At 47.5% G+C, this 283,396-nt stretch overlaps 8 protein-coding genes across 21 annotated transcripts in view; 5 read left to right on the forward strand and 3 right to left on the reverse strand.

The window, feature by feature from the left end:
• The window catches only part of LOC309793681 (small ribosomal subunit protein eS27-like), a 349-nt gene extending 297 nt beyond the window's left edge, over nt 1-52 (forward strand). The window contains exon 1 of the mRNA XM_082604370.1: nt 1-52. This exon is cut by the window's left edge and continues 297 nt beyond it. Coding sequence (XP_082460496.1) covers nt 1-34 — 34 coding nt within the window. The 3' untranslated portion in view covers nt 35-52.
• Nucleotides 53-17,198: 17,146 nt separating this feature from the next.
• TAC4 (tachykinin precursor 4) lies at nt 17,199-22,212 on the forward strand (the record flags this gene model as incomplete). Its single annotated transcript, XM_082604371.1, has 4 exons — nt 17,199-17,315; nt 18,864-18,957; nt 21,241-21,270; nt 22,145-22,212. The coding sequence occupies 4 exons, from the start codon at nt 17,199-17,201 to the stop codon at nt 22,210-22,212; spliced, it is 309 nt and encodes a 102-aa protein (XP_082460497.1).
• A 5,798-nt stretch (nt 22,213-28,010) lies between these two features.
• On the reverse strand, nt 28,011-58,869 carry KAT7 (lysine acetyltransferase 7). Of its 2 annotated transcripts, XM_082602664.1 has the most exons (15): nt 58,708-58,869; nt 56,095-56,242; nt 53,673-53,849; nt 52,215-52,454; nt 47,454-47,536; nt 44,407-44,496; nt 42,887-42,985; nt 40,130-40,240; nt 38,321-38,512; nt 35,784-35,873; nt 35,348-35,488; nt 34,156-34,249; nt 31,511-31,657; nt 30,336-30,442; nt 28,011-29,701 (listed from the first exon to the last, which is right to left on the reverse strand). In XM_082602664.1, exons 1-15 carry the CDS (start codon nt 58,720-58,722, stop codon nt 29,600-29,602), a joined length of 1,836 nt encoding a protein of 611 aa, XP_082458790.1. In that variant the 5' UTR covers nt 58,723-58,869; the 3' UTR covers nt 28,011-29,599. The 2 variants fall into 2 exon arrangements, with proteins under 2 accessions (XP_082458790.1, XP_082458791.1); XM_082602665.1 differs by lacking the exon at nt 44,407-44,496.
• Nucleotides 58,870-80,425: 21,556 nt separating this feature from the next.
• On the forward strand, nt 80,426-123,314 carry FAM117A (family with sequence similarity 117 member A). 3 transcript variants are annotated; one of them, XM_082602666.1, is made up of 8 exons: nt 80,426-80,660; nt 105,741-105,910; nt 114,305-114,400; nt 115,674-115,784; nt 116,206-116,337; nt 117,523-117,724; nt 119,092-119,242; nt 122,060-123,314. In XM_082602666.1, the coding sequence occupies exons 1-8, from the start codon at nt 80,465-80,467 to the stop codon at nt 122,358-122,360; spliced, it is 1,359 nt and encodes a 452-aa protein (XP_082458792.1). In that variant the 5' UTR covers nt 80,426-80,464; the 3' UTR covers nt 122,361-123,314. The 3 variants fall into 3 exon arrangements, with proteins under 3 accessions (XP_082458792.1, XP_082458793.1, XP_082458794.1); XM_082602667.1 differs by having other exon boundaries at nt 119,104-119,242; XM_082602668.1 differs by lacking the exon at nt 114,305-114,400.
• Nucleotides 123,315-125,449: 2,135 nt separating this feature from the next.
• Nucleotides 125,450-132,199, forward strand: SLC35B1 (solute carrier family 35 member B1). 5 transcript variants are annotated; one of them, XM_082602674.1, is made up of 10 exons: nt 125,849-125,929; nt 126,372-126,513; nt 126,613-126,716; nt 127,326-127,431; nt 127,725-127,755; nt 128,349-128,506; nt 130,066-130,192; nt 130,936-131,042; nt 131,210-131,363; nt 132,034-132,199. In XM_082602674.1, exons 3-10 carry the CDS (start codon nt 126,685-126,687, stop codon nt 132,084-132,086), a joined length of 768 nt encoding a protein of 255 aa, XP_082458800.1. In that variant the 5' UTR covers nt 125,849-125,929; nt 126,372-126,513; nt 126,613-126,684; the 3' UTR covers nt 132,087-132,199. The 5 variants fall into 5 exon arrangements, with proteins under 5 accessions (XP_082458798.1, XP_082458799.1, XP_082458796.1 ...); XM_082602672.1 differs by lacking the exons at nt 125,849-125,929; nt 126,372-126,513 and adding an exon at nt 125,450-125,539; XM_082602673.1 differs by lacking the exons at nt 125,849-125,929; nt 126,372-126,513 and adding an exon at nt 125,503-125,603.
• A 16,447-nt stretch (nt 132,200-148,646) lies between these two features.
• Nucleotides 148,647-213,999, forward strand: SPOP (speckle type BTB/POZ protein). 4 transcript variants are annotated; one of them, XM_082604939.1, is made up of 12 exons: nt 148,647-148,811; nt 167,297-167,437; nt 169,395-169,504; nt 193,672-193,814; nt 194,442-194,563; nt 196,696-196,847; nt 196,970-197,097; nt 203,622-203,799; nt 206,650-206,705; nt 207,201-207,323; nt 211,335-211,477; nt 212,746-213,999. In XM_082604939.1, the coding sequence occupies exons 4-12, from the start codon at nt 193,737-193,739 to the stop codon at nt 212,888-212,890; spliced, it is 1,125 nt and encodes a 374-aa protein (XP_082461065.1). In that variant the 5' UTR covers nt 148,647-148,811; nt 167,297-167,437; nt 169,395-169,504; nt 193,672-193,736; the 3' UTR covers nt 212,891-213,999. The 4 variants fall into 4 exon arrangements, with proteins under 4 accessions (XP_082461065.1, XP_082461066.1, XP_082461067.1 ...); XM_082604940.1 differs by lacking the exon at nt 167,297-167,437; XM_082604941.1 differs by lacking the exons at nt 167,297-167,437; nt 169,395-169,504 and adding an exon at nt 183,409-183,457.
• A 16,680-nt stretch (nt 214,000-230,679) lies between these two features.
• On the reverse strand, nt 230,680-235,025 carry NXPH3 (neurexophilin 3). Of its 4 annotated transcripts, none has more exons than XM_082602858.1 (3): nt 234,809-235,025; nt 233,637-233,810; nt 230,680-232,433 (listed from the first exon to the last, which is right to left on the reverse strand). In XM_082602858.1, the coding sequence occupies exons 1-3, from the start codon at nt 234,860-234,862 to the stop codon at nt 231,729-231,731; spliced, it is 933 nt and encodes a 310-aa protein (XP_082458984.1). In that variant the 5' UTR covers nt 234,863-235,025; the 3' UTR covers nt 230,680-231,728. The 4 variants fall into 4 exon arrangements, with proteins under 4 accessions (XP_082458984.1, XP_082458986.1, XP_082458985.1 ...); XM_082602860.1 differs by having other exon boundaries at nt 233,637-233,785; nt 234,809-235,024; XM_082602859.1 differs by having other exon boundaries at nt 233,637-233,922; nt 234,809-235,024.
• Nucleotides 235,026-279,810: 44,785 nt separating this feature from the next.
• Nucleotides 279,811-283,396, reverse strand: part of NGFR (nerve growth factor receptor) — a 19,045-nt gene continuing 15,459 nt past the window's right edge. The window contains exons 5-6 of the mRNA XM_082604405.1: nt 282,439-282,599; nt 279,811-281,743 (exon numbers count right to left, since the gene is read on the reverse strand). Of these exons, the coding sequence (XP_082460531.1) occupies nt 281,442-281,743; nt 282,439-282,599 (463 nt within the window). The 3' untranslated portion in view covers nt 279,811-281,441. The remainder of the gene's footprint in view (nt 281,744-282,438; nt 282,600-283,396) is intronic.

Below are 283,396 nucleotides of genomic sequence, written 5' to 3' on the forward strand. Positions count from 1 at the left end.
GGAAGGGTGCTCCTCCAGACGGAAGCAGCACTAAAAGCCCCCAGAGTCAAGATGAATGCGAAACCATCCCAATGAACACATTTTGGATTAAAAAAAAGAAAGAAAGAAAGAAGGGAGAAAGGAAAGGAGGGAGATGGGGAAGAGCTTGGTAGAGATGGAGGAGGTTTCGGCAATAAAGACGGAGAAGTCAAGTCTCCAGTCACAGTGAGAGCGCACAGGAGGAGGGGAGGCTGCGGGGGAGAGAGCGTGCGTCCGTGGGAACTGCAGCCTGGCGCCCAGCCTAGAGCTGGTCCCGGATCTAGACAGAGGATCAGAGACACAGAGAGCCAGAGAACCAGGAAGAGAGGGAAAGAGAGAGATGGAGCAAGAGAGAGACAGTCGAGAGATAGAGGCAAGACAGAGAGCCCGAGCCAGATCAACAGCAGGGAAGGGAGTGAGGGTGAGAGGCAGCCCGAGTCAGGCTCTAATTATGGGCGGGCGGGCGGGCGGGCAGAAGCAGAGGGCAGCCTGTTTGAAGTCTGTGGTGAGAAGCATCAAAGGGAGAAGGGGGAGGCCAGCAGGCGAGGGGAGACACAGGAGGGGCCGCCCTCTGCCACGGCCCACCTGGACCTCCCAGCCTCCACCCTTCCCTGCCCCAGCCGCCAGCTCCCCTCCACCCAGCTGCTCGGGACTGGCCAGAGGTCTGGCCACCTGGTCACCAGCCTGGAGCTCAGGCTGCCACGAATCCCTGCTGCCTTCTCAGCATCCCCAGGGGCAGGGCAGGCTTCTGGCCTCAGGGACTGCCTGGCTTGGGGAGGGGCAGGCTTCCCTTCCGGTTCCTGCAGCTACCCGCTTCCTGTCGCCCCAGAAATATGTCCTGGCCTCTCCCAGCCCCCACTTTTGGGATCCTGAGGTGGGCTCCGAACTGCTCCAGCTTCAGCATCCCAGCACCAGCCCCCATGATTGGTCTTTCCTTGGATCCGGAAAGTTCCAGCTCTCAAGACTCCCAACTCCCACCCAGGCCATTTTGGCCTCTTATGGCTGCAAGAGGATGTCCCAAGATGACTTCTGGCCACCCTTGTCTCAGGTCAGCAAATCAGCTGCGCTGGAGCCACCGTAGGTCACCTTCTCCAAAGAGTGTATTTTTCTGCGCTTCCTCTTCTGCCCTTTTCAGAGTTCTACAGCCCTCCAGGCCAGAAAGTCCTGCTGGTAGTCTCACCCAAATCCTTCATGCTGCCTCTTATTTCAAATAGAGGCCAGCAGGTCTCTGTACAAGAGCCCTAGAAACACTTAAAGGTCCTTGGCTATAGCCCGTCTCCTTGGTCTCGAGCCTTCTCATTCTCTGGGGGCCTCACCTACATCCCTCAGGTGTGTCCTTCCAACGGCTGCTCCTGGAACCCGTTCTAACCAGCTGGACCAGACTGCAGGGAGGGGGTGGTGGGCTCAGACATGAGAGATGGCATGTGGCAGAGAAGTCAGGTCGACTTGAATAGGAATCCTGATTTTATGACCTCCTTGATGGGTAATACCAGGCACATTCTTTAATCATTCTGGGCCTCAGTTTCCTCATCTGTAAAATGGGCGAAATACTCCCTCCCTTGAAAGGATACTGTGAGAATTAAACATGATGATGTATGTAAAGTGCCTGGCATCCAGCGGGTTCTCAATGCGTGAGGCTCCTATAATTGTCATGGAAGCCAGGCCATCCAGAGTCCCCAAGGGAAGATTTTCCCCAAGAGAAGGGCAAAAGAGAATCCTCTTGAAGCCAAGAATAGGCCTGATACCTGGGAAGGGAGAGAGAAATGATTCCACAGCCCCCCCCAATCCCCCCGCCAAGCACACCCCCTCCTGGCATTTAACCTCCATGTGTCTTTTTTTTTTTTTTTTTTTTTTTTTTGTGGTACACGGGCCTCTCACTGTTGTGGCCTCTCCCGTTGCGGAGCACAGGCTCCGGACGCGCAGGCTCAGTGGCCATGGCTCACGGGCCCAGCCGCTCCGCGGCATGTGGGATCTTCCCGGACCGGGGCACGAACCCATGTCCCCTGCATCGGCAGGTGGACTCTCAACCACTGCGCCACCAGGGAAGCCCCCTCCATGTGTCTTGTTACAGCTTCCGTTTGCCTCCTCTCATTCGGGAAAGCAGGTCAGTGTCCACCTTCTGTTGTCAGGGCAGCAGTGCCGCTATCAAGTTCACGTCAGCATCCCACCACCTGGCAGATGCCAGGCTAATCTCTGTGGTCCTGGGCTCCTCCAGTGCTGACTAAGCATCAGAGAAACCTGAAGGAACAGCCTTAGACCCTCAGGAAGTCCAGCCACTGTCCCTGACCCTAGAGAAGGAGTGAGCCCACCACAGAGCTACAGGAGAATCACAGCACACTGACTGCACTCTGTAACTGTCTGAGAGGAGATGCCGTTCTGCCCAGGACGGGAGGGAGAAAGATGATGGCGGGCTGAGAGGAAAGCAGGAGCTGGACTCCCAAGATGAGCCGTACCGATGCGTATGACTGACACGTTATAGGCAATGCTCAGACCCTCAGACTTCATAGGGGAGAGCCAAAATCCACCCCAGAGTGTGATAGAAATCAGGTTGCAACCAACCAGCATCTTCTAGATTTTTCCATAACATGGTTTCTCTCCATCAGTTCAGATGAATTGAAGGCTGACCAAAACCAAGATACTTGTGAAAAATTCATTCCCTGTGTATAGCCTGTCTTTCAAAGTCTCCTCCAGGCTCCCAAATCTCTACCACAAATCCACTCACACACCTATCTACCCACTTTCCCATCTCTACCCTTCCATACATCCATCTATCCATCTGTCCATCCATCCATTCACTCTTCCATCCGTTTATCCATCCTTCCATGCATCCATCCATTCACCTACTCTTCCAACCATCTATCCGTCCAACATCCTCCACACACCTAATAATCCGTCCGTTCAACCATTCACTCATACATCCATTGATCTAAATACCCACCCACCCATCCATCCTAACACCACCCACTCACGCATCCACACATTCCACCTGCTCACGTATCCGTCCATCCATTCACCCGCCAGCTGACACATGCATCCCCCACCCAACCCACCTGTGCATTCACCCTCTTCTATATATTCATCCACCCACTCACCACTGCATGTCCATCCTCATGTATTAATCATCTCTTATACCAAAGGCACGGAGCCAGATCCCTAACCTCCAGGCCCTTTCCCAGTCGTTGGGAAAGCCCAGCTTCCTTCTTGGCACGCTTGGCAGCTTCCCTTCAATGGAAGGAATGGGGTTGGTGCCTCACTGCCTCCACTGAAGACCAAATAAAAGGAGACAGGAGGGGACTACACCTCAGAATAATATGTTGATAGAGCATCCATAAATACCTGCAAAAGCACAGGATGGATGCAAGGACTGGCCATGCCATGGGGCCCTGATTGCTTCAGGATGGGGTGTGACTCAAGGCGGGGCCAGGTCATCTCACCCAGCTCCCACTGGCCTATCTCCATTCCATAGTTTCCTGAAACAGCAGACTCTTCGAGGGCGGCAGGGACAGGGCACTGAGGAGGCAGAAGCCCAGCCATGGGGATCAGGAGGGGCCCAAAGGGTCTCCCTTGACACGTACAGAGCAAGACCCTGGGCTCCGTCCTGGCTCTGTGGCTCACCAGTTGTGTGATTTCGAGTAAATCCTTTAACTTCTCAGAGCCTTGATCTAAACACCTCTGAAAGAGGAATCATCGTAACACCTGCCCCACCTGTTGAGGAAATCCACGGGAGTGACCGTGAGAGGACTCTGAAAATCACTTCTGGTTTTGCACAATACAAAGAAAAGGCTAGACTTAAAGCCCCAACACCAGGACTTAAAGCCCCAACACCGTCAGGAGGCACGACTAACAGAGTAGCCACTCTCCCGACGGAGAAGCCACAGAAACACGAGACCCAATGTCATTCCCAAGTCTCCTGCATCGAGCTCCTTTGACCCCACACCGAAACAGACAGCTTCGCCTTGCTAGGGTGGGCCGAGCCCTCACCAGAGGGGCGGCCACTGCCTTCCCACTCCTGCTCTCAGCGCTCACTGGCCGGATCACGCCTTCCCCCAGGAATGCAAGGGGAAGGAATGGGAGGTCGGAGCAGCAGTCAACTGTGGGGGAGGGGTGCAAGGGCCAGGAATGAGAGGTTCAAAGACAGAGGGGTGCCGACACACATGTAAGCCTGCCCAGCACGTGCTGAGTGACAGAGAAGTAGAAACCCAGGGGAGACATGGCCCCGCGAGCAGTGTGTGTACCTCAGGACCCACTTCTCATGGGGGCACCAAGGTGTGGGGGCAGGGGACACACACACACACACACACACACACACACACACACCCTCCGGGGCTGGAGAGGCTGCGGTGAGGGCACCGCCCCTGGGCTCAGAGGTGTCGGTGCCAGCCGGGTGGGCTGGCATGAGGTGGGGAGAGGGCGGCGCGGGCAGCTAATCCCCCCAGCGTCTCCCAGACGCCCACAGAGACCAGGGTGAGCTCTTTGTCTGAATGCAGAGACGACAGAGGGGCGGCGGGCAGGCGGGCAGGCTCCTCTCTCTCTCCTGCCTCACGCCCGGGGGCAGGTAGGAGCCTGCCGTCTGTGGGGATGGTCGGAGGGAGTGGGGGTGAGAGGATTAGGGGAGAGACAGGCGCTTACGACTTGCAGGGTTCCCTCCCTCAGGCCCAGAGGGCCTGTGGCTTTGGGGTAGGGGTCCCCAGAAGGGCAGTGGGGCATGACCCTCAGTGGGAGCAGGACTCATCTGCAGTGGGAAGCTGGTGGGTGACTGACTGGTGGCCCCGCTGCACATTCACATACCCAGTCACACCCAGAATAACAATACACACACACACACACACACACACACACACACACACACAGAGAGCCTGAGTCCTAAACTCTGCATCCACACATGCGTTTACTCCCAGGCTCACACACGGAGACCAGCATCCAGGGGGATAAGTACACAGCCCCACAGGGTCAGAGCTGGACAGTTTAAAACAGCCCCGGTCCCTCATCTACCACCATGCTCCAGGCTGCCGCACAGAAACACCACGATGGGGTCACATGCTGTCCTAGCCACCTAACACTGGAGCAATGCCATAGCCACCGGTGGGCCATCTCACACCCGTGTGCCACCAGAGCCCAGCCATGCAGTCACCCACACCACACGGGTCCCAGCCCACCGGCCCCAGCACACAGTGAGTGCCCACCAGCCCGAAACCCGCGGCAATGAGGCAAACGCCTGTGTGCTTCCGCACCCCCAGCACCCAGCACCACTCGGCACCAGGACGCTGCCTCTCTGTGCGCCTCTCCTTCCCTCTTGCACGGTATCCCTGCCGCCCCCCCACCTTCTCCAAACACTGACGCCCAAACATGTCAGTCTCCTTAGAGAGGATGGAAAGGCCACCGCCTTCCTGTCCCTGGAACTCTGCCCCCTGCCCACCTCCCTCATTAAGAACAAGCCCCCAGACTCCCAGGCCCAGCTAAGCCCCGTGCCACAGACACGCTAGGCCTCGGCTGGGCCTGGGCTCACCGGGGCAGGCAGCAGGTCTTCCCCCAGGCCTGCCCTCCAATGCCTGCAGGAGCCTTCAAACCTACAGACACATCCTGAGCGTGGCATTCAGAACTGAGTGGTCCTGACTGGCGTTGACACTCCCCCGACCCCAGCCCCAAAGATGGGCATGGCCACATTTGCCCCTTCTCCCCCCTGACCCCACTCCCTGCCCGAAGCCTGTCTGCCCTGCAGCTCAGGAGCCCAGCGTTGGCAAGCTGAGTCCGGCTGTGGCCAGTGCCTCCAACGATGAAAGACCTCTGGCTCCTCCAGAAACCAGGGCTAAATATACCCCTCGCCAGCTTTCTTGTGCCTAACTGGAACCAGCTGGGCAAGACCCACCCTTCCGCCTGCAGGACAGGCCATGGGCCATCAGACCAGGGACAGGCAGATCGACAGGCTGCTGCCCGGAGCCGCGCTGGATAGTGTTGGGATCCAAGGAGTGGAGCCTGGAAGTAGATGAAGAAGAAAGTCCTGTTTCTCAGCATCCCGCCCCCAAACCACCATCCAAAAAGATCAGGATGCTCCCTGAGCCTGGCACACGAAAAATGGGCTCCTTCCAAGCCTCAGCTTTTCTATTTGTCAAATGGGGATAAAATACCACGGACCTCGTAGTGTCGTTGTACACAGTAAAGGAATTAATACAGGTAAGGTGCTGGGTCGGTACCTGGCACAGTAAGCACTTAATAAATGGTTATAAACACTCTGGGCACCCCTCTGGGACGACACCGTCCTGAAGGTGCTCTGGCCGCACCTTCTTGGACACACACGGTTGCAGGCCCAGGGTTAACTGCCTGAAATCAGCAGCGCTACAGGGAGGGGTCAGATGAGCCAAGGACACGCCCCCACCGGGCCCTGCCCCAGGCCTGGCCACGTCCCGTTCCCCTCCCCCTGCCAGGACTCCGCCCCAGGCTGTGGTCTGTGCTGTGGCTGCAGCTCCCACGCTGAGGCCCAGTTTAGCGGCTCCAGCCCTCGGCCCCAGGACAGCCCACTCTCCGGCCCCGTCCAGAGGCCTGAAATAGGAAGGAAGAGGGGGCTAAAAATAGCCCTAATTACAGAGGGGCCCAAGGGGGTGGGGGGCGGCGGCTCCTCTCTGGCTCCTGGGCACTGCCACAGCCGGCCCAGGATCCTGCTCCGGCCCTGGGGAAGGGACCCCACCCTGGGCCTCCTGTCCCAGCCCACAGCAGGCCTCCCAGTGGGACAGGGGGTGAGGGGTGGGGCGGGGGGATGGGCCAGTCGGGGAGTTGAGCCCAAGTTAGGGCCAGCGTGGGCCCGTCCCCTGACTCCAGGGCTGTGACAGACCACCCCCCTGCTCCCCATACATGAGGATCACTCAGCAGCTGCCATGGAGGGCATTGCCCTCACTCAGCCTACCTTTCCCTAGTCCTGACCCCTGCCTCTTCCAGGAAGCCTCCCTTGAATACCTTCACGTGGCTCTGGCTCTATACCAGTAGGGGCTCCCAGAAAGCTACACCTCTGTGTCCCCCTTTCAATAGGCTTCTGGGGCAGGGTTGCGTTTCCCACTATCCTGGGGGCTCCCCAGAAGGCAGAGAGGGGCTGCCTCTTCTACATTTCAGCCTTATTAGAAAAGACAGAGCATGAATATACATAGAGAGACCAAAAGGAAAAGGAGAACCTGGTTAGTGTAAAGATGCCTCAATTCTGAGAAGACCCAGAGGCTAAGATAATAGCAGGCACTTCCCTGGGTAAGGATCATTCTGTGTCAGGTTTGAAAGAAACAAACCAAGAGACACCAAAGGGACAGTCGCGGGCCTTAGCATGGGAGAAAGTGCTCAAGGGCCTCACCTGCTCTGGGGACCCTCGCACCATCCATTTCCACCCACTCCTGCCAGCCCAAGAGCCCCAAGTTTTGGGAACCTGCAAAGCTGGGGTTCAAGTTCCCTCCCACTACACATTTGATGTCCCACCCTGGGCGACTGACTTCATTCCTTTGGGTTTCACTCTCTTCATGTGCCCAGTGCACACTACCCAGGACCTCACGGGTTTGAGGTAGAAATGCTGTGATGTATGCGAACACCCTTTGTGAGGTAGGTGTTACCCTGAGGGGCATTAGAGCCTCTCCAGCTCCGGGCCCCCACCCTGGCCCTGCCCATATTTTGTTGCATCTGTTTTCCTCCACGTTTAAAGTCCCAGGAAGGCGTTGGGCAGGGTGTGGATGTTGTGAAGGGTTAAGGGTGGCTAATCACCCTGGGCTGGGGGGAGGGGGGAGCGGTACTCTCATCTAGGATGGGACACATGGTGCACTGGTGCCATCTGGTGGCTACAAATAGCAATGCTAGTTACTGGGTTGAGAGAAGAGAGGGAGGAGGGATGGGAGGGCAGAAAAGTGGGTGTAAAAGGAAAGCGGGGAGACAGAGACAGGCATCAGGGAGACAGAGGGCAGGAGGGACTGAGATGGAAGGAGGGAAGATGCGGCCAGGGGCCCACAGCAAGAGGGGGGATGCCAAGGACTGTGCCTCTCGATTGTTGCCGCGGGCTCCGGCAGCCCAGAACAGCAGCCCAAGAAGATCTGCAGTCTCTCAGAGGCTCCCAGGGGCCATAGGGCCGCAGCTCCACCCCCAGCACCTGAGTCTGATCCATGAGACCTGAAAGTCAGGAGGCTGAGAACCAGCAGGTCAAACGAGGTGTTACTCCACAGGGACCCCCAGTTCTAAGGCCCAGCCACATGAGCCTTCAGCTGTTGGCCCCAGACACCAGGGATGGGGTGAAAGGTCCCTTGCTCCGTGGCCAACTTGGTCCCTGGAAAAGGTTGGCCACACCTCCCCCAAGGACGCATGTGAAAGCAAACACGCTTCTGTACATGTCGCCCACATGCAAGAGCCCAGCACACATCCTACAGGCCCCGTGGACACCCGCGACACGCACCTGTGTTATGCAGATGGCTTGGGCCTGGGGGAGTGCTTGTGGGCCCCCACCTCACCCTCTTCCTTGCTTCCTCTCAGGGGTGGGAGGCAGAGGGCAAACTTGTTTACCACTTCTGCTCCGGGCAGTGGTGATGAGCTCAGACTGGCCCATTGCCCTCCAAGCGCAGGGCCAGGCCTGAGTCATGGGGGCCAGATGACTGCGGAGGCTAAACGGGTCCGATCCTGCAGCCCCCAGGAGCTGCTGGAAGCCCCACCCTACCCCCGGCGGTGGGCTGTCCTTCCAAAGCAATCAGGCACTCCCAGGCAAACAGGATCGGGGGGTGTGGTGGATCCTGAGGTTCAGGCCCCAACCGGCCCCTCCCCTGACCAGAGGACAACAGGGCAGATGGCCCTCTCCATCTCTGCCCAGCCAGGCCCAGTCCTCTGAGCACCCATCCAGGAGCAGTGCCTGCCCTCTGGGGCATCCTGGTTCAGGCCAACTCCCTCCCAGAAGGCCAAGCGCTCCCAAACACATCTCAGAAATAAATGGAATGTTGCAAAATGGTGGCGCTGGAGGATATGGTACTTCGTTTCGTCCTGGACCTCAGTCTGCTCCACTGTGGAAGGAGAGGGGGGGATCAGTGTCGCCCAGGGGCGCTTCCCAACGGACCTCAGCCTTGGCCTGCAGTACGTGTTCCTGGGCCTCCAGCTAATGACAGAACCCTCAGCTCTGTCCCCCAACAGACCTGCAGGCCTTGGGATTATCTGCCAATAGGAGGGACCCACAGCCTGACCCCCCTGGACAGCAGAGTAACCAAGGTCAGCTCCAGGTACTTAGCACTCACCTTCATGATGTATTTTTGTCTTGTAAAATCCTTTCTAGTACTGTGGGATATTTGAGTTCCATTGAAAATAAAGTCCTAATGGTTTTAAATACCTCCCTATTTTTTGGAGTTCCACCAAAACTACAATTTCCATGGAATTCCTCCCAAAGGCCCCAGCTCAAAGGAGGTGCGCTCCACTATTGACCCATAACATTTCCCCAGGGGCGCACATGGCCTTCCTCTGCTGCCTGGGTTTGGATGTGTTTGGCCTCATCTCCCCAAGGACCACCGGTCTCCTTGGTCAAGACTGGAGCCCTTCACTCTCGGCACCCCTCACCTTCCAGCTCCCCACCCTACACCACACAGGTGTGGCACAGACTTGGACACGCAGGCAGGTTCCGTCCAGTTCATGTCTCTCGACTCACTGGGTAGTCCTAGAAAGGCCAGTGCCCCACTGTGGGCATCGCTGTCCCCATCTGTACAAAGAACGAATTGGAAAAGATGACCCCAGAGGCCCCTCTGAACCCTGAACTCTAGGGTTTATAACTCACCAGTAAAGGCCTCTGTTTTTATTGCAAGGTGAATGAGACCTGGGGAAAGAATAAGTTTGAGGGCTCCCTCCCCCTGCCCCCCAGCCCCAAGTTGGCACTGACTCTTTCCCATTGCTCCTTTGGCACTGCCCACTTCCTCCCAGTGACCCTCTGTCTTCACTGATCTCCACACTCCACCCACCACCACCCTGCCCCTGGCGGCCTCCTGCTTCAAGCCCTGACAGTGCCCCGGCCCTCCCCCATCCGCTCCTCTGATCTCCAACCCTGGCAGCCCCCTAGCCCCAGCTTGGCATGGCATCTTTCAGCCTGCTGTCTGCCAAGCCTGGGCATCGCCCGCTCTCCATGCCTGGGCACCAGGGTTTGGCTTTTGCCGCCCCACACCTTCAGGCCTCAACACTATCCTCGCCCCCCCACCCCCTGGGCACCAGAGACTTGCTGACTCCTGCCAAAGTCAGCATGGTCATCCCCCTGCCTCGGGGCCAACCTACACCCGCAGCAGCACTGCCTGGCCTGGCCACTGTCACCCCTTTGGGTCCTCGGACAAACCTCTCCCAGAGTGATGACGCCATCTACTCTTGGGTAAGAGACGAGGACAGCCTCACTGTACCGTCAGCAGCAACATCAAAGGCTCCTCGCGTGTCCCAGTGGCGGCAGGGCTGAGACCACAGTGGGAAGGTCCCCAGGTGGGCCACCGGCTGATGATGGGCTTCAGGGCCCTCTTGTCAGGACTCTTGGCAGGAAAACCGAAAGCAGACCCTGAGCCTATGGGCCCAGAACGCTGGTGGGAGCTCGCCTACCTCAGGCCAGTCCAGGCTCTGCCCCCAACCCTTTCACTGCAGGACTTGCTCTGCATTTCATACTGTTGACCCTTCCCTCTTTCTTATAACCCCTCTCCCCATATTTTTATATTTCTCTTCTAATCTTCCTTTTTCAAAATGTGTTAATTATATCAGGAACATAAAAACGTATACATAATACTACAGCAAACCTGCGCTCATTACCTAGTTTTTCTGTTTGTTTGGCCGCGTGGCTTGTGGGATCTTAGTTCCCCGACCAGGGATTAAACCCGGCCCTCGGCAGTGAGAGCGCACAGTCCTAGCCACTGGACTACCAGGGAATTCCCTCACTACCTAGTTTAAGAGAGGAATCATTCCCGAGAAAACTGAAGCCACCTGTGTTCTCTCCCCAACCTCCTCCCCATGTATATTTTCACTACCTGTGTATATATCCATTTATAATATGGATTTTTCATGTTTTTCATGTTTTCTACATAGATGGACTCATACTCTAGGAATCCTGCTGCAACTTGCTTTTATGAGCTCAACATTCTATGAGTTTTATCCACGTTGACAGACACACTCTAATTCATTCGTTTTCACTGCTGTGTAGTATTCCACAGCCACAATGGGCTTACCCATGTTCCTGTTAACGGACATTTATATTACTTCTCATCTTGTTTTTGATTGTAAAGGTGTATTCTTATTGTAAAATATTCAAATCCTACAGGGTACTGAGTAGATGATGGACACCTCCCTTTACTTACTTGTCCATCTCAAAAGTTAGCACCACAACCACCTATGTGTATTCTGCCCTTTTTCTAGGTGTTAACATACACATGTTTGAGGGGAGGAGGATTTGGGAACCCTTGAAGGGAAGAAAACAGAATCCCACGTAACATCTTTGTTCTAAAACCTTCAGTGACTCGCCAGTGTCTGCCAGATAAAAGCCACACTCCCTAGCCTGGCATTCAAGGCCTCATCTCTTTGTTCTCCAGTCCCCAGCCAGCCGGTACAGAGTCTCACTGAACTCAGCAATCCTCTGAGAGCCCAGGTGTTCCAGACCACGGTCAGGGACAGCAGGACAGGAGTCAAAGCTGAGTCTCGTGCCCCGCCCCCACCAGCCAAGTTACCCCACCCATGGGTACCATCTCCATCTCTGAGTGGCCGGCTCTGGCGTCCTCCCTGACTTGAGAAACAAACTATGCTTCAGACAGTGGGGTCTGGAGGCACCATTTGGTAGACAAAGGACAGTGCATTATAACTATATTTTCAATTAGTCGTTCACTTTTCTGCCACACTCGCTAACCAAGATCCAGGAAGAAAAGGCTGATTGGAATCATGAGCTTCACCTCTCCCACTAATGGGGTCAGTCTCTGGCGGCCTTTATTGCACAGAGGCTCTGGGAGACACAGGCGCACAGGCGAGACTTCACCGCCACGCGAGGCAAGGGCCGGGCAGAACCCACATCCCCTTAACAAGGGGGGCTCCACAGGCCTCCCTCAGCACCCAGGCCTGAAGCTTATGAACCCTAACTTTAAGCATGGGCTCACTGAACCTTGTCTGAGAGACCTGGCTGCAGGGAGCTCCTAGTCTGATGGGAGAGACCCAGTTCCTGTCCTTAGGAAACTCCACCTGATAACAAAATATCAGGGAACGCCAAAAATGGTTTTTCTTAATCTGGCTTTCCTATAAAATAGGGATGAGTGTTATTGTTTAATTATATTATTAATAGCAATAATAATTGCTACCATTTACTAAGACCTACAATGTGCCTGATGCCGCATGAAGTTCTTTTATGCATTATCTCATTTAAACGTCTCAACAACCTTTTTAAGAAAGTATATTATTGGGGCTTCCCTGGTGGCGCAGTGGTTGAGAGTCCGCCTGCAGATGCAGGGGACACGGGTTCGTGCCCCGGTCTGGGAAGATCCCACATGCCGCGGAGCGGCTGGGCCCGTGAGCCATGGCCACTGAGCCTGCGTGTCCGGCCTGTGCTCCGCAACGGGAGAGGCCACAACAGTGAGAGGCCCGCGTACCGGAAAAAAAAAAAAAAAAAAGAAAGTATATTATTATCCCTATCTTACGGTGAAAATCAGAAAGGTTAGGTGCCTGAGGTCACACACTAGTAAGTGGTGGGGTCAGAATTCAAACCCAGAGTCTTATCCTTAGACACTACACTTTGCTTCTACTCTTGACTTAAATCCTTCCTATGGACAAACAACCCCCCACCATGCACGTTTGTCTTTCCTTATAGAATCTAACTGCAAAAAGGAGGTAGGTAGGTGGGGGCCAGGGCCCTGGGAAAAAAGGTGATGGAGAAGGAAGGGAGATGGCGTGAGAACCTCCTAGGGCCATAGGCCTGGGCCAAGATGCACCTTTGGTGGGGGGAGAGGGGCCTGATGAAAAGGGCAAGGACAGGGACTGTTTGGAATCATCCTCAGGACTCTGAGAATTTCTGAAACTGGGCTACCTATATCTTCAGGCCCTCCCAGAGATACCTGGGATATTATTAAGAGGCTAGAAATGCTGAAAGCAAGGCAGCCTTGAGCCAAGTTGTCTGCCGTACCTACACAACCTGTGGGCACAGAGGAGTATGGCTCCATTTGCTCCATCTGCAATCTGTGTGTAGAGACCCACCTTTCCAACCCAAAGTCTTCTGTCTGGGACAAGTGTCTGAAGTGTACCCACACTGTAAATGTGGGTAAAGGGGGTCCAGGATTCTTCTTCTCTCCCCAGATACCCCCGCCATGGCACTTTCCACACTGTTAAAAGTGTTATAATGCTTGTCTGTTTCTTTCACCTGTGTTCTGGGGCAACTGCCATGTTGTAAGGTCTCAGCCAATCCAGAGTCAATGAATGAATGCATGAATGTAACCTCAAAGATTCGCAGTAGAATTAAGCCATTGCCACCGAAAGGGTCCTAGCACAGGGTGTAAAGACTATTGCCCCAGTTACACACTGCGGGCTACTTTTACCCACCACCCTGCCCCCTCCGTTGGAAGCACCGCGCTGCCCACCCGAAGGAGACTCACCTCCTCTGGGGGCCCAGCCTCCCCTTTACCTCCCGTCCTCTATCCAAGGGGCAGCCCGTGAGACCGGACCCAGCTCTTCCCCTCCCGGGTCAGCCAACTCCGAGTTCTAGGAAGGGGCGCGCAGAGGAGGGGAGGGCGGGGTAGATCGGGCTTCAGAAGGAGCCTCCACACGGGGGCGCTGGAGGGGCGCGGGGAAGACGGACGCAGGGTCCCTGCGGCGTCACCTGGGGCGGGGAAACCCAGAAGGCCAGCGCCCCCGGCTCCCCTTCCCGCTCCGGCCCGCCCCGCCCTTCCCCCGCTCGCGTTTGCGTTCTCAGTCGTGGGGAAAGAGGCTGATCAGGCTCCCGACTCTGCTACTTCACAGCTGGACGCCTCGTCCGAGGCACCCAGCCTCCCCGAGCGGGCCGGTAAAGTGGGGCCAGTCATCCCACCTCCTTCGGACGCAGTCGGCGCTCAGGAAACGTCAGCTTCCCGCCCTCATCCCTCCCTCGGCTTGTGTTTCCCTCTTCCCCGCTCTCCTCCCTCCTGCGCCCTTTCTCCTCTCGGCTCCGCAATCTTAGCCAAACCGCAGCCTTTAGCAATCGTGCGCGCCCACCCGGCGCCCGGGCAGCCTCGCCGCGGCCGCGACTCACCCTGCGGCCTGCCCGCCGCCCGCGCCCCAGCCCCGCGCGCCGTCCGCTCCCGCGGCCTTGTCACCGCTCGGCTGCGGTGTCCCGACCCCACGCCGGGCCTCGAGGACAGGGCGAGGCCGGGTGGCCGAGGGCACAGGGCGGGGCGGCGGGCTCGGCAGCCGGGCCCGCGAGCGCCGGCCCGACCTCAGCCCAAGGGCAAAGCTGCAAATAGCCGCGGTTTCCAGCCCGTGCCCGGCCTCCCTCCCGGCCTTCCGGGCCTTGGGGATTTTCTCTCCCTTCTTCCCGCCGCCCTCTCCTCTGCCCCGTGGCCCTGCCCCCTCCCCGCTGTGCACCCCCAACACCTTGTCCCGCGCAGCTGGGGCCAGGAGACCAGCGCTGAGGTCCAGGGTTCCAGAGGTCGAATAATCACAAAACTTAAGTTCGGATTAATTGAGCACATACTATGTGCCAGGCACTCTGCTGAGCTCTTTAAGGGTGGGCATTTATGAAACCTTTACCACCACCAGATAAGGGGTGGCTCCAACTTCCAGATGGAGAAACTGAGGCTCAGAGAGGGTCCTTGGCTCCTAAGGTCGCCTGGTTTGGATCTGCAGAATGGGAAGGCATCACCCCTATCCAGAGGGCCACGCTGGTACTCTGCCTCCACCCATGTGCTGCTTGCCCTTGTGGGAAGCAGCTGACTGGGGACCCGGGAGGCTAGTCCGCCACAAATTCTCAGTGTAACCTAGAGCAAGCCCAACCTGCTGGCTTGTGAAACCCAGTGCCAGTTTCCACATCTGTAAAGTGAAGGGGCCGTTCATCCCTGTAAGGAAGAACTTGTTAACAACAGTGGAAAAACAAAGTGGATTGTGAGCTATTAAGTGCCCTGCCCTTGGGAAAGTTCAGCCAGGGGCTGTGTAGATTCAGACCCACAGACTAGAGTTGGCTGTGTCAAAAAGGGCTGAGCTGGGGAACCTGCATGTTAGCAAATGCAGGGATTCTGAAACCATCAGTTCGGGATTCACCAAGAGATTCCTGGAAGCGGGTGGACGTGGTGTGTATGAAGCTGTCCTCCCCCAAACCTCCACACTTGTCCTTATTCATCTCTGCCTTCACTGGCCTGGACTCAAGAGTAATTGCACGTTTCTTAAGGACGCACTGTGTGCTAAGCACACATATATCACAGCCCCGCTCTCAGAGCATTCGTGACATAATACGGCAGCCTAGCAGGGCTGTCCTCAGCCCAGCTGGCCCCTCTGGGAGAAATGGAGCCAGGCACCTTCTTGCAGGGGGTGAAGCCTCTCGCCAGGCTGTGTTGCGCAATGAGCAGAGCGAGGGCAGGTTTCCACCTTCACTCCCCCATCAGCAGCTTCCTCTGTGCAGGACACAACCTGAACAGCCTCTGACCACAGCCTGTGCAGAGCTGCAAGAGATATGAGTAGGAGATATTGGGAAAGCCTAGGAAAGGAGCCAACTAATTCTTGCTGGAGTCCGAAAAGAGACAGAGAAACTCTCCTGGGGGTGATCATTAAGCAGACCTTTAAGGATGAGTGGGAGTTCACCAGGTAGAAAAGGAAGCCTAGGCAGAGGCAACAGCTGAGGACAAAGCATAGAAGCAGGGAAAGTTGTCCTGTCTGGGAGCAGGTGGTGAAGCTGTTTGGGGGCAGGAAATGGGCAGACTAGGAAGGGGGGTGGGGGCGCAGCCTTCTCCTGCCCCCACCTCTGTGCCAGCACAGAGCAAACTGAACATAGATTATCTGCCAACCAGAGGTGTCCTTTCCTAGAGACTGTAAGATGCTGTAGGACAGGGACAGGGACAGTGTCTTATTCATCTTCTGTGGCCCAGTGCCAATAATAGTAACAGGAATGACAGTCACCGGGTATTAAATATTTACCATCGTGTAGTGTGCTAAGTGTTCCACATGCATTATCCCATTTCATCCTCAACTTTGGAAATAAGTGCTATTGATGATCTCATTTTACTGATGAGGATTCCAAGGTTTAGAAAGGTTAAGTAACATGCCCAAGGTCACAGAGCTATTCAGTGGGGGAGCTAGGAATGGAATTCAGGGCTCTCTGACCACAGGACACTTGTTCTACACTAACAGATGGACAGATGGATGGATGGGAGACAGGGAGGAACTAAGTGGAGAAGCACCCTGAATGCCATGCCAGGGAGCTTGAACTTTACGCCACAGACAGTGGGGAGACACTGGAAGGTTGTAAGCAGGGACAGATAGGTCAGGTGAGGGCTTTGAAAAGATCCCAGCAGTGGGAAGATATTTTAGAGCTGATGACCCTTGAGCAGGAGGCCATTTTTCTGGCAAATCCCAATTCCTGCCTGAGAGGAGCCTTATTTCTTTACGTATTGCCTTACCTCTTAGGGCAAGACGTGTGCTACCGTGTTCACATGAGGACTGCTGATGGCGGGGAACGCCGAGGAAGGGGTGCAGTGACCGGAAGGGGAGACTAGTGGTGGAGTACTGAGTTCTGGGGAGAGGCCTCTCTTACAGGGTGTGGGAGAAGCCAGGCAGTTCCCCCTTCCCATTTCCAAGATGACGCTGCCCGCTCAGGGCTTCCAGTCAGGAAGCCGGAAGCACCAGGCCCCACACACTGCTCCATTGTGCACCTGCCTGCCAAGGGGAATGCAGCCAACGGTGAGGCGGTGTTGCAACAGAGATCAACTGCTGGGGGGTGGCAGTGGAGGAGACCTGGTCCCTTCTCTGGGCAGCTCGTGGTATCATTGGCTTTTCCAGCTGTGGGGGGCATGGGGCAGTCACAGGAAATGGCTCTGGGGGTCAGATAAGCTGAAAGAAGAAGCCGAGTAGGAGTTTCCCCCACCTGCCGAGAGGAGCGAGAGAGAGAGAGAGAGAGAGAGAGAGAGAGAGAGAGAGAGAGAGAGAGAGAGAGAGAGAGGACCGAGCCTGCTAGTGGCAGTCTGTGGACTCAGCGGGGCTCCCCGAGGGTCCCAGGAGCACACAGAGCGGCGCTCACCATGCTGCTCTGCCGCACCCTGCTTCTCCCGATGGGGCTGTCTGCTTGCACTGTGGCAGGTGACAAGGAACTGGCACTTGATGCTGAAGCTGGGTCCTGGATGACCGTGACCCTGGAGGTGGTACCTTTGGGGAGAAGCAGGGGATGATACATGGTGGAGGAGGCAGAAGATGCCCTTTATGGCTGCCAGGAGAGCAGGTTGTACACTGCAAGGCAGGGTGTCTGCCTCCCCTCTCTGGGCAGGTTCAAGGTCATGGCCCCTGGCCTGGCAGACCTCCAAAGAGGCGCATGCATATGGAAGCAACTGTGTGTGTGTGTGTGTGCGCGCGTGTGTGCATGTGCGCATGCACACACGCTTCATTTAACAAACACTTATTTAACATATAGTATGTTCCTGGCACTGTCCTAAATGCTTCATAAATATTAACCCATGTAATCCTCATATCAGCCGGTGGGGAAGGTACCATTACTATCCCCATTTCACAGATAAGGAAATTGAGGTACGGAAAGGTCAAGCAGTTTGTCCAAGGCTGTGCAGCTTCAAAAGCACAACTGTACAGGGACTTCCCTGGTGGCGCAGTGGTTAAGAATCTGCCTGCCAATGCAGGGGACACGGGTTCGAGCCCTGGTCCGGGAAGATCCCACATGCCGCGGAGCCACTAAGCCCATGTGCCGCAACATGCTGGGGATACAGAGATGTGAAGACGGTCTAATGAACGTCACCCACTGTCATTCTCTCCACTAGTGAGCATCTCTCCCTCTCAGCAGAGCTAAGCAGGGCCTTCATCAGAGGCTGCAGTTAAGGCCAGAGAAGGAGAGGACTTCGGCCAAGGTCACAAAGGTTAACGGAGGAATGAGAACCTAAATCTATAGTCCTTGGTCCAGAACTTTCACCCCATCAGCTCAAGGATGAAAATGTCTTTGCCCAGGGGAGTGGCCTCCACCCCAGGCCACATGCCATTATCCTCACGGGAGGCCCAGGTTCTAGGGCAGGATAAATCCAGGACAATGGTGGTAGTGCCGGGGGAAGAGAGGAAAACAGGAGTCAGAGAGGGGGTTGGAGGGGAAGCAGTCTCACCTCGCCAACTGGGTGCCCACCCCAAGTTCATCAGCTGCCCCCTCCTTGTCTATATTGGAGACATTTCCCAAGATGGAGCAGAACCTGTGCTCTGGAGTCAGACTTCCTGAGTGGCTCTACTGGCTCGACCACCTCCTGTGTGACCTTGAACAAGTCACTTAACCTCCACACGTCTCAGTTTCCCTACCTGTAAAACAGGGATAAATCAGTCCCTACTTCATATGGTTTTGTGAAGAGTAAATGAGATTGTGACCGAGTGTTTGAGCTTTAAGCCAGATGACGTGGGTTTGCATCCTGGCTTCATCTCACATCCTTGCTGGGAATTGCTCTGTGATTCAGTGTTTCCATCCGTAAAATGGTGACAGTAATAGTACTTCATGTGGTTTTGGTGAGGATCAAGTGAATTAATATATGCAAGTGCTTAGGAACAGGGTAAAATGTTAGCTATTAATTATTATTATTATTATTTACAGTATTGTGTAAAATGTGCCAAAGAGCTCAGTGCCAGCACAGAGCTCGTGTTATTGAGATTGTTATTGCTCAGGCTGTCTCCTTGCCCCAACTCTAAGGAACTCTCTGCTTCTTCAGGAAGATGTTGTGCCCAGCATTCAGCTCCAGCTCTGGGAAGTGAAGAGGGGCAAAGCGAGCCAGTTCTTTGGACTGATGGGGAAGCAGGTGGGAGGTGAGTGACAGAAGTGGGCGGGTGCCCAGCGAGGAGGGCTTCTGGGTGGGTTCTGTTACACCAAGCAGAGACCCTAGCTTACAGCAGCTCTTACTCCAGTCCAGTAGGGGTCACTCATGTGATGGGATGGGATAGAGTGTCCATGTCAATTATCACCCAAACCAGGATACTTCAGAGAGTGGTAATTATGCCAGGCAACAGGTGCAAACCAGGGCTGTCTCCAGCATCCGGGGAGTGCAGTCACCCCAAGGGTGGGGACAAATGCATTGCATCCTGCTGGTGACCTTCCTTCAATACAATGGATGACTGTGGAGAGAGGTGGTGGTTCTCAAGAGCCTCTAGATGTGAGGAAAGGCATGGGCTAAGCTTTCTAGTTGATTCTGTTTGGCTCAAATAGAATTATTAAAATGAACCTATGTTCCCTGAGGGCACGCTTGACACGTGATTCACGTCCTGGGGGGACAAGGAGAAAACAGTCCGAACAGAGAGCCGTTTCCTTTTTCTTATTGCCAATATTGTATTTTTTTTTTTTTTTCCAGTACACGGGCCTCTCACTGTTGTGGCCTCTCCCGTTGCGGAGCACAGGCTCCGGACGCGCAGGCTCAGCGGCCATGGCTCACGGGCCCAGCCGCTCCGCGGCATGTGGGATCTTCCCGGACCGGGGCACGAACCTGTGTCCGCTGCATCGGCAGGCAGACTCTCAACCACTGCGCCACCAGGGAAGCCCTGTATATTTTTTAAAGTAGTGCTGGTGAGGATATGAAAGAACTGCCACTTTGGGCTCCCTTGGTGGCACAGTGGTTAAGAATCCACCTGCCAATATAGGGTACATGGGTTCGAGCCCTGGCCCGGGAAGATCCCACATGCCACGGAGCAGCTAAGTCCGTGTGCCACAACTACTGAGCCTGTGCTCTAGAGCCCGTGTGCCACAACTACTGAAGCCCGCGCACCTAGAGCCCATGCTCCTCAACAAGAGAAGCCACCGCAATGAGAAGCCCGCACACTGCAACGAAGAGTAGCCCCCACTCACCATAAGTACAGAAAGCCTGCGCACAGCAACAAAGACCCAACGCAGCCAAAAATAAATAAATAAATTTATATTTAAATATATATATATATATATATATATATTGGGCACATCCATACCCTTTATGGCCATTAAAATGGATGAGGCAGATCTGTGGAAAGATAGAGAAAGATCTCCAAGATACTGGTCAAGTGGAAAAAGCAAGTTATATAACAATATGTAAGATAGGAGTTTACCTGTTTAAAAGAAACCCTACATACTTACACAGATATTTATATGAAAACATAGGGAGAGTTCCAGAAGGATGAATATCAAACTGTCTACAGTGTTTACGCCTAGGATAGGAAGTGGAGGTGAGGGAGAGAGTTAGGAAGGACTTTTCCTACACTATCCTCTACGTTACCATTTTATAGTGGGCATTTATTCAGAGACTGCTTTTTTATTCTTTTTTTGTGGGGGGGGCATGCTGCATGGCATGGGATCGACCAGGGATCGAACCCGTGCCCACTGCAGTGGAAGCACAAGAGTCTTAACTACTGGACCACCAGGGAAGTCCCCAGAGACTGCTTTTGCAATTTAAAAAATATGTATAAAAATAGAGAAAACCTTTCCAGTACCTCCACAAAAAAAAAAAAAAAAAAATAGAGGAAATCAACTTGTGAGCAAATACTTTTGGCCTCAGTTTCCTCCTCTACAAAATGAGTTTTGGACTGGGCCATTTCAGAGCTCTCTACCAAATCCAGCAACCCATGAGGAAGCAGGGGAAGGGATTATAAGAGAAATATTTACTGAGGAATTCCCTGGAAGTCCAGTAGTTAGGACCCCATGCTTCCACTGCGGGGGGCAAAGATTTGATCCCTGGTCAGGGAACTAAGATCCCGCGTGCTGCGTGGCACAGCCAAAAAAAAAAAAAAAATTTATTGAACACTGTGCTCACATGTGATTAAATCTCACAATATCCCCTTTACCACCAGCAGGGAAACTAAAGCTCAGATAGGCTAAATACTTTCCCAAGGATGCCCAGCTGGTGCCAGGCGCAATGACTCCAAAGTATGCGCACTTCCTACTACCCCACACTGCCTCCTACCCAGAGTGTACCTTGTGCGGCCCAGCCACACCAGGACAACAGGGAGCGACTGGAGTTCCATTGAAGACCCACCAACGGTGCGGGATCGCAAAGAGCCATGAGCCCTTTCACCTCACTGGGCCCCCAGGGAAGCGGTGCAGCCCTCATTCCTTCTCTCTCTTTCCCCCAGGAATACCTCCCATCCATCCAGAGAGAAGAGGTAAGTGTTGTCCAGACCTTCCCCCAGCATGCTCCCTGGGGAGAACCGAGCTGTCCAGGGAGGCGGGAGAGGTGCTCTGGCCAGGGCGCACCAGACTGGCCTTGTGGAGGACCGGGGCGGCATGGTTTGGCCGCATGCTAGGCTCCCTGGTTGTTTCCTTAGAGAGGCGGTCTGTGCATACCTGGGGAGTAGCTGCGGGGATATGGAAAAGGCGGGATGAATCTAGTTCTGCCAAAGGTCCAAAATTACCTTGGGTCTAAAGCCTGGAGTTGGAGAAGCTAATCAATCCAGAAGGACCTTAAAAGTGAAAAGCTGTCCTTTCGGTGAAAAGGGAAAAACAATATCAAAAGAAAACCAACCAACCTTTACCCACCACCCTTCAGTGCTCTCAGGAGCAAACCTAACGCCCTAAGACTCACCACATCCTCCCAGGCACCCTCACTGACAGGACTCCTAGCTCCTCTCTTTCCCTGCCTGCCTGCCTGCCTTACCCAGAGCTTGTCTCCATAGCGTGGGCATGGTGCCCTCCTTGGCACACTGCCTTGTACTGTTCTGCTGGGTCACATGGCTGGTGTCCCCAGAGCAGGAACTACCCCACAGGCAGGTAGAGGTCTGCCATCTCCTCTGTCCCCACAGTTTCTATTAGAGGTGCCCACGAGGTGTTAGTGGAAGGGGAGAAGGGAGGGAGAATGGAGGAGAAAGAGGAAGGAATCAGTGAATGCATCAGTGAATGAATGAACCTCAGCTCCTAGGTTGATTGAGAGATGACTCCATTCATGAGGCCCCAGCTCTGGCCCTGTCTTTCTTGGTTCCCAAGACAGCCTTCCTCTACTGCACTCTCTTTTTCTTCTCTATCTCCTCTCTTCACCACCAGGGTATCAGCGAGGACCAGTAGTCCAGGGCCACCTGGGCAGGGGAGGACCATCTACAGAAGGTAGATGAGAGCTTCTACTGGATTGCAAGGGCATAATGAGAAAGCAACCAGACACTTTGCTGCCAGTCTCCACGGTGGGGGCCAGGCAGCTGGCCAGACAGAACAGGCTCCCCACAAGCTATTAGGCAGAGGCCCCATGGAAGAGAGCAATTGAGGTGCAGGGAGATCATGATCCCTTTGATGATCCAGGCCTGTAACAGCCGTAGCCCTGAAGCTGCACCCTCTCCACCCCCAACACACCCAGGCACACCCTGCTCCCCCCTCTCAGGACCAGCTGAAGCTACAGAGTAGTGTGTGGTTTTTCAGACCCTGGAACATCCCCCTTATTCCCTTACTAATCGTTGTTAGAAAGTCTTAAGGTATTTTCTATCCTCAACAATTATAAATAAGGGCAAATGGCCCTGGGAGGGGTAACACCCTAAGTAGTTATCAGCTAACGCCTTCTGGCAGGGGCCACAACCCCAAAGGGGTTCAAGGGGACGCTCAATAAATGAACAGGCATGAAAGTAGATAAGTGAATCGAGCTGGGGAAGGATCCATAGCTCAAGCCAGTCAGCTCAAGAGGAAGGGCAGGGGGTGTCGCAGCTGATCAAAGACGCCAAGCTCAAGCCTGCTTTCCTAATCCTGACCTCTCCCCCCAGAGCCACAGACCTGTGGACCCCTCTCTAGCTTCCCTGATACCTGCTCCTTCCAACATAGGCTCTTGCGAATAAAGATGGGAAAGTCCTCTATATTCCCCCCAAGAGTTTCTCCTAAGTGTCTGAGCCATTCCACTTGAAGGGCCATGGAAGTCAACCCAATGCCAATGTGGAAATGAATGTCCCTCCATGCAGACTGTCGGCAGGAGCCTTAGAAATCATTTTCAGGGATGGAAACAATTTGCCCAAAGTCACACACTGAACTGATAACAGAGCCAGGACTAAACACTGTGTGTCCTGCTCCCTAGGCCAGGGCACTTCCCGTGGCCCCAGGAGGGCCTTTGGAATTTTGAGTGGTGGATTACCACTCCCTTTCTTTAGAGAGGATTAGTGAGGGTTGGCTCGTCCATTCTCTGGAGGTGTTTATGGTTGAAAAACGGGAAGCTGTGCCAGATGAACCTGTAATTTGCCTTAGATATCTGCAGCCAGAGAAACTCGAGTTAGGGACGCGGAGGGCCTTGGGTGGATGACTATGGAAGGGCTCCGAGGGTGGAGGAGGCAGACTAGTCTCCCCTAACCGCCGGCCACGTGCAGCACTCTTGCCAGGCGAGAGGATGAGGACCACTGGTCAGAGTGAGAGCCCCCGCCACGTGCTTCCCAGAGGACGAAACCTCTTTCTCCCTACCTGGACGTGACAGCCAACCAGCCAGCCTCCGTGTCTCCTGTGCTCATCGCCGGCTTGTCCCCACCACCAGGCCCTCACTGAACTCACTGGGGCTCCTCCCAGGACTCTCGGTCTCAAGCAGCAGTTGTGCAAAAGTGCATTGTTGTCACCACTGTGAGCTAGTGACCCTGCCCGCACCCCCCCACACTTGGACCTCACTGCACAGCACGATGAGTCTCCCCCGCTCCTCTAATCTCCTGTGCCCAGAACACAGCAGGGGCTCAATAAGCCAATGAACAGTGGATGGTTTCTTCTCCGGTGCAGGGCAGAGGCCCAGGGATGGCCTGGCATGTCAGCAGTTGGGAGACTTTGCAGAGTTGTAAAGGGAAATACTAAACAGTCGTGCTCCCCACCCGAGGTGGGAAAACAGGCTTGGGACACAGGTAAAGGTGACACACCCTCCCTACCCACCATCATAACCTCAAGGAGCAGAAGTGAGTCCCAGGTCCTTCATCAATTCTTGTGTATGAGGCGGCCCATCAACTGACTGCTTTGCTTTGGGGACACAGGCAGCTAGTCATGCTCCCAGCACTGGGAAGAGCTCTAGAGGAAAGAAACAGGTCCCACTTCAGGGAGCCGCCAACGCCCCCCCCCCCACCCCCCCACCCCCCCGCCTTCTGACGGGGAGACCATTGTCCTGCCCCAGTGGCTCATAGGCAGGCGGGACACAAAGGACCCCAGGATGCTTAGAAAGAGCTAGAATGAAATCCTAGGGGCCAAACCTAGGTAATAAGCATAAAGGTGAACAAAGGACTGAGCTGGGAGTTGTGTGGGTTCGGCAGTAAAGGGAGATTAATTCTCTGGGCTGCGTAACATTCAGCTTCTCTGTGTCCCTCTTTCCAAAAAGAAAATGGGTTAGGGGCTTGGCGGGGGGGCGCCTGATTCTTTGGGGGTGGGGTCGTTAGGCTGTTTAAAAGGTGGTAGAGAGGCCAGGCCCTTCATCTGGGTGCCAGGGAAGGTTTTAGTGACACAGCAGAGGCCCTGAGAGGCCAGACGTGTCTGCACAACCAGTTAAGATTCTTCTGTTTGACCTGTAGTGAAAGTCTCCATCTCAAGACTGACTGTTCATCATCATTCTTCCTCATTCTCACACCTTACCCGTGTCCAGGGAGAAATATGCGAGTAGGGGGCAGTGCCAGCCTTCTCCTGACTGCAGGCCCCCCGGGGTCCAGCACGCCCTCCAAAAAAGTCCAGCTCACACTCCAAAGGAAAATTAGCTCTTACTGGAAGGACTGGCACACACATGCAGAGATGGGAGAAGTTGTTGGTGGCCATCTCTGGAGGTGATCTACCGCACCTCTTTTGTGAGATAAGGGTATAGGTTCCTAAAAACTTTGGAACTGACTAGACATAAGGTGAGTGGTTTCCAGAAACAAATACCCAGTTGAGAAAGACTGAATGGACATGACTTATCAAGGATAAGGGTGTTTCCATCTCACATAGAACGTCTGGGAGGAGCAATGGAGCCAAAGTTGTGCAACAGCACAGGTTATTTTCTCCACTCTGGGGCACAAATAAACAAACTCCCAAACCCCATCTACACGTATTGCACAAGACAGAAGGGACAAACTGATATTGCAGCAAGGGGCATTTGTCACCACTGGGCAGCTTTTTTTTTCTCCTTAGTGACATTCATTGGCATTTTGTTGAAGATACCACAAAGGAAGTGGGCAATTACACTGCCCCCGTCGGCAGGAGACCGTCTGGAAGAGACAAGTCATGCAAGTTTACAGCAGAAAGCGCTGGAGCCAACCCAGAGGAGGTCCACTTCTACAATTCCATATCAACGAATAGCAAAAAGTAGCTTCTAGAATTCCTAGCATACATCATATATATTTAGCAGAAGAGTTTTCACCTTATTCTCTGAACACGCAAAACCCTGTAGAGCGCCGTGTATATGTGCGCACCTGTGAGGATCCTAACGTCGAGCCGGTGAGCCAGGCCTTCTCCCTGTCATCACTGTACCTCACTTAGCGGGACCTGTCATCTCTTACACAAAGAACTAGTCGTGGGCTGTGAGTGAAGGCAGGTGGGTGGGGTTCCTGCCTTTCCACTGGAGCTTTCTCAAACCAGGGTTTCTTATTTATTAACCCCAGTTCAGAAATGGACTTCAAAGGCTCAATTTCCTAAACTGTAGACAAATGTGTGCATATTTGCATTTATGTACATTTTTAAAAAAAGACCTGATGCTTTGATTAGATTCTCAAAAGGTCAGAAGGAAAGTAAAAAGGGGAAGGACCACTGAGAGCTACACCGCTTGATTCCAGCACCTTTCATACAAACCACACTTCTTCAATGTTTGGCATATCAATTGCTCTTCAAAGGAGGAAAAGGCAGCCATGTTTATGACTACAGTTACTAATATACATTCAAAAAGCTGCTTTTCATTGGTTTCATATTCCAGAAGGAATGTGTGCTGTAAGCAAGCTGTGGTATTTTTCTATACTGGCTTCACATGAACTCCTTTAGAGGCCATTCCTAACCCCAGCGAGGCAACCTGCCCAGAACTACAGGGACAAACCAAAGCTGAGGACGTGTCAAAAGCATCATCTTCCCTATGAAGGGCACACCATAGTCTTAAAAGTTACTTAATATGACTCACTGTTAACCCTGTGAGAAATGGGAAAGCAGGCACAGAGGCATCAGATGACTCACAATAGCGTTGTCAGAAGCATGGGATTTGGAATCAGAGGAGCAAGGCTCTCATTCTGTTTCTATAACCCAGCAGCAAGACCTCTGAGCCTCAAATTTTCTCATGTGGAAAAGGGCTTACAATACTCACCTTACGGTGGTGGCGTTGTAAGGACTGAAGGAAACCATGTAAGTAAAGGGACAGACAGTGCTTGCGAAACAGTTTATTCCTAAGTCGGAAGCAGAGCCAGAATGAAGCACATCTTTGTTTCCTGGTTTAGGTCTCTGGCCTCCAAATGCTGCCTATAGGAGCAACTAAAATCAATTCTTTCATCTTAAAGTTTTCACCAGTGTTGTCATCTTTGTGGCAGTGGAAGCCACTAGAAGCATGGGAGTCTACAGTTGAAGCAAGGAAATCTAACTAGAAGGGAGATGATAATTCATTAAGGAATCAAAAAAGCCAAGAAAGCAAATGATATAGGTTCTCAAGCTGGACAGACCAAAATATGTGTCTTTGACGCTTCCTGCGTCACCCTGTGATCTAGGTTTCCTTCTGCAAAACCGGTGTGAATTTCCACTGCACTGAGCTAACGTGAGGGTCAAACAAGGCAGTGTGAAGGTACCCAGCACAGTGCTGAGCAGATAGGAAGCAACCAGCTCGTGCTAGGGCTCTCTCCCTCCCTCCAGAAATAGAGTAGGTGCTTCCACTTAGAGAGTTTCAGGAGCTAGATCCAGGAATGACTCCAGACTTTTGCTCTTCTAATGAAGGAGCCTAAGCAGCTGAGCTTCTTTTGTGTAGGTAAAAAGGAGTCAGAGGGGACAGGCTGACTCAAAGTAGCCAAGGAAGTGAACAGTCTCTTCCCATACCTGTAAGGATTTAAACCAGAGAAATCTTCCTTCGATTTCTAGGTGAGGAAAAGGGGGTGCAATCAGTGGAGGCTTGGGATCCGTCCGCACTGTGCACAAAACTTCAAGTGCCTTGACCTCTCAGCATCCATTCTCATGGTCCACATTAACTACCTAAATTTTTTCAAAATGTGAGAGAGAGCAGAATTTCCCTTTGATGCAAATACCTAGAACAGGGAGATGTGGGCACACATCTTTCTAAGATGTGTAAGAAGGGTCTTTTTATAAGCTTGAGCTTCTCTCCATCCCATCTCCCACCCCCAGTCAAGTGACACACTGGACTCTAAGCTTACCAAGGAGGACCCTCAGTTTGTCTGCCAGGAGAAGCTCTCACCATGCTGGCTGCAGTGGGCAAAACCACCCTCCTCCTCTCCACCATATAGCGAAGTGCCCGGCCAACCTTTTCCTGCTCTAGGTAAATGCTACAGGAAAATGCAGCTACTTTCAGAAATCATCTCAACCCGAGAGAGACAACGATTAGAGGTGGCACTGCTCACTACTGGCAAATAAGCCTGGAGACAAGAAGGGACCCACCTTTTCCCACTTCCCACAGCTACCGACCGTACCCCATGTATCCTAACTTCCTGCTGGGTTTTCTGTCCTTGAACTTAATGAACTTAATGAAAGAATGGATCATACAGACTACTTATTGCTATGCATACCTATTATCTGGAACCAGAGTGTGGCAGGGAGAGTTTATCCCATCAAGTAAACAAGCTCAGAGTAAGCACTGCCTCCACAGATACCCTGCATCACAGAGGAAGAAACAACCTTCCCCAGCCACAAACCACATCCCTCAACAGTCAGTTTACTGCTAGGAAAATAAATCCCAAGTGCATTACCTATTAGCAGCAGGTCAGGGGCACCATTTTGTACTCAAAATGAGAGCTCCTAGGTGGAACAAGACTTGAGCAGAGAACATGCTTTATTGAGGAGCAGATATAGAACAGCACATTCTACCACATGTGGGGAAGGATTAGCTTCTGTAAAAGGCCTTTACCCCTTAAGAAAACCCCCAGTGAAGTTGCTTTTGGATAAATTTTAACAGTGACACTGAAACTGGCAGGGAGCTGCCACTGAACATGCTTAAAATTAGCTCCCCCCAACCCACAGTGAATATAAGTAGTGTACAAAGATGACAAGAGAAAGGCACAAATGACCAGAGTTGGGATTGTGGTGAGGGTTCCACATGAAGACAGCAGTGTTGTAGAGACCAAGTTGGAAAGGGTGACATGTCATACATCAAAAGCTGCCCCAAGATAGCAGGTTATAATGGGCTAGAGAGAAATTAGAGGGAGCATCTCTTCCTTCACTTAAACAACACCAAAAATAGGAGACCAGAGAATGGGGGGATGGTGGTAAATCCCAAAAAGGAAATGGAGGAGGAGTTCTTGGAAGGGCATAAGCACTTCAGTCTTCGAGGGAGGGGGAGGCACTGTTGAAGAGGGAAGCGAACCTTGGCAGGGGCGGCCGTTCTGCCTCGCTGGGTCATGGGCTGAGACACGGAAGTCATTTTCAATCACTTCTCCAAGGATGTTCAGACAAAAGCAGTGTAACTTCAGTGTAACTTATGTGGAAGCACAGGGATGCTATATCAGACTGGTACTGGTGAAAAGGTTTCTGCAGTATAATTAACCAGTTAACATGCAGCATGAGAGAGAGAACTGGAAATTACTTTGGCACCTGCAAACGTAAAGACGGGCAGGGAGTGAAGAGAAGAAAGCATTTACTACTGGGCACTTTCTGGTGAGGCAAATAGTAGTATTCCATTCCCTTCCACCAAGACGTTGCCCACTGCCCACAGGTGAACTCAAATCCAAATACAGAATCACCACTTCTCAATTCTTTTCTCCATCTCATTCAGATAATGTGCTGTAACCAAGACTAATCCCTGCGAGGCTTCAAAAGTATTTGGCTCTGGTCAGCCTGATACTGATCAAAAACAGGTCTTTCAGGGAAAATGGAGGAAAAAACTTAAAGTGAGATGAAATCCAAAGGGAAGGGACCCCTCCCAGCACACACACACACTCAGAAGCGTTACCTCTTCCCTGCCCCTCCAAGAACACAGGTAAGGAGTAACTGGGAATGTCCTGGTGGCAGTAACCGTGGTTGGTGGTCTGGTGACTGGGCGGCAAGAAGAAGCACTATTACAAAGTTTAGAGACACGACACAACCTCATGGGGCCAGAGGAGAGAACCAGTGACTGGACAGGTACAGTACCAAAACAGAACACCTTGGGTCAGTGCTACGAGGGACCCGCACTCGAGTCTAGTGCAGGATCCCATCCGGGCAACCTCACTGAGGCCGAGCATCAGTTCCTCAGAACCAGCGTCTGCAGTGTGCACGGAGGGCGGAGCCAGGACAGCCCTGAGGGGGGCGGGCCCTCCCCAGAGGATACTGCACTTGCCAATCACCAGAGCAACAGAAATGACAGACAGATCCCTAGGGTACGGATTCCTACTGCTGGGGTTCGCTGGCTCGGAGTAACCGGGCACTTTAAGTGCCCTTGGGAGGGGTCCATTTTAAACAGCTTGGATCCATGGTTTTATTGGAGTTGGATCTTTTGGCCTCTTTGGCTATCCACTCATCAATCAGGTCCTGAGGGAGAACAATGGGAAAAAGTATTATATACATTCAACTAAAACATGTTTATAAGTGGATTTCAAAAGGATTATCAGCAAAGAAGAAATGGCCCTTACATATTTAATACTATACTAAGGTGTGAGGCAGGTATATATAAAAAAATTCTCTTTTGATTTACCCAGTGCTCTCCTACCTAATCCATTTCTTCCTGCTATGCCTTCAGTAAGACCTGAAAATCATTATTCATCTTCCATCATTGAACGTTGTAAGTCAATTTAAAAAAATTTTAAATTGGCATGAGTTGAGATGGCATTTGTTAAAGGAAGTTAACACCACTTCCACAGGCCCTGGAGTTTATGAAGATTCTCCTCCACAGATGGGCACTCTTCATCCGATCTAAGAAAATCATCAAAGGATAGAAGCACGATTGTGCAACATAAAGCTGCTTAACTGGAGCTGCTTACACGTCTGTCATTCAAATCTGAGACAGGAGCTTAAGATAAGCCTAACAATGAGACCAAGTAAAGGATGCGTAGAGTCAGACTCCTTTAAGAAGGGAAGGTTACCTATAAGGTGTGAAGGCCCCACTTTGCTCTGCTAGGTCTCAAGGGACATTAAGCAATGAGCAAGAGGCTGATAGTAACTTTACCTGTCTCTTCAAAACTAGGTGTTTTCCTTTCCAATATTTGAGCATCTGAAGGGCTTGCAGGGTGCTGACAATGTCCACAGGATTCACAGCTGTCTCCTGGCTAATTTCTGAAACAGAAGAGATACTGAGAACTTGGCCAAAATGCAGACACCACCCCCGCCCCGCGCCACCAAGGCCCCCTTTCCCTTGGCGGAAATCTAGACGCAGACTCCAAATGTTTGGAATCTTCACTACTTGACCCAAGCTGTTCAGAAGAAATTTACAAAGCATTCATTTGACCAGTTAAAATAACTACAGAAGAGGGATATTACAGCAGGAAACCATTTGGCCCCTATAAAAATCAAGGTCAAAGACAGACCAAACTAAATTCTTCCATCCTCACATAAATATTCAGGGATGTTAGAATTTCCTGTGCGTGCCAAAAGACTTGAAGTTTTTCTTCTTTCTTGACTTTTGTTTAGAATTAAAGTGTCAGCAACCTGAGATTTGAGACGCAATAACGAATGTCTGAATAAAACCTATCTATAAAACACATTTTCAGACTTCCCTGGTGGCGCAGTGGTTAGGAATCAGCCTGCCAAGGCAGGGGACACGGGTTCGAGCCCTGGTCCGGGAAGATCCCACATGCCGCGGAGCAACTAAGCCCGTGCGCCACAACTACTGAGCCTGCACTCTGGGGCCCGCGAGCCACAACTACTGAAGCCTGCGCTGTGCTCCGCAACGGGAGAAGCCACTGCAATTAGAGGCCGCGCACCACAACGAAGAGTAGCCCCCGCTCACCTCAACTAGAGGGAACCTGCGTGCAGCAACGAAGACCCAACGCAGCCAAAAATAAGTAAATAAATAAAGTTCAAAACTCAAAAAAAAAAAAAAAAAATTTAAAAAACAAAAAAAAACCCACCACATTTTCTCTGTAAGAAACCAAATCATATAACCAGTCCCAAGAAACCAAATCGTATGACTAGTCCCAAGGGCCAAACACTCTGGAATCCTTAGGCACCTTTAGTGAGTGGTCCACGTTAGTGGGCCTTCTGCTCTCATATTCAGATGAAACACAGAATGGGGCATTTTCTTTGCAGGTTACAAAGCATGAACAGGGCCAAAAAGAAAAGTCAGAATATTCAGTGGAACTAACATCTTGAGTAACAACCATTTTCTAAGAGTCAAAAACCAACCTTTGATAGAAATCTCTTTGCCTTGGAAATTATGCAGGTAACGAAGAAGCACTTCTTTCCAGTAACTGCGGTAGCTTATGAGCCCCAGATCTGAGAGTGGACGCTCTGGGGAGCCAACTTTTTCTTCCACTTTGGAAAGCAAATAACCTGCCAGGGAACAATACAGACACTGTGTCTCACCCTAGTAAGAACAATGTACCAACATGGAAAAAGATTGAAAGAGCAGAGTCTGCTTTGCAATATCAATTAGGGTTCAGTCATTTAATGCAATACTATGTTGGCTGCCTTTGTACAAACAAAAGGGGACGAATGTGTATTTACATTTACTTATAATAGACATTAAAAAAACTCTGAAAGGCTTCACTAGAAACTTATCAATGGTTATCTGTACGTATGTGTTAAGAACAGAGTAGATGAGGAATTCCCTGGCAGCCCAGTGGTTAGGACTCAGCATTTTCACTGCCTGGGGCCTGGGTTCGATCCCTGGTCGGGGACTAAGATCCCACAAGCCAAGTGGTGCAGCCAAAAAAAAAAAAAAAAAAAAAGCCGAAAAACAAAAACAAAGAACAGGGTAGATGGGAACAGAGATTGGGAAGTCATTTCACTATATAGCTATTAATCTTTTTCAAATTTTTGAACTTTAAGAATGGGTTATCTCAGTACTGCCTATGAAATACTAGTGGGGGGCGGGGATGGATACTATCTGAATTTCACTAAGTCACTAGTTTTAACATCTAAATGTCTAACTTTCAACACCATGGGGATGTAGTCAGCAAGATTCATACCCCAGCAAACTACCGGATAATTAACCTGCTTTCTTCAACAAATAAATAGCAAAGAAAAAAAAGAGATGGAGTGGGAACTTTCATACTAAAAGTGATTTATAAGCTACATCTATCAATCCCAATATCAGTTCTATCTGGATTTGAGTAAAAATAAATTTTTTTTAAAAGAATAAAATCACAAAATAAGGAAAATTTGAATAGTATAATTTATGACATTAAGGAATTTTTTGGTTTTTTGGTATTTTTTAAGTATAACAGACCTTATTCTTTTAGAGACACCAAAATAGTTGAGGGTGGGACTATAGGTAAAACAAGATTGGCCATAAAATGGTAATCATTACAGGGGAGTTTATTATACTGTTATGCTACTTTTGTATATGTTTGAAAATTTCCATAAAGTTTATAAAATAGGTGTTACCTATTCAAAGATATACAATCCCCTCACACCCTTAGTGGATTGTGCCATTTCCTGATTCATCTCTTACCAGATGGCTTAAAAAAAAAAGGATCACAAAACTGTTTCTAAGAATTCTAATTTGACTAAAATATGTCATGTTACAGTGAATATCAAATAAAACACGGTTGAATCTCATTATTCACAGTAGTTATATTCTACAAAGTCACAGTGAACACTGAATTAGCGAATATTGAACCACTGCTCTTAGGGGAGATACAGGGTTAGGTTCCTGTGGGCTGCTGGTCATATTTTTGTCAACCAATCAATACATAGCCTCGTTTTATGTGCTTCTGTTTAAAAACACCTATTTAATACATATTGATGATTCATTAACAGTAAACTAACAGCCAACAGCACAATAATGCATGCCTGAATAAAACCTATCTATAAAACACACTTTCTCTGTAAGGCACATCACAGCCTTCCGAGACAGTACTTCAGCACTACGCTTAGGGACCATTTAAAATCAGCAACAGTGAATTCCCTGGCGGTCCAGTAGTTGGGACTCCACGCTTTCACTGCCAAGGGCCCAGGTTCAATCCCTTGTTGGGGAACTAACATCCCACAAGCTGTGCGGCACGGCCAAAAAAAAAAAAAAAAGAAAAGAAAATCAATAATAAAAAGCACAAAAATACGGGGATTTCCCTGGTGGTCCAGTGGTTAAGACTCCGCACTCCCAATGCAGGGGGCCCAGGTTTGATTCCTGGTTAGGGAACTAGATCCCGCATGCATGCTGCAACTAAAGGTCCCGCACACCACAACGAAGATCCCAGACAACTAAGACCTGGCGCAGCCACATAAATAAAGATTTTAAAAAAAGGCACAACAATATGAATGACATGGCACTAATAGACCGTGAAAAGGACACTGGCTTAAACACAGAGAGCTGAAACGAGGCACCTTGTTTAACCTCATCTGGGAATGCATGGTGACTTTTTTTTTTTTTTTGCTGCCATGGGCATGTTGATTGATTTTGGGCTTATGAATAAAATTTTCATGAGTAGGCAAATTCCCCAATACAGAATCCATGATTAATAAGACTGCCTCTAGACAAGAGCTCACAAAACTAGAATTCTTAACACCCAAGAACAAATTTGAAGTCTTATGCATGTATGTGCTCTTGGTAAGTCTCAAACTGGGGTAATCCTAAAGAGCTTACTTTACCATCCTCTGTATCTCCCACCGTTAGGTACCAACTCAGGGTCCTGTATTCATTTGAGTGTTCAATGTGTATCAGGCCAACTGACAATGTTCAGATTTCTTCCACTTACTCATTCACTTAATACCAGTGTAATTCCACTACGTGCCAGGAACTGTATAGATAGATCACAGGACAAAAAGACAAACAACAATATTCACATGGTCCCTGCTTGTGGAACTTATGACTTTCCTGTTTCACTTACTGAAATCAATGAGCATCTTGCCATAGCCCTGTCTCATGTACTGAGGCATGGTAAGGATACAGGATACATTGTAGTTGAGGAATGAATTCTTTTCCTAAAATCAAGAGCAAACAGATGAGCGGGTCATGAGAATTTGGAACCAAAGGTGTCAGCAGTCCCACAGATACAAAACAAGGTTGCTTGCAAAATATATGCTAACTAGTCCTGAGGAGTGGCTGTCAGGCTCATAGCTGGTACATCCACACCCTTTATGATGATCCCAGGGTTTCCCTAGCTCTAAGATTTCCGGTCTCATCTTAAGGGGGCTGACTCTGGGTTCCTTACAGGCACAGAGCAGGGCAAGAAGGTTTAGAACGTGAGTCAGTCTAGAGCAGCCCTCTTTAAGAGCAGTATTTCAAAAGAGTGTTGCCTACTGGAGAAGGGAGGGAATCCAAACAGTAAGTCCCCATTCTGGAAGGGGGTCAAAACACAATTAAATCACATACTGCATGATTCCATTTATGTGAAATGTGCAGAACAGGCAAACTTACAGACACAGTCGGGCTGGGAGGGAATGAGTGGAAATGAGGAGTGACTACTTATGGGTACAGGGTTTCTTACTGGGGTAACAAAAACTGATTGTGGTGACTGCCAGGTGGTGGCACAACTCTGTGAATATGCTAAAAACCACTACACCATACACTTTAAATGAGTGAATTGTATGGTAGGGGAATTATATTTCAATAAAGTTGTTATATTAAAAAGTCATAAGCAAAATCTGGCCTTGAGTCTTTAAAGGCACAGTGGCGTTATCAACTGAAGGAGCCCAGCTAGAAAACCAGGCAAAAGGAACATATTCCTGGTTTTAAGCTAATAACACAGAGGAGAGCAAAGCCAGGAGAGTTGGTTGGCTTGACTACAAGATGTGGGCTTGTGGGTTAGTAGGCAGGGCCCTGGCCAGTAATTAATGGGCAGCTTCAATCCACAAGTCCAGAAATGAATAAATCAGAAGCTTTTAATAAAGAATTGCACATTTTCATTAGATAACCTTTGATCCGTGGATTTCCACCCCACCCCTTGCCAGCCTTTAAGGGAAGGGCTGTCCTCGCTGCCCAGGGAACTGCCCCTTTCCATCAGTGATCTGAGCCACCATATGCCAACATCAATCACCCTGCTCTGGTCATCAGCTTCTTAATCTCCAGATCCTGCTGACCTTGGAAAAATATCCAATCAGGTGACAACCAGTGTTGTCTGCTTCTGTCATAACATAGAACAGGAAGGGTTCCACATCATAATATAATGTCTTGTGGTCCAGAAAAAGCTTGGCCAACAGGCACAGGTTTTGGCAGTAGATCTGGAAGTAGAGAAACAACGTTTATGTGTGGGCCAGTGATTCTTATACTTATCAGATAAAGGCCTAAAATTTAAAGGTCATACCATTATTGTTAATGAAGCAGAAATTGTGTATTTTGGCCAATAGAAGAGTTCTATCTTCTTTACAAGGTGAGATGGAGATAAAACAAATTTCTGAAACCTGTGAATGTACAACACTTTCACCCCCTTTTCTGATGTCAGCACATAAAACAAATTTCTGAAACCTGTGAACGTACAATACTTTCACCCCCTTTTCTGATGTCAGCACTTTTTACCTTGTTTTTCTTGCCATCCACTTCAAACACAGAGATTGAACCTTTGCGATATATCTCATCTCCGGGTGGGTGTTTCCACACACACTTAGCCTGCAAGAGAATGGAATTCACATCAGAGAAACAAACCTTCCCAGTAAGACTGCTGCCCAAAAAGGAAAAGGAATCACAGGTCAAATTTGTTAGCTGAGATGGACAGCTGGACAAACCTGAGAACATACAGCAAAACAGATTTTCTTTTTAGTGAAACAAATAAAGGCTTCTCAAGTCACTGCAATATATTTGTGGTATTTTTATAGCAGTTTGGAACAGGTTTTCTGGATTATATTCTGGCACTGTTCCAACCCAGGAGATTAAAATCATCTAACCACGTAAAAGCAAGATAAATTAAAAAAAAAAATACCCCTAGCTTATTATAAAATGCCTTGTGCCAACAGGAAATTCTTAAGCAGCTTATTTCCAGCAGCTGAGAGTTGCTAAGTAAAGGTACTCTCACCTTTACCAGAAACTTCTCATTACCACCTAAACCATTATGGTCTTTTTTTCAGATTAGAAAACAGACCCAGTGATAAAAACCATGCCCCCCTCTCCAAGTGTTCCGTTTGTTATACTATAATGAAATAGGAGCATGTCCTTCTGTGGCTTTTAAAAAAAAAAAAAAAAAAAAAAAAGGCAAGGAAGCCTGGTTGAGCAGCAGGAAGCAGGGGGAGCGGAGGAGGGAGGAAGACAGGACAACGGACGCTGACTTGGCCACAAGGGGGCACAAGGTTCTCCTTTCCTCACCCTCAATTGCTAATAGATTTAATGCAGCCGGGAAGCCACTGCTGTAAATGGGTGAATTTTTTAAAGGTTTTATGTAAAAATACTTTTAAAAATATCATTTAAAAGGCATATGTATATGGAATATTTTTTATTAAATTTTATTGTGACTCTTTTGGTCAACTCAAGAATCATGCCTCGATTTGTCACATGTAAGGCCACATACGCAGTAACTGGTCTTGTTTCAAGAAAGCTCCACCTGTAGTTTGTTCCTATCTCCACCCCTTTACTCATGCTGGCTTTTCCCAACAATAAGCAAACGAACAACAATTATCTGTTCAGAAACAGAAGCCAAACTGTTGGCCAAATGGCCAAAGAAAGCCCATTTCTGTGATTATGCCTAAAGCAATAGGAATCTTCAGAGGTGTGAATTAAAATAGGTTTTTATTTCATGAAATTCAGTTTTTGTAACTCATATAATACAGTAGAGAACCTCAAATATTCAGAATGTTTACCTGATCCTCAGATTTATCTAGTCCCTTTGTTTCCTCCCCCTACTACTATTTCTTGCCTTTTTGCTACTTCATTGGTTAGTGCCACTAAATAAACAGAAACAAAAAGAAAAAGGGCATAAATAGTAAGCAGTTCATATCAATAAAAATACCAGTCTTTCACATAGCAAACCCTAAATTAGGTTATCTCCATGGACTTCAACCATGGAGTCCAGTCCTCACTCACTCACCCACCTGCCCTCCCTCCCCCTCCCCCCTCCCCCCTCCCCACATCCTTCCCCACCCAGTCTAGTGGGAGCCTAGTGGGCTGGAGTCTAGAGGGCTTAATTAGCAGTGGCAGTTCTGGGCCACTATGTACTCTAGAGTTGGGAACACAAAAAAGCAGTTATCACCAAACTGGGGAGAAGAGTGTTATGACAGAAATCATAGGAAGTCTGGGTTATAGATTCTCAGCATGTGGAAATCCTGGGAAATAAAGACAGAAGGGGAAGGGAAAAGAGACACCCTAAAAGGCCTTAGAGCCACAATTACGTTGTGACTATGGAAATAAGAAAAAAGATAGGTTTCCCCGCCTGACAGACTAATCTCCACCCCCGACCCTTCCCCATCCCTGCTCCATGGCAGAAATTCCCTTTAAGACAAAACTTTTCATTCCATACCTAGGGAAAGAAAAATGGCTTAAAACGGCAGAATACCTAGTGAGCACATCTGTCAACAATAAAATCAGATTCAAGTGTTTATTCCTATTTTCACAGGAATAAGCCCGTTCAGAAACCAGAAGACACTAAGCAACTCAAGGGAGACGCTGACCTAAGGACCCATTCTGTTAATTTCGTAATTTGTCTTTCTTAAGCAAGTGTTCATTTAACACACATTTATGGGGCATTAACTGCCCATGCTAGCTGCTAGGGACACAAAAGGTGAGTCACGTCCCATCTCTGTCTAATGAAGGTCTATCTAATGAAGTCCATTTATTTTCATCTAGTTGAGACACAGAAAAACTGTGGGCAGAGGTAATTCACATCCCAAGGGAGAAACAGACAAGAGCAGGCAGCAAGAAAAAAGACAGGGAGATGAGTATGACAGGATGTGGTTAAGGGCCACCCAGGCTTGCCACAGGCTGTATATCCCGACTCTGAAATGTGGCTTTCAATTTCCTGTGCCTTCCTCCCGTTTCTGTGGACCACTTAGAGGTGCTTAGATAGATGTCTAAATCTAGAGATCCCATAGCTTATCACCACCACGGTCATGGACCCCCAAACAACGTACCATGTGTCGGCGGAGTATTGTTTGGCTCTTCATGTATTTTAAACAGAATTCACACATGTAAAGACGTCCCAGTCGTGCATATTCCTCAGGATAGGGAGAATGGTACCACGTATCAAGCTCATAGCGACCAAAAGCAATTGTTTTAATCATGTTGCTCCCCTCTGTGATTTGGCCTTGCAGCCTTAACTTCTCCTATTGTCGACAAGAGATTAAGTCAAAGGAGGATTAGAATTGATCATTTCTGTTGTTGTTAAGCTGTGTGCACGCCACCATGCTAGGCTATGAGAAAAAAAAAAAATCAGATTTGGCTTCTATCTCAAGAGAAACTTGCAGTGAAGAGAACTACAGGAGCATAGATAACCAGAGCCAGGAAGCTTACAGAAAATGTACTTACTATCTGCACTGCCCAGAGCACAGATCTCAATAGTGGCTTTTCTCTGCTCCCTACCACACTTTGGGCCTCATCTCCTGAACATCAGAACAAGTCCTTGGTAAAATTTTATTTTTACCAGCCAGAACCAAACTGAATTATAAAAGGCAATCTATCACAAATACTCCCTACACCTTTACGAAACATTCTAAAACTGAACAAAAGATTCTTTAGAATGTGCTTTACATATCTGCAGCTTTTATAAAGCTGCGAGGATCTGCATGACATACACCCATGGCAGCCATCCTCTCAACTGAGGTCCTTTAAAAAATATTTTTGAAAGAGGGATGATGCTTTAATTCTGGAATCTAAAGCTAGAAAGTAGAAGGTATTTTTGGATGGCTGTCCCCACTCAGCGGCTATGAGTTGGCTACAGAAATAATTTTGAATAACCAGGTAAAGAGTTGTGAAAAGCTGGCCTAGGAAATCCTCTGTTCCAGGGTAGGATAGAGAAAACCAGCAGCAGCAACCCAGCCTAGCCAAGGGCAGCTATCAAACCCTGCCTCCCACAAAACTTTCAACAAGTCTATTCGAGAATTTTTAAATAAAGTATTCAATATAATTTTTTTAAAGAGGAAGATGAAATTCACTTTACAAGCTAAATTTCCTTGAAGACATTCAATTCATTAAATCCGCGGTAAACTCAATCACAATTCTTTTTTTTGGCCGCACCGTGCATCATGCAGGATCTTAGTTCCCAGACCAGGGATCAAACCCATGCCCCCTGCAGTGGAAGCACAGAGTCTTAACCACTGGACCACCAGGGAAGACCCCTCAATCACAATCTTCTTAAAGCGAAATTGTTGAAAATTCTGCCTAGGGATTCAAAACTAAATGGTAACTATAAATAAAAATCAGAAGAGGAAACCATCTTGATACATGAAACTAGGCTGTGTCAAAGAACAATTCTAAAATATCTGACAACTGTATCCATTATTCCTCTTCACCGTTCTTTTTATTCTTTTATAGCTGTAATGAAGGGCTGAGGCAACCCTGCAAAGGGGAGTTCCTGTTTTGGTTAAGAGGACAACAGAGAGGGGTTATCTCCCAGTCTAGAGGTTCTCGGAATTGCAAATGACCCACCTGGCACAAAGGGATACCTGTTGTTTTACCCAGCTAACCACCTCCACAAAACAGGTCCTTCCAGGAGTTGAGGTGGGGAGGAAAAACTTTAAGGGACAAGGGAAGGGAGGAGGGGTATTTAATTTTAAATATGAATGGGAAGGAAGAAAGTCTCAAATTAGGATGGCTGGGGGAAGGGGAAAGAGTCAACCAGCAAGGTATATCTAATCCCCATCAAACTGACTGCTAATCATTTTTCTTGGCAGTTCCAAGTGCCCCTCACAAGTGGTCCTCAGCTTGGAGGTTTTACTACTCACCAGATCCTCTGAAGCCCGGGCTTGTGCTCTTCGGAAAAGATCCAAGTCATACTCGCTAGTCAGGTTTTCCAAAAGAGGTTCCCGAGTGTTCCCATAGGTCTGCCTGTGTTCCTAGGAAAATAACCAGAGCATGATACTCTCTGCTTCTAAGAACTTAATCTATTGCATTTCAATGGATGCCAACCAGAGGGCCAAGAACAACCATAAGCTATTTATTTAGTGCCTACTATTTGCTAGGCATTATACTAGGCACTAGGGATTGAGTACAAAATAAACTATTTATCAGACAGGTTAATTCCAGAAGACACCCACTACCCACCCTAGTGAACCTGGAAAGGGAATGCTCTTATAATCCTCCAAAAGCGAGTTTCATTCTTTGGAACTCTATGCTTCCATTCCTTTCTCTGAAAATGTGCGTGACAATACAAAGAAACAAAATATAACAAACTCAAAGGCACTGCCAATTCCTAGAATCCTGAGATCTGGAAGGAACCTTGGTGGATACTCCCCATTTAAAAACAAAACCAAATAAAAACTAGAATCTCTAAGCCTTCGAGTCTAAGCTTTTAGACTGAATAAAATCTGCAGGTAGGAAGGGGCAGTTGGACTGAGCAGTCTTCTGTAAACTCTTTCACTTGAACTGCTGCAGCGCCCACCACTACACGATCCACCGAAGGTACCGTCATGTTCCGACTTTAGAACTCCAGCCCAAGTGCGCTGGAAAAAAGGCTGGCCTCTGAGAAATGTTTTCCTCAATATTAAGCAAGAACAAGGGACACAACAGACATAGAAAGTTAGAATCACAGAAATAATCCAGTTTTAAATAAGTAACGAATCTTACCATGGCAGTCACTACACAAGTATCCTTTCACAAGAAAGAAATTCCACAGGGGAAACTTCGCTTTTAACCCTTGATTCTAGCCCATCCCACTCCGTCCTAGACTCCACCTCCTACCCAGAGAACAGAAGATAATGGTTGTTGAGACGAGCAGATGGCTCATCCCAGGAAGCACTCAGCAGACTTGGCTCATATATTATCATATGAAGAAACCACTCACCAGCATCTTCACCCCTATTAAAATTTCTTCTGCTTAATCGGGGCCCATCTGATGGGTATCTTTTTAAAATTGGGCTGTTATCTAATACTTGGGTTTTAAGTATAAGTTATTTCTTCTAGTTTCATAAAGTTTTTTAAAAAGCTTTAAAAAATCCTACCCAGCATTTTTACCAGGAAGGTTCAGTCCAAATAACCTAGCCCAAACTAGTGGAAAGCAAATGTAAGGTAAATTTCGGGAGCTTTTACTTCAGACACTCTCTCTACCTGTATGATTCTGGGAAAATTACCTCTCTAAATCTCAGTTTCCCATCTATAAAACAGGTGAAATACCATCCATCTTTGTAACAAAGATTATGGGAGCAACATAACCACAGTGCCTACCTAGCACATAAGCACTCAATAAATGGTATTATCGTATTATTACACCTCTACCCAACTTGTAGATAAAAACACTGAACAAGACAGAGGGGAAGCATACAACTTCCCCCCCCACAGCCCATTTCTAGAGCCTTCCCTCTCTACAAACCCAGCACAGTCTGGAGCAGGTGTTTAGCTACAAACTCACCCCACAGCCTCCACACATCTCAAACTGGACCATCTCCATTTACTCGTAAGGGTATCATTTTTAAAGACAGTGATGACTACCACACTGTCTTAAAAATGATACCCTTACGAGTAAATGGAGATGGTAGGAAATGGTAGTAAATTTGCTACCACAAAAGCAAATACATAGTTGGGCATATTTCCGTCTTAATGAAGCCATGCTAAGTATTCACAAACCATACTTTTAATAATCTATTCTAATGACTAAATAAACAAAGAGTCCAACTCCATGAAAAAATAAAAATACACATCAGAAGAAGATGCCAAAACGTTAACAGTGGTTTATAGCTGGGAGGGTGATTTTTTTTTTTAATTTTTCTTTTCTATAGTTGGTATTTTCAAAGTAAACGCTATGAAGAGATTTATAATAAATCTTTACTTAAAAATTAATATTTTGTGCAAAAAATTTTTGGAAGAATTTTTAATAAAATGGGGAAATCAGCTTAAGATAGGTAAATGAAAACACAGAATTAAAAGCTGTACTTATAGTAATATCCAAACTATGTAAATAAGGCATTGTAAAAAGCTAGAAAGTTTTATCCCAAAATGCTAGCTGTGGTTATTTTTAGGTAGTAGGATTAGTGTTTATTTCGAAATACTTGCCTTAATTGTTCTATATGTTTTATTACAAACGTGCACTACTTTTAAAACTAGAAAAATAAATTAAAATACTACAAAAAGACCTATTATACAATGTATCACCCAATTAATACCTTTTATCATGTAGGTATTTTATTCTTCCATTAAAGGAAATGCACTACTGTTTAGCTTGAATACTCTTCCTTACACAGACATCTCCAACATCATGATATTTGTTCGAGCGGGTAAATTTAACCCTTTAAGCCTAAAGTGAGGTTTACAAACTAAAGGATTCAATTTTTTTTCATCTAAATTCTAACAGTATTTTGTTTTTCGAGGACTCCCAGTTCCACTCTTATTGGGGAATTATATATGGTGAACTCTAACTGCCAGAGAAGAGTCCTGTTACTTACAGAGCATACCAAATGGCAAATGTGAAAAGCAGAATCTTAGTAACCAAAAGGAATCAAATGTTATAGCAAGAGTTCATGGTAATTAAATATTTAACTTTTTCTCACCATATATTTCTCTTTCTGTTCTTTGCTCAGCCCAGAATTTCTTTTCTTCCTGAGTTCAGCAACCTTTTCCTTATATCGCAACTGCCTCTCTGTTGGTGCCTAAAAAAAAGGAGAAAGTTGAGAAGTTAGCTAGAAAACTCATTATGTAATTAAGTTTCTAAATGAAAGTAACATACACCAAAGAAGGGGGCGGGGGCGGGGGTGGGACGCCAGATGCATTACGGGCACCCTGTGGATACTGCGGTAATTTTAAAACTCCAAACGGGGTTCCCTCATCACCTAGAACACTACCCTGTCAGTTAATACGAGCTCAGGAAATGTATAATACTTTAAAATTAATCCAAACAGAATATCAACTAAGGATGGAAGCAACGGGAATAAAAGATTATTTCAATTCAATAGGCATTTACTGAATGCTTACAGTTTTCCCAGTACTGATACGAAAATGAATAAAAACTTAAAAACTGATTTAGAACCCAAGATAGACAATGAAGACAAGTGTAGAGTGCTTTTACCTGCCAAGCACTGGGAACAGGTACTTTACATGCATAATTTAGCTGACTACACTGCCAGGTAGGTATTATTCAAGGAAATAAAGTTTAGGGAGGTTAGCTGACCTGCCCAAGACCACACAGCTAAAGTAACAGAATCGCCGTATTCAAATCCAGATCTGTCTGTCTCCAAAGTCAAACTTCTCCCTCATCACCGTGCCTCCTCTGCTATCCACTTATAATCTAACCACAGAAACAGACATCCATATGATGAGCTATGTGTATATAATATGTGCCAAAGGCTAAACTAACAATCTGAGAACACTGCAAATAGGAATACATGAGGAAGAAATTCATTAATGGTAGAAGATTTGGGAAGAATTCCTACAACAGCTAAGAGTTGCACAAGGCCTTGAAGGAGAAACACAATCTCTTCTTGGTATAAGTATAGAGTTCTAGAGAGAAAAATAGCAAGAGAAAGACCAAAGGCATTCATGGGGGAACAAGGAATTAAATGTAATCAGTGGGCATGAATGTTCAGAGAGGCAGAAAGATTAGAGCGAAGCACCATCTTGGAATCCAACAGAAAAGAGAAGTAGAAGAAAAGTGACATAAACAACAAGCGTCAAATGCTAAGGAAGTTACTGGTGACATTGGAAACATACCACCAGAGCAGAGGGGCCTGAAAGTAAATTATAATGGGTTAGAAAGTGGATGCAAATAAGGAAATAGAGCAGCAAGTATAATCTTTCAAATAATCAAGATTACCTATTAATACTAATATTATTATTACCATTATTATTATTATTCTAGGTAGCACGATTCCTTCTTTTATGAGGTAGAAGTTTTTTTTCTTGAGAATTCACTATTTGGAAAAAGTACGATTCTAAATTTATGACCGAAGACCGGTTATCCAGACACAGCATAGAAAACGAGGCATGGATATACCTAAAGACCATTACAGGGCAGAGGAGATCCAAGACTTGGCTCTCAAACTGTAAATGGCCAGAGCTTTAACAAGGCCCGTACCTGGTGCCTGGTTGCATGCCTGTTGTTGTCATCTTGCCTGTGGGACAGCATCCTTTCTTCTATCTGCTTATCCCGGCTCTGTGCTCTCACCTGCAACCATCAACAACGTCAATCAATCCACCTGCCTCTAAGACTATGTTTACTTAAAGTGCAAGAATACAATAGTAATCCCTTGAATTTACACTGTACTTTTACTTTCAAAGGGTCTTCACATTTAGTATCACAATCTCTATAAGAAACAGATAAGGCAAGCTTCACATTCTGTTTTCTCAGCCATTATCCGAGAATCAGAGAAGTGAAATAATTAGAGCTAGGTGGTGGTAAAGCTAAGATTTTAAGTAAGTCTGATGACTCTGAGCCTCTGTACTCTCTCCATTGTGCAACAGTATGTGTGAGGAAGTGCAAGAACAGAGTAAAGAAGTACAAAGAAAAGGTTAGGCACTTGGGTTCAAGTCTATAGAGAAACTTAACTCTGTAGTTATGACCTTAGACAAATCACATTAGCTCTCCAAGTCTCAAATTCATCTTCTGGGCAGTGAGGACTCATATCCAACTCCCTATTCTGCATCAACACTAAAACTCAGCATGGTCAAAACAGAGGGACTGACACTCTCCCACAGATCTGCTCCACCCCAAATCTTCCCTGTAGCAATAAATAGCAACACTTTCTAAAGAACCGATCAGGTCAAAAACTTGAACGTCATGCTTGATTGTTCTCTGTCTCTCCCACCTCACAATGAATTCATCAGCAACTCTATCAGGCTGCCCCCCTCCAGAACATATCCTGAGTCCAACCAATTCTGACCATCTCCACTGACAATGACACTAGACCAGGCCACCATCTACTGCCTAAGCCGCAGACACAGCCTATCTACCCTGTGTCAACTCCTGCCCCCTCCAGTCCACTCTCCACATACCAGCAAGCTGTGATTTTTAAACAGTGTTTATGGTATTACACCCCGCCTCTGTTAAAGCCCCCCGAACACCTCCCACGGCCGTCAGAACAAAAGCATACTCCTTTTGCCAAGGCCTACAGGTCCTTCATGATATGGATCCTGCTTCTTCACTTCCCATCACGTTCCAGCCACACTGGCCGACTTTCCACCCTTCAAATGCAACCGTTTATCCCTGTCTCATGGCCTTTGTGTTTGCCCATCCTTCTACTCAGGACCTAGACACAACTAACTGCCTCTTTGCCGTCACCCATGACTCAGATAAAATGTCCTTCTCCACAGCCCAAGCAAAAGCAGTGCCATACCCCGCCACCCCCAGAACGGTCACTCTCTGTTTAACCTTTCCACCTCTCACAACATTACCACTACACGAAATTCTTAATTGCTTACTGTAAGTTTAGATGTTGATTTTGCCTTCCCCTGTGAAAATGTAAACTCACTGAATTCAGTCTTTTGACTGAATAAAAATGGTAATATCACTGATTGCAATCATTTACTGGAAAACTCAGAGTAATTCTGCACATGCAAGCACTTTAGAAACTCTGGGGTTTTTAGTAAATGTGAGGAATTAGCCCAATCTTTCCATTTGGGATTCTAAATGTAATAAAAATATGTATCTTTCAGAAATTCTCCTGATCCTCACAAGCACATGGTCCAGTAGTAAAGATGGATTATGCTGAGCCTGATTCCCCTTGTGAAAAAGAGCACAGAAGAGGAAAGTTCAGGAAATGCGTTCCTTTTTTCAGAATTTTCTTCCCCACGCTGAAAATTTTCTTTTTTTGTAAAAAATAAATTGCTTAAGGCAACATGTTCATACTGCTATTAGCCAACAATTTAAAAAGTTATACCTTAAGAAGACTTTTATGTAAAACCATCCATAGTATCAGATCGTTATATTTAAAGACAAGTGGTAACGGACAACTCTCAAAAACCAGAGATCACAGTTATTTTCAGAGAAAGAAGCACCTAATGCCTTGTCAGCTTCTGATGCAGATGTTGGAAGAGCTGTTCCTGTTTTCATCTGGTCTCACACTAATGGGAAGATAATGGGAAGACCTACCACTTCTACAGAGAGCAGAAGAAACTGCCTTGCTTATATTAGAGATCTGGGATGAAGGAAGATAAGAGTAAGTATCCACAGCCTCAAAATCTATGTAAGCATTGAAAGTATACTACTTTGCTGAAAGACTAAACACCACACAGAATGAAACTTTCCCTCCTGTGTTCTACTTGTAAATAAGAGAACACATTCCTGAATCAGGGAGAATTAATGTTAGCTGGGGAATCTCAGGAGGAAACTGGCCCAAACAGGAATAAACCTGTTATCCTGGCCTTCATAGCAAAATAACAACCACAAAAACGACAATTAATACTTTGGTCTAACCAAATTGGGTAACCTGTCCAAGTACTACCTGAGCAATGCATTTAATGAGTAACATTTTCAACTCCTGCTTGCCCATAGTTAGTTTCTTGGTTCCTCCTTGGTAGCAACAACCCAAACAGAAACATACAAAATAGGATCTGAGGCTTTACTCCTAAATCCATTATTCCAAATCCCAAAGGTTATTTAGAACTATATTTTTCAAGAATGTAAGACAAGAATTAGCCAAGAGTACGTGTGATTGAGAGTAACAAAAAGAAAAGTATTTCACAGAAACAGACAAAGAAAGAGGAAAAGAATTTTGAAAAACTTTTAAAAAGCAAAATGTCCTCATAGATTTATGAGAAGAGAAACTAATGCATAAATATTGAGATCACATATTTATGCAAATTATTCCTTAGTGGAAAAGGTCCCTAGCAATCTTTGAAGATAATTTTCAACAGAAAATATCAAAGCACTTAGAGGATGATGTTCCAAATATTCCATAGATAATCTCATTGTTAATTTCTCTCAAAACACTCATTATGTAGAATAATTCATCTGTCTGTTTTTTTTTTTAAACACAGTTGTTTTTTATAATGTTTCCTCCACTAGAATGTAAGAACATGGACCTTGCCCATTTTGTTCACACTGTATCCCCATTGTTTAGCAAAGTGCCTGGCAAATGGTAAGCGCTCAATAAGTATATGTTGAATAAGTGACAATATAGTTACCTTGCATTCATCAGCTGAGAGGTTATGATAGAGAGGGCATCCTGATATAGAGAAATGTCTCTCGTGTTTTCCTGTAAGGTGTCCTGTTAAAGGAGGAAAAAACTTAATCTCAAGATGAAAGATTTAAGCTTGTAAAGTCGTATTTTTCTCTACCTTCCTCTACCTTTTTTTTTACAGTATCACTTTATCACATACTTGTCTGATTACAGATTAAATCCATCAAAGGTAAGTGCTGTCAGGGTCATAACTTGCACCCACAATAAATTCTTTTCTTCCACAGGTTGGATCTAGCAGTCTTTGAACACACTTGCATATATTCAGTATAAATTATAGTTCCTTCTTTTCTGATAATTATTTCTCAAATTCCAGAATGTCACTAAGCCCATAAACTTATTTAAAAGGCATAAAGTTGGGCTTCTCTGGTGGCGCAGTGGTTAAGAATCTGCCTGCCAATGCAGAGGACGCGGGTTCGAGCCCTGGTCCGGGAAGATCCCACATGCCGCAGAGCAACTGAGCCCATGTGCCACAACTGAGCCTGCGCTCTAGAGCCCGTGAGCCACAACTACTGAAGCCCGCATGCCTAGAGCCCGTGCTCCACAACAAGAGAAGCCACTGCAATGAGAAGTTCGCATACCACAACGAAGAGTAGCCCCTGCTCACTGCAACTAGAGAAAGCCCGCGTGCAGCAACGAAGACCCAATGCAGCCAAAAATAAATAAATAATCAAATTTAAATAAATAAATAAAAATAAAAGGCACAAAGTTACAAGCAAGAATATTTTCTTTTGGTGGAATTTAACTTTCCTATGCTAAATTGATCAAGTCATATGTATAGTAAGTACTTTCCTTTCTGTTATGCAATGTATCCAATCTGAATTGAACTTTTTTTTTTTTGGCTGTGTTGGGTCTTCGTTGCTGTGCGTGGGCTTTCTCTACTTGTGGTGAGCAGGAGCTACTCTTCATTGCGGTGCACGGGCTTCTCATTGTGGTGGCTTCTCTTGCTGTGGAAAATGGGCTCTAGGCACGCAGGCTTCAGTAGTTGTGGCATGTGGGCTCAGTAGCTGTGGCTCTCAGGCTCCAGAGCGCAGGCTCAGTAGTTGTGGCACACGGGCTTAGATGCTCCGCGGCATGTGGGATACTCCTGGACCAGGGCTCGAACCTGTGTCCCCTGCATTGGCAGGTGGATTCTTAACCACTGTGCCATCAGGGAAGTCCTTTTCTTAAAAATAAATTTATTTATTTATTTATTTTTGGCTGCGTTGGGTCTTCATTGCTGCGCACGGGCTTTCTATAGTTGTGGCAAGCGGGGGCTACTCTACGTTGCGGTGCATGGGCTTCTCATCGCGGGTGGCTTCTCTTGTTGCGGAGCACAGGCTCTAGGTGCGCGGGCTTCAACAGTAGTGGCACACAGGCTCAGTAGTTGTGACTCGCGGGCTCTAGAGCGCAGGCTCAGTAGATGTGGCGCACGGGCTTAGTTGCTCCGTGGCATGTGGGATCTTCCTGGACCAGGGCTCGAACCTGTGTCCCCTGCATTGGTAGGCGGATTCTTAACCGCTGCGCCACCAGGAAAGCCCCTGAACTTCTTTCAAGAATCAAAAGAAACTTAAGAAAAATGGAGAAGGAAGTGGCCTTTTCTATCATATAAGGAAACATACCTTGATAATTTTGGACCAGATTAAATATATTCATTCTTTTGGAGGGGTGGCTGGTTTTGTTTAAAGATTTAGCCTTCTTCTATAATCAAACTTTTATATTATTCATTCATTCATTTATTTATAAAATACATAATCAAACGTTTAAACAGGCAGTTTGCACAAGGCCCTCTTAAGAAGGGAAGATGAAGATATCAGGAAAAACAATACAGAAAGCTCATTTTATCTAAAGGGTTATCTCTTCATTTTTCTATTTCTCATGTGGTTTGTGAAAATACACAGAGAATTGATTATTTCATTTTCATATGTCCCTTCAATCAAAAGGTTTATCAAACACCTAGGATTGAGAGGGATGGTGAGCCAAGGCTAACGAGATAAAAAGATGAATTAGCTAAATTGTAAATCTAAAGAAAACTTCATCTTTCTTGGGGTAAAGGAGACATTTAAAAGGGACTTGAAAATTATACAAGATTTACAGAGTAAGCTTTAAAGGGTGGCCCAGTGGTCAGAGGTCCGTGCTCTCACTGCCAAGGGCCTGGGTTTGATCCCTGGTCGGGGAACTAAGATCCCACAAGCCTTGCAGTGCAGCCAAAAATAAATAAATAAAGGGTAAAAACAGTCCAAGTACTGGGGGAGAGGGGAGTTAATATATGACATGCAGGCTGCCACTTCTCCAAGACCACATTATTTACAACGTAACCTTAGAGACCCACGCATTTATCGTAGACACAGAAAACTACCCCCACTCATCAAACACTGTGTACAAGATGTACAGTATCACTGCTCTAGCAAGCTGTTTAGATACTATGCATCTGCAACTTCTGAACAAATTATTCAAGTTCGTTTTAGTTTATAATATATTAACTACAACCAGTATGTCTATATTGAAAGTTTAAAAATGATAGCTGTTCTATGGACCTAGCAATTCCACTGCTATGAATTTATCCAACAGATTTTCTAGAAAGACACCAAAATACATACATACGAGGCTATCAAGTACAGTACTGTTCAAAACGGCTTTAAGAAAAAAATAGTTAAAAAATGAGAAACAATATAAATGTCAATCAATACAGGGTAATTTAAATAATTTCTGAACTTGCAATATAATGGAATTCTCTATATGCTTTAAACAGATGGACCTCTGAGTGCCAGTAAATATCTAAGATGTCAAACCATTGTATATTTTCCTTTTTCTAAATAACAAAAAAAGAAATACATGTACATATACACGTGTGCTATATATGTATTAGAAACTTATCAGCATTCATAAAAAACTACCAATAGTAGTTTTATATCTAGGGCATGGTTCTGGGGATATGAGTGAAGGAGAACTTTTACTTAGCACTCAATACCTCCCGTAGGGTTTTAACTTTTCAAAAGCACATCCTACTTTTATACCAAAATTACCAAAAAAAAAAAAAAAATTAACGACATTGTTTTGCCTAAGATGAAGAGTGGAACAGGATCCAGAATAATTTTGGAAGCTCCGGTTCATACTTTTCAAACTTCGCCAATACATTAAAACCAAAAGTCAAGTAAACTTTCCTGTGATGCAACAGATTTGTATTTACCCTCTGGTCTACCACATTAAGGGTGCTGAGTCCAGGACATAAATAACACAGAATCAGTCCCCCACTCTAACCTCATTCTGGAGACCGTCTCCTCCTCCCCATTCTGTTCTATCTGCTCCAAGCATATTGGCCCCTAAAGTATTCCTCAAAGGGACTTCCTTGGAGGTCCAGTGGTTAAGACTCCGTGCTCCCAGTGCAGAGGGCACGGGTTGATCCCTGGTCAGGGAACTAAGACCCTGCATGCCGCATGGCGCAGCACCCCCCACCCTCCCAGAAAAATACTCCTCAAAGTGGTTAAGCATTCTCCTGCCCCAGACCCTGTGCACTTGCTGTTCCCTCTACCCATAATGCTTATCCCCCAGATACTCAAATGGTTCACTCTCACTTATCTCAGGTTTCTGCTCAAATATCAGCATATCAGAGTGGCTTTCCCAACTCACACGTGCTTGTGTGTATGTGCGGTATCCTACCCTTCACAGCATACATCTCCAGTTGATGTATATTACACATCTGTTTTGCCTTCCCCAGTTAGACTATAAGCTACATGAAGGTAGGGAATTTGACATGTTCACAACTCCACCCCCAGAATTTAAAACAGTCAATAAGTATTGAATGACTGATTACACATAGTACATAAAATAAAAGTAACAATCTAAGGATGCATGGATAGCAGCGAGCAGAGCTGAGGAAAATTCCTTCTCCTGCTGTGTGGCAACGAGATCCTCTTACCGTCTGAAAGCACATTAGCTATCTCTTGTACTAGTGTTTATATACTGTCTATTCTTAGCTTTTCATTATTTATCTCAAGGAAATTGATTTAGGCCTGAAACAACTACCTTGAGTAACAACTGGTATAGTGCTCAGGGGAACTTTTGCTTTACTTATGCACTTGGATGGCTTGAAATTACCTAAGAAACTGCTGCTAAGACCAGGAAAGGATCCAAATAAATAAAATACTAGGGAAAATGTACTGGTGGTCTGGCAAGCAGCAACCTACTCTGTTCTACTTTTTTTCTGAACCTGGTGGCCACATTCAAAGGCTAAATTTTTTTTTTTAATTTATTTATTTTGGGCTGTGATGGGTCTTCATTGCTTCACGCAGGCTTTCTCTAGATGCAGGGAGCGGGGGCTACTCTTCCTTGTGGTGTGCGGGCTTCTCATTGCGATGGCTTCTCTTGCTGCGGAGCACGGGCTCTATGCATGCAGGCTTCGGCAGCTGCAGCTCGCGGGCTCTAGAGCGCAGGCTCAGTGGCCATGGCTCACGGGCCCAGCCGCTCCGCGGCACGTGGGATCTTCCCAGACCAGGGCTGCAACCCATGTCCCCTGCAATGGCGGGCGGATTCTTAACCACTGCGCCACTAGGGAGTCCCAGAGATGCTTTTATTCAAGCAGGCAATTCAGAGTCATTCTGAGGAGTGATCACTGAAGAGCCTAAGAAGCTAAGTCGCAATGGAACACTAAACATTTCTGGGTGATCCTAATTCCAGAGGGAGAGAGAACCACATATCACAGGGTGTCATGAGGCTTGGGCACACTTACCTAGGGAGTTACAGCCTGGTGTAGGACACTTCATATTGAAATTGTAGCTTTCATGGAAGCGGCGGCGCTTGGGGCGATGAGAGAGATCACTGCCTGAGTCCTTCAAGGACATGTCCTTGGCAATGCTCTCATCGTGAGAAACGTTGGGGCTGGAGATGTCTATATCAGACTCAGAAGAAGGGGCATTTCCAGTTGGCGTTCGAGGTGGAGACTCATCGTGATCAGCTGTATTCTTAGTTTCTAAAGTAAAAGCAATTGGTAGAGCTCATGAATGGGGTTTATTTTATTTAGAGGGTTATTATATTCAGAAGAGCTTATGGGCTTTCCCAGACCCTCTTTCTACGATTTAACCAGTAACTTTTAGCCACTTATCTGCCATAAAACTAAATAGAAAATGAAGAGAAACTAATAACATCATTCCTCCTTTGCAACTTTAAATCCTGACTAAAATTCCATTTGGAGTTTACCTAATGCATTTTACTTATCTGTGTTTCTCCCAAGCCCCAAATCATGGGTAATCAAAACTGGATGGGAATAAATCTTGAAGAAACATTACCACCCCACTCTCCTTCCAGGAGATATACAGGATGGAAGATAAATGAAAATGATTCTTTCTGGATGACACTGAACAGACTTGGTGTGAGACTGTGAATGGACCTGACTAACTCTAAATCAGGGGTTGCAAACCAAATGCCTACCAGGCTGAGCAAGGCCAAATCAAGAGCTGATGGTCCCTCTCAAGGGACAACTTCTACTCAGCTCCAGCCAATTATTACTGTGGTGAATGGCCACCTAATGTTCCCAGAGCTTTCCATTTTTTAAAAGAAACTAGTAACTCAGGTTTTTACATGAAATCTTTGTTTTTTCAAATACTGGCAACAAAACTTTTTTTGAAAAGTAAATACAGTTCCATCAAACCAGCTGACCAGACTTCCCTGGTGGTCTAGTGGTTAAGACTCTGCGCTTCCACTGCAGGGGCCGCCAGTTCCATCCCTGGTTGGGGAAGTTACACATGCCGTGGGGTGTTGGCAGGCTAAAAGCCTAAAGCCTTTCATCTAAGGCCTCTGATTTGGGCTGCTGAATCACAACCTCGATACCTTACCATTGCCCGTTACTGATGGGTCACTCCTCTTCAGAAATTCAGAGATAAATGGACTGACAAGCATGGCTGTAAGAAAATGTGCTTTAAGCCTTCTTCATCTGTGGGTAAGAGGTACCCAGTCCCTTCTGCCTACTGCAGGTCCAATCAAATATAGTCCAGCTACTCTGGACCTCAAGAGTACTAGAGTACCAAACTTGACCTCAGCAAGACACAAAAAAGGAATCAGACACACAGCATTCACCTAGCTGAATTTTGTATTGGGCATCTATCTATCTGCAGTGGCTCCAAGCCTCCCTTCAGAGGAAACTGACTAGAACCTCTCTGTAATGGGTCCAAATCATACCATACTCACTCACCTCTATCTGAAAAGTCAACCACTTGCTCAGTTTCTGAGCCAGATGAACGAGTCTGCCGAAGAGGGTATTTTTTCGGAGTCACTGGGGTAGGCTGCTGCTGACTACGGGTCACTCTCCTGGTAGAATAAGCAGGCTCCTCAGTGCCAAAAGACTGCAAATTTCGAACAGGACTGGAATCTGGTCCCGATTTTTAAAAACAATAAAACAATTAAAGAAAACAGAAGGAAATCTGTTTTATTTCCCAGCGGTATAACTTATTAGCACGTAGGCCCTCCTCTTCATATTTCAGAAACTCCAACAAATCCTCCAAATATCCGTTTTATCGAACTAAGTATAAGCAAAATAGATCAGGTAGAGAGATGCAATACAGCAAGGAATTCATAGTTTAGGTTCTGGAATCAAGACTGAACCTGATTCAATTCCACTTCATCATACTAACTAGCTGTGGCATCTTGGGCAAGTTAATCTCTCCAAGCCTGATCTATAAAAAATGGGGAAAAACTAGTAGCATATTCCTCATACATTTTGTGTGAGAATAAGTGGCATAATTCATGTAAGGCACCTAACATGATCCCTAGGTAGCTACATCGAGTGCTTTATAAATATTAGCTACGTCCTCTCTTTCTTCCCTTACTCTAACCCACCAGAAAACAGATGCTCTACTACTAAAGGTATATCAATATACGAATATCTCCTTTCCTTAAGGATCTCTTTTTTTTTCTTCCCGATTACCCTATCTGATACCCTAAAGCAAAATAATATTAGATTCGTAAAGGGCAAGGCAAGACTACAACTTTTAAAATTCTTTTGGATAGAGGAATCTATTCTGAAGCACCCAGTAGCCTTTTCTCATCTCTGCTCTGATGACACTCAAAAAAGGAATAAAAGAAATTCAGAGCTAAAATTAAAGCATATTTTAATCAACAAAAAATCCTAACATGTATATCTTACAGATTCTTCAAAGAAGAAAACTGAAATTCTCCAGCTCTTGTGTAAAAGTTAGCACACAGCTAGGTTTTCAGTTTGCATACCTCCAGGGGGCTCCATTCACAATGTATTGATAGTCTACATTTTGCTTTAGAGAGGGTCATCTTACATGGACCACACTGTGAACGGTGCCCCATGGAGTTGTGCGACTCAGTGGTTATAAAGTATAACTAGAAAGAGACCCAGAGCTCATATAATTCCTAGCTATTTTGAATATTTACAACTTTCAGGTGTCCAGGGCATGACCAATTACACTTTCTAAGAAGACTTATGCCCATTCCTTTTCATATACTGTACTCTCTGCCTGTAATAACACTTTCCCATCTTTCAACTTGTAAATTCCTACTAGATCCCGTAAGATTTCCATATCTGGGCTTCCACGGTACTCTATGCAAACCTCTCTCAGAGCCCGTTCCACAATGCATTACCATACCAGTTTACATCCCGAACTAAACTGTGAGCTCCTTGAGGGCAGGAAGTATGATTTTTCGATCATGGTATTCCAGTACATAGCATAGTACCTGAATTATAGTAGCCATTTATCAATATTCCCATTATGGCAAAAGATAAAAACTTAAAAGTTGAGAAATCAAGAGACAACATCTATACTTCAGCTCAAACATTAGATTCAAAAATAAAGTAAGGAACAGTTGCTGAGAATGTTCCCACTTTCTTGCTAGAAAAAAGAGACGTTTTTCTCTCATTTTGCAACATGCTTATACAAAGCACTAACCAAATCAACACTGTTTAAGCACTCTAAGTATATTATATTTTCCCTCTTAATTTATTATCGCCTGTTGATCATCAGCTTTCTGTATTCATTACAACTTTCTTTCTTACCCAGGGAATCCCAGAGCAGAGCCAGGAGGGTTTAGGGGTACCCTCCAAATCTAAGCCCAGATAGCTAACTGCACTAGAGAACCTTCCGACAACCAAGATTCTCTGTTCTTTACTACCAAAGCAAAATTCTGGGTATTTACAATTGATAGTTAGGTCAACTATTTATATTTATTACCTGTACCTGACTATATTACAGAACTAAACGTGGTTTTAAAAGTATTGGGCCTCCTATAATAACAAGTTCAAGAGACTATTTTAAGCCCCTAGGCCTAAACCATTCTAACGAAGGTGAAAAGATAGCATTCTCATTTTACTGATAGGGAAACTGTAATGTATAAAAAATTAAATGACTCAGGACATACATGTGTCACACACCTATTAAACCAGACATAGTTCCTTTGGGTCTACAAATTGGACAGTACCCCCAACAGAACCATTTTTAAAAACCTGATACTTTGCGTTCATTTGCTCTGCATTTTACCAGATTCTGTCATCAACATCAAGACATGGGACCAGTTTCCACAGTAACGAGCACCATAATGTGATGTCCCGTCAGCTGTGAGGTGTGGTCAGGAAGAAGGAAGCCGCCCGTTACCTTGGGAACTCTGGCTCAGTCGGGCTGAGGAGCGGGTGACGCGGGCAGATGGCCGGGACGTGCCGTCACTCTCTGAACTGTCTGTGTGCTCGAGATCTGTAGAAAAATCGGAATCTTCGGTTCCATCTGAACTACTGCCTGCATTCCTCTGTAACACCACAGATCCAAACATTAGCACAGAAACATTGACTCTGTGGGTTTGACTTAACACTGGAAAAACAATGAACTGTGATCCTGAAAACACCAAGTTCAAACCTAAGAAAGGATTCCACAGCCAACCTTCCTTTATGTAGAGCATTTAAGTGAAACAACCTACAAATAATGCACCCTTATTAAATAAACACAGAAAGAGAATTCTTACTGTATTGTCGTTAATTCTGAAACAAGTCCATCTGGAGGTCAGTACCACAAACTGGAAAGTATTCTACTCAGAACAGCCTGGTTGACATAACCATGTACTTACAGAAAGTCCAGGGTAATGAGAAAAATGTTAGTACTGGACCCCACTGAAATTCAGAGTAGCTTTTGTACAAAGTCTCCATGAATAGCTATTACATTTTTAAAAACTACACACTAATTCAAAATGTCATGGTCCACAACTCTGATCCCAAAAGAACTTCAGGAGACAAAGAGTAACATTCTTCTTTCTTATCTACTTTTGAAGTTTCTCCACATGAATGGCAAAAGTGCTTTAAGAAAGGGGGGGAGGGAGTGGCTTGCACCTGAAGACTCATAGGTATGCAAAAACAAAAGGTTTTTAAAAATCATCTTTTAAATTAGTAATTATTTGTCAATTGTTAGCCTCCTGAGGCATGATTAACCATAAAGAGAACTTTTATCAACTGAGCATTAACACTAGACCTTTTACTAAACCAGAAAGAGAAATGTATTTGCTAAAAAAATAAAAAACAAAAAAACACCAAAGTTTCAAATTACAAGTCCCCAATTCTTTATTCAAAACCCTTAGGAGCAGCTGTGTTTAGAATTCATAACTTTTTAGATTTTTGGAAAGGGAATAATTTGCGTATATGCTGCAAATAACACCCTTTCTGCAGCAAAATATGTAAACAATCACACTAAATGAGACACACGAAAACTCAGGACAGTTTAGGACAGGTTTTGTCACCAAATAAGTTACTAAAAAATTTACATTTTCAAGAGCTCTTTGTATTTGGGAATTGAAGAAAGGGGACTGTGGGCCTATTCCAAGGCACCAGTACTATTCCTGCATTTGGTAAGCCTTAACATAAATACTACCTATCAATCAATGTACGTCATTTTAGGAGACATTAAAAAGTGTAAATATTTGAAAGCCTCTGTGAAGAGAAACATTTCTGCAGAAGTGAACAATACCACCCAACTTTCCAAATATTTCGAGTCTAATCTGCCCAGATAATGAGTGGAGTCCCCAGAGAGGGTCACAGAAAATTGATAGGATAAAAGGGGAATCTTAAAGGTCATCTAGTCCAATTACCCAGATATTTGAATCCCTGATCATCTCTGACCATCCCTTCCTGGCTTGACCGTAGAACTCAGTTCTTCTCTCTGGCTTTCACCAATCTACTTCCCATCTTATTCCAGAACAGACTTAATTGCTCTCCCACTTCCCTGACATTAAGCTTTGTATATTACTGCCAAGTAGAGAATTTACTAGATCCTTCTACAGTTATTTATATGTCTGTTTTCCCCATCAGACTCTGATTTCCTTAAGCCAGGGATCACGTCTAATTAATTTCTGAATCCCCAGCAACCAGCACGTAGCAAGTAGTCAATAAACATTTGTTGAACTGAATCGGATTTGTTCTGTAGTCCTGGCTCTGCCATTGCCTAATTGAGTAGCTTGGGGCACTCCAATAAGCCTCTGTTTAGCTGAGAAAAGAAGGGATGGGAGTGTCCTTAGGTGATCTCATAAGTCCCATCTAATTCTACAAAGTTTCTGATTTTACGAACTGCATTTTCTAGGCGCTGTCCAACTAAGGAAACAGTAATAATTACAGCTTAGGAGCAACAGGCCAGAGTGAGATCCCTTGGGAGTGGGCGCTGGTTGTCCACCACCCAGTCCTCTGCTTTGTTGTGTCCCCCGCGGGGAAAGGAAGGATGCTCCAAAACCCCGCCTCTCCTCCTATGAGCATCTCCAGACGGAAGGGAGGGGGATTCGTGCCACCCAATCGCGGCCCCGCTAAACCGCGCCCCCATAGGACAGATTGCCAAGCCCAGCCAATCAAGAGAAAAGGGATCGTCCTCTACCGCCAGTCGGAGAGCGGTGGGGCCGGGCCCAGACACCGCCCCCACACGCGGGGAGGTGACCGTTGAGCCCAAATGGGCGGTGTCACCAGCCAATCAATATGCTTCTAGACGTTTCAGCGACCAATTAACGAGAAGAACGCCTCCGAGCCAGGCAAGCAGAGGGCGGGAATAGTTGCAAGCATAGGCCGAGGCCAGGGTCGGGCCCACATTTTTCTGTTGGGTATGGACAGAGGAGAGGGTTGCTGAGCTAGGTTCGGGGGAGCGGGAAGTTGGAACCCAACCACTGTGAGGCGTGGCCAACTGCGTCACGTTGCTCAAAAGACTGTCCTTAGAAACCCGCCATCCCTCCTGTCCCGTTCCTCTCACCTTCCTTCGCGGCATTGCCGGCGGCTGCGGCCCGACGGTTCCGATTCGGGCAGCGGCGGCAGCAGCAGTAGGAACGGTGGCTCCGGCGGGCTCCGTGGCGGCCTCGGTAGCAGTCCCAATCCTGCGTACGATCCCAAGTGCCTCCTGCTTCACAGCGTCTACAGCCTTGTGCGCAGGCGCCGCGGGCTGAGGCGCTTTTTCCTCTACTTCCGGCTGGGGTTCGCGTCACGTGACGTTATGGGTCAGAGAGGATGCTGGGAGGTTCGTTCCTCCGCTGAGGCTACTGAGCGCCATTTTGGACTTGGTCAGGAAGTGACACCGATGGTGGAAACCGGGGTGAGCCGTGTTTAGTTAGGGGAATGGCACCCTTTGTAGGCGTGGGTAGCCATTCCTGTTTGGGGCAGAAGCCTGACAGTTGAAGTTAACGGTTCTCATCTTTACCTTGGGCAACATTTCCCTTCCCGGTCGTTTTAATTTCCGAAGTCGGGGAAGGAAAGCCCCAGAATCCATCAGGTTGCTGAGGTTTAACCCCTTCGTCGCCGAATTGGCTAAAGGACGTTTCCGTTTATGACATAAACTCAAAGTTGGGAAGGGATATTTTGCAGAAGAAACTATTTTTTAACAGCCATCCTGTGTGTCAAAGTGGTGAGAATGGGGGCTTGTGAAAGGAACGAAAGGGTAGCGTCTATTATCGGGAAGTTTCTTGTCTGGTAGAGGAGACATTGTCCTTGCCCTTAGCGAACAGCAAGTAAGTTAATCCGTTCACTCGCGAAAGGAGACAGAACCATTCTCCAGAAGCTGTAGCTCCAAAGAATTACCAATTTAGTTCTGTGGTGAGCACATTCTGTATGGGTTTGAGAGCCTTGGGTGGCCCGCAGGGTGAGAGAGAGAGAGAGAGAGAGAGAGAGAGAGAGAGAGAGAGAGAGGAGTTGGGGGAAGAGGAAGGAATATTTTTGGTAAAGCTGGAGCTCAGAAAGGCGTTGATTTTTAAATAATAGTGAGATTGCCTTGAAAGGAGAAGTTGTGGAAGATGTAAGGCTGGGAGAGTCATAAGAAAAGGCTGGGAAGTGGACAGCAGGCATTGAGGATTTAGCCTCGCTGGAGGAAAAGCCTTGAGAAGACCAAGGCTTGGCCCAGAGCGCATGGGTGGAATCCAGCCCAGCTCAGTCATTTAGTTAGGATCCTGGACCCCAGTTTCACCTGAGGCTAGCTAAGATGGAGATTTCCCCCTGGAGCTGAGCTAAAGAACAAAGCAGCAGAAGGTAAACATCTGATTAATGTGCTGAACAGAGGACTCTGAAGAATTGAAGTTCCAGACCCTTGGTTAGTACTCTCCTTGGAGATATCCTGGGCTGGTGTTAACACAGGCAGCTTTTAGTATTTAGTGTTTAGCTTTTAGTGTTTACTATAAATACCTCTGAATAATTTACTTAGGTTGAATTGCACATAAGAGCTTATTTGGAAAGGACTCCTGTTTGTTCTTCTTTTGTACCCCCTCAGGACTTAAGCATTTAATTTCACACTATTACTGTTATTTTGCACTTACTGGAATGTTCCTGAGGTTACTCTTGGATGTTGTGGCTCCCCGACTGTTGGTAAGGAACTCTAATGTTAAGAGCAGATATCATTTCTTTTATACCATCCTTAGTATTACCCAGAGCTGGGCTTCCCTGGTGGCACAGTGGTTAAGAATCCACCTGCCAATGCAGGGGACACAGGTTCGAGCCCTGTTCCAGGAAGATCCCACATGCCGCGGAGCAACTAAGCCTGTGCGCCACAACTACTGAGCCTGTGCTCTAGAGCCCGCAAGCCACAAGTACTGAGCCCACGCGCCATAACTACTGAAACCCGTGTGCCTAGAGCCTGTGCTCCACAACAAGGGAAGACACGGCAATGAGAAGCCTGTGCACCGCAGCGAAGAGTAGCCGCAGCTTCCTGCAACTAGAGAAAAGCCCACACGCAGCAAGGAAGACCCAACGCATCCAAAAATAATAAATAAATAAGTAGTACCCAGACCATGCTCTACATACAGTAAATTCTTGCTAGTCAATCAGAATATGTTTACTGTTTCACAGTCTGAATGTATAGCACTCAAAGATGGTGAAGTATCCCTCCCTAGAAATTAGTGTTTTAGAATAAAATCCTGACTTAGCCATTCAAAATACAAACACCAGCATTACAGGTGTTCAACATTAGTTAATCCCTTACACCAAATTTTCAAACACTGCAGGTAGCATTAAAAGAGTTTACAGTTTCCTTTAGACATGGTTCTTGTCCTGGGAAGGTGTACCCTCTGGCAGAAAGATGAAAAAACTAACACCAAGAAGGTAGAAATGTGATCGTAAGAAAGGTGTGTACTAAAGATGAAAGTCAAACAGTTAGGTGTGTGTATATATATATATATATATATATATATATATTGGCTGCATTGGGTCTTCGTTGCCGTGCGTGGGCTTCTCATTGTGGTGGCTTCTCTTGTTGCAGAGCACAGCCTCTAGGTGCATGGGCTTCAGTAGTTGCAGCACGTGGGCTCAGTAGTCCAGTAGTTGTGGCGCATGGGCTCAGTTGCTCCTTGGCATGTGGGATCTTCCTGGACCAGGGATCGAACCTGTGTCCCCTGCATTGGCAGGCGGATTCTTAACCACTGCGCCACCAGGGAAGTCCCTTTTTTTTTTAGCTAGGTATATTTAGAATGGGGAAGGGGAAATCCTGAAAGCTTTTTGCTCTCTTCCTTTCTTTTTTTGAACCAAACATAATCTTTACTTTGAGTTTTATTTTCGTCATGATACAGTTATTGCTCAAAGCAGGAACTGATGTTCGTTTCAAAGCCTTTTACCAGTTGCCCCCTGCCCATACTCGTACGCCAGACTTCACATGGGAAGCTCCAGTGCTTGCTCTTCCTGCTTTTATGCTTTCACACGGGCTTTTCTTCCTGCCTTGATGCATCTCGCAACCTTCTTTAATATTTACTTTCTTCAGAAGGTCTTTCCTGATTTATTCTTCCTAAGGTATTAGGGCATAATGATTTATGTTATTTTGCACTTACTGCTTTATGTGTACTTTTCCTTATACAGTTTGGTAGATGTTCTGTTTCCCTCTCTCCTTCCCTAAAAAGTAAGAGGAACATAACTCCTATTTGTTTTACTCATCAGCTCTTCTAGCGTCCAGTACAGGGTTTGATGTCAGATCTGGATTTGAATTTTAGCTCTGTCGCTTTCTGTCTGCATTGCTCTTGGACAAGTTATAAAATTTACCCGTGCCTGAGTTTTCTCATCTGTGAAGTGGAGATGCAAATAGCCACTTCACAGGGTTGTTATCAGGATTAAAGGAAATGATTGCTATAGAGAGCTTAGCACAGTTCCTGACAGAGTAAGTGCTCTTACTCTGGCAATAAATGGCTGTTGTTACTGATATTTATTATTCCAGTTACCCTAGTTATGGCAGTAACATCTTAATGTTTGTGAATATAGCTTTATATGGTCTCGATGTTTGTTTGCTTTTGTCTATTGAGCAAGATGATTACCCAGGCATTATATGTCAGGCATTGAGTCAAAGCAAGATGGATAAAACATCGTGTTTCCCCAGGCCAGTAAGCTTGTTGTTCCAAAACACTATAAGAGTATTAATGGAAAAATAGAAAGATGAGCAAGGTTCCGAAGTGCTACAGAGGAGGAAGTGGATGGTTTTATCAGGAGGGTTTAGGAAAGGATGCATAGAGGAGGTGAAACGACTAGAACTTCATAGGACGAATAAGTTTGCCAGCGGACAAGGAGAGTAAGGGCTTTCTATGCAGAGGGAACAGCATGTGCAGAAGCACAGAGGTGTGGAGCAGTACGGTGTGTGGATGACCAAGGGCATGACTGGATTTGGAGTGGTTGACATAAGAAGAGGCATGAATGGTTTGGGGAACCAGCTTATGCAGAGCCTTGAACGCCCTGCTGAGGAGCCTGGGCTGGAGGTGAGGGGGAATCTCTGAAGGACTTTAATCAGAAGAGTCCCACGATTAGACTTGAACTTTAGAGATCTCTTTCTGAAAGCTGTGAGGGGGACTGATCAGAGTGGCAGGGAGACCAGTCAGAACGCTTCCATAATAATACCCTTACCCAGAGCTGAGGAGGAACCAAACAAGGCAGTGGTAGCAGGGGTAATCTTTTGTGTATGTTCTTGTGACGTTTCTTTCTCATGACTGTATCTTGTCTCCTCAGTTACATTTGAAGCTCCCTAAAAGATCCCTCAATTTCCTTTCAAATGCTCCCCTTGCCAGTAAATGGTGGGTACCATATTTCAAATACAAAGTGTAGTTGTCCATTGTTTGCTTCAAAGGCCTGGGAGTTCCTGGAGGTTGGGAGCCTTGCCTGGCTGGCCACATCGTCTCCAGCTTCTCCCTTGCTGGCATCTAAAAGGGCTCAGTAAATGGGGTGGCCACTGCCAGGTGTTGGCTCAGTTAGGAAAGACTTGCACAGAACCAGCCACCCTCTCACCCCTAAGCCTCTTTTTGACCAGGAGGGGTTAGGGATAGCAGTTTCCTCTGTGTGCAGACAACTGTCCTGTAAGGTGGGGAAGCGTGCCTTGACCTTTCAAAGACAATGCTAGCGTAGCCAGGCCAATCTCGCAACTTCTGAGTAAAAGTATTGGCTTAGTCTCTGTCCCTCTGCAAGCATCTCAGAATTTGCTGATGTGACCATAATTCATATTAAAATCTTTTCACTCACAGCTGCCTTAAAAATAGTCAGCAGAAATAAATAAATAAATAAACAAACAAATAAGTAATTTTTTTTAATTGAAAAAAAATAGAGTCCGTGAGGTCATTAGTGGTCCCTCTTTCTTACTCTTGCTGGAGATGGCCTGGAACTTCTCTTACCTTCTTGGTCACTTGTTAATTTGGTCCTTGGATCACCTTATCCACCAGCCACCCCAGCCCCGCCCTGGGGGAAGGTATTGGACAGATCCCAGCAGGCTCAGGCACTGTTGCCCACCTCTGTAGCTGGGGTTGTAAATAACGACCAAAACTAAACAGTCAAATAGCTGCATTTTGAAAATTGCTAAAAGTAAAAAAAAAGTCACTCTGATCCTGATTCAGTAGCAGTTCTTCTCCCACTCCTGCCCTTCATCTCCCCCTTTCTTCCACTTATCTACCTCCCTTTCCCCATCCAGGCTCCCTAGGGAAGCCAATCTGAGCGCAAAGCCCTCATACAACGAAGACATCCTTTTCCTTAGTTGACAGGGCCAAAGCCTCCAGGGCTGTAGTTATAGTTACGCAAGCAATGTTGTTATGGCAGCAGAGGCCTCAGGGCAACATGTGTTCCTGGGTGGTAATTGGGTTTGCTTTAACAGACTGTCTCTCCCTGGGTTCTCCATGCCCAAATTCACTTATCAAGAAAACCAGGGAATTGCTGTTATGGATGGGCCTTCTTTTTTTATTTTTAATTCTAGCAAAACCAGATTCTTTATTCCCCAGGATGGAATGTGCTCAGTGATCATGGGTTGAGACGTTTTAGACTGCAGGCATTTTCATTTATTCATTCAACTTATGTTTATTGAGCATCTGATAAGTGCTAGGCATTGGGTAGGAGCTGAGTGCACGCTGTGAATAAACACACATGGTCTTTTCCTCCTCCAGCTGATGATTTAGGACAAGTGTGTATAGGAGGGGGCTGGGGGAGTATGATGTTCACCGGCACCAACCCCCTCCACCTTTTCAAAAGTTACTAACGCAGTATAATAACACTAAATAAGTGTCTGAAAAAATAGAAGACATCCTTAATCTCACTGGTGCCATAGAGCTATTTTTATTTTTTGCATATTGCCTTCCAATTTTTCTCCACATGTGTACCTTTTATTACATGTACACGTTTTTTTGTATAAAAGCACTCATTGTTTACATGAAATTTCATAGTTTTTACACATTCTCAATATTTCCCATGTTTCTCTGTAGTCCTCATAATTGTAATTGCCGTGTGACATTGCAATGTGGCCGTGCGACGCTGCAATGTGGCTCTGTGACAGTGTGCTCTCACTCCCCTATTTGGGATTATTGAGCGTCTTTTAAGTCAAATAATGCTGCAGTGAGAGTCTGCATGCATCTGTAGCTCTCCTGTTTTTATTTCTGCCTCTTATACGTTGCTTTATTTCTTTCCCCAAAGACTTGCCCAAATTTAAAGTGTCACCATCATTGTGGGAGGATACTAATTTTAAGATGTTCCCAGAACTGAGTGTTACCACTTAATAAAATCTTGCAAGTTCAGTAAAAAAATGAAAACTGCACCTCGAATGTGCTTTTCATTTTATTTCTAGTTAGGATAGACTTCAGTCTTGCATGTGTTTCTTTACTAGTCCTGTTTCCTCGTCCATGAAATCCTATGTATTACTCATTTCTCTACTGAGGTCTTGATGATTTTCTTTTAAGTTTGTATGAAGGAGCTTTGTCTGAGCCACATTCAGCTATGGAATCAGTGTTACTAAGAAAGCAGAAGATTTGCTTCATAATGATTTCTCTAGTAGTTTCTCCTCACTTTCTCTCTGGCTTCCCTGTTACCTCTAGTGGTAAACTCTTTGTCAAGTATGCATGCTATTAAGAAGGAGAATGATATTATGAACAGAATGTGTAGGTGACATGGATGAGAGCAGTGGGCAGGCAGGTTATGTCTTTCCTCAGCAAGAATCGAGGGGCCGCTTTAAAAGCTGCAGTCACTCTTGCCCACTATAGAAATTTTGAAGATGGTCGTGTTGACACTATTTTCCTGATGACCTAGGAGAAACTGAGTACTAGGAAAAAAATTCGCAAACCAGTCAACTTCAGGAGGATGAAAAATGACCCTGCCTTCTGCCGTTTGTAAACTGAGGGTCATTTCATTTGTTGGGAGATGCTTTCCCAGGAACTGGGGCCAGGAATGGTTCTCTCTGAGTCACTTACACATGCTCAATCTCCCTTGTGACTAACTGTACCCAAATGTGAATCAACTGCCAGGGTGAGGGATGCGAGCTACAGCTAGGAAAATAATTTCTCTATTTAAGGTAAATCAGCACATAACATGGTCCAAACTCACAACCCTGCTCTTCTTAGTCTTTCTGTAACCAACTGAGGTTACTGACCCAACCCAATCTCAGGGGTTAAGGATGATTTTCTGACTAGTCTGGAAATTACTTGAGGATGAGTGGGCATCTGGTCCTTTTTTTTACCTGCCTAGCCTTGCCAGTAGATGTCACTACACCAGACCACATTCTCCAAAGATAGGCCTGGAAGGAAAGAGAGGGCTTCAGAAAGGCCAAGTCCAGCCATCATGACCCTATTCTCCCATGGCTTCCATTAATAACTCCAAACTATCAGGGATATGTGTATACATGGTTCCAGACAGTACTAAGGCCTGAACTCAGAAGGCCAAGACCTCAGGTTCTGGGCAGAGTCAGAGTTCTTATCCAGAGGCCTTCCCCAGATTGGGTGGGGCACACAGCTGCTGTAGGAAGGGTGGCAGGGTGAGAAGACCATTTAAACGGGGGGGGGGGGGACACATGATAGACTTATCAAGGAACAAGAGCCATAGGCTTGGGGCTGTTCCAAATGTCACTGTGGGGCTGATACCTCAGGCAAAGCACTCCACCCACCCTCCACCCCTGCCCCTCTGTCCATACTGACGGTGTCCATCCCTTGCCTGAGGGCTGCCAAGCTGGGGCCGGTTCATCAGCTTTGGGCCTCCCCAGGGCCATCCAGACATAGCCACACCATGCCAGGAAACTTGGAAAGTTCCTAATAGTTCAGACTATCATTACTGTTCCCCTTCAAGACAAGTATAAGCAGCATTAATAATCTGGCACAAAAAGCTCTTCTGTAAAGACTTTGGTTCCATGATCTTCTGTAGGATAAAGATTGAAATTCTTACCTGGCCTGCAGTGACCTGCATGCTCTGCCCTTTGGTTAATTCTCCAGCCCATCCCACACAACCTCATTCTCTGTGCTTTAACCTCATTGACCTTCCTGCAATTCTCAGGCGTCCCCTGGTTCCTTCCACCTCAGGATCTTTGCACATACTCTTTACTCTGTCTGGAATGTTCTTTCCTCATTCTCTTCTTCACCTCTTTCCACTAATCCTTCAGATCTAAGGTCAAATGTCATTTCCTCAGGAAACTATTTCCCAAAGCTTCCAGACTAGACCAAAGCCCTTATTTCTATACTGTTATAGCACCCGGCGTTTTTCTTCATGACATTTGTCTCAGTTTATAATTATACATCTATTTGTGAGACTGTTTGGATTCTTTGCTTCTGTCCTCCCAACACATACCCAGACTAGGTGTCATGAGAGCAGTGTCCATTTTACCATTGCATTCTCAGCACCCAGCACAGTACATAGTGCTTAATAGGTGCTCAGTAACTATTGGATGTATGAAAGAATGGCAATAATGATAAATGAACGAAGTTAGACGACATAGCATTACTCTTGTACACACATTCATATAGCATTTGTATATGAAATATGGTGTCTAATTCTGGTCACTCAACGCCTAAGAAGACATATCAGAGTCCAAAGAAATTTATCTAAATTGGTCAAGGGGAAAATGGAGGTTACCATATGAGGCAAAATTTTAAAGATTGTGGCCTGGGACTGAGATCCATGCATATGAAAATATAAAGGGCTGGGCTTCCCTGGTGGCACAGTGGTTGAGAGTCCGCCTGCCGATGCAGGGGACACGGGTTCGTGCCCCGGTCCGGGAGGATCCCACATGCTGCGGAGCGGCTGGGCCTGTGAGCCATGGTCGCTGAGCCTGTGTGTCCGGAGCCTGTGCTCCACCACGGGAGAGGCCACAACAGTGAGAGGCCCGTGTACCGCAAAAAATAAAAATAAAAAAATAAAGGGGATAGATGCAGATTTATTTACCAAATCCGAAAAGTCAGTGCGAAGGAAAATCTTTCAAAAACTAGACTGTGGACTCCCCAGAGAAGAGACTGTGTGTTATTTATCTCTATATTCCCAGCACCTAGCACGATGCCTGGCACATAGTAGGAGCTCAAGAAATGTACGTTGAACTATTTTGTTGTTGAAGCTTAAAAGAGGTAGACTTGGGTCTGGGGATAAAGTAGAATATGATTTTCACTTGGGAAATCCCAGAGGCAGAAGAGTATGAATAGGGTCAAGAAGGGTTCCTTTACATGTATGGACAATAGCTATACAATAGACTATTTCAGGGACATTAGGGCTATTCAAGGCCCATCCCTTGACCTTTTGAGATCATCCTTATGGAGGGCAATTACCATATACTCTCACAAAATGCATCTTCTCTCCACCAGCAGGGACCAAACTCTAAACTATAAAAAGCATTGATCTCACCCTGCCTCACATTGTTATCTCCAGTGCCCTCCAGACTCTTGGGCACATGCCCCATTGGTTCACTGGGCATATTCTACTCAGGTTTTCACCAAAGAATGGAAAATCCCAGAAGGTGGTGCCCTTCAATCAGAAGTAAAAATGGCTGCATCTCTCAGGGCAACCAGAGCCTGGAGCTGGTATTCCTGAGCCCACAGCAGGGAGGCCAATAGCCCTGGTTCCAAGAATCCCTGCAACCAGCCTCCCTGGCATTTAGCCTTCAATCCCTGGCACTTACCCGCCCCGCCCCCCACCCCCGGCCCCTTAAGCAGGGACATTTCAAATAGTTTTTCTTAGAGCCATGGAGGATTCATTAAAAAAATAAATCCTCCAAAAGCAACTATTGAGCTGCTCATCCTCACTTATTTCTTCCCTCTCCCAGCAGTGTGTGGCTTAAAGGTTGAGGATTTGGTTGTGTGTTCATTTCCCAGCCAGCTCTGCTGGTCTCATCCTACCTGGTACCAGAGGGGTAAGGGCTGTATCTTCTCTCAAAGATGGGCCTGAAGGCACAGGCATCAGGAAAATACTTAGACTCTTGTCAATGGTGTGCTGATGCATCATGGAAACTAGTCCCAGGGGCTTCCCCTGTCTGACATCACCCCCCCCTCCCCTTCCAGCAGCCTATAAATCACTAAGGATTAAATACTGTCTGGAGGACCCTTCTCTCCCACCCCTATTCTGGGGCTCCCTGCCAGGCAGAAGGCTGCAAACTAAGCAGGGAGAAAAAAAAGAGAATGGGCAGCAGGCAGGGGTGCCCATCATTTATCAACCAAATGCAGCGGTCAGTGGCTCTTTCCAGCAGCTCTCTGGCAGGCTAGGCAGGCAGTGCAGCCAGTGTTTTGTGTCAAAATGGAGAGCACAGTCCGGCAAGAGTTCCCCTTATTTGGCTGTCCCACCCCGGACGTGGGGAGTCAAGGGGTGAGCCCCTTTCTTTTTTTTTGGTTTTGGTGGGTTCAGAATTAAACCACACTTTTGGTCCTGGATAGAGTCTGACTTCCTTCCCACCCTTTTCTGCCAAGTCTTCCCTAGGGCCTCCTCTTGTAGCTCCTCTTTTGACCCCAAGAAGAGCTTTCTCACTTTACTTGGCACCTTACAGAAGTTTCTTGAGAGTCCAAGTTCCAGAGCTCTGGCAGCCTTTCTTAAAGGGCAGCACCACCGTCCTACCTCCTTTGATCGTCTCTGGTTTCTCCTAAATGGAAATCTCCCAGCTTCCCCATCTCTCTCCTTCCCCAAGGTAGGAAGCTTGGAGAAAAGAAGTGCATTTAGTCCATGCTTTTTTCAAGGAGGAGTTCCAAAAACTGTTCAACTCCCTCACCAAGAACAGCTGGAACCTGCCAGACTAACCTCCATAATTTCTGAGCACTGCTTCTCTGCACTATAAACAAAATCAGAGTTCTAGAGAGTTTAGGGCCAGGGGAGGTGACGGGGAGGCAGGGAAGTGGGTTATAGGGTCTGGTCTGTATTCCTAACTCTGACCTTCAACTTCTGGGTAAGGGTGGACCTCTAGGTCTGCATCCCTCTGACCTAGTCCACTGAACCCCCCAGTAGTGGTTATACACAGTCTTTGAAAGCAGATGAACCTGTCTTCTCTAGCTAGATAATCTCCAATACATTTCCTAACCTTTCTGAGCCTCAGTTTTCTCACCTGTGAATTGGGGATAGTTACACCAACTGGATAGGATATAATAACTAAGACTGAGGGTTAAATAATATTATGTGTGCAAATTACTTAGCCTATAGGAAGCTCCCAGTAAGCAGAAGTATTCTTCTATGCCGTGTCGTTGGGGCACATGGTCTATAGCATCCTAACTATATTACCTTCTTTCCGAGGCCCTGATGTTAGTGTCTCCACAGGTGGCACAAGCTTCTTGGGCATTCTGAGGAATGCAGACCCACCACAGATTCAGAGATCCCAGGAAGAATTTTGGGGGAAGAATTCAAAATTGTGTGTATATGGCCAAAAAATTAACAGGGTTGAGATCTAGACCCTGACTTGACGTTCTGGGTAAACACCCAGTAGGTCAGAGAATTGGATGGAGCTTCTGGGTGGGACTTCCAATGAAGGTGCCAACTTGTATGATACTATCAGAGTGGCATGGAAGAAGTAAGACCAAGCTGCTTCCTACCCCAGCAGAATACACGCTACTTTGTAGATTACCAGGCCTTTGCCCAAGTTGAATAGAAGCAGGGGTCACAGAGGCCACTGGTGGAATGTACTGGAACATTCCAGGCCCTTCTGCTGCATAACAACACAACTCCTCGAGGCTTTGAGCCATCAGGGTCTTCCAGGAAGAATTGGATACAAGGTCCTCACCCTCCACCATGCATAGCAAGAAATCACCTGCTCTGAAAGGAGCATTATTCTAAGTGCCCCAAGTTACTAAGTGGGAGGAGTGTTAATCCAGCCCTTTGGGACTTTTTCACTAAATAGAGAGACTTGGCTGCCAAGGCCATTTTGTTGAGCCAGAATCTTCTTGTGGAATAGATGTGCTGGGTACAGGGTATCCACAGGAAAAGCCAGGAATAGGCTCCTGATCATTCAGGGCTGAAGAGTTGGATGGGATGTAACCAGGCTTCATGTTTTTTCAGTCAGAAACAGATTTACAATGAAGCTAATGAAACGTAAGAGTCAGAGCCCCTCACTTGCACAGAACCCTTCCAAGTCTTTCTCCCTAATTCTATAATTATTTTACTATTTAAGTTAAAGAGGAACCCCCAAATTATATAAGTATTAGACCTCACAGAACCTGGAGCCTTCCCTACTTTTAGTCTGCAGGGCTTTTATTTATTTTTTTTTTATAGTGTTGCTTTATTTATTATTTATTTATGTATTTGGCTGCGCTGGGTCTTAGTTGTGGCACGTGGGATCTTTTAGTTGTGGCATGCGGGATCTAGTTCCCTGACCAGGGATCAAACCCGGGCCCTGTGCATTGGGAGCGTGGAGTCTTAACCACTGGACCACCAGGGAAGTTCCTGCAGGGCTTTTAGCCTCAGCATTCAGGAGTGATCAGAAACATTAGTTGGAAAAACAACCAACATTGCCTCAACATCGCCGGACGCAGTGGCTTGCACTAGTAGCTGGCAAGAAATAACAGAGCAAATGGGTCCCTTTGCTCAGAATTGGGGAGAAAGGACAGACATATATAAAATGACTGAAGAGGAATTATGAAGCTACCCATAAGGTAGCACAAAATAATGGGCTAAAAACCAAACACTTAAGTCCTGGGGGCATCATTAGTGCCTCACAGGGTCAGTTGAGGAATGCTAGAAGGACCTGAGGTCTGATTGGAAGTTGAAGCTGGTGATGAAGATGGTGGAATTGCAGGGAGGGAGGGGGAATATCACATCCAAGTTTCAGAAGATAAAACTGAGGATGCATCTGTGGTGATATTTTGCAGTTGTCTCTTACAAAAGCCCTTTAGATAATATTCTTGGCTCTGAAAACAAGTTCTGAACCTATGCCCTAGGACTGAAGGAAATTAAACTACAGACCAACTTTCATATCACTTGTCCCTTCTGTTATAATATATTTGAACTGGATTTCATGGTACTTGATTCCTGATTTGGCGCATGGTGTGAGGGGAAGGGAAAAGGATTAGGTGTGGAATTAGATGAAGAATGTTTAGGGTATTGTAGCTTATTTGCTCCAGGGGTCATTGTATTTTTTTTTTTTTTTTTTTTTGCGGTACGAGGGCCTCTCACTGTTGTGGCCTCTCCCGTTGTGGAGCACAGTCTCCGGACGCGCAGGCTCAGCGGCCATGGCTCACGGGCCCAGCCGCTCCGCGGCATGTGGGATCTTCCCGGACCGGGGCACGAACCCATGTCCCCTGCCCCAACCACTGCGCCACCAGGGAAGCCCAATCCTTTTTTTTTTTTTTTTTAACAGATTGATTGAGGCATAAATTATATACCATAAAATTCACTTATTATACATGTATAATTCTATGATTTTTATTAAGTTTATAGAGTTGTGCAACCATCACCACATTCCAGTTTTAGATCATTTCCATAACCCCAAAAAGTTCCATTGTGCCTGTTTGCAGGTCATCCCTGCTTCTACTCCTAGCCCTAGGCAACCACTGATCTGCTTTCTGTCTCTATAAATTTGCCTTTTCCGGATAGTTCATATAAATGGAATCATAAATATGTAGTCTTTTGCATCTGGCTTCTTTTACTTAGCATAATGTTTTTTAAGGTCCATCCACATTGTAGCATATATCAGTAGTTTATTCCTTTTTATTGCTGAATAGTATGCCATATAAATTCTTTTGGAAGTTATTTATTTATGTTTTGAGGCAACACTGACCAGGATTCAGGAGCCCTGGTCTCCTGTCCTGCCTCTGATTTGCCAAGTGGCCTCTGGCAATTCATTCCCTTGTCTCGGCGCCCACTTCTCCATTTGTAAAATGAAGGGACTGGATCATATACAGTCTCTAATGTCTCCTCCAGTTCTTCCAAAAAGATCTACTTTGTATTTTTCATGGAGCGCCACTAGGTCCTGTATTCCAAAATTTTGATGTCTCTGATCCCACATTTACCCTTTACCTATTTTAAAACATCCAACAAATCCTTTATTGTTCAACACGAGGAAGTTTCAGTTTTAAAAGGCTGCAGTTTACGGGAAAATTTGATTCCCACCGAGAGGAAAAGAAGAGTTAAGGAGTGAACATCACCCAGTCTGAAAGAAGGAGAATGAACAAGTGAGATAACTAAGCAGAGGATAGAAAGTGGTGGGCCGCAGCAAGGGACAAAGTGTGTCAGGGTACTGAAGGTCAAAATCCAGGTCACGGTTACCTTGGGCGTAAGGGGGCAGGGATGTAGGGAGAGGGAGGCCACCGGAGTGGGAGAGGGGTTGAGGGCTGGGCCCCCCTCCCCACTCTGTTCCCATAACCTCGTTCGCTCCCTCAACACTCCTTCCCGATCCCTCTCAGGCTGCTCCGCTCCTTCAGCTCTGACCCCATTTCCTCAGGATCTCGTTCCCTGAGGGGCTGGGCCTGACATTTCAGACAGAGGCTGAGGGAAGGAGGTAGGTCAGAAAGAGACACTGTGGGTCTGTGTCATTTTATGTTTCATTTTTATCATTTTGGAACCCAGGGGCCAAAGACGTAAGTACTTAGACATTTACCAGGAAGTTCAGAGATAGTCCCCCAGGTCCCAAGGAATGTCAAGACTTCTCTAGTCCCTGCTGAACAAGTGCTACTGAGTATCAGATTCTGAAGGGTAAAAATGGTGATTTAGAATCTCCATTCTTGTTGGTTATTATAGAATAAATGCACAGGGTGAGGGTCAAGGTGCCGTGGAAGTAGGGCCGGACGGCGCCTTCGGAACTGGAAAGCTTCTCTTGGCTGTGACAACCCCAGCCTTCTCTTAATTCAGTAGCCAGCAGGATAAGGCCTCCCTGTGGATCCTCTGATCCTCCAGAATTCTCCACAGCCTTTCATCCTTGGTAGTCCCTCAGACTTCTGCAGCTTTGAAGGACCCCAGGCCTTATAGGGACTGTTTGGGGAGGGGCTGTATCTCTGACTCACACTTGTAGGAAAAATAACTCCAATTCCTTGAGTCCTCATTTATTTGTGACAGCTATGGGCATCCCAAGATCAGTCTGGGATCAAGGGACTAAGCATTTGCTGTTGGAACCCTCTAAGGCAAGTAATTCTCCCATAGATGAAAAACAATTTATTGATATACTTGGTGTAGGTAATCCTCCACTTCTGATGTTTTTGAGTGCCTGCCTCTGACCTCCCTGAAAGCAGGACCCAGCTCATGTCTCAATCAGAACAGCATCTAGACCACTTCTGCTTACAGGCTTCAAGACCTGCTGGGCTGTGAACTCCAGAATAGGAAGTATGTCTCCGAACATTATTGTCATTCCTTAGTGCCTAGCTCTATGTCTGGCACATTGTGGTCATTTCAATAAATTTGTGACAAGTGAATTAATTAGTGACAATTATGTTGATAAAGATGATAGGGGGACAGTGACAAAGGTTTTCTTGCAAGCTAGAAGATGCTTTGTAAGGCAAGACATCTCCCCTTAGCAGCATGCAGCTTCCTCAAAGCCATGGCTTTTTTAATTGGAGGAAACAGACAGGGGTTTATCTTCAGATGAGGACTTTATCCTCCCATCATGTCCATGCCAGGAGAAGCTATCAGTGATAGAGAAGGGAATAAGAGACAGCTGGTTGGGCATGATACCTGGGTAAGGAGAAGACAGGGATCTTCTCTACATGCCTGCCTTTGCATTCCTCCAGCTAGGTCAATTTAGTGTCTTTTGCCAGCTTATCAAGAAGGACCACGACTCTCTGGATTCAGAAGATCCAATTCTTCAGCTGTTCCACCTCCACCAACTCTTCTTCCACTGTCCAGGCTCTCTACTCCTGGTACTTCTGCTTTAGAATAAAATTTAAACTCCATATCCTTGAGACTACCCACATTACCCTTCTCTCCAAGGGAAGAATGCCTCTGTCCAATAATATGCCATTTTATCTTTTTTTTTTTTTAATTATTTATTTATTTATATTTGGCTGCATTGGGTCTTCGTTGCTGCGTGCTGGCTTTTTCTATTTGCGGAGAGCAGGGGCTACTCTTCACTGCAGTGTGTGGGCTTTTCATTGCGGTGGCTTCTCTTGTGGAGCATGGGTTCTAGGCGCGTGGGCTTCAATAGTTGTGGCACTCAGGCTCAGTAGTTGTGGCTCGTGGGCTCTAGAGCACAGGCTCAGTAGTTGTGGTGCACGGGCTTAGTTGCTCCATGGCATGTGGGATCTTCCTGGACCGGGGCTCGAACCCATGTCCCCTGCGTTGGCAGGTGGACTCTTTTTTTAAAAAACTTATTTATTTATTTATTTATTTATTTATTTTTGGCTGAGTTGGGTCTTTGTTGCTGCGCGTGGGCTTTATCTAGTTGCGGTGAGCGGGGGTTACTCTTCGTTGCAGTGCATGGGCTTCTCATTGCAGTGGCTTCTCTTGTTGCGGAGCACGGGCTCTAGGCGTGCAGGCTTCAGTAGTTGTGGCTCAGGGGCTCAGTAGTTGTGGCTCGCAGGCTCTAGAGCGCAGGCTCAGTAGTCGTGGCACACAGGCTTAGTTGCTCTGCGGCATGTGGGATCTTCCTGGACCAGGGCTCGAACCCGTGTCCCCTGCATTGGCAGGCGGATTCTTAACCACTGTGCCACCAGGGAAGTCCCACCGTTTAATCTTTAGAACAGCTCTGTGAGGTTGATGAAGCACAGTTGATTCTGGCATAGAGAAAGGAAGCCATTTGTCCAAAGTATTTCAAGATTCCTCACCCCAGGGCTTTTACCTCTAACACACACTGTATGGCCCAACCAATAAAAATCACACATCATCTTCTAAGACTGCCTGAGAATTTACATGTTGGGTCCTAAAATGCACAAAGTTGTCAGGTAAGAACAAATTTCAAGAGACTAGCTGGCTCACACTTTGGCTCTCAGGCAGGTTAGTGGTCTAGAAGTTGAGTGTTTGTTGGGAAAAACTTGAATCTGAAGTCAAAAGACCTAGGATGTTAGTCCTGGGTCTGCCATTTACTAAGTGGAAAATCTTGGGCAAGTCATCTAGCCTCTGTGACTTAGCCTTCTGTAAAATAAGGACAATAATATCTGCATTTTCTACCTATTGTACATGTAATATTCTACCTATTTTTTGAATTTTATTTATTTTTTTATACAGCAGGTTCTTATTAGTCATCAATTTAATACACATCAGTGTATACATGTCAATCCCAATTGCCCAATTCATCACAGCACCACCCCCACACCCCCGCAGCTTTTCCCCCTTGGTGTCCATACATTTGTTCTCTACATCTGTGTCTCAGTTTCTGCCCTGCAAACCGGTTCATCTGTACCATTTTTCTAGGTTCCACATATATGCGTCAATATATGATATTTGTTTTTCTCTTTCTGACTTACTTCACTCTGTATGACAGTCTCTAGATCCATCCATGTCTCAACAAATGACCCAGTTTCGTTCCTTTTTATGGCTGAGTAATATTCCATTGTATATATGTACCACATCTTCTTTATCCATTCATCTGTCGATGGGCATTTAGGTTGCTTCCATGACCTGGCTATTGTAAATAGTGCTGCAGTGAACATTGGGGTGCATGTGTCTTTTTGAATTGTGGTTTTCTCTGGGTATATGCCCAGTAGTAGGATTGCTGGGTCATATGGTAATTCTAGTTTTAGTTTTTTAAGGAACCTCCATACTGTTCTCCACAGTGGCTGTATCAATTTATATTCCCACCAACAGTGCAAGAGGGTTCCCTTTCTCCACACCCTCTCCAGCATTTGTTGTTTGTAGATTTTCTGATGAAGCCCATTCTAACTGGTGTGAGGTGATACCTCATTGTAGTTTTGATTTGCATTTCTCTAATAATTAGTGATGTTGAGCAGCTTTTCATGTGCTTCTTGGCCATCTGTATTCTTCTCTGGAGAAATGTCTATTTAGGTCTTCTGCCCATTTTTGATTGGATTGTTTATTTCTTTAATATTGAGCTGCATGAGCTGTTTATATATTTTGGAGATTAATCCTGTGTCCATTGATTCATTTGCAAATATTTTCTCCCATTCTGAGGGTTGTCTTTTCATCTTGTTTATGGTTTCCTTTGCTGTGCAAAAGCTTTTGTTTCATTAGGTCCCATTTGTTTATTTTTGTTTTTATATCCATTACTCTAGGAGGTGGATCAAAAATGATCTTGCTGTGATTTCTGTCATAGAGTGTTCTTCCTATGTTTTCCTCTAAGAGTTTGATAGTGTCTGGTCTTACATTTAGGTCTCTAATACATTTTGAGTTTATTTTTGTGTATGGTGTTAGGGAGTGTTCTAATTTCATTCTTTTACATGTAGCTGCCCAGTTTTCCCAGCACCACTTATTGAAGAGACTGTCTTTTCTCCATTGTATATGCTTGCCTCCTTTGTCATAGATTAGTTGAGCATAGGTGCGTGGGTTTACCTCTGGGCTTTCTATCCTGTTCCATTGATCTATGTTTCTGTTTTTGTGCCAGTACCATATTGTCTGGATTACTGTAGCTTTGTAGTATAGTCTGAAGTCAGGGAGTCTGATTCCTCCAACTCCGTTTTTTTCCCTCAAGACTGCTTTGGCTATTCAGGGTCTTTTATGTCTCCATACAAATTTTAAGATTTTTTGTTCTAGTTCCATAAAAAATGCCATTGTTAATTTGATAGGGATTGAATTGAATCTGTAGATTGCTTTGGGTAGTATAGTCATTTTCACAATATTGATTCTTCCAATCCAAGAACATGGTATATCCCTCCATCTATTGGTATCATCTTTAATTTCTTTCATCAGTGTCTTATAGTTTTCTGCATACAGGTCTTTTGTCTCCCTAGGTAGGTTTATTCCTAGATATTTTATTCTTTTTGTTGCAGTGGTAAATGGGAGTGTTTCCTTAATTTCTCTTTCAGATTTTTCATCATTAGTGTATAGGAATGCAAGAGATTTCTGTGCATTAATTTTGTATCCTGCTACTTTACCAAATTCATTGATTAGCTCTAGTAGTTTTCTGGTGGCATCTTTAGGATTCTCTATGTATAGTATCATGTCATCTGCAAACAGTGACAGTTTTACTTCTTTTCCAATTTGTATTCCTTTTATTTCTTTTTCTTCTCTGATTGACGTGGCTAGGACTTCCAAAACTATGTTGAATAATAGCGGTTAGAATGGACATCCTTGTCTTGTTCCTGATCTTAGAGGAAATGCTTTCAGTTTTTCACCATTGAGAATGATGTTTTCTGTGGGTTTGTCATATATGGCCTTTATGATGTTGAGGTAGTTTCCCTCTATGCCCACTTTCTGGAGAGTTTTTATCATAAATGGGTGTTGAATTTTGTCAGAACCTTTTTCTGCATCTGTTGAGACGATCATATGGTTTTTCTTCTTCAATTTGTTAATATGGTGTATCACATTGATTGATTTGCTTATATTTAAGAATCCTTGCATCCCTGGGATAAATCCCACTTGGTCATGGTGTATGATCCTTTTAATGTGTTGTTGGATTCTGTTTGCTAGTATTTTGTTGAGGATTTTTGCATCTATATTCATCAGTAATATTGGTCTGTAATTTTCTTTTTTTGTAGTATCTTTGTCTGGTAATATTCTACCTATTACATGCCTATTGTGAAAATTAAATGACATGATGTACATGAAAGCTGTGAAGAGTTAATTTTAACATCTCAGCCAAATTGCATCTTTGGAGACTCTTTATGTAAAATATACATAGTAATCCTTCTATGTTCATAAGAAAGTTTTAAAGGAATAGAGATTAGGATTTCAGCTCTGGAGTCAGGCTGCCTGAATAACCTGGGGCAGTAAGTAATCTTGCTTCAGTCTGAAGCCTCAATGAAGAGGAGATAATACCCATCTCATAGGTATCATGATGAGAATCAAATGAGATAATGTATGCACGATGCTTAATATATACCTGGCATGGAGAAAAGAACCCACTGAATGTTATCAGCTACTATTACTGATTTTATTAATGAAGATGTGAGGCAGGGTGGTGCAATAAGATCCGATAGAGATCTGAGCTAGGAATCAAAAAGATTCACCTTTTGGGGCCTCAGTTTCTCTACTTGCACCATAATAAGAATCCATGGTTTTCTTTTTCCAGATTGTCATGGGGATTTAAAAAAAAAAGTATATGAAGACTTTGAACTAATTGGAATTGAGGAATGTTATAAATTGCAAGATTTTTTTAAAAAACTGAGTTAAGTTTATAAAGACTGAATTTTTATCAGTTCATCAATTTTTGTTCATTCCTATCTGCCTTTGGTAAAGTTGTCATCTTCATGGAAAAGGAGTACAGCATCTCCCTGTCACTAAAAAAGATTTCAAATGTCAGACCTCGAAGTAAATTTTTCAAATCTGCAAGGATATACTCTTTGCAAAGAAAACCTTTCTTTAGGACGTTCCATTGCCTCAATTTGTTCTCTGTACATAGGCTGATTTTAATATTCATCCAGTTCATGAATTTCCACTTTGGGTATTTTCTGCTTTCAATATTTAATCCCAAGAATGACCTCTCCTTGCCTTGCAGCACGCTCCCAGATTACCTCCTTTTCTCTGATTAGTTAGTATGGCTTCAGGGAATACCTTCATTTTAACGTTAAGCCGGGCAAAAACAGAAATAGAAAGATAAATTTGTAGCAAGATCAAAAATAGATATCATGGCTAAATATAAACCTGGAGGGAATTATCTAATTATTTGGATGGTCCCTTATCACAGACAATCCAGGGTTGATTGCCTTTCACTTTTTCCATATAAGAGAACAAAATGGTTAATGAATACCACGAGTAACAATTTTTTCTTTTGAAGAGTAATAATTTTAAATAGTAACTTAAACCCTCTTTTCCTCCCCAAATCTCGTCATGTATATTATAATATATGATTTTCACAACTGCGTGCATTCTTTTTGGGGACCGTCCAGTCTCATTTTGACTTGTAGGTCAGAGAGCATTGAACTGGGAAGACCAGGATTTGCTTATGGAGTCACTGTGCAAATTTGGACAACTTTCTCAGTCACTTTGTTCCTTCCACTGTGCTGAGCTAGAGTTAGAATGGGCGACTCTGCGCCTTTTCAGTCTCAATTTAATTTACGGGCTAGCAGCTGCTTTTTTTTAGGTTGGACCAACACCAAGTAAGGACTTGGAAATGCGAAGAAAGACAAATGTGGTGTCACGTGAGGCACAGTAGCCATTAAGTTCACGGATATAATGCAAATCGCATGCAAATGTTATGAAAACTTTGCATTAGTTTGTAGAAACTTACTTTGGAGCTTGCAAGCAGCGTTGAGATCCTATGAGGATTCAAAACTAATGTTTTTAGGTTAAACCAAAAGTAAGGCTTTTTGAAGTTATTAGTTTCTCCATACTTGCCGGGACTCAACTGCTGAAAGTTTGACACTCCTCCCTGCCCCCCATAATGATTTCACTACTGCTTGATTCCATTTTACACCCGGTCCCGCCCCCGCTTAGCCTGACGTCACGTGATATCGTATTTGCATACTACCTGGGACTGGGTGTGACGCTCCCCTTTTCTGCATCTTCTCATTGGCGGCGCCGGAAAACCAGCCCTCTTCCGGACGGACCAATCAGCGGACCCTCGGACGTGGGACAGCAGGCAGGGGTGGGGTGGAGGTGGGGTCTTGGGTTGGATCGCTAAGGGTATCGACCAATCATCCTCTGGTATGGGAAGATCAAGCCGAGGATTGGTTGGGAGGAGGGGTCTGGGGATCCGTAGGCCAATGAGGGCTCTGGGCTGAGGGGGGCCGGTCTCCACCTCCTAGGGCAGATAAGCAGCAGCAGCGGGGGTTGGGGGGCTGTGTGGGGCTCGCTGTGGGGCCGAGGCAGGCCGGCAGTCAGGCGGGCGGGCGATGGCGGGGGCCGCAGTGGGCGGCAGAGGCGGAGGTGCCTGGGGGCCGGGGCGCGGAGGGGCAGGGGGGCTCCGGCGGGGCTGCTCTCCCCCAGCCCCCGCCGGCTCCCCCCGGGCTGGGCTGCAGCCGCTCAGGGCCACCGTCCCCTTCCAGCTGCAGCAGCCTCACCAGCGCCGGGACGGGGGTGGCCGCGCAGGTGAGTCGGGCCTGGAGTGGGTGCGGGGTGGCGAGGGGAGCCGTTGGGGGAGGGGGGGCGCGTGACTGGGGGGAGGGGTATGGGGAGAAGTGTGAGGGGAAAGTGGTTGGGGCGAAGGAAGAGCAAGGGGGTCGCGCAAAGTCTGCGAGGACGGAAGGAGCAAGAGCGAGGAGCCGTGAACGCGGAGTGCACCGCCGGGACAGAGTGTGCAAGGAGTCGGGGCCGAGAGGTGAGGGAAGGAACCTGGCAGATGGAGGCTGGCTTTGGGGGCGTAACCGAAAAGTGGGCAGAGGTGTCGTGTGGGGGTGAGTGGAAGATGCAGGGGTGGCAGCGAGGTGTGAGGAAGGAGTGAGTGGCGCGTGATGGGGGCGCCCTATGCAGGGTTTGAGCTGGAGCGAGGAGCCGGTGGGCGCTGGATGTCTGCACGGGAAGGGGGAGGGGCATGGAGGAGAGCCCCGTGGAGCTGTGTGTTAGTTCTCCAACTTGAGTTTGGCACCAGCATCCCGTTCTGCAGCTCTAGAGTTCCTTTTCCCACCACTTCACGTGGGCTTCCCTTTCTGCCACCTCCTGGAGCTGATTTCTTCTGAGCCGTTGGAATAAGTTAGTTTAACGGCTTTTACTACCGTACAAACGCTCCGCTCCTATTCCCTACATTCCTCTTGGTTGGCCCAGAAGTTGTATGTTCCCAGATCACTGACCTGCTTAATTTGGCTTGCAACCATTGTGGGGGGGGGGGTGTAGAATCTGAGTAGTTTGCCCCCTGCCTTTCCCTCCTCCCCCCATCAAGGCTGTTTTGTCCTGGGCATGTCAGTCAACGTGGCAGTGGGGTGAGGGCTACATTCAAGTACATTGTGGCAAATACCCCCACGTTCTGAACAGCACCAAAAAGATGTCTTAATAGCAGCTTAATAATGTGGTGGATATGGGGAAACTAGGGAAGAGCAAGCTTAATCTTGCTTTCACACTCAAAGTTGTAATGGATCCCCTGCAAATGCAGGCAGTTAGGAATGGGAAAAGGAACCTAATTGCATGAGGAGGTTGGCAAGAAGTTGAAAGTGAGACTTGCATTTGATTCACACCAAATGTGAAAAGATCACTGCACACTTCCAAAGCCTCAGGGTCTACCAAAGGTACAAAAGTCATGGTCCCTGCCATCTGATGGTTAATGACATTCTCTAAACCAGAGTTTCTTGAGCTTTTTGTGATGACTAAACTTAGTTTCAGCACACCCTCTCCTGAAAGTATAGCTGCTACAGTGCCTTCCTAGGTAGGAATGGGATTAAGAGGGTCTCTGAAGTAGAAGATCCAAGTCTGTCTGGACTTCATTGTAAATGTTAGCATTGCATCTTGGAACGCAGAAACTTGGTCAAATCTGGTAGCAAGATGGTAACCAACTAGTAAAAGTATGCCTAGAATCTGTAGAGCAGGGCAATGCCCAGATAAACTCATGCCTCTCATGAACTGCTGTAAAGCAAACCAGAAGACTACAAACCTATTGGTTTTGTTTGTGCTTCCTTGGAGTCCAGGGAAGTTAGTAGAACAGCAAGCACCTGAAGCTTAGTTGCTTTTAGTAGAAATCAACAGAAAGCCTGCCTGTGTATTAGTTGGAAATCTATTAGCAGTCATATTTTAAGAGCAGTTATTTTGTGTCTACTATAGAACTAATATTTAAAGGACAAACACTGGTGGACGCTGTGGAAAGAAGAGTGTAGCTTTGGATGACTGGGTTCTTCACATGGCCTGTTCCTTTTTTAGGGCCAGGGACCCTAAGATACTGGTAAAAACATAGGAAGCTAGAGCTCTGCACAATTTGTTGGGTGATTTAAGGCAGATTGGGTGAACTCTTGCTTATGGATTGGGCTGATGGATTGTTTCTCCACCTATTAGTATCCCAGAGGCACTAATAAGGCACTTACCTGGTCTGTAGTGGGATTATCTATAGTTTTCAGTGAGGCAGGAGAGAGGAAAGACAGGAGGAGGGAAGAGTGGCCTGAGCCTGTGGAGTTCTTTGTGGCCAGACATTAAGGAAATGTTCCTGGCCTTTGGTTTGGGAGCACATCAGGTCTTCTGAATGTTAACTTTTACCTTTATGTGTGTTCAGATTGTTTCCATTCCTCGGCCTTGAGAAGTGGCAGAAGTGGTTTCCTCTGGGCCCGTAGGATATACGTGATAGAAGTAAAAGCCTTGCAGTCATAAACCCTTAAGAGAATGGCTTTGCGTGCCAGAGTTACCTGGGTGTCGAATCCAGGTTCTACCTTTTACTAGCTGTGTGGCTTAGAGGAAGTTAAGTAACTTCTGTGCCTCAATATCCTCATCTGTAAAGTGTGAATAATAATATCTACATCATAAGAATCAAATGAGTCAGTAGCTATAAAGTGCTTAGAACAGTGCCTGGCAAGTAGAAGGTACCCTGAAGTGTTTGCTGCTGCTTATATTGCTGTTATTCTCTCCACCCAGCCAAGGTGAGAGCACTGTTGGCCAGAGCCCATTGCCTTTTCAGGCTTCAAAGAGCAAACCCATATTGGTCTGAAACCAGTACTGCAGGTTTCAGAATTTCACTTGCACTTTTATTCGCTCATCTTTTAAAATGAGCTTTCTAAACAGGGCTCTGAAACCCAACTGTTTAAAAAAGCATGTGAGCTGAGACAGGAGTTTTAGGAACAATTAAGTGTCGTCACTGTTTCTGTTTCCCATCTCAAAGTGACGTAGTGCTCAGGGCTGTGCAGTTCTCTCTCCACCACACACCCTGTTGTGTTCTTGACTAGGTATATTAGATGTTGTTTAAAAAAAAAGGGGGGTTATGGTGTAAAGAGCAGGATTTACCTTCTGTGGCCATTCACCTGTAAGGGATGTCTTCATAAAGTGAGGAATGGCTTCATTTTTACAAGCCTGGGCGAGGGGTGTGGAAGGTAGAAGAGAGTGGAGAGAAAAATGAAGGTCAACGCTAAGAAGCTAAGAGCTACTCGTGGGTAGCAGAAACCCAGGATGAACTTCTTACTGCAGTTTCCCCTTTAATTAAATTCTCGTTTATGTCTTTAGTCACTTGGAGGCTGCTGACTTTTATATTCTTCCAGGACCACTGATGATGGACAAAACGGGGCTAGGAGGTGAACTGTTCTGGGTTCCAGTCTTACCTATTCTGTTTAGTGTCTCCATATCCATGTCCAGAAGCTAATGTTCAATACAGCTTTGCAAATTCTTCTCTAGTGGACCAGCCCCACTGGCCAGCTGGGTGCTGGGGGAGTCCAGTGCTGCCTCTGAACCTCCTCTGCCCACCGGACTCTTCTTAAACGGGGTTTGGCATTATGGCCTGCAGACCAGATCCAAGCCTCTGCCTGTTTTCGTAAATAAAGGTTTATTGGAACACGTGGAGCCCTGCTCCTTCATTTAGGTACTGACTGTGGCTGCTTTTGCACACTGACAGAATTTGAGTAGTTGTGCACAATGACAGAGCTGAGTAGTTGTGATAGAGACGGAATAGCCCACAAAACCTAAAATGTTTACTACATGACACTTTTCAGAAAAAAATTGGCCTACTCCTTGTCTTCAGCAATGTTCCTGACCAATATTCCTATTAAAAGATGAGTTTCAAATGTGTGTAGTATACACTTCTGCAGAAAATCCTAAGGGGGTAAAGAACACTAAGAAGCCTGTATCCCCACTCATATTTCAGGGAAAAAGAAAGGAGGATCATCAGCTTCCAGTCAGTTCTCAATCTTTATAGAAGATCAGCACATGTGAATCCATGCTGCCCACCCCCATCTTTGTCAGGTGACATGTGTTCGGTAGCTATAAACTAGTTTGGATTTACATAAAAGCTTAACTGTTAGGCAAATTTGCATCTCCTCCCCTCTTACCCTCCTTCCAAATCTAACAACCCACAACTGCAGTGAACATATTTCAAAATCAGATGGAAATTACTTTAGGCTTATCTCCTGTTTTGGATTTTTCTCCTTTTTATTTTTATGAACAGATCATTGAGAGCTGGTGGTAGTCGTGGCTGCCCTCAAATACTGACTTCCTCACAGGGACATAGGAAGGGTTTATTTCAAATGTCCGTTAGGTTCTCCAGGATGGTTGTCTCAATGAATGTAAGGCAGCATTGTTATTAAGTGCTCTTGGTAATTATTAAACTCCTTTTCTTGCAGTGCTCTTGTGAACTTAGTCCTTAGGGGGTGGGTGTTTAGAGAGGTATGGAACCACATAAAGGAGGTTGCTTATTAGAAGCTCTGAGACGAAGCCCTCATCAAACCATGGTCCTTGGTTTGCAACAGCCTGGAGATTAGAATAGAGTGTAACTTTTCTATGCCACGGAGCCATCTTGCTATAATGAAGCTTGGGACTGCAGTTAAAATCCTTTAAGAGCTACAATTGTGCTTTGAAAACCTGTGATTGAGGCAGCTTCTGTTTGGGAGGCATTAAACACCAGGCACTTCCCAGCCTGACACTGCTAGCTTGCTTTTGACAGCTTTGCTAGCACTAGGCACATGGTCAGCAAAATGCACTGCTGAAATATCTGACTCTTAAATGTTATCACCAATGATGGCATCTTGAAACTGGGGGCTAAGGTGCCTAACTACTTTATCTTTTTGGTACCCAAAGGAGAGTGCGTCCACGTGTTCTTCAGTATTTTGGACAGTGAAGGATCATACATATGGAAGCTCTCCACTTAGGTCACATAGAGCGAGGATTTTTTAAACCATTTGAGGTCAGTGGAGAAGGGCTGAGAACAACAGTGTGGGGTGGCGGTAAGAGGGCCTCGTTGTCTCTGGTTCCAGATATAGATTGTCCTCTAGAAAATTTGAGGCAGGACTGCAAAATTGTCATAGTTGTGGTGGCAATATGAGCGTTGCCAAAGTGGTTGGTGGGCTTTAATAGCCAGAGAACACTTCGCCTGCGTTTTCTGCTAGTTTATAATGAATGATGTAATGGGCACCAAGGCCACACTATTCCCTGGCTCTTTTTTTAATTTATTTATTTTTATTTTATTTATTTTATTTTTGGCTGTGTTGGGTCTTCGTTGCTGCGCGCAGGCTTTTCTGTAGTTGTGGCGAGCTACTCTTCATTGCAGTGTGCGGGCTTTTCATTGCGGTGGCTTCTCGTTACGGAGCATGGGCTCTAAGCATGCGGGCTTCAGTGGTTGTGGCACACGGGCTCAGTAGTTGTGGCACACGGACTTAGTTGCTCCGTGGCATGTGGATCTTCCCGGACCAGGGCTCGAACCCACGTCCCCTGCATTGGCAGGTGGATTCTTAACCACTGCGCCACCAGGGAATCCCTATTCCTTGGATCCTAATGGAGCATCATCCTCTGGATTCTTACAGCTCTCACATAGAGCCTTGGTGCCAAAGGATTCAGACTTTAGGGTGTGACATATTCTGGGGGCAGGTCTGGTTTTTGAGTTCTTATTGACACTATCATATATATCAAATGCTATATGACACTAGCTCAAATGCTTTACTAGACTTACCTGGGCTTACTCTTATTCCACAGGCAGCTTGGAGCCCTTTGAAAGGGCTGGAAGGGAAAACCTTGTGTTTGCTTCCCATTTCAGAGTGAAGGTGGGTGACCACCAGCAAGTTAGTTTAGTGAGACTGGACTGTCTCTTCGTGAGTCAGTAAGTTTTATCCCTCTCTGAGATGGATAGAAGAGGGAGCAGGGAAGAGTGGAAGCAAAGCAAAGTTGGGTGGGGAATCTGGTCAACTTTCCACCTCTGCCTGAGTTGAGTCTTCACAGAGGCCTCCATTATTTGATTTGCTGGTTTATGAATTAACCAAACATTAGCCAAATCTAGTCACATTGTTGGGTCCAAAACAAATCCTGATCTCAGAGAGAAAAGAGTTTTGGATTATATTTGAAGCCGTAAATTATCTGTTTTCCAGTTCCTCTCCAGTTGTGTGGAGCTTGTGAAGGGGCTCTTGTTCTTGGGAACAGCTGTCTGGTGGGAAGCTCTGCACAGCTGGCTGCTCTCACCCAGGCTTCAGGCTCATGGTCCTCAGTGAAGCTCCTGGTTTTGAAAACTCTTCCTGGCACTTTGTTTTCTCCTCCACACTTTTCCTCAGGGTCACTACAAAGCTGAATGCCCAGCTTGGAGTCATTTAAATGTTTATTCTTAGGCCCTGAGTATGCCTCAATCGACTTTTACTGTGTGGGAGCACCACAGCCAATCAAGGGTGGCTTCAACGAACCTAAAAGAATGCTATCAAAGTATTTCATAATAGAAAAACTTACCACTCCAGCCCCTGGGGAACCTGGAACTGAAGTCTGGACTGTGTGCAGACACTTAACCTGCCCTGCTCTTGAGCCCCAGACAGCTGACACCAGGGGTGGCGAGTGCCTTGGGCTCAGCTCTGCCTGCACATTCTAAAAGGGGGGAGGTTGGGGGAGGCCTGGGAAGACTCCTCCTGGGGCTTTGGTCGATCTGAAGCGGCAGGCTTCAGGGGTGGGGGAGTTTTCTCTCAGAGCCTGCCTGAATGTGGCTTCTTAGAGTTGGGCAGTATTTGGCAGGCAGGGTGGTAAGTTTGGGGTGCCTCTTCTCCGGCCCTGTACTCTCTATCTTGCAAATGGTGGGTGGCTTTTCCGGGGGGAGCTTTGTTAATGAGCGTAGGTCTAGATTACCACCTGCTCTGCCGCTTGCGTCCCTCATCATCTGATCCTAAATGAAAACATGCCGGAGAGCGTGGAGGTCTAACCTCCTCAAGAGGCAAAGGTAGGATTAAACATACAACTCTAAACGCAAATTACTAACATGTGCACCAGCAAATAAAAGATAAATTCAAGCTGGAGGAGGTATAGAATGAAGGAATATTCAGTGTTAGGGTTAATGAGAGATGTCTCTAGCAGGCTTTTGTTTTAATTGGCCAGGACATTACCCCCTACCATTAAAGTAAATTTTTACTCTCCCCCTTCCCTGTTGAAAGTGGTACTGGTGTGTCCTTGTCTGGTCAGCTGTGTTCTTTAACTTTCTCAAGTCTCTTCAGTCCTTTCTGCCCCATGCTGGAAATTGTGTGCCTGCCTTTTTAAAAGGTAGGCACCTCATGTTTCAAGTTCAAGTGCAATGGAGCTCACCCTGCAGCTTGAACAGATTTGAGTGTTTTTGCAGAGGGAGGGCCAGGGCAGATGGGGATTGTTGTGCTCAATAAATGCTTGTTGGATGGAGTTGCTGGAAAGGCAGCAAGGGTGGGGAGAGTGAACCACACTTCCCCGGGCTCATTTGAAATGGTTTTTTCCACTTCTGGCCCCCACACTCTGTGCCCCCTTTATAATACCTCTCTTTAGCTACTTACAAGGCCCCCCCCCACCCTGCCCGAAGTGTTAGTGTTCTCTCTTCAAGTCACTGGTCTCCCATTCATCCTGGTCATTGGGCTCGAAGCCCAGCTGGTGGCGAAGACGTGGCATTTCCATGGATGTCTTCGCTAGGCCTGTAGGTTCTGTTCCCCACACACTTAAAGCCAGAGGGTAAGCTTGGGCCGTTAGTTACCAGGTTGATCCATGGAAACAGCCAATGTTGAGGAGTTTGTTGTGATTTTGTAAAAGAGCCAGAAGACCTGGCTTTAGGCTTCTATGTGGATATGGGTGAGAGGCCACGGAGACAGATGAAAGCAGGATGTTCTCTCACTCCAGGTAGATTTGCACCAAATTCCTAGTACTGCTATAACGCATAGCCAAGGAAAGCAGGAAAACAGAATCTGAATTAGCAGCTTTTCTAGGCTAGGGAGCGGAATTGCCTATTGGCTTTAGGGTGGTTTTAGAGGTATGATCAGGCAGGAAGCCCCCCTTCCCAAGCCAGGCACCATCCTTTATATGAAGCACTGCTGATTCTCCTTCTCTTTTCCCCACCAAATGGGGGAAATGCCGGAAAGAGATGCTCACTGTCATTCCCCAAGCCCTGATACCTACAATGTCATCCATGGAGCCTGTGTTCCCCTGCCAACCACGGGCCTGGTGGCTTAGTCAAAATGGTTTTATAAACCTGCTCAGCTGTGGGTAACTTTGAACAGAATGAAAATGTGATTGCAAGGAAGGAAAGGAAGCTTCTCTTCCCTCCTCCCCTCTTCTCTCCCCAACCTGCCACACTGCCTTCCCTTTAAGAGTTTTCTGTGCTCTATGTATGTTTGATCACCCACACGGCTTTGAGAGAACCGCGGCTGATAACACATGCGCTCCCTGCCCTACACCTGCAAGCTGGCTGAGAACCTGACGCCCAGCCCCTATTTGGGGATTGTCTTTGTAACCCATGCCCATCAGATATGACACACAAATTGGAGTTGAGGGTGGAGTGGATAGCATTTGGCATGACAGAGGGGATGCAACCAGAGAGCTTTCACAATATCATGTCGTCTGGATTTCGAAGTTGGGGAGAGGAGGCCCATGTGAGGCCATCCATGTGGTATGTGCACATCTTAATGCTGAAGGCAGCACCTGGACTCTTTCTCATTAGAACCGTAATCCTGGGGAGTTTTGTGTTCACAGGAGAAGGCTACAGCTGCTGCTTCTGTGGAAAGAAAGAGTCTGTGGATCCCAACCCTGGAACGCCCCAAAATTCATCTGCATTTTTCAGGGAAGCTGAGACTATGGATAGTGTTAGTTTTGACAACGCGTTCTGCATGTTTAGCTCTTTGTGGCTCGCAGTCGGTACCCTCGAACGTTTCTCATTCAACCTTGCCACAGTCCTGCAGGTGCAGGTGGCATTTGCTTGTTTTTGCAGATAAGGAAACTGAGGCCCCGAGAGGAAGTGACTTGCCCAAGACCATGTGACTAATAAAGCCCTTTTGCTCCTGATCCAGGGCTCTTCCCACATATGTGTGGAGAGTCAGTGGGGAATTTCCCCTCAGGCTGGCATCCTCTGCTGCCTGCCCAGCACACACCCGACCTATTTCCCTTCTGCTTATATATACCTGTATTCCAGGAGCAAAACTTCGTTTGTTTAACTGACCAGAAGAGAATTGGAGAGGAAAATGGGCTGCAGAGAAGTCTGTTTGTTCCTTCAGCACCCCATAAGTAACTATCCACTTGGTGCAGCTGACTGGAGGGTGATGGTTATTACATTATGTGTGTGACGTGGTGGCAGCTTTTGAGTGTTTCCAACTGTTTGTAGATACGCAGTTTCCACGTGGAATGAGAAGCTAACCAGGGACAGCTAGGGCCCAGGAGGCAGGGTTTTCCTGCCTCGGTGGGGTCATGGTCATGGTTACTGAGCTTGGGGCCATGTCAGGGAGATACTCTTAAGATGGAGCTTACAGGAAAGGGTGTTTTTCTTCTGTGTGACTATGTGGAACCCCCCGAAAGCAGTCAGAAGTAAATGTGGGTGGTGCATTTCTGTGGTGGGGGGGCTAGGTGCAGGTGGCATTGTGTCATAGGTGACACTTCAGTCCTCCATGTAGGGGACGGCTGGTCCAGACCTCCCCCACCCCTGCCATACTCTGCCTGGGCGTGTCTCCCTCTCCTAGCTTTAGGTTAACTGGGAGTGGAGTCGTTGTGATACGTGATAGTGCCTTTATGAGACAAGTGTGTGCCCACTAAGGGGACCAGAAGGGACTTGAACTCAGGAGAAAGCTCCAACTAGGGATGTGGTGTCATGGAGAACTGCCTGACCTGCTTCATAGAGAAGGTTATGGGCCGCTTTTACCTCCTTATTTCTCTTACAAAACCAGATTTTGTATAGAGTTCTTGTATGTTCTAATAACCATATGCTTATGTGGAACCTTCCTTTCCCAGTTATTTCCCAACTGCATAAGGTAAAGCCCCATTATAACAAATATTATAAAAATTATTCTACATAATAAAGCTATTTCCATGCTTCATATAAATGCTTTTGTTGTTGGTTTTTCTCGTTCAGAGGAAAAAAGTGACCAACTACCTTATGTAACAAGTACTTTTCCTGGTCCCTGTCCGTGTACTCGTTCATCTCTAAACCAGAACACTCGAGGGCTTGCTGTCTGCATCGGAGGCAGGGAGCGGGGAGCAGGGCAGTGGACCCATCACCGAGTAGCACGGCCCCCTTGCTTGCTTTCTTTCTTTTTTTTTTTTTTTTGCCGTACGCGGGCCTCTCACTGCTGTGGTCTCTCCCGTTGCGGAGCACAGGCTCCAGACGCGTAGGCTCAGCGGCCATGGCTCACGGGCCCAGCCGCTCCGCGGCACGTGGGATCTTCCCGGACCGGGGCACGAACCCGTGTCCCCTGCATCGGCAGGTGGACTCTCAACCACCGCGCCACCAGGGAAGCCCCCCCCTTGCTTTCTTTTCGCCTCGAACCTCCCACCCTCCTGTCCCTCCTGGTTGTTTACAGACAGACCACCACACAAAACCCAACAAAGGACAGTATGTGTGTGTATCTGGATGTGAGCATCTGTGTGTGTGTCTTGAGTGTGAATGTGTGGGTGCTGGGTGTGAATGTAGGGGAGAGCATGTGTATGAGTGTGTATGTGAGGAAAAGTGCATGTGAAAGAAAGCAAATGATAAAGCAAACGGGGCAAATGTTTAACAATAGGCAAATCTGGGTAGAGGGCATATGGATGTTCTGGGTACTGGTCTTATTCTTACACCTATATGTTTGAAATTATTTCCAAATAAAAAGTTTTTAAAAATGAATGTATGCTAGACTAATTTGACTGTACCAGGAGCTCTTTAAAGTCTTCTTCTCTCATCCTTATAACATCTCTTATTCTCCCCATTTAACAGAAAGAACAACCGAAGCCCAGAGAAGTTAAGTGACTCGTCTTGAGTTCACGTAGCACACTGAGGCGGAGGCAGGATTTGGGCCCAGGTATTGACTGGTATGGTAGGAGACTGCAGCTTGTCCCTGCTGCTCGAGCTGGACAAGTTTGGCATCAGATTCTGAGAACCATTGGGCACCTGCGGCCGTGTGTCTGAGCCCAGTCCGTGCCCCACACTGACCCGGCAGTGGGGTCAGCAGGGTTGCAGCAGGCTGCTGATCCACACTGAGCATATTCAGGATGTCCAGGTACCTTCTAGGGAAAACTGCTTCCTCATTCTGAGAAAAACTCTCACTCTGCTCTTCACTCAACTCTCTTCATTTTCTTAAAATACGTGAAATCGGAAGGCTCTCATGTGCCAGAGCCATAGAGTAATACTACTTCGCATTTTTATGGTAGAGATCCAAGGGGAAAAGGAGTTGAGTTTTGTCTAGAAAGCAGTGTCAGGTTATGGGCCAGGCCAGACAGCTTTTTTGGCTGTGTACCAGTCGGTCTGTTGTGCCCACCGCCTTGTTAATGTACAGGAGTTTGTGGCCTAGTGAGGCATGTCTTACCAAGTGGACAGGAGTTACAACTTCATACACAAAGGGAGGGCTTCACTCTTTGTCAGTGAAAACTTTCCACTAACCACAGGGCCCCAGAAGGGGTGGATCTGGTCATCACCGCTAAGCAGAGTTAGGGGTTCAGACACTACTGTTTGTTCCCAGCCCCTATTCTCTCCCTCCAAACCGCATGCTCTGCATCTGTCTGTGCTCCTTGAAGGCACTTGAATTATTCCTGACATTTTTGCTTACTGACATTTCCCGCCAGCTTCCAGAATTGGGGTAAGTGAATGAGTCTGACTCTACTTCTTAACATAGAAAAAACAGTTTTTGGAGAATCTTTACTACGTGTCCTTTATCTAAAATGCCTCCCTGCAGCCGCCCTAGAGTGTGAGACTGTGGTTAAGTTATCATCAAAGGATTTTTTCATGGATTCCAGCCAGTTCTGTGAAATAGACCCCTGAGCATTTACTGTATTGTTACACCAGTTTCTACAGTTAGATTGTTTGTCCTGAGGCAGTTACCAAGCCGTATAGGCTGTGTCTCCAGTATTCTCTTGGCTCCGTCCTACCCCAAAATCAGCGCCCAGTGGATGGCCTCCGGAATCCGGACAAGTTGCAGGAGGGTGAGAGAAGGCTGCCCCCAAGTCTTACTGGGTTGTCTGCAGTGTAGAGGTCTGTGTTAGAGCTGCCGTGCAAATGGCCAGAACTGTCTGTTTGGAGGGGACTGGGACCACTGCGCTTTCCCTTCCAGTTCTTAGAGGCATGGATGGGGTCTTGGTAATTAACACCCCAGACTGTTTCCCTGGATCATATTCTCCTCTTGCTTCAGGAGGATAAGCCTTTTCTTTACCTGACTTATAAAAGAAGGTGTCATTACTGTTAAGCAGCTTTTGATGTAAGAGCAGATACGAAGCCCGTTGTATGTGGGGGAGATGGTGTGACTCACCATCCAGGGGTACTGTTGCCATGTCCTCCTTTGTGCCCGGAAGCACATGTGGAGAGGTGACCTGACAAGCATCCTTCTGCTGTGAAGTTATCATTGGTCTCAGGCAGACAGTGAGGGTAGGAAAAATCTTCCCAAGGTCACACCTTTCAAGGCTCTTTCTAGAGGGACCATCTAATTTGTGTTTCAGACAAGGTTTACCCTGGAGGCACTATATAACCTTTGAGCCTCCCTTAGGAGATCTGAGCAACCAGCAAGACCAGGACTTTAAAGCAGGGGCTGCCCTGGAATGTTGCCCAGCACACACTGGGGTTTTTCCACCAGGCCCAGGCTGGGAATTTGCCTGGGATTTGGGGTCAGGGTGGATCAGTTCCAGAATGCCAGAGGCCAGGTAGGGAATCACTAGGTGGGATGTAGTGGTCTCTCAGGTATTTCCTTTGGGGACGCAGTAGAACTTAAGTAAAGAGATGGACATAGAGAAGATTTTGCAAGTGGGACAAAATGATCCACGCAGGTTTTCAAAGCTTTGAAGGTTGTGCAGAGTTAACCCTAATAAGATTTTAGACCCTGAAGGCGAGGCACGTTCTGTGACTGTACCTTCATGGCCCTGAGGGACATAACTGTGTAACTGCTCCTTTAAGCCCCCCTCCCCGCCCCCCAGCCCAGAGCAAAATGAGCCAGAGCAGAGGTCCTGACAGACCTACTGAGGTGTAGCAAGTGAGCAAACCTGCCCTCTGAGCTCTGATGTCTACTTGGCAGTTACCACGTGACCAGCCCTTCTGCCTGTGGCGAGCCACAGGTAAATTGAGTGCTATTTATACTCTCCTGCTTGGGGGAGGAAGTGGGAGAGGTGGTCTGGGAGCCCACGACACAGCTGTCTGATCAGCCTAGGAAAGGCATATCTCCTTTTGACTTTGTGCCTTTCTTTCCCCCTTAACTAATTTTGCCCCGGATAACAGCATGGGCTCTGGGGCTTTCAATTTAGCTGAATCGGTCAGTAGCCATCTCTTATTTACCCTTTAATAGTTGGAGAATTCTAGAACTAGAGGAGGCTCAGACTCTCTAGGTACAACCTCCTGCCTTCTGAGGGGTGAATATTGAGACCTCTGGGGGCATGTAATGCTCTCTCCCTGGAGCTGTTCAGGGGCAGACTCTACAATCTCCCTCGTTCATTCTGGTGAGCAGGAAGTTCTTCCTTTTATCTAGCTGGAATCTCTCCTATTCTGACTAAAGTCTCTTCTGCCCTTCCTCTTTACACTCATGCAGAAGAAGACATAAATTCTAATTCACTTCGTCTTCCTCTTGGGATCTAGCTACCTTCACTTTAGCTATTTTTACCCATCTTCCCTGGGATCTCACTGGTTTCTACGCTCCTGTAATGAATGAGCGAATGGATGTCCAGGGTAACTTGGTGGGGCATATCTGAGGTTATTTCCAACTCCAACTGTGTTTCTGGATCATAGGAACTCTTTAATTCTGCGCACAATCTGGGTCTTTCTCCTGGGATGACATACCTCTTCTTTTTTTTTTAAAATACTTTTGGCTGCATTGGGTCTTAGTTGCCGCGCGCATCCTTTCTCTAGTTGTGCCGAGTGGGGGCTACTCTTCGTTGCAGTGCGCGGGCATCTCATTGCAGTGACTTCTGTTGCTGCAGAGCACAGGCTCTAGGCATGCAGGCTTCAGTAGTTGTGGCACACGGGCTCAGTAGTTGTGGCTCACGGGCTCTAGAGCACAGGCTCAGTAGTTGTGGTGCACGGGCTTGGTTGCTCCGCGGCTTGTGGGATCTTCCTGGACCAAGACTCAAACCTGTGTCCCCTGCATTGGCAGGCAGATTCTTAACCACTGTGCCACCACGGAAGCCCGACATGCCACTTCTTTTTTTTTTTTTTTTTTGCCACTTCTTAATTTAAAGTCTCCTTCCCTTAGTATCTTTATTCTACCTTGTACTGATTTACATCCTTCAATTCCTTGCCTCCTAGTAAGCCTCATTGACTGTTTCATTTCTTCTTGCCCACCTTCTCTTTCCCCAAATTAGAAGACCAGAACAGTGAACCAATTGAATTTGACTACAACCTGCCAAGATTGAGCTGCTAAACAGTTTAGATCCTTGCTAAGGAGTGAAGTTAATTCTGTCTTCCCAAATTCCAAATTAAGCCAGTTCTTTTTTTTTTTTTTTTTCCCTCACAGCTTTATCTTGGAAAATTTTAAACCTGCAGAAAAGTTGTAAGCCCAGTACACATCCATTTATCTTTCACTTTAGACTCACTGATAACTTTTGGCCACAATTGTCTAATTTCTCTTCCCTCCTTGTGTGTATTATGTATATGTGTGTCTAGACATACACATATGTGCATCCATAGGCACTTTTTCTGGTGAACTGTTTGAACACAAGGTGTGAATATCTTGACACTTCGCCTGTTACTTCAAGGGCATCTCCTGAGAATAAGACCATTCTTCTACATAATGATAATATCATTATTACACATAAGGAAACTATAATTCCATATTATCTAATATCCAGTTCATTTTCAGATTTCCTCTTTGTGGCCCTTTTGTTCTTATTTTTGATCCAGGGTCCAGTCAAGGTTCTCGTTTGGTTATGTCTTTAAAAAAAATCTGTTTAAAATTCCCCTCCCATCCCTGTCTTTTTGTTTTTAGGTTTTTTGATTACTGACTTACTGGAAGTGTGGACAGCCTTCTAGCTGTCCCACATTCTGGAGTTTTCTGACTGATTCCTTTCAATGGCACTTGACTTGTTCCTCCATCTCCTGTATTTCCTGCAAGTGGGAAGTTAGGTCTGGGGCCCAGTTGGATTCAGGTGACACATCTTGGGCATGAACATTTCGTGGGTGAAGCTGGGTACTTCATAATACACCGCTTCAGGAGGTACAGAGTGTCAGAATGTCCGTCACTAGTAATGCTGAGTTGGGTCACTTGAGGTGGTGACAACCAGATTTCCCTTTGCAAAAGTACATTATTCTCTTATGCGTGGTACATTACGTAAGTGTTCTGTTCTCCACAGTGTTTCTCCCAGTTGTTTTGGCATCCATTGCTGACTCTTCCTGACTGAGCTGTTACTTTGGGAGCTGCATAAAACCAGTTCTAAACTAACACTGAAGGACATGAGTATTGATGTGAGTTGTTCTAAAGAGGAGTACAGAAATTTTCTTTGGGCTTTCAGAATCATTGGCGGGAAGGCAACAAAATGAGGCCATCAAATTCTGTCAAACTCTAGGTATTTTGTGTGACTTGGGCTGATAGTAAATTGAGTATCAGCTGTTCACACGTATGTTGCTGTCTGGCAGTTTGCGTGAGGTCAGGGAGAAGGCAGGCTGGATGAAGCTAAAAATAAGTCATGGTTTGTTCACAAAGCAGAAATTATTTTGACTATTTGAACATTATCTATAATTCTATTCTTATTTCCTTTTTTTTCTTTCACTCGATTTCCACTGTCCTCACTAGAAAAGGGACCCCTCCTTTTTAATTGTCTTCCTCCATTTGCCCTACATGCCCACTGGGTAAAACAGTGTCCCCGAGACCCAAGTCTGATTGTGCTGGTTCCTAGTAGGGAAAATAATAGAACTCTTCCAGTCCATGGGGAAGTTCCTGAACCAAGGCAGCCAGACAGTCATGACAGTTGAGTCTGACAATGAAACACAAGGGGGGAAATGCACTTTGAAAGTCTTCTGTGGGGGAAGAAAGGCCTGTGTCTCAAGTTGCTCTGTGGTGTTGGAGAAATCAGTTCACCTGTCTCCACGAGGGTGTTCCTGGGGCCCCACCCAGAGAATCCCTGAGAGTGTGTGGGGCACACACATTCAGAACAAAAATCAGAGTAGGGTTCCAATCACAGTTGTCCTCTCACAGGATTTACTGTAGATGAACCTCCCCAATCTCTGGTTCTTCCTTCGCCTCTTTTATCTTTAAAGAGCTGGAGTGGACATCATGATTTCTCCTCTACTTGATAAGAATCAGATTGTCGTCTGAAGTGAAGATACCGAAGGGTTTATGCCTGTCCTCTGAGTTTATAGCCACCCAGAAATTCATCACTCCCAAATAGCCAGGCGGTGAGGATTGCTTTTAGGGGGAGAAGGCTAGGCTATGGCTACTTATGCTGTTCTTTAACAAAAGCCAAATAGATCCCAGAGGAAAGCATGCTCCAATCAGTAACTGCTAGTATTTTGTCCTGTTTTAAGAATGTTGAAATCCTTCAGAACTCCTCTTCATAGAATTCAGATAAAAGGTGAAAAGTTCACACCACTTCCTTTTTTTCTAACTGCAGCTTCTTGAGAATTGAACAAATGTCTAAGTAACTGCTGTCTACTCTTCATACGCGCGCGTATGCGCGCACACGCACACACACACACACATGCACACTTTGGGATCACCCTTTCCCTCCTTGCTGATAAGAAGAGTTAGGGTATTCCTTATTTTTTCCCCATAGTGACACTTCCAAATGGGTTTCTCCTGACCCTTCTCTCCAGCTGCCCATGGATGTGGTCTGCATCCTGGGGAGTCAGACACACAGCAAGAAAAGGTTTCACCTGAGCTACACACTTAAATATGGAGACAGTATTAAATACAGAGTTAATATTAAATATGGAGTTAGTATTGAGGTCCTGGCTGAGAAGTTTTTCATGTGTATACAGATATCACTCTTTCTTTTTTTCTCTTTAGGTAAGCCTTCTTGGTAAGGGAAATGTGCTGTTACTCTTTTTTTCTTCCTTCTTTTTAATCTCACTTCTTTAGTTTCTTCTCCCTGTTATGATTGAAATGAGCTATTGCTTGGGTTTGAAAGAAGTGTTTAAAGCCCCAGGTTTAATTTTCCCAGCTGGGATGGATGGGGTCTCCTTGGGCTTTCCAAGGAGGGCTTCTAACTCTTGTACAGTCATATTGAGGATTTCGGTTTGACCACAGCTTCCCTCCAAAACCCACATGTCCCTGAGTTAAGCAGTTAAGCGGCGCAGGACCGCAAGCAGCTCAGAAGACTGCTTGCACTGTTTAATCCCAACACACATACTGAAGTGGAAAAGTAATCCCTGTGAAGCTGTGAGGAGGACCTTCCCCTACTTACTGCAAATCTGGTATTGGGGAATATTTAGAAATTCTGCATCCCTGTTTTACTTTGCTCCCCTCCGGGTTATCATTCCCCCCGCCTCCCCCACCCCCAACAAAAGTTCTGCATCACAGCTAGGAGACGGGACAGGGCCGGGCCTGCTCCCTCCAACCGTCTGCACTGCCTCAGCCTCCTGGGCGGCCCTTTCCCCGACTGCTTCTCCTGAAGTGAAGATCAGGGGCTGAGAAAAGCATATTGTTAGAAAAACGTGTAATAAGACCTCATTTTATTAAAAATACACATGCACACAGAGGTGCGCAGGGAGAGATCAGGAAGGATGTGCAGGTGGTGATCTCTGAGAGGCGGCAAGCATCGTTTTTATTTTTCAGTTTTTGCTAATCTGCATTTTTAAAATTTCCTCTAATTTCCTCCTGTATATGTACAGCTTCTGTTATAATGAGAGCTATTTTAAAGAGGGAAGGCAAGAAGTTTAGTGCTAATAATGGCTCAAACCCCAGTGACATGAGGAAGTGACTGATAACTTGTTTGTTGAACCTGCCAGTTGCTGAGTTTTTGCCACCTGTGAAATCTCATTGGCTGTCTCTCTTCTTCCTTCTGTCGTCCTTCTTGGGTATTTTGGGGTCACTCAGCCTCAAGCTAATGGAGGATGGGTGGAGAGTAGCCTTGTCTTGTTTCCCAGACTTCTCTCTCCTGCATTGCCCCAAAGATAGTAAAATAAGTGAAGTAGCCCCCCTAGATTCCCAGCCAGGGCCCTCTGGTCAGGGGCTGGTCTCTCCTTGTGAGCTGCTAAGCCTCTGCCCCACAGCCTGTCTCCGGCCAGGTTGGGACGGGCAGCCCCAGATGCCTCACTTCCTGCGTCCTCTGCCGCCTTCCTCCTTTCCCTGCCGCCTCCGTCTAAGAGCCGTCGCCCTCCTCCTTCGGGTTCCCGCAGTGGGGGTTTGCTGGTGTGGTCAGGCCTGAGCTGGTTTCCAGCCAGGAATATGAGGGAACAGCAGAGACCAAATGGTGGTCCTTCTGAAGGGTCAGTGGCTGGAGGAGCCCCCAGAGGTTGAGCTGGCAGCCTGGCCCTTAGGTATCGCATCGGCCTACCCCCCTTCAGCTTGGTCAGCAGCTTCTTGTCCTGCTCCTCCCGTGTCACCAGTGCCTATCTCAGGGCTGGTTTGTGGTGGGCACCCGGAATCTGCTACTGAAGGAATCAGTCAGTCTACTGTGGTGTGCCAGGCCCCTCGTCAGCTGTTTGTGTGTTTCTGCCCTATTCACTGTCCCCCAAGGCACAGCAGACACTTGACCGCTGGTCCTCTCCACTCAGAGCCTGCTCTCCCCAAAGCCAATACAAATGTAGCAGTTGGGGGACAGGGCCAAGTGGCTCCGGAAGATAGCACCTAAGGCTTCTTATCTCTGGTGTGTGCTGTTTTGTTTTGTTGTTTCCATTTGCCGTTGCCCAAGAACCAAAGCATCCGCCACTGCTCAGCTGCATGGTGAAATGGCCTGGCCCTGTGCCAGGGAGCTCCGCCAGGTGGTTGGGCTGTGGAGCCTGCTGCATGCGATGGGCCGATAATACCCCACAGCGCTGTAAACAGGACACCCCACCCTCCCGCAGCCACCCAGCCAGGGCCCCGCAACTTGCTGCTTTGTCTTGGCCTGTCATGATAGGGGCGTCTCTTCTCAGACAGGGCAGCCCATTGTCCTGTTTCCCAAATCTGAGAGGGGTACTTTCCAGAAATGAAACCAGTTCATCTTCCGACCACAGGCAACCGTTGTGACTTCTCATCGCTTCTCCTTTAAGCATAATCACACAACTGCAGGGCAGAGCCCCATCCCCACATCTTTCCAGTGGGAGCACCCGTAAGGGGGGGATAAGCCCAGGAGCCCCTATTTCAGCTGCACTCACTTGTGAGATTTCTTAGAGGATGTTCCCGACTGAGGGAGGTGCTCGGCGCTGACAGCGGCTCTCTTTCGCCTGCGTCATTCGCTCCGGGTGCTGTCCTGGCTGGGTTAGACCACCACTAGGAAAGGAAAGGGCTCTGACACTGAAGCTGTGGGCCTTCCCAGGGGACAGTGGTGGCTGGACCTCACCCTGCATGTCGCCTCTTCCTTCCCCACCCACACCTTCAGTCCTAAAAGATTGTGCTGTGGGGAGGGGCTGACTGACAGTAATTGGTTTGACGTGATCTATCTAATGAAGACTTTAAAGCCTTTTTGCATCTCATCTTCTGTTCTTTACAGCGTCCCTGAGAGGCAACTGAGGCTGGGACTGTGCTCCTGCCTGCGGGATGGGAGAGCAGGCCCGGTGAGGGGGGAGGGCATGAGGTGTGGGCCGCGGTCACGCCACAGCGAGGGCAGAGCTGCAGTCAGAGCCAGACCCCTCACACCTGAGCCCCTCCCAGGTCTTCAGGGGCCACACCGCTCCAGCCTGTGGCCCCTTCGAGGATGGCACAGAGCATGTCAGTGTCTGGCTTTGGCTTCGGTTTGTGTTGCGTCTGGGGGGAACCTGACACCTTGGTTTCACCCTTAATCAGTTCTGGTGCCCAAATTAGCAGGTCATCACCAAACCATTTAGGGTGGAGTTTTTAAAATAAGTGGTAGATTTGTTTTCCTGTCAAAATCTCATCTTTTTAAAGTGCCCCCCTCCCTTATTTTCTGGGCGTGAAGGAAACATGGCACTTTTGTCACCTGAAAGGGTCTAAGAACGTGGGGGTTTGGGAGGGGAGCTGCGGCTTTGCTGAGCGCTTTGAGACAGAAGGGAATTCCGTCACCTTGCGGCTGGTCAGGAGCTGGGCCGGCACCCTGTGCTAGGATGTGGTCATTGTAGAAATAAGTCTGAGGCCCAGCGGTCTCATTTAAGGAAAAGAAACTGAGGCGAGTCCTCCAGTTAGTCTTAGATGCAGTGACATCCTTGCAGGCCTAGCAGAGAGGAGGGGGCTGGGTCAGAGGCAGCCGGCTCTGGATTGGGGTACTTGGTTTCTCCCCATCCACCCTTCCTTCCCCCCCCCTTTTTTTTTTTTTTTGTATTCGTGTTTTTGTTTTGTTTTGTTTTTGTATACGGAGGAGCAAGTCAGAACCGATGAAGCACTCAGAGTCTTTATGAATAACTTTGGTCAGAATTGGATGTAGAGTTGATCAAAATGGGTGGTTGGATTCTTATACCAAATTCCAGGATCCTGGGTCCCCCCCAACCCTGGGGGTGCTGGGGAATAAAATGTCACCTCTGATTACTGCCCTTGAAATTGGACTCCTCCTGTAACTCGCGAATGAGGTGGGCTGTGAAGGGTATCAATGGGAAGATGTAACATGGGCATGGTTCACTAGAATCCTTCCCACTAGGTTTCAAAGGCTTCTCCAAAACACCAACCAACCAACACCCCAAACAAAACATTGCTATGTGGTCTCCTTCCTTACTCCCCTCCCTGAAGGAGCTGCCAGGCATTTCTTCCTTCAGGTATGTAGGCAGGTGTCCTGCACCCTTGGAGGTGTTCCTGATGCAAAAGGGCCAAGAGCCCTGTGGACTGATGCAGGAAGAAGGAGGCTTGGATTTGGATGTAGGACTGCTCCTGACTTTCTGGGCGACCAAGTCCAATCTGAGACTGGACTTCTCTGTGCCTTGGTCTCCTTATCAGTCTTTCTGGAGCCCCTTTAGGAGAACAAAAGACTGTACACACACAGGTACTTTGTGAGGAGGGGGCAAAACTTGAAAGTATTATACAAACTTGAAAGTATTATACATACTTAGGGTACAAGGCACTCAAACTTAGAAGAGCACACTTAGGGTCTCAGGATGGAAAAAATTCTAAAGGAGGTTTTTGCAGCAATTTCTTCTGAGGGGCTGGGAGAGGTGGCCCCAAGAAATCTTTCTCCCCAGTGCTTTTTCCTCAGCCCTGGAGTCCCAGACCTCTTCCTTCCGACAACGGTGAAGGAGCTGTTAAAATCACGGTGTTCTGGCCTCTCTGCCAGTCCCTGGCTCACCTGCTTCCCACCTGCCTCATTGCTTCTCTGTCATGTAACCTTGTAAACTTGCCTTCAAGGAAGGGCCCCCGCCTCATCAGTGGGCTCTTAGAGACAGTTTGGAAGAACCACAGGACAGCATTTTGGTGTCTGGCCAGGCTGCAGGCATGGGTCAGGATCTCCCAGAAGTATCCAGATTGCCACCTTTTGATCTTAAGCCCAGGATAGAAAAATGAGTGGTTGAAATGCCAGTGTAGGGGATGCAGTTGGGGCTTGATCCCAGCGTGCCTGTCACTAACTTTCTGGGTGACAGGTGCAGGGAGGGGAAGAAAGAGGTTGGGCCTCCCTGAGCCTCAGACAGGAAAGGGGACAAGCAGCTCAAGGGGATTCACTCACAGGGAGCAGGGTGAGCATGGATGTGCAAGGCACACAAACTTAGAATCCAGGTGTAATTAGGGCAGGCTCTCCCTTATAGTAACAGGTTTTTGATTTTATACAAATACTTAGGCGTCTGCCGATCTCCAACCCTATGCTTTAGATGCTGTGTGGGGTTCAAAGATAAATTAGACAGCCCTTGGCCACAGGTTGTTTATTAGCTGGGAGTTACAAATACTTGTAATCCAATAGAGGCTGGGAAGTACTAGAAGAGTACAAAGTGCTGGGAAAAATCAGAAAATCCTGAGACATTCCTTCCAGGGGACTCAGGAAGCTCCGTGGAGGTGGAGATGTTTAGGCTGGCCCTGATGGATGGATCACATTTCAGCCCTGAGCACATGTGCAAAACCTCAGAGGAGGGCAGGCCCAAGACATGGGTGAGAAATGGTGCATAGTGTAGTTTGTCCAGGACATAAGAGATCTTGAAGAGGAGTGACGTGTAAAGGAAAGGTAAGTGGGACCAGAGCATGAGGCCTATGAGTACTGTCTTTGAAAGAAAGCCTTTGAAGAGTTTAAAGAGTGTTAAGGTCATTTAAAAGGGTGTGTTGTAGGTCAGTATATATTGATTTGGAAAGGTGTTTATGATATAAGGTGAAAACTCATTGCAAAATAATATGTACGGTATAATCCCGTTTTTCATTTTAAAGCATACACACACACGCACACACATAGAAGGCAGGGCCCCCAAGGATATATATCTCATAGTATTATCCGTGATTATCTCTGGGTATGGAGATTTGCAGTTTTTTCTGTTTGTTTGCGTATTTCTTGAATTTTCCACAATTCACACTCCTTTTTTTTTTTTTTGGCCGCAACACATGGCTTGCAGGATCTTAGTTCCCTGACCAGGGATCAAAACTGGGCCCACGATAGTGAAAGCGTGGAGTCCTAACCACTGGACTGCCAGGGAATCACCCACACTACTTTTTTTGTTTGTTTGTTTTGCGGTATGCGGGCCTCTCACTGCTGTGGCCTCTCCCGTTGCGGAGCACAGGCTCCGGACGCGCAGGCTCAGCGGCCATGGCTCACGGGCCCAGCCGCTCTCCGGCATGTGGGATCCTCCCGGACCGGGGTATGAACCCGTGTCCCCTGCATCGGCAGGCAGACTCTCAACCACTGCGCCACCAGGGAAGCCCCCCCCCAACACTACTTTTATAAGTCATTTTTAATTTGTTTTTTAAAATTTATTTATTTTTAAAAATAAATTTATTTATTTATTTATTGGCTGTGTTGGTTCTTCGTTGTTGTGCGTGGGCTTTGTTGCGGCGAGCAGGGGCCACTCTTCGTTGCAGGGCACAGGCTTCTCATTGCCGTGGCTTCTCGTTGCAGAGCACGGGCTCTAGGTGCGTGGGCTTCAGTAGTTGTGGTGCGCGGGCTTAGTTGCTCTGCGGCATGTGGGATCTTCCCGGACCAGGGACCGAAGCCGTGTCCCCTGCGTTGGCAGGAGGATTCTTAACCACTGCACCACCAGGGAAGTCCCTTTAGTTTGTTTTAAAGGAGCACATACTATATGATGGCTGAGGAAAATGACCTAGAAATATGTAAGGAATTAGATAAAACCTGAGACTAAAAGTTATCCATGCAATAACATTTATGATATCCAAATTGGGGTGGGAGGAACCTCTGAAACGTCCAATAATATGGGAGTGGCTAAGCAAACTACTGTATATCAACCTGGTGGAATATTATGTAGTCTTTAAAAATGACAGATATGTAGATTGTTGATACTTGGAAATGGGTATATGAAATGGGTAGAACAAAGCAGAATATCATGTAATACATTTCGTATTGATTATACTATGTCAAAATGTGTGTAAATATTTAAATGGATTTGGAGAATGTAGATAGTATTATTAGTGTTTCTCTCCTTTTTTTTATTGTGGTAAAACACACATAACATAAAATTTACCATTTAACCATTATAAGTTTATGATTCTGTGACATTAAGTACACTTACAATGTTGTGTAACCATCACCACTGTCCATTTCCAGAATATTTTCATCACCCCAAGCAGAAACTCTGTGCCCATTAAATGATAATGCCCCATTCCCTTCTCCCCCTGAGCCCCTGGTAACCTCTGTTCTACTTTCTGTCCCTATGAATTTGCCTATTCTAGGTACCTCATATAAGTGGAATCATACAATACTTGTCCTTTTGTGTCGGTTTTATTTCATGTAGCATAATGTTTTGAAGTTTCATCCATGGTACGACACGTATCAGAACTTCATCCCTCTTTGAGACTCCGTTGTATGTATAGAAGACATTTTGTTGATCCGTTTGTCTGTCAGTGAACACTTGGGTTGTTTCTACCCCTTGGCTATTGTGAGTACTGCTGCTATGAACATGGGTGTACAAATATCTCTTTGAGACCCTCCTTTCATTCCTTCTGTATATATACCTAGAAGCTGAATTGCTGGATGGTATGGTAATTCTATATTTAAGTTTTTGAGGAACCTGCCAACCTGTTAGTGTCTTTTTATATAAAGCTCTTCAAGTTTATTTATATCTACAGTCCCCAGTTCTTTTGCTGTGCTTAATGCACACATGAATTATCAAGAGATGAGTACAGATGTGAAAGCATTTTGCTCTGCTGAAAGGAAAGAGCCTTACAGACCTTAAGATAGCAGTGTGTTTTGAATGTGGCTGCGGAAAACACGGTCAACCCAGGTGACTGAGACTTACAGGTGATTCCAGAATGCTTAGATTTTAGCAAAAGTTTCAACTTTTACCTTCCCCCAGAAAGCTTTTATCAAGGTAAAAATAAAATAAGTGGATTTGTAACTGCTTTATTTTTGTTCCATTTAGCCAGAAGTCAGAGACAGAGGAGAGAACCAAAAGATTTGGATATTCTCCTGGATCCTGGATAGTTGAAAGTAGTTATGTCATTCTCTTTGTCTCAGTCACCTAGGTTCCCTGGAGCTAATGGTCTTGAAGGAAGTAGGAGGAGTCCTTCAGTTAACTGGGTTGAATTTGTACATAGGAGCCTTGCAATCAGTGCTGGATGAAGGCAGGAGATAAAAGGAAATAAAAGGCAGGATAAAAGATGGAGGACAACTTGGTTTTTGTCCACTTCCAGTTTCTTCTTTAATGATGGGAAACAGTCCTGCTCTCAGGAAACTCAGTGCGGAGACCTGGGAGTTCACAGTCTGTAGTCCATTAGGAACAGGGGAAAGAAGACGTGTGTAAAGTAACCCCTCGTCCAGCGTGAAATGGTGTAAATTGTTTCCAGTGACAAAGACCAGCTGGATAAGTCAGGAGAGCTTTCATCATGCTGTATGCGCTTTTATGGGCTGCTTCCAATTCTGTCGGAGGGAGGTAACTCCAAGTGAAGATGCAGCAGTCCGCTGAGGCCTCCTAGAAGAGGGAAGGTTGGTTACTGTGCTGCCTCCATGCTGACGTCCAGGTGTGCGGGCTGTGCTCTCTTCCAGCCAGCGTCCCGTGTTCCGTGGCCCCAGAAAAACCAGTGTGTAGGCCTCAGCCACCCCAGGTCCGGCGTACATTCTCCCTGGACACCATCCTCAGCTCCTACCTTTTGGGCCAGTGGCCACGAGATGCTGATGGGGCCTTCACCTGCTGTACCAATGACAAGGCCACCCAGGTAATGAAGCTCTCTGCTAATGGGATAAGGGATAAAGGTGGGGCGGTGGGCTGGCCGAGGAGGCCTTGGGTCGACTTACCAATACTCAGTCATTGATGTGACTTGTCCTGGGTTTTGGCTGTACATATGCACCATGTAGCTTTTCATCATCTCATGTTAACCAACTTGGTTCTCTTCGTAAATTTACCTGAAAATGAGTTTGCATTCCACCTGACTGGTGGGAGAGAGAAGGCAATCTGGGTTTATCAGTTTGGCTTTGAGTATTCACGTGTGGGTATACCAGAGTTGATTTTGGAATTTATCCTAGGTTTTAATAAATGAGATCTACGTTGCTAAAACAGACCAACATTCAACTGAGTATGCATTCCCCAGACACCTGGAAGAGGTGGCCCGAGAGTGTGTTGGGCCAGGATAGATCCCACTAGAGCAACAGGAGCGGAAAGTTCTCAGATAATGGCGAGTTGATCCCTGATCAGCAGCCCTGCTGGGATCTCGGGGGACCCATTTGAGTCCGACGGAGCCCAGGTCCCCTCTTCATTAAGGATCCTAAACTTAGAAGGGATCTCCGTAATCATCCAGTCCATTGGTCAGTTTTTGAGTAAGGTAGTGTTAGCCTGAGCAAGAAGTCATCTCATATGTGAAACTTTACAAAGATATCTCTTCATCTGACTCAGGACTTCAACATTTTCAGCAGTTAAGTTTTTAAGAGTCAGATCTTCTCCCTTTTGATGCAGTTTAAGCCCATTCCTGTTCAACTTCAGAACAAATGAGTTGTTCTCAGGGAAGAGGAAACAGGGTGGGGAGAACACAGGCCCAGAGGAGAGGCAGCCCATGTCCTGGGGGATGCTGGGCCAGCCACTCTTCCTTTGCACGTCGCTGGAGTGTGCCCGCCCCACCTGACTGGAGGTGGGGTGCCGGCCAAATGGGAAAGGGTTCTGTGCGCTCGCTTCCCCTGTCCTCCTCTGCGGAGCACATCTCCCAGTCCCTTTTATTTATTTTTAAAATGAGATCCATTTTCAAATGTTATTAGTGAATGTTTGAATGCCCAGTACTGTTCTTGGCATGTCAGAGTGGAGAACAAGGAAATGAGAACAAGATTTGACCTTGGTGCATCTGGATGTCGGTTCCATGAAGGCCAGTGAACAGGGAGCCAAAGGATGAGATGGGGCCACATGTCTGGCACAGTTTACAGCAGGGGAATTCTCATAGGAATATGCCACCTTGGACCAACAGGAGTTGCTGCAGTTAAAACTGATGGCACTCTTTTTTTTTAAAAAAAAATTAATTAATTAATTTGTTTTGGGCTGCGTTGGGTCTTCTTTGCTCCGTGTGTGCTCTCTCTAGTTGCGGCGAGCGGGGGCTACTCTTCATTGCAGTGCGTGGGCTTCTCATTGCGGTGGCTTCTCTTGTTGTGGAGCACAGGCTGTAGGTGTGCGGTTTCAGTAGTTGTGGCATGTGGGCTCAGTAGTTGTGGCTCACAGGCTCTAGAGCGCAGGCTCAGTAGTTGTGGTGCACGGGTTTAGCTGCTCCGCGGCATGTGGGATCTTCCCTGACCAGGGCTCGAACCCGTGTCCCCTGCGTTGGCAGGTGGATTCTTAACCACTGCGCCACCAGGGAAGTCCAATGGCATTCTTTAGATCTAGGAACAGACTGTGAAGGGAGAGCACGCTCCAGGTAGCACGCCGACTTCCCGGAAGCCCCAGGCACTGTTGTTCCCTGTGTCCCCTGAAAAGGGCAAGTAGGATAGGTTATACTTCCCCTTCACGTGCCTGGAGCACACACCCCTTTCTCTGTTGAGAGAGTGTTTAGTCCAAATAATGCGTCTAGTCACGGAGGGCTTCCTGGAGGAGCAGGACTTGAGGTTGCTTTGGTCGTGTAAGCTCACGATTACATCTCCCTTCGTCAGATGGCAGGCTTCCATGCAGCCCACCTGCCTATCCCCGTATCCCCGTCACTGTCATTTCCTGCCACCAGCCTTCTAGGAAGCCTCCATCCCACTCCTCAGATGGCGTTCTCTTTGTCAGCTCCAGGCAGGGTTGGCCTCAGATGTTCCCTGGCCGGGTTTAGAGGCATGGGCTCTAGGCTGTGTGTTTTGCTCAGGCTCCAGCTGCAGGCCAGATCTTTTATATAACAAGTCCGGGCTTCTTGCCACAGCAAGACAGAGGCCAGCGATGCGCCTCCGCGGGTCTGGCAAGGCCGAGCTGTGCAGCTTTCCTCTTTCCCTGGGCTGGGCTCCAGCCCTCGAGGAACCCTTAGCAACCTGTCAATATTGTGGCTGCAGTCAGGAGGTGGGAGAATTCTGATCAACGTGGGCATCCGAACCCCAGTATGTGCTCTGCCCATCTTTCATTCCTGGCCTTCTGGGAATTTTCTGCTGCTAGGTTTTGGGCTCCATTCAAATTCTTGCTTGAGCACCCTGGTCTGGCACAAGCTGCCTCCTTCAACATCTCCCAAAGAAATTGGTGCTCCTTCCCTACTGAGCATGGCTGCATCACCCAGAAGGGACTGGAGATGAGGGAGAGGTTTTATGGGGGAGACACAAGGGGGTGCAGAGAAGCGTGGAGGGAAGGTAGGGAGGCAGGATCTACCAAAGTCCTTGAAAGCTTTTAAGTCACTAAAAATAGACGATGCCAGCACATTTCCTTAATTCCTTTGAGCTCGAGGGGGGCTGTTCCCACCCCTACCCCCACCTTCTGCGCTTTCTCTTCTAGCCACACCAGTGAAGTACCTCCACCGCACCTGGCAGGCCCTCACTTCTGCTCTCTTATCTGTGCCCCTGACCCAGCCCCACACACACCCCAGCCAACCGCCAGAGTGTGTGTTTGGAGACCTCATCAGCCTGGCACTCCCAGGGTCAGGACTTGCAGTAAGGACAGCAGCCATAGTCATGGTGTAGGCCGAGCAGCTCGGCGCCCCGCTCTGAACCCCCTAGAGCAGGCAAGAGCCCTGCAAGTTTCATATCAGAACACCTGACATTTAGATAGCCCAGCACACTGCGTCCTCAAGGCTTCTCCCAAGGCAGAAGATGGGTTAAAAGCTCTCGGTTCTCGAATTGCAGCAGGTTGCCAACAGTCCCAGTATTCCCTCCCTGGACTTAGCTGTGTTTTAAGCCCTTAGGCAGGCGCAAAGGATAGCACGGGTGGTTCCCAAGCAACTTGCAGTCTGACATGGAGAGCGGGCTCACCCAAATATTTGGGGCGAGTGAGGAAGAGAGGTGGATGGATCTTATTCGGGAAATTGGTTCTCCTAAGGAGGTGTGAATGTGGTCATCGGGGAAGGAGGGCTTTGGAGCTGCTACATGTTCTGAGCCAGGATGGGTGATGGGAGCGGGATGACCAGGTCTCCCAGAGGTCAGCTTGGTGGATGTAAGGAACAGCTTGGGTGCAGTGGGTGCTGGGTGCAGAGGGGCCAGTCAGCGAGGACTAGGAAGGCTCTTGTGTGGTGTCACCGTCATCTGGAGGTTTCTTTGTGTCTCGGAGGACTTTGTCAGGATTGTCCAGGTAAATCTGAATCTGTTTTCCCCTCTCCTGACTGCCCTCCCCCAGGTCAGCTGGTCACTCAGAGCTGGCCATCAAGTGCTGTGGGCCGGCCGCTCCTGGCACTGGGCCCGGGGCCGGGCCGGGAGATGGCAGCACATGCTGGGGGTTGCAGTTACCCCCTCCCTTCTTGCTGGGAGTCTTCTCGCGCTCTTCTGGAGGGAGGAAGTGGTCTTACCACAGCTGGAATGACTGTTGGAGCCAAGTTCCCCCGCTGGTGTTCTCATCCTGGAGACAGACGGGACCCTGGGTGCCTGCTCTGCCTGGCCCCCCGTTCTGCTCATCCCCAGCCCCATTTCCTCTGCAGGCTCCAGGTGAGGTAGGGATGCCCTTATGAGAGACTTATTTTCTTTAGGCCTGAGTTACGCTTTGGGAAGAAAAATTAGCTTAAGTCCTTGACAACCTTCGTGGAGTGTCCGGAAGGGCAGAGGCGGAGGTGGCTTCGTTTGGGAAGACTCTTCCCTGTCTGTGACTTTCCCTACCTGTGTGCTCTCCTCCTCTTTTTCCCAGTCCAGTGCCTCACATTTGGTGATGACACACGATTCAGTCTGCTTATGATGGGCCTTTCTTTGCGGGTGTGAGGGCCTGGGCACAGTGCCTATTTCCCAAACCGGTGAGCAGGACCAGTTGTTCAGTATATGGTTTGACATCAGCATAGAATATTTGAAAATGGGTCCACGATGGAAAATCTGAGGGTTGCACAGTCACCGTAGGGCCACAGATGGTGGCCTTGGCCACCTGCTGCTAGAGTTCTCGGCGCTGGCCGGCAGACCACCCTCAGAGCCTTTCCTGCCTCCTTTTCTGGCCAGAGTCCCAAGAGGCTGATTCCCTGCTGAATTTCAGTTCAGCAAGTAGTTACTGAGCATATATGCTAGGCCAGGCACCACGCTGCTCTACACATCCGCATAGGTACACTGGGTTATGTTCCCAGGGCCCAGCCAAGGTCACTGGAGACAGCAAGGACCAGGACTCTTCCTGTCTCAGAATCTGGGTAGAGGCTTAGTTGAGTGGGGGGCAGAGAAAGAGGTTCCAGTTTGGAGGGTTTGGGCTGCATCTCACCCCTGCCTTCTTGTTATAAAGCTGTCCTAGCCCTCACCCAGTTATCCCACATGTTGCTCTGGGACTTCAGAATCCCAGGCAAAGCTTCCATGCTCTAACCCACATCCAGTTTTGCATAATCTGAGCATCGTCTGCATAGCTGGCTGACGCCACTCATGGCCAGTAAGCAGCCCTGCTTCTCCCTTAGCTGCTCCTCCTGGGCCAGGGTGTTAAAGTAAATCTGTTCCAGTGTGTGAGTCCCTTTGACAAACATGACTGGCCTGCTGAGCTCCAGCTTTGTCCTGCTTCCAGAGGACTGCCTGGAACAACCACTTACAGTGCTGTCATACAGCCCGGCTTGACCCCCATTGTGCCATGAAGGGTCACTCCTTGAAGGGTAACCTTCCTTAGCTGTGACTCTTCTCTGCTCCAAGGAGACCTTGGCCCAGACGTCTGTGGTGAGACCCAGGAGGGAAGGGCCTGTCCACCCAGGGGCACTGGAAGTAAGGGGCGGGCATGGTCCCTTTCTTGATGCTCCTAGGTCACCTTGGAGGGGCCAAAGCCCACACCTGTGCATGTGCCTGCCTGAAAAATACTCAAGGCCAGCATGTAAACAGCTTCAAACACAGGATAACCTGCTGTATTAGGTTCCTGAGGCTGATGTAACAAATTACCTCAAACTTAGTGGCTTAAAACAATGGAAAGTTATTCTCTCATAATTCTGGAGGCCAGAAGTCTGAATTCATTCCGCTAGGCCAAGATCAAGGTGTTGGCAGGGCTATACTCTCTCTGGAGGCTCTCTGAGAGACCCATTCCTTGCATCTTCCAGCTTCTGGTGGTTGCCAGCATTCCTTGGCTTGTGGCCACGTCACTTCAGTCTCTGCCTCCATGGTCACATTGCCTTACCTTCTTCTGTGAGTGTCTAATCTCCCTCTGTCTCTCTCTCATAAGGACACTTTTAATGGCATTAGGGCCCACCAGGATAATCTTTGCATCTCAAGATCCTTAGCTTCATCACATCTGCAAAAACTTTACCATGTCAGGTAACATTTACAGGTTCCAGGGACTAGGACCTGATTTCTCTGGGGGCCGTTTTCAACCTGTCACACCTGCAGACCGCGTCTCCTACTACTCCGCCCCAGCCACACTGGCCTCCTTGTCATTCTCAAACCCACCAGACTGGCTCCTGCTTGGGGGCCTTGGCCCTTGCTGTCTCCTCTATCTGGGTCACTCTCACCTCTGATATCCACATGTCTCACTCCTCATCTCCTTCCTGTTTTCAGCAGATGTTCCCTTTTCACTGAGGACTTCCCTGACATTTAAAATCATGTTCCCCAACCCAGCATTCCTATTCCCTTTCTTTACTATATTTCTCTCTTAGTACTTATCACTGTTTAAACTGTGCCTCCAGCTAGAACGTAAACTCAAAGGGGATGAGGATTTTTGTCCTTTGGTGCCTTGTTATGCCCCCGGCACCTGAAACAGCGCCTGACACACAGTTTGCATTCAGTAACTCTTTGCTGAGTCCATGAGTGATGTGTACCCTGAACCCATCTGATGAGAGAAGCTGCAGAGTGCGGCACCAGGCCGCAGGAGGTGGACAGCGGGGAAGGGCTCCCTGATGGGGACGCTGGGAAGGGCTGGTACGGTGGGCCGTCTGAGGCGGGGAGACCCGGCTTAGAGGTCAAGGGCTAAGGAGAGAAAAAGGAGATGGAGCTACCTTTGCCTGCGGGACAGAGAGCCCACGGATGGAGGGTAAGAGGGTGCTGTCTATGGCCAGGGGTGGGTGCGGAGGCAAAGCGATAGCCTTACAGAGGCCACAGTTGACAGAGTAGGCAATAGTTGCTGGGAGATGCTGCCGAGCAGACTGAGGTGAGATGGACTGAGAGAGGAGATGGTCCCGGCTGCCATGCGTTTTCACATGCATCCCAGCCTCCAGCGCTAGCCTACACTTCTCCTTCCAGCCCCTCACGTATCTCAGAAGAAAGAGGCAGCCGAAGAGTTTGCAAGAGACGTTAGTAGAACCGGTGGCAACCTGAATGTGGCTGCTTTTACCTCCTTCTCACCACCCACCTGTGAGTGCAGCATCTTCCCGGAGGAAGAGAAACAGGCATCAACACCTTAGCCTTTGTCACCCTTCCTCTGTAGTCTCTGCCACCTTTCCAGGGACAACAAGCTTGTGTGGAACTCAGCTTTGATGAGCAGACCTAGTTATCTGTAGGTTTGGCTTGGAGCCCTGGGAGGGGAGGAGTGTTCGTGCATCTGCTCTGCTCAGGGGGCTGTGGGCTTCTCTCTTTTCTGTATCTGCAGCAGCCTTTTCTGAGGCTCTGTCTGCCAACACCCTGATAGGCATTTGGAAGTAGACCAGCTGCTTGGTTTCTACTGTCAGAGCCAGCTCCACCTCGAGGCTTTGGGGTATAGGCCTGAGGATATGCTCTCTGCCCTTTTGCTAAAGAAGGAATAGTGGGGCCGCATCTCTGGAGGGTCTCCCTTGCGGTGCTGGCCTCAGGGAAGGGAGTCCAGCAGTTGTCTCACCCTGGCTGTGTCGCACGGCCGGGTAAAGGCCCTGATTGGTGGGCAGCTGGGAGAAGGAAGAGGCAGGAAGGCTCGGCACCCCCGTGGACCCTCTCCTCTGCAGCTGTTGTGCAGGGCAGCCTACTCCCACAGCCCCGCTCAGACTGCCATCACCGAGCTCTTCTTAACAGCTGTTGGGTGGTGAGTTGTTGGGCTTTTTCCCTCTTATCCTCCCCCTTTTCTGTTTGTAACAACCTCTCGGGGGAGGTCAGCGGATCTGTTGGAGGAGACAGTTCCCAGGCCCTCATGGTTTTGGCAGCTTGTGCAAAGAAGTTAGAGAGGAACTGGTTCCACCAGAGCCTTCCCCCTTGGGCCCCTCCCTTGGAATGGAAGTAGGGATGCTGGTGGGGGGGGGGAGGGACTGTGTCCTCCTCTGCCTCGTGCTTAGAGCCAACCGCTTCCTCCCTCTGGTAGGGGCTCAGGAAGTGGGTCTACAACTCCCCCTGCCTCCATCCTGGGTCCTCTGTCTTCTGTGCAGTGGGGGAGGGAGGATGGGGGACTGAGAGTCAAGTTCTCACACGGGCAGAGCAGGGCCCAGGAGAAGGAGCTGTGATAAAGCCAAGAGGGGTCAGGAGTCGGGGCTGAGTTCAGAATTCTGGCTGCCTCCTTTGCGGAAATCTCCCCTCCCTATGTATTCAGGAGGGCTTTGGGGACCCTAACCCTCTGTGGACCGGGAAGAATCACGGAACAAGCTTGAGGTACTGCACTGCACAGACGTCTTCTGCTTCGGTTCAGGATGGAGCATGGGGCACCTCTGTTGAGCTTTTTCCTGTCTTACCAATTAATGATTCCTCAATGGAGTCCCGTCTGGTCACTTGTTTTCATTAGGCTCCCAGGAACCTGGGCCCGTGCTGGGCACATAGATGGGGAGGGAATCAAGGATGCCAGTGTTTCCCGAGCCTCCAGAAAGTGCTCTTTGGGACCTGGTTGGGATAGGGAGGGACAATTCTGGTCCTCAGTGCTGGGGAGAAGCACTTGGAACAGTTGGGGCTATAATCCATGTGTAAAAGTTATGAGAGAGTAAAGAGCAGGTTGGCCTTATTGGCTCATCAGGGAAGGCTTCCTGGAGGATGTGGACTGGGAAAGAGGCAGTGCAGGTGGAGAAGCCTGAAAGAGTAAAAGGGGCTGGCGGTGTCCAGGAGGTTGATGTGCGGAGGAGAGAAGACTCCAGGGAGCCAGCACCTCTGTCTGGGAAACGGTGTGCCTGCGAGGCTGCTCTTGTCTCACTGGGTTGCTCTCCCTGCAGACCCCCCTGTCCTGGCAAGAGCTTGAAGGTGAGCGGGCCAGCTCGAGTACACACAAGCGCTCAGCGTCCTGGGGCAGCACAGACCACCGAAAAGAGGTAACTGCCCCCTTTGACTCCCTGGCCCGGGAAGCTGCCTCTCGTCTACCCCCAGCACCATGGACACATCCGCTCCAAAGTGGACCCACATTTCCAGTCTCACCTGCCTCGACCTAGCCTTTTCCTATTGAGATGGCGCCTTCATAGCTGCCTCCCAGCCTCCTGGTGGCCTGGCTTCATGAGCCCAGACCCTCCTGCAGGCAGGGGCTTGGCCTCCAGCGGCCTAGCTGGGGGTGCGGGGGCGGGTGACCATTGTTCTCACTTCACTTTGAGGGTGGATCCAGATAAGCGTTTCAGAGACTGGAGAAAGAGAGCGAGTTTCTGCGAGTTGGAAGCCCCCAACCTCATTGACTACTTAACTACTCATCCAGCCTTATTTTTAAAAGAAGAGATAAATAATGATGTGTCCTCAAACACTTCTTCCTGGCCCTCCCTCCCTCTCATGAGGGCCACAGGGGTTGAGGGTGAGAAGAGAAAGCCATAGACTGGATTCCAGGGCTCCCAACCCAGCTCCGCCTGGCATGCTGTGGGGAGCCCCCAGGAGGGCCAACTCACCAGGGGTCACCCTTTACAGGGCGGTAGCTTCTGCCCTCTTGGTTGTAAGGACAGAGAGAGAATATGAAGTACGTAAGGCTAGCGGGAAATACAAAGTATTTACAATTTGTAATTATCAGAGTATTTACACTAAGGACCAGTAGGTCCAGAATTACAAATGCGACTGGAACAATGTTTAAAATTGTTGATGATACTCCATAATTGTTACAGGATGTGAAGTTGGGACAGAAGCTGATATTCCTTCTGGAGAGGCTGCTCCTTGCTCAGCGCAGTCTGCTTTGAAATGGGGGGAAATCCTTCCATCCGTCTTGGTCCCAGGGCCTTTGAGATAGCTGTGAATGTATTTTGAGGAGTGAATTCAAAAACATCATTTTCCATTTCTATTAATAGAGTAGTATTCCATGCCTTTGGAATCTGTGAAAGACAAAAATGGTTTCAGTGTTGTATATTTTTAATTTTTCGGAACGTGAGCCATCTGTGGAATACATGGTAATTCAAAAAATCCAATAATCTGGTTACTGTGGTGTCCAGCTTGCCCGATGCGCCTGGCATCACAGTTTTGAACACCACTGAGGTGTTTTGAGATGGAAGATTAGCTTCCATCTTCCTTTTACGTATTTTCCTGGGCTCCTGGCAAGAGCCACGCCTGGGAGGCAGGACCCAGCGCGCTCTTGCTTTGCGTCACCTGCCTGTCGTCTCCCCCTCTCCCTGCCGCCAGATCACCAAGTTGAAGCAACAGCTGCAGAGGACAAAGCTTAGCCGCAGCGGGAAAGAGAAGGAGCGGGGCTCCCCGCTCCAGGGGGACCATGCTGTGCGGGGAGCACTGAGGGTACGTCTCCTCCCCAGCCCTCAGCCCTCTGTCACCCTCTGGGGCGGGCCCCGTGGGGTGGGCGGGTCCTCTGAGCCCTCCTGCGCTGCAGGGCCTGTGGCCACGTGGGTGCCGGGTGAAGTTTTGGTGCAACTTTGGAAAAGGGTTTCTTGCTGTGCTGCATGTGTCTGTCCTCCATCCCCACCCCCTGCACAACTGAGGCCATGATGCAGACTCTAAAAGCACACTCTGGACCCCTCAAAGCTCTGCCTTCTGGAGAAAACCCCACTGAATGGACCTATCGCAGTTGGTAACTGTCCCCGGATTCTCCTCTCCTCACTTGGTTCTGCTGTGTAGACGTGACTGTCACCCCCTGGTCGGAGCTGGTAACCGCACGGGGCTTGGTGGGGTTCAGTGATGGCCTCATTGACCTCCTCCTCAGGCCCCGCCCAGCTTCCCCTCGGGGTCCCCTGTCCTGCGCCTGAGCCCCTGCCTGCACCGGAGCCTGGAAGGGCTCAACCAAGAGCTGGAGGAGGTGTTTGTGAAAGAGCAGGGTGAGGAGGAGCTGCTGCGGGTGAGTGGGGGCCGCACCGGGATGCACGGATAGGCAGCGTCTTGCTGAGTCTGGACACAGGGAGGTGGGACTCGTGCTGTCTGGGGGCTCACAGTCTGTGCACATGTCAACAGGGAAACATGCCCCAACCACCCCATGGGAGGAACACAAATTGAGTTTATTAGACTCAGATGGACTTGACCACAGGAACAGCAGAGCTGGGTGGGTGAAGCGGGGGAAGACATTGGGGCGTTGAGTGGAAAGAGAAGGAGCCGGGGGTCGGCAGGGAGGCAGGCACCTACCTGGCTGGGAGGAAGGTACCTGGCTGAGAGGAAGGCACCTGGCTGGGAGGAAGGGACTAGGCATCCCTTCAGCAAAGCAGCAGCTCAGTGTTCCTGGCATGCTCATCACTGTCACTGTCAGCGTCACCCAGCTGTGCCTCAGTCCAAGTGGCCCCAGTACTAGTTATGCGTCCCTTCCCTCCGTCTCCACCTGGTGACATGCCCAGTTGCCTTTATGCAGCCTTCTCCCCCGCTCCACTCCCAGGCAGAATTATTTGCTCCCTTTTCTGCAGTCTCAGGCACATTGTTATACTGACACAGGACAATTGGGGAATGCCAGTTAGACAATATTAATATAATTCTAATGGGCACACTCCTCAGTTTATGATTTACTTGCTGGTTGATTTTTAATGTGCGTATATGTAGGATTTTACACGTGCACACAGACTGGTGAGCTGTGGACACAAGTACCATTGAATGTTAAAAAAAAATGAGGGGGGGGGTGTCTTTAATACATGGTAACAATCTGCACATTTGTCCTGCAACGACCTGTGGCTGTTACAGTGTCCTGGTGGTTTGCCCCCTCTTGTGCCCCCATGTGTTATTCACCTTTGTGTTCCCAGAGCCTGACACACAGGAGGCCCCTGCCCTCGTGAGGCTTACAGCCTTGTGGGGGCAACACCCTGATGAAACCATAAAATAAGTATGTAGTCATAAAGTTCTATCTATATGGGGAAGAGTGAAGCACTCTGGGAAAAGCAGGAGGCGGGGTCTCTTGATGGGGGTTGGTGGGGAAGTCAGTGACGTGAGGAGATGCTGTCCTGCTGTTACCGTGTGTTGTGAGTAGAGGACAAGGACAGTGGCAAGGGGGTGACCCCGAGGTCACCGCAGCCCTGCCAGCCTGACCCCCACTCTTCCTCGGCAGATCCTTGAAATCCCTGACGGGCACCGTGCCCCAGCTCCCCCCCAGAGCGGCAGCTGTGATCATCCCCTCCTCCTCCTGGAGCCTGGAAACCTTGCCAGCTCTCCCTCCATGACCCTGGCATCCCCCCAGCCTTCTGGCCAGACTAGCCGTGAGGAGCACCAGGGTGCAGCCGAGGAGCCGACGTCCATCCCCAGCGACAAAGGTGAGCTGGGGAGGCCCAGGCTGCGGGGCCCACATGGGGTATGGGGTCGTCTCCATGCCCTTTTCCAACTCTCATCAATTTCTGGCCAGGCACCTTTTACTTACTAACCAACTAGAATATCTTTGGGAGTCATCTATATTCCATCCGTTATAGTGGTCCTTGATATAGATTCTAACTTATAATGTATATGAAGTTTCTGCACTTACAATTTTATTTAATCCTCACTGTAATCCAAAGAAGCAATCCCTCCCACCCCCATTTTTTGGCTGAGGCTCAGCATGACGTCGTGGAGAGCCCACGAGCCCGTTCAGGTGTCCACCGGACCCATTACCAGCAATACATCTCAAGGCGGGTGTGAACACTGTAAATAAAAGAATGTGGTCTTTTGCCCAGGGTCACACAGTTTGACCCAAATCGAAACCCAAGCTTTCTGACTCCAAATCTCCACTTTCTGTTCTGCCGTGGCTGCGTCACTGAGAGGACAAGATAAGAGTCATAATGATCCTGACATTCTAAAGCACTGTTGCCTGCATCACCTAACTTGATCCTCACAGCAACCCCATGAGGTGGGCTGGTCAAAGGCATGATCTAACAATACCGAGGTAAACAGAGCATAGAAAATAAAGAATAAATGTGAGATAGATACAGATAAAGTCAATATTTGCAACCTAGGCAAAGTACATTTGCTGTGTGGAAAGTGAGAGGAATCTTATCCCACAAGTTGGGTTGAGTAAAGATTGCTTGTCTGAGTCAGTACAAGAGGTCTTCCTGGAAGAAGGGATAGATATTCAAGACCATGGAAAGGAAGAAGCTGTGGTATGTTGGCAGGCAGGGCGGTGCAGTCTTGGAAGAAGGCAGAGATAGGGATGTTTCAAGTCTGAGACTTGGAGTTCCAGTCGCAGTCTACCTCCGGGGAATATGGAATTGGTATTAGACCCAACTTTTCCATCAGTTCAACTGTAATTTTTTATCCTGTATAACAAATTCCGTATTTTCTTGCCCTTACAATTCTGGTTTTATTTTCTCTCTTTTTTTTAAATTTTATTTTATTTATCATCATTATTTTATTGGGCCTCTTTTTATGGTATTTAATTTTTTTTTATTGGAGTATAATTGCTTTACAATGGTGTGTTAGTTTCTGCTGTACAGCAAAGTGAATCAGCCACACATATACAAGGTTTGTATTCTTGTAAGGCTGCCTCAAAGATGTTTTAAGGTAGAGTGTAGACAAACAACCTGGATTAACATAACCACTGCCGCCCACCGTACCGTATCTCCCAGTCCTGCCCCTTTACACCAAGGCCTGAGTCCGGGAAAGCGGAGCCCTTCCTTGAGCACCGTGGGGCTCAGCCTAACTCTGTCTGCAGCTTCCCCTCCAGGCCGCCCAGCCTTCCTGGAAGAGGGCAGCCCGTCTCCAGTGCTTGCCTTTGCCGCCTCCCCTCGGCCCAATCACAGCTACGTCTTCAAACGGGAACCCCCGGAAGGCTGTGAGAGAGTGCGGGTGTTTGAAGAGGCCACGTGAGTACCTCAGCCGGTCGGTGGGGGTCAGGATGTGCGAGGGAGGGACAGGCATGCGGGCTGAGCCCTGTGGCATCCCACCTGATAGGCCTCTCTTTAGTCTGACTGCCTCTTGTCCTGGAGACATTGTCAGCTGTAGATGACCAGTATTGCAGTCTTTCCATGACCAAACCTGTTGACATTACCTCCTCTGAGCACCTAAGTCTTTGCTTATCATGATCTCCATAGAAACCTGCCCTCTGCCCACATGCCAGCCACAAGCGCAGCAGGAGCTGGAAAGGAAAGAGGTCTGAAACCTAAATCCTTTGTTTCTTCTGTTTTTTTCCATCCCCGGGGAAGGTGTGAGAATTTGCTAGACCACAATCAGAGAGAGAACATACTAGTAATTCTCTTCAGGCGGAGCTTAGAAGCGCCGCATGCCCACCGGTGTGGCAGGGGGAGCCTAAAACGCTTTCTGCTTGCTTCTGAGTCAAATCTTCACCCTGCAGCTGCAGTGGTTCAAGTGTCATGAACTCCCAGGCAGAAATCTCCAGTCCTCGCAAGTAAGGGCTATGGGACATTCCCAAACCAGACTGGACAGTTCAGAGGTCATTCTTAAGTAGGTTTCTCTAGTACAGCTCCCTCCCATTAGCAGCGAGAATCAAGAGCCAAAACTTTCCAAATGCCCCGCAGTCCCCTTAGCAGGAGCTAAGGGGAGGGTTCATCATATTCCCGCTGCCACTGGAACGTTCATCGGGGCCGATTCACGTTGGAAGCTGTGGATTCAGCGGCAGTGAGGAAGTTTAGTTATGGTGTGTGAGTGGAGATTTAGCTAGGACAGGGTGTGGGGGCTTGATGGCTCCATCTGTACCTCAGATAAGGGAGAGGACAACCCATGGTACTAGCAGGAGGTACATATATATATAACCCGGAGTGGGAATTATGGAGAAAACCAGGGGCACTGAGGGTTTGCTCCCATCATCACTGTTGCCTGGCATCTCTCCAAGAACCCTCGATCCTCTGGGGTCGTGTGGGGGGAAGAGGCCAGATCTCGTAGCTTAAGCAGACTCTGGGCTCTTGTACCCTTCCCTGGTCCACAGTATAGTTGAGTAATTACCACCTGGAATTGCTTGTGGCAGTTAGGCTGTTGCTTGTCTTTACTCTTTTGTAGGCTCGTAAGGCTCGTAAGGCCAGAAGAGGTTTAAAGTCATCTCATCCAGCTTCCTGCCCCTATGTTAACCCTTTGAGAGAGGTGGTGATCCATCAGTTACTTTCTTAGATATCCTGGGATAGAAATTCTCAGCTCATTGGTGTCTCTTCATTGTATGAACTTTCCTACTGGGAAGTTCTTGTGTTTAGTGGTTCCTCTGCCACATTTTCCTCTTCCTGGCTGCCCATCGTGTGAGATTCCCAGGGAGGGAATCAAGCCGTTCAGGGTCACGCTGGTTGCCCTCACGTCCTTCGAGTGTTACTTGGTCTCCCCTGGGTCACCCTCCTCGTGCATGCATGCGCACACTGAGAGCATTCCCTCTCCTGCCCATCCGTCACCTCTTCCTAAAGTGGGATTCTTTTAAGCCCTGCTCAGTCAGGGGGCACCTTGCCGCTGCGGAGTCCTCTGGGACCCCAGGCTTCCAAACACACCCTGCACACGGGCCTTCGCTTCCCTCTACCTCTCCTCCCGTCTCTCACGCTGGGCCGACATCTGCCCTCCTCTGCGTGCCTCACTCTTCTTCCTGGGTTTGCAATGATTAGAATTCTACAGTTAAAATAGTAATCGATTTGTCACGCTGTACACTAAGTGCGTTCTTCTGTATGTGTACATTACACTTCAAGAAAAAGTTAGGCGATGGGAAGCATTGGTGCAGAGCTGGACTATCTTCCCACACTTCTGTCTTCTCGCCCGGAATCCTCATAACCAGCAGCTTCTCAGGGCTCCTCACCCGTGAAGCATGGCCAGACGTTCTTCTTCCTTTTTCATCGTAAGGATTCCTTTTACTCTAGAACTCTCTGACCCGACCTCTTCTAATCCGTTCATTTCCCCGACATGATCAGAAAAGGGTAGGGATTCTTTCCACGTTAGAGGTGAGGCAGGTTAGGCCAAGAGCACCTGGTGGATTAGAACCTAGATCTCCTGATAAGGTCTAGCTGCTGTCCTTTCCTCCCAGCAAGGGTTTTGAAAATCACACCTTTCAAATCTGCTCAAGAATTAGATTCTTGAGGTCAGTAGATTTCAATGGGGGATACTTTTCCCCCCAGGGGACATCTGGCAATGGTTGTCACAATTTGGGGTGGGGTGCTACTGGCGTATGGTGGGTAGGGCCCAGGGATGCTTTTAAATATCCTATGATGCACACGATAGCCCCCACAACCAAGCATTATCCAGCCCCAAATGCCAATAGTGCTGAGGATGAGAAACCCTGCTTTAGGCTATAAAAAGTCTAAGTCACTCTGCTTGGATCTCTGCTTTCAGGCAAGTGTCTGCCGCTAAAACACTGTTCAGTGATGAAACCTCTCAAATTAAAAGATCTCTCGGTCTCCTCTTCTAGAATCACACTGTCAGGAAGTTCTCCTTCCCGTCTAGCTTTAATCCCTCCTGTTTTTAGCTAAAGTAGATTTCCTGTTGTTTAGCCATATTTCTAAACCACGGAGAGCTGAGGGGCCTACTGAGCACTGGTTGTTGCTCAGCAGCCTGTCGTTTTTTTGGTCAAGTTACCAACATGTTGGAACAGAGACCTGGCTCCCTTGCTCCCCCGGCACTGTGACACCTCTCGCCCCTTCTCACTGGCTGTTTGTGTGCACGCACACACGGATGTCTGTGTCTCTCTCTCCGTCCTCCAGGTCCCCAGGTCCCGACCTGGCCTTCCTGACTTCCTGTCCTGACAAGAACAAAGTCCACTTCAACCCGACCGGCTCGGCCTTCTGCCCGGTCAGCTTGATGAAGCCCCTCTTCCCCGGAATGGGCTTCATCTTCCGTACCTGCCCCTCAAGCCCGGGATCCCCCCTTCCTCCGGCCAGCCCCAGGCCACCGCCTCGGAAGGATCCAGAGGCCCCCAAGGCCTCCTCGCTGCCATTTGAGCCTTGGCAGCGCCCCCCACCGTCAGAAGAGCCCGTGCTTTTCCAGAGCTCCCTGGTGGTCTGAGGGCCCCACCCCCACTTCACCATGGAGACCAGTGCCTTGGTGGCAGGCCCCTCCCGAGCTCCCCCGAGATGGGGGATGAAGGAGCCCTTCCCTCCTGGCCTTTGAGCACTTTCATTTATTGTGTCAAAGCCCTGGGTCCTCTTTCCGATGGACCCCTGCCCCTTCGAATGTGAGGGGACCTGCCTTCTCCACTAGCAGCTGGGCAGCTCACAAGTCACACCCGTGTTCTTGTCACCTCTCTCACTTGGTGGAAAACTCACCCAGAAGGTCTTGGGTCCCCCACCCCTGGGTGTGAGTCCGAAGGACTGTGTATGGGGGGGGGGCCCTTGTCTTTATCATGGAGCAAGCTGGCCATGATTAAAGGAGAGGGGACACCACAGATTTCCTTACCTCTCCTCCCCAGACACAGATGAGGAGACCCGAATAGATTCCCCCATCCTCTCAGTCCCATCCCCCTACCTCCCTCTCATTGGAGGAGCTGACCAAAGCAGCCCGAAAGGGCCATAACACTTGACCAATCCAGCTGCTGGCAGAGGGGGAACCAAGCGTTTTCCTAAGTGGCATTTTCATCTCGCTTTCACTCTTAAGATTGTCTTAAGCAGCAGCCCAGCCTGCCCAGCCCCAGGTGGGCAGTAGGGGAGAGGGAGAGCTGGCATTCCTCCGGGTGGCAAGTGGTGACTCTCCACCCTCCACCTGCCCCAGGACTGGGTTGGATTAGAAAAATGCCTATTTTTCTTGTATCGATGTAGAAACTCTATTTTCTCCCAAAGACACTATTTTTGCAGCTGTTTGAAGTTTGTATATTTTCCATACTGCAGAGCTTACACAAAATTGAAGAAGAATGTTAATGTTCAAGTTTTATTATCCTGTGTTTAGAAGTTGTGTTTTTTTGTTTGTTTTTTGTTTTTTGCAGATCTTGGTGTTAATAGACCAAATAAATAAGTATTCCCAGCAGCTTGAGGTTCTGTTAAATATTTTTTGGGGGAGGGAGCGGGATGGAGATGGAGGGTATCATATTAATCACTTCATCCTTGTCTTTAAGAGGAGCCTTTACTTAACACATAATGTTGGGTGGATGGATCCAGAGTCTGTGTCCTCAGGACAGCAGGCTTGCATTCTCTACTTGGACATAGAAACAGTGGGGCCAGGGAGGGTCTGTCTAGAATGAAGAGTGTGGTGGAGGTGGGGTGAAGGAGTCAGTGGGGAAGTCATCCTTTCTTGGGTGAGTCTGGAAAAACACCCTAAGGGAGAGTGGATTTTAGCAGGGACATAAGGGTGACCAAGGGGAGACAGTTTGACATTGTGGGTGCTCCTTGCACCAGCAAGGAAAACAAGATGAGGGAATGGCATTCAGATCGAATCTCTGGGCACAGTTTTAGGGAAGCTTTAGCTCCTTGTGAGTATTCTTTTCACATCAGTGAGTACCCACAACACAGAGGGTAGAAGAAACTGTTGCTCAGCTTTATAGTGCCCCCCCTCCTGTAAGAGCTCTTAGGCTTTTGGGGAAAAGGAGAATAACCATCCGAACATTCTGATAGTGCTTTGCAATTTACAAAGCATTTTCACAAAAGACACATTATCCCCACTGTATGGGTAAAAAGTTCACTACCCCAAGGGCAGTCATAATAACTACAATTATATCTATCTATCTCATAAAACCTCAAAACAAACTCTTAAGCCAGGCTATCCCAACTACCATGTATTGGCTAGGTAAGCATCAGATATACTGTAAAACGCTTTACATAAATTGTCATTGAAATATCACAAACCATCTGATGTGATAAATCCCACCTTACTAATGAGGGAAGGACAAAAAAAAATTGATAAACTTTGCCCCCAAAACACAGGTACAAAGCGGGGAAGCCAGGACTGGGAACCAGATCTTTTGAATCCAATGCCTGTGCTTCTAACCACAGTACTCTACCGCTTGTTATTCTATTTCCATTAATTTCTGATGAGGAAACTTGACTCAGAGGTCAAGTGAATTGTTTGAAGTCCCAGCTGGTCAAGACGCAGAGCTGGGACTGGAACCCCAGCTCCGTGCCCTGGAATCGTCGGCTAATACAGTAAAGTAAGCCACTGGGCAAGAGAGCAAATGTGGGGGGGTCCCCCTCCCCAACTTACATAAAGGACACAGGGGGTTGCGGACAGACCCTGTCCTCTACTTCTTACCCCTCCCCTGAAGGATGTTTGGCCTACCCCCAAAGTCTTAGTGAGTCAGGCCCGGAGGGATGGGTGTGGTGCTGCCCCGAGTTTCCTTCCTTTGCGTCAGGCTGTGCCAAAGGAGCAGGCTGCTAGAAGGGGAGAAGGGGCCTCGACCCAGAGAGCAACCCGGAGTCCCGCGATCACCGTGGGGCTTGAGGCCGGTAGTGGCAAGCCTTGGGGTCAGTCCGGCCCTAAGCTCTTGGTGTCAGCAGGTGGAGGTCCAACACTGGGATGAGGGAGGGGCTCCAACAAGGAGCTCGTCAGTGCAGGAGGGTTTGCTCCCTTGTTGGTGAGTTGTAAGACCCCGAAAAAACCCACTTCGGCAAGCTGCCATTTCCACCTTGAGGATGTGAGGAAATAAGATTAGAGTTGAGAAAGAGTAATGACTAATAAATACCTTAAACTTGCACAGAACACTTTACAGTGTATAAAACCGTTTCACCAACCTCAGCTCATTTGATCCTCCGAACAGTCAAGAGGCGACAAGGTGGCTGTTATTAGTAATGATATAGACTAGGAAAACTGTAGCGCGGGATTTAGGTGGCATGCGTAGGTTACCCTGCCTTTAAGTGACAGAGCTGGAACAAAAGCTCTGCCGCCCTTGGGAGCCCAGTGATGGGCCCTAGGAGGAGGACGGCTCCCCAAAAAGCCAGGCCTTGAGCAGCGCTCTTCTTGTAGAGGGCTTAGAGGCGGGGACGCTGGGCAGCAGCTAGGGGGCGCTAAGGCTGCATTGCGATTTCCGGGCGTCAGGACCCAGCAGAAGCCTGACAGCCGACCGGGAAGGAGACTCTCGGATTTGCCGGGCCGGCGCACTCCTCCTTCCCGCCCACCTGTCTGCCTTTGCACAGCGCAGCCAATTGGTCGCCTCCACATCCTTATACGTCATCATTCCACGTCCACCTACCTCCTAGGCCATCCCGTCGAGCTCCGGGTCTCAGTTGTCCTCGGAGCTGCCTGGTCGGAAAGTCTCGAGGGTAAGGCGCTACCCTCGGGACAGCGGGCTCCTCTGGCCACCAGGGACGAGGTCAAGGCCCCAGGGTGGGTGTCCTTTCCTTGGAAGCGGGTTCAGGGTTCTGAAGAGTTTCCCCTTGGCGGTCCTGAGCTGGCAGTTCTGGCGGTGGCTGCAGAGGCCCTGCTTAGCGGCGGTCGCATGCAGCTCCTATGAGGCCCCTGTCGCCGGTCGGCGATGTCCGGGTGGACTTGTCGCCGCCGCCGCTGCCGGCTGTGAGCGGGTCTCCGGTCGGGTCGTCCGGGCGTCTCATGGCCGCTAGCAGCTCCCTGGTGCCCGACCGGCTGCGCCTGCCGCTCTGCTTCCTCGGCGTCTTTGTCTGCTATTTCTACTATGGGATCCTGCAGGAAAAGATGTGAGCGGATCCCCGGGGTCGGAACGCAGACCTCCGCCCCCCTGCCCAGTCCGCCTTGTCTCCCCAGCCTGTGGTCAGGTTCGCGGTCCTCCCGCCCCTGGCCCCAGTGTTCCCTTTTGCACCCCCGCGCCGCCCCGCCCTCCCGGCGTCCTGACCGCCTTTGCCGCTGAACCTCCCTAGGTTTCCAAAACGCGAAAGTTGGTCTCTGGATTCTCGGGAGCTGGTTATTTTTCTTCCCTTGGTTGCTGTTTTTTCCTGTTGGTTCTAAGGAGCTAGGTTGTACAGGCTTAGGTTTCCATGACCTGTGCCGGCCCCTTTTGGGAACTTCCAGAGGCTTGCAGGTAGCGGATTCCTTTGCCCTCGGCCCTGCTGCTATAGCCCAAATCCCTTCTTCTGCCCGGGATACCTCGTTTCACCAACTAATTTTTCACGTTTCCTCTAGCTCCATCCTGTACGGATTTTTTTTTTCCCCTTCGGCTACGGGATCAGCAGCCTGGAATGTCTAGTTTTTAGATCCAATAAAATCAGCTCCTGATGTCAATGAGCCCGGTGATCCTTACCAAACTTTCCCTACGTCTAGAGAGGCAAGAAAATTTCAAAGCGTTCAGTGGCTCTGGATTAGTAGATGGCACTGAGGGAAGTATACTAATTCCTCCCCTCTTTCTCATGCATTTCATTCTTAGAACAAGAGGAAAGTATGGGGAGGGAGCCAAGCAGGAGACGTTCACTTTTGCCTTAACTTTGGTCTTCATCCAATGCGTGATCAATGCTGTGTTTGCCAAGATCTGTGAGTACTTAGATAGTAATCTGTTGTGTGTCCCCTCCCCTTTGCATCCTAGGCATTAGGTCTAACTCTCAGCACCCTCAGCCCCTTTAGTGCTTGCAACAGCCTCTCTGTTCGACTGAGGAAACTAGTGGCTTTGGAAAAGGGTGAAACTCCATTTCCTTAGATTAAATCAACTTCTCAGTCAGAAATGTGCAGGGAATGGGTCTTCTGTGTTCCAGATCCCCATGAGAATACGTAAAGCTTTTTCCTTTGTCCTTTTGATTTTCCTTTATGTGTCAGCTTCAAGCATGTTTTGAGCATTCTCTCTTTGTTCCCTGGGGGCTAGCAGCAGGGCTAACTAGTCCCTTGAACTGAATGGACACCCCACCCCCACCCCTGCCCTCCATGAGGTCTTGTGTTAGGGTTAGGCGGGATTGGAGAGTTGGAGAATCTTCAGAGATTTCCCAGTCTAAGAGGACAGAAAGAGTTTGTGCTTCTCATCTTATTTGACAGGCACATTCCTTTCACGTGGCTTCGACTTTTGCTCAGTGGTCCATCCTAGGCCCACCAGCGTTCTCTTGTATGTTTCTTTTGTCTTCTCCCAGTGATCCAGTTTTTTGACACTGCCAGGGTGGATCGTACTCGGAGCTGGCTCTATGCTGCCTGTTCTGTCTCCTATCTGGGTGCCATGGTCTCCAGCAACTCAGCACTACAGTTTGTCAACTACCCAACTCAGGTGAAACCTTAGGGTGGAATGAGGGTTGGCTCAGAAGTTGCTTGAAAAGGATGAAGGATTCTTCCCTCTGGCCTGTGACTTAAATAAAAAGAAGAGTGTGTTTGGGAAGTTAAGAGTGTGAAGAACCATAGATCTGAGGTTGAGTGGTGGTGGGCTGGCCGTGGTCGGGCCGCTTTCTGAGGCTGCCATCTCTGGTGCAGGCCCCACCCTTACCTCATCTTATCGAGGCACCTAGTACAGTACCTGGCGCATCAAAGACGCTCAGACATTGTTTTTGCTGAATTTAATTTCAGGTCCTCGGTAAATCGTGCAAGCCCATCCCAGGTAAGCAGAAGAAGGTGGTCGCCATCTTCCTTCCTCACTCCTCCTGCAGTGAGCTTGATCCTCCCCTGCTAGAGCTCTGTTCCTCTGGGCTTTGTCGTCTCACCATAGCCGTCTCTCGGGTTCCCTCCATCCCTTCCCCCTGCCCATCCTTTATCACTTCCTGTGGTGTTGGGCCTTCATCAGCTGGTAATCCTCACTGTGAGCCAGAGGCTGACCCAACCTGCCTCACATAGTCAATCATTTTGGTGTCCCCTGTGTTTGCGTTGTCATTAGACACCCTAAACCCCATGTGACCATCAGCTCCCTTTTCCTCAGCCTCTGTCACTCTTCCCTCCGGCCCCTCCCCTGCCCTCTTCCTTCCTGGAACTTTCACCTTTGTTCTCTACCTCTCCCCTTCCTTATACTCTTTGCTCAACCTTGTTGCTCAGTCGTCTCTGTCTAGATGCCAGCGTTGCACCCTCCTTTTGTCCTCTGTCGGCTTTCCTTCTCAGACATTCTTTTTTTCCCGTGAGTCTTTGGCTCCTAGGAGGAGAGTGTTGGGCTCATCAATGCCTATGGGTGCCTGAATTTTCCACTCTGTTTCTTCCCTGTAGTCATGCTCCTTGGAGTGACCCTTTTGAAGAAGAAGTATCCAATGGCCAAGTACCTGTGTGTGTTGCTAATTGTGGCTGGAGTGGCCCTTTTCATGTACAAACCCAAGAAAGTAGTCGGGATAGAAGAACACACGGTTGGCTATGGAGAGCTGCTCCTGGTATGCAATCCTGTTGGGAAAGGAAGCCTTTTCCAGTAATCTTAACAAAGGAGTATCCCCACCTATGCAGGCAGAAGGCCAGTTATATGTTTTGAGGGAGGTTGTGATGTTTCTTGCCCCACATTTCTGGTCTTTGTCTCTGGCTGCAAAGCCCTTGGCTCTGCTAAGGCCATAGTGGGGAGCCTAAAATATTTCACTATGGGTCAGCTCTCCTTCTGGGGAACGATGACTCTGAGGCCTGTGTCTAAATGCTGGTGTGAGGTTCCAGAGACCTGAGAGCAAAGAGGAAAGGAGTAGTGTGTCTCTCACTGTGGCTTTTTCCAAGGAACGTGGAAGCCAGGGTTAAAAATAATACTGTAGGGCTTCCCTGGTGGCGCAGTGGTTAAGAATCCGCCTGCCAATGCAGGGGACACGGGTTCGAGCCCTGGTCTGGGAAGATCCCACATACTGCGGAGCAACTAAGCCCATGCACCACAACTACTGAGGCTGCGCTCTAGAGCCCACGAGCCACAACTACTGAAGCCCGCATGCCTAGAGCCCGTGCTCCGCAGCACGAGAAGCCACTGCAGTGAGAAGCCCACGCACTGCAACGAAGAGTAGCCCCCGCTCACCGCAACTAGGGAAAGCCCGTGCACAGCAACGAAGACCCAATGCAGCCATAAATAAATAAATAAATAAATTTAAAAAAATACTGTAGGGCCTCCCTGGTGGCGCAGTGGTTGAGAGTCCGCCTGCCGATGCAGGGGACACGGGTTCGTGCCCTGGTCTGGGAAGATCCCACATGCCGCGGAGCTGCTGGGCCCGTGAGCCATGGCCGCTGAGCCTGCGCGTCCGGAGCCTGCGCTCCGCAACGGGAGAGGCCACAGCAGTGAGAGGCCTGTGTACCGCAAAAAGAAAAAAAAAAAATTACTATAGTAGCTATTACTTACTAGGTGTTAGGCACTGTTCCAAGTGTTCTACGTGTAAACTAGTTAATTTTTACAACAATAACCTCATAACTTAGATAGCGTTATCTCCATTTTACAGGTGAAGAAACTGAGGCAAAGAAAAGTTAAATCACTTGCCCATGGTCACATGGCTGTTAATTGGAAGAGTTGGTGGCTTACATTGCCCCGGATTCTAACCCAGGCAGTGTGACCACAGAATCCAGTCTCTGGAGCACTATACTCCAAGCCAGGAGGCTAACGTGCTGGGACTAGATTTCCTCTCTCCAGCTTTAGTGGAAGAATGAGTGTGGCTCACCACGAGCCGTTCTAGGCCCCTGCACGCCAGACTTCGTGGCATCGTGTTGGGAAGCGGTAGGCTTCCTGCCCTGCGCTGATCACCTTACATCTCTGTGGCTCAGATCGCCTGTCGTTCTGAGTGCCTGAGGGGAGGAGGGAGCTCAGGTGGTCTCTCCCATCCTCCGCCTGTGGACAGATGGCAGCATTTTGTTCTGAGGACTCTGTCTGAAGGCGGCGGCTTTTCTGAGGGGTCTCAGAAGGGTGAGAGTTCTGTGTCCTGCGTTAGGGAGGGTCCCGGTGGCCTTCTCACTGCAGGCTGTACTCTTTCTTTCCCAGCTCTTGTCTCTCACCCTGGATGGACTGACCGGCGTTTCCCAGGACCACATGCGGGCTCACTACCAAACAGGCTCCAACCACATGATGCTGAACATCAACCTCTGGTCGACACTGCTGCTGGGAGCTGGTAAGGAGCAGTTCTGCTGTTCTTCCTACGTATCAGCAGAGGGCAGAGTGCCCTCATCCACATAGTCTCTAGCTCTGGTGCCAGTTGCTAACTTTGCCTATCGCTTCTCAGATGCCTTTATGTCCAAGCCCCTGAGAAGCCTTCTTGGAGAAACCTTCACCCGTTGGCTCCGCTTGCTACTTGTTACTGGCACAGTCAGGGGTAGACCTGTGCCTGGGACCATGGGAGGGCACACAGTAGTAAAGTGCTGGGGCGCCCTGGGAGCTCGCCCCCTCTTCTGAGGGAGATGAGACATTGGTATGTGGTGAATACTGAACATTGTTCAAACACGGATGTATTTGCTTTTAAATCAGTGCTTCCTAACTTTTTTCACATCTGGGCGCACACGGAGTATTTTTCATACAACACACTAGGGTTAGCAGAGGAGGCTGCTGAGGGCTGGAATCGACCTGTGCTTGGGGCTGCCTTGAGCCAGGGGTGTGCGGATCAGTATCTGCACAGCATCTGAGGTTTGCTGCTTTCTATCACTTCGGCAGAAGTAACTCATTAACTTCCAAGTATTTCCCAGAAGAGTCTTTAGTTAGTTTCTCTTATCAGAAAAATAGGAGATGCCTGATGGGGCAATACAAGCTCACTCCATACGTTTTTCCATGCCCTCCTTCAGAGTGCTTTAGCAGGCCTCTGCAGGTGTGTGAATGTGGGCACACAAGGTGCACCGTTCATCTTTTGACGTTTCTTCCTAGGAATCCTGTTCACTGGGGAGCTCTGGGAGTTCTTGAGCTTTGCCGAAAGATACCCTACCATCATCTATAACATCCTGCTCTTTGGCCTGACTAGTGCCCTGGGCCAGGTGAGTGCCTTGATGGAGGATGGCTTGGCTTCCCCAAAAGAGACTGGCCTGGCTGCGAGAAGAGGGGTGGCAAGATTAGCCATGATGTCCTGTTACAGACTTTAGACCTCTTGGCAGATAGATAGCCAAGAACCAGCCTGACCTGATCTTTCCCTGTCTTTCTCTAGAGCTTCATCTTCATGACAGTGGTGTATTTTGGTCCCCTGACCTGCTCCATCATCACCACAACTCGAAAGTTCTTCACCATTTTGGCCTCTGTGATCCTCTTTGCCAACCCCATCAGCCCCATGCAGTGGGTGGGCACTGTGCTTGTGTTCTTGGGTAAGTTCCATCCAGAGCGGGCAGCCCTGGACCACACAAAGGGACAGTGACAGAGCTTTATTCTTTTTCCTTAATATTTACTTGTATACTTGTGAAATTTATTAGGTTATTTTAGAGAAAATTTTTTAAAAGAGAAAAGGAAGCATTACCTCTACTCTAGCTTTCCTAAGGAACATTTCATTTGAGTGATTTCTTTCCAGTGATTCTGCTTTCCCCAGATACTGAGCAGGGTAAAATTATTATACTTATTCCCTACTCATTTATGCTGCTGTGGGTAAGCTGAGAGACCTAGCTTAGAAGTTTGATTCTTAAATTTCTTTCAGTCTTGCTGTATTTTTTTTTGGCCGTACCACACGCAGCATGCGAGATCTTAGTTCCCCGAGCAGGGATCAGACCTGCGCCCCCTGCAGTGGAAGCGCAGAGTCGTAACCTCTGGACCACCAGGGAAGTCCCTGCTGTATTTCACATATACATGTAATTACCAGTATCTTGGTGGTTTTTTTTTTCATTTGATACCAATCTCTTTTCTCTGAGGAGCTTTTATAAAACCAGTGTTTGAAAACTAGTTTTATTTAAAGCTCCAATTTTGGAGAACCAAGGCTCACCCCCAAATCATTTGTAGGCTTCATTTCTCCCCATAAAGTTAAGCCCGTGTTCTCTCTCTCTCTAGGTCTTGGTCTCGATGCCAAGTTTGGGAAAGGAGCCAAGAAGACATCGCACTAGGAAGAGAGAGACTACCTCCACTCCAAGAATATTTTAAGTTATTTTCTCGAACAGTGACATCTTTTGGGAAAATGGACACAATAGAGATAAAGGACTAGGTTTCAGTCTGGCTATTTTTTGTTGCTGTTGTTTTCTTTTTTTAAGGAAGCAAAATCACATACTCTAAAAAAAGCATTTGGATTTTAACAAGACAGAGTGGCTGTTTCTGTTTTTGACGGCCAGGAGCACAGCCTCGCACAAGGAAAGAAAGAAAGAGAGAGGGAAGAGGCAGAGGTTGGTGCTCGTGGCCCAGGCTGCTCCCTCGTGGGTGTGGTTAGCCTGGCTGGGTGGCCAGTTCCCCCAAGAGCTGTTGTGCTTGTGGCTTCTGTTCCCACAGGCCAAGGTCTAAATATGCCAGGACAGGTAACTGTCCGTCAGAGCTAGAGAATGTAAAAATCACTTTCTCTCTTAAAGCTCTGGTGGGCAAATATTTCTTAAAAAACTACAGATGTATTCTCTCCTTGAGAAGCTTCTCTCAAGGTTGAGATGAAATGAGCCCAGAGCCTCAAAGCCTGCTGCGCGTTCACGTTTCCCCAGTGCCTCCCCTTCAGCCAAAGCTCAGCCAAGTCCAGAGCGGAGAGCCAGTGTGTATGTCGTGAACAGCTTTGGAAGGTCTGATTCCCTTTCTCCACCTCCGCGTCTGTTCTCGGTCCTCTCGGTCCCCTCCTGGGAAAGCTGGATTAATCCTTCCTATTCCCCTGCCCCCTTCAGCTGCTAAAACATTGCAGTCCTCTGCCATCCTGGGTGTCCCCATGCCAGCTCCTGCCTGTTGAAAGGGATGCTGGTGGAAGGCACGGTGGCTGAGTCCTGGCATAGAGCCGCCGTTGTCGAATTTTCTGTGTGGCAGTGGGAGGGGAAGGCGGAGCGTGCAGCAGAGCCACCTGCCCAGCGCTGCCTCAGGGTTGGAAGCCGAAATCCTCCGTGGACCAAACTTTACACATGAAAGTGCATTTCCACCAGCTGCAACCTTCACTCCATCTGTTCAGCAGCCCCAGCCCCTTGGCTCTCCAGATGGGAGCCCAGCCTCCTTCCTGCGCGGCTGCCTTCCCACCCCCCGCCCAGCCTTTCAAGACCTGCCTCGCTTGCACTCGTCTCACTCTCCAGGGGCCCGAGGGTCACTGCAGCTCTGCCCCGAAAGGCCCCCTCTCATCTTGAACTCCTCCTTGAGAGAAGAGGTTGTCAATACAACCGGCTGAACTTCCTTCTTTTCTCCACCCCTTTGTTTTCTCTGTTTCTCATCCTGAAAGTTGCATCAATTAGCTCCTTCCCTACTGGACTGATAGTTCTTCCAAACTGTCTTCTGTGGATTGGTTAGGTGGTGAGACCACGTTACCAGGGCCAGGGGCCTATAAGCAGTCCTCACCTGGGCCTGTTGTGTTAACCAGAGACATTTTCCCAGCTATCAGGCCAGTCCCCTCCACCCCCACCCCCTGCCATCCCCAACCAGGGGTCTCAGGCGTGCCTCATACCAGTCACCAAGAGCAAGAAGGCTTTCCAACAGCTCAGCATGGCCCTCACCTGATACTAGAGCAATCCTGTCCTAGGTGAGCCAGGAGCCCAGGTCTGGTATCTTCATTCAGTCCTGTGTCTATTCATCTAACCCTTCCTTCAGTGTGACATGTCCTGCGAACATGCTGTGAGTTCAGAGTTGAGCAGGACCAGTACTTACCCTCCAGGGTGTTCACAGTCTAATAGGGAGACGGGCAGATAAATCACTGCATCTCAGAAATGCAGAGCTAACAACGAAGGAAGGCGTCTGGGCAAGGTGAGCCTTGAGCTGGAGAGAGCACGTAAAGATGAAAGGAAGTGGCAAGGCAGCTTTGGCTCTACCGCCAAGTGGGAAATGGGGTTTTAAACCGCCTGGCTTCTCCCTGGGCTCCTGCTTCAACCCAGTTCAAGTGAGAGCCCAGGAGCAGGTGAGTGGCTCTACAGGGAGGCGTCATTTCAGCTCAACTGCGAGATATTTTAAACTGTTGTGTGAGCTGCCAGCCCGTTCGGGGTGGCGTACTCACCTACAGGATCACAGGAACTGAGGGTGCCAAGTCAGGCTCGGCGCTGGTAACACTCTGCTAGGTTATAACGGTACCGCTAAACGTGAAATACCAGGCAAGTTCAAACAGAAGTACTGTTGATCACTAACCCTGGGCAGCCTGATGTCTCAGGTTTCTAAGCATCAAAGGACTTTCATCTGCAGTTAATTCTCAGCTGTGTGTATAAGGGAGGGCACCAGGACACACATTTCCCCAAGCACTGTGTTTTGCTTTTGGGGTGTACTGTACTTAATGTCTATTTCAGTCAAACGATCTGGCTTCCTTAGGTGTTTGTGCTCAGGTTCGTGGTAGAGTGGTTTTTCCATTTCCTGTACACCTCTTAGCCTAGGGCAAGGGGAGTGAGGCACAAATGTGATCTGGGGTAAAACCATAGGAAGGCTATTCTGCAATTAATCATTATAAGGACGAAAAATTATATGTTGTTGTTCAAAGGACTTAAAGGGGCAGGAATTAAACATTCGCTGTGTGTAATCTCTAAAGTGAGTTCTTTAGGATTGGGTGATGTATCTTCTCACAGCCCTGTAACACCCCTGTGAAGAGGACTGAGCAGGCATCTGCACCTTTTATAAGTGGAAAAACAAGTTAGGGAAGGGGGCAACTTGCAGTAGGTCCCTGGCTATGTCCCAGAGATTAACTAGAACTCAAGGTTCCCCGAGTTCTAGTTGCATCTTGGACCTATGCCCTTGGAGGGGGAGAAGCCAACCTCCTCAGGAGGCCCATTGCCTCTGCCGTCTGGTCCCACTTGTCGGTGGAACAGTTTGCACACTTTCTGAGTGGTGCCGGTCACTCTCCCCAGATGTCCTGGCAGAGAAATCGTCCTGGGTCTCTGCGGGATCATTCAGCCCTTCCCACTGAAAACACACCAGCTGTCTTTAGGAACAGCAATCTCATATTTATTGAGCTCCTTCTTTCCCAAAGCTCTTTTAGTTCATGGCATTTTATCCTTACAACACTCCTGGGGAGAGCTTAGGCCAAAAACAAGTCTCTCCATATTTGGAATAGGGAACCCAAAGTCCACCAAAGTGCATTGGCTGAAGGTCACAGGACTCCGTGGCAGGGCAGGGCCCAGAGTGAGCCTCCGCTTAGCACGTGTCAGAGGTCAGCAAGCTAAGCCTAAGGCACTGGTTTCCAGCTGTTTGGATTTCCTGATCCAGTAGAATTTTCAAATAATTTGGGGGGCTGATACAAGTATGCTGGCTTTTTATATTTTCAAGTAAAGACTTAAAAAAAAATCTAATATCATTATGGCTTACAAAAGGACGCTTTAAGTCCAAAAATTTTAGGAAAGGCTATCCACCTCAGAATAAAGAATCCTTCTTCCAAAGAAATGATAGCTGGAAATCATACCACTATATAGGTAATAAGAAAAATTGATTAACTGCAGAAAATGTTCAACACAAAATGTCATCCTGTGGTAATACATTGTAGGCATATCACTATGATTGCTGGCTCAAACACCTTGGTCAATTTGGGGCTTGTATCCCATGACTGAGTCTACTGAAGCTGAATGTCGCATAAGCATGCTGACAAAGATGGAAGCAACACGCAGTGAGGTTTTACATCATTTAGGACATTCTGAGAGAGTCTGAAACAACATCTGCCTGACCTGCCTTCCCTCTGCAGGGTCAAGAGGAGAGCAGGCTGTGGGGCCAGAAGGCTTTCCTGTAAGGGCTGCGGGAGGGAGACAGACTCGGCACCGCTGCTCCAAGGTCTGCTCCCAGGATGTTCAGGCCGAGGCTTTCCTCACCCAGCTCGGAGCATCCAGAATTTATCCTGGAAGAACCTCCCCCTCCTGGTGACGGTCCTCAGCCTGGGAACCAGGCGCTCTGCCTGCCGTGGCAGGAAGGCTGCGAAGGAGAGCAACGAGGGTCTTGGAACGCGGAGTGGCTTCACCCCGCGCCTTCCACTCGGCTGAGGCGCAGGTCCACAAGGGCTGGTGGGGTTTCTGTCCAAATATGCCCGACTCCTTGTTATTTCTGGGAGAGGTGGAAGGGGGAAGAGGTCCAAGGCGTTCTCCAAGGGTGGGGGGGACACAATATTTCTTCCTGCCCACTTCTGTGTTTTGTCATGGCGTGTGCGTGGCCAGAGCTAGCAGAAGCATCACGTTTTAGCTTAGGGGCTGACTAGACACCATTTCCTCCTACTCAGGACCCTGGAACTGCCACGTTCAGACCATAGCCCTAGAGGGAACGTCACTCTTACACGAAGGCTGAGAACTCCCTGAAATTTTAATGTACAAATGTGTGTGTAAGACAGGTGCTTACACATATGTCAAGCCAGGAGTTGGGTTTTGCTGTAAAAGGGGTCCACAGCTCTCTTTAGATTCTCTTAGGGGTCCACTGTAATCACGGGCTCATTGAATGAAAACTGATTTCCCAAACAGAGTTATTGTATAACTGGGCAACACTATAAAATATGAGAAAGTATCATCTCCAGCTCTGTTTAGATGGAGGGGTGAGATTGAGTTTGCCGAGAAACCCAAGGAGGGTAATGCATCCAATCTCATTTCTAGTTTTCTCCTGGCCCCTCCAACACATTTTATCTAAGGTTGTCAGGTTTAGCAAATAAAAATACAAGATGCCCAGCTAAATTTGAGTTTCAGATAAATAGCACATACTTGTTGAGTATAAGTATGTCCCATGCAATATTTGAGAGATATTTATACCAAACAATTGTGTCTTGTTTATCTGAAATTCAGATTTAGCTGGTGTTCTGTATTTATCTGGCAACAGTTTGTGGCATTAGTCATTGTCACCCGTTCTCATGGGCCCCTCTTTTTCTAGGAAAGGAAGGCACTCTCAGATGCATTACCACTTGCAATTCTGTGCCCAGGGCTTCCAGGTACTTTTGTTCAGGGCCAAACATTTTGTAATTTCCCTCTTGGCCAGGGGGAGATGCAAGCCCAGACCTAGTCAGCAGGGGGCACCATTTTCTTGAAATAGATCCCCAGTGGCATTTCAAGGGCCTCAGAAAGGGGAATATTGAGTTGAAGTTTCTGTTTGCTGCTTCCGTCTTCCTTCTGTAGCTTCCCATTTCTCCCCACCCCACCACCCTGCCAGAGTCATCTGTGTGAAACAAGGCTCTGATCCTGTCACTTCACTCCTTAAATCACTTCCAAGATTCCGTGGTTACCTTCCTAATACACTCTGAAAAGCCCTTCAGGGTCCCATGGGAGTCTTCTCCCGGCTTCAACTCCTGCTGTTTCCACCCTACCTCATCCCACCCTCCTCACACTTCCGGCACCCCACCCCCACCCCCATTCACCACCAACTATTTGCAGCTTCCCACTATACTATTCACTGTCACGCCTTTGCACCCACAGTTCCCTCTGCTTGGAATTCCCTTTTCCACCTGATGCTTCTAGCAGCTCCATTCATTCAACACATTTCACAAGTGTGCTTTGAGATCGGCCCTGTACCAGGCACTCTGCTGTGGGCTGGAGATACTTGGAGGAGGGAACCGACTGGAGCCTTTCCCTTATGCATCTGACGATGGGGGCAGGGGAGAAACAGTGTACAAGTCATCAAATCAGCAAAGTACTTGGACTTAGTTCAAGGGGTAACTGATCTGACTCCCTTGAGCAGAGCTGATGGTTCCCTCCTTTGGGTCTTCTGATGGCTTTTCATTCTAAGGGTCCCAAATTCTAACACGTGCTCGATGGTGGTAGCGAACGTGGATGAACGAAAAGAACCAGTTTACAGGGAAGCGGGTGAGGTGGGGGGTGGGTATGTGGCCTATGACACGGAGAGCACATCCCAGCTAAAGGGGACAGGGGTGTTTTACCTCCTCCGGATTATTGCCAGATCTGTTATTTCAAAAACAGATGGAAATATTGATTTTTATGTGAACTCTGACAATTTTTTAAATTCCTTGCCAGCTAAACTAAACGTGTCTACAAGTCAGATTTGGCCTATGGCCACCGGTTTGCCACCTCTCATATTGCAACACTGTATCACTGTCTTGTGTCTGATTAGTATTTACATATATTTTCTCCCCCAAGACTGTGTCCGTGTGTCTTTAGCCCCTAACAGTGACTGGCACAGGGTAGGTGCCAGTCAGACGTCAATAAATGTTTGTGGAAGGGTGGAAAGAGAGAGGGAGAAGGAGGCGAACTGGGAACAACCGTTTGTTGCTGGAAGTTCTTATTCCCACTGCTTTGGGCATGGGACGGATGGAGCAAGAAAGCCTGCAACAATTTATTGCTGAGTGTGCACGTGTTCATGAGTGTGAGTCCCCACGTTAGCAGGTGTGACAGCTGGAAAATGTGTCTAAGAACCATCGGCTCCTTTCTCAGCGAGCTCCCAAGCCATCCCACCTCATTCTCGGCGGATGAGGGGGAGGAGAAGAAGGCAGGGCTCAGGGTAGACTCCTGGCTTCCTTCCAGGACCCGTAGTCGCTGGCACAGAGATCAGAAAGAGCTTATAGAGGCTTTTGGCACCAACGGATACATCCTCAGGGGAAGGTGTCTGGCAGCTGCCGCCACCCACTCACTGCCTACCCGCTAGAGTGCCCGCTGCAGAGCAAGCAGGTGTGGGGGTCAAAGTAAAATGCTCTCTCTTCTCACTTGTCCAAAGTGAGACCATCAAAATGACCCTTCACCCTGCATTGGGGGGATCAAAACTCCCAAGTTGAAGAGGAGGGTGAGGATGGCTTAGACGCCCCATCGCAGCCCCCAGAGACAGAGAGGGGGCTTGACCCCTGGAGCAGTCTGCTGGTTCTGCTAATGGTATGCTGTCCTTTTTACCAAGAGAGGCTTCTGCCTTGTGCCCACACAAGGGAGCATTCTTGCTGCCCCAATGAATAAGGACCTATCTTCAGAAAATAGATATCTGAGGCTCAGAACATATATTTTGTCTGATTTACAGGAGAAGTAACCAGATCAATCAGGAATCAGAATTTCCATCTTGGCCCTGAAATCTCTTGTGAGACCTGAAAAATGTGATTTTCCAAAGTGGGGAGGGTGGAGGGGCCGCCTGAAGTACATTGGAGTCACTCTTTCAGCGGGATTATGGAAATGTCTGTCCCGTGATTCTCTCTCTGGTGAGAGGTATCTTGAAAGCCAAAGATGCGTCCTCCAGCCTCCAGTGTGCCTCTTGCTCGCTACCAGCTCTTGGCCAGCCAGAAGCTTTGAAGCAAGACTTTCCAGGAAGCAATCTCTCCCACAGGCAGTGCTGACTCAGCCCAGACTCCAAGCTCTCAGGCTGGTCCCTGGCCCAGAGTGGCCAGCAGGGGCAGAGACGCACAGGGGGCTGTGATCTTGGGCTGTGTGGGTGCTGCTGGGAAGGGGAGATCGGGGTGCAAGGCAGTGGGGCATGGACCCTGAACTGTTTAGGCCTTTGCTAAGGGAAAGGGGAGGAGGCTCAAATAGCGGCTCGAGTCCTCCGAGGTCCAGCATCCTTTGTCAAAAACTATCTTTCCTAAATTTCCAGAGGCAGGGATCGTGGCCAATTTAGTACCTTGAATCTGGGAGTGAGAACATTTCTTGTCTCATTTCTAATCTGCCGTGGGGGGTGTGACTGACCATCTCTCTGGGGCCTCCACCTGACTCTCCAACATTCCCTTTCCCCAAAGGACCCCACTTGGATGAAAGGGAGCTGTGTGCCCCCTCCCTCCTCTTCACTTTACAAATTACCTGTGGTTCCTCCCATCTCTGCTGCTCCCTGTTTCCCTCCTGCTGCCTTCCTCCTTCAGTCCTTCGTGTCATTTTCCTCTCTCCATACTCCTCCCTTCTCTCTCTCTCTCTCAGTCTCCCCCAGTTCTGACAGCAAATCCTTTCCCTGGCACAGGCCCTCGACTTGCTTGCCAGCTCTGCTGGGTTACTCTTCTCATTTCTGTAGCTTCTGTCCAATTCGCTCTCTGGCCAAGCTCCTCGGGAGCCCTCTCCTCTGGCCACGCGCCTCCTTCCTTCCTTCTGCTATAGCAATGCTATCACCCACGACTCACTCCCATTTGGGAGTGGGGGTAGAAAGCTGGTTTGAATAAACTGGGAGGTGTCTGGCAATCTATTCTGTGTTCTTCTCTGAAGGCCCCAGCAGAGTTAAGCAAACCTTAAGGAAGAGGACAGCATTTCCTAGGCCATTAAGGGCTGCAGGACCTAGTTCTAACAAATGGGGGATCAACAGCTTTTTAGGGTCAGCCAGTCCTGAAAAACAAGGGCCCAGTGACCGGGAGGACTGGAAGTCTTGCCACGGAAAACAAAGCTGTGACTCAGAGACATCATGTAGATGCTTTCTTGCTCATCCATGTTCCTGAGTTTCATGTCGTTGGCTTGGGAATTAACTTTGAGACTTTTCCAACACAGATAAAAATAGAGCTCATAAATGCCATCACTGGCACTTTCCGATAAGGTGGCCTTTTAAGGGAAGACTGGGCTCCCAGTGGCTGCAGTGAGTCAAGGAGCCTCTCAAGCAGATGTTCAGGGTTCTCACAGGCTGCCGACCAGCCTGTGGCCAAACAGAGGATGCAGGAAGAGGAAGCTCCTGAAGCCTTCTGTGCCTGAAACAACAGGATCCAAGTTCCTGAAAGGAATGTTTCTTTCACTAGTTAATTCATTTATTCATCACACAAGCATTTATCTGAATACCTATTACATGCTAGGAATGCTTCCCTGTGCTGAAAACATAACAGAGAGAGAGAAAAAAAAAGGGGGAAAATCCCTACCCCCGAAGAGCTTACCATCTACTGAGGGACAGAGAGGGAATCAGGCAACCACGATACAGGGGTTGCAGTGAGAGGAGAAATATGGGAAGACCTAGCTCAGGGCTAGAGGACATGCACAGCTTCCTGGAGGAACAGATGGATGAATTGAAGCTGGAGAATCAGCAGAGAATTAACCAGGGGAAGGTGAGGGTAGGGGCAGGGAAAGCTGCGGAGAAGACTGTTCTGGGAACAGATAACAGTATGTGCAAAAAGAGAGAACTTGGTTTACTCAGGGAATTGAAAGTAGTTCTTTGTGTGACAGGAAACCTTACTGCTAGGTGCGGTGGGAAGCATAAGAGACCACCCGGAGACTACGGTATAGGTCACTGGTAAAGAGTCTTTCACCTCTATTAAGGAGTATGATTTTTATATTGAGGGCAGTGAAGGGTGGAATGCAAAGAAGTGACTCGATCAGATTGACTTTTTAGAAATCTCACTCGGGCTGCAGAGCAGTCATGAACTGGAAGGGTGAAGACCAGAGGTTGGGAGCCCAGGGAGGAGGCTGCTGCAATCCCAGAAAGGACTGGGGAGGTGTCAGTGAAGACAGAAGGAAGTAGGCAGAACTGGGAGATAACTAAAGCATGGAATTGTCAGAACTTGGTGTTGAACTAGAAGTGGGATTGAGGAGTCAAGGACACTTTCCTGTTCCCAGGCTTGAGCTACTTGGTGAGGCAAGAGAGCACCGGAGGAGAATCAGGTTTTACATCTGCTGAATATTAAGTGCCTATGGTACATCCAACTGAAGATATCAGGTTGATAGTTGAATATGTAAGTGGAGCTCAAGAGAAAGACCTGGCTCAAGATCGATTTGGAATATTCTTCAGCAGATGGATGGCAGTGGAGCGGTGAGAATAAAGGATCCATCTCAAGGCAAGAGAGGACAGTGTGAAGAGGAGAGGAACTGAACACAATCCAAGGAAAGCTGATATTCAAAGGATGGCCGAAGGAAGAGCCTGTAAAGGAGACTGAGAAGGAGTAGCCAGAGAGGTAGAAGGAACAACCAGGAGTGATGGTCGTCTGCTGTTGGCCCCCAGCATTCATTTCCTCCTCCTGCCAAGAGGGCCCTGAATTTCCTTTGGGGAATTCACTTCTCCCCTCTTCTCAGTCCTGTGGTTTGGTTCATAGGGGAGACATGCTGGCTGGCTATTCCTAACCCTCCCTGACCCACTCCCCACAGCCCTCCCACTTACTCTGTGTACTCCAGCCACACTAATTTTCCTTGAGTTTCTTAAAAACTCCATGTTCTCTCTGGCCTTAGGGTCTTTATCTGCCTGGCCTGCTTTCCTCCCTCATTCCCTTTCTCCACGCTCTTTGTCTACTAACCTTCCTTTCATGCTTCCAACCTTCTTTGACATTCCAGACAAGTCTAGGGTTTTCTGTGGTACATTCATTCATTCAGTATGTACTGAGCACCTTCTGTCCATGTGTCAGCACCGTGTTGAATGCTGGGACATTATGGAGAGCAAAAGAAACAAACAGGCCGGAGCCAACAATTGATTAGGAGAGATTGATAAGAAACAAGTAAATACACAAGACAATGACAAATTTTTGTTAGTGTTGTAAAGGAAGTAAACAGAGTACCAAGATACCAAGAAGGTCCTTATTTTAGTTAAGGCAAGTGGTCAGAGAAGGTTCTCTGAGGCTGTGAAAATTAAACTGAGACCTGAAATAAGAGGCAGAACTAGCCAATGTGAAGAGTTTAGGGGAAAATTGTTCAAGGGAGGGGGAATAGTAACCGCAAATGCTCATGGAGGGAACGAGCTTGATGGGCTCTAGGAATTGATAGATGGCCAGAAGACGATGAAATGACGATGGGGAAGAAAAGAGCAACGGGGGACATAGTTGAATATGAGACTCTTAAAAGCAGTGGTACAAAGTTTGGGTTTTATTCTTGGTACAATGGGAAGCTATTCAAAGTTTTTAAGCAAGGGTGCAGCATGATCTGACCAGTTTTAATTAGATTGCCCTGGTTGCTGAGTGAAGAATAGATTGAGAAAAGAATTAGGAAGACCAGTTAGGACCCTCTCGCTGTGGTTCAGGCAAAGGAGGATGTTGGCTAGAACTTGAATGGGACTGGGAAGATGGAGAGAAGTGGATGGATTCAAGGGATACTTTGAAACTAGAACCTATGGGACTTCCTGATAGATTAGAGGTAAGGTATTAGGGGAGAAGAGGTCTCAAGGATGGTGCCCAATTTCTGGCCTGAACGAGTGGATAGAGAACCCGACTGACTTGGCTTGGACTGCCCCAGCCCCCTTTGCTGCTCCCCCGCTTCCTTGGAACCCCTGAGGCAAATCTTCAGAAGCCCAGAGCTTGAGAGGCAAACATTGTTCAAAAACCACTGGGCTGGAGAATCAGTATGATCCCTTCCGGTTTTGAAATTTTAAAATTCTACGCCTGCCGATGCAGGGGACATGGGTTCGTGCCCCGGTCCGGGAAGATCCCACATGCCACAGAGCGGCTGAGCCCGTGAGCCATGGCCACTGAGCCTGCGTGTCCCGAGCCTGTGCTCCGCAACGGGAGAGGCCACGACAGTGAGAGGCCCGCGTACCAAAAAAAAAAAAAAAAAAAAAGTGACAACATAAAATTCTAAACTGAAAACTCTTTGTGAATAGGGACACTATTTCTATTTCTTTTGATTTCTCCTGTAGTTACCTCCGTATAGCTCTGTACCTGGGGAGCATTCGGCAAGTGCTACCTGACTGTCCATTTGGGCACAGACCTTCCATAATTGAATTTTAGATTAAATTCCCTTTTAAAAATAGGATTCTAATGCAGAATAAACTTTCAGTTGAAATCAATTCGCCTTGATAAAGTAGAGCCACGGCAAGGATAATCTAAAATTGCAAAATCCGAAGTAATTTCTATTTGAGTGGGGGCAGAGAAAAAAAGGTTTTTCCTAAACAACTTGTCTACATTTAGGTAAATGTTATTTTAGGGCAAATACCAACAGGTAGTGGATCAAGCCCATTCAGAATAGGGCCAAGAAACCACTGAAAATAATTCATAGCAGTGAATATAATCCATTTTTTGGTAGTATATTCTCTCCTGAAAGCAAATATTGACCCTCTAAAACTTATTTTGAAACAACGACTTTAGGTAATTCTTAGAACCATTTTAAAGATCAACAAGATGGAGATGGAGCTGTGTGGCCAAGTCCAGGACAAAAATAAAAGACAAGGTGGGGGCTTCCCTGGTGGCACAGTGGTTGAGAATCCGCCTGCCAATGCAGGGGACACGGGTTTGAACCCTGGGCCAGGAAGACCCCACATGCCTTGGAGCAACTAAGCCTGTGCGCCACAACTACTGAGCCTGCAGTCTAGAGCCCGTGTGCCACAACTACTGAGCCTGTGTGACGCAACTACTGAAGCCCACGCACCTAGAGCCTTTGCTCCGTAACAAGAGAAGCCACCGCAATGAGAAGCCCATGCACTGCAATGAAGAGTAGCCCCCGCTCGCCGCAACTAAAGAAAGCCTGAATGCAGCAACGAAGACCCAAAGCAGACATAAATAAATAAAAAATAAAAAATAAAAAAGACAAGGTGGACTCAAACCTACCATCCCCTCTCTTCTCTTTCCCGCTGCTTCTCCTCTGCCTGATACTCCACTCTTCAGACATGATCTTTCCCAGCCATTTCTCCAGGTGAAAAACTCAGAACTTCAATATCTATAAGCACATTGATCAAATCCTCAGATAAGCACACCATTCCAAGCCTTTTATAAAAGAGGGAAGTAAAGTAGCAGAATGTCTTTTATATGCCAAGCACTTTTGAACAAACGTGTCATTTGATGCTGCTTATTACCCTATGATGAATGCCCTGTTTCAAGGATGAGGTGGGAGGGTTGGTGGTCCAGCATCTCACCCCCTTCCTGTTTGGGATGAGTACCCTGCTGCGGACAGCGTCAGTGAGAAGGAGGGCTGAACGTTACACCGTGGACACTGTGGCAGCAAGACCTTTCTTCGTTTCCCTCCTCACCGCCCCTCCCCCCTCCCCCATGGTGGTCAGGGCCCAGGATGTGGTCTAGGATTAGTCAACAGGGTGCTGCTGCCTGGGCTTTGGGTTTGCAGCCTGAGGCACACAGACGGAAGGAAGGTTAAACGTCCCTTTGCAATGGCAGCAGCAGGAGCCATGTGTCTGGTGGTGGTACTTTGTGGCAGTGCCCAGCGGTTGGACCTCCTGGCCAGAGGGTCTTACTAAAGAAGGTTGTTGTTCTTCCTCCACTAGCCCTTGGTTTCTGCCGAATTTCCAAGACTGATTCTTCAGCTCCTGACAATTCTGGGAGCCAGAGATATTTCTTCAGTAAATTCCAGTTGGGGCTGATACAGCCAGCGTTGGGGCAGTTCTTGCAACCAGAAACCTGACTGATCTGTGAGGAAACAGACCCTGAGGTCAAGGAGCTTGTTCAGGGACCCTGGCTAGCAAGTGTCAGTGTTCTGGCCGAGAAACCCGTGCTGCTTTCTTTGATTCCATGCTTCCTGAAGAATTCTAAAGAAGGGCATAAAGGAAAGGAGCAAGGATGGCACACGGATTAGAGTGAGGCTTGAAGACCAGCAGGCATGTGAACACTTACCCCCAAATCCACATTCAGTAACACATTGTAAATAAGTGGGGTCTATTCTATTCTGTGTAGAGGGACTGTGCTATGTTCATATATTATTTCAGTTAATCCTCACAACATTATGATATGGTGAACATTATTTTCTCCATTGTTCATATGGAAAGACAGGCTCAACGAGGTTCGTCCAAGTTTATCTATAGAAAGCGATAGTGCTGGGTTTGAACTTGAGTCTCCGAGGCGGCTGGAGCTCATTCATTAAGCCACAGCTGCTTCACTATGAAATTTAATCAATCAATAAATGTTTCATCGCTGCCAATTTTCTACTAACCCCATCACAGCCCTAGCACAGCCTCATCAGTGTGTTCTTGTTGGTACGCTTCCTTGAGTGTGGTCTTACATCTGTATCCCAGGGGGTGTCATCTGTCACCTTAGACAGGACCATGCCCCTACTAAGGATCTTCCTTCCTGAATTTCCACCTCCTATCCAGGCACTCATCTTCTATTCATTCCTGCCTGCCTCTACCTCCCCTACTCCTTCAAGGGAAACCATGCCTTTGCTTACTGGACTGTAGAATGGAGCTGAAGATCCTCATTGGCAGAATAAATACCAGATGTCTAGGGGTCTTTGGGACAGATTCCTTGCCCAGACCTGGCTCATGTTTTGGATTAAGAAAACAAGTTCTGTATGTTTCCTACCATCACAAAGAGCAGTGAATTGAATTGGTGCCATTGTAAGCTTGATTGTTGTTGCACAGATAAAAGCCTCATTAAGTCCCTCGCGAGGGGAGAGAAGAGGGGGTTTCTTGCTTGTTGTGGTTACAACAACGAAACAGTAAATGGAGGAAATAATTAAATAAGTGCACTTTCCCCCCGAACCTCATCAAGAGGTTGGGTGAGTTTTTAATTAGTGCTGCGTTTTCAATAAATCCGTATCTGTACGTGGTACTGATTCTTTCCTGGATAAGGAAAGATAATAATGAGAATCCTATTTTTCAGCCTCACACTAAAGGGATGCCTAGTGTATTTAATCATGCTGTAGAAATCCTGGCAGCTTTCTCTGAGCCCAGCCTCTGCTCTAATTACATTTCTAGATTTTAGTAAATTGAAAGGGAAAATGTAGGAACAAAATAATTAAAACTGAAGAGGAAGTGCATATTAAAAAGGAGAAGCTGTTTAAAATTCTTCCACACAGTGCTTCCAAGGACATCTACAGTCGTTTAATCAGATCCACACCAAATCAAAGTCCTTTGTACAGAGGCTGGTGGGATCACATCTCAGGTGGGCGGTATGGTCCCCACGGTAGAATGGGAGCCTCATCACACCACGCTACAGATGGAGATAGGACTCTTATGTCCTTCTAGCTCTCTGGAGATTCAGGGCCAGCCTGGACAAGCTGCTGGTGCAGACTCACCAGCTCCGAGGAGTCACCTCCCAGGTCCCAGGCAGAGTCTGACTAAACTGTAATGATTAGCCCCAATTGTAAGGTAGCTAAAGTATGTTGTCCGTGCCTCCAGTTTCCTCCTTCTGTACCCCTTCCCACCTCCATGCTCCTCCCTCCAAGCAGTACCCCTTTTCTTTCTTCCCTGCCATCCTGTGAAATCTGAAGTCAAAAGAACAGGAACTGAACAGTTTCAGTGACACTAGGAATCAGTTACTTGTAACTGGTTACTGGGTTGCCTGTGGGGCACTCTGATTCTTCCCAAGGACCAAAAACCTCGCTGGCTTCAGCTAACAGAATGAAATGTTTGTGGTGATGATGAGTGAAATCTAATTGGAAAGTTTCAGGCACCAGCCTAATAGGTGACGAAAGTGCTTCTTGTTTTAAGTGGGGCAGGCACAGTAACCACATAACTGTTGAATTTAGGATCTCCATTTCTTGATCATTTTGGCTGAAATATGGGTTGAGCAAGCTTAAGGAGTTTAGAGTGTTTTGTCTGTCATTCCTAGGACATTTTAAGCTGTGGGATTGTAGGGTGTGCTTGCGTATTTGAAAGTGGAAGGCAGCCTGGCACTCTCACAGCCTCCCCTGTGGCTTTGCTCATGGGCTCCCAGCTTTCCCTGCTGAACAGACACACCAGCTACCCGGAGCCAGGATGCATGTGGCAGGAGACAGTCCCACAGAAGCAGAGCTTCCGGTAGCTACCCCCAAGGCAGGGCCCACACTTTGTCACCCCACGACCCATAGATTCATCTGGTTGCTCTTGGATACAATGCCTTCTCGTGCATTTGTGTGCGTGTCTACGTAATGATAAAATCTCAGTATGGAAAAGAGACAACGCCTGTTCCAGATTATTTGGCTTGATTCAGTAAGAATAATATTTTAAAGTTGAAGCTAAAGGAAAGAATTGTAACAATAACAAATATCCCATCACTGACATTATTACTCTAACGTAATAACGTGGAGATGACTTTTTTCTCCCAGGGCCAAGATGCTCTGAGACTTTCTTTTTTTTTGGCCGTGCTGCACAGCATGCAGGATCTTAGTTCCCCGACCAGGGATTGAACCCATGCCCCTTGCAGTGGAAACGTGGAGTGTTAACCACTGGACCACCAGGGAAATCCCTGAGACTTTTTTCTTTTACTCAACTCAGGAATCAACGATAGCCCTTGGGGAGCTAGGATGTGAGACCAGCTGGGGACCCAGGTGTCCAAGACAATAAATTGTCACTGAATCAGCTTCCTTTCAGTTAAGCCACCTATATGCCTGCCTTCCCTCAAAAGAACGGTCCTTCTCCTTTCTGTTTCCAAATGCTCAGTTTTATGTTACTTAAAAGAGTCTCTAACATCATCATAAAGTCTAAAAAATATAATACTGACGGTTAGAAAAAAATGAGGTAAAGTCGTTAGTAATCCACACCCTGCTTGCAAGTATAAGTTGCTGTTGTTAAATGCCTTTATTGTTACGGCCACCCCACTCCCACTCTTGGTGTGCCTCTATTTAGTCCTCGCACCTCCGCGAAGCCTGCCGCGCCCTGCACGCGACCCCCTCCGAGTTCCCGCCTCTTTCTTCTCAGGCCCCTCCTTCCCCTCAAATCCTCGGGCACCGGTGAGAACCAGGACGCATGCGCACTAGGGAAGGTAGGCGGAGTCTTGAAGCAGAAGGAGGAGGGGCATGAGAACCCAGAGAGGGGAGGGGAGGGGAGTAGAGGGGGCGGAGGCCGCGCGGGGTGGGGCTCGGCGGGTACGCGCTCGCTGCGTCGACGTGCTGACGTCATGACGCCCCGGCTGGTGTGTTTCGGTGTGTGTGTATGTGTGTGAGTGTGCGCGCTCCGAGTGTGTATTTGTGTATCGGCGGTTCCGCAGGTCCCGGATGTTGCGGACAGTATGAGGCGAGTGCAGGGGGACGGGGACCAGCAGCTGTCGCCGCCGCTCTCAGGTGAGTGGGGGGAGGAGAGTCGAGGAAGAGGGTTGTCCTGTCGGAGTGGGGGGGGCCGTCTCCCTTAAGGGGTGACTGACCCCCCCACTCCCGCCCCCCGCCGCCGTACTAACTCTTCTCTGCCCCATTTCCCACATGCCGGGTTACGTGGCCCGCGAATGCCAGAGACTAATCAACCGTAAACGCGCCCCCGCCTTCGGCCCCCCCATAATTTTCCCAGCCCCATCCCCCTTGCCAAATAGTGAGCTGTCGCCTGCGGCGAGATGGGTGACTGCGCATGCGCGAGTGTGAACGAGCCGGGGGTGCTTGTTCCCTGCCCTCGGGGCGCATGCGCATCGCTGTGTTGCAGGGACCTGCGGGATAAAGAGACCGTTGACCACGCGCCTGCCTTCTTCCCGGGCAGTGGGCTAGACTTGGTGCCAGGTAGTGAGCCTGTTGCTTTTATCCAAAAGGGAGAATTTAAATTATTTAAGGGAGTTTATGACAAAGCACCGTTCGCATCTTGTGTTGTCCTAGAGACTCCCAGGCTACAAACGCCTCCCAGAGCCAACATGCCCCATGCCGACCCTTCTTTTGAAACTGTCACTGCAACTTCTAGTTCTAGCATTATTTTTCTTTCCTCGGATACTCCCATCGTCATGTTGTATCTTTAATGCAAACTTCCCCTAAATTTAGGAGTAGGTGCCCCAACCCATTCAATTACTCTGGCAGGGGATTTTGGTAGCCTTTCTAAGGAGGACTAGGGTCATAAAAAAGAAAGTAAGGGGAGTTTTCGTTTAGTAAAATTATTTATTATTCTCACAGAACTAGATAAAGAGCGAAGGGTATAGGGCTTAGAGTAGTAATTGTAAATCAAGACGTCAGGGTTCTCTCATCTCCAGCCCTCCTACTTTGTGTGACCTATTTGCCTCTTTTTTGGTAAAAGATCTTCCTTAGCGCTTTCGTTTTAGCTGTACATTATTGATGCTCTGAACAGCACATGAAAACAAAAGCAATCTGAAGCTACTGGTGGACAATAAATTACCCAGTGGACGTTTTAATTTTAAGTAACAAGAGTGGTGTTTCTTTCACATTCGCAAATAACAAAGAGTACTTTTTAAAAATTAACTTTAAGGTACAATAATATTTCAGTGATCTAGAACCAGGGTTTTCAGTTCGCAGATTACACGTGGTCCCTTAATTTGCTCCTTCCTGTGTTGCCACTGCTTTGGGTACTTGCTGCTTCCCTCTGCCATCAGAACAGAGTGAGGAGTTAATAAACTGTTACAAGCAAAAGGTTTGCTGAATAGCATTGAAATGAATAACTAAATTGTTGGGGGGGGGGTGTGCACACTTTCTGTGTTTTTCAGTTGTCTTTGCCAACCTTGTCTCCTATCTGGATAACTTAGGAATGGGACATATTATTAGTGAGCCTTATTTTCTCTTCTCTTTCCTTTGTGTTCTTTCTTTGGTATTTGCCTCTCAAGGCTTTTTTTTTTTGCTGCCACTCTTAACTCTAGGACCTTATGTTCTTGGGCCTTAAAGTATATATATATATATATATTTTTTTTTTCACTTCCCCACTTAACTCTGGCCTTCTCATGGTTCAGCTGTCTTTTGTGCTGTTTTCTGTTGCCATGGTTACAGCTGCTGTTTTCTGTTGCCATGGTTACAGCTGGAGCCAAGAGAGGACACAGGAAGCATAGGAATTTGGGGGGCATATATCTTCTTGTGTCCTGTGAAAGAGCTGGAGACTCATCTTTTTTTTCCTTGTGTGAAGACTGAGGAGTGTAAGTTATTGTGACAGCTTCACACTTAGGCTGGGGGTGGCTGGTGTCCATTTGGTACTTTGGGACTTCTCCTTTTAGAGCTCTTCATAGTGGTTAGTTTGGTGCTTGGAGATGTTTAGTGTTGCCTATGTCCAGACTTCCATCAGGTAGTCTGGTAAAATCTTGAAGTAAAGCTATGGAGGTAATAAATGTCCATTTCTCTTCTCAGTAGGCTTCTGTCCTGTAGGATGCTTTGTTTTTATCTGGTTGAATTTACTAAAGTCTCATGTAAACTTTTCATGGTATGAAGACATGAAATGCTTTTAGGTTAAGATAAGTATTAATTAAATAATTCGAACTGGTGCAGAGCCCTGTTTAAAAAATCACTCTTTAAAGTGGGTAACACATGTACATACATATGAAATAAAACTCAGACGCTACACAGAGAGGGAAGAATCTTTCTTCTGTCCTCCTTTCATCGTTCTAGTTACCTCCCTCAAAGGAAACTGTTGTTACCTGTATTTTGTTTACCTTTCGAGAGATAATGCTTTGATAAGCATATACAACTATGTATTCGTTAGTATTTTGTTTTTATTCGTTGTTTATACAAATGATAAGATACTATACCCACTATTCTGCACTTTGCTTTTTTTACTTAGTATATCTTGGCTGTCATTTCATATAGTACGTAGAGTACCTCTCCCTTTTTGAAAGATGGCAGATACTCCACTGTATAGATGTACCGTCATCCAGCCAGCTCTTATTGGGTACTTAGGTTGTTTTCAGTGCTACAATTAACTCGTTTTATGTACTTTTTATGTACATGGGTGTCTGTTGGATAAATTCCTAGTGGAAGGATATATGCATTTTTAATGTTGTTAGATATCACTAAATTGCTTTCCATGGAGGTTGTATTTATATTCCTGCCAGCAGTGTATGAGTCTGCCTCTTTTCTCACCAACACTGTATTATCAAATTTTAAAAATCTTTGTGCAGGGGACTTCGCTGGTGGCCCAGTGGTTGAGAATCCACGCTTCCACTGCAGGGGGTATGGGTTTGACCCCTGGTCAGGGAACTAAGATCCTGCATGCCGCGAGGCACTGCCAAAAAAAGAAAAAAAAAAGTCTGTGCATTCTTTTGTCTCAGTTTTTAAAGTTCATTATGTAGCTTGTTAAGATTCATTACACCCAGGAGTTGTGGATAAATACTGTCACTGTTTTGCAGATGGGGGTGGTGGTGATAGACATTTTTGGACTGCAGAGTAATGTCATGAGAATAAAGTTGTATGCCTGGATAACACGGGAAATCCATTAACAATGCTAGGAAGACACGTAGAACCTATATTCTAATTTCTCCCTTTACCTCTTGCTGCTAGTTTCTCTATGTGAAATTCTGTAAGCCCATAAGTGATGTTTGATGATCTCTCTTTGATAGCAGTGACTCAAAATTGTTTATACGAGTGAACTGCCATTCTGTTGAGGAGTTGAAAAGCTAACCCAGTTAGTTAAGGTGCTCTTCTGAGTGCCTGCACAGGATACTGCCACTGGTACTTTTATTTTTTTTAATTTTTATTTTATTTACTTTTTTTCTTTTAATGGGGTATGGCTGTTTTACAATGTTGTGTTAGTTTCTACTGTACAGCGAAGTGGAGTTCCCTGTGCTATACAGCAGGTTCTCATTAGTCATCTATTTCATACATATTAGCGTATATATGTCAACCCCGATCTCCCAGTTCATCCCACCACCCCCCCCACTTGGTGTCCAGACGTTTATTCTCTATATCTGTGTCTCTGTTTCTGCCTTGAAAACCGGTTCGCTACTGGTACTTTTAAAAAGTCTGCTAGGGGCTTCCCTGGTGGCGCAGTGATTGAGAGTCCGCTTGCCGATGCGGGGGACGTGGGTTCGTGCCCCGGTCCGGGAGGATCCCGCGTGCCTCGGAGCGGCTGGGCCCGTGAGCCATGGCCGCTGAGCCTGCGCGTCCGGAGCCTGTGCTCCGCAACGGGAGAGGCCACAGCAGTGAGAGGCCCGTGTACCGCAAAAAAAAATAAAGAGTCTGCTAATTGCAGAATTTGTGCTTCGCTATGAGCTGTGAGAAAATAGAAAAGAATTAAAAGATGTCTGTGCTGGAAGGAGCTTACAGTTTTATTGGAAAACCAAATCTGAATATATCAAATTATAAGAGAACAATTAGAAAACAGAACAGGAACAGAAATATACTGTGTTACATGCTGAGACGACTTTGTAAAGAAGCGATTAAGATTTAGAGGCGAGGTCATTTGGAAGGCCTTCCGGGAGGAAGTACATTTTGAGCCCCCCCCCCCCTTAACAACTGCTTAGGTGAAAAATTTTAAACATACAGAAAAATTGAAAGAACAGTACCGTTATCACCTTTATATCAATTATCCCCTAGATTCAACAATTTTTCATGTTTTCTGTATTTGCTTTATCTATGTATGTGCATGTGTCTTTACATATATAAATCTTTATCTTGTAGATATCATGACACCTTAATACTTTAATGCTTTACTTTAGATGCATCTTTTTAAAATAAAGACATTGTTTTAGTTAATTGTTCTTACATTGTCACAGCTGAGGCAATTAACAATACTTTCCTAATACTATCTAATATCCAGTTCATGTTCAGATTTTCCCAATTGTCTCCAATACAATACTTGTTAGCTATTGGTTTTTTTTTCTCCAAACATCTCTTTAGTCTCTTTTTTTTAAGTCTTTATTGAATTTGTCACAATATTGCTTCTGTTTTTTTATTTTTTTTTTTTTTGCGGTACGCGGGCCTCTCACTGTTGTGGCCTCCCCCGTTGCAGAGCACAGGCTCCGGACGCGCAGGCCCAGCGGCCATGGCTCACGGGCCCAGCCGCTCCGCGGCATATGGGATCCTCCCAGACCGGGGCACGAACCCGTATCCCCTGCATCGGCAGGCGGACTCTCAACCACTGCGCCACCAGGGAGGCCCGCTTCTGTTTTTTTATATAAATTTATTTATTAATTTGTTTTGATTTTTGGCTGTGTTGGGTCTTTGTTGCTGCTCGTGGGCTTTCTCTAGTTGAGACAAGCTGGGGGCACTCTTTGTTGTGGTGTGCGGGCTTCTCACTGTTGTGGCTTCCCTTGTTGCAGAGCACGGGCTCTAGAGTGCAGGCTCAGTAGTTGTGGCGCATGGGCTTAGTTGCTCCACAGCATGTGGGATCTTCCTGGACCAGGGCTCGAACCTGTGTCCCCTGCATTGGCAGGCAGATTCTTAACCACTGCGCCACCAGGGAAGCCCCCTTCTGTTTTTTTTTATGTTTTGGTTTTTTGGTCACGAGACATGTGGGATCTTAGCTCCCCGACCAGGGATCGAACCTGCACCCCCTGCATTGTAAGGTGAAGTCTTAACCACTGGACCGCCCGGGAAGTCCCCTCTTTAGACTCTTTCTCAATCTAGAACCCTATATTTAGGAGCCATGCAGTATTGCCTTTTCGAAGAGACCAGGCCATCTGTCTTGTATAACATATCACTTCTGGAATTTTCTGAGTGTTTCCTCACAGTTTCATTTAATTTGTTCCTTTATCTCTGTATTTCCTACAAACTGGCAGTGAAGTCTTAGTTAGATTCAGGTTAAACATTTTTGGTAATAATACTTCATAGGTGATGCTATGTACCTCGTATCACATCACAGTAAGAGAAACATCGTGTCCTAATGTCTGACTGTTAATGGTGATGAATTTGTTTGTTCAAGACCATAAATACCAGCTCTCTCCACTGTAAAGACTTTTTTCCCCTTTGTAATTAGCAAGTAATCTGTAGAGTGGTGACACTTTGGCATGATACTATTTTACTTCTCCAGCAACCTTTCACCTGATGATGATGATCCTTGCCTGAATCAGTTATTTCTTTGGTTATTACAAAATGGTAATTTTCTAATTCTGCCATTCCTTTGCCTTCCATCTTCTGTAAAGAATTCCCTCATTGGTTAGGAATAAATTATAATTTCTTCCCAGAAGTTCAGGTAAATTATTAATTTTCCCTTTAGCAATTTTCTGAGTAAGGAGTTGGTATACCTTTAATGATAGCAAATGAATTGTTTCTTTTTCTTGCTCTCTTGGTTTTAGTATCATTATAAACTCGTGGATTTTAATTTAGTCTCTGTTTTACCAATAATTATAGCCTTTTTTTTGATACTCAAAATGTCCCATTTTTGACCTATGGGAACCCTTAAGCTTGGTGTATGAGTGCTTCTAGTAAAAGAAGTCCCTGGATCACTTCGTATTTTTCTTGTCTCAAATGTCCCCTCACCTCACCTCTGTACATTTATATATACATTAATTACATTTTCTTCCCTTTTAATAAATTATGTTGTTCATCTCCCTAGGGAGTTTCTGGCACCAAATTCTAGAAACTAAAGGTGCCTTTCTTTTAACACAATGCACCTAGTGTTTGACTCACTTCTTTGCCACTGGCATTGCTGGATTCTGAATCTGAGACCTCACAGATTTCTTATCTTGAATAGTCTTTGTGAAAGACAGGTAGTATCTCTGAAGAGAGCATTGCTTCCCACCCCGACATTGTTAATATAAGGTTAGCTATAGAGGAGACTGGGGAGTTTCTTCTCTCATGAGCAACCTTGCTTTTTTTCTGAGATTGAAAGGTACACAGGATGAAATTTGGAAACTGATAATTTGTATATAGTATCTTGGGGATATGGGTTTTGATTGTTATAAATCTTTGTGTGTATATGTATATATGTACAAGTATGTGTTTGTCTTTCCTCCCTTTTCCTCAATTACACACATTTCTCCAACACAGTTGGACTGTTATGTAAGATTATGCTGTAATAGCATGTTGTTTTCATTATCACTAGATTTCATCATAAAAAAGAGACAAGTTTTTCTTAATTAGGGAAAATTTTCAGATAGGCCATGAACCCTGATATCGAGCTGTCTTAACACAGGGTGTGGAACAGTGCTGGATCCTGTGGATTTTTATCGTGTACTGTGGACTCAGAAATGTTGATGCATCCACAGTGTTTTCTGAAAATCCATCACACTAATGAAGGATAATATAAATGAAAGATACAGTGGAACTACATTCTAAAACTGTTTTAGGGGCTAAACTAATTCCTGCCTTAGCAGAAAATGATTTATAAGATTCTTCCCATTTAGTGGTATTTTGAGTAACTTACTGATTTCAGGTTACTCAAAGCCTGACAATAACAGTATTCTGATATTTATCTGAAATTCATTTTTGTTTTTACCATCTTGTCATATTTACTTTCAGATTTTATAAGGTTATTCTTAACCTAGTTTCATAACAATACTGCCTCCATATTCAATTCTGGTTGTGTATTCAGGGAAGCACACCTGTTTCTTGTGTTTGTTTTCAGTCATGGTGAATCACTCTGAAAGGCTATGCTGATACATTTGCTACTAAGATCCAGTAGCTTCTTTTACTTTTGTTTTTGACAAGCTCCCATTATAGGAAAAAAGATTCTGAAGTTTAGCCTCTTTAGGGAACACTTGGGCCTTCATGCTTACAACTATGGTCATGTTTTAATAGAATTGGCAGGAGTTGTTTAGTTGCTCTGTGTGGCAAAGTTGGTCATGCTGCTTTGGGAGAGCTGGATGCAGACCACAGAATGGGAATTTTACATTCGGACAGTAACTGTTGCTTGACTGTGAAGACCTTTATTTTTTTAACACTTAAAGAAAAAAATTTATTTTATTTATTTATATATTTTTGGCTGCATTGGGTCTTCGTTGCTGCGTGCGGGCTTTCTCTAGTTGCGGCGAGCGGGGGCTACTCTTAGTTGCAATGCACAGGCTTCTCATTGCAGTGTCTTCTCTTGCTGCAGAGCACGGTCTATAGGTGTGCGGGCTTCAGTAGTTGTGACATGTGGGCTCAGCACTTGTGGCTCCTGGGCTCTAGAGTGCAGGCTCAGTAGCTGTGGCGCACGGGCTTAGCTGCTCCGCGGCATGTGGGATCTTCCAAGACCAGGGCTCGAACCTGTGTCCCCCGCGTTGGCAGGCGGATTCTTAACCACTGCGCCACCAGGGAAGTCCCAACAACTCTTTTTAAAAAGTTTTTTATTTTTTGGCCACGCCACGCGGCATGCGGGATCTTAGTTCCCTGACCAGGGATCAAACCCACACCCCCTGCAGTGGAAGCGCAGAGGGTTAACCACTGGACCACCAGGGAAGTCCCAGAGACCTTTATTCTTTTTTTTTTTTTTTTTGTGGTACGTGGGCCTCTCAGTGTTGTGGCCTCTCCCGTTGCGGAGCACAGGCTCCGGACGCGCAGGCTCAGCGGCCATGGCTCACGGGCCCAGCCGCTCCGCGGCACGTGGGATCCTCCCGGACCGGGGCACGAACCCGTGTCCCCTGCATCGGCAGGCGGACTCTCAACCACTGCGCCACCAGGGAAGCCCCAGAGACCTTTATTCTTGACTGTTGCTTTCTAAGAAGCTGTTGGCATAAATCTTCAGGCCGTGGCACCAGCTACATCAAAGAAGGGCTTGCAGTAGTTCTCTGAAGACCTCTAATTCCTCCTATCCATCTATTTATCTGTAAGAAAAAAAAAGATGTATATGTAATCATTCATCTCCTTAATTTGAGATTTACATAATCCTTTTCTTGGTATTTAGAAACAGGTACTACTTTCTGTTTCTATGATTTTGACTACTTTAGCTACTTCATAGGAGCGGAATCATGCAGTATTTGTCCTTTTGTATCTGGCTTATTTCACTTAGCATGATGTCCATAAGGTTCATCCATGTGTCAGAATTTCCTTCCTTTCCAAGGCTGAATAATACTTCTTTGTATGTATGTAATTACATTTTGTTTATCCATTCATCCACCAATGGACACTTGGGTTGCTTCCACCTTTTGCTGTTGTGAATAATGCTGCTCTGAACATAGGCGGGCAAATATCTCTTTGAGACCCTGATTTCAGTTCTTTTGGGTATATACCCAGAAGTGGAATTGCTGAATTATGTGTTAATTCTTTTTTACTTTTTTTAAGGAGCCTCCAGACAGTTTAATGTAGTGGCTGCACCAGCTTACATTCTTACCAATAGTGCACCAGGGTCCAGCTTCTCTACTCCTTGGCAACACTTGTTATTTTCTGCTTTTAAAAAAAAATAATAGCCATCCATAATGGGTATATTTTAATTTGTTTTTTAACTTTATCTTTTGTTGACACTAAGTTTAAACTTTAAAGTAGGATTTTTTTTTTTCCTTTATGGTGTGTTTCTTGTGAGGTAATAGTTACATCCTGTATTTTCTTCTACAGGTTTTAAAGTTAAGCTTTTCACATTTAGGTTTCTGATCCACCTAGAATTTATTTTGATGCTTGGTGTTAAGTAGGGATCTAATTATTTTCATAAGGATAACCCAAAGGAGGGATTTAATTTTCTTTCCATAGGATAACCTGATATGCCACCATCATTTATTGAATAGTCATATTTGCCCCCTACAACTTTAAATACCACCTACATGTTTCCAAATATATGAGGGTTTGTGTCTGTGTTCTCTATATTCTGTACCATTGGTCTGTTTGCATATCTTTTGCTGGTACTACTCTGCCTTAATTATCATAGCTTTACAATAGTTGTTCATATCTGGTAGGGCAGGTCTCACTACCTTGTTCTTTTTCTGTTCATCAACCTCTCTGAAAAACCCTGTCAGACTGGTGTATTTCAGTGAAGCATTTGCTGTCTAAATTGTATTGACATGATATATAATGGCCTTCTCCAAAAGAGAGCAAAAAATCAAGCCTCCCTTATCTAGCAGCTGGTCGTTAAGTTTGTCTCTTATTCTGAATGAGCCAATAATTTCCATTCAATTTTTAGTTTTGTTGGAGTGATTTTTTTTTTTTTATATAGGAATATGGTCTTCATATGGAGGGGAATCTTGTTATAATTTGTTGTCTCATGCAAGGACACCAGATGAAACACTTTTGGTAACGGCATTGAGGTTCTATGGTGTTAAGGCTTTCTTGATCATAAGGAAAAGAAGCTTATTTAAAATAGCTCATATAAAAGATTTATCAGAAGGAAATAGCTGTCGTCGAATCCAAGGAAAAGGTGAACAACAACGCTTCAGAAAGGACTGGCACCAAGACAGTTCCAAGTACAATACTTCAGCAGTTAGAGGTAATGGACTCTAGTGTTTCACCATAAACAGACCTCAGTATCCATGAAGCTTAATTCAGATTCCTGAGCAATATCTGATTTGGTCAGTCTAAGGCTTGATTTCCTCTGGGCCAGATATCTGCCCCAGGTTCAACTCTGGTTGAGGATACAAAAAACAATTTGGGGCTGGAATCAGAGGCAAATTCTCTTAAGCAGTGGTTCTCAAAACTTTTTGGTCTCAGAACTCTTTACACTTTTTTAAAATATATATTTGTTTTATTTATTTATTATATTTTATATTTGACTGTGTCAAGTCTTAGCTGCAGCACATGGGATCTTCACTGTGGTATCTTTCATTGCGGCACGCAGGCTTCTCTCTAGTTGTGGCGAGCAGGCTTACTCTAGTTGAGGTGCGCGGGCTTAGTTGCCCTACAGCATGTGGAATCTTAGTTCCTTGACCAGGGATCGAACCTGTGTCCCCTGCATTGGAAGGTGGATTCTTTACCACTAGACCACCAGGGAAGCCCCTCTTTACACCCTTAAAAATTATTCAGCTTTTCTTTATGTGGTTTATATCTATTGATAGTTACTAAATTAGAAATTAAAACAAAAAACATTAAAAAAATATTAATTACTTAAAAAGCTATCATATTAACACAAATAATATATTTTTATGAAAAATAACTTTAAAAAATTATAAGAGTGACATTTTTAGATTTTTGCAAATCTCTTAAATATCCTGCTTAATAGAAGACAGCTAGAATCTCATATCTGCTTCTGTATTCAATCTGATGTGATAAATTGTTTTGATTGAAATACATGAAGAAAATATGGCCTTAAAGGACTTGTAGTTGGAAAAGGGAGGATTATTTTCAGACAATTGTGCATATTATTCTCTGATACTACACCAAAACTTGATAATTGGTAGTTTCTTCCTAAGTTAGGTTGCAGTGTGGAATCTGAAATCATATCGATGTTACTGTTACATTAAAATTCATTTACATGAATTTTGTAATATCATGATACATGATTTTATAATATCATGCATTGGTTGTTTAGGAAATGTTGGTTCATTGAGTTAAGCAGATCTTCCAAATGACACGTTTCATAATATAATACCAAAAACCCACATTAGCTAATATCACTATCCTTCTTAGCAGAAAAATTTGTAAGTATTGGGCATCTATTAAGCAGCTACAGTATTTCCAAAATTTTAATTTTTGATTGAAAGCTTGGACTTTATCACTGGCAACAAATACTATCAATTGTTTTCCTTGAACGGACAGAATCACTGCATTTTCAAGAAAATGCCTGCTAAATAGTCACGTCTGAATAACCACAGTTTGCCCTTTGTTCCGAGTAAAAGTAGTGTTCCATGAAAAAAGCAGTTAGTTTAGCTCACTAATCGGAGTCACAATCCTGGAGACAACCGATGTACTCTCCTGTAGAGGTGCTGTTTGCATACTTCCCATTTCATCACGCAGAATATTTAAAAGACCCGTACAAGGGCTCAGATTTAATAAACTTAATAATTTTTATTGCTTCATCGGGAACATTTTTAAGTGAAATTGACTTTTTAAAAAGATCACTAGTCCATGATGATAAAAGGCACACATAAGTCTAGTACGGTTTGATGCCATTACCTTGCTTTAAGCTAAGGCGCCCACAGTTACACCCGTTACTGATTTTGTATCGCCAGTGCAAATGCCAACACGACGCAAAAGGCAGCCGTTTCTTACTATTATGAAAATGGTTTCAGCTTAACAGACTCAATGAAAGGGACTGTCCAGGGACCTCTGAACTACACTTCGGGAACCCCAGTGGGTAGGGAGACAGAAGTCTACTATTTGAGGTCCAACAAGAGTTTTACTGGATTGATGGTAGTGTTACTTAACGTCATTTAACGTGCTGTAGAAATGAATGGGATACTTAAAGGATCATAAACAGTTTCAGATTTCTTGTTGAACAGAATATTTTCCTAGTAATTACCAGTTTCAAACAGCAGAATTTAAGGTATTCAGATGTTTAGCCAGATAGTCTTTCAGATATGTCATAATCTTAGGGTAACCCATTTTAATATGGTTTTGGAGTTTATGTCGTCATAGTAGCACGTGCAGCTTAACATTCTTTTCAAGCAGTTGCGTACATTAAAAGATCTGAGCTCCAAAGGGTGCATTTGGGAAGATCTTGCCTTTTCAGAAAAAACATAGAAGGGAAGGTTAAGGCTAGCAATCTGCTATTTCAGCTTTAAGTCTTTTTGGTCATTAAAGAGTCTTGTGGAAGAAAACACCCCCTCCCCCCAAATTTAAATATGTTTTACGACAGAGAAGGGGGACTAGTGGGGCTAAGTGACTTCATTTCAACAAGTATCTATTGAGTAATTATAAACAAAAGACTTTGTAAAAGGTGGGGGAGGGTATGTTCTGAAATGAGTGGGGAATTAAACCAGTATTATGTGTTTTGGTGTTTAGAAGAGGAAGAGGGACTTCCCTGGCGGTCCAGTGGTTAAGACTCCTCACTTCCACTGCAGAGGGCACGGGTTCGATCCCTGATCGGGGAATTAAGATCCCACAAGCCCCGTGGCGCGGCCAAAAACAAAAAAAGAAGAGGAAGAGACCATTCATTTGGGAAAGTTAGGGTGGGAGGACTATCTTTGTGAAGGTTACATTTGAGCTGGGTTTTGAAGGGTAGGTATTTTAAAGGCTGGAATTTTGATAGGCAGGAATAAGAAGGGAATTCAAGCAGAAGGAATGTCATGAGTGAAAATGTGGAGGTGGGGAAATGCCGTGTTAGTATAGGGTGCGTACGGGAAATAATGAGCAGTGTAGTGTAGCTGAAGCAAAAGACACATGGGAGAATGGGAGCTAAGACAGGAAAGTAAATTGGCCCAGAACGTGGGAGGTCTTCTACCAAGGCCAGGCAGTTAGGGTTTAATGTGGTGAGTGATGGAGAGACTTTGAAAGTATTTGATTGAAACAATAACATGGTCAGAGTGTGCTTTCAGAAAATGTATTTGACCTCAATCATTTATTAATTCATTCATCGAAAAATTTTTAAAGTGCTCGGTGCCACTTAAGCGTGAGGAATGCTGTATATAGTGGTGAACCAAACGGAAAATCCCTGTTCTCATGGAATTTACATTCGAGGAAAGGAACTTCAACAAATAAACAAAATATAATTACAAATTACTGTAAATGTTATGAAGGAAAGGAATACATTACTGTGGGGGATAATGGGGAAATTAAATTTAATTGAGGAATCTGGGCAGGCCTTGCTGAGGAGTTAAATTTTTAATAGAGTACCTACCTTGTGCCAGATGATGTTCTAGCTGCTGGGGATATAGTTAAGGAACAAAACAGACAAAAATCCCTGCTCTCATGAAGTGCATATTCAGGCAGTAAACAAGATAAATAAAATATATGTTATGTTAGAATGTGGTAAGTCCCAAGGAGAAAAATAAAGCCAGAGAAAGAGATGCTGAGCATTGAGGTGGAGGTGGGTATTGCAATTTTAGACAGAATGGTCAGGGAATGTCTCACTAAATCACTACAAAAGTAATATTTGAGTAAATATCTGTAGAAGTAGAAGGTGGAGGAGTAAACCAGAAACTCCAGGCAGAGGGAGTAGCAAGGGCAAAAGCCAGGAGGAATGTATGTGCCTGGCATGTTCAAGGCACCAGCAAGGAGGTCAGGTGGGTGGAGTTAGGTGAACAAGGGAGAAAGTAGTAGAAATAAGCTTGGAGTGGTTCGTAGGAGTCCAGGACCTGTAGAGCAGAGGGTGAGCCCTTAGCTGCATGCCAGAATCACCCAGGGAGCTTTTAAAGCTCCTGAAGCCTGGGCTTCACCTCATACCACCTAAATAAGTATCTTTGCAGGTGGAACTCAGTGGCAGAGGTGATGGAGAGAAGTAGATTATTTGAGAAGTATGTCAAAGAAAATCTGTTTAATTTTAGAGTGAATGTGGGGGTTTAGGGAGAACTATGTCAAAGAAAATCTGTTTAATTTTAGAGTGAATGTGGGGGTTTAGGGAGAAGAAAGTGTCAAGGATGACTCCCAGGTTTCGGGCTCAAGTAATTGGATGGGTAGAGGTGCCACTTACTGAGATGGGAGTGGGCAATAGGAATGGGAAGAGTAGGTGTGGGATTTGGAGGGAAGATCAGAAGTCAGGAGTTCAGTGTTAGACATGTTAAAATTTGAGATGTGAATGAGGCTGAGTATAAATACGTTAAGTAGGCAGAAATGTGAGTGGAGCTTGAAGTAAAGTCAGAACTTGAGATAATAAATTTGTATATAACCTGCTTGTTGATGGTCTTAAAAGTATCTGAATGACATCATATAGGATATATTTGATGGGGAAGGAACTGAAGGCCTGGACAGTTTAGCCTATTCCAGTAATTGGAATAAGAATTGGTGCTAGTGTGAACTAGGATGGGGGCATTGGGACTAGAAAAGAAAGAGTAGGTTGGAGGTTTGGGGACCTGTGGAGCCTGTATGTAGTGGGGATGGACAGTAGACAAGGAATGAAATCGCTTTGAGATGTCAAGCCTGGGTAATGGTCGGTCTCTTAACAGATATAAAATAGTCAGGAGGAACTGGTTTGGGAAAAAAGATAGTGTTTGGCTTTGCATATATTGACATTTAAGAGATGCTGCTTAGCAGGCAGGCAGTTTTAATCTATTGCACTGGGTTTTGGAAGAGCAGGTGAGCTTTGAAACATAAATCTAGGTTTTATTTACATAAGATTGGTTCACCATGGGAGTGGAAAAATTTTTGAAAACACAACATCCCAGGTCTTTATCCTGACCCGCTGGGCCCCCTGTGATATCATCCCTTCCATTTTCTTCTGCAGTTCGCCTCTGTGCCCCATGCTCAGGCTGCACTGGCTTTCTTTCTGTTCTTCCAGTATGCCCAGCTAGGTCCTCCTTCAGGGCTCTTGTACTTGTTTTCTCGTCTTGAGTGTTCCCTTCCTCTTGGTAGATGGAATAGAAGTTCAGAGAGAAAAATTCGGAAGTTCGCATCTGGGAAGTAGAAAAGATTCCAAGAGATCCTTGCTAAGGTATGAGAATGTCCATGAGCATCTGAAGTGGAATGGCTGTGGGAGCCATTGAAGTTGAAATCCTGTCAACAAAAAGATACCATCTTGGTCTTCATGTACTCCAGTGTTCAAATCTGTTGATTAGAGATGCTAACTCAGTGGATTTCCCCTCTGCCTTGTTGGTCTGATGATGGGGTGTTGGTGGTGGTCGTTGTCGTTGACCTTTGGAATATAACTTGACTTGATGATGACTTGACTCATTGCCATCCTGTCACCACTTATGGAGATGTCTGTCCTCTGAATAGGTGAAAACTTCCTTCAGTGAAAGTTATTGGTAGTTATTTCAGAAACTCCTGGCATGAAGAAACAACATGAAAACAGCAGGGAAGTTGATTACATGTTGACTTTGATACATTGTTGAGGATTTACTCCTCATGAGCTACTGTGTCACTTCGGAGGTGGTCAATAGTTGTTGTTATTTCAAATCTACACTATATTTTTTTCAGAGCGAAAAGATTTGCTTTTTTCTGATCATTAAATCATGGAGAAATAGAAAAAATAGAAACAACTTTAAAAATTTCATGTCATTACTAATACTCTTTTAAAGTAACTACATAGAAATATGTCGTATGGATGCATCATATTTTATTTGGTCCATTCCCTCCTAAAGAACTTCCTTTTTCTCCAATTTTTGCTTATAAATTATGCTGTGATGAATCTTTATACACTGATCAGATTGATTCCTTAGGATGGATTCCTAAAGTGGAAGCAGAATTGCTGTGTTGAAGGTTATGCAATGTTCCATATTTTCCTAATTATTCTTTTAATATCTTTATAGTTGAAAAGATATTTAAACAGCATTAAAGGACTTTTTAAAAAAATAATTAACTAATTATTTTTGGCTGCGTTGGGTCTTCGTTGCTGCACGCGGGCTTTCGCTATTTGCAGCGAGTGGGGGCTACTCTTCGTTGCAGTGCGTGGGCTTCGCATTGCGGTGGCTTCTCTTGTTATGGAGCACGGGCTCTAGGCGTGCGGGCTTCAGTAGTTGTGGCTCATGGGCTCTAGAGTGCAGGCTCAGTAGTTGCGGCACATGGGCTTAGTTCTCCGAGGCATGTGGGATCTTCCTGGACCAGGGCTCAAACCTGTGTCCCCTGAATTGGCAGGCGGATTCTTAACCACTGCGCCACCAGGGAAGTCCCCAAAGGACATTTTAATAAAGGAAAAAAATCGATTTTATCCTTTTACCAGCTGTTTTCCTCTCCTCATCTAAGTTGTTCTGTTTTGATTTTTAAATACCTATTCCATGTTCTCACTACACCTACCAAAAGAGAATTTGGGGGTAGGGAAAAACACATACAAAGAACAATTACAGTTCTGGGCATCTTATATTATCAGATAAGGGATCCTAAGTAACATTTGTTAACTGCCAAGAAAGTGACAATAAATATGATGGGAATTCAGAGTGAACTGAGGTGATTAGGAAATGCTTCAAGGCAAGGTGGAACCTGACCTGGATCCAGAAGAGTAGTATTCAGATACGAGGTAGGAGAATGTTCCTGGCCTTCAGAATGGTATGAACAAATTTGAGGAAGGTGTGTATCAACTGACAAATAGGCAGGAGTATGCGGCTAGGCTAATTGGAAAGGAGGGTTCATGCTGTGGTGCAGTGGAGAGGCTGCTGTTGGAGTTAAGTTACATTCCAGAGGACGGATTTTATTTTTGGTACCTCTGAAGTTGTACAGTAGGAAACTTTTAAGATAAAGCAGATATGTGGCCCAATTTAAGCAAACTGAATAGTCAATTTTTTGCAAGAAATACAGGTTATTTATTTATATAAGTGAATTATTTAAATAATGAACTTCCCGTAGATCTTAAAAGTTCTTATCACACACACGTTTTTTTGGTAACTGTGTAATGATGGATATTAACTAAACATATTGTGGTAATCATTTCACAATATATATGTATATCAAATCATTATGTCATACACCTAAAACTAACACAGTGTTATATGTCAGTTATATCTCAAAAAAAAAATGAACTTCCCAATGCTTAAATATTCATTTTATTATATAGTTTGACAGCATGTTGCAACTTTTGTGGATCTCAGTTTCTTCTGTAAAATCGAAGGGTGGTTGCTGAAGTCTTCTGGCACTTGAGATTATTACATAAACTTTCAAGAATACCTTGATTTTATGAAATAAATTGGCCTGCAGTTAGGCTGATACCCACTTCCAGCTCCTTAGGCACAATAATGCACCCCCATATCTGTGGGAGCAAAAATCCTCAGTTGGATGATCTCATGACTTACCAGGTCTAGACTGATTCACTTTTGGAAACTCATTTGTTCTCACCTTTTACTTCTATATAACATTTAGAGACTTTCATTTGAAAGAATTTTGTGGCCTAAGATTGAGCCTCAAGAGGATGCTGTGAGGTCGATCATATCCAGGTGCAATTTTGGATATAAATCTATAGGAAAAATTACATAATACATTCTAAAGTAGAATGTTAAGGATTTCTTTGTTTACTGTCTGTTTTGAATTATTTACACCACTTTTCACTTCCTTTAGTGTGGATAATTGAGAACTGACTAGTACTTTTTAAAACTCAGACTTTCTCTTTAAAGTACATAATTGTGTTAAAGCTAATTTGTGGTATACTTCAAATATCTCCCTCCTAGCATCACGTTCTTTTTACTGAAGCATATTGACCAGTGTTGCCTTTTAGAGGGAACCAAGGTCATAAGCTGACTGACTAGCTCTTCTGACAAGCCTTCTCAGGATGCTGTTAACTTTTTTGGGCCTTTAGGATTTAGGATCCATTCCTCAATTTTTCAAGTAAACTTGTTTCTTCAGTGCACCAGAGTTGACTGGTCTCAGAGAAAAGTGGCTAGCCAAAGTCACATTGGGCTGGCAGGTAAACCAGAATGCCGTTTTATTAAGGTACATGGTGAGGGTTTTATTAAGGTACATTGAGGGGCAGTCTTTTCCATGACCTAGAAAATGTGTCTGCTCAGTCCCTTCACCTCCTAGTGTCAGAGTATTATTAGTATTATTTTTTTTTTTTTGCGGTACGCGGGCCTCTCACTGCCGTGGCCTCTCCCGTTGCGGAGCACAGGCTCCGGACGCGCAGGCCCAGCGGCCACGGCTCACGGGCCCAGCCGCTCCGCGGCATGTGGGATCCTCCCGGACCGGGGCACGAACCCGTGTCCCCTGCATCGGCAGGCGGACCCTCAACCACTGCGCCACCAGGGAAGCCCCGTAGTTCATAATTTTTATTTGAAAACTGTTAACCTAAAATTTTTATCTTCTAATCTATGGAGTTCATTCTGGTAGATGGGACGTTGAACTCCATTAGGTAGAATTTGCTAGCACCTAGAAGACTTTAATTTTTTTTCAGCTGCAACCAATCTTAAAGGGCCTACAGGTAAGGGTGTTTTTCTGGTTGTTGTTAGTGGTGGAATTTGGGGACCTCCCATGTGTCTTCTGATAATGTCATGGGCAGGACCCTTGCCAGGTGACCCTTATATTTGACTTCGTGTCCCATTTACTTCAACTGCCCCTCCCTTTCCTAGGTGATGCCTTGTTGGATTATCTGCTCTGAACCCAGTGTCTGGAGTTGGGCCCCATTGATAATTAGTCAGAGCAAGGGCTGAGAAGACTTCCCTCATTTTGAAAGATGCTTCTGGCCCTTAGCATAGGACTTGCTGTGTTTGGTGAGTTTTACGTGTAAGTGTATGTAAGGTCGGCTTTGATTTGAGTGCTTCGTGTTGATCCTTAAAACTGTGAGGCTTTTCTTTTAGTGATCCCCTGATAATAGCAGAAACTGGGGGCAGTTTTCTTAAGAGATTTAGTGTTGGGTGTGGTTGGTTTACTTGGATGAGGAAAGGAAGGATTATGTGTTGGGAATAATCTCATAGTGGGTGTTCCTAAATTATGTTTAACCACTTTTCTTATAAAATTAGAGGGAGCTTCTGCTGAAAACATACTGCATTAGATATACCTCATTTCCCTGGTTCTAAAATTTTTTTTTAATTTCTTTTTCCACATTTCAGTGTAAGACCAAAGTTGTTGCTCCCTCCCCACCATGGGATGGCATACTACAACTGAAGATGTAAGAAATACTTAAAATAACAAATTACAGAAAAGTAAAATGAGAACTTTTATATATGTTTACTTTGTTTTTAGAAACTCATGTGCTCCTCCTGGAGTTGCCTGATGTTTATATGGTCCTTTGCAGATACTTCCTAGTAAACTAAGATGGTATTTTCAAAGTGGATGACACTCATTAATTTAATTAACAGTTACTTGTACCTGGAGTACATGGAGTACCTGGAGTATCTACTCCATGCTAGACATTATACCAATTATTTAATTAAAAAACACTTAAAAAATACACCAGGAGGGCCTCCCTGGTGGCGCAGTGGTTGAGAGTCCGCCTGCCGATGCAGGGGATACGGGTTCGTGCCCCGGTCTGGGAGGATCCCATATGCCGCGGAGCGGCTGGGCCCGTGAGCCATGGCCGCTGGGCCTGCGCATCCGGAGCCTGTGCTCCGCAACGGGAGAGGCCACAACAGAGAGGGGCCCGCATACCGCAAAAAAAAAAAAAAAAAAAAAAAAAAAAAAAAAAAAAAAAAAAAATACACCAGGAGTTACTTCTGTGTGCTCTGTTAACACTTATCAACTCTGAGATCATGTACTATTCCATTTAACTTGGGGATAAACAGCTGAATTAATAGGGATCCTCTGGCAGTGAAGAAGATAAGGAACTAAATTGATTTTTCAGTGTACCGATAGCCATCTCTGGGCGAAAGTGGCCAGACTCTATGTGGAGGAATTTAGCCATACATGCTATGAAATCCACATCCTGATCTAAGATAGAACTCGATCTCCTTGGAATTAATAGAATCTGCAGTACAAGATGCTCACTCTCACCTACTCTTTGTGCTTCCTTGTACTCAAAGGTGCGGGAGAATTGAGCAGTCAGTCATGGGGATGGGGAGTATATTATTGGTACAACATTTTGTTGAGCAGTTTGGCATTATCTATCAAAATAAACAGTGCTTAGACTTGGGCTTGCTGCATTTATGTTCAGATACACCTATTTGCTACATTGTTTGCAGTAGCAAAAACCCAGAAGCCACACATCAGGGTACAGTGGAATTCCTTGCAGCCTTTGGAAAGATCAAGGTATGTGTGTGCCTCCAAGGAGTATGAGTGTGTCTGTGTGTCTGTGTCTGTGTGTGTCTGTTTGCTGGTACATGCCTTTTTTTGGTTTTGTGTGTTTTTTTGCTTGTTTCTGAGGCTACAAAAGAAAACTGGGTGTCTTTAGGCTTAGGAAAAAGGAACTTGGGTGTCTGGAAGGTAACTTTTACTTTTCAATTATAGCTTCCTATAACTTTTGAATTATTTATACTGAGTACATATTGCTTTTATTTTTTAAAAAGCATATATGTAGAGAGGCAGATGTAATTTTAACAGTTTTTCCTAAGGGTCATAGAACTTTAGTTCTAGAAGGGAGCTTAGAGAGCCTTGGACAGTTGCCCTCAATTTAAATATAAGAAAACTTAGATTTAGCAAAGTATCTGCAAAGCCTACACTAGAATTCAGGTCCCAAGGACAGCAAGAGCTTATGAATATATTGACTTGTTCTGTTCTGTTCTGTTCTAACAGTTTATTTAACTGATGTCCATTTCTCATTGTGAAGAATTGATTTCGAAAGACCCAATAAAATATTGACCTTTGTGAGACAGATCTTCATGTAACTACCTCTGGCAATAAAGGTAAAGTGGTAGTGTTAACTCTTACCTACATTTTGTAACTTTTCCTTAAAAGTGAGTTTATTTATGAGGTCTGTAAGTTTTTAATATTTGAAACGAATTTGTGTCTAGAGTCCAAAGCTTCCCTTTTTGATTTGAATACTAACTGATTATCTAGATTTTTAAAACTGATTTTACTGAGTTTTTGTTCCATCTAGTTTCCAGGGATGAATAGATGGAGAAGTAATTTTTGTGTCTTCTAAATGGCTTCCGATTTAAAGACCAAGTATACTGAAAAGGATGGTAGGGAAATTGTTTAAAGGAGGAAAATTTATATATTGAGGGGGAACTCTCAGTTCTTGAAAATATGAGTTCTTCTTTTAACTATAAGTTGAGTCTTTTCCTGGCTCTTCAAGGCCAGAAACATTTTCTCTTAATTCAAACCAAGCAAAGAAATTGGTAGTAGTGAGGCTGGTGATTTAACATGGGACTGGACATCCAAACTGTATTCAACGAATATTTTTTATGGTTGATTGACTTTAGGGCTTAAGCAATGGAAACACATTTATTAATGCTCAGAGTAGTTGTTGGACTTAGGATAAAAATCTATTTTTTGCTGTGACTCTACTAGTTGTATGGGTGGGAAAAACTTAGTCTTCCAAAATTTAAATAATCCATAAACCTCTCCCGAAAAGGGACCTCTATTTGATAATAATTTGATTCAGCTAATAAGATGACTCGTTGCTGTGAAGGAAAGGGTTTTCAGGAAATAGAGTAAAAGAGTCTTTTTACATCTGAGGATCAGAGTCAAATATGTGCAGCTTTAATCAGTTAAGGTTTGGTTGAATTGAAAGGAAGAAGAGTTACAGAGGGCCAAGAACAAATAGAGCCGCAAATTTACCTTCGTAACCTCACAGCCTTGCGGAGGAATCCAGGTTCTGTAGCCACTTTAATTCTGTTGCGAATGTAGACTGAGCAGTAGAATTGGGTATCCTGACAGTTGACTTAATTTGAACAGTCGCATTAGGTAAGACTGGAAAACAGTCTGTAAAACAGTTTACTGAATGTCCATTAAATCCTTTTATATCTCTAGAATATTTTGCTAATTCCTTTATTCACCAGATGTTTATGAAGCACCTTCTATGTGCCAGGCACAATACAGGATTATCTGGGTACAAGTCCCTTGCCCTCAAAGAGTATTCAGGCTAATAGCAGAGAACTCCCTTCACTTTACTCAGATCACTTCAGTCTTTTACTCCTGAAGAATTAAGTAGCATTAGCAAGTTTTCTTGGTTTTTTTTACTACCACCCAAAAGGCATTTGTTACAATTTTTGTTATTATTTATATCTCCATCTCCAAAAATGCTTTTACGTCTACCTTTTATTTTTCTAGCCAGTTTCCCATCTCAGAAAACAGATCTCAGCTCCCAGTCCCATTATGATCAGTTGTTTTCCTCAACTGATAGAAAATAAACTATGTACTACAGAATAAGGCTTAGTGGTCAGCAAAACTAGTGATTTCTTTTTTTTTTTTTTTTTTTTTTTTTTTTTGCTGTACGCGGGCCTCTCACTGTTGTGGCCTCTCCCGTTGCAGAGCACAGGCTCCGGACGCACAGGCTCAGCGGCCATGGCTCACGGGCCCAGCCGCTCCGCGGCATATGGGATCCTCCCAGACCGGGGCACGAACCCGTGTCCCCTGCATCGGCAGGCGGACTCTCAACCACTGCGCCACCAGGGAGGCCCACTAGTGATTTCTTTAAGGCAAGACAGAGTCTACAGGCTTGATATTATAATTTTTAAAAAGAGAAGCCTACGTGGATACAATAAGAAAAGTTTCAAAGATCCAGGATGGCTTTGTTAAAAATTTTTACACCCAAATGAAGAAAGAAAGTTTAATCAAGTTTCTGTTGGACCCAAACAAGAAAAAGACCAGGGGCTGCTTCTGACTTTGAACTGGGCATTATCTCAGCAGACCCCCCACTGTCTAGGTTCTGGTTTTCAGACTTGCAGGACCAGAATGTCAGTATTATAAGTGTGCTCAGAAGATGATCAGGCTCTATAAACTGTGGACAGTGTGGAGGATTCATTCACACAAAACAAATCCATGGAAGAGTAGGGATGGGGCTGCTACTTTTGGCTGTGGTCACAGAAGGACTTTTTTATTTCTAATTAAAAATTTTCTAATTAAAAAAACGAAAGCATTTATTTATTTCTTTTGGCTGTGCCGGGTCTTAGTTGCGGCACGAGGGATCTTTGCTGTGGCATGAGGACTTCTTAGTTGCGGCATGAGGGATCTTTGCTGTGGCATGAGGACTTCTTAGTTGCAGCATGCATGAGGTATCTAGTTCCCTGATCAGGGATTGAACCTGGGCCCTCTGCATTGGGAGCATGGAGTCTTATCCACTAGACCACCAGGGAAGTCCCCAGAAGGCCTTTTTCAAAAGAGATGACTGTTGAGCTAAACATAAATAACAAGACGCAAGTAATGTGAATAAGTAGGAGAAGGGTCTTCCAGGCTGAGGGAAGATAGCACTAAGACCCTGAGATGGAAGCAGGCTCGGCTTATTTACAGAAAGAAGGCCAGTCGGTGTGTTGGAGTGAGGGATAGGTGATAAATTTGGCACAATGGACCAGTTTTTATAGGACCCTATAGGGTCAGGTAAAGAGATTGAATTTTATTCTAAGTGTGGTTAAATGGAAGAGGGACATGATCTGATTTACCTTTTTAAAGTTCATTGTGGCTACTGTGTGGCAAAGACATTGTGCTACAGAGGAAGCTGGAAGATCAGTTAGACACCAGTTAACACTGGTTCAGGTGAGAGAAAACTGCACAGAAATGGGTAAAATTTGAGATGGATAAATGTGGGCTGTATTAGGAAGCTGGACAGCTGACAGGACTTGCTGATAGTTGGGATATGAGAAGATAGGGGTTTTGGCTTGAGCAACTGGGTAGAAGATGGTGCCATTTAGTATTTTAGTCATGTTAGACTTTTCAAATGAATATAATTAAGGAATGATAGAAATTGTGCTTTTTAATTCTGTAAGCTTGTGGCAAAGGAGAGAGAGATCTCCTGGGGAAAAGACGCTGGTTTTTTGTAAACTCAGACTAGAAAATACTCTGGCATGTTAGAAAAGTAGACATTTTATTTTTAAAAATTAATGATGATTAGGTGCTGAAATATGGAAAGTCCTTAAAAAAATATGAGGACATATGATTTGTTCCCAGGGTCTAGTCTTGAAAGTAGGCATGAGCCTATCAACAGTTTGCCCAGGTGTCATTAATAATTGTGCTCAGAATTTGTTAGAACAAAAGAGCAAAGTTTTCAACAGAGTTGCCACTTGAAAACAAAATCAGAATTGAAAGTTAGGGTATGTATATATATATACGCACACACACATATATATATATGTATCTTCTATCAGGTATTTTTCCAGTTCCTCCGTGTTGAATAATACCTCATCTAAGGATCACCTAGTCACAGGAATTAAAGTATTGAATTAGAAGTTGAAAGACTTCAGTCTTAACTCAGCCCCCTTAATAGCCGTGTAACCATGGTAGATTGTAACCTCTGAGCTTCTGTTTCCTTATTTGTAAAATACTTGCCCTGCACGCCTCACAGAGCTGTTAATAAATCACGAATGTCAGAGTACTTGGAAGATGGTGAAGCGTTGAATACTGCTTGTGAGGGAATGGTTATACAGCTTAAAGCATTTACCACAAAAGGACCTTAGAAGTCCTTTTAAAGAAGACAAGGAAGCGCTGGCTTTGGCAGCACGTGTGCTGAAATTTGAATGACACAGAGAAAATCAGCACGGCCAAAACATAAAAAACTAAACAGCCAAGGAAGACGGGGGTGGGAGTGCTCCGCTCGTACCTCTACTGTGAATCTTGAGGTTGTGGTTTCCATTGGGCTGTAGTACTCAACTGTACAGACCTATTCTCAGTGGCCTTATAATTCTTAACCAAAGTGACCTGTGAAACAGAGGGCCCTAGATAAATTTGAATGCTATGAGGATGATACAGTGTAAGTTTGGTTTTGCTCTCTTATTTGGTAGTTAGAACTTTATTCCTATCCATAATGAAAACGAAAGGCAGCAAAATATGGTTAGTATTTTTTACTTTTAAGTTCTTTTCCCTTTATTTGCTCTTGGGCTCTGGAGAGGCATTTTGTTTGGTTTACTTGGAGTATCTTTTCCTTAAGAAGGGAAAAGTATAAACATGCCAGATGCTTGCTAGCAGTTGAAAGCAACTGTTGGTCAGCCAGAGAAAAGAAGGAAAAAAACAGGTTGGGGAATGGAAAAAGTGAAGCAAGAGGGAGGAAAAACAGATTTGAAAGAGGAGAAAAAGCATTTAAATCATTCCCAAAGTCTCAAGTTTTCTTTTTAAAAATCTGTCTTTGAGTCTAAGTACTATACTTTGAGGTGATTGAAGGAGGGGTTGGTCTTAGAGGAGAGGGAGTAAAATCAGGGAAAGTGTTCAGGTTAGAGGTAGATGATGGAGAGGAAGGAGAAGGTGCTCTCTGGAAACATGGCTCCTTGTGAGGACTGACAGTCTCTGAGGATGTACCGGGTTAAGATGGGTGTTATTCTTATTTAAAATGTGCTTCTTACTGAAGTATAGAACGTCAGTCTCTTTACTCCCTCTGCTTAAGTAACCCCGGTGCTGTGTTCCCATCAACCGGGGAAAATATTTCACCAAGAGCTAAATTTTTTATTATTGAGAAGATCTGGACTGAATTCATTGGCTCTTTTGGTTTGATTCAGACTACTCTGATGTCAACTTTTTAAAGCTTTTCTAATCTACTTTTCCCTCTAAATTCATTGTTTTGGGGGACTTCCCTGCTGGTCCAGTGGTTGAGAATCCGCTTTCCAGTGCAGGGGACCAGGGGTTCGATCCCTAGTCGGGGAACTAAGATCCCACATGCCCGTGGCGTACGCTCTGGAGCCTGTGCACTGCAACTAGAGAGAAGCCCGTGTGCCGCAAGGAAAGATCCCGCACCACAATGAAGATCCCGCGTGCTGCAACTAAGACCCGACGCGGCCAAATAAATAAATAAATATTTTTTTTTAAAAAGAAAAAGCCGAACAAAAAGTAGAGAGATTGTGAAACCTTCAGCTGAAGTCCTCTTCATTTACTTTCTCAGTTCTTTTTCCTACCTCACTCCCCAGAGACAATCTATGACCATAAATTTAGTGTGCATCTTGTGCAGAGTGTGTGTGTGAATGTATAAATAAATTCTATTGCAGTCATTTTTTTCATTTATTCTTGTTTTCAAGATCTATCCATCTGGATACATGGAGATCTAGGTCCCTCATTTCAGCTGTTTCATTTTTTAATTTCTCTGTATGAATATTTCACAGTTTTCCCAAACCCCTTTGAAGGATATTTAAATTGTGTCCATTTTTTTTTTGCCATTACAGACAGAACTTCAGTGAACAACCACCTCATGTCGTTTTTTCCTCCTCCCCCTCCTTCCTTGTTATTGCTTGGGTGGTTTGATTTTTGTCCTAAATATCTTATTTGAATTCTCCCATTTGGTTTACCACTTTGGTATTCACAATCATCATTTGAAGGAGAGGAAGGGATGAAGAAAACCTTCTCTAACTTGAAATGCCAGTTTTCTTTTACTAAGGCCAGGGGCTCTGAAATGTTCTTTTCCTGTGGATTCTTTATGGACTCTGATAAATTTGGCAACCTTTGCATTTAACATTTTATATTTTTATTGTCTCATATCCAATAGCTGATTTTCATAAACATCAGTAACTACTCACGTTTTCCCTTGCTCCGTTATATGTTTTCTTTCATTACTTTTTAACTCCTAGAATACTTCCCACTCGTTAAATGTAGGACTGGTATTTAGTTGGTTGATCGCCAACCTAGTTCATTCAATTCTTGTCTTACAAATTCATCATGAACCAAATGTAGCTGATATTTACGAAAGAGTTTCTTGGAGCATTCTTAGCCAAATTAGACATTTTAAAAATGTAAGCCTTTACCTTAGATTAGAATTATTACAGATAAATTTTGTTCAGGGACCATATGTTTCAATGACCAATGGTTTTCTTTTCTTTTTTTTTTTTTGGCTGTGTTGGGTCTTCGTTGCTGTGCGCAGGCTTTCTCTAGTTGCGGAGAGCGGGGGCTACTCGTTGCGGTGCGCGGGCTTCTCATCGCGGTGGCTTTTCTTGTTGCGGAGGACGGGCTTCAGTAGTTGTGGCACGCAGGCTCAGTAGTTGTGGCTCACGGGCTCTAGAGCACGGGCTCAGTAGTTGTGGCACACGGGCTTAGTTGCTCCACAGCATGTGGGATCTTCCTGGATCAGGTATCGAACCCATGTTCCCTGCACAGGCAGGCGGATTCTTAACCACTGAGCCACCAGGGAAGTCCCAGGGTGTATTTTTAATTTTTATGTTCCAGGGTTTTGTTTTTTTTTTTCCCACTTTAAAGGTGGATCCTGTTCAGAGCTTTGAGCACTTGGAATGTTAAAGTGTTACAAATGAAAGCCGTTACTCTTCTCTAATAATACACTCCGCCAGCTGAAGTGTTTGAGTAGGACTTCCTTTCTTGAATATATCAACTATCTTTAAGAATTTGTGTGCTAAGTATTTTTTAAAGTAATTGATAAGACCTTAAAATGGAAATCTTAGTAATAAATATAAGTGTAGAATATCAGGTGCCTGTGTATTTTCTTTCAGATTTGTTTATGTCCTAGGATATGGTTCATGTCACAAGTTACTGTGGTTGGAAAGTAACCTTCGGATCTAGGCTTATTCTGCCTTTATTTTAGGTGAAGCATTCCACCAAAAGTATAAGCTCTCTCTGTATACTCAGAAGTATGTGTGATCACTCAGTAGGCAGTGCATTGTTCAGTGGATTTTCTTCCTTATGTTGTAATCACTAAGTTTGAATGGAGTCCTTTACCTGCTTTTCTCCTGTCAATCCCATGTTTTATGCTGCAGAGAAATGTTCCTATTTTAAATCTTTCTTTAGCATAAAAGTATGTTCTTATGTGGAATACTAACACCATGGAGTTTTGTTTTCCCTTCCACTCTGGAAAGTGCTATAAAAAGTTTCAGTTCCTAAGTCAAAAATAATTTTTTCTTTTAACTGTAGTCACCGTCTTGGGATATTTCATCTGGATACATAACAGAAGACTTTACTGTTTTTGTGGGCATCAGAATATAATATAAAGAACCTTCTTCTTGAAATTATATTTTGTTTGCATAATTCTTTATTTAACACACCTTTTTTCCTGACTTTAAAGAAAATATGCTCATTAAAAAAAAAACTTTAATGAAAAGTATAACTAACGGAAGCAATCACTCAGTCTTCGTTGTTACATCTTGTTGAGTAATTTCCTTAGTGGTTATGGCAGCGCACACCCGCACCAGCTGTACAGGAGAGCTCTTGTCGTGTCTCTCTGGGCTTTCCCAGCATTGCCGTCACTAAAACGTGCACTGCACATTTGTTTTAGGGGAAAATCCAGTTTAGTTTGTATCAACTTTTTATAAGTCTTACCTGTGAGTCAGTACTAATAAGAGCATAAATCTGAAACTTGTAGTAAAACAAACTTTGTTAATAAATTTGACTTACAGAGAAGGGAAGCCTTCATTTTTTCAAATGTATTGTATTTCAAAAGTTATTGTCTAATCTTTCAAGGATAGAAATCCAAAAGAAGAGGAGATTAATAAGGTCATTTATTAAATAAGTATTTGTTTCTGATCTTCCACTTGCCAGACACTGTCTGGGTACAGCAGCAAAACAGACAAGAGTCTGCCTTCTTACATCTCAGGTAAAGTGTGGTAAATGACTGTGTGCTATAGAAAAAAATGAAACAATGCAGGAGAAATAGGATTATGGCTGGGGCGGGGAGGGGATGACATGCTTAAGGGTGTCAGGGAAGGCCTCACAGAGATGGTGGTTATTAGGGAAAGCCCCAACAATGGGGAGGGAGTGTGCCAGGAGAATATCTAGGGGAAGAGTTATCCAGGTAGAAAAAAGGGCAAATGCAAAGCCCTAAGGCAGGAATGAGCCTATTCTGTCTGATGAACAGCAGCAGAGAAGGCCAGTGTGGCTGGAACACAGTGAACTCCGGAGAACATAATTGGAGATGAGGCCAGAGAGGTAATGAGGTCCAGCTTGTGCAGGGCCTTTTCAGTTACTGTAAGGACTTGGGCTTTTACTCAGAGATGAGATGGAAATCATTGGAGGTTCCATCAGAGGACATGATTAAACTAAGAAGGTAACACCAAAAAATACTTGTGTCCTGGCTTTGCTTTTTCAAAAGCTTTCATTTGTTTCTTATAATAATTTGGATATTAACTAGTGGCCCCTGGTGAGTAGTCATACATAGAATTAAACATTTGTGTCAGTACCGAAAATTTCCCAGGAATACAGATCTTAGGTATTGCATTTAAATTCAAAGAAAGAAAGTGTAATAGGAAAGCCCGTCTATAGAAATTCATTCCTGGGTCGCCCTGCTTTTATTACTGAGTTCTCATCCTGAACTGTCTTGAAAAAAAAAATCAAGGGTATATTCTGTGCAATACACTATATTCACCCTTAGACATTGGAGGAGATATATACATACACATACATACACACACATATACTCTCTTGGGTAATTTTATTGCATATTTTAATGCATTTTAAATTATGATTTTATTTTAATGCATTTTTATTTTGAAATATAACCCATAGAAAAATACACAAAACATAACTGTATAGTTTAAAGTTTAATTATAAAAAGCAAGTACTTATATAACCACCAATTAGACCTGGCAATATACCATTGCCAGCAACCAGAAGAAGCTTGCTGTGTTGTGTGTTACTTCTAGATCATAACCCATACCCAGGTGTCACTAATCTGACATTTGTGATAGTAGTTTCCTTTCCTTTGTGCTTTTACCACCTAGGATTCATCGCAAACCAATATAACTTAGTTTTGTCTGTTTGGGGACTTTATATACATTAAATGGAATAATACTATACGTGTTCTTTATGTCTTCTTTCAGAACCTAACTATATGTTTGTAAAGTTCATCCATTTTGTTACGCAGAACCGTAATTTCATTGCCATGTAGAACCCTGTCATGAATATACCCCAATTTGTGTATCCATTCTACTGTTGATGTCTTGGCTGTTAGGAACACCGCTGCTGTGCATGTTCTTATTTATGTGCGCTGATGGACATGTGCAGGACTTTCTCTGGGCCATATTTGGGGGTAGAATTGTTTAGTTTTTAACAAACTAAACAATGGATCTTTAATTTTTTTTTAACATTTAAAAATTTTTTATTTATTTATTTTTGGCTGCATTGGGTCTTCATTCGTGCGCACAGGCTTTCTCTAGTTGTGGCGAGCGGGCTTCTCATTGCGGTGGCTTCTCTTGTTGCGCGGCACAGGCCCTAGGGCGTGCGGGCTTCAGTAGTTGTGGCACGCGGGCTCAGTAGTTGTGGCACACGGGCTTAGTTGCTCCGCAGCATGTGGGATCTTCCTGGACCAGGGATCGAACGCCTGTCCCTGCGTTGGCAGGTGGATACTTAATCACTGTACCACCAGGGAAGTCCCGATCTTTAGTTTTATTAGATAAGAAAAAACTGTTTTTCAACATGGTTGTACTAATATGTCTTCCTACCAACACTGTGAAAGTGTTCCTGTTCCTCCCAGTCCTTATCAGTATTGTCAGACTCTAAGTTTTGCCAATCCACTAGGCCTAAAAGTGTTCATTCTAGCAAATTAACTGAGAAACCAAAACCTTAAACACAGTTGGTGTGCAGTAAATATCTGTTAAATGAACTCGGCCTGACTCTTGCTCCTCTAAATCTTCTGATCGTGACTTGTCCTGTTTTAGAGTCAATAGTTCAGTACAGTTTTTGGTGAAGGCTCATTCCATCACTGACAGTAACTAGACTTGGTTGACCAAGGTAAGAGGAGCTTATTTGTGCCAGTGAAAGACAGCATTTACATTTCCAGGAAAAGATTCTGTTTTTGTTTTTGTTTTTTAAATGAAAGCAGCAAAGAGGAGATAGTAAATTTTTTTATTGGTTTATTAACAGTGCATTGTTAATTCTTTTATTTCCTTGGCTGCGCCTTGTGGCATGTGGGATCTTAGTTCCCCGACCAGGGATCGAACCCGTGCCCCCAGCACTGGGAGTGTGGTGTCTTAACCACTAGCCACCAGGAAGGTCCCAAGATGCTGTTTTTTAAAAATCACCCACGGTGTATGCAGTCCTTCATTTTCCCACAAAAAGGAAGATAGCGCCAGAATTTCCTGCCTAGGTTATACTCCTAGAACCCTTGCAACCACTCTTACCCCTGTTTCTGTTTTGAGTGACTTTGTAGGCTATGGTAGATTATTTAGGGGGATGGTGGTGGTGTTTAGCTAAGATACCTCACCAGTCTTCAACAGCCACTTCAGTGTGGCAGCTGTTTATTAAGACCATAGGATACATGGCTTTGTTTAAATGTATCTTGCTTCAGTGTAATTGACCCAGAGCACTTTCTTTTTCTTTAACATCTTTATTGGGGTATAATTACTTTACAATGGTGTGTTAGTTTCTGCTTTATAACAAAGTGAATCCGCTATACATATACATATATCCCCATATCCCCTCCCTCTTGAGCTTCCCTCCCACCCTCCCTATCCCACCCCTCTAGGTGGTCACAAAGCACCAAGCTGATCTCCCCGTACAATGCAGCTGCTTCCCACTAGACATCTATTTTACCTTTGGTAGTGTATATATATGTCCATGCCACTCTCTCACTTCATCCCAGCTTACCCTTCCCCCTCCCCGTGTCCTCAAGTCCATTCTGTACGTCCGTGTCTTGATTCCTGTCCTGCCCCTAGGTTCTTCAGAACCATTTTTTTTAAGATTCCGTATATATGTCTTAGCATACGGTATTTGTTCTTCTCTTTCTGACTTCACGCTGTATGACAGACTCTAGGTCCATCCACCTCAGTACAAATAACTCAATTTCGTTTCTTTTTATGGCTGAGTAATATTCCATTGTATATATGTACCACATCTTCTTTATCCATTTGTCTGTCGATGGGCATTTAGGTTGCTTCCATGACCTGGATATTGTAAATAGTGCTGCAGTGAACATTGGGGTGCATGTGTCTTTTTGAATTATGGTTTTCTCTGGGTATATGCCCAGTAGTGGGATTGCTGGGTCATATGGTAATTCTGTTTTTAGTTTTTTAAGGAACCTCCATACTGTTCTCCATAGTGGCTGTATCAATTCACATTCCCACCAACAGTGCAGGAGGGTTCCCTTTTCTCCACACCCTCTCCAGCATTTATTGTTTGCAGATTTTTTGATGATGGACATTCTGACCGGTGTGAGGTGATACCTCATTGTAGTTCTGATTTGCATTTCTCTAATGATTAGTGATGTTGAGCATCCTTTCATGTGTTTGTTGGCAGTCTGTATATCTTCTTTGGAGAAATGTCTGTTTAGGTCTTCTGCCCATTTTTGGATTGGGTTTTTTTTTTGATATTAAGCTGCATGAGCTGCGTGTATATTTTGGAGAGTAATCCTTTGTCATTTGCTTCGTTTGCAAATATTTTCTCCCATTCTGAGGGTTGTCTTTTCTTTCTTTTTTTTTTTTTTTTTGGTACGCGGGCCTCTCACTGTTGTGGCCTCTCCCGTTGCGGAGCACAGGCTCCGGACACGCAGGCTCAGCGGCCATGGCTCACGGGCCCAGCTGCTCCGTGGCATGTGGGATCTTCCCGGACCGGGGCACGAACCCGTGCCCCCTGCATCAGCAGGCGGACTCTCAACCACTGCGCCACCAGGGAAGCCCCTTTCTTTTCGTCTTGTTTATGGTTTCCTTTGCTGTGCAAAAGCTTTTAAGTTTCATTAGGTCCTTTTTGTTTATTTTTGTTTTTATTTCCATTTTTCTAGGAGGTGGGTCAAAAAGGATCTTGCTGTGATTTATGTCATAGAGTGTTCTGCCTATGTTTTCCTCTAAGAGTTTTATAGTGTCTGGCCTTATATTTAGGTCTCTAATCCATTTTGAGTTTATTCTTGTGTATGGTGTTAGGAAGTGTTCTAATTTCATTCTTTTACATGTAGCTGTCCAGTTTTCCCAGCATCACTTATTGAAGAGGCTGTCTTTTCTCCATTGTACATTCTTGCCTCCTTTATCAAAGACAAGGTGACCATATGTGTGTGGGTTTATCTCTGGGCTTTCTATCCTGTTCCACTGATCTGTATTTCTGTTTTTGTGCCAGTACCATATTGTCTTGATTACTTTGTAGTATAGTGGCTTTGTAGTATAGTCTGAAGTTCGGGAGCCTGATTCCTCCAGCTCCGTTTTTCTTTCTCAGGATTGCTTTGGCTATTCGGGGTCTTTTGTGTTTCCATACAAATTGTGAAATTTTTTGTTCGAGTTCTGTGAAAAATGCCATTGGTAGTTTGATAGGGATTGAATTGAATCTGTAGGTTGCTTTGGGTAGTAGTATAGTCATTTTCACAATGTTGATTCTTCCAATCCAAGAACATGGAATATCTCTCCATCTGTTTGCGTCATCTTTAATTTTTTTCTTTAGCGTCTTACAGTTTTCTGCATACAGGTCTTTTGTCTCCCTAGGTAGGTTTATTCCTAGGTAATTTATTCTTTTTGTTGCAGTGCTAAATGGGAGTGTTTCCTTAATTTCTCTTTCAGATTTTTGGTCGTTAATGTATAGGAATGCAAGAGATTTCTGTGCATTAATTTTGTATCCTGCTACTTTACCAAATTCATTGATTAGCTCTAGTAGTTTTCTAGTTTTCTGGTAGCATCTTTAGGATTCTCTGTATAGTATCATGTCATCTGCAAACAGTGACAGTTCTAGTTCCTCTTTTCTGATTTGGATCCTTTTATTTCTTTTTCTTCTCTGATTGCCATGGCTAAAACTTCCAAAACTATGTTGAATAATAGTGGTGAGAGTGGGTAACCTTGTCTTGTTCCTGATCCTAGAGGAAATGGTTTCAGTTTTTCACCATTGAGAATGATGTTGGCTGTGGGTTTGTCATATAGGACTTTTATTATGTTGAGGTAGTTTCCCTCTATGCCTACTTTCTGGAGAGTTTTTATCATAAATGGGTGTTGAATTTTGTCGAAAGCTTTTTCTCCGTCTGTTGAGATGATCATATGGTTTTTATCCTTCAATTTGTTAATATGGTGTATCACATTGATTGATTTGCATATACTGAAGAATCCTTGCATTCCTGGGATAAACCCCACTTGATCATGGTGTATGATCCTTTTAATGTGTTGTTGGATTCTGTTTGCTAGTATTTTGTTGAGGATTTTTGCATCTGTGTTCATCAGTGATATTGGCCCGTAGTTTTCTTTTTGTGTGTGACACCTTTGTCTGTTTTTGGTATCAGGGTGATGTGATGGTGGCTTTGTAGAATGAGTTTGGGAGTGTTCTTCCCTCTGCTATATTTTGGAAGAGCTTGAGAAGGATAGGTGTTAGCTCTTCTCTAAACATTTGATACAATTCGCCTGTGAAGCCATCTGGTCAACCCAGAGCACTTTTTATAAAGGGTTTTTTACATAGAAACTTGATAGTAATTCTTTTAGCATTTTGTGAAGTCGCTGGCAAAAGTGGTCACTCCCCTCTTGTAAACCTTGTAAATGTTGACACAGGGCAAGCCACTAATTTCATTTTTGCTGTACTCATAGGCCAGTTCATTAGAGGAATTAGCTTGAATATTTCTGACTTTAATTTCTAAGTATAATCTTTTTGAGAGATGACTAGAAAATAGAGCTCTCAGAACTAGTGATGAGGTATAAGAATGGTAATTTTGACTAGTAAATCCTAGCTAATGTATCACCTGCTTTTCTAAGATTTTCCCTTTTCAGAATAGCCTAAGTAAGTAAAGACTTGCATGAGATTCAGAATCTTGTTAAGTCTGATTCATCATCTCTATTTCCAGCAAAGATTTCCTGTTAGACAAGACAAATTAGAGTCTTCCTACTGACTTGGTGAGTTTTTACGTAGTTTTATTTTAAACATAGTTTAAGGTCATGAGGACAGAAGTGGAATGAAATGCATAGAAATATTTATCATGACTTTAAAAAATGCACATCTTGTAATGCAATCTACTGTTTCATTGCAGTGCAGATAGTATGTATAGTTGGAAGTCATATAAGGTGAGCATGTAAGTTTTTTTTTTAAATAATGAGCATTACAATCAGTGTTAAACATTTTTCATAAATGGTTTCAAAAGAGGCTTTATTCTAAATATTCTTTCCTGGAGTAAACAAGAATTATTTATTCAGATCTTCTCTGGTGACTAGTACATACAGGATAAGGCTTTACACTAATGATGGAGAGGAGAAAAGATGTTTGGATTTAAATTTTTTGATAATACATGATATGGAGACTTTTAGAGTAAGATTATTTTTCTCCTGAGAAAAGATCTTCAGGGAAATTTGAATTCCAGCTTATAAAAGGAGATACCTTAAAGCAATTCACGGGCTCCCTTTTACTCTACATATAAAAGGAGTTTGATTCTGAGCAGGTTGCCTTTGTGTATGAACCTTAGAGCTCATCTCTCTGTGGGTAACTTAGACAACTGTTTCTACCATTCTGGCTAGCATCTTAAAAGTTTTGCTTTGTGGCATGAGATTCTTGCCTCAAATGCTTATGTATGTTTTTACACAGTTTTATTTGGTAAAATAGGTGTTATTGCATTTTAATCTTTTAAATTCTGACAAAAATCATTGGGAGCCAGGAAATTGTGTTAAGACGGACATTCTGTCTAACTTTCCCCTGTTTTGTCTGCCTGTGTGGTTTTACTTTTTCCTTGCGTCATGAATTTTGGAATGAACACTTGAAACTGAGAACTTCCTGCTCATCCTTTGTCCCATTTAGTTTAGTTAGAACCTTAACATTAACATAGAAATTGGCTTATTTTTTAATAACTTTGGAAGAAGGGAGAATTTATTTTTTGCAGGTGGTTTCTAGGTAAGGCACATGGGTCCATGTAAACAATCATCAGATTTCTTAAGACCATACTTACAGGAGAAGAGTAAAGCATACATACACGTCAATCTGTCTTTCATAGGTAGGGGGAGGTCGAAGTGTCGGTCATAAAGGTAAGAGTCTCCAGAGAACACTGAATTCTGTACTGCTAGATAGTATGTAGTAGTAACTGCTGAAGAGGATCGATCGGCTGCCCTTGTAGTAGAGCAAATCCTCTGGAGCAGGTGGGTCTTTTCAGCTTCTAAGTTAATGAACTTGTTCCAAATTATATACCCTAAGACCAGTTTAGAATTTATTCTTGGTATGCATTCCTTGAGCCCTTTCTGTAGCCAGACTGTGTTAGCAAGAAATATTTTTAAATGGCTTGACTGAAACATCGATGGCCAAAGAGACCTGCTTGTTGAATTTGGCTTCTATAAAGGCCAGAGGATCCTGTGGGGTTATGCAAACTCTGCCTATTTGTTTCATGAAGTGACTCTTGTGTTTTTGAATTCCTTGCAAATTAGACATGCTTAAATTGTATTAAGGCCAAGGCATTCATCTGTTTACTGTTTGATTTTATAAGGTTCTTCATAATTGTAGTTGAGGGGAGAGAGAAGGTGAAAAATCTCAAAACAGCTTTGGGAATAGAATTATATAATAAATGGAGTCTTCTTAGCCATAAGGTTTTTCCCCTCTTCTTCCTCTTCCTTCTTCTTTTTTAAAATTCTGTTCCAGCTCTTGTTTTAGAATAAATTTTCTCAACCTAGAGGAGACGTCTTTGATAACATGTGGGATGTGTTAAAATCTTCATCTTTCCTAAGTTTGCTCTTTGTGGCCCTAGAGATTTTTGCCCAAGCCATTCAGTGGAATCAACACATTATTATAATTTGTGAAAAGAGAGAAGTTGCTGATTGCCTCTGCCTATCTAATTTCATTTCTAAAGGTGTTTTCCTTTGGAACTGAGATCCACTTTGAAGTGAAATAGCCCCTTTATAGTCAGGTTTGTTTGCTGATTTGGATTCGTGTCATTCCATTTCAGACATCTCCCAAATGATGGATTTTGAAGGTGATGTGTGGAGAAGCTTAATCCTATGAACCCTATCTGCCTTTTTTTTTTTTTTTTTTAAAGCAGTTGGAGGAGGGTTTTTTTGTTTCCCTAGCAGGGGTTTAGTAATTAACAACAGCAGCACATCACCTGATGGAGAGAACCCAGACCTTGTGAAACCTGTGCCCGTTGCAGCCATCATGGTTTACGCTGCAGGACCCTCCACCCAAGTGGAGACAGGGATTTTTTCCTTCTCTGTTGTCATGTAGATGTAGTCATTTGTGCCTAAATTAAAAAGCAAAACAAAAACTCAATAAGTCTTTTTAAGGTCTAAGGAGATGCAGTCCTGCAAGTCTGCTGAATGGCACCTACCTCTTTGCAGGACAGAGCTCTGCATCTGGAGCAGAACCTGCTGTCCCTGGACGTAGTTTAGGGAATCATGCTAATATGTCCATGTCAATCACTCTCACGTAATGGATAGTTTTCAGGGGGAGGGAATGATTCCCTAGCCCTGAACTTAAATTGGCAATAAATGTTTCTGCTCTTTGATTTTTTGTTTTTTCTAACTGGAAAAGTTGCATCCATATTGAGAATTATTCCATATTATTCCAACCTCTGAGCTGGTTGCTGAGGTCTCCTTGGGGACAAGGACACTTTGTAGTTATTTATAACCTATAGAGAAGGGCAGTAAGGCTGTGAACAGCCAGCAGCACACGATGAGGTTTGGGAGTCAGTGGGAGCAGTCTGTTGTTTATTCCTCTGCTTTCCACGACTTGAAATTCTTTCATGTATCTTCTTGTTCCTCTTCATTTTGACTTTGGATGAACTTTACTAGCTGGGGTATTTCTATAAAACTCTTATCTTGTAACACTTAGATTGAGGAGAAGAAGGAAAAATAGCCTTTTTATGTACAAAAGCATGTCTAATCCTCACAGTCATTTCAGAGTCTATGCTTGCCTAAGAGATCTGTAAACTGGGAAAACCTTAAAGGTACTGACATGCATGTGTAATACTATACTTGTTTCTGAGTTTTCCTTATATACAATACTTTCTTCTAAGTTTTCCTTATACACAACAGTTGCAAGAACAGTTGAACTCTTAGTTAAATATTTGGCTATGGTAGAAAATATGTTCTGCATCTTAGCCTGGTATAGAAAAAACTTAATGTGTCTATACATGTCTTAAAGGTATGTCTCCCTGTCTCTCTTTATATCTGTACACATGTGTACATGTGTATATATTTAATGTTAATTATTGTTTCTCTACATGTACATTTTTATTTATTTTTATTTTTTATTTTTATTTTTTTTTTTGCGGTACACGGGCCTCTCACTGTTGTGGCCTCTCCCGTTGCGGAGCACAGGCTCCGGACGCGCAGGCTCAGCGGCCATGGCTCACGGGCCCAGCCGCTCCGCGGCACGTGGGATCTTCCCGGACCGGGGCACGAACCCGTGTCCCCTGCATCGGCAGGCGGACTCTCAACAACTGCACCACCAGGGAAGCCTGATAGTTTTCTTTTAAAAATATTTTCTTGTTTTAATAGTATGCTTGGATTCCTATAGCTGTTACTCATTCAGCAACTCCCAAACTTTAATCTTTTAACTAGAGTTCATTAAGGGAAAATATGACCCCAAAAGACAGTAGTCTAGTTAGTCAACAGCAATTTCATTGAACAAATAGTTATTGAGTGCCTATTCCTGTTATGATACCATTTTAGGCACAGGGGGATGCTGTTCTCTCATTGTGCTTAACTCCTAGTGGGATAGACCGTAGACAAGTGAAAATATAAAAACAAGGTAATTTCAGATAGTGGTATTAAAAAAGAAATTTGAATAGGGTAATGTGATGAAAGAGGCTAGAAGTGGGGACTGCTTTAGATCTGGTCGTCAGGGATGACCTCTCTGAGGATATTACATTTGATAGGACACCTAAATGACAAGAAGGAGCCAGCTGTGAAAAGATCTGAGGGAAGAAAGAGCTTTCCAGGCTGAGGAAAGAGGCTGATGTGTTTACCAAGTAGAATTAAAGGCCTGAGTGACTAGAGCGTGGTGATTGAGAAGGGTGGGTGTTAGATGAGGTCAGGGAGGTGCACTGAAGCTGTGGCGGCCATGACAAAAGGCAGGTTTTATTTGGATAGGAGTGGAAGTCACTGAAGAATTCCTGTCTTGTTTTTCATAAGGGTCTGACTTACAAGCCATCTCATAACCAAGAAGAATTAATTGTGAAGTCTGCTAATTCCTTTTAAAATATTTTTATTTATTATTTGAAAAGGTAATATATTCACATGGTTCAAAATTCAATAAGTACAAATGGGAACAGTGGAAATTCTCCTTCTCACCCAAGTACCCAGTTTCTTTCCTTGGAAGTAACCAGTGTCCCTAGAGTCTTGTGTAGCTTTACAGACAGAGATATTTTACACACACATACATACATACATACATAAATATTTCTGCCTCTTTAGGTAGAAAGAGCTTCCCCATTCCTTTTTTAAATAGATACTATTATTACATTGTATCATAATTTATTTAATCAATCCCCTATTGATGGACTTTCAGGTTATTATTTCCATGTTTTTGTGATTACAAATAGTGCCACACTGAAAAACCTTTTATATTTGTCATATTAAATATATTAGTAGGATAAATTTCTAGACATGGAATTGTTGGATCAAAGGGTATATGCATTTCTTATTCATTCTGATATGCATTTCCCTTCATGAAGTTTATAACAATTTATACTCTAATCAGAAATGTTCTCCTTATCCTGGGCAAGTGTTATCAAACATTTTAATCTTTGCCAATTCACTGGGTGAATTAATGTGTGGTTTAATTTGCATTTATGTTTTCACATATTTAAGAACCATTGATACTTACATGTTTGTAAACCATTGGCTGTTCTTTGCGCATTTTTCTGTTAGGCTATTGACTTTTTTCTTCTTGATCTTTAGATTCACTCAATTCTAACTCCCTCTGTTAAAGAATTTTTTAAAAATACAATGTTACATGTCAGTTATATCTCAGTTTTAAAAAAGCAGTCATCTTTAACTTGTAAATTTTAGGAAACATGAACCTGACATAAGACATGAGAAACCCTAGTCTTTCCTTTGCTGATTGAAGTCTCTCTTGATTGCCCTTGGTTTCATTTTAAGAAGTGTCTCTAAATTTAAAAAAAGCAGAAAAGAAAAAGAAAAAAGTGCATTTAGTATTTTGTTAGAGTAGATTGATCTGCAAAAAGTTTACCCATAACAAATATTCAGAAGTCATTCAAACCTTGCAAGAGAGGAAGTCAGTATGACCTGTAATAATCTGTCCTTGGGGTAATGAGAAAGAAGTTTTTACCTCCTGGGCTGTATATGATTGAGGACACAGTAACAGAAGAAATACAAACATTCCTTTGAGGTCCCAAAAGTTTCTCAAAAATGAATATACCCAAGTCTTTCTATAGTTTTTGGGGGGTTTTTTTGTTTTTTGGTTTTTTATTGTCAAGTCTTTTTGGCATCTTCTGTTTTGGAAAATGCAAACGTCTCTCAAGTTTAAAATAGTTACAACATTGGGATTTTTCCTTACTTGGAAACTGTACCAGGCTTTAAACCAAGAGAAGAAATAGTTACAGGCTTTAAAAAGTCCCTAACAAACCATTCTTTGGCAAGAAACCATGTCCCAGCCATCTAGCTTGTGCATGTTTGTGTATTATATTAAACAACATGAAATTGTCAGGATTTAATAGAGTGAACAGGAAAATAAATGGTGGTATATAACAGATACGTTCAACCTCTGAGTTGTCAGCATAGTGGGAAGTTTGCTAAGCCTGGGAAAATAAATTTCTCATTAGAGAACTTGGGCAGTGTTGTTTTAACTCGTTTGAAGCCAGAACAGTGTATTTTTGTGCCAGTCGTCTCCTATCAAGGTTCTCAAACCATGACCCTCAAATAGACCTCCTCTTTTCTAAAATTGTTTTTCTGCTGGGCATCTGCGGCAGTTGGCATGAAGTGCTGAAGAGTTCACGTGCAGCCAGGCTACTTTGCTTATGAACACTTTGCCCATGGTGCCTGCTGTGAGTGAAATTAATTAGATTTGTGCTGTCCTAGTCGATTTCCCTCCCAGCAGGTTGTGTGGTTAGACCTCCTCCGAGTCTAAAGCCGATTCTCCAGTTCTACTGACTGCTGGACTCGACACTTTTAAAAATTGGAAGAAAGGTTGGTGATATTTTAAAAGAAACCAAAGACTTGTCTACAGAATAAATGAGAAGCAAAAAAGATAGGTAAAAATGGCCAAGACCAAGGTTGTATTTTTTTCCTGGTTGTGATAATGGACCATGGTTCCGTAAAAACAGTTAAGCCATTAAAATAAACTGGTTTTTAAACTTGTCTTTTTCTTAGGCTTAGAGAATTCTTAACTTGTTAATTGTTAGATAAATTTGAAGTATTTTTTTAAACTTCAAAAGTAAACTCAAATTAGTATTTTATGATCTATCAATATAGAGCTGAGCCTGCACCTCACACCTACAGAGCCAAGTTTTATGCTCTTAACTAACATGTAAAATTCACATCTTCATTCCAACCTGCTCAAAAGATAGTTTTAATTGGGAATTTTGAACATTCATTCTGGCTCCTACTGGCAGTAATGGTAACTGGGATTTGTAAAACCGCCGAAGGTGCATTTACTCACCACTAGATAAATAGACAGTTCTGTGAGAATGTGTCTTCCATCAGATGCAAGTCTACCTTGATCACAGGTCTCTTTTCTTGATATTATCATGAATGCTGAATTGCACAAACCGGGGAGGCCCAAATTCCATTGCAGTGCTTAGTTTAAGTGAAATAGCACATCATGTATATAAGACTTAACTTCATGTGTGATTACATGGGATTTTTTTTTTAACCTGGGTTAGGATACAGGTTTTATTAATTAATTTATTTATTTTTGCTGTGTTGGGTCTTCATTTCTGTGCGAGGGCTTTCTCCAGTTGTGGCAAGCGGGGGCCACTCTTCATCGCGGTGCGCGGGTCTCTCACTATCGCGGCCTCTCTTGTTGCGGAGCACAGGCTCCAGATGCGCAGGCTCAGTAGTTGTGGCTCACGGGCCTAGTTGCTCCGTGGCATGTGGGATCCTCCCAGACCAGGGCTCGAACCCATGTCCCCTGCAATAGCAGGCAGATTCTCAACCACTGCGCCACCAGGGAAGCCCCGACATGGGATGTTTTAACTATAAACACATGTAGGATAGTGTTAAAACCAGTGGGGACTCTGGTAATACTGATGGTATTACTCTGTGAGGGTGCAACTATATCTTATTACTCCTCCTCCATGCTTATTACTTAAGTGGCCAGTGAATGTGAGTTGAGTGATTTTTTTTTGATATTCATTTATACCTCTTTCTGTGAAGGATTTGAGGCAGTTTCCAGAAATACTTAGCATATCAAACAGTAAAATAAATCAGTTCAGGGAATTATAGCAAAGTGAATAACAATGTTAAGAAAATAATAAAGCTATTCGGACTTCCCTGGTGGTGCAGTGGTTAAGAATCTGCCTGCCAATGCAGGGGACACAGGTTCGATCCTTGGTCCGGGAAGATCCCACATGCCTCAGAGCAACTTAGCCCATGTGCCACAACTGCTGAACCTGCGCTCTAGAGCCCGCAAACCACAGCTACCGAAGCCCGCACGCCACAACTACTGAAGCCCGCGCAACTAGAGCCCGTGCTCTGCAACAAGAGAAGCCACCACAGTGAGAAGCCCACGTGCAGCAACGAAGAGTAGCCCCCACTCGCCACAACTAGAGAAAGCCCGCACTCAGCAACAGAGTCCCAATGCAGCCAAAAAATAATAAAATAAAATAATAATAAAGCTATAGTAGAGGGATCATATGAGCCTATATAGAGTATAGCATGTAGAATGAGCATATGAGTCTGTAGTTTCAAGAGATGGGTCAGATTTGTCTCAGGGCTTCCTAGCAGCCAAGCAAAGAGAGCAGCATTATCAGATACAGATTCATATTGTCTGTCCATGGCTGTAAACAGACCAGGTGTTCAGGAAAGAAATTTCTCCCTTGTATATTGTAAACCAGACAGTGTATGTATGATATGATGGAGTAAGTACATCCTTACACTATTCCCACAATTAATAAAATATATTTTATTGTATTTAAGTTTTTTTGTTTTTTTGATGTGGACCATTTTTAAAGTCTTCATTGAATTTGTTACAGTATTGTTTCTGTTTTATGTTTTGATTTTTTGGCCGAGAGGCATGTGGTTGGTATCTTAGCTCCCTGACCGGGGATTAAACCCACACCCCCTGCATTAGAAGGTGCGGTCTTAGCCAGTGGACCACCAGGGAAGTCCCAATAAAATATATTTTAAAGATAAAGCAGAACAGTACAAAGGGTAGTATATACTAAAATAGCTCTCATCCCAAACTAAAAGACATTTGTCATATTTGCCTCAGGTCATCCTAATTTTTAAAAAAACATGAGAGATCAACTTGAAATGTCTTACATTCTTTTCCCAGCTTCATTCTTCGTCCTTGCTCTCCCATCATGAATCTGATACATAGCTTGTCAATGATTTTTTTCACTTCTACTGTATGCATATATCTGTAAATAATATATAAATCTTAAATTTGCATAAATAGTGTACTGCACATGACATTCCAAAACTTGCTCTTTTTCATTAGTGTCGTGTTAGATCTCACTCATCTCCATGGTGCTGTATATGTAGTTCATTACTTTTAAATCCTGAAGTAGTTTTTCATTGTATGGAAATAACCCAATTCAGTTATCTGTTTCCCTCCTAATGGATTCTTAGTTTGTTTGTCTGTAACTGCCACATTGAACGACCTTGTCCATGTCTTCTTGTGCCCCGTGTGCAGTTTTTCTAGGGCAGTGGTTCTCAAAGCGTTCCAGGGCATATCAGGGTCACCTGGGAACTTGTTAGAAATGGAAATTCTTGGGCCCATTCCAAACCTCTGAATCAAAAACTCTGGGGGGCAGGGCCCAGCAGTCTGTTTAGCAAGTGATCCTGATGCACCTAAAGTTTGAGAACCACTACTTTAGCACATATATAGTTAAAAGTAGAATTACTAAGTCTTAACGTGTAAGTAGGTTAAACATTACTAGATATGGCAAATTCCTACCCCAAATATACTTAATAATTTACAGTCTCACCAGCGGTGTATGAGAGTTCCTATAGCTCCATACTACGGAACAGAGGAACAGAGAAAGCAAGAAGAACCTGGAAAATCAGATACCAGTGAAGTGTAAGTGGAGAGAGATCTCTAATGCTACAGAGAAAGGAAAACATCTAAGAAAGGGATAAATGTTGCCCTTAGAGAGGGCAGCTAGCAATGGGTTGATAAATAGAAGACTGTTCTTTTTTTTTTAATTTATTTTTGGCTGTGTTGGGTCTTCGTTGCCGCACACAGGCTTTCTCTAGTTGTGGTGAGCGGGGGCTACTCTTCGTTGCTGCACGCGGGCTTCTCACTGCGGTGGCTTCTCTTGTTGCAGAGCGCGGGCTCTAGGTGCGTGGGCTTCAGTAGTTGCGGCGTGCAGGCTTCAGTAGTTGTGGCTTGTGGGCTCTAGAGCGCAGGCTCAGTAGTTGTGGTGCACGGGCTAAGTTGCTCTGAGGCATGTGGAATCTTCCCGGACCAGGGCTTGAACCCGTGTCCCCTGCATTGGCAGGCGGATTCTTAACCACTGCGCCACCAGGGAAGCCCAGAAGGCTATTTATTCTTAATAATAAGTTTGCGCTGAAGTGTAGGAGAAGATGAGACAGTATTTGGGAAGGTAACAAGGTAATTTTCCTTTAGGAGTGAAGTATTTGTACCCTCAAGGGAAGGCGCCCACATACAGTGGTAAAGCTGTATGTGGTGTTCACCATGCTGTCTCCTCTTTAGGTAGCCTTTTCATGGATGTACTTTAAGTACCCTTTGAGTAAAATTCATTTGGTAAGATAATCTTAAATAGTATTGTGCAGAAGATTAAAATAGGGTGATGTCATTGTGATGAGGAGACTGCTTTAGGTTAGGTGATCTTCTCTGAGGTTAACATTGAATGCTAAGAAGCCATTTGAATGATAAGGGTAGAGCATTCCAGGCAGGAGACAACGTTTCCAGTCTCTGGAAGGTCAAATGGGAATAGTAGGATAGTATACCATTAATCTAATAAAATTCTCTTGCTTCTTTCATCATCCAGGGTGAAGAGGAACAGAAGTCTTTGTCCCCTGACTTTGGAAATCTTGTTTAACCTTCAAACTGGCGATGTCAAGGGTTCCAAGTCCTCCACCTCCGGCAGAAATGTCGAGTGGCCCAGTAGCTGAGAGCTGGTGTTACACACAGGTAGGTGCTTCTTGGGGGGATTTTGGGGGACGGAAGGAATCAGATTTCTTTTCTATGTTGGCTTTCCTGCTTTCTCTGGGTCATACCTGCCAACTAGTTAGATAAAGTACTTGTCAGCTTTCCATGCCTTGGTTTTCCATGAGGAATCTGAATGCCCTGGGCATTCATGGGAGGTTGAAAGAGGGGAACCTTTGAAACTGGATCTGCTGCCTACATCCACCTTGATGGAAGTGTATTCCTCTGTTGGGCAATTTAAGGGGAAACCAGGTTTGAGATTGCAACCCCAGGCAGTGGTATCAACATCTAAATCATCAAACAACTGCTCTGAGCAGAGGTTCATTTTAGGTGTGGCTTAATCACCTGCTTTCCCAACCTTGTCCATGTTTTTCTCACTTTCCATCCAGTGTTTCTCAGAAGCTGAGAAAAGTTATGAAAGCAGTTGGTCACTGTGAGATTTCTTAAAATGTAGATGAGAGACAGAAAAGGCTGAGCCTCCATGCTGGCCAAACAGCGCTGTCTTCCTATGGGATTATGCAGAGGGAGGGAGGGGGACAATTATCTGATCGCCAGCCTGTTTTTCAGGTTGCCCACTTCCTATTTAATTGCTTTCTGGTTTTCTGTCAACAGATCAAAGTAGTGAAATTCTCCTACATGTGGACCATCAATAACTTTAGCTTTTGCCGGGAGGAAATGGGTGAAGTCATTAAAAGTTCAACCTTTTCATCAGGAGCCAATGATAAACTGAAATGGTGAGGAAGACTACATTTAGCTATAAAAATTTTTCTGTAAGTTGCCTGTTTTGCTTGGCTTCACGGGAGACTGACTAGAGTGGAAGATCCTTGATGGCAGGGACTTTGTTTTGTTCTTTGTTTTTTTTTTTTTTTTTTTTTTTGCGGTACACGGGCCTCTCCCTGTTGTGGCCTCTCCCGTTGTGGAGCACAGGCTCCGGACGCGCAGGCTCAGTGGCCATGGCTCACGGGCCCAGCCGCTCCGCGGCATGTGGGATCTTCCCGGACCGGGGCACGAACCCGTGTCCCCTGCATCGGCAGGCGGACTCTCAACCACTGCGCCACCAGGGAAGCCCTGTTTTGTTCTTAATGTATTCCCTGGTGTCTGATACATAACTGATGCTCACTGTATATTTGTTGAATTAATTCAATGAGTATATCAGGGGATCAGCAAACTCAGATGGCTGTAGGGTAATGTAAATGAGTAAAGAGAGCCAGTGTTGTAAATAATACCCATACGTGGTATGAGTGTTGACCACTTGGCAAACTAGTGAATGTCCTAAAAGAAGTGGTGGCTACTCAGCTCCAGCTGACTAGAGGCATGTGTGAATAAGGGCTGACCATTGCCAGATTTTCTGATTTTTCAAGAAAAGCAAGAGATCTAGATTTTAATGTAATATCTCTTGACTTTTAGATTGCCTGTTTTTAAACAGTAAAGGAGATTTATTTACTTATATACCTGGAATGCCCATGGTGTAGGATGTCTTTGAAGGTAGTTTGATCCAGCAGACAGCCCAATGGTTAGATTAAGGACCCCATCGCTCTCTGCTCTGCCCTGCTCTCCACACTGTTTGACATTTCAAGCTTAGCTTCCCTTGTGGTTGAAGGGTGACTGGCAGTAGCAATGAGCGTCACCCGCTACCATCCAACAAATTCTTTGAACTTCCTCTGAACTGTGTGGCCAAGAATGCACTGATTGGTTTAGATCTAGGTTCCCTCAGTTGATCCCTGTGGCAAGGGGAATAGGATCTGGAAGTGGGGGTCAGTCCTATCCAAACCATGTGTTTTCTTGAGGAGGGGCAGGCAGTTATGGATACAACCATATGCTCTCTACAAAGACCAGAACACATATCTGTGAACCACCATTTTTGACCTCTGATATCCCACTGAAAAGTTTTAACAACTCTCCTTTCGTTTAGTACTTTTTGGCCATGTACATAAGCGGTGTACTACCAGGTGCTGAGAGAAGGCTTATTCTTAGGCATTGTATTTAAATCTGCATCTTTAGTACAATTGTGTAGTGATGTATGTGGCATATGCACTTCCTGGAGAAGCACTGAATTGGGCCACCTGTATGAGAGAGGTGCCATAACACTGGCAAGGCCTAAGGATGCATATGGCCTGTGTATTATATATGGTAGAAGCTGTGTTTGAACCACATGCAGTTCAGCTAATGACATTTACAACTTAACTGAGTTGAACCTATTATGTCTGAATTTTGTTTTGATCCATTGGTAACATATTGGCATCTCTAACTCTATTTAGAAGTCTGGCTTGGAACTCTACCCTGTGTAATGAGAGTTTACTTTTGTCTGTGCTTCCTCCATACTGCCTCCTTTATTTTAATCTTAGAATATTATTGCCAGATTGATAAAATATCTATAAAAGATTATTTACTACTAACATATTTCTCTAGAATCCTTTTTCTCTCCCAAGGTGATATTGAAAGGCTCACTGACTTTCTTTTCCTGGTTTCACTGCAATCCCAACAAAATAAGGGGCTGCTTTTCCTGAGATTGAGGATTAGAATAGATTGAGTCTAGGCTGAATTTTAAAATATTTTAGGGGGAAAAAGACTGATTTGGGAGATTATGAGGAAAGAGGAAGAGATGCAGGGGATGTGTTGTCAGATTCTAGGATGCCCCTTTATTGTTTACTTTTTTAAAGGTGCCTCAGGTTGCTCTAGAAAAGTGATTTCCAAGTAGTCATTTACTGAATCAGAATCTCCTGCTATGGGGCCTGGGGTTTTTTTTGTTGGTCTGTTTTGTTTTTTAACATCTCCGTCTCGATTCAGATGTTCTAGTTCCCTCCTGTCCTTTCACGAGCCTACAAACATGGATGCTTTCGACATTTTTTTTTTCTGTTTTGGGTAGGTGTTTGCGGGTAAACCCAAAAGGGCTAGATGAAGAGAGCAAAGATTACCTGTCACTTTACCTGTTACTGGTCAGCTGTCCAAAGAGTGAAGTTCGAGCAAAATTCAAATTCTCCATCCTGAATGCCAAGGGAGAAGAAACCAAAGCTATGGGTAAATGTTATCTTTGTTCGGCTCTTTATTTTCACATCTGGCAACTTTATATATTGACAAATTGTGGATTTGATACGATTTTTTGAGTAATCCTAAATATAACTTTTTTTTTTTCACTCCAGAGAGTCAACGGGCTTATAGGTTTGTGCAAGGCAAAGACTGGGGATTCAAAAAATTCATCCGTAGAGATTTTCTCTTGGATGAGGCCAATGGGCTTCTCCCTGATGACAAGCTTACCCTCTTCTGTGAGGTGAGTCCTTTTACCCCGCTGTGAGAGTAGCAATTCCCAGACCTGATGGGTATCAGTAGACGTAATTGTATTGTATCGAGGATGGTGAGTGAGAAAAATCCCCAAGTGGAGTGGTGCTGCACAAATGTGATTTATGTGACTGACTGAAAAGCTGTGCCGTGATTTCAAGATTGTTGGGCATCTCAGCTTTCCACCTGTTACTGTTTAAAAACAAAGGTTGTGCACTTTCTTGGTATGTGTGATTTTTTAGCTGCTTGGGTCAGAATTCTGGCTTTTTCCCTGTGGATTTTTTCAGAAAGCATTTGGAAGGACTGTTAACTTTAAGCTGAGGAGAATGACCGACAACTAGATATGTAAATATATTTGTTCCTTGAGCTTTCTGGCTCCTCCTTGAGTATGAAATCCACGTGTGTTTGATAGAGCACTTTCCTTTTCTGCTTTTCGAACTAAATGACTCTTACCAGTTGTTGAGTGTCTCCAGTTTGTCTTGCTGGTAATTGTGAAATAGGAAGGTGAGAACCATTTTTTCTAGAGTGAAGGTTATATAAAGCTCTCTAACTCATAGTTAGCTCAGAGAGTTATCTGTGGTCAGTTAGGAGAGTCCTTCTCTCCCCAACGACCTAAAGAGCCTTTTTCAGGTTTATAGGAGAAGCCTTGAAGTAAAATTCCCAAACTGAGAGTGAGTTGAAAAATGGTTTCTTTAATGAGTGTATACAAAGTGGTCATTTCATGCTGTTATCAATACATTTATAAATACTCATAAGCTCACAGTGTAAGAAATGAATAAAACCTCCAGTCAGCTGGGATGTTGGCATTCCCTGTACATCGTATGGTCAAGGAGCTGCTTCCTGAGCAGCATCACTTTATGAAAATGACCACTGTGCTTTCATGGGGAAGGTGCAGGCAAGTTCCCCAACTAGCAGTGTGCTCTGTCAAATAATAGGCTCACAGCATATCACGGCCTGCACAGTAGGAAAGGTGTCCCTTAGGAATCTGGCCCCTTTGTAGACGAGGCCTGGCCAGCAGTAGCCAGCTTCTTTTCCAAGTCACAGCTCATTGAATATTTCCCCGGAATAGTTGCTGGTGATTAGGAAATTTGGGAGCTATAGTTTATTAAAATATCACACTGAATACATAAAGTATAGTTTGCATAATAGCTACCTTTTCTCCTTTTTAACTGCTAAGTAATAGAAGGAAATACTAGAGTGATGGCGTCTAAAAATACATAAAATTTTGCAGTTGTTTTTTGTCTGATGGACTTGGAATTTGAATTCTACGTAAATTCAGGTAGTTATAGATCATACTCAGTTGCCCAAGTGGAGAAATGAGAACAATTAGGTGGTTTTATGTGATGTTGGATGTTACATAAACAAACCATCAATTTAATATTCACCCACCTTAGAGATCCTATATTTCAGAAAAAAAAATTAAAATAGTGGAAAATTCTAATTTCTGTTGGAAATGAAAGCCAATTTTTGAACTGCTCTCTGAAGGAAGAGAAATCGCCTCTAAATAACGCATCTGGTGCTTTAGGCGACACCAAAACCTTTACTGTAGCATTTTCAAGTCCACAGTGGGTCCAGCCTTTTCTTACATGCTTCCCCTCTATACCATCACCAGATCCATTCCATCTGCTCCAGCCCTTGTATTGACATTCTTGATTTGGAAACCAGTTGGCCTGCCCTCACTTGGCAATCTCTCATCCTGTAGTTAAGTCCGAGGTGCACTCTCTCTTTGCTTCCCCATATGAAATTCTCTTAGGAGAAATCCTGTGGTTAAGTTTAGAAATGCCTTACTGACTTAGAAGGGAAGTGAGATGACACTTTGGAAACGAGGAGATGTTGAACAGGGAAACGTCTGTTCGGTTCTGCTGATGCCATCGGTTTCTTACCATCGGACCAGGTGTGCCATCTGTTCCTCTCACACTTCTCTGTTGGCCACAGGTGCTGAGTGTTGCTTCTTGTTCTTGGGCTTGTGCCTAGTGAGACTCGTTTCTGTTCCAAGGCTCTCTGTGGACTTAGTAGCATTCAGCATTGCAAGACAGTTGCGTGGGGGGTGTGTTTTGAATGTGTGGGTTTTAGAAATGTCTGCAGCTCATCTAAGTTCTTAGTGCATTTCAGAGCTGGATCATCCTTTGGTGCAAATTCTATCCTTTTGACCTGTGCTACCTCTATCAGTAGAATGTTTATAAACAAATTTATTTTGTTCATATTTGTATTTTATTTATGATTGGTTTAGTTAGTATTTTCTTATAATTTAGAGGCCTTTATGAAGTTGATGTCCACGTACAGATTTAGGTTGTGAGTACTCCACTGCTCCCTTCCTTACTCAGTCTTTGGCCCAGGCACTTCTGTCCTGTTCTGATGTAAGTAATAAGTACAGTTGTTTTGTGGATATTTTTGGTCTGTTCCCAGAGGCCACAAGAGGGAATCCGAAGGTGAAAGACTGAGAATCACACATTTGTGTGTTTGGGCTGTATTTCAGTGGTAAAACTATTAATGAAACTCTGAAAAATGCCGACTGGGTAGTCTTGTTTGTAATGTGCCACACTGGGTTCACTTTTGATTCTCAGTGATCTTTCTGTCTGACTGTTAGGAAGTATGGCAGTTCTTCCAAGCTGATATTGCTTAGTTAACGCATTCCCTTAATTGTCTCTTACCACAATCCTTTGAGCTAGGTTCGTTCTTTTCATTTCATGTTATTGGGGAGAGAAGCGGTGCCTAAGGAGGTCAGGTAATTTTTCCTAACATTGTGCAGCAAATTAGTGTCAGGGCTATGTCTCCATTTTCCATCTCTAGTCTGCTGTGCTACACTAAGTGAAACTGAATGCCATTTACCCAAGGAAACATGGGCTCTACCAAGGTTTTTTTTGGTAATGAAAGAGAGACTCATGAAAGCTTTACACTTTTAATTTTCTCTGTAATAATTTGGACCACAGAAAATCTCCTTGAAATGTTTCAGCTTCTATTTATCTTCTTTCCATTTATTTATATCGAACACAAGTAGCTGTTAGCAATAAATATACATGTATTCCACCGTCAACGTATATGCCTCTGACAGGTAGAAGATTCCAGTGCCTCTTTGTAATGTTGCAATTAAAGTTGAAATATTAAATACCATATGAAATATGAAATATCTCGATACTAGTTAACTCTTAAAACATCTCTTTCCTTATCAAACACAGAATATCCGTTTAAGGCCTGGGAATATGTATTTTTGCCAAATTTTAAATATGTGGGTCTATTAATTTTTCTTTTTATCATTTTTCAAATGGATTATTTGGATATATTAGTTGCACTTATGAAAATGCTAATAATATTTGATCTTGACCTACAAAAATGGTGATTAAATATGTATTATCATTATAGGTTATAAAACATGATAATGTAGTAAACCTACCACCCAACCCAGCAGCATCGCCAGTAACTTAGAACTGACCTGTATATGCTTCTCCCCTGCCCCTTAGACCTGTTTTCTCCCTACTCAGATGACGATAAGAAATAGCGCCTTTGAATTGTTTATCATTCCCTTGTTTATTACTCGCATGCCTGAACAATATATTGTTTAGGTTCTCTTGTTTTTGAGTTTTCTGAAAATAGTGTCAGGATGTATGTAGTCATCTAGGACTTGCTGTTTTCATATTATGTTTCTAAAATTTATTTATATTGTGAATGTAACTATAATTCTTGATTTTTAGTGCTGTACAGTAGTTTGTTGTGTATTCACGTGACAGTTGATTGGTTTGTTTATTCATTCTCTTGCTGATGGACATTTATTTATTTATTTATTTTTAATATTTATTTGTTTGGCTGCTTTGGGTCTTAGTTGCGGTGCGCGGGCTCAGTAGTTGCAGCACGTGGGCTCTCTAGTTGTAGCGCGTGGGCTCCAGAGCATGCAGGATCGGTAGTTGCAGCGCGTGGGCTTAGTTGCCCCGTGGCATGTGGGATCTTAGCTGCCTGACCAGGGATCGAACCTATGTCCCTTGCATTGGAAGGCAGATTCTTAACCACTGGACCACCAGGGAAGTCCCCTGATGGACATTTAGATTGTTGCTAGTCTTTTGATTAGAAATAGTGCTGCTGCTATAAACAATCTGTATGCTGTCTGTTTATTTTTTCTTGATGTTTTAATTATGCAGAAATTAAAAATATATTTCCAGTGGTTTTACCTTGACATTCTATGTTTAGACAAAGTAAACAAGAAATGGCACAGTCTTTTATGAAATTTTATGTCTTTTATGAAATTTTCTTTTTTAAGAAAAGGAGTTGACTTTAAAAGTGAGGCCCTTTTACAACTTGAAATTTAGAGGGTTATAGAGCCTTCCTGAGACATTTTCATGCAGTCACTTCTAAGACATAAATGTCACAGTCACGTCATCTTCACAGCTGCAATTTTGAATGAGTCTCCGTAGTCAACTTTATAGGCATTAAAAAAAAATCTTTAGTTTTTCTCAAAATGGTATCATTTTAGCATCATCATTTGCAGAGGAAAACAATCCCTTTCTAAGTTAAAAGTTTGGGCTCTGAAGACTCATTTGTGTATGCCATTTAAAATTTATTTTTAATTAAGCGTATTTAATGTTGGTAAGAGGTGCCAGACATTCAGAGCTCTGGAGACTCCAGGCATCCATATATCTGCAGAACAGGTCTGGCTCAGACAGTGAAGGTACATTCTCCTTCCTGCTGTGTTCCTGTCTGTGTCTGAAGAGAGGAATTGCCCCAGTGAGAGGAGTCACAGTCTTTGGGCCGCACTCATTACCAAGTGCACATGTAACCAGCACAGAGTCCACTGGTAACCATAGTTTGAAAATCAGCTGGGCTCTTGCCAGTTCATTTTACCCAGTCTAGTAAATTGCCGTCAAGTGTTAATGACTTAGGGCTCCTGTCAGTCTGGTTTAATTCAGGCTTAGGAACCCAGTGCCAGAAGCATTCTCCATTCCCTTCACTGGCCCTCCCAAGCGATTCCTGCCTTTCCCTACGAGGAAGTTGGATTTAATTGGTCTTTTCCTTGGGGTTTTGTTTGGTTTTAAATCAGCAGTATTTTGAAGCTAAAACTGGAAGTAGGCTGCTTCAACTTTTGGTGTTAATACTATATCAAAGAAGTAAGGGTGTTAATATGAGAAAGTTGCTGAACCAAATCAGAGATCGTACGTGGGACGACCTCTGTGGGGTGGTTTGTGTGGGGTCCTGGGCTATTAAAATAATGTCATACTCTGGCTCTGATAAATGTGCCACTAATGCTAAGCACATTCATAGTTCAGTAGCTTGGTTGCTTCATTGCTCAAGACCGTAACAGCTCATTTTAAACAAATGCATAAACTTCTTGACCTGATAGTAAACATCTCACCCCTACACAGAAGGGACTACAGGTCATTTGGATGGGGCATTAACTTTGCCTCTGGGTTTATGACTGCATTTAAGGAAGGGATGACTTGCATCGATGTTAAAAGAAATTTGGGTCATTTAGGATGCTCCTTAGCTGTCTTTCTCATCTAACTCACAGGAATAGCAAGAGTGGGGAGCTGATTCTCAAGGTTTGTGAATTCTGCTTTCATTTTAACATTTCTAACCTAATGTGACGTAGGAGAGGAAGCATAGCCAGGGTTGTCAGGCTCATCTTCAGTTTGGTAATTTACATTTATTTTATAATGTTATATGGTTTATAAATCCTTGTATTTTGTATCCTGACAAACTTATGTGAGCTTCATTGATCCATCTAGAAGTTACCAGGGTTTTTCTCTAGACTGAACAGTTAATTCAACTGGTTAAACCATGCTGCTGCTGAAGCCAAGCGGCAAGTTGGTTCCTCTCTAAACCCGTTGTCGTCATTCTGTTCCAAAGCTGTAAGTGCATGCCCAGCTGGAGCCAGTCATCTTGTATGTCATTGTCACCAGTGACTGAGTAAGGGTATAGGTGGTGTGGGACACCCACCCGGTTATCCCCACGCAAGGTCTTCCAGGCCCAGTCCTGTTCATTAAACTAACATTTGTGAGGAAATGCCAATTATTTACCAGGCCCTATGGAAGCTGCATTTTACGTTTATGTTCCAGACCTAACTGAAAAAAGTGAAGTGCTTTTAGGCTTATTAGAGTCTTTTCTCTGGAGAGTTTAGTTTAAATGGTAGTTTCTATAGAGTTCTTTGTATGTAACCTTTTGCTTAAGGCAGAATAAGGTAAATACTTGAGGTTTAACATTTGTTTCTGTCAGTTTTTTCCCTCTGGGGGTTTTGCCCAGGCCTTCAGGGCAGGGAAGGAGGAGCTTATTAGAAGTTTGGAAGAGAAGGAGATTTGTGGGGCTCTCTCCTTATTGTCCTGAGATGGTGTAGAATAAGTATGATCATGATAGTTTGGAAATTACTTGATCCAGAGGTTAAAGACTTCATTTGTGAAGGTGGTTTCAAGAGAATATGCCTAACGTCAGTTTCTAAATGTACGATAACAACAAGGTAAAAGTCATCTCTCCTCCTGCTGGGGAGAAAATTCCTGGTAACAAAAGCTTTGGACTGTGTTTTCTTATCTTTCACAGGTGAGTGTGGTGCAAGATTCTGTCAACATTTCTGGCCAGAACACCATGAATATGGTGAAGGTTCCTGAGTGCCGGTTGGCGGATGAGTTAGGAGGACTGTGGGAGAATTCCCGGTTCACAGACTGTTGTTTGTGTGTTGCTGGCCAGGAATTCCAGGCTCACAAAGCTATCTTAGCAGGTTGGTATTTATTCATGGGGAGCTTTAGTTGTGGTTAAACAAGGAAAAACAGTAGGCTGCATAATCACCTTTTGAATAACTTCAGCTTTTTGAACTAGTACAAAAAAACTGCAGCTAAATATATTTTTATATTGTGGTGACATTAGTTGTCAAAACCAAAAAGGCTACTCTCCATAAAAATGCTACTTCTTTTTTTCTCTCTGTAGTGGACTTAGGCCATCATTTTCAAGGAATGGATGATGATGTGTATTGGATGCCTTTGCACCTGGAGGTTAGATGTCAAAACACTGGTTAAGAGCAGGTATCAGCCCCTAGACAGGGACTTAGGATGTAATGGAGAAGATTCTGGACTCGGGACTAAACCACCACATAGCCAGGTCCCCAGCCCTGGAGGTCTTAGCCCTCTCTTCCATACAAACATACCAGAAGAATGAGAATGTTGCCAGTGACGTGGAAGATCAGGTCTTGTTCTAGTAATAGGCCCTTGGTCTTTAAGACCAGAAAGACTGACACACAGCAGGCGCTGTCAAGGCAGACTGATGGCCTTACCTCGCAGGGAAGCATAGCTTTCAGCCACAGAAACTATATTCAGGCCAAAAGATGTAAGAGGAAGTCACATGAACCTTCAGGTAACAGATTTCTTACCAAGACCATCAGCCCTGTCATTCTAAAGTACACACCTGGCAAAACCTCTGTCTGGCTCAGTCTAACCATCTTCCTGTTCCCTCTCTCAACTAGGTGTTACTGAGACTTGCTAGAGGAAGTCATTCACTCTTGTGTTCGTGCCTCTGTGCTCAGCTAGGCCCTCGGCACTGCCGAGACCTCTTTCTGCAGACGCACAGTCAGCTCCTTTTCTTCTTCTCAACGATAGACGCTTCAGACCTTTACCACTCTCCCTTAATCGCCACCTCCTAAAAGATGACCTTGCCGCTTCTTCCAAGAGAAGATCAAGGCCCTTCTCCCTCGGCTCTTGCCTCTCACTTGCATTTTCTCTGCATTCTCAGTGGAGGAGGTGTTCTTCGTGTCCAAAGCAGACTACTTTCTATTGTTGTTCTGTTTCATGCTGCCTTCTCAGAAGCCTTACTCGGCCAGTTAGACCCTTGTTCTCCGGTATCTTTGCCATCTTTCTCCTGTTGCCTGTTCACGCTCAGCCTGTAAACGCGCTCAAGCTTCTCCCTCTTGTTATTCTCTCTTTAGTTTCCAGAGCTGAGTCCAGAGCTGAGTTTCCTGAGTAACGTATTCATTCTCTCTCTTCTGTCCTCCCACTTATCCTCACTTTGCCTCCATGCCACAAAAGCGGTTTTCCAAAGTGACATGACCTGCTAGTTCCTAAATTTGAGGGACTTAGTTTATATATTACTTGACTCCTTTCTTCCGGTTTCTCTGGCTGGCTTTCTGGCTGCTTCTGACGTGTGGCCTCCCTCCTCTTCACCCAGCCCTTGAAACATTGTTATTCCCTGAGGGTCTGCCTTCGTTCTCTGTTCACTCTACCTAGTCTCCCTAGATTATTTTATTTATTCTCATAACGTCAGCTTCTCTCTATCCACTGATCCCTCCAGGCATGTTGCTGCTTTGGACCCTTCCGTCTTTATTAAAAGCACCAGCCCTTTAGTCTTCAGCTTCTGTAATGTATTTATATAGTACCTTATAGTCTATAGCCTTTCAGAGATAAGAACAATGAGAATTGATATTCTTTTGGAATAGATTAAAATATTGAGGTTCAGAGGGTTACATGATTTGCCCAAGATTATATGGTTAGAAAATGGCAAATCTAAAATTAGTCCTTTCTGACATAAATTAGGTCAAAGTTCCAGGTGCCTGTTAGCTGAAACTCCTTCTATATATTCCATCTGTTCCTCCTCTCTTAGGCACAGATTGGTAGTCTCAACTTTCACCAAAACCCCTGATTTATTGGACATGATAAAATTTGAGTTCTTAGCCATTCATGGTTGAAATTAAGTTTACTTATTTTTCATGGGGTTCATTAGACTAGAATGGGCATGGCTTAGAACACTGTTTCTGAACCTTTTTTCATTATTCCCACCCCTAAGGAAAAAATTAAGAGACATTAAGTACTAAGGAATAAGATTTTGTCTAGTTGGGTTAAGATCTGAAGGGCCACAAATGATTGTGATACCTAAGATTGTTTTCACCTCGTTGGGGCGTTATCATCTCTGTTGATAATGCATGGCTTGGGGGAACAGACAGCCTGCCATAAATAAGCCTGCACTTTATCTAGCTAAGGATGCCATTGAGCCCTGTTCTTGACCTCCTTGCTGTGGTCCCTGGAAGCGGAGGAAGTAGGTATCATTGTTCCAGGCAAAAATGCAGGTATTAGGACACCCTGCTTAGACCATGAAGGACCTTCCATTTGAACCCCAAGATCTACTCAGAGGATATCATTGTCATCTAACATAGGTAATTTGAGTAACCTCCTTGAAATAAGAATGGTTGGAATGGAGCCAATAAATTATTTTGAAAGAAGTGATTTCTTTTTTTCTCTATGTATTATATAATAATTATTCACTTATTGTATAATATAAAAAGAAAGTAATTTTATAATTCTGGCATAATTTGATATAAAAGACCATTTCTGTAGTAGTGGGACAGGAAAGAAAATGATCTCTTCTTCTGGAGTTCCCTGGTGGTTCAGTGGTTAGGACTCGGCGCTTTCACTGCCATTGGCCCAGGTTCAATCCCTGGTTGGGGAACTAAGATCCCACAAGCCACATGGTGCGGCCAAAAAAGAAAAAAAGAAAATGATCTCTATGATCTCTTCTTCATAACAGAAGAACCAAGAGGTTTTGGTGTGATAACCATATCTGTCTCTGTTTTCCTTTCACTTTGTAGCTCGTTCTCCAGTTTTTAGTGCCATGTTTGAACATGAAATGGAGGAAAGCAAAAAGGTATGTAACAGGATAGAGATACGTCTTTTTAGCTAGGTGGCTAGAATCAGATCATTTCCCAATTTGGCAGCAGATTTATTTTCCTGTTTTTTTTTTTGTCTTAAAATGTTATTAAAATGGAGTACAGTTCCCTGAACAGACAATTTCTGAGAGCAGAGAGAGGTAGTCTAGAAGCATTCTAGGTAAAACAGAATCACTATTCCAGGCCATCCAAATAGTCTTGGGTGAGGGTATTAGACATGTGTTTCTACTGAGGAAAAGAAAGGTGAAAAATCAAAGATATAGTTGTCTTGCTATTGTATTTGAGAAAACAAAGGTGGTACATATGATGGGAGAAAAAGCTATTACAATCAAATAGGGCAAAGAGAACTTTTCCATTCGTGTTAGATTTAAAATGATATGAGCTCCTCTCTTCATCAGAGCTTAAAATCATGAAAATTGTTTAGGGATTTTGTTCTGTTGGAATGTTTCTCATTTTTAGTTTCTTTGGCATAGAATCGGGTTGAAATCAATGACGTGGAGCCTGAAGTTTTTAAGGAAATGATGTGCTTCATTTACACGGGGAAGGCTCCGAACCTCGACAAAATGGCTGATGATTTGCTGGCAGCTGCTGACAAGGTGAGATAAGAACAGGAAAATAATAGCAAGACTAGGAGTTTTGGTGACCTCTTGAGTTTCATGACTGGACTTTTGTGTTGCTTTGTGGGCAGGATGAACATATATCTTAGTTTTGGGGTTTTTTAATATTTATTTACTTATTTGGTTGCACCAGTCTTAGTTGCAGTCGGCGGGCTCCTTAGTTGCAGCATGTGGGCTTCTTAGTTGCGGCAGGCGGGCTCCTTAGTTGCAGCATGCAAGCTCTTAGTTGCGGCATGCGAACTCATAGTTGCGGCATGCATGTGGGATCTAGTTCCCTCACCGGGGATTGAACCCAGGCCCCCTGCATTGGGAGCGCAAAGTCTTATCCACTGGGCCACCAGGGAAGTCCCACATACATCTTAGTTTGGCCAGAACAGTCTTGGTTTACACTTGTGTTCCAACACAGTTACTGAGAGCACCCTTTTATTTTCAAAAGTATCCTGCTTTGAAGTGTAAATTACATGGTCATCCTAATATGGAAAAGAAGGATAAGTTGATGTTTACCTCTCTTCTCTTGCCGAATTTAAGATTCAGATAATACTAACATTTGGATTTATAATTTATAATTTGGCTTTGTAATTTACAAAAATGTTCTTGAGTTCCTTAACTTTTATTTAAACTTTGTCAGTAAGAGAGTAACTTTTACCTAGTATCCTGCTTATTAGCATTTTCAGCTTTTACCTTAGAAGTTACTGAAATATACCATATTCAGAATTGTAAGATGATGAATAGATCTTTGGGGAAAAAGAGATACTACTACAGTAAATGTATGCTTTGATTGTAAGACACATTTTAATTTGAGAAATGTTAAAGTGTGAAAATAAAAATGTAGATCTTAGCCTTCAGGAAATATGGTTATTACCTAAAACAACAGGCTGGTGATTCCCAAAATGGGGTTGAGGGGAAAAGGTTAATGAAACACCGAGTCAAATTGGGTTTTTTTGTGTTGCTCTTTTATAGCAGGACCTTTCTCAGAACCTTTTAGTATGTTGGTGTGTACTGTTAGTTTTCTAAAAGAGAATATAATAGACAAATTTCTCCAATTTAGTTAACCCTGGAGTTACTTTTCTCAAGGATCACCTCTGGGGATTAGTGTTCCCCAAAACACACTTTGGGAAAGTGACTTTCATTGTGTAGATAGACCATAGAGAGCAGTGACCTGTTCCTCCAAGGCCCTGTGGTCTGAGGAAACGTGACTGGGGGGGTGGGGGCGGGGGTGTGTGTAAAAGGATTGCTATTTATCCTGTGGAAGCTTCTCTTACATTGGGGGGCAGTTGAGGCAAGGGTGTTAAAGGGCTTAAACCCGGCCAGCAGTAGACCCCATGAGAAAGATGGTTCTCTGCTGGAGGTGCCTCCTTTTCCTGCCGAGATGCTGCAACACCCACCTGAGGGGCACAGCTGGCTCTGGCCTGAGAGCGCTAGAGCCTTCTCAGGATTCACTCACGGGAGTAACCTCCTTCCTGCTCCCTTAGCACCCCTGAGGAGAGTGTCTGTGTTTACAGTGGAGGTTTTATCTTTACTGATCATCTTCTTGGAGTGTTTGATGAGGCATATAAACCCAATCAGTGCTGCCAGTGAAAAGGATTGAATAACAGCTGTATCCTTCTGATCACCTTTCAAGACTTTATGAAGTACAATTAAGCAGTGTGAACATCCTCTACCCTTCCAGTCTAGCGCAGTTCTGACCAGAGGAAACTTGCTTTCAGTGGAAACTGAAAGAAGATATTCACTGTGAGTTCTGGGGAAGCAGAATACACAGCCCAAATGGCTGCTTTTTATGAACATGAGTTTATAATGATTCTGCCTTATCCGCCCTCTGTTTTTTTTTTTTTTTCTTCTTCTTCTTCTTTTTGGCCTCACCATGCGGCTTGTGGGATTTTAGTTCCCCAAGCAGGGATCGAACCCAGGCCCTCGGCAGTGAGAACACAGAGTCCTGACCACTGGGCTGCCAGGGAATTCCCCGTCCTCTGATTTTCAGTGAAGCAGTCACCGGTGCTTATACATACCAGGCATTTATCCCCCTCATCGTCTAGCTCCCGTAAGGATGAGTAGCATCACAAGGTCCACTTTTTAGACAGAAATACTAAAACTCAGAGTTGTACATTCTCAGAGCCAGGGTTAGACATCCGTGTCCCTGGGGTTTCGTTCCTGCTCCTCGGCCAGAGAGCCTACTGGGAACCTATTGTAAGTACGGAGAGCAGGGGGTCAGCCTGAACTGGCATCCAAGGTTGGTGTTTTTCAGTACAATTTGTTAGTTAAAGCAGCTGAATCACAGCAGCGCTCTAAATTTATGAATGAGAAGTAACTGAAGGGTGCGGTTTTCAAATTCCATTCAAAATTTCCCATTAGACAGTCCTTGCTCTAAGCTTATTTGAAAACATTTTTACCTTTACACCTCCTTGTGAGCTTCGGGAAAACAGAATAAGAAAATTTTCATGGAAGGATCTAAACATCTAGAATTTACCCAAGAGGCTAAAACAGCTTCTTCTGAGTTTTTCCAGTCTCCTGGGGACATGTGTAATTAGACCAAAAACAAAACAAAACACATAGCCCAGACCTAGGAGACAAAATTTCAGTCTCTCGGGTAAGTACTGCCATTAGGCAGGTTTTTCAGAAGCATAATTAAGAAAAAAACCTTTGTCCCCAAGGGACAAAAATGGCTACTTTTGTCTAATTATGCAGTAGGGATCAGAGCTATTCACAGTAAAAGCCCTTTTAAAAGAATTTTATTGAGAAAGGATAAGATGAATATTCTGTGCAGCACTGTATGAAGACTGAACATTTACTTAACCTTTTCCAGTCTTTTAAAACAAAAACGGCAGCCTAATTTTTTTCTTGTGTAGTGTCATTCCTGTTTTCCATGGAAACTGTTTTCTAGTTACTCAAATGTAAGGAATTAAAGCTGCACCCAAAACCAATAAAACTCTCTTTTTGCTGCAGGAGATCACAGTGCCAGCAGATATGCCTCCTCACCCAGAATTCATAACAATAAAATTGTCTTGGTTTGATCGTCACGATTCAGCCTGAAGGAGTATTGTGTCATTGAGTTCTGAGGCCCTCAAGATGGGACCTATACGGAGACTGTGGATACCCTCAGAGCAAACCATTCTCCTATGAACTGATTAATGACCTTTTATTTTGTGCCTTCTTTTATCCCTTCTTCCCCCTTTTCCCTGACATTCCTTAGCAAGTTGATAATATATTTGAGAGCCAGTAATACAGTTGCATCAAAACAAATCAGGTAGATCAGATGCGCCCAATAGTAACCTAGGCCTTCATTTCCACAACGTTTATTTATACCCTGTACTTGGAAAATAGGAAGTTTTTAGGCTGAAACTGGATCCAGGGTCTCTGTTGCTTTGTTCTTCTACGCTAAGAATCTCAACCTCAACCCCAAGAAGCTAGGACTCCATTTATCCTTTTCTGTTGAAAAGGAGGCCTTTGGTTGACACTCATTCTGGAATAACTAGTGGTAGAGATGCTGGTGAAAGTCACCACAGGGCTCCTTTTCACAGCCTGATGGGACAGTTGGAATATCCTGCTGGGCTGGTGACAATGCTTAAGTAGAAAAGGACTGTGCTGCGCCCTAGTCTGGCTCTAAATAAAAGGATTGCAGAAATTTAAATGTAATGTCCCTGTTGACTTGAAGCAGAGAAATGCCTCATTGTACGGGTAGATGGTGATGGTTTAAGAGACACTTTAATGGTAGTCGGGGTAGGGGAAAACTTGAAGATATGGGTCTATTCCATAATTGCCATTTTTCTAATAGACTTTAGAACTTGAACGGCAGCTGTGCAGGTTCTCTTGGCTGTTCATTTCGGCCTTCGGAGCATGGTTATGTTTTATAATTTCAGTAGCAGCATTTTCATGGTCTGTGCAGTTTTGTTAAGGTATCCAGTTACGTGACGGTACAGCTGAAGAAAACAGCTTCAGTAGCAGTCAGTCCAGAGCCATTCCTGCTCTGACGACAGCCACGCTTGTGTTTTGCAGTATGCCTTGGAGCGTTTAAAGGTCATGTGTGAAGATGCCCTCTGCAGTAACCTCTCCGTGGAGAACGCCGCAGAAATTCTCATCCTGGCTGACCTCCACAGCGCAGATCAGTTGAAAACTCAGGCAGTGGATTTCATCAACTAGTGAGTTGGCATCTTCAAAGTTCTTTCAGGGTAGTTGGGTTAGTTAACAAATGAGAAAGGAAGACTTTGAATTGGTGAGTGAAACAGGTGAGTAGCTTCATTAAGCTTTTTAGTAGTAAGTAGAGAGTGTCCATCTTTTCCTTCAGCTTGACAGTGTGAAAAATGGTTTTGCTTTCATCAGTCTCATCTGATTGGTGAGTGAAGTGTATTACTACCTCGCAGGATCAGAATTGATGAAAGTGACACCTTGCTGGTCTGAAAAAGCTGTGTCCCCTAAAGCGATAGTATCTTTACTTCACACTCACCGGCTTAAAAAAAAAAAAGGTGCAGATCTATGGGAGAGCAGAAGTGGATTTTTATGAGTTAGTAGGAGTGTCCAATGGTCGACTGCAGAATGGGGAAGAGAGAAGGCATAATCAGGAGACGAGGTCGTGAAATAACTGTTTTGAGAAAGAAGCGTAAATTCCAGTAGATGCGTTCCTTCATCCTAAATGACCGTATTATTACTTTCTGAAATAATTCTCAGTGGGACATGTTATACTCCTTTGCCTGATGGGGAGCAAAAGTTGGAAAAAACCCCAGGAAGAGAAGCAGGCCTACTAAATAAAGCCCTCAAAACAGCAGCTCTGGGGGGGCGAGAGGTCTAAGAGGTTGTAGGGTAGGTGAGTAAACACTGCTTAACACAGAAAATGCCCTGAAAACAGGAAGTGATGTCCCCTGAGTCTGTAAGATCGTTTCGAAGCAAAGTGTGCCTCGTCCTGAGTGCTCACTCTGTGCTGGACGCTTGCTTGGTGCTTTTTAGATGTTCACCATTCAGTGACGTGTGAGTATTAGCCCCTCTTTTTCGATGATCAAAGAGGCCCCAGGCTGTGACCTGCTTTGTGGTTATGGGACTAGTAACTGGCAAGGCCTGATGGAAGCTCAGAGCTGTCTGACCCAGAGAAGTCTTGCTCTTTCTCTTTATCAGCATCACCAATGAGTATGAGGAGCTCTGATGATAGAGAAGAGCCTGAGGAACGTTTCATCTCTTGTAATTGAGGACGTAGTGTCTCAGAGTCCTAGTTTTCAGAGTTACAACAGTCGTGGCCTGGTCACCTGTCTGCACATGTTCTAACGAGCAAATTCTCATGCATATTAAGGGCTCTGTCTGAGTATGTCGTACACTGACACCCATGACAGCAAACCCTGGGAGATTCGGCTGTCTAGGTGGCTGTTTAGTTCATCCTTCATTCACCCCTCTGGTAACCCATCTCTCACATTTCTCTTAGTCATGCTTCAGATGTGTTGGAGACCTCCGGGTGGAAGTCAATGGTGGTGTCCCATCCCCACTTGGTGGCTGAGGCGTACCGCTCTCTGGCTTCAGCACAGTGCCCGTTTCTGGGACCCCCACGCAAGCGCCTGAAGCAGTCCTAAGATCCTGCCTGTTGTAAGACTCCGTTTATTTTCCAGAAGCAGCAGCCACTGTTGCTGCCACAAACCACCAGGTAGACAGCGCAGTCTGTGGAGCTTTTACTCCGTTGTGGGGGGAAAAGACTGCATCGTGGCCCCAGACTTTTAAAACAGCACTAAATAAACTTGGGGGAAATGGGGGTGGGGGGAGGGAAGGGCCCGGGACTCGGGGCTGTTCAACCTCATGAAAACCCTGTTGCTGCGTCACTGTGTTCTCTTTGGCCTGGCCGAGTTTGATACTGTGGGGATTCAGTTTAGGCGCTAGCCCTGAGGACATCCCAGCGGTGGTACTTTGGAGAAACCTGTCTGCATCTGACTGAGCAGAACAGATCGTCAGGTGCCTGGAGCAAAAAGAAAATTTTAAAAGGACATTTAGTTTTAAGAGAAGGGAAAAGGAAAGAAGAAAGGATTTGTGCAGAATTTCTCAAAAATCAGTTTTTGGATTCCAGTCGTATTTATGTTGAGAGAAGTTTTAGTACATCCAGCTGTGCTAAAACTTGGGTATTTGTGGGAACTCACAACCACCATGCAAGCCTCAGAAGAGTTCTCTTGTTGTTAGCACTTATTGTTCGCAAGAACACAATACTTCCCGTTACCCTTTTATGAAAAACAACAAGCAGAGGTGAAAGGGGAAGGAGATGATTTGATCTAGAAGATGAGTATTCTGATGTGGTAGCTTTTGGAAAAAAATCTTTATTGGTGTTGAAAACTGGAAAAAATAGTTCATCCAGAATTCATACTATCTTGACAAAAACTATGGTTCTCTGTTTTTAGATATTGTGGAAAATGTTTTTTGGCATTTTTCTCTGATTTTATTTCTTCTCCCCTGTTCCTTTTTCTAAAAAACAAACACACACAAAACAAAAACGGAGCAAGAAGAAGAGAAAAGGAAATTTTATTATTAATGCTGTGTGGAAAAACTCCCAGCCCAGATTGCTCAGCTGTTTGTACCTGACTTGCCACCTGCATAGGAGCCAGTCCTGTTCCTTCCAATTCGCCCCTCTTCCTACAGGGGAGAACTTCCAAATGTTAATTTTTTTCTTTTTGAAAATATAAATAATTACTATTTTGTACTGTGTGGTATCTCTGGTCTTTTGTTTCACTCACTTGGCTTGTCTTTTGGGTCTGAGTTCCTTAAGGGGTTTTGAAGGCCTAGTTTGATTCTTTAGCTTGCAGAGATTATGCTCAAAATGTCTAAGCAGTAGGAATTTATTGCGTCTCCCTAATCTCAAGTTTCCTTTGTGAGGTACCAGCATCTGCCAGTCCCTTGTCCTTCTTACCTCACAGTCCACATCCTACTGAGTGAGGGATCAGGCTGCTTCTGCCAAGGCGAGTAACGGAAGTGGGCTTTCCTGCACCCTGTGTGTTTTAAGACCGAATTCCCAATCTCCCTTCTCCTTAAGTAAATACAAAAATATCAAGGGGACGTGAATGTGGAGACTTAATAAAGGGAAATTCTTATCTCTGACTGGTTCTGTCACTGACTGGATGTGTTTGCAGAAAAGTTAATGTCCAAATTCCCGGTGAGCTCACAGGAACGCTCTGGGGCGCCTCCTCTGCCTTTCCTACAGCAGTGCTGGACAGGGCAGTGGGATACACTGAAGAAGCATTGGCCATTGGGCCAAGGTGTGTATTATTTGACCTATTATCAAAGGCAGGATTTGCTTATTAGAAACCACTCCTTTGCGCTTCTCAGTTTCCTCCTAAGTGTCACCTATGTGAGCAAGTGCCCAGTTCTCCATGTCCTGGCTGCTGTCCTGTGCCTCCTGGGTCCTCACTTTCCAGATCAGCACGTGGATCTGGGGACCAGGGCGTACCCAGGGTCTCCTGGACCCACACTGTCTCTCAGGTAACTGCACTGGCTCAGCACTGCTCACGTTTCAGCAGACCTTCCTGTACAGTATCTCATTTGAACTTCCCAACAACTCGATGGGTTGGGTAGGATAAATGAGAGATAGATAGCATCTTCCCATGTTATAGGTGAGAGAAATTGAAACCCCGAGGGACATGCCTAAGGTTACACAACTTGAGTGAGAGTTCTTCTAATGTGATACCCTGAAAAGGTTATGTAAGCAGCTGGAGGAAGTTGCATTTCTGAAATGTTTAGGTATGCACTCTGAGGTAAAGCTTGCTTTCTGTGGGGGTAGCAAGAGCAAAAGCTCTGGAAAGGTGCCTCAGCTGGCCTGTTTGTCAGAGGATCCAGGAGCACAAACCAGGCTTCAGATTTGCCCTTCCTCATTCACAGAAAGCTGTGGATTGGGGGCTGGTAGGTTCAGGGAACGTGTCCTCAGGAGGGTAGCAGTTCTGGCACCAAGCTTCTGGCAAGATGAAAGTCTCTTCTGGGATTTCCCAAAATTTACGGGATTTCCACTGTGGGCTTTACTGTTGGGTACAAAGCAGTTAGGATTTCGGGAACAGGTGAAGCTGTTTGATGCTTCTCCTGTCATTATTATATTCTTTCTGGACTTGTTTGTTTCTGTTTAAATGATAGAGTTGAAGCCATCTGGTTATGACAACATCGGAGCCCCAGCATACTGTTCATCAACCTCCCACTGCCACCACCCCCTCCCTGAGCGCCCCCACATCTGAAGTTTAACTCAAGTTAGCTCCACAGTCTGGGGCACGTGCTGTCACTGCAGAGATGTCCGTGCCAGCGGAACAGTTGGAGATTTCAGTTCCACAAGGATATGGCTTATTTATCAAAACAATATTTCAGGCAAGTAGTTTCACAGAACCTTTGGAGCTGCAGTTTCAGGTCCAAATACTGTATCTGGCACCATTCCCCAACTTCCCTCCTTCCTTATTGTCAGCCCCCCTCTGTCTGGCCATTCACGGAAAATTTTTCTTGTTCCTTATGTAGAGATTAAAGCTGTGTTATTAGGCATTTCAAACACCTTGATGAGGTTTAACAATTCAGGTAAGAGATGCCTCTCTTTTCCTTATCACTGGTAAGTCTGCTGCGCTTTTAGGTCTATAACGGGTTCCTCTTTTTTTTTTTTTTTTTTAATTCCAGCCAGAGATGTCAAGATTCCTTCTTAGGCCAAAAGATCTCTAGCTTGACCACCACTCTGCGCGTTCATTTATAATTCTGGCTTAAACCTATTGTCGGTTCTCCGTATTGCGTGAGCCTGTGCACATGAAAGGAAACAGCCTGTATGTTTAGGAGCAAAACAACAGACGGGGGGGAGCTGAGCTGTACTTTGAAAGTGACTGTTGCTTTGTTCTGGCTCTTCAACTCCTATAAAACAACAGCAGCTAAATCCCCCCAACAGGACTATATTGGATCTTTCGGTTTATCTTTGTCCAAGACAAATTCTTGGCTGGAGCCCAACCTTATTTTCCACAGCTAATTATCTTTTTAATCAGCCCGGGCCTGTGTGTTTCCTTTATCTCATGACTTGTCCCTGAACCCTGCCCTATATCATTTAGATTCATTTCTAATGGATTGCTGACTAATCCAGCATTCAGGTGAGTATTGTCGGACCGCTCTTTATGTATGTGTATGCACAAGGTAGATGTGTTTCCCCCCTTTTAATTTCAGAAGTGACCTTGCCACGTTGGGGACTTTGACCCAACAGGTGGACACCTCCTGGAGACAGTAAGCAAGGAAGCAAATGTAGGATGATCAGTATTTGGGATAATGAGCTGGGAGAACCAGAAGCTTTGACCTCCGGATGAGAGCGGAAACTTGAGCGTTGTTGACCGATGGGGTCTTTCTGTGGCGAAGCTGTGATCGTGCGAGATATCCTTCCCCCTCTGTAAACCCTGTAATGCTGGAGTAGAAAGTGGCATCTGGAATACCGTTTGGTTCTGTTTCCTGCAGCTCTAGGAAAAGAGAATTTCAGACTTGAGGGAATTCAGTACAAACAACAGAAATGACTCAGGAATTGAAGGGGATCAACTTCAGGGGAAAAACATGATGAAGATAAAGTAGGCGTTACTCCAGGATGGGAGTGTGGCACCAGGACCCGTAGCCTACAGGTTGCACGGGAGGTCTGTACGCTTGCCGGCTTGTGTTGTGCAGCTCCCGTTCACCCCAAGGTGATGACCGTAACATCCTCGAGGTCACTCAACCTGGCTCTGAGCCAAGAAGCAGCAGAAGGCAAAGGAATAGCTTTGGGCCTTAGGCCCGCAGACCAGAGAGAAAGTGAACATCCAAGAATTTGCCTAAGTGGACACCCCTGCTCATAATGCTCAGTTGAAATGGGGTGAGCTTTAGCCCCCTCAAGACCCTGAAAGGTGAACTTTTGACAAACTTCAGGGAAAAAAGGGGCCCCCACATAATCCATGTTCTTTTCATGTCTGAGAAAACACATCCAGAGAAGTGAGATGACTGCTCAAGGTCACAGAGATGAAAACTCAGGCCACTGACTGAGCAAACAGAATGTGAGCACCTAGAAAGTGGCAGACACTGTGCTAGGCTGGGTTTGAGGTGCGGGGTAGGCTCTTCCCTCCACTAATCCAGTCTAATGGAGGAGACGGGAGTGGCCCACAGAAATAAAGCCCGGAGGTCATAGCGCTGAGCACGGAAAAGCGATTGAATTTAGCAGTAAGGAGGTCAGCGGTTACCTGAGAGCAGTTTCTGTCAAATGGGGGAGGCAGAAGCCAAGACTGATGAGAAGGTAAAGCAAACATGGCTTGAGTATAAGCCGCTCTTTCCAGAAGTTTGGCAGGGAGAGAGGAAGGGAATCTCTCCCACCCACTCTTAAGAACTTAACGTCTCAATTTAGTCAACACACGTTTGTTTAGAAGTGATGGTATACAGGTTGTTCCATACAATTACAGACACTTCAGCGACTGATGTTTGTAATAAAAGTCATGTCTGTCGAATAATTATAGCTTCAAATTGAGAAAACAGTCACCGTCAACCCTTACACAGTTTTGAGAATGATTTCCTCAAGACAGACACACGTTTCTATACTTCGTTAACCTCTCCATCTTCCAAGTAAAGGTTGGCTTCACGTTTATTATAGACCCTTAAAATGTTTTTCTGGGCAGTGGTTTTGTTCAGTGGCGTGCTACTTAAAGGTATAACATTTAGTTCCCCAAAATGTCAGCCCTGATTGGTAGCATTTGCCAGTTTCCGTGGTGTAAATACCCCCACTATGGCCATTTCAAACCCTGAGGTGACATTACTGGGTGCAGACTTGGAAGGGGTGTGCAGCTCCCCATTATCTAGTACTGCCACCATACAGATACGGTAGTCGAGTATAACCTCAAGCCATAGGCAATGGTAAAGTGTAAGATAATTAGGAAGAGATGAATTTTGAGTATTTATTCTTTTGCTGTTAGTTGTACATTAATACAATTTAATTTTTAATTGGCCATCGAACAACCATCTCAAAATTTCTGAAAATTTTAACGAATGGCTCTATAGAGCCAGTGTGAACTGGTTCCAGCACACCACTGGTGTGGTTTCAAATTTGCCCTCCAACATCTGCGCTTTGTTATTTCCTGTTATCCTACAGCACTTTAAAATGCACTTACTAGTTTAATGGTAAAATGAAGTACTGCCTTTTTGGAAATTTATAGATAGATTGACAGTGATACATGAACCAATAGTCATATTACACATTTTAATCTCTCTGGGTAAATAAACATTTTTATGCTATCTCTTACAGGTATTGGAAGTGTTTATTTTTATTGAAACACTAATGAAAAGTAGGCACATCCCCTGATACATCCAATATAATCTTCAGTCATTCCGGGGAAGTGGTCTCCACAGTGTATCATTCATGTGTCCATTACCTCTATTCATGTCTCCATTACCTCTGAACAACAGTTAAAGAGGGAAAAAAAAGAAAAGGGCATTTGAGCATGGTCAGCCTACCAATGGGTGATCCCCAGGGTCTCCTACACCCACTGAAGTTTAAGAACCTTGCGTTGGTTTTGTCTTTTAAAAAAAAAATAAATTTATTAATTTGTTTTTATTTTGGGCTGTATTGGGTCTTTGTTGCTGCTCATGGGCTTTCTCTAGTTGAGGCAAGCGGGGGCTACTCTTCGTTGCGGTGCGCGGGCTTCTCGTTGTCTGGGCTTCTATTGTTGCAGAGCAACAGGCTCTAGAGCGCAGGCTCAGTTGCTCCGTGGCATGTGGGATCTTCCCGGGCCAGGGCTCGAACCCGTGTCCCCTGCATTGGCAGGCAGATTCTTAACCACTGCACCACCAGGGAAGCCCTGGTTTGGCCTTTTAAGAGTGAATTTTTAGAGCCCTTTCTGTTTTCTTTGCTAAAAATTTATTTATACCATATATGATGTGCCAGGGACTGTGCTCGTTTCTAGGGATTAACAGTGAGTAAAACTAACTGCTCCCTGCCCTCACTGGACCTGACAAGTCTAATGGGGAAGAGAGTGTCCTTAATAATCTCACAAAGACGTGACGTCAAGCCATGGTGAGTGCTCTGAAAGAAATGTGTAAGGCACCGTGAGAGCCTGGAGTGGGGAGTTAATCTCATCTGGGGCATCCAGAAAGGCTTCCCTAAGAAAGCAACTTTTTTTTTTTTTTTTTTTTTTTTTGCGGTACGCGGGCCTCTCACTGCTGTGGCCTCTCCCGTTGCGGAGCACAGGCTCCAGACGTGCAGGCTCAGCGGCCACGGCTCACGGGCCCAGCCGCTCCGCGGCATGTGGGATCTTCCCGGACCGGGGCACGAACCCGCGTCCCCTGCATCGGCAGGCGGACTCTCAACCACTGCGCCACCAGGGAAGCCCAGAAAGCAACTTTTGAAGTGAGAGCTGCAGGATGAAGAGCTGTCAACTTGGTAAAGTTGGAGAGTCACATTCCACACAGAAGAAATCGCCTGCATGAAGCTCAGACTCAGGAGGGAGCATGGTGCATGCGTTCTAGGAGCCCAGAGAAGGCTGGGTGGCTGGAGTGTGGAGAAGTGTGAGAGCAAGTTAGAAGCCACACCTGGGGCTTCCCTGGTGGCGCAGTGGTTGAGAGTCCGCCTGCCGATGCAGGGGACACGGGTTCGTGCCCCGGTCCGGGAAGATCCCACATGCCGCGGAGAGACGGCCCGTGAGCCGTGGCCGCTGAGCCTGCGCGTCCGGAGCCTGTGCTCTGCAACGGTAGAGGCCACAACAGTGAGAGGCCCGCGTACCGCAAAAAAAAAAAAAAAAAAAAAAAAAGCCACACCTGGCAGGACCTTCATAGGTCACATTTGGAATCTGGGTACTTATACTAAGAACAGTGGGGAAATCATGGAAGCTTTATTAAGCAGGAGGGGGTGACAAGATTTTTATTCTAATAGATCTTTGGCTTGAGTGTAGAAAAGTTGGTGTTGAGAGTGGGGATGGAGGAAGGCAAGAGATAGCAGAACTTGAACTACGGAGATGGCAGAGCTGGAGAAGAGATGCATCTGAGACAGGTTTGGGGGCAAATTTGTTAGAACTTGCTGATTGGATAGAGTAAGGACAAAGAGGTGGGTAGGATGGATTCACCAACACAGAGACCAGTGGGAGGATGAACAGGGAAATTAGGTCATTAAATTCCTTTTACTTGTTGCTTATGAGATGCCTTGAGAAACCCAAATGGAGGTATCACATGGGCTATTGAATTTATGAGCCTAGGATTCAGAGGAGAGATCAAGACTGGAGAGATGGTTCTGGGATATACTGGTTTCGAGGTGTAATTGTGAAGCCCTTGGTGTGTTGGATCATCAGGGAGTACAGAGTGAAGAGAGAAGGGGGCCCGGGAACCTTAAGGAACCTAAAGGTTCCTAAACATTAAGGAACGCTCATATTTTAGGGCCAGTAAAAAAAGATAAGCCACAAAGAAGGAGAAGAGTTGGCTAGAGATAGAAAGGAAATATGTCAGAGAACAAATACAAAACTGTTAAAAGTGTCAAAAGCAGTAGAATAAGAGAAACAATAAAATTGCCCATTGGAGGTAGCAACATGGAAGTCATTAGTGAGCTTAGCTGGGGCCCTTTCAGTGAAGGGACCCAATCCGGGTGATGTGAGCGGTGGGTGGTCATGAGGAATGAAAAGTTCCGGCAAAACTGGAAGAAGGAAATGAGTAGAGGGAGGAGTTCCACTTTTTTCCTATAGTATGGAAGAGACGTGAGCATGTTGAAAACTGGCGAGAGGGATCCAGTAGAGAGGAAGCAGTTAAAAGCTTTCAGGTCCAGTAGAGAAAAGCCCATCTGTGCCGGGAGGTTCTGAGTGATCTGGGACGAGAAGCGGGCGGGTGGGCGTAGGTAGGAAGAGGAGGGACACCCTCTCTGGGTATGAGGAGAGTCCTGTAGAAAGTGGGTTTGTCTCATAGTAGGAAGTTGAGCAAGCTTGCATCTGGTGACTTGTACGTTTTTGAGTGTTACGCAGGAAATAGGATCAGTGGCTGAGAATCCCTGGGATAGCGTGGGGGCTGGGAGGTGTGATCAGCCTAGTGGCTGGGGAAGCGTTGGTGAGAGTGCAGGCAGCGCTGGGGGTCTAGCCAAGGTTGGTGTTCAGAGAGCACAGCGTCTGGAGTCTAGGAGCCCGGCTCTGACCTCCTGCCACCACTCACGATCCTGGCCAAAGCACCTGCATGTATAAGCCTTAGTTTTTCTTCTGTAAAATGGGTATTTCATAGAGTTCCCGTGGAAATTGATGAGTAGCACATATCAAGTCCTTAAGACGGTGACTACCGTTCACGGGCTCCAGAAAGGTCAGCGGCCACTGGTGCTATTGTTCCTGCTGTGTACTTCTTGGTGGTCCTGCCCCAAGCCATATGTATAGCCTTTAGAGTCCATGGCCTTCTAGGATTCCTTTTAGGAATGGAAGGTCAATCTGCGACGAGACCCTGAAATGGGCACCTTTGGGAGTGTGGGGATCTTCTGAGCCAGAATTCCCTGTGGGGAGAGGGAGAGCCATGCCCTGGCCAGCCCCGTGTCCTGCGAGCTCTGAGGTTCTCACCCGCTGTAACGCGTGGGGGAGTCTCAGGAAGAGTCAGCCTGCGCCAGACCTTTCAGTCACCTGGAACAGCTCTTCATTTATGATCATCACCGTCATCTTTGTTCTAATTTCCAAAAGCTAGGAGTGCTTGACGTTAGGCATTCCAGAGAGGAAGGCGAGAGGGCAGAAGCCCTTCGGCGTGGAGGCGTGGAAACAGGGGTTGGGGAGAGGATGTGAGTCACCTGGGGGCCCGGGAGCCCCGCTGCCTCCTGAGGGGCCGGGGGGAGAGGGCTGATGCCCACCTGCTAATCCAAGGCCGTCTTTCCTACATGGTTTTCCTTCTTCGGCTTCTTTTCTGTTTTCTTTCCTTTTCCGCTCCCTGTCCTTCCCTCCTCCTGGAGCATGGAATCTTCCATGATTTCCTAGACGTTTCTCTCCCCTGTCTCCAGTACCGCTCACTAGAGTGACATCTTGAGCCTGATCCTGCAGCATTAAAAAAAAAAAAAAAAAAAAAAACCTGCCTACAACCAGCCCTCCAGTGCTGATCTCCGCTGAGATGTGACAGATGGCAGCGCCTGACTGAGCAGCGCGGCAGGCCCCTCCTATCCCAGGCCTGGGAGCTGCCGAGGCTGGTAAATGGGGCATTTATATACCTTTCCACACTCTTGTATCCTCCACCTTCCCGCAATTTCCCCAAACAGCATCCTCCGCATTTATAAAGTGCAGATGCCACCTGTTGGGGTTTTAGCTGCCCCTTGACCTGTGTCTCCTTCTCCTCTCTGTCCCTGTGAAAGACTCCCACGATAGAGAGTGTTCCGAGTCCCTCTGCGAGTCACAGATTTACTGCCAGGCCCTGTGCCTACCCCATGCCCTTGGCCCTTCTCAAAGTGTAGAAGAAATGGGTCACATAAGGCCCAGTCCTCAGGGAGTCACCCTCGGGGCTACAGTCCAAGATGGGCCTGTTTCACACACCCAGTTCCCAGGAGTACCATCAAAGGCACAGGCCATCCAGGCTGATGAGAAATTGATCCGTTGTGTGGAGGTGATAAAGGCAGGTGAGGTGAGGGTGGGGCAAAGTAAGGCAGGAGGGGCCCCTGCAGGCTGCCTCGGCCGCCTCGGGAGTACACTTGGCTGACTGCTCTGGGTCTTTAACTCTGCTTCTAAATAAAGACCCTTTGGCCACCTGCATTCCCCGAGCCTCGTGTTGTGTTTACCAGTCGAGGTCCCCAGGGGAAGTACCCAGGGGCTTCTGGAGTGCAGAAGTGGGGGATTCCGGGCCCAAGGAGCAGTAAAAATACAACCGAGGGCTCCATTTCTCAACCAGAATCAAAAGAAAAGTAGATTCCTTTGTATGAGTCATCTTTTGCAGACTTCTGACCTTCCCTATGGGTATTTTTTCCTGCACATTCCTGCCCATGGTCACTCTTCTCCCTCCCTCACACCCAGGCTCGGCCAGGAACAGAGAGGGCTACAGGCTGGCACTGTACTCAGGGCAACTGCCAAACACGGTTCAATTGTTTTACCCATTCCAGCTCACAACAGCCCTCTGACAGGTAAAGATCACCCCCCCCCCATTTTACAGATGGGGAAATTGAGACACAAAGATGTTCAATAACCTGCCGCAAGTCTACAATTAGGAAGTGGCAGCGCAAGGACTTGAGTCCATGCGACTTGGCTCCAGAATCCGTGCTCTCCACCGCTGCTCTCCACAGCCTCCCCCAGGAAGAAAGGGAAACCAGCCCTCTGCCTCTGCCTGTGAGCCGCAGCCAGATGGCAATAGCCCTACACGGACCCGGAGCCACCGCTGCCAGAGCTGCTCCTGCAGGAACCATGAGAGCAGGTGGGGGAAGGACTGCCATCCAGGCCCAGAGGGCTGAGGGGACCAGAACGAGATCACATGGCAACCAGTACTCAAACCCAACTCTCTCCAAGCGCACCCTAGCTGGGGGATGGCCTTGCTCTGAACCCAAGGAGCAGGAGCCCAGTCTCCCTGGGGCTGCGCAGGCCGTCCTTCCCCAGGTGGGGCCACCCCTCAAGTCATGAAGGAAGCCTGGGGTCAGGAAAAAGCAGGTACCGGGTGAGGAGCCAGAAGACCCTGGCTTTTCCTGTGACGCTCAGTGCCCCTCGCTGTGCCCCCGGAGCTAAGCCAGGTCTCAGAAGACTGTTCTAGAGAAGACAACACACGATATCGGGACAGCTGGGAGGAGGGCTGTGCCAACACCCACGTGCTGCCCTCCCCTGCTCTCCTCACCCCTCCTGCCCACCCGCTCCTCCAGCCAGGAGGACCTGGCCTCTGGAGTGACAACGGCGCAGCAGATTGTCCCCCTGTTGTCACTTCCTCTCCCAAGGTGGCAGAGTGAAGGCTGTGATCATGCCTCAGCACACCGTCCAGTGAGGCCCATCAGGGATGACCCCCCAGGGAGAGTTTGGTGTGCAGGACACCTTTGAGCAGATATGCCTCAAAGTAAGGCCCTCCTATCTCTGGGGAGCCTCCAGGCCAGCTGCACAGGACACACAGCCCCTGCCCTCACAAGTCTTCGATCTGATGGGGAATGACAGCGCCTATGTCCAGTCTCTAGTTAGTCTGGGGTCTCCTGCTGCGACAGTCCCCAAGTTGGCAGTTACATAGCACTCCAGACTCAACCTGAGTCAGAGGTAGGAGCGGTCTCCTTCAAGAGGGCCGCGGATGCTGGGGGATAACAGAGGAAGCAAGGTGGAGTGGGGAGTTGAGGCTGGATGCAGGAAGAGAGGAAGGGGATGGGAAGGCGGGAGCCAAAAGGCCTGGGTACCGCGGAACACGTTCAACTACAGTGCTCCTGGCTTCAGCTTCGGAAGGAGAAATTTGGGGGTGTGGAGTGGTGGGGCCTCACGGCTCCTACCTTTTCCCCTTGAGCTTTTTCTTCTTCTTGGGGTTTCTTGCTTCAGTTCTAGCCACTGACATCATGCTGACCGCAGTAGAACATGTCCTTTAAGGCTATGGCTCACGTGCAAACTGAACCTCTTCCCCCGATGATCTGGCCCCATGGAGACCAGCTGGAACTTTCAGAGGCTTTATTAAACAATATTTGTTAAATGAATAAGTACTAAGGGAGAACTGAAGGGTATTAACGTATTATGTCCACAAGGCTTAAAAACAGCCCAGCTTGGGCTTCCCTGGTGGCGCAGTGGTTGAGAGTCCGCCTGCCGATGCAGGGGACACGGGTTCGTGCCCCGGTCCGGGAAGATCCCACATGCCGCGGAGCGGCTGGGCCCGTGAGCCATGGCCGCTGAGCCTGCGCGTCCGGAGCCTGTGCTCCGCAACGGGAGAGGCCACAACAGTGAGAGGCCCGCGTACCGCAAAAAACAAAACAAAACAAAAACAGCCCAGCTCATGGAGTCTAGGTTTCTGAGTCTGCCCTGCCAAGGCTTGGCAGGCTCTGGCCTGGCCTGGGCTACTGCCTTCTGCCTTCACAGGGAGAAGCCAGTTGAGGGCCAGCACCACGTTGGGGGAAGGGAGCTCCTTACTAGACCCCAAGAAACCACATGGTTCCTCTGCAGCCCACCTAAGTCACCCGCTTTCATCTCCCTCCCCCGATGGATAACACTTTGAGTTCACAGGGGCATTGCTTTTCCTTGGTGGAAACAGAGGTACCCCTGTTTCTTAAGCCAGGCCAATTAGGAGGAATCAGAACTGTACCTGCTCCTACCCAGACTGGCCCGGGCAGGGCCAGCGTCTTGAGGGACTCAGACTTGAGCGTATACAGTCTGTGCTGGTCTCAGGGTAAAGCACAGAACCAACATCGGCAGCTTCAGGTTCAAGTGGCTGGTACTGTGCTCCCAAGGGCCTCACGCCCCACTTGGCAGTCAGCCAACCAAGCCAGAAGCACGGGCCACACAGGCTGCTCCGTACGGTTTGTGCCCACCCTGGAGGGAGAAACGCCCTACAGCCCCAGGCTCCCAGAGTGATGGAAGTGCGGCCCCTAATGTGCCCTGTCAACGATCCCCCTCCCATTACAGGCCCCCTTCTGCACTGGACTTCCAAAGCTGTGTTGCTGCAGGTAATTAAAGGGTTTTAATTAAATTAGGATCCCATCTGGCTGGGATCAGTCAGGCCCTTAACAACGATTGTGTGTCACCAACATCAGATTGTGGATGGGGACTCAGATGTGTGCGGCTGAATTTGGGGACGGGAGGCCTTTCAGACAGGGCTAGAGGATCCTTCTCAGCTTCTTGGGAGCCCCCTGCAGTGCAGCAGCAACTTCTTCCACCTCGCAAATGGCGGCTGTGCGCCTCAGTGCTGGAGAGAGGGCAGAGAACCAGAGCTTTTCCAAGTTCCTTCCTGCCCGTGAGTCGATAAAACCTCTCTGAAGTGCGGCAAGATATGTGAGCATTTTCTCATTTCTACAGATGAGGAAGCTGAGGTCCACAGAAGTGAAGTGCTCAACCACATCCACTAAATCAAGCGGAGCTGGGGCTAGACTCAACTGCTAGAAATGGAGACCCAATAAATAGAAAATTGATAGAAGTAAGATAGAAATTCGGTTTTTCTCTCACACAAAAGTCTGAAGGTAGGAGCCTAGGACTGGTATGATATTTCTATTCCACAAACTTTTCAGGGACCAGGACTTCTTCCAGCTCATTGCCACTTCTAGGGTATGGCTCTTATCCCTCGTGGTTTAAGATGGCAGGTAGAGCTCCAGCAATCACATACATATTCCAGGCAGCAGGACAGAGGATAGAACAAAGAAGACGGGGCAAAGGGTGTATATCAACTTCTTAAGATTTCTGGTAGTTGCCAGATAACTGGCTTACCGGCTAGATCTTAGTCACGTGGCCACATCTAGGCACAAGGGAGGCAAAGAAATGAAGTATTTGTTTTCAGGCAGCCACGTGCCCAACTAAAAATGGAGAATTCCATTACTACGGAGATAGGGGAAATGGATATTAGTGGTCTCTGCCACACCTATTATGGGAACCCAGGTCACCTACCTCCAGCCTGGAGCCTTTTTACCTCTCCACACCAGGAGCAAGGCTGAAGTTAACACAAACCCCCATCTCCAGAAGCAAAGAAGAGTAACGTTTGTCGAGCAACTCATTTAATTTTCCCAGCAATGCTCCAAGGTAGGTAGTAGATCCCTAGTGTTTCACATAAGGAAGCTGTGGAAGATTATGTCATTTGTCCAGGGCACCCGACTAATAAATTACAGACTCAGAATTGGGATCCAGATTTATCTTTCTGCAACTCTCAGGTTGTCAGTTCATTGGTTCAGGAGGCGCTAGCTTGTCCCTTGGGACCATCTAGCCAGGCGGCCCTGTGATGATGAACTGGGAGGCCTTGAACTAGGCACCTCAGCTTGGATGGTTTTCAGGTCAGCCTTTGAGCTTGGCAGGCCGACAGGAACCAGGGGCTCCTGTGGAACCAGAACCCAGCGCCCAGCTGCTGAGCGCCATGTCTCCCCTGGCATTTGTGCCTTGGTGATGGCAGCAGGTGCCGCTCCAGGACTTTGGTATAATTGGCAGGTGCCGTCCCCAACCGATCTTGCCTCCACCTGGCGGGGCTGGTGGTGCCTCTTCCCGCCCGTCACCCCAGCCCCTGGTTCTCCTGGCAGTACCAGAGGACTCAGAACCTTCAGAAGTAACGTTTCTCTCTCCTACTCCCAGCCATGACGTTGGATCACTTCCTAGCACAGAGCAACTGGTTCATTGTGTCTCCCACAACCCCCTACACATACCCACTCAATAATCCAGCACCCTGGTCACTCCACGACCTTCAGCTGCCTCCACCCCCATACGCACCCTTCCCCCAGCTTCCCTACCCACCTACCACCTCGTGCATCTCTGAGCAGTGGGCCTCGCCACACAAGTCTGCCACATGCAAGGTCACCAGCACTCCTGCCAAGGATGGGAAAATGGGTGACTCAGTTCCTGCTTGCTCATCCCCGGGAAGGGGGTAAGGAGGGAGGGAGGAGGGACCCAGGCACCCATTTGCTTTTGCCTTAAACTTCATCAAGAGGAAGGCTCAGCATTGCTGCCGGCTGACCTAACATGTATTCCCTCTTATTAGCTTCACAGATCACTGGGAATATGCCCTCCATTAGAGATGGGGATGCTGAGGCCCAGGTGGGAATCCTTGCCCAGACGTGCGCAAGGCTGAGGGCAGAGACCACCTCCAGGTGTTCCGATGCTTAGGAAAGAATAAGTTTCCCCACTGCAGCCAAACTGCAGTTCTTGTCCTCAGAGAGACGCCAGCCTGATGAGGGAGGCACAGATCCTAGCTTCAGAGGCTCTTCGACCTGACGTGGCAGGTACAGACCCTGGCCCCACGGGCTCCCCAGTCTGGTGGGGAGATACAGGTCATGTCCCCAAAGAGCCCCCAGTCTGGTAGGCTTGTCCCAGAGGCTCCACTCGAACAGAGAGGCCAAGGCCCCTGCCCTGGAGCAGCTCCCCAGCCAAGTTGAGCAGATGGGGGAACAGGGCCATGGGGGAACAGGGCCACGGGGCTAGCAGGCCAGCCACTGAAGGGCAGTGGGAGGGGGCGAGGGTTGAGGGTGAGGATAGGAACCTAGAGCTTCTCCCTGGGACAGGAGACAGGTTAGTTCCTGAGGAATCTGCTCTCCTGTGTTTTGAATGGCAACAGTGGGAGGTCCGAGCACTTGACGGGGACTCTGGGGGTCTGTCTGCCCAGGAGGTGCCGTGGACATTGCTCACCAAAGGGGAAGAGGTTGGCGCCTTCATAGCCAGATGCTTAGATGGACTCCTTCCCTCTGTGGGGACCCGGGGGGAACAGGAAGTACCTGGTGATGGCAAGGCTAGCAGGGCGCAAAGTCTATTCCAACAGAATTACGACTCGGGAGGAAATCTGTGAGCAAGGTCCTAACTGAGACCAGCCACCCGGGTTACTGGGGAAGGCGGAAAAGGAGGGAGAGGCTGCAGAGTGCACGCGGGCGAAATGAAGTTACTGAAATGACCCCCCACCCCCGCCCCGTGCAGGCAGAACTGTGTGCCAGGCAGGCCAGCCCTCCAGCTGTCAGAGGTGTCCCCTGTCACCTTCCTGGATATCCGTCTGATGGGCCCACTGGGGTCCCAACACTCTGTCAGTATCTTGCTCGGTGGCCTTGGGCAAGTCCATTGTCCTCTCTGGTTCTCTCTTCATTTTTTTCTATAAAATGAGGAGCTTGCCCAGCCCAGAGGTTCTCAAATGTGAGTGGGCTTCTGAATCACCAAGAGGGTTGTTAAAACCCAGATTTCTGGGTTCTACCCCAGAGTTTCTAATTCAGTAGGTCTGTGGTGGGGCCTAAGAATTTGCCTTTCTAACGAGTAATGAGTGCTCATTAGAAGCACTGAACTGTCAGAGGAGCCGGGGGGTGGGCCCGAGGGCCCCCGGCCCTGCTGACCGTTCAGCCAGGTGAGACACAGGAGGGGCCCAGCGCAGCCACAGGACTGTGGGAGGTGCTCGTGGTCGGTCTCCAGTGTGTGTCCACAGGTGGGACAACGCACCGGACCCCAGCAAGCCCAAGCCCCCCATGGCCGGGCCCGAGCCCCGTCCCTAGGGTGGGGAAGGAGATGGGGAGTCTCAAACCTCTGCTCAGGAGAGACGCCCCCGCAAGCACGGTGCGGTGGCTGGGCGGGGAAGAGGCTGGGATAGGAGCGTGGGCTCCAGTCACTCACCCTTTCTGGGTCACTTCCTACGAAGGGGACGACAGCAAGGTGGCTTCTGAGACCCCACCCAGCTCTGTTCTGTGGTGTGAGGGCGATAGTCCGTGCTGAGTGCTGCTGGGCAGGGGAGACAGGCTGCAGGTCGCCAGAGCACCCTCCCCTCACGCTAGGACTCTCCTCACTGGCTACCTGGCCAAAAGGGACCCGGGGGGCCTGCACGCCGCCCTCCCAAGAGAGAAGGTCTCGAATGGCCTCCAGAGAGGGCACTGTGACCTTGGTAGTGGGGGCCCAGCCTTCCCCACATGGAGCTCGAATGGAGTTAGCCCAGCTAACTCCCAGATGAGGTGCCCCGGGCAGCCATCCATTCTGAGGCCCTCCTATGGGCTGGGGCAGGGGGGTGGCTGCTTTCAAGCCCTTTCTGTCCCTACCCCACCCTGACCTGTTCCTCCCCGAGCATGTCATCAGACTGAACACCCAATACCCCTGATTCTCTGAAGGGACCCTTCCCAGGAGATTTCTGCAGGAGGAGACGCTGGAAATCACAACGAGGAGAAGCATCAGAGGTGTCTCCTCGTCCCAGGAAGCCAGAGCCAGAAAGGAACTCAGAGGACATCTGAGCGGCCCTCAAAGTGTGGTCCCTGGGCTGGGACGATCAGTGTCTACCTGGGCACTCATTACTCGTTAGAAAGGCAAATTCTTAGGCCCCACTCCAGACCTACTGAATTAGAAACTCTGGGGTAGAACCCAGAAATCTGGGTTTTAACAACCCTCTTGGTGATTCAGAAGCCCACTCACATTTGAGAACCTCTGGGCTGGGCAAGCTCCTCATTTTATAGAAAAAAATGAAGAGAGAACCAGAGAGGACAATGGACTTGCCCAAGGCCACCGAGCAAAATACTGACAGAGTGTTGGGACCCCAGTGGGCCCATCAGGCGGATATCCAGGAAGGTGACAGGGGACACCTTATGTGGCCCACCCCACCTACCACCTCTTCCTCCCCAGCTACTTCGCAAATGCCACCCTCACCCCCTACCAGCCCCGGCACAACACCGGCCCAGCTTTCGTGGCTGGAAAGGGGGTGGAGAGGGAAGCCCTGGAGCATCAGCTCCAGCAGATGTTGGAGCCCTGCAGCTCTGGACTCCAGAAAGTGTCCTGTTGCCATCTGAGAAACTCTGCCCGGACCGCGGAGTGCCTGTGGCCCTCCCCCCCACTCCCATACCCCTCCCCAGTAACTCAGAGTCCAATGCCCAGGAAAGCTTTATTCCTTGATCTGAGAACGAGAGTCTGCACACAGAAGTCAACAAATGGATGATTTCACAAAACCTCCCCCCTCCCCACCCCCACAGACAGACACTACGGGACAGGTCCGGCCACCCACCACAGCGTGGCCTCACCCTGCCCCGAGCTGCTGATGGTCCCATGGGCCACAGGGGGGGCAGCATCTCTGTCCTGGCAAGACCTGGGCCGATGGGCAAGGCTGGCTGTGCAAGGCTCACTCGCTGGACACGGTCGTTCCCCGAGGAGCCAGCCTGGAGCGGGATGGAGGGTGAGCACGTGGCTCACGGGCGGGCTTCCACGCGTGGTCTTGGTGCTGGGAGAATGATGGTCGCCCCGTCTCAGCTTAAGGACGAGGGTCCCCTTCGGCACAAGGGTGGGGGTGGGGAGCAGTGGCAAGAGAAGGAATGTTGGAAAGGGGGTGGCCTGGCTGGGGGCAGATGGTCTCTTGGTCCAGACATCGAAGACTCCAAAGGTCACCACTTCAGCCTCAAGCCGCAGTCCAGGATGAGGGCTCGGGTCAGCCCGCTGGGCGGGGCTGGAGAGCTCCCGGTGCCAGCTCCCAGGGAGCCCCAGCTCCGCCATCCTGCAGGGCCCACGTGCTGTCCGCAGCGACGAGATAACCCTCTCCTTGTTGCGTTCTTTCTCAGGATGGCAGGGAGGGAGCCAAGGTTTTAGGCTCCCCTCAATGACTTTATTGGTCTGCTTGCTCCAGGGGCCTCCCGGACCCAGCATCTTTTATTGCTCAGTGGGGAAGCCCTGGGAGGCCGCCAGAGAACCCACTCCTCGGCCAGCGCTCCTGCGTCCTGGTTGCTCCACAGCCTCCAGTTGGGGCCAGCACCCGCGACCCCTTCCCCGCCCCCTGAGGCTTGGCCCTGGCGCCGCTCGGCCTCTCCTCCTCTCCACCCCCGCGCTCCCCGCCTGAGGCCCCTTCCGCTCCCTGCCCAGTATCCAGACAGAAGGCTTCCCGAGCAGGCAGGCCTGTCCTTCCAGTCCTGGCCTGACCTCTGCGGCCTGCCCAGGGTCACCCGGAGGGGTAGTAGGGGGTATCGCTGTGGTAGTTGTAATCCGGGCACACCTTCTGGACCAGCCTATAGTCCGTGCTGTAGAAGGCGATGTAGACGCAGACGACTTTGAAGGGCTGGGAGCAACTCCAGGTGGCTGAGCTCTGAGCGTGGTCTCGGGAGCAGGTCTTGGCCGGGTCGTGGGTGCAGAGTGAGACCCGGCGGCCCCGTTCCACCTTCTCCCACTCCATCCGGCAGTTGAAGATTTTGGAGGCCTTGGCTTCAATGAAGATCTGCTGCTCCTGGTGGAACTCTACAGCTTTACTGGGGGGCACGAGGCTGATGGAGATGTTGCCCTGGCCCGTGGCATTGTGTCGGAAGTGGACGCTGAAGGTCCCATTGCCGTGGTCCACGATCTTCCCCGTGACGAGCAGGTTCAGGGCTACCGTCTTGATGTTGGAGTAGAAGTCACCCCAGCCGAAGATGTTCTTCACTCTGGCCGACGGTGGGGGGCTGTGGTTCGGGCGACTGGGGGGCTGCCCGAGGACCCCCCACGCCTCCCCAGGTGGAGCCAGCAGCCCTAGGAGAGTGGAGTTGGCCATGGGGCGGGACTTAGGTGACATGTGGCCCCGCTTTCGAGGCATCCGGGGCCGGGGCTGGCTCTCAGGGTCATCATGCTCAGGGTCCTCTGAGCCAGGGGGACCATCATCCTGGCCACAGATGACCTGTGGAGGGAGTTGGGAGGAGAATGAGCACCTGGGTCCCCAGAAGACCCGGGGATTCTGGTTCACTGCTCCCCACGACCGGCCTTATCTCTGTGCTCTCCCTTCCACTCTGACTTGGGGCTGAGGGGCCCCTGCACATTGCCCACCTACTCTGGGGGTTGGGTGTGCACTCTGGCCTGTGTCGTGGTTCCCTCTCATGTTCTGACACTCAGGTCACCCCTAGCTCCTCTCCCCACTGTCCTGCCTCTGGCCACTATTCAAAGTCTTGGAAGGATGGTGGAGAATTCTCTCCAGTAGACCATGGCAGCAGAGGTACATGGCCCCAACTCCTAGGGAGTCCCGAGTCTGATGGGGGAGGCCCAGCTCCCGATGTTGGGAGAGCCCTCATCTGATGGAAGAAGCTGTGCTGACAGAGCCCCCCACTCTGTGAGATTCCCAGGCTGATGGGGGAGGTACAGTCTCTGCCCTCAAAGAGCCCCAAGTCAGATAGGAGAGCTCCATCTCTATGCTGAGAGAGCCCCTAGTTTGACAGGGGAGGTACAGCCCTTGCCTTTTGGGACTTTCTAGTCTGTTGGATGAGACACCATCCCTATCCTGGGATAGTTTCTACCCTCAGAGGCAAAGAGAACCAACAGATGATGGAAAAGAAAACAGAACCCAGTGAAATACTCTCTCAAGTACAAATGCAGTTTAGGTTTTGGCAGGAGGATTTGAGGGAGACCTGTGGTGAGTTCCATACCCAGGAGGGCCAAACTCTCCTCCGGGGACCACTGGTGATAACATGCCAGGACATTACTTATACTAGGAGGTAGGAGTTCTTATTATTCCCACTTCACAGTTGGGGACACCAGACTCACAGGTTACATCACTACAAGGCTAAGTCACACAGAGTCAGCCCTCCCAAGGCACTGCACTCCCGGGCTCACAAACCAGATGGGTCCTTCTATTGGGATTTTATCCAAGCCCCATCCCCACACGGGATCTCCTGTAAACTCTGCAGAGGCCTGGCTGGCCTCTGCTGCATCAGCTCTATTGACAGGCAACATCTGGGGAGGCTTCCTGAAGGAGCTGTGGGGAAGGCCAGCAGGACAGCCTGACAAGCTCAAACACAGGACAGCTCAGGAGGGCATCAGGGAGTGAACCAGGTTTCCTGAGGACAGCTGCCTGGTGTGGGTTTGCTCCGCTTTTCAAGAGAGTACTCACCCTATGTGTCTCGTTATGAGCACCGGGGCACCAGCTCACAGCTGGGCAGCATCTGGATTTGCTGGCGACCCTGGGATGAGGATGTGGGATGCCTGAGGTCTGGAGGGCTCCAAAGGGGTTTGTGGTCTCTTTTCTGGCCCTGGCCATGCCTGGGGTCGTGTGCGGTGGCCCTGCCTGCCAGGACCCAAGGGTTGGGCAGAGGGACAGCAGGAGGGGAGGTTCTGGGGGCTGGGCTCCAGGCGGCAGACCTGTGTGTCCTCGGCCGCCGGGGGTCACAGCTGAATGGCTGGAGGATGGGGAGAAGGGCCCCGGGTGGGGATGTGACAAGGGAGGGCTTCTTCCACACCGTGGGAAAGGTGATTACTGTTTTGAGGAGAAGGGCAGACCCAGATGTGGGGCTGAGGCTTCTCCAAGATGGGATTGGTGGGTGGCGGTTGGCCACCCGACCCAATTGGTGGGTCGGAGGGGAGCTGAGCCCTGGGCTGGGGGCTGGTGGCTGGGGTTGGTTCCCCCGCGTCCTGGGCCGCCGGGAAGGAGCGAGCGAGCGCTCGGGGAGCGGGCTCCGGGCGCTCCGCTCAGCTGCCGCGAGAGCCCGGGGCGGGAGCCGCCTGCCCAGGTCCTGTGGGGCTCGGGCTGCGCGCAGCCGGGAGAGGAGAGGAAAACAACAGGCGGGGAGGGAGGGAGCGGGAGGGAAGGCGGCAGCGAGGGACGCGGGGGCCGCCCCGCGCCTGTACTGGCTCGTACGCTGGGGGACCCAGAGCGCGGGGCCCGCCGGGGCCCCTAGGTCAGGGAAGAGCCCACAGCCCTGATGACCCTGGCAGGTCATCAGCTCCACAGCCATCCCCCCCCCCCCTTCCGCACGGCCCGGGGCCCGGGAAGGGGTCGAGTAACCCTTGGCGACGGCTGCGGGCATTTTCCCTCGTGCCCGTCGCACCTCCCGCCACCTGAGGCCGAGTGGGTGGGCCAGCCCAGCACCCTCTCCCCGCCCCTATTAACCCTTACTGTCCAGTCTCTGGCCTCGGCCCCGCCCTCTCCCCCAGCCTCCAGGCTTCCGCTCCATCCCCGGGATGCTGAGGGGAAGGGAGAAAGTTTTCGGGCTTGGAAGCTTCCCGCGCTCTCCCCCAGTCCTCCCGGCCCCCGCCCCTCCGCGCCGCTCCCCGCGGACCACTCACCAGATAGAGGCTGCCCTGCACTAGGAACACGAAGCAGCAGCGAGTCAGTTGCATCTTCCTCCTTTGCTCTCGTGCCCCTTTCTCTCGTCTCTCCCCCTCAGGGTACCAGGCCCTTCCTCACCCCTGCTCCTTCAGGCGCGCCGTCCCATGCTCCAGTCCCAGGCCACTCGCGGCCCTCCGCTCTGCCAGCCGCCCAGGACCGACCCCGCCCCCTTCGGTCCAGCTGTGCAGCCGCCCTCCCCCTCCCCTGGTCCAGCTGCGCGCGGCACGGCCCCCTCTCGAGGTTCCAGATGGGCGCCCCGAGCGCCTCGAAGGGCCCCAGCTGCGCGGTGGCTCCGCCGCTCCAGATATGCCCCCTCGGTTCCAGCGGCGCCGCTCTCGCCCAGATGTGTTGGGGACCCGCGCGCGCGCTCGTCCCTGCGCTAATTCCCCAGACCAGACGGCCCCTCCCGCCCCGTCGCGGCGCGCCCCCTGGCGGACGCCCCTGGCCGCGCCGAGACCCGCCGCCGCTACCCGCGCAGCGCCCCGCCAGACTGGAGCGCTTCTGGCGCCCAGGCGGCTCCCGCTTCCTCGTCCCTCCCACCGGCGGCGGCGGCGGCGGCGGCGGCGGCGGCAGGTACTGTGAGCCCAGTCGGTACCTCCAGAGTTAACTCCTCCCCTGCCGGGCCGCAACCCAGGGACCTAGGACGCAAGGGGCAGGATGTGGGGGCGGAGTAACTGGGCGAGGAAGGGAGAGGGTGGTGGCCTCGGGAATAGGGACACTACTTTTTCCACCCCTCTGGCAGGGCGCCTGTCCCCGGTCGCGAGCTTTGGGGATCTTTGCCCTGCCCTGAATCCCAAGAGACCTGGAATTTGGAAAGGTCATTTTTCCCAAACTCATTACGAGAGCCAGAAAAGAACGTCTTCCTTACTGTAGCCTATCCCCACAGCCCAAAGTCCACTCCTCTCCGCAAGAGTTGCATTTGTGCTGAGGGAAGTTCTTCTAGGTGTCTAGCCTGTACTCCTTTTGTTCAGGAGTCAGTTCCTTTCCTCTTCTACTTTACTCAGAGGGGCAGGGATAACCCCCCTGCCTCCCCCGAATACCTCTCAGTCCAGTCGCTGTGACGGGAAACTTTTGGCTAGAGCCCTGGGCTGAAAAGGCCACTAGGGTCCAGACTGGATTCTGGGGCTGGGGTCAGGGGTAAGCCTCCCTAGAAGCTGGGGAGCCAGGTGGGCAAGGCCTCCCTGGAGGCTGTGCCTCCATTCTTCACTACTGCCCTCCCTGTGATCCAGGGAGCCACAGGCTAGGACGTGGGGCTCCTATGCCAGCAGGATCTCTATCTCTGGTCTCTGCAAACCTCCCAGGCGAGGAGGAAGAAAATGACCCTCATCTGAGATTCCCAAAGGTGGGGCCCATCCCCCATCACCCCACATCTCTGTGTTTTCTTCCTTGAATTGCAGGGCCCCTTTAGTCCTTAGAAAAATCAAAGGTCAGATTCTAGCACCCAGCATCCCTCAGAGGCTGTGAGGGTGAGGAGGTACCCCAGCATTTGGAGCAGCCCCAGCCTGGGCTGGGCCCATGGGGCAGGATGGGTGGGCACTCTGCTCTGGCCCTCGAGGCCCAGCTTGGTCTCTGGCTGCAGCCCCCAGCACACACCCAGCCTCCTCCCCCACCATCTGCCAGGCGGGTGCGCGGGGAATGCAGATGAATCTTAATATCAGCCTGGGCCAAGTGCGATGAGGGAGACAGATTCTGCAGAACACAGACAGCATCGCAGAGCCCCCTGCTTTCCCCAGGCACCCTGGGCAGTATGGGATGCAGCAGCCCGTCCCTGGTGGTGGCGGTGGGGGTGTGTGCATGTCTAGTCAAAGACCCCCCTTCCCCACCCAAAGCCTGGGGAGGGAGGAACAGATAAATCCTTGTCTGGCCTCTGAGCCTCTGGTCCGGCTGGGAGGAAGAAGCTGTCAGCCTGAGCATGGGCAGCTGGTTCCAGCCCTCAGCTAGGCAGATGTGTAGCTGGGCCCACTCCTTGTCCATCTCCAGGAGGTCCTATCCCCAGGAGAGCAGTGTGACCCAGCAGAAAGAGCACAGGTTTTCAGGACAGACAGCCCTGGATTCTACTCCAAGCCTGGCTGTGTGACCTTGGGCCAGTTGCTTTGGTTCTCTGATGCCAGTTTCTTGATCTGTTGTTGCAAGAACTAAATGAGACCGAATGTGCAAACAAAGCACAGCCACAATGGCTGGCAGGCCGTCATGGCGTTCAATAAAGGGAAGCTCTTGCTTTTCTACTACCCACACATTTGCTCTGGCTGCGCCTCCTGCCAGGCTTGCCCTCACTGCCCTATTGGCTCTTCCTGGCTGTTGCTTCCTTCAAGTTTCCCCTCTGCATTCATCCATCAAGCACTGGCCAAGCCTCTCCTCAGTGCCAGGCACCAGGCCAGGGGTTGGGATACAGAGACGAATGGGACACCGTCCCTGCCCTCAAGGATCTCACGGCGTCGTGTGGAACCGAGACATGAAAATCAATGATTATAACTCAGTGTGGTGAACAGAATAACAGATCCCTCTGCCAGGCAGTATGGATACACTAAGGACCACGCGGGGTGGGGTGGGGGGTGGCAGGGGCGGTGGGGGGATCGGAGAGGGATGGCTTCCCGGAGGAGGTGATGCCGAAGGACTGAATGAATGATCAAAGGTCTGGAGGCTAGAACAGGAGGCAGTTTGCTGTTACTGGAGCTCAGAGGGGAGGGGAGGAAGCTGGAGCAGCAAGCTGGGACCAGCTGATGGAAGGTCCTTCCTGCGGGTCAAGGGGGTTAGGACCTTGAAAGTCGTTTGAAGGGTTTTAAGGGGGCTGGTGATTACAGTCAGATTTGCATTTTAGAAAGCTTTTGGAAAATTCACTGGAAAGAGGAAAGACTTGAGGAAAGGAACCAGTTAGGGGATAAATGCAATGGCCTGGGGTGAGAGAGAGGGGTAGACTGAAAACATCTTTAGGAGGCAAATCAGGATTGCGTTGTTGCTGAAATGAGGAAGGAAGGGAGACAGAGAGTCAAGGATGATACCCAAGTTTCTGGCTCGGGCAATAGGCAGGATGCTCGCTGAGGTGGGCAGTACATGCGAGAGGATGTGTTGGGGGTGGAAGGTGGCTTCTGGGGAAGTGGGGAGGTCAGTATCAGTCATGTCACGTCTGGGTGCTGTTGGCCAAACAAAGGCAGAAGAAAGTCTAGCCGGGGGTACCGGAGGTATGGATGTGAAAGAGCAACAAGGGGCTTGGATGGAGGACCCCTGGGCGCCCTGGCATTTAAGGGGTGGGCAGAGGAAGAGCAGCCCCCAGAGGATCCCAGGCAGCAGCCGGCAGCCAGGGGCAAGGAGGGCGTGTGGGCTGATCCTGGAAGCAGCAGAAGCACCGGGGCTCTCACGCTTGAGAGCGCCAAGCAGAGGCTATTGTACACATGCAGATGCTAGGGTCCCACCCCAGGGTCAGCAGATGGGAGCTCAGAACCAGGCATTTTTGCCCCTTTCCCAGGGAATGCCACGGAGGTGGTCTCTGGACTTCACTTTGATAAACTGGTGTATGGGGAGTGTCAGGGTAGAGGGAACAAGCAGCAGCTCAAAGCAGAGCAGCCTGGCAAGGGAGAGACGGAAAAGTGACCACAGGGTTTGGCCGAGATTCCTCCGGCACCTGTACCTGACCTTGGTGCTTCCACCTGCTCCCAGGGTGGGGAGACAGGTGGCAGATTCAGTGACCTCTGTGTGCAGCTGTGCTGGAGGCAACCCCAGGTGTGTCTGCCATTCAGGCTCACCTCTCCTCTTATCCCCAACGCACCCCCCCACACCTTGCATACAACAGATGCCCAACGAAAGGGGAAGGACTCAACCTGCTAGTCCCGCCCCGCGGCCCCCAGCCTCCTTGGCACCCACTTGCACCCTGGATGTGGGTTGACTGGGCGTTTGCTTAGCACCTCTGATGCTTTCGCCTGCCTCAGTCTCACCTTTGGAAGAATCCTGTCTATATGCCTCCCCTCCTCCCTACCCCAGTGCTGCAGGAGAGAAAACAACAGAGGGGTGCCCGATCAGCGCTTACTGAATAAATAGGAAATGGGGCTCCTGATGGTTTGAAAGGCAGAGAATGGATGCCCTTGAGCCGCTTGGAGCAGAGAGGTGTGGGGGAGAGGGGGGAGTAGGTCATTATTGCTAACAATCTCTCATGTTTACCTGGAAAATTGCAATTTTTAAGTGTTATGATAGAATGCTACATAGAGGGAACCAGGGGAGCCCAGAGGGAAACCCTAATTCTAATGAGGAGGCCAAGGACGAATCCCAGAGAAATTGGTCTTGTGATATGTGGATCAGCTCAGGTGGGAGGGGAAGGAAAGAACCTTACAGGCAGAGGAAGCAACTCATGCAAAGGCCAGAGGTGAAAGAAAGGCTGGGAATGGGGTTCTGGTGAGGACAAGATGAAAGACTCATTTGTTCCACAAGTAGTTATCAGGTGTCTACTTGTATGTCGGGTCCTGGGCTGGGTGTGAGGGTACAGCTGTGACTGAGAGACGGCAGTCCTTATTCGCGTGGAGAATGTGGGCTCTGAGAAAGAGATTAAATAGCTACGCATACAAAAACACAAGCTCTGAGATGCTGGAAGGTGGTATGAAGGAAGAAGATCAGCAAGTTCTGAGTAAGAGAGAAACCAAGTAGGGGTCCCACTTTACCTGGACGTGGTCAGGGAAAGCTCTGTGAGATGTGACGTTTCAGCTGGGATCAGAAGGGGGAGGAGGCGTCGCCAGCCATTGAGCTGGGGAGGGGGCTTCCAGGCAGAGGGAACAGCGCATGCTAAGACTCAGAGACTAGGAAGAGTTTGGTGCTTTGGAGGAGCTGAAGGCAGTAAGGATTGTGAAGGAGCGGGGAGTGAGCCAGAGAGCCAGAGAGATGGGCGGGGGCTGGATGGCTCGGGGCTTTATGGGTCTAGTGAAAGGTCTGGGGCTTCATCCTGTGATTAAGGTGTTTGTTTTGTATTACAAGTTTTTAATTTACAAGTTTTAAACAAGGGGCAGACTTGCACTTTAGAACGATCACTAGAAAGATCACTCTGATGGCAGAGGATTTAAGAGAGTGGGTGACACTGGAAGCTGGGAGGTGATGTCCTGGGTTAGGGCAGAGCCCCTTGGGATGGGAAGGAGGGGGTGGCCTTGAAAGACATTTAAGGAGTGGAATGGCGAGGAGTTAGGCTCTAGGACTGGGGGTGAGGGGCCAAAGATGCCCCAGCTTTCTGGCCCGGGGGACACAGGACGGAGCGCAGGTTTGTGGGAGGATGCAGAACCCCACCCTGGACAGGTGGCGTTCGGTGCTTCAGGTGCTCGGGTGCAGCGAAGAGCGGGGTGCAGAGTGGAGTTCCCACTGAAGGGATCAGACTGGGAGGTGTGTGAGCCTCGAGAGTTATCAGAGGTGAGAGTGGGAGAAACTCGCAAAGGCCAGAGCACAGCAAGGGTGCAGAGTGGGGATGCCAGGGCCAGTCATGTAGGGGAGAATGATGGAGGCGGGGGGCTGGGGCGGGGGCGGGACAGGGGAGCCAGGAAGCAGGTGGGAACCCCCTGGCCTCAGAAGCCTGAGGGAAGCTACTCACATCCCACACTGTACCTGCCTCCTGCCTCCGGCTTTGTGGGGTCATTTTGTCTATGCCCCTGCCTCTCACAGGTCTCTCCAGCCAGGAGGGCCCTCCCTCTGGCTGTAAAGGCTCCCACGTGTGCTCTTGTTGAGAGGAAAGGATAAGGACGTGGGGTCCAGCCCTCCTGGATTTGGGTCTGGCTCTGAGATCGGCTGTGTGGGTGATCTTGGGAGAACCTCTTGTCTTCCTTGGGCCTCAGCTGCCCTGTCTGTAAAGGGGGAATCATACTGCCCCTCTCCTGGGGTGAGGACTTGGTGAGGGTGAGAACACCTGGCTCTCTACTGGGCACATGTACGCCTTGGTCCTTTATCTGCATCGAGCTGGTGGAAAGTGCTTTGAAAACAGTGAAGCCCTTGAACAGAAGGCGTCTGGCCGTGCCCCTTCCAGCTACTTGTCAGTATCTTCGGAGGTGGGAAGCGAGGGGGAGAAACAGGGCCTGAATTGCACCGCTAGACTGCAGGGCACCTGGCAGGGGCCCCGCACCTGGCACCAGGTCATCTGTTCTCCACCTGTCGGCTGGACACAGGTCGCCGTGGTCAAAGCCAACTCCCGGAGGGATGAGAGGGAGACCGCGCTGGCGTGTCGTGTCGGACGTGAGTGGGGTCAGCGCGCCGCCTGGTGGGCACTTGGGCGCTTTGCACCGCGAGGAAGGCGAGGCCTCACCTGCCCGCCGCGCTGCCCCCTCTCGCTCGCCAGTGCCCGGCGCCCAGGCGTTTGATGACAACGCCTTAAGACAACGAAGGGCCTGTGCTGCTCAGAGACGTCGTTGGGCGATCGAGCTCTGGAGCCAGATCCCCTGGGTCCCAATCCTGCATTTGCCACTGTGTCTTGGGCAAATGACTACACCTCACTGTGCCCGGTTTCTTCATAGGGATAATAACAGTATCCACGTATAAACTTGTTGGGAACAGCGTCTGGCATATAGTTAGCGCTCAATAAATGCCGCCTATTCTTATATACGCATTCAGTTATTCATTCAACCACAGACAGGCTTTCACGTCGCTGTCGGACCAGGAGCTTGCAGGGAGGCAGCTCTGGAGCGAAAATAGCCTCGACTGAGACGGGGAGGGGGTCGTGCCCCCTGGGGCACGGGAAGGGAGCCTCGAGTTCTTTTTTTGTGAAAGGGTCAGTACAACATCTGTAGTGAGAAATTCCCGCTTCCTTTTCACGGAAGAGACTCAGGGTGGGCGTAGAGGCCACGCTCACCTGCACCCTGGCCCTCGGGTTCGCCTCCACTCCGGCCCGAATTCAGGGGCGCGCGCCCCTCTGGACCCCCGACGGCCACTGGGTCCACAGCGCCCCGTGGCAGCCTCCTCTGGAGGTCGAGGCGTCCACCCCGCAGGGTCCCTTCCCCTCCCCCCCATAGGGCTGGAGGGGCGCATCACCCCCTCGCCCTCTGACGGTCGCCTGGGCGTCCAGACGGCCTGCCTGCGCCTTCCATTTCCAGGCCGATGGTGACGCCTGGCGGCGGAAGGAAATACAACCGGAACCTCCGCTCAAGGAACTCCTACCTAAACTCCTGGGCACCGCTGGGTGGGGGCGGGGCGGGGGGGGATGAGGAGCAGACAGTGTCAGGGGGATCCCGGAGGTTGAAGGGCTTCCCAGAGCAGCACTGACCTGAGCTTCTGTCGGGGAGATGCAATCAAGACCTTCCGATTCCAAATCTGATCAAAGATGGGGCAGGGGGAGTCGAAGGGCCCTGAGGAGGGGGGCGGGGTTGGGGTGGTAGCCAGATGAGACCCCGGAGAGTTCGGGAGGAAGACTTCCCTAGTATTCTCCCTCCACCCCATTTGGGGTCGTCACTGTTCCCCTTTGGTGCCGTAGCCCTTCCCACATGTCAATATAGGGCAGAACGTGGGGGAATGAGCCTGGGAGTGGCCTCAGGCTGAAAGGGACCTCAGTCAGGCCACTCCGGAAGGGTCAGCTGCAGCCATGAAGAAGCAGCAGGAAGGACGCCCCCGGGGGTGCTGTTCTGACCCCTGTTCTGCCCTGGACCACGGCTGCCCACACCTGCCTCCTGCAGACTCAGCGCTGGCTTGCTCTGCAGCCTTTCAGGCGTGGGGGTCGGGGACGGACCTCAGCCCACAGGCATAACCTCCTCACTCCTGAGCGCCAGGCCCAAAGTCAGCCAACTCCGGACATGGGATTCCACAGACCTTGCCACCTCCAAGTATACAAAATCAGACTCTTCACATCCTGAGCCACAGTCCCGTGGCCTCCGGTGTTCCTCCCTCCTTGAAGGGCGCCACCGTCCACCTCATTAGAATCTTGGTGCCAGCCTTGCCCCCTGCCTCTCTTCCCAATGTCCAGTTGCATCTCCTCCAACCCACTGGAGGCTTCAGGACTCCATCACTGCTCACTGGGACCACAGCAGCCCGAATGGTCTCTCCCAGGCATTCCTGACCTACCCCACGCCAAAGGGAGATTAATGTCCAAGATGCACATTAGATGATCTCCGTCTCCTCTTTCCAATCCTTGGAAGGGTTCCTGCAGCCCCAAACTAAACAACGCATCTTGAGAACATTCATGAAATGGTACCAAAATCCTCTCATTTAATCACACAACCTAATGAGGGAGCTTCTATTATTACCACATTTTACAGATGAGGAAACTGAGGCTTCAGGAGATAAGGTGGCTTCCCCGAGGATCCGTAGCTAATACTCTTCAGAGCTGAGATTTGGACCCAGGCGGCCTGGCTTGCTGAACCCATGCTTTTACTCACCACACCAGTGTATCCTAAAGTGAAGTATTTGTTGTGTTGGCTGGGAGATTCCTTAAAAAAAAAAATAGTACAGATGAACAATTTTAATTTTCATAGAAATATGTTTCCTTTTAAGGCTTTTGTTCTATTTTCTTTTATTTATAGCAAGGGATACTGGTTTCCCATTTATGGAGGAGATACAAAGTGACCCTTTAAAATTAATTTATTTTAAGGAAAAAGAGCAGCTAGCTGAAAGCAAAGTACTGAGTATATGACAGCCTGGGCGAAATGTGGAGATGGGAAATGAGCATCGGGGCACTCGCTGCCACACTGTGCTTCTCAGGAGAAATGGCAGACTCTGCAGTACATTTGCACACTTCCCGGACTGTTACGGACTAGGGTTCTTGACGTCCTTAATCAATAGAAATTGACCAGAGGCCAAACAAGAAATTCAGGCAAGGCTTTATTGGGGCCCCTGCTGCAGCAGCGGGGAGTGAGAACAAGCCACTGATTCCCCTGCTCACTCTCTCTGAAGGGAGGGCAAGCTGGTTCCAGGGGTCGTGCCTGAGGCGGGGCTTAGGGGGTTTGCTTACCCCTTCGGTGGTGCTGTGTGCAGGGGGCATGCCCAGTACCCTGCTTCTGCTCTCGGTTCTTCAGAAGTAGCAACTGGGATTTTTGGTCTTTTTGTATCTTTTTGTCCATAATTTGCCCCAACTGTACAGGCACGCAGTTAATTTTAGTCCCTTGTAGTTTCTTTGTATTTTGTCCAGGTGCAAGCATTGCAGCAAAGGGTCCCAGGTTCCAGGTCCCAGCCTGTCTCTCGCTTACCTCTCCAGCCTGCCCCTCGCTTTCTCCTCTCCACCGGCACTCCTTTCCTGGGGCCTCTGAACCACTTGCAGCTCCCCAAACACACCAGGCTTCGCCTCACCTCGGTGCCTTTGTACACACAGTTCTTGCCACCTGCCGCCTCCGTGGCTGTCTGGTGAACACCTGCTCTCCACTGGACCATTCACCAACCTCAGGCATCACCCCCTTCTTGAAGCTTTTCTGAATGGAATTGACACCTCTCCCACCATTGTGCCCCCAGAGCCACCTGTCCTCACTTTGTTCTCCCTTCTCTCCCCAGACTGTGAATTCCTAGAAGACAGGGACAGTCTTCTTTGGTCCAATGCCTGACACTCAGGAGGAGCTCAATAAATGTGTATGCAATTTGAATGAATGAATTCCATGGGAAGTCAGGTGGGGATAAGGCTGATTCCAGTTGGGAGGAATGGGGTGGGGGATTACAGCCTTTAAGGAGAAGGGGGGTATGGGCTCTTGAGCTGGATGTTGATGACAGCATGGAGAACTGGGGAATTCAGTCTCCCAGACGCAGATGTAAGGATCTATATGGGAACTTATTTATTAAAGGGGAATGTCAATTTAGGGGAAAAGTCGATTTATTTAATAAATGATGCCGCCATATCAGCAAGAAAATAAAAGAGTGTGCAGAAGTATAAACAAGCAGTTGACGGAAAATGGAAATGGAAAAAAAGTCAGCCTCAGAAGGTGTCAGGGAAATACAATTTAAAACAACAGTGAGATATGTACTGTTAAAACATTTTATTGACGTATAGTTGATTTACAATGTTGTGTTAATTTCTGCTGTACAGCAAAGTGATTCAGCTATACATATATATATTCTTTTTCATATTCTTTTGCATTATGGTTTATCACAGGATATTGACTATAGTTCCCTGTACTATACAATAGGACCTCGTTGTTTATCCATTCTATATATAATAGTTTGCATTTGCTAATCCCAAACTCCCAATCCATCCCTCCTCCAACCCCTTGGCAACCACGAGTCTGTTCTCTATGTCTGATTTTGTTTCTGTTTTGTAGATAGGTTCATTTGTGTCATATTTTAGATTCCACATAGAAGTGATATCACATGGTATTTGTCTTTCTCTTTCTGACTTACTTCACTTCATATGATAATCTCTAGGTCCATCCATGTTGGTTCAAATGGCATTATTTCATTCTCTTTTATGGCTGAGTCGTATTCCATTGTGTGTATGTACCACATCTTCTTTATCCATTCGTCTGTTGATGGACATTGAGGTTGTTTCCGTGTCTTGGCTACTGTAAATAGCGCTGCTATGAACATTGGGGTGATGTATCTTTTTGAATTATAGTTTTGTCTGGATATATGCCCAGGAGTGGGATTGCTGGATCATATGGCAACTCTATTTATGGTTTTTTGAGGAACCTCCATGCTGTTTTCTATAGTGGCTGCACCAATTTACATTCCCACCAACAGTGTAGGAGGTTCCCTTTTCTCCAGACCCTCTCCAGCATTTATTATTTGTAGATTTTTTAATGATGACCATTCTGATCGGTGTGAGGTGGTATCTCATTGTAGTTTTGATTTGCATTTCTCTAATAATTAGTGAAGTTGAGTATCTTTTCATGTGACTGTTGGCCATCTGTATGTCTTCTTTGGAGAAATATCTATTTATGTCTTCTGCCCATTTTTCGATTGGGTTGTTTATGGTTTTTTTGTTGTTGTTGAGTTGTATGAGCTGTTTGTATATTTTGGAAATTAAGCCCTTGTCAGTTGCATGAGATATGTATTTTTTAAACTAGTAGACTTTATTTTTTCAAAACAGTTTTAGACTTACAGAAAAAATTAAGCAGATAGTGCAGAGAGTTCCCATAGACACCCTCCCCCCACCCCATACACAGTTTCCCCTAATATTAACAATTTATATTAGTATGGTGCATCTGTTACAATTAAAGAAACAATATTGGTATATTATTATTAACTAAAGTCCATACTTTATTCAGATTTTCCTAGTTTTTACATTCTTCTGTCTCAGGATCCCATCCAGGATATCTCATTACATTTAGTCTCTTTAGGCTTCTCTTGGCTGTGACCTTTCCTCAGACTGTGCTTATTTTTGATGACTTGACAGTTTGAGGAGTATTGGTCAGGTTTTTTGTAGAATGCCCCTCTGCTGGAATTTGTCTGATCTTTTTCTTATAGACTGGGGCTGTGCATTTTTGGAAGGTTGACCACAGAGGTAAAGCACCATTCTTATCACATCATATCAAGGGTACATATGTAATAGGGAAGAACAAACCTGACTCCATATTGGATCTGTTTCTCTTACTTTAACCTTTGTATTATATTGTTTTTGCTACAAGTTAATCAGTGAAAGGATGTTGCCTAGAGCTTAAAGTATACGTAATGGCTCATCTCTGGGAAACCTGCCTCCATGCCTGAGTGTTAGCTCACAGGAAACATCCTGACCAGGTCCACCTGTGAATGGCTGCAGGAAAGAAGAAATTAACACATCCCCTCCAGAGTCTGGCCGGAACCAGGAAATATTTGCAGCAACTTATCGCCTTTTTAACTTTAGCTCCTCACCTCCCCCTCTTTGTTCTATAAAAGAAGCTGCATCCAAACCCAGCCAAGAGGGCTCTTTGGGACACTAGCCCACCATCTTCTCCCTCTGCTGGCTTTCCAGATAAAGTTGCTATTCCTTGCCCTGAACAACTCATCGACTTATTGGCCTGTTGTGTGGCGAGCAGTACGAGCCAATTTGGACTCGGTGACAGATACTGTCAACATGACTTATGACTGTTGTTGACCTTGACTGCCTGGCTGAAGTAGTGTTTGTCAGGCTTTTTCCCTGTAAAATTATGCCCCGCTCCCTAACCGGCCTCTTTCCGTGCTATACTCTTTAGAAGGAAGTCGTTATGTGCAGCCCCCAGTTAAGGAGTGGGGGATTATATGTTTCTCTTTTAGGATGAAGTATCTACATCGTTTACTTGGAATTCTTCTGCACCGGAGATGTCTCTCTTCTTTCCCCATTTATTAATTTATTCAATCATGTATTTAAATCACTATGGACTCATGGATATTTATTTTATACTTTGGGTTATAATCCAATACTACTTTATTAATTTTGTTGCTTAAATTGCTGTGATTTTTTTTTTTTTTTTTTTTTTTTGCGGTACGCGGGCCTCTCACTGCTGTGGCCTCTCCCATTACGGAGCACAGGCTCCGGACGCGCAGGCTCAGCGGCCATGGCTCACGGGCCCAGCCGCTCCGCGGCATGCGGGATCTTCCCAGACCGGGGCACGAACCCGTGTCCCCTGCATCGGCAGGCGGACTCTCAACCACTGCGCCACCAGGGAAGCCCCTGTGATGTATTTTTTACCCTTTGGATTGGAAAAAAAATAAAAGATTGATTTAATCACCAGGGCTGTGGCAGCTGAGGTGTGTGACCTGCCGACCCTTTGGAACTGGGGTTGCATTTTCTGACTGAAGCACTGGAAGGAAAAAGAACATGAGCAGAGCAATGTATGTAGTCTAAGCCCATTTTTATATAAAAAGAAGGAATATCTAAAAGTAGAAATCTCTCTCTCTCTCTCCCTCCGTCTCATGGCAGCCATACTGGCCCACCCTCAATCCATTCTCCCAAGGGGTCCTTGTGCAACCCCTTCCAATGCTCAGTGGCTTTTTGGTGCCCTTAGAATAACATTCGAACAGTGGCCTGCAGTGCCCTCTATTGGGCCTCAACTCAAATGTCCCTCCTCAGAGAGCCCTTCTCTTGCAATTCCACCCAAAGCGGCCGGGTCCCTGCCTCGGAATCCATCTCTCCCAGCCCATCACCCCACCATTTTCCCCCCAGAGAACTCATCACTGCCTGAAATATTCTTATTTACTCTCTATTGCCTCTCCTCCCCCTTCTAGAATGTAAGCCCCTTGAGGGCATTGGGCATCGTGGCTGTTGTCTTATTTTCCCTCAGTAGCCCAGGCTTAGCACAGGGCCCTATGCACAGCAGGTTTCAAGTCTTCCTACCTATTGAGTGAACAGCCTTAGAGCAATAAGGAAAGACAACACTCCTTCAACCACGTTAGCGATCTCAGGGGTGTGGGGCTGGAAAGGGAGAGAGGAGATCATCGACTTTTTCTTTAGATACCTCTGGTTTGTTTAGCTGTTACAAAGAACATGTAGTACTGTGGTTTGTAATTAAAAAGAAAATCCAATCAAGTTAATTAAAAAAAAAAGAAAAGAAATAAATTGAAGTTTTCATTTCCCGGGGAAAAATATAAGAAAAAAGCCGAAGGCTTTACGTGGGAAATCGTTGGTTGTTGGGGAGCACAGGTAGTCTCCTGAGTCTGGGGGACGGGGGTGCTGAAGAGGATTGGAGGGTATGGTGTCTGAGGAGGGGGCTGGTGGCAAGACAGGGAGGTTCTAGAATTGTTATAGGAGGGGTCTGGGTAGAAGGGGCGGGGGCAGAGGCGGGGCTGGGAGACCTGTCTGGAGTTGCCCGGATGTAGGTCGATTCCGGGCGGTTGGTGGGGAGCATGGCGGTGGGGGTGACTGGGAAATCCCAGGCCATCCCATGGCACCAGCACTGGGACTTAGCCAGCCCCATAATCCAGACCCTGGCGCCAGCCCATTTGGGGGTCAATCATCTCCCCTCTCTTGGCTTCAGTTTTCCCAGCGACAAAATAGGGATTGGCGCAGGAGTCGCCAAGGTTCTCCCAGCTCGGATGACCACTTCAATGGGCGCTGACTCCTGGGGCCCTTTGGGAACTTGTGTTGGGCCAGAGTCCTGCGGGCATCCGCTTTCCCCCAACCATTGCAGAGCTCTGGACAGGCGGCCTCCGCCTCTGGCCAACAGAGGGCGCTGCGGCACCGCAGTACTTGGCTGGGCTCAGTGCGTCCCTCAGCCGTTTGCCGAAGCTGAGGTCCGGGGTGTGCCCCGCAGTCCGCGGCCTCCCCATCCATCAGGTTCTTCTCTCCACAGCCCTGGTCACGACCGTGTCCACAGGTCTCGGGTGTCCGGTTCCCTGAGCCTGGGCCGAAGTGGGCAGAGGCTGGATTTGGAGCCTGAAGGGCTCCATGCCCCTGCGGCTCATCTCTGCTCCCCTGCTCTCTCCCTGCAGCCCTCCCCAAGCCCAGAGCTGGCCGGGCCCCAGCCTAGATTTTCCCTCCTGGGATTCGGGCCATCTGGGCCATGCTCTCTGGAGCTACTGGGCACACGGGTAGGACGAGAGGCCCTCAGCAGAACAGCCAAGGACTCCAGCTGCCTGTTGGCCAAACCCCAGCAGGGCCAGGAAAAGGGGCTCCCGCTGATTCCGGGAGCCGGGCTGTGTGATCTGGAGGAATTCAGCTGCCATGCACACTGGGGAACTCCATGTTTCCCTTCCTCCCTGGACCTCTGCTGCCCCAGGGCTCTCCCCAGCAGGACTGGGGGGCCCCATGAAGCTTTTGCACCAGAGTATTTGGTGGGTGGGTGTGAGTGAGGCTTGGCCTGCTGCGTGGAAACACATTCCAGGTCAAGCTTTCCAGCACGAGTGTCTGGCACTCACGGTATGACGTGGGGTAGAGAGTGTCTCTCCACCCAGGTGCTCTGGGCTGGGATGCTCAATGGATGTGTGGGGTGGGGCTGAATGACCAGCATCCTGGGCCAGTGTGGACAAGGACTTCACCCCGGGCCGTCACCCTGTCTCCCCCTCCCCAGGTGGAATCCTGTTCTCAGGGTGGTACCTACGAACCTCAGTCAGCTGTGGGGATTGAGCCAATGGGCAGCTCCTATTCAGGGTGCCCCACACTGTCATCAGTTGCTGAGTCCAGATGGAACACAGACCTATGTGCTGTAGGGACACAGTAAGGGATGTGGGCATGTGCAAATAAACTGTATCAGGAAGTCGTGGGCTGGACATTTGATCTGTCTGCCCAGAACTGTCACATCCTGACCGGTGGTTAAGACTCTGCTAAATCCAGATTCAAATCTAGATTCTGATACTTGCTCACTGTGTGACCTTGGCAAGGAAGCTCCTAAATGTTATGTAAAGTGGGATAACAATATCTCCAAGGACACAGGATTGCTGTAAGAATTAAATGATAAGGTATGTGGTAATAACTATAATAGTAAACACTGAGTAGTGCCAGCAAACTCTTCCAAGCATATTACATGAGTTAATTCATTTAATCCTCACAAATGAGGTCTGTCCCATTATTATCCCCATTTTGTAGATAGAGATATAACCCTTGCTGTGAAGGAACTTCTAGGCCAGTGGGGAGACAGAGAAGTGAGCAAAAATCCTTTGAGCCAAATTAATCTTTACTGTTCAATGAAATGAGAATTAAGGCCATAAACGTTCAAGCTCTAATTGGCTTCTCATAATCCCCCACAGCGAGACCATTTTACAGACAAGGAAACTGAGGCCCCGAGAGGCGGCAACAATCACCCAAAGGTGCACAGCAGAAGGGATGGAAGCAGCATTGTCTGATTCTTGGGCCTATTCTCTTCCCCTGAAAATGAACACAAAATATAATTTTTTTTTTTTTTGCGGTACGCGGGCCTCTCACTGTTGTGGCCTCTCCCGTTGCGGAGCACAGGCTCCGGACGCGCAGGCTCAGCGGCCATGGCTCACGGGCCCAGCCGCTCCGCGGCATGTGGGATCTTCCCGGACCGGGGCACGAACCCGTGTCCCCTGCATCGGCAGGCGGACTCTCAACCACTGCGCCACCAGGGAAGCCCCACAAAACATAATTTAAGTCCAAATGCTCACCATGTAACTGCAGTTTTCAGAAAAGTCCGTCCTCCCCTTACAAATGAAAGGTTGCAGCCTCCAAGCCCCTAAGCATCCCCCGTACAGATATTTAGGACCAACCATGTCTCTCCACCCCACTGCTCTGCCTTTGGATGTTCAGAGTGAGGAGGGAGATCACTTCTGCCTGGTCAGATTAGAGAAGGATTCACCCAGGAGGTGACATTCGAGGTGGGACTTGAAGGATGTATAGGAGTGTGCTGGTGGACAGAGAAAGAGGCCCATCCAGGAAGAGGGCACAGCACAGCACAAAAAAAGGTGTGAGTGTTTATGGTGGAGGAAGGCAGGGAGGTGTTCTTGGTGGGGAGCAGGGAGAAACAGGTCAGAGGCAGGGCCACCCAAGGAAGCTGTGTTTGGGGACCAATAAGGGGAGGAGGCCTGGGGTGAGAGCAACAGAAATGATGCAGAAAATGCAGGATGGAGCCATATTTCAGGGAAGACAAAACTCTCAAGGACTGCTACCCTGACTGTGCTACTCTTACCACCAGGGACCCACTGGTGGTAAAACCACTAAAAACAGCCACCTGACCTGTGCCGTCTCCTCCCCGCCCATCACACAGGAGTGCCCTTGCTAGTCCTGCCCACTTGGGGGTCTGGGAGGGATCTATTGCTTAGGGCACTTCACTGGCAGCCCACCCTGGCACACAGTCTGTGTGCAGTCCCCCAACTCCTACGTGAAGCTGAGCTGTGTTTGCTTGGGCACTGGGGCTGTGGGGGCATGTGTGTAGACAAATGTGTGTGAGTTTTGAGTGTGAGGACAGAAGCACGGGCATCTATGTAGTTGCACGTGTGAGCGTATACTCAGCGCATATTCCACAGGGCAAGGCTGAGGGTGCACAGGGACAAGAACCAGGACTCTGCTTTTGTTTTGTTTTGTTTTGTTTTTTGCAGTACGTGGGCCTCTCGCTGTTGTGGCCTCTCCCGCTGCGGAGCACAGGCTCTGGATGCGCAGGCTCAGCGGCCATGGCTCACGGGCCCAGCAGCTCCGCGGCATGTGGGATCTTCCCGGACCGGGGCACGAACCCGTGTCCCCTGCATCGGCAGGCGGACTTTCAACCACTGCGCCACCAGGGAAGCCCAGGACTCTGCATTTTTGCATGTAGGCGGAGGCTGGTATACTCTTGTGCCTGTGTGCAGGAACAGGTGTGTGTAGGGAGGGGTCTGTGTGTGTGTGACTGTCCTTTAGGAGGCACCTGGGTCAAGGGGAGACAGAGAGAAGCAAGCTCCTAGAAAAGCCTCAGCGTCCCGTGAGATCCGAATTCCAGGGTTGCTTAGAAATGGCCAACCAGGAGGCACATGCAAATCAGATGTACGTGATATGCAAATAAGAAGGCTTCTTCCAGGTCTGGGCTGGGGTCCCAGGAATCTTCCCAGAACGCTGGGGGCAGAGGCAGTGGAAAGTGGGGCTCTGGGGGTGCTGGGAGTGGAACTCCTTGTCACCTTCGTCTCTCCCAGCTCCTGGATTAAGGCTCAGAACCCCATGAGACCCCATGGCCATGGGATGCTTCCAGGTGTCACCCTGCCTAATTTCCAGATGTGGGTGCAGCAGCGAGGGAGAAGGGCGAGAGGAGCTGGGTGGGAGCTCCCAGGCCCACCGAGGAGAATGGATGTCACAGCGACAGCTGGCCCGGCCTGCATTCGCTGGTCAGGCACAGTTGTTGAGGCGCCAAGGCGAGGGATCAAGGGCAGACAGAAGGCCTGGCAGTGGGCAGGCAGGGCCCCTGGGGTTTTCCCTGGTGCTCAGAGCACAGACTGGTGGAGCTGGGGAAGCCTCACACAGCCCTCTGCTGACACCCCCTGTGTGCAGGGGACTCGAGGTCCAGGCAGGGCGGGCAGATTACCCAGCAAGACCTCGTGGGCCAGACCCCGGCCCAGTCTCCCCACTCCCTCGGGGGTCTGCATCCTGACTCACGCACACGTGTTACACGAGCAGTGCACACAGCTGCACCTCACACCCCTGCAGACCCTCCATGCAGCCTGTGCACACCCAGCACACTCACCAGCCCTGGGGACCGTGCACCCAGCACACCCATCTCCCAGGCCCGAACACAGGCGCCAGGACATCTGCCCAAGGATGTGCACACAGTCTCGCACCCAGCCCCCTTCCCTTACACCCGTGCACGTGTCTGCAGACAGGCCGGGGGCAAGGGGGTGCATGGGGGTTTCCTCACCCCCACCAGCTCCCCAACGCACTGCACTCACTGCTGGGCATGCTGCCAGCCCTGCTTCCCTGATCCAGTTTCAGATTCACACGCAGTTGGGGGTCCAGCTGCCTCCAGAGGAGGGGGGTTTGGTGTTTACCTAACTCCTAGGTCACTTCTCTAGGTGACAGGCCTCTCCCCTGAGGGAGGGGCTGACTCCTGTCCTCCACTGGGCTCCTGAAAGCAGAGGCTGTGTCTTCCCCATCAGACAGACTGCCCGCCCCGCTCAGAGCCTGCACTGGGCTCCGCACAATCCTAATGGTATGGGATGAGTGGACAAACAACCGCGCCCCATGACTAAGCCAAAGGTCAGAGGTCAAACCTCATGAGTGCCAGGAAGGGAAATCCAGCCCGACCAGGACAAAGTCCGGCCATCCCGGCGACGAGGGCAGGAGGTATCCCCCGATGCCTTGGTCACAGGTCCCTCCTGCTGCCCAGCCAGATGGAGCCCTGGAAAGCAGTGACCCAGGGCCTGTCCAGGGGCTCATGCCCCTGCCTTCCAGGAAGTCTTCCTCAGTGTCAGCCTCAAATCCCTCATGCTCTACAGCATTTTCTCGTTTGGCTTCCTGGGGCTCTCACATGAGGTCTCCCGACCTTACAGTTTTCTAAGATGATTGTCCCTATTGCAATAAAAAAAGACTGAGGGCCAGAGGGACGGCAGTGACCACCCCAGGCCCATCACCCTGTGGGTAAACAGGCTGACAGAATGGAAGAGCTTTGCCCCCAGGAATCGAGGGCAGAGGCTGGGGGTTCTGTCTCCCAGCTCCTGTTCCTAGACCCTCCTTGTTCTAGCAAAATCTCTCCAGGGTCTTCTTCCAACCCTGGTCCCGCCCCCTCAAGCCCCTCCTGAGGATGAGTATGGACCTTCGGCTTCTGCCCAGAGCCCATAGGGCCCCTTTTAGCAGTCTCCCCTGACATGGGCCACGGAGTGAGCTTACAACTGGGGGAGAGCAGGCAGGTAAGGTCGGAGCTGGGGGAGGGTGGTGAGCCCCCGCGGAGACCCTCTGTGGGGAACTGATCCTCCCCTGGCCCGGTCACACCCCAAGAGATGCTTCTGAGATAGAGCGGGTGGTTCTGCCACCCTGGGAGCCGTGGGCTGGCTTCAGGAAATGGTGGGTGGCTGGCGAGTGTTTCAGGATGACATGACCCGCTCCCTCTGTTCCCGCCCCCTCGGGAGGTGTGGGGAGTGGGCAGGTGTCTGGCTGCCGGACCACAGCCCCAGGACCAGCAGGAAACAGACCCTCTCTTAGGGAGCCTCCAGCCTCATGGAGAAAACATTGTCCCGACCTCAGGCATCTCTAGTGTGGAGCGGAGACACAGCCCCTGCCCTCAGGGAGCTCAGGTCTAAAGCAGACAGCCCGTCCACTTTCCTTTAATAATTCAGAAACCACCACTCTCGGTGCGGTTTGTGTCACGTCTGTTTTTCCCCACCGGCTAAGATCTCCTCGAGGCCCTCACTTGGCTTGCTCATGGCTGTCTCTCGCCCCAGCAGATGTGTTGAGATGTGTTGGACTGAGCAGGGCAGGAAGAGTCACAGTGCAGCTCAGGGAAACCCAGTGCTTCTCTCCCTCTGCAGGTCCCATCTGTCGCCAGGAGCTACTGGTTTTCCTCCATAAAACATAGGCTTGGCCCTTGCCTGGGCTCCCTGCCTCCCCCGAGGCCAGCCTTTCCAATTTCTTCTCCTCACCGCAGCCAGAACCCACATCTGAACTGCCACGTCTGGGCCCAAACCTCCCATGGCTCTCCATTGCCCTAGGAGACCACTCCCAGCTCCCTCTCTGGCATTCAGAGCCTTTCATAGCTGGTCTCGCTGGGCTTCCCTACCTCATCCCAGCCTTGAGCGTTCTCTCCAATAGCCCCAAGCCTCTCTTCTCCCTCTGCTTGCCCGGGGATGAAGGATGCCTGCTCTGTGCTCCTGTCGCCTCATGTCTCTCTGAGCTTTTGTCCGCACTGCAAGGTCTTGGTCACGGGGCCTGGTGGCCACTCACCGTTGTCTCCGTCTGCTCAGCAGGACACAGACTCAGAGAGGTGGACAAGTGGGTGCTCCCTAGCCCTCTGCACGCTGCCTCTTAGCCGTCTGTCCAGACCCCCAGTCAGCCCCCTCTGAATGCCTCCTTATCACCTGTCACAGCCTGGGATGATCTCGTTTGCTGATTGCTGACATGTTCCATGTCTGCTCCTGCCACTAGCGAGGGAGTCTGAGACGGCTCGGGTCTGTCTCCGCCTGGAGCATGCTGGTCCTGCTGTCGCCCGAGCAGTAGCCGGCAGCCCTGCCTGAGCGCTTACCGTGGGCCCCCGGGGGTCCAGGCCCATTTCTTTGCACAAAATGCCTCTTTCTTCCTCTGAGCCCCAGGGAGGCAGCTCCGACATTCACTGCCACCTGACACACAGGTCAGCAGAGACCTCGGTATCTTGCCTAGGGACACACTGTCAGTGGGTGGGGGACTGTGTCGGGAGCCCAGGCTTCACCCGCTGCCTTGTGCCTCATCCAGAGCAAGGTGACACCCTCAGGACACCAAGGCTCTGGGGCCTCCTCCAGACCCTGCCTCCGCCACTTCTGCTCCTGCTTTTCCTGGACACATTTCCTGTTTCTCTGCTTGGAGCTCAGAGGGGGAGCAGATGGACAGCAGTGACCAAGTCAGAGTGGGAGCAAGGTCAGACAACAGAAAGAACTTCCAGACCCTGTGGCTCCTTGGGGACAAGACCCGTGTCTTGTTTCTAGGAAAATGAATGAACCTGGCCCCAGGGAGCAGGGAAAGATTCCCCTTGTCCAGCCAGGAGAGTCTGCTGGGTTGGCTGAGGGGCGGGGACATCCGGCTGGAGGCAGGGGAATGGCAGATATGAGTGTACTGGGGACTCCTTGGAGCCCTGCTGGGAGAGAAAGGGTTAAGCCCGCCCCCTGGCCAGCCTGCTCGCTCGGGCCTCTGACGGGGTGTATGCTTTGGCTCAGGGAGCGGCTCTGTTTGTCTGAGGTGTCCTCTTTTTGTCCTTCTTCCCAGGGTTACTGGCAGGCCCACTCTCCCACAGGCCGGCCAGCTGTGCAGCTGTCCGGGGCTGTGTCTGGGGCGATGGGGCGTGAGAACATCTGGGGCTGGGTGTGTCGAGCAGCGAGGCAGTGGAGCAGGGCCCCTGGGCCTGCTGTGGTCACACAGAGGGTCTCCCACCGCTTTGGGGTACACACCGCTGTGCCCCCCGGGCAGGAGGGCCCGCACAGGGGATCTTCCTTCTCAGCGTGTGAAGGCAGAGGGAGGTGCTGGCTCTGGGCTAGGCACACGGGAGGGGCACGTGCTGATGGCCTTTGCTGTTAGAGAGGATGAGAACTGGGGACAGGAAGGCTGCTTTCAGACTGAATCCGGGGGCACTCTCCTGTTTCCTCTTTTCTCTGCTGGGGTGTGATATACCGGCCACCTTCACCCCACCCCAGGCCTCCTTGGACTCACCAGACTAGGTCGGGGCCCAGATCTATGCCCATACAATACCCTCTTCTCTCCTCTGAGCTCATATTCCAGATGGAATTGATGATTTGGTTGATGTCTGTGTCCCTTGATGACTCGTCTCTCAGATCCCTGAAATCCCCTCTCTGCTGATTCAGTATTGCGTTCACAGCGCCAAACTGTGAGCGTCTGGCTCGTAGTGAGAGCTCAGTTTAGAGAGGGGGACGGGCCTCCCCGGCTGTGTCCATGGCAGGATATCGTGTCCTTCCCCGGCTCACAGAAGTTCATGTTCATGGCTCCCCATTGCCGCCCCAGCCTGCCGTGCTCAGCCCTCCTGCATCTGCCTTCTAGCCTGGTCCTTCCGTCTAAAGCCTTGCGGTCAACAGCCACACGGTTCCCCAAATTCACCTCGGTCAGGTTGTCCCTCAGCCAGAGCAGCCCTTTCCCTACCCACTCCCAACCTTGGTTGCCTTCAAAATCCCACCAGAGTCAGCTCAGAGCATCCTTCCCCTCAGAAGCTTCCCTGGACTCTCCTAAAGGTCTAAAGTGACTTCTTTATGGGGTTGGCCTCACTCTTGAGGATGGGGGTCCCAGCCTCCCCACCTGCCCCTACCCCCCACTACCCCCCGCTTGCCTCGCGCCCACTTGCAGCTCTTTGCTGACTGGAAGGCAAAAAAAGAAGAGTCCATACTGGCCCCGGCCCAGGCTCTCACTGCCACAGTCCAGAGATGGCAGAGCTTTGAGGAAGGAGGGTGGCCACGTTATAAAGACCCTCAGTGGGTGGCATGGCAGAGGCAAGGCTAAGGGGACACCCCGTGAGTCAAACCCTTGCGTATAATCCCTTCCCCATGAGCATGGTCAGAGCCTGTGATTTGCTTCTAGCCAATAGAATATGACAAACATGGAAGGGTTTTGCAGCTGTAGTTAGGTTCCAAATCTTTTGATTATGAGTTCTCAAAAGGGAGCTGATTCTGGGTGGGCCTGGCTTAATCGGATAAAAGCTCTTAAAAGGGAGACTGAAGCCCTCTCTGAGGTCAGAGAGATTCTCTTGTTGGTCTTTCTTGAAGGAGTAACCTGCCCTGTAGTGAGAGGGCCTGGGAGAGGGCCACCTGGCAAAGAACTGTGGGCAGCCTCTAGGAGCTGAGAGCAGCCTCCAGCTGGCAGCCAGCAAAAAAACTGGAACCTCAGTCCTGTAGCCTTAGGAGCTGAACTCTGCCAACAACCTTGCGAGCTCGGAAGACACCAAACTCAGCAAGGAATGCAGCCTGACCAACCCCTTGACTGCAGCCTGTGAGACCCAAGCGGAGCATCCAGCTAAGCTGGACCCAGACTCTGACCCATAGAAACCGTGAGCTAATAAATGTGCATTGTTTTCAGTTGCTGAATTTGTGGTACTTTGTGACTCAGAGACTAGCCCAGGTGGGCTTGAGAACAACCAGGCTCAGGGAGAATGCTGGGGGGAGGGTCATGGGCTATGAGAGAACCTGGAGGAGAGGGAGCTGAATTCAGGCCTTCACATCCCACCTGCCACTGGGTTTACCTGGCCCAGTCCCCACCTCCAGACCTGGCCTGGCTGAATCAGGTGCTTGGTCCAGTGAGTCTATGTGGAATCCAACTGGTCTCAGTGGGGGCCTTGGCGGGGGGGCGGGGTGTACATAGTTTGAGGGTCCTAGTGTCTCTGGGTCTCCTTGAACTCAGACCAAAGTTGGCGTAAGGGTAACTGTATCCCAAATACCCTCCCAACCCGAACACCAACTGTAAGGCCCCGAATTACCAAAGAGGCAGGTGAAACACGGATCCTCCCCCCATCACCCCCTACCGAGCCCTGGCGCCCGCCTGTGGCCCAGACGCCCCGAGCAGACAGCTGCTACTCCCTCAGCTCTGCTCCTGTTGTTGGGAACAGGCAGACTTGGGGGGAAGAGTTCCCAGCCTCCACGGTGGGTCGGCAGCTGGGGCTCCAGATGTGGGGGAGCCCCAAGCCTAGGGATAGTGTTACACCCAAGTGGCTAGTCTGCTTTCCCAGGAGGGATGTCTGGGACTTGAGAACGTGGGAGGGGCCACTTCTTATCCCCCTGCCCCCAGCTCTGCTCGTAGGCCCCCTCCTGGCTATGGGCAACTTGGAATCAGCGAAAAGCAGGGTTTAGCAAGTGGACCTGGGTCCCCAACCAATAGGCATGCAAACCACCACCCCCTTTGGGTCCTTCCTGCCCCTGAAGGGAACCTGAACCAGATGTCCCCAGACCTTTCCGGAAGCCTCCAGCCAGAGCAGCTGTGAGAGGAGGCTGAGCCCCTCTCCAAGCCCTTCCTTTTGTCCACAGTGAATGAACCAGGATTTGGTTTCTCCACTCACGCCCCCTCCCTGCCCCCTGGCCCAGGGCTCCCATCCATCCTGTCTCAGTCTGGGCCTCTCCAGGATGCAAAGAAACCATCTCAAGTTCCGTTGTTGGGGCGCCTGCCCTTTGATCTCTCCCCTCCTCCTGCCCCAGGGACCCCAAGGTGCCCCAGAGAAAGCTCCATCCAGGGACAGCACCCAGAGATAAGACCTGGGATGGGAGGGAGCCCAGGGCACAACAGACTTTAAAGGGATGCTGACAACTGCCCCCTCCCAAGCGTACCTCTGCCTGCCTACCTGGGCTCCTTCCCTCCACATTTACCTGTGCTCTCCCCAGGCCTCGACTCCCCAGGCACTCTTGGGTGAAAGATGCCCTTTGTGGCCTTTCAGAATGGAATCCCAGACCACCTGCGCTTCTGAATGTTCAGCAAGTTGCCAGGTGGACACTACAGGCCACAACAGTTCTGACCCCCAGAATCTTCAGGGGCACAAGAAGGTGTCTCCCATGAGACACCGCCTCCGCTCCCCTGCTCTCGGCACCACGTGGGGCACCGGGCGGGAGCTCTGGACTCCTGGGAGGCCTCCAAGGCTAAGCCTGTCACATAACAGGGGCTGCACTCAGCCTTCTGGAGGGAAGAGGCCCTTCTGGGCCCAGGAAAACCCAGGTGTTCTCACCTTTTCTGCTACTCCTGGGAACTGCGAGCCTCCAGCAGGGTCCCTTGGCCTAGGGCCCTGCAAGCCCCCCTCTCCCCTCTTTATCTTTCTTGCCGGGCTCTCAGAGCAGGCCAAGTTGCAAGCAGTTCAGAGTTTGAGCTCCTGGGTCAAAGCCGTGGCTTTACCACGCATCAGCTTGTGCCCCAGGGTGATTCACTGGCCCCCCAGGGCCTTCTTTCCTCAGCCCCATCCTGGGTCCCACACCTCTTCCATCTGCTCTTCTGTAGCTATGTGACTTTCTCTCCCTTGCTCCCCTTTCTCTCTTCTGTTTCCTACTGGCATGAGCCCCCAAACCCTGCCCTGCAGTCCCCCCTCCATGCCCGGCACATTTCATTCTGCCTAACATGTCCTCGCCCTCCTGCACCCTGGCAGGGTCGTCTTAGACTCAGCAAGGAGGCATGTGTGGAGAGGGAGATCATCAGAAGTCTTGATAAACGGCAAGGTTCTTTTTTTTTTGGTGTGCCGCGCGGCCTGTGGGATGGGATCGAACCCGTGCTCCCTGCAGTGGAAGCACGGAGTCTTAACCACTGGACCGCCAGGGAGGTCCCAGATAAATGGCAAGATTTAAAGATGGAGTAACAGGGATTGTGTTTGGCCGCCTCCTCAAAACAACCCAAAACACCAGACAGAATATGTGAAACAATGTTGTCAAGGCGCTGGACATCAGGCGATGAAGGCAGTAATCCCTGAGAGATAGGAAACCACGAGCTGGGCCCCGAGTTTCCCCAGCTCCTGCCTGGAGAGGGTTTTCAGGCTGTGCACGGGGAGAGACGGAGGCAGAGCCTGAGGGGCTCCTGCAGAGGAGGAGTGGAGGTGAGTCCAGGGAGACCAAGGAGTCTAGAGTTAACAGGAAACGGTACCTGAGAGGAGATACCGGCTCAGTGGTCACCCCCAGATCTGCAGAGGGGACCCCTCAGGTATTCCGCAGAGAACCGATCAGCGCATGTGGGTGAGAAAACCACCCCGGCCAGGAAAGACAATCCAAAAGGATTAGAGAGCCGTGTCCATCAAGGAATAGTGCCTGCTCCCACCAGCCAGACTGGAAAAAGCCATAATTCATGCAGCACTGGGTAGACTACCCAGGAAGGTGTTACTTCAGTGATGGGGAATGATTAGACTGAGTACCGCTCTGGAACAAAGTTGGGGAGCTCATGCTACCTGATTTCAAGACTTATTGTAAAGCTGTAGTAATCAGGACAATATAGTATGGGCACAGAGATAGACAAATAGATCAATGGAACAGAATAGGGTCCAGAAATAATCCACACATAGATGGGCAACTGATTCTTAATAAAGGTACAGAAGCAATTCAGTGGGGAAAGCGTTGTCTTTGCAATAAATGGCGCTGGAATGGTTAGACAGTTCTATGCCAAAAAACCCCCAAGCCAGCAACCAAAAATCTTTGACTCACATGATACATCACATACAAAATAAACTCAAAATTTGTCATAGACCTGAACGTAAAACTTAAAATTATAAAACTTCTAGAAGAAAACAAAAGATTTTAATTATATTGATAAAATATTAATTATTAATATTAATAAAATATAATTCATCTTATAACCTTGAGTTAGGCAAACATTTCTGAGATATGACACCAAAACCAGGATTCATAAAAGAACAAGTTGATAAATTGGACTTCACCAAAATAAAAATCTTCTTTTCAGGAGATACTGTTAAGAGAATGAAAAGACAAGCCACAGACTGGGAAAAATTATTGGCAAAACACATTTCTAAAAAAGGACTTGTATCCAAAATATATAAAGAACTCTTAAAACTTGACAGTAAGAAAACAAGCCAACCAATTAAGAAATGGCAAATGATATGGATAGACGCCTTCCCAAAGAAAATACATAGATGGCAAATAAGTATATGAAAATACACTCAACATCATTTGTCATTAGGAAATTGCAAATTAAAACGCAAATGGTATATCTATTAGAATGGTGAAAATTTTTAAAACTGACAGTACCAACTGCTGGCAAGGATATAGAACAATAGGAAATCTCATTCATTGCTGGTGGGAATGCAAAGTGGTACAGCCACTTTGGAAGACAGTATGGCAGTTTTATACAAAGCTAAATATATGATCCGGCAATCACCCTTCTACGTATTTACCCAGTTGATTTGAAAACTTTATGTCCACACAAAGACCTACATGAAAATGTTTTTAGCAACTTTATTTATAATTTCCCCAAACTGGAAGCTATCAAGATGTTTCAGTGAGTTAATGGATAAACAAACTGTGTACATCTATTCAGGGGAATATTATTCAGTCATGAAAGAAAAGTCATGGACGAATTTTAAATGCATATTTTTAAGTCAAAAAAGCCCATCTGAAAAGGCTACATATTGTATGATTCCAATTATATGATTCTGGAAAAGGCAAAACTATAGTGATAGTAAAAAGATCAATGTTCACAAGGAGCTTGTGAGAAGGAAGGAAGGTTGAACTGGTGAAGCACAGGGGATTTTGTTTTAGGAGAGTGATACTGCAATTCTGGAGACATGACACTATGCATTTGTCAAAACCCATATTACCTTACAGCACAAAGAGTGAACTGTAGTGCATACAAATTTACAAAATCATCTAGGAAGCTGAGCGCTCTCAGGAAATTGTTACTGAACCAAACTTGGGTCCACTCCCCCACGTGCAGTAAAATCAATTTACTGACACCAGGTTGTGGTGAAGGAAAATGCAGTGTTTATTGCAGGGTGCCAAGCAGAGTCCAGGCAGCTAGTGCTTAAAAGACCTGAACTCCCCAATGGCTTTCAGGGAAAGGTTTTAATTTTGTTATTTTTATTTTTAAAATATTTGTTTGTTTGTTTGTTTGTTTAGATTGTACCGGGTCTTACTTGTGGCGTGCAGACTTCTTTGTTGCAGCATGCATGCCGGATCTAGTTCTCTGACCAGGGATCAAACACAGGCCCCCTGCACTGGGAGCGTGGGGTCTTACCCACTGGACCACCAGGGAAGTCCCTCAGGGAAAGGTTTTTAAAGACAGGCTGAGGGAGGGGGTTGTGGGGTGTGTGATCAACTCTTGGACATTTTTCTGATTGGTTGGTGGTGAGGTAATCAGGAGTCAACATCCTCAACCTTCTAGTTCCTTCTAGTTCCAACCAGTCGGGGTCTATGGCTTGTGGGCAGCATACAGTTAACTTTTTCCACCTGGTTTCAGTATCTGCAAAACCGCTAAAGGATATGGCTCAGAATATTGTCTATAGCCCTTCAGGAGGAACTAAGAGTCCTTGACTTTGTTTAATGGCAAAACTATTATTATTTTGTCTTGCTTGACTGTTTTCCTTTCTTTCTGCATTTTCTCACATCTCTGATTAAACTTATTCTTTGGAACTTGGGGAAGGCCTAGGAGGCTAAGGCCTAAGAGGCAGGCAGAGGACATGGCGGGGGATCTGTCCTGGGAAGGCCCCATAGGGTCCTGCTCAGTTACAAAAGAATGCAGAATGTGACAAAATAATCTATTACAAATGTATGAAACAACCTCACTAAAGGAGATGGGGAGAAGAAGTTCTGGGAAATATGGGAATGAGTTTCATGTGTAAGACTAAAGTCAGAAGAAACTGTACATTAGCACTCGTTCTAGTTGATAAAGTTATTTCCTGCAGGGGTACAGGTTCACAATTCTGATACTGGTATGTATGTGTACTGGAATTGAACAACTAAATAAATGGATGGTGGATTGTAGGAGCCAGGTTTCTTACTGTGTAGTGGTATAGGTAAGCAAGGAGAGGAGGCTAGAATGATAGAACAATTTGTGGATTAGAGTTGGAGGCATCAGTATAAACTCATGTTTAGCTTAAATAGATACAGATGGTTATATATAGAAATATTTACAGATATATCTATATACATGTGTTAGTATACATATATTTCTTTGCTATGTCAACTGAGAGGGCCCAGAAGCAACCACGCCCGTTAGAAATGAGCACTCTTAGACACAGACCTACTAGAGAATGAACTTGAGGATATGGGGAGGGGGAAGGGTAAGCTGGGACAAAGTGAGAGAGTGGCTTGGACATATACACACTACCAAATGTCAAATAGATAGCTAGTGGGAAGCAGCCACATAGCACAGGGAGATCAGCTCTGTGCTTTGTGACCACCTAGAGGGGTGGGATAGGGAGGGTGGGAGGGAGGGAGACGCAAGAGGGAAGAGATATGGGAACATATGTATATGTATAACTGATTCCCTTTGTTATACAGCAGAAACTAACACACCATTGTAAAGCAATTAGACTCCAATAAAGATGTTACCAAAAAAAAAAAAGAAAAGAAATGAGCGCACTTCATGCCCGGATCTTGGTTTCTAATACCGTTCTCCAATAAAAGGAACTGGGGATTCTTAGAAAAATGATTGCTTTTAGGACTTGGGCAGGAAATACACAAGATGAGCCTGAAGAATCTTGTAGTGTCAGAGGTAAGAAAATGCTCAAACAAAACAAAACAAATAAACAACTTCCCCACACACACAGTCGTGAAGATATGTCAAAGGAACACAGGACCTAACTGAAAGAGCTCCCAATGGCCAAAGCTGGAATAATTTGCACAACAAAATAAGTGAAGTAGTATTGGATTATAACTCAATGTATAAAATATCAATGCATATCCATGAGTCCACACTGATATAAATAAATTATTGAGTAAGTAAATAAATGGGGGAGACTAGACGTATCTCCCAGGCAGAAGAAGTCTGAATAACACACACCCTCCTCTTGAGGTGGAGCATGGTTTTCCCATCCCTTAATGACGAACATTACCTCAGCTGGGTGGTCAAGGTTAACATCCCAGTGATAAGTAACGCTCGTAGTATGTACCCTTGATATAATGGGATAAAAATGGCACTCCCCCCACAAACCATAGCCCCAGTCCAATCATGAAAAAACCATTAGACAAATCCCAGTGGAGGGACGTTCTACAGAATACTTGACCAGTACTCCTCAAACTCTCAAGGTTATTAATACAAGGAAAGTCTGAGAAGTCGTTACAGCCTAAGAAGCCTAAGGAGACTAATGTAGTGTCATGGATGGGATACTGAAACAGAAAAAGGACATTAAATAAAAAGTAAGGAAATCGGAATAAAGTATGGGCCTTAATATTCATGTAGCAGTACTGGTTTATTAATCGTAACAAATGTTACAAATATTAATGTACCAGGGAAAACTGGGTGTGGGATATGTGGGAACTCTCTGCACTATTTTTCTGTAAATGTAACACTATTCTAAAATTAAAAGTTTATGTTTTTAAAATTATTTGTTTTATTTATTTATTTTTGGCTGCATTAGATCTTCATTGCAGTGCGCGGGCTTCTCATTGAGGTGGCTTCTCTTGTTGTAGAGCACAGGCTGTAGGCACACGGGCTTCATGTTGTGGCTCGTGGGCTCTAGAGGGCAGGCTTGGTTGTTGTGGTGCACGGGCTTAGCCGCTCCGCGGCGTGTGGGATCTTCCCAGACCAGGGATCAAACCCGTGTCCCCTGCATTGGTAGGCGGATTCTTAACCACTGCAAAAGTTTATTTTGTTTTTAAAGACAAGAAAATATTTCTAAACCCTATATCTCATAAAGGACTTGAATCTAGAAATACATAAAGAACTCTCAAAACAGTTAGAAAACAAACAACCCAATAAAAAAGTGGGCAAAAGATTTGAAGAGATATTTTTTTAAGGAAGATATATGGATGGCAAATAAGCACATGAAAAGATGCTTAACAATATTAGTCATTAGGGAAATGCAAATTAAAACTACCATGAGGGGGCTTCCCTGGTGGCGCAGTGGTTGAGAGTCCGCCTGCTGATGCAGGGGACACAGCTTCGTGCCCCGGTCTGGGAATATCCCACATGCCTCAGAGCGGCTGGGCCCATGAGCCATGGCCACTGAGCCTGCGCATCCGGAGCCTGTGCTCTGCAACGGGAGAGGCCACAACAGTGAGAGGCCCGTGTACCGCAAAAAAAAAAAAAAAAAAAAAGTCCGTATGTATCTACAATACTGTTAACACACATTATTGAAGAAATTAAATTCCTACACAATAATATTACCTAATGAAGAGTTGCTATTCAAATTTCCCCAATTGTCTCTCTCATATAATATCATTTCTTTTAACAGCTTTTTGAGGTATAATTGACATACAATAATCTGTGTTCACACACACACATACCTACACACCATGAAGACATCACCAAAATCAAAATGTCCATCACCTCAGAAAGCTCCTTAATGTCTCTTTGTAATTCTTCCCATCGTTCCTTGGCCTTCCCAATCGGCATGCAGCCATTGATCTGCTTTCTGTTTGCATTTTCTGGAATTTTATGTAAATGGAGTCATACAGTGTATACTTTTTTCTAACTAGCTTCTAACTCAGCATGATTATTTTAATCTTCATCCATATTGTTGTATATATCAGTAATTCATTTCTGTGTATTGCTGAATAGTATTCCATTATATGGGTGTACCACCATTTATCTATTCACCATTGATGGACATTTGAGTTGTTTCAGTCTTTGTCTATTACAGATAAAGTTGCTATGAATATTTGTGTACAAGTCTTTGTATGGATGTATACTTCCATTTCTCTTGGGTAACTACCTGCAAGTAGAATGGCTGGATCTTGGTAAGTGTATGCTTAAGTTTCTAAAAAATACCTATTTTCCATAGTGGTTTGATCATTTTACATCTCTTCCAGCAGTGTATGAGAGTTGCATCTTCTTCACGTTGCGGCCAACACTTGCTATGCTCAGTATTTTTAATTTTCATTTTAGATAGTTTTTTTTTTTTTTTTTTTTTTTTTCAGTACGCGGGCCTCTCACTGTTGTGGCCTCTCCCGTGGCGGAGCACAGGCTCCGGACACGCAGTCTCAGCGGCCATGGCCCACGGGCCCAGCCGCTCCGCGGCACGTGGGATCCTCCCGGACCGGGGCACGAACCCGTGTCCCCTGCATCGGCAGGCGGACTCCCAACCACTGCGCCCCCAGGGAAGCCCTGAAACTGCTTTCTGAATTCTATACATATATATTAAAGAACAATACAGAGCTCTGAGGGAGGACCTTCTGTTGTTGTAGTTGCTTTGGTTTTGGAGGCGTGATGCAGATAAAGAACGAATTCTTGCTGCATTTTGAGCACGTTGAGCTGGAGGTATGAGTAGAACATGCAAAAGGCAGTGTTTACAGGCAACCAGAAAACTGAGGAAATCAGGAGACAGATGGTGCTGAGGTAACAGACTTGTGAGCCATTTAGAGTGGGGACGTGAGCCAGGAAGACAGCAGGGCTAGAGAGAATCAAAGGCCCAGAAGGGGACCCAGTGCTTTGGCCCTGGGGCAGTCACTGGGCAGAGGAGCGGGTGGAGAGGTAGCTGTGTCCCGGCAGCTCAGGGAGCACAGCGTTTCGGGGGCAACCAGGCCCTTGGAGCACAGGGGCAGGGAGGCTGGGAGGGTGAGGCCTGGGAGCACCCACGGGGTCCCACAAGGAGGGAGGCCAGCTTGGGGCGGGACGGGGGTGGGGAGGTGGAGGTCAGCAGGGTGGGTTGCGGGTGGGAGGGAGGAGGGTGAACTTCTTTCTCCCAGCATCTGGCGTTAGACGGGGAAGGCGAGAGGGCAGAGGCTTGAGAGGGTGGCGGGGCTCAGAGAAGGTGTTCTAGGATGCGGGAAGTGGGAGCGTGTTTATAGACTGAGGGCACAGACTGAGAGAACCCAGAGCACAGGTGGAGGAGTTGGGGGCTTCTTCGGGCTCGTTTCCGTGTATCGTAGAACACGTCTTACTCCAACTCTTAAAAACATTTTGGGGGTTAAATACCCACAATTCCACCTTTCAACTTGCTCAACGATTCAGTTTTAGTCTGATGTAAAGAAGTCTTTCCCGGCAGAGAGAGAAGGGGGCTCCAAGGAGGTCCCGTCCCCAAACCTCTCTTCTCAGAGACCGTAGCCCAGGGGGCCGGGTCGGGGGAGGACTGGGCGCTGAAGACTCGCAACAGCCGCAGGGGATTTAACATCGAATTCATCCCAAGTGAAAAACAATATTGTCGGGACCCCGCCCCTTCTCCAGGCACCTCTGAACCCGCGCCTGGAGGGGGCGGGGAGGACCCTGTGCGTGGGGCCCCGCGCGTGGGGGAGGCCGGGCTCTAATTGAATCCAGGGGCTTCGAGACCCAGGCCAATGGCTTTTCCCGGCCTAATTAGAAGGATTTTTTTTTTTTTTTTTAACCCAGGAAACAAATCCATATGGTGTGCGATTCGTTTCTCAGGATCTTTACCCTCCAGAAGTCGTAAATGTCGAGGGCGTTTTAGCACCCGAGGATTGGGAAGGGGGAGGGCCCACAGGCCTAGGTTTCCCGGCTGGAGCCTCCGGAGCCGTGTCCAGGAGGGGGCCCTCCAGCACCGGGGTCCTGCCCTCCCCGAGCCTCTCAGCCACCCGGCTCCATGGGCCAGTCCTGGCAGGCGCCTCCGCCCCCACCCACGCCGGCCGCTGGGTCTCCCCAGGCCTTTCCTCCGGCCAAAAAATCCCGGCCCAGCCCTTCTTGCGAGCCCCTTCGGCTCACACAAGTCGCCTTCCCTCTGCCCACCCGACCCCTGCCCGGCAATGAGGCCCACTGCCCTCCCTCTCTCTGCCGACTCCAAGTGCGACCTGTTTCCGCCATCAGATTGGGAACTGACTAGAGACCAGAATCATGCCTTTCCCATCACTCTGGGGGCTTCTTAACAGTTGTCGCCAGCAATTTTTGTCGGCTCCAAATTGCAGACGGCACCGAGGTTAGACCTAAGGCGAGCAGAAGGGAGAGTGCGGCCCTTTGCTATGTATATAGGGATGGATGGCCCTGGGTGCCAGAAAGACTGGAACCTGGGAGCCAGACCCCGGAGTCGCCTTCCACAGGCATCACGGGCTGGCTCACGGCCCCCCCCAAGGGCCTCAGGTCCTCCTCATCAGACCCAAGGCAGGGAGGGAGGGAGACTAGGGGTTTGTTGAAAAAAACAGGAACGAGGAGACCCTTCTGGCCAGTGGCCAGTGACCTTGCTCAGGGCCTCCAAAGCTAGGAGGTGACTTTCGCAGACCTAGTGAGGCAGGAGATAGATGCGCTCCAGGTTAGACATTTACAAATGGCCTCCTTGTTTACATTCCGTGGGGCAGGAGAAAAGTGGGCTGCAGGCCAGACACTTACAACTGGCCTCCTGTTTGCACTTCCTGAGACGGGAGATAGGTGGGCTCCAGGTGGGCGTTTGCAATCAGCCTCCTGTTTGCTCTCCGAAATGGAAGTAACAACAGAAACAGGGTAAACACCCAGGCTTTGTCTCCTGTGGACACCTTAAGATAACAGTCATGGCGGGAACAAAGAGGGGCTAAACCTTGTCTGAGTAAAGGATCAAGAGATCACCTACCACCCCCCCACCTTGGGGCAAGGGAGACACTACAAATGGCGCAAAAAGTCTCCTTGGGGGTCAAACATCAGGGAGCCAGGCCGTAATGAGTCTTGCTTTTCCCAGATGCCTTTGCGGCGAGATCCATCTTGGCTGACAGGTGTGTGTGCACCTGGGGTGGTGGGGTGGGTCCTGAGACAAATTAGCCGGGGTGGGGGAGGGGACAAAACAAGACAATTGGCCAGAGGGAAGACAAAGACCCGGAAAACTGCCCCCTTATAAAGGATTTAAACTTCTCTCTCTCAGAATTCCTCCGTGTGTCTTTCCGCACGTACTCTGCTTTTCCAATAAAGGTTTTACTTTTCTCTTTACCTTCCACCTCCTTGTCAGAATTCATTCTTGTCAACGCAGGCAAGGACTGGAGATTTAGGCCCTAGCCTCTGGCCTCTGAGGTCTAGCTGTTAGGCCTCCTGGTCAGGGAACTAAGATCTTGCTTCCAGCTACCGGTTTGCTGCTGCTGCTGCTTACTGTAAGCTACCGCTCACTGCTGCGTGCATCCGAAATCACTAGGAGTGCGTGGGTGGGGAGGAAGGAGCCTGCTTTCTGCTCCTGAATCCTCCAGAACTTGCTGGCTTCAAGAGTTTGTTTGTAGAGAATATCTTGCCCTTGAGAACCTGCCCCGCAAAGGGGACTCTGAGAAGAGTCCAGAATAATGGAGGCCCAAGGTCTCAGATGGGTTCCCATCTCTGCTGTGCATTCATGGTGTGACTTTATGAGTCACTATATGTCTTTGAGCCTCAGTTTCCTCATCTTTACAATGGGGTGATTGTACTAATAGTTGTTCATCAGGCACAGCGCTGGGTGAGGGGGTAAGAGCCAGTCCCTTGTTCCCAAGGAGCTTACAGTTCAGATGAAATGAAGAAGAGACTTTAAACTCTGAAAGAGGTTGGAGCGAGGAATGGAGGGGGAGAGCAGCCCAGAAGGCAGACAGGTGTCTGATGCATTTGTCTCCAGTCCTGTGTCAGCTGCAGCCAAGCTCAGCGATTGTCCCCGACTTTGCTCGCCCCAACCCTACAGCCTACACCTAGCCCCTGCATGGAGGCCCAGGCTCTGTCTTGCAGATTGGCGTCTGTGGGTGGCTTCTCGCGCCTCCACATCGACAGCCGAGAATGGGGGAAGGTGTGAGCTGCTGGCCTGGTTGGAGCCAGAGGGACAACCCGTGAATGGCTTTTGCACAACCGTGTCAAGCTGGATTAAGTCACAGGGCTGGCTCCCATTAACATGCAGCTTTCTCCATTTTCCCGCTCTCTTGATCATATCCCAGTACAGCTGGGTTCCAGGTTCCCTTGGAATGGCAATGCTGTGTCCTCGCTGGGTGGTGTGATGGCTCCGTGTGGAAGTGGGTCCAAGTAGGTTGGAGGGAGATGGGCTGAACTTGCTCCACGGAGGGGGAACACAGTCAGCACTCCACAGGCTTTTGGGCACCTACCGTGCACAGGCGCTGGGGGGGTGGGGGGAAGCCCCCCATGGAGATGGGGAGGGTTGCAGAGATGAGTCAGCTTGTAGGTTAATGAAAGATAAAGCAAGGACCCAAAATGGAGTGGAGTCCATTCTCTGCAGTGCCAAGGAGATATCCTGCCTGCAGTGGGAGAGGGGGATCTGGGAGGAATTCCAGGAGGCGCTGGGAAAGGGATGTGGCTACGGGCAGAGCTGGGGAGAGGGCCCCCCAGGACGCAGGCACAGCAGTGAAAGCCCCACATGGGAAGCGTAGGCTGGGCTCAGGGGACACAAGTCATCCCGTCTGGCTGAAGGGTGGGGGATAAGCGGGAAGGCCAGGGAGGGTTCCTGTGGGGCTTCTAATGCTGGGGCGGGTGGGGGGATGACAATGATTCAAATATCTGCGAGCTGGGGTTGTGCCAGGTCTAGTCTCACATGTATATATGCTTTAGGTTTTACAGCAAATCTCCAAGGGAGCTGCTAGTTATTCCCACTTTACAGCTGAGAAACAAAGGCTCAGTGAGAATGTGTGACTACCTTGCCCAAGATCCCAGAGCTCATAAGTGGCCAAGCTGGGACTTGAACCCAGGACTGTGTGACTCTAAAGGTCACACTTGTGTCCCTTGGGTACTGGAGCCCAAACAACCAGCAGCAAAGGTGGGAAGAGTGTTCTGGCCTTGGAGCTTCATTTCAGGGACCCGGGGAAGGTCCTTGTGGGGTTACCCAGCAGGACCCAACAGAGCCCCAGGGTAGGGAGGGGCAGGAGTGCCCAAAAGGGTGGACTTGTGCGAATCCCAGACTGAAGCTCAAGCTCTGAGGACTCTCAGTGGCCGGTCAGAGAGGTGGGCAGGTGGGGATGGGCAGGGGGGCCCAGGCAGGGGTCCCCCGGGTGGGCCTTGGGTCTCAGGGTGGTCTGGCTGGTCTTCTGCCGCCTCCACCAAGCCTGGCCCGTGTGGCTCTGTGCCAGGCTCCCTGTGGCGCCAGCCTCCTGCAGCCTGGGTGGGGGCTGGGGGGAGGGGGGAGGGGGTGCTGGTTGCGCATCAATGTGAAGGTACCGGGCTCTAAACGGGGATCCCCTTTCTTCCCCTCATGGGCTGCAGCTGTCCCTGCCACTCTTTGTAGGAGGGGGCAGGGGATTCTGGAAGGGGAACGAGCCTCTGGAAGTACCTAAATGGGGTCGGAGCTTATCTTCAGCCCCCATTCCCCATCTGAATTCCAGTCCCCACTCCAGGCTCCCTGCCTCCCCAGACCAGCCCCTGGCCCCCCCACTTCGTCCTCACATTACCCCCAGCACAACCAGCTCCGCCCTCATCCCGCTGGCAGCAGAGGCAGCCCTGGTGCATTGTGGGGGCGGGCGGGGGGGCAAGGTCGGGGCAGGACAGGAGACAAGGGCGCTGGGGGTAGGCGTGGCTCCCAGACAGGCTATGCCACTTCCTATCAGGTGGCCTTGGGCAAATCTCTGGGTTTCAGTTGTCTCATCTGTAAAGTGGGTCCAATAATACCTCTCTGGGAGGACTCATGAGACCATCACGTGAAATTACAGCTGTGAAAGTGCTTTGTCAACGTTAAAATGTCACCTGTTATCACTAAGCATGGCCCCCAGAGGCCCTGGATAACAGGCAGCTGTGTTGCTCAGTTCAGCCACCTCAGTGGCTCTGGTCAGCCCCTAGGCCCGAGGGTCCCCTAGGGGCTCCAGGGCCTCTCCTCCACCGTGAGGCCAGACTAGGGGCCCCAAGTCCAGAGGATCGGGCTCTGGCTCCCACCGACTAACCCCAGCCCACCCCCCTCCACCGTCATCCTGGCTGCGGGCTGGACTGTGGCTGCCCTTTGCCCTCAGTGGAAGCTCTTCATTGAGAGGGCTGCCTGGCGTTCAGGGCATCAGCTCCGTTTGGTCAGCCTCAGATAGCCTCGACGCCAAGCAGACTGCCCTCCTGCCAAGGGAGGCATGACCACGCTCCCAGATAGGGGGCCAAGCCCCTGCCCCTGGCGCCTGTGCTCCCTCCCCTTGCCCTGGCTGGCCAGGCCCCACAATCTCGCCTAGACTGCAGCCTTCCCTCGCCGCCCCGCCCCTCACCTGAGTCACCACTCTGGGTTTGCCCTGGTCCAGGGTTTCTGGCAGCCTCCCCGGAGAGGCGTGAAGCAGGCCCCAGCCTGACAGGCATGTGGCACTCTCTGGGCACGTGCCCAGCCCATGTGTTACCCCAGGAAGAGGTGGGGCTTCGTGCCCAGAGCTGCCGAGGTAGCTAGCTTCTGCATGAACCTAATGTGACCCTGGCAGCTTCCTCAGCCCTGGAAGGGATGGAGTGAGGCTCTCACTCGCAGGGCCTCGTGGCTGCTTATTAAAGTCTCACAGAGGAGGCATTTCAACAGAGGATCTAGGTTGTGGTTCTCCTGGCAGAATCCAACCCCATTTAGAATTGTTAGACAATTTCCCTCTTGTTTTAACTGAACTTGAGAACCAGGCACTAATTCTTGCTAATGAATCCTGCATCAGTGGCGATGAGCTGGAGGTGAGGGGTCTGAAGACTGGGTGGGGGTAGAGGGCAAGATGATGGGGCAACAAGAGGGGCGGGACCCTGAGGACCGATGCTGACCCCTCTTCAGCCGGCCTGGACCCTCCAGGCCCCACAGAAGGGCTGAGCTGGTAGAACTAGGCTGCAGGGTCCAAGGTGAGAGGGACGGCTCAGTGCAGCCTGGCTTTACACCTTAAAGCTCCCTGACCACGGAGACCACGTCCTCCCTCTCCCTCCCCCCAAGGAGGAGGCAAGCCCTGTCTCCCCCTCACAGCCAAGCTTCTAGGAGAGTTATACAGGGGCGTCTCTACTCTCTCACCTGCCAGCCTCTCCTCCGACCACTGCCGTCCGTCTCCTGCACTCTCAAGGTCCAATCCATTGGCTCTCCCCAGCCTCTCCCTCCCAGGCCTCCCTGCAGCACGTGCATAGGGAATCACTTGCTGTTACTCCTAGAAACATGCTCCTTTCTTAGGCTCCCTTGATGTTGCAAGATCCAGGCCTTTCAACACACTGGCCCCTCGAGATCATCTCTGCCTCCACATTCTCCTTGGTCACCTAAGCAGGACTACCCCCAAGGGCTCTCTCTCCCAGGGACCTCACCTAGTGGATGGCAGATGATTTTTAAGTATTCCACTGTAGCCCTCGAATTTCCCTGCTCCTGATTTAAAAAAAGCCACCGGCCTTTCTCTTCTGAATGTCCCACAATCTTCTCAAGCTCAACATGTGAATTTTCTTCTCCCAGTTTTATTGAGATATAATTGACATACAGCACCGTATAAGTTTAAGGTGTACAGAGTAATGATTTGATTTACATACATCATGAAATGATTACCACAATTAGCTTAGTGAACATCTATAATCTCATATACTTACAAAATTAAAGAAATAGAAAAAAAAGTTCCTTGTGATAAGAACTCAGGATTTACTGTCTTAACAACTTTCATATATAACGCACAGCAGTGTTAATTATATTTATCATGTCGTATGTCTCTTTTTTTTTTTTTTTTTTTTTCGGCACGCAGGCCTCTCACTGCCGTGGCCTCTCCCGTTGCGGAGCACAGGCTCCAGACGCGCAGGCTCAGCGGCCATGGCTCACGGGCCCAGCCGCTCCGCGGCATGTGGGATCTTCCTGGACCAGGGCACGAACCTGTGTCCCCTGCATCAGCAGGCAGACTCTCAACCACTGCGCCACCAGGGAAGCCCTGTATGTCTCTTTTTCTATAAGTTTGTTTGTTTGACGTATAATCGACCTACAACACTATGTTAGTTCCTAGTGCACAACATAGTGACTGGATATTTCCATACATTTCAAAATGATCATCACAATAAGTCTAGTTACTATCTGTCACCCTACAAGGATATTACATAATTATTGACTATATTCCCCACACTGTACATTCATACCTGTGACTTCTTAATTTTATAACTGAAAGTTTGCACCTCTTAATCTCCCTCACCTATTTCTCTCCTCCTCTCACTCCCTGCCCCTCTGGCAACCACCTGTTTGTTCTCTGTATGACTCTTGTTTCTGTTTCAACACGGACGTCTTGATCTTCCACGAGAGGCTGCTCCTCCTCCAGGGATCTATCTCTGTGAACAGCACCATCATCCCCTCGGTTGCTAAAGCTGGAGACTGGGAGTCATGTACTCTCTGCCTTACTATTTCCCATCTGATCCTGTGCCAAGGCAGGTTCATTCTCCCTTTTTAATATTTCCTGAATTGTTCCCCTGTTTTCTTCCCCACTGCTAGTTCCCTTGCCCGAAGCACCAACCTCGCAGCTGGCCTTCCCTGCCTCTCCTCCCAGAACAGACAACCTCCGTAGCTCCCTGATCAGTCCACATTCCTCAGCCTGGCATTCAAGTCCTCGCATAGGATGTCCCTGCTGTTTCATGGCGATTCTGACCAGAAAGACGCACTTGGTCTGGGGGGGGGGGTGGAGTCTCGCTCAGGTTGCCTGGTGAAGAGGGAAGAGCCCAAGTGTTGATCTAGGCTGGAGCCTTACATTTGTTGTTTTTGGGGTCCCCTTTTGGTGAGTGTGCCTCAGTTTCCCCCACTCTCCCAGTGCCTCAGGCGGGGCGACACCCCCGCTCCTGTGGATGGAGCATGTGACGTCCACCTTACCCAATCAGTGATCGCCATTCCCCGGACGGGCCAATCAGAAACAGGGACGCCTGGAGACTTTTCGCCGGATGCTAAGACCGAGGCGCTCTCTTTCCCACCGGCATGAATCTGAAGGCGCGCAGCCGTCTTATCACCGCAAGGAATGAGTCTTGTGCGAGGGAAGGAGGCATGAGACGGAGAGGGAGAAACTGGGTGGTAGAATGTTGTTTGAATCTCTGTATCAAGCTGTGCCTAGAGCCAGCCCTACCCCTGCACCTTTCACTTCAGACGGACAGTAAATTCCCGTAAACAACCCTGAGTTGGGTTTTCTCCCTTTTACAACATGAGAAATCCAAACTGGTGTGCGGAGTGAAGAGAGGGGAGCTCCCAGGTGGCTGGCTTCTGAGCCCTCGGCATCATCTTCCAGGAGGTCACCGTGTGATCTCCTGTGGGTCCAAGGTCGACAAATGGAGGCCTGGCTGCCCCGTGCCCCTGGCCCGCACATCCGATGTGGACCGCTGGCATCCCAAGGTGCGTAGGTGTAGAATGAGAACCATCTGGAGTGCTGATTGAAGCCTTAGGCCCTGCGGTGGGGCCGGGACCCTGGAATGTGGACGCTGAGCCCCAGGCCCAGGCCAGAGAGTGTTGAGGGCTTCTCAGGAGGGCGACAGGCTCCTGGATGACACAGAAGGACCCCTAGATTCTATGAGTCACTAGAACATAGGAGGGGGATGGGCGCATTCCCAGACTTTTCCAAAGGGAGCAGTCCCCACCCAGGGAGGAGACCCAATCCCACCTCTCCCAGGAGCCCTTTGGGAATGTTGTCGGAAACAGCTGGAGCAGGGGTTGCCGGGAAGGGAGCACAGGAATTGGGAAGTGCCCAGATGCTGTGGGAAGAGGGCAGGATTGAGTGCCCTGGGAGGAATGGGGACTGAGAGTTGGAAGGTTCCTTAACGTTCTTCCATGACAGAGCCTTAGAAAGATGATCGAAGCCTCGCCTCTGAGATGATTGGAGGATTGGAATAGGTAGGATTGGGGTGTGGAAATTATTGTGGAAAGCCCTAACTTTCAGTGGGGCCTGGGAGGAATCACCCTGTGCATGGAGATGAACAGCCCTACCCAGGGTCTGCCTGGAGAAGAAGAATCCTGGAGGCCCTTCTCAATGAGGATGTTGCATCAAAGATCCCCAAGGATGTGTGCTGAGAACTGGGGTCTTTGATAGAGCTGGAGGGTGATCTGGAGCCTGGGGTGGGGCCCAGGGGAGCCTGGTGTAGTTGGGAGGGGTCAGCATGAGGGCAGGGGCGTTGGAAGGAGTCAGGGGGCTGGAGGCTGAAGGAGCCCTCCTGGCCTCAGCTCTTCTGAACCCAGATGCCTGGGGACTCAGTCTTGTCCCCTGGCCTTCTGCCCACCAGCTGCCACAAAGCTGAGAGGAATCTGCTTTGCATTATCAGAGGAGCTGCCTCCCCCAGGCATATGGTCAGCAGACCCCACAGCCCAGAGCATCATGGGAGATGTCTTATGACCCCAGCTCTGGCTCAGCCCCGTCTTCCCCTGGAGCACAGGCTCAGTGGCCCCCATCAGGCCCCTCCCCACTGGGTGGAGAGGCCTTTCTTATTGTTCCAAGTCTCATCTCAGCTTCATTGCACAGGATGAAAGAGGGGAGGGAGGCACTAAGGGAAGAGAAGGGGCCCTGATGAGCAGACAAAGATGGTATCATTCTGTAACCTAGAGAATGAAAGAGACAAAGAGTGGAGAGGAGAGAGCCTTGGGGATGGGGAGGGGAGAACAATAGGCCTCGGGCCCAAGCAGACTGATGATACAGGAAGAAGCCAGGGAACACCTATCTGCCCTCTGAGCCCACTGGGGGCTCAGAATGAGGTCTGACTCTAGAGCTAGCTGCCCGATGTGGCAGCCATTAGCCAAATGTAGCTACTGAGCACTTGCAGTGGGTCTAATCCGAACTGAGTTGTGCTGTAAGAGTAAAATACACACTGGGCTGTGAAAACTTAGCAGAAAAAAGTAACATATCAATAATTTTAAAATATTGCTTATGTGTTGAAAAGATATGTTGGATATATTGGGCTAAATAAAATGTATTATTATGCTCATCTCACCTGTTTCCTTTACTTTTGTAATGTGGCTACTAAAAAATTGAAAATCACATACGTCACTTGCATAATATTTCTATCGGACAGTGCTACTTTAGACCACATTCATTCATTTACTCAACAGATTTTTATTGGGTGCTAGCTGTACACCAGGCAAGGTGCGCAGGATTAGATGGTGAGCAAAACCAGACCCTGTCTCTGGTTTCCTGGAGTTTACAGTAATCAAATAATCACTCGGACGGGTGCCTAATTGCAAAGAGAGATAAGTGGTCTAAAGAAAAGGAGTGGAACTTGATGTTCTCTGAACCTGGACTCAAGAAACTTGATTTGTATCCAGAGTGCGCTGAGAGCTTTTCCCCAAGGAAGCACTGAACTGGGAGGTAACTTGAGAAAGAAGGGGAAAGAGTATTACAGAAAGGACAACCTGTGCAAAGGCCCTGTGGCTAGAGGGCCCTGTGGCTTGAAGCTTGAAGAACTGTGAGGGGGCTGGTTTGGGGAAGAGCAAAGAGTGAGCTAGAAGGCAGCTGGAGCAAGGCAGTGAGTCTGGAGGGGTTGGCAGGGGCCTCACACAGCCTCCGAGGCCACATTAAAGATGGGGAGCCGATGAAGCATTTTTGCCCTTGCAGGGGAATTAGAGAAGGAAGGAAGGAGGTTAGGCTGAAGGAGGGCAGAGGGGGTTTCTCCACAATGTGGTGGGGGAGGTGGGTGCGAATCTCTGGTATGATGTCTTTCAGCCTGTCTGCTCCGCTACCCCCAGAAGCCCGAGGCTAGTGTCAATCACCTCCACATCTCCTACCCAGTCTTGCATGCTATGAGGAGCTTTCTCAATGCCCTCTTCTCGCCATCCCTGTGGCCCATCCTTTACCTCTGACTTCCACCTCCTGGCCCACCTATCCTGCCCCACCCTCACCCCCCACACTGCAGCCAGAGCCGGTGCTTTCTAAGATGGAAATCTGTCTACGGCACCCCCTGCTTAATCCCCATCAGTGGCTCCCCAGTGTTCTAAGATGTAGTCCAGATGCTTTAACTTGTCTCTTTGTAAGCCCTTCCCCATCTGGCCCCACTGGCCTCCCACTCACTCTCTGGGCTGCAGGCACAGGAGCCTCCCCAGGCCCCGTGGGCTCTGTTCTCTCTCTTCAGAGCCTTTGCTGCACTGATTCTTCTGCCAGGAACTCTCTCCTCCCCTGGCTTGTTGACTCCACTTCACTAGGGCTCAGCTTCAGTGTCTCTTTACTGGCAAACCTTCCCTAACCCCTGGTAGGGGTGAGTCTGGGCTGGGGCCCCCACTCCCCCCTAGCATGGCCCTGCTCACCACACAGGGGCTGTCTGTTGCCACCCCGTCAAGTACGTAAGATCGCGGAAGACAGGAGTTTGTGTCTCAATCCCACAGGCAGCATCCGGCTATCCCCCACCAAATTAGAGGCATTCCCCCATGAGAATGGGGGCTCTTCTAGGATACGAATTGTGCCTCCCCCATCAGATTACAGGTATCTTCAAGTCTGGGGCTGTGTCTCCCCCATTAGATGGGAGGCTCCCTCAAGACAGTCTGTCTCCCCCATCACACTGGGGGTTACCCAAGACCCAGCATCATTTTCTATACCGACTCTAAATCACTGACCCCTCCCCACTGCCTTCCTCACAACCCTTACAGGCTGGGGGTGGGAGATGGAAGACAGCTTCTCTCCACCTCATGCCTAACTCTTGGCTGGGGCCCGGCTGGCCCCTCCCAGGATCCCAAGATCAGGAAGGCTTGTTTGCTGTTCTTTCTGGGAAAGCAAGCCTTCCGTGGCATTCCCTAGCAACCACAAGCCAGGCCCATCAAGACCTGGCCAAGCCACCAGCAGAGGCTGAGCAGCTCGGACCAGCTGCCAGGCCAGCCTGAGAGAGGGGCACAGACCCGGGGCCTGGAACCCTGCAGCTCCCAGACCAGGCAGGGCTCAAAGCCAGGCTGGTAGGAGCTGGGGTTGGGACCTGCCTGGGAGAGCCACAAGGGAGGGGCCTGCCCAACTCCAGGCCGGACCAGCCAGGCTCCTGCCAGGCCATCTGGAGCCAGACCTTGTGTGTGTGCTTGTGTGCTGGGGGGTGGTGTGCCTCCCAGGCCATGTGGGTGGCTGCGAGCTGTGGGGTTGTGACCTGGCCCTCCCAGCAAGCCTCTGGCTCCCCTGTGGTCAGTTTCACTTCTGACATCTGGTCAAGTTCACAGCTGGCCAGCTTCCTGCATGGCCGTTTTTACTTTCCCTCTCCAAAGTCTGGCGGCAAGGGCCCCCACTCCCTCTCTATCCCACTTAAATTAACTCCATGGTGACACATGTGAATTTGCTGGGTTTCTGTTAAAACTTCCCCATTGTGTGTGGGGAAAATAGGACAGGAACTCACTGAGTTGGAAATTATACCCGGGTCCCTGCCCCCCACACATAACCCCCCACCAACTCAAAGCACATGTATTTCCAGAAAATCTCTGCACGATTTTCCTTTCTTTGCTATTTAATGTTCATCGTTTATGTTTTATGTGTAGGTTTCAGGAAGGCCCAAGAAATGATTACACAGGATGCAAGGGGCAGGTGACAGGGAGGGTGACAAGGAGTCTGGAGCTCACAGCCCCCAGCTGGGGGCGGGGAGGGGGCAAAAGGGTTCCATCTCAGCCCAAAGGGAGGCAGGAGGGGCCCCAGAACCAAACACATGCTGAAACATCCTTGCAACCTCCGACCCGCTCCCCCACTGCTGGGGAGGAAAAGAAATACCTCAGACTCTGTCCCGCTCCCCACATTCACAGGTGAGGGGCCAGCAGGTGAGTTTCCTCCTCCCATCACAGATTCAGGTCAAAGAAATGCCATCTACGTACAACGTTCCCAGTCCCTTACACAGGGCTGAGAGACCCCTGGGCTGGGGAGGGGGTGGCTGTCCGTGCACATCCTGGTCAAGGCTCGTTCATGCTAAATAGAAGGGGGGGCACACTCATTCCAACATCAAGCAAAACAGAACAGGCCAGGAGGGGCTTCATGGCCCCCTTCTGGTACCAAGCTAGGGAATAAACAGTCCTTTGTAGGGTTCTCTAAACTTGGGAGAGACCCTCTATGGGCCACAGTCTAACTCAATTCCTTCTTGCTGCATTCCCACGCTGGTCCACTTGTCCTCATTGCAGCCTCCAGGGCCCAGCCAAACCCGTGCTTGCGGGGAAGGGGTGGGGCGGGGGAGCATTCCTCCACGTGCAGGCCCTTGGAAGGCAGGCGCCAGCTCAAGTCTCAGCCGTCCTTGGCCTGCCAAACCCGGGGGCGAGGGAAGACAGCGAGTAGAGTTCAATTCCCTTCAATGCTTCTCTGGCAGCTGCCCCAGGAGGATCCGGCCACAGCCCAAGAGGAAGAACTCTTGGAGAGAAGCAAGATTTCTCATCCTGTGTGTGTGTGCGCGCCTGTAAATCTCCGTGTTGCAGGTGGGGTTCCTTAGTCCCCCAGGGCTGACTCCAGGGGAAGATGCTGCCTATACTGGCTCTGGGTCTATGCTGGGATGGTGGGTACCTACAGATTAGCCACACCACGGATGCCACACTGACATGCCTGAGGGAACAGGCAGAGGGAAGCAGCACCCCTTGCCACAAACCCAAACCTGACTGGGGTCAGGATGGATCAATGGGCCAGGCCTTGGGTGAAGCATCCCCTCTCCACAGGGGCTGGACAGGCCTGGAGATGGTGAAAGGCAGATTGGGCTTGGCTTCGAGACATTTCCCAGAGGGTCACCTGGCCCCCCACTCCCTGCAAACCTGAGGCCTGCACCCCTCGTTTCGGGAGACAGCCGATCTTTGGCCTCCCCATTTCTGGGTGGCTTTGGGCAAATCACTGCCTCTCTCTGGTCCTCACTCTCCTGTTCATAAAATGAGGGGGATGGACTAGATTTCACCCCCGTCTTCCAGCTCTATCAAACCTCTGGTCCTCTTCATGTTAGGCCAGAGGGGAGGGGCGGGGGGGAGGGGGGATGAGGGAGGTTTAGGCCACGAAGGTGCTCCCTCGTTCCCCAAGTTCACAGTGTAGAGCCCACGGCTCTGGTTCCTCAGTCTCTCCCTCTGAGTCTCTGGGACCCTGTCGCGCCCTCAACACCATCTCTGGTGTCAGCCCCCCATATACGACAACCTGCTAAGGTGGGAGGGGCTGGCCCCCCTAGAAGTGGGGGGAGAAGGGGGCAGGAGGCCTGAGATGGCGACAGGGCAGGGCAGGGTGGGAGAGGAGGCAGGGGCACTTCTGGCGCTGGAGAGGGAGTGTGGTCGGAAGCGATGGGGCCGCACAGGAGCAGTGACAGGGCTGTGGTTTGGGGGCCCGGGCTCCGAGGCCCTGCCCAGAGGCGCGCAGCTCTAACGCTGGCCTGTGGGGTTGGCTGGAACATCAGTCTTCGGAATGTGGGGGCAGGGCAGGGGCTCCCGGTCCGGCTCACACCGGGGACGTGGCCGTGGACTCGCTGCACAGGCTCTCCACAATGTCGGCTCGCTGGATGCGGCGCAGGGCAGCCAGGAGGGTGTCAAGTGTGGCGCTGTCCTGGGTGGCCCAGCTGGCCAGCAGGGCGCGGACCGGGCAGGCCTCCTGGGTGAAGGAGTCTATGTGCTCAGGCTGGTAACCCAGCTCACCGGCCAGATGCCGCCAGGTGTCCCCCGCAGAGCCACTGAGCAGCTTCTCCACCTCCTCCCGCTTGGCCAGCGGCAGGCTGCTGTAGAGGCCTCCGTCACCCTTGAGGGCTGCCAAGAACCCAGGGGGAGTCAGGCACTACCCGCTGGACACCCTTTCCCCCACAGTGGGAGTGGGGGCCTGGAGTAAGTAAGACCCAAGAAGGGCTGAGGCATTTCTCCTCCCGATCTGGGGAGGACCTGAGGGTCTAGAAGCAGAGGGATGCCCAAGATGCAGTCCTGGATGTGGGCAGGGCTGTGGAGGCACCTGGGGGATGCTGACTCACGTCCCTTCCTCACCCATAGCTCCAGAACCATCCCTACCACCTAACCTCCCTGCCTACTAACCCCCCCCCCACCTCTCCCCAGCAGTTAATCAAGGCTGAGGAGACAGGACTTCTGGTCCCAGACTCAACTGCACCAAGTGTACTGGAGCTGGGCCACCAATTAGGGGACATAATTAACTACTTGTTCCCCAGAAGTCCTGGGCAGGAGGCTAATTGCAGCCGCTTTGGGGAGTGATTAGCCCTGGGGGACAATTAGCTGGATGAGTCTAGATGCTCCGATTTGTCAAAGCTTCCGTTTCCCAAGTCATCCCCACCGGAAAGGGCCTCTCCTACCCAAGCCCTCAGCCCGCCTCTCCCATCCTTCCACACAGCGGCCCGCAGCCAGCCCCTCTGCAGTCCCTCCTATAGCCTAAGCTTAACCACCACTGTTCTCCCTGCCTCGCCCCCCGCCCCGGCTCGCCGCCCGGCCCCACTGCTTACCCTGGCCTGCAGCTGTCTGTGTGTGGGACTGCTGGTCATGCAGGCTCTGGCTGTCCACAGAAATGCCGCTGTCGCTGTGCAGTTTTTCTCCCTCGGGTGGGGGCGTCTGGTTCACCGGCCGGCTGTTGGCTCCTTGCTTGTTCTGCTTGCAGCTGTTCCACCTGGAACCAGAGGACAGCCCCAGTCACAGGGCTGAGGGGCGCACGGGCCATGCCGCTAAGGTATCTGTGCTCTGGCGTGTGGGTGCCGGGGGCCCAGGGGGTGCCCGTCTGTAACCCTGCACGGCACAGGAGGCTCTCCTTCCTCTACCTATCTGCCCCTGGCCCACACCAGAAACGCCGTGAGGGCAGAGAGGCACCCAGGGTGCCTCTTGGTGTGTGCGGCCAGTGTTCAATAAATGTCCGTGGGATGAATGGTGCACAAATAAATGCCTTCCCCAGAACTCCACTTTTCCCAGTCTACCCTTCTAAAGTACTCCCACGTGTGTGCAGGGGTATGTACACGGATTCCCTCTGCTGTTATAAGCAATAAGAAAAAATGAAAAACAAAGCAAATGTCCATCGATAGGAGACTGGTTAAATAAATTATGACCCACCCGTGTTATTGAAGGAGCAATTATAAATAATCAGATTATCTATATGCTCTGAGGAAAGCTCTCCTGAGGGAGATTAAGTGAAAGAGTAAGTTGTAGAATATGTATAGTGTTATCGCATTGGTGCTTTAAAAAAACAAACAAACCTGAGTGTGTATGTATAGGTTTTCCACACATGTGTTTATAAATGCATAGAAAATGGCTGGAAGGGATCCATTCCAAACAGATTCCCAGGAGGAGAGGGGTAGGATTTGGGGAGATTAAAGGAGGTTTTACTACTTTTTGCTTTACAAGACATTGGTCTTCTTTGCATTTTCCCAAATAAGCACGTTATTACTTTGATAATTTTTTTTTTAAAGAATGGAA

This window comes from Mesoplodon mirus (genome assembly GCF_964341445.2).
Source record: "Mesoplodon mirus genome assembly, chromosome: 18".
Lineage (NCBI taxonomy): Eukaryota > Metazoa > Chordata > Mammalia > Artiodactyla > Ziphiidae > Mesoplodon > Mesoplodon mirus.

Coding starts and splice junctions, on each gene's coding strand:
- NXPH3 (XM_082602858.1), bottom strand. CDS start 234,862: ATGCAACTGACTCGCTGCTGCTTCGTGTTCCTAGTGCAGGGCAGCCTC. Junction 233,811..234,808: donor TGCAGGGCAGCCTCTATCTG/GTGAGTGGTCCG, acceptor GGGTCCTGGCAG/GCAGGGCCACCGCACACGAC. Junction 232,434..233,636: donor CTCATAACGAGACACATAGG/GTGAGTACTCTC, acceptor CTCCCTCCACAG/GTCATCTGTGGCCAGGATGA.
- SPOP (XM_082604939.1), top strand. CDS start 193,737: ATGTCAAGGGTTCCAAGTCCTCCACCTCCGGCAGAAATGTCGAGTGGC. Junction 193,815..194,441: donor AGAGCTGGTGTTACACACAG/GTAGGTGCTTCT, acceptor TTCTGTCAACAG/ATCAAAGTAGTGAAATTCTC. Junction 203,800..206,649: donor TCACAAAGCTATCTTAGCAG/GTTGGTATTTAT, acceptor TTCACTTTGTAG/CTCGTTCTCCAGTTTTTAGT.
- KAT7 (XM_082602664.1), bottom strand. Junction 31,658..34,155: donor CAAGATGCTCATTGATTTCA/GTAAGTGAAACA, acceptor GTTCCCTGGCAG/GTTATTTGCTTTCCAAAGTG. Junction 29,702..30,335: donor ACCTAGTTTTGAAGAGACAG/GTAAAGTTACTA, acceptor GTTCTCCCTCAG/GACCTGATTGATGAGTGGAT.
- FAM117A (XM_082602666.1), top strand. CDS start 80,465: ATGGCGGGGGCCGCAGTGGGCGGCAGAGGCGGAGGTGCCTGGGGGCCG. Junction 105,911..114,304: donor CCAATGACAAGGCCACCCAG/GTAATGAAGCTC, acceptor CTCTCCCTGCAG/ACCCCCCTGTCCTGGCAAGA. Junction 114,401..115,673: donor GCACAGACCACCGAAAAGAG/GTAACTGCCCCC, acceptor CCCTGCCGCCAG/ATCACCAAGTTGAAGCAACA.
- SLC35B1 (XM_082602670.1), top strand. CDS start 125,727: ATGAGGCCCCTGTCGCCGGTCGGCGATGTCCGGGTGGACTTGTCGCCG. Junction 127,432..127,724: donor TTGTCAACTACCCAACTCAG/GTGAAACCTTAG, acceptor ATTTAATTTCAG/GTCCTCGGTAAATCGTGCAA. Junction 127,756..128,348: donor ATCGTGCAAGCCCATCCCAG/GTAAGCAGAAGA, acceptor TCTTCCCTGTAG/TCATGCTCCTTGGAGTGACC.